At 42.1% G+C, this 288358-nt stretch overlaps 5 protein-coding genes across 14 annotated transcripts; 3 read left to right on the top strand and 2 right to left on the bottom strand.

The window, feature by feature from the left end:
* Positions 1-5754: 5754 nt before the first annotated feature.
* Positions 5755-40562, bottom strand: angel1 (angel homolog 1 (Drosophila)). 5 transcript variants are annotated; one of them, XM_060934657.1, is made up of 11 exons: positions 40293-40558; positions 30610-31068; positions 30136-30465; positions 25055-25290; positions 24763-24832; positions 21518-21954; positions 18273-18405; positions 13103-13213; positions 8808-8838; positions 8514-8680; positions 5755-6473 (listed from the first exon to the last, which is right to left on the bottom strand). In XM_060934657.1, the coding sequence occupies exons 1-11, from the start codon at positions 40354-40356 to the stop codon at positions 6337-6339; spliced, it is 2175 nt and encodes a 724-aa protein (XP_060790640.1). In that variant the 5' UTR covers positions 40357-40558; the 3' UTR covers positions 5755-6336. The 5 variants fall into 5 exon arrangements, with proteins under 5 accessions (XP_060790640.1, XP_060790638.1, XP_060790639.1 ...); XM_060934655.1 differs by having other exon boundaries at positions 30136-31068; XM_060934656.1 differs by lacking the exon at positions 13103-13213 and having other exon boundaries at positions 30136-31068; positions 40293-40559.
* A 10383-nt stretch (positions 40563-50945) lies between these two features.
* LOC132893674 (leucine-rich repeat-containing protein 74A) lies at positions 50946-74520 on the top strand. The gene is made up of 14 exons (XM_060932821.1): positions 50946-51051; positions 51136-51311; positions 53068-53175; positions 53455-53548; positions 60399-60448; positions 60532-60613; positions 60695-60780; positions 61051-61245; positions 68692-68787; positions 68972-69115; positions 69294-69398; positions 71976-72061; positions 72356-72884; positions 74485-74520. Exons 1-14 carry the CDS (start codon positions 50946-50948, stop codon positions 74518-74520), a joined length of 1893 nt encoding a protein of 630 aa, XP_060788804.1.
* A 16282-nt stretch (positions 74521-90802) lies between these two features.
* Positions 90803-174392, top strand: rps6kl1 (ribosomal protein S6 kinase-like 1). 6 transcript variants are annotated; one of them, XM_060934649.1, is made up of 13 exons: positions 90803-90889; positions 96630-96686; positions 138791-138894; positions 139249-139567; positions 147260-147384; positions 150780-150872; positions 153717-153764; positions 158182-158314; positions 163976-165220; positions 165357-165446; positions 171481-171563; positions 173364-173459; positions 173543-174392. In XM_060934649.1, the coding sequence occupies exons 4-13, from the start codon at positions 139432-139434 to the stop codon at positions 173651-173653; spliced, it is 2160 nt and encodes a 719-aa protein (XP_060790632.1). In that variant the 5' UTR covers positions 90803-90889; positions 96630-96686; positions 138791-138894; positions 139249-139431; the 3' UTR covers positions 173654-174392. The 6 variants fall into 6 exon arrangements, with proteins under 6 accessions (XP_060790632.1, XP_060790636.1, XP_060790630.1 ...); XM_060934653.1 differs by lacking the exon at positions 96630-96686 and having other exon boundaries at positions 90823-90889; positions 139252-139567; XM_060934647.1 differs by lacking the exon at positions 96630-96686 and having other exon boundaries at positions 90823-90889.
* A 273-nt stretch (positions 174393-174665) lies between these two features.
* On the bottom strand, positions 174666-239712 carry dlst (dihydrolipoamide S-succinyltransferase). Its single transcript, XM_060934654.1, has 15 exons — positions 239516-239712; positions 222373-222406; positions 219519-219558; positions 219351-219412; positions 208274-208348; positions 208112-208167; positions 207902-208010; positions 189516-189689; positions 189266-189345; positions 188970-189067; positions 187842-187972; positions 184697-184770; positions 184230-184313; positions 176938-177105; positions 174666-175435 (listed from the first exon to the last, which is right to left on the bottom strand). Exons 1-15 carry the CDS (start codon positions 239576-239578, stop codon positions 175301-175303), a joined length of 1383 nt encoding a protein of 460 aa, XP_060790637.1. The 5' UTR covers positions 239579-239712; the 3' UTR covers positions 174666-175300.
* Positions 239713-255003: 15291 nt separating this feature from the next.
* Positions 255004-277228, top strand: prox2 (prospero homeobox 2). Its single transcript, XM_060933161.1, has 4 exons — positions 255004-256610; positions 260490-260597; positions 273263-273457; positions 276821-277228. The coding sequence occupies exons 1-4, from the start codon at positions 255099-255101 to the stop codon at positions 276986-276988; spliced, it is 1983 nt and encodes a 660-aa protein (XP_060789144.1). The 5' UTR covers positions 255004-255098; the 3' UTR covers positions 276989-277228.
* The last annotated feature ends 11130 nt before the right edge of the window (positions 277229-288358 follow it).

The raw sequence follows: 288358 nt of genomic DNA, 5'->3' as shown, positions 1-288358 counted from the left end.
ATGATTAGACATGGCACCCAAAATGCACCATATACTGCAACCGTCAAGTCAAGTTTATTTTTATACCGCTTTGAACAATAGACATTGTCGCAAAGCAGCTTTACAGAATTTTAATGACTTTAAACATGAGCTAATTTTATCCCTAATCTATCCCCAATGAGCACGCCTGTGGCGACGGTGGCGAGGAAAAACTCCCTCAGACGACGTGAGGAAGAAACCTCGAGAGGAACCAGACTCAAAAGGGAACCCATCCTCATTTGGGTGATTTTTATAATATTTTTAACAGTTTTAACATAAAGTCTGTTTTGTTGATGTTATAACTGTTCATTGATGGAAACTAAACTGTTCATGACGACTGCAGTCCTAAAGTTAGCAAGCCAACTGTAGTCCTCAGCCATAAAAGCATTACTGTAAGAGTCCGAGCGTCCTCCAAGTGCGGCTTTCGACTGTCCTCATGGGGCCGTCCTCTGCAGGAGCGATGCGATGAGACTCCAACCAGACGTAGGGCACCAGGATGGATCAGGCCGGTCCGAGGCGCAGGAGAGGTCAGGATTGACATGTAACTCAGAAGGACAGACAGAGTTAGGGAAGGAAAGAAAGTTTAGAAACTAGAAATCTAAACTGTCATTTAGGTTCTCATTGTTAAACATTTTTCTAAGTTACAGTTGAACCTACAAACACAATGTTGATTTGTGTTACTGGTGGGTTGGGACTGAAATCCACATCACTACTGAGACATTTTAGCCACCACTGGACTATACTGAGGCCAAGTTTACATTAGACCGTATCTGTCTCGTTTTCTTCGCGGATGCACTGTCCGTTTACATTAAAACGCCTGGAAACGCCGGGAAACGGGAATCCGCCAGGGTCCACGTATTCAATCCAGATCGTGTCAGCTCCGGTGCTGTGTAAACATTGAGAATACGCGGATACGCTGTGCTGAGCTCTAGCTGACGTCGTCATTGGACAACGTCACTGTGACATCCACCTTTCTGATTCGCTGGTGTTGGTCATGTGACGCGACTGCTGAAAAACGGCGCGGACTTCCACCTTGTATCACCTTTCATTAAAGAGTATAAAAGTATGAAAATACTGCAAATACTGATGCAAATACTGCCCATTGTGTAGTTATGATTGTCTTTAGGCTTGCCATCCTTCCACTTGCAAGTGGTAAGTGATATGCGCTGGGATCACACACACAGCGGCTCAGTCCCGAATCACTGCTCGTGCGCTTCACTCGCGCGCTCTGTGAGCTGCGCAGGGCCGGAGTGCGCACCCTCCAGAGGGCACTCGCTGTTCAGGGCGGAGTGATTTGGAGCGCGGGATGCCTGCGGAGCCGAGTGTATCTGTGTATTGGTGTTGCTGTGTGCACGCGAATCGTTTTAAAAACGTTAATCTGATGATCCGCTGATACGGTCTAATGTAAACCCCACCTTAGACTACAGCTATTAAAGTGCAACATACCTTTAATCAAGTCATTACAGCCAAGAACACACAGAATAAGATTTCACATTCGGGTGCGTTTCTGTCTCTTAGCACCTGCTTACAACATTTTGTGAGCCCTTCAGTCATGGAACAATGATCAGAGAGCCGCCAAAGCATTTCCCTCAGCGAAGTACTAAGAAAAGCTGTGGAAAAAGTAGCCGAGTGCTGGGCGTTAGAGAGAAAAGGCAGCTCTATTGTGTTTCGTTTTTTTTTTTTCCTTTTCCACAATGGAAGCTGTTTGCAAGTCTGAAGAACAAAGAAAACTTTGAAATCAACATGCTATAGCGCTGTAATATTTACTTTCCGCTGAAGATGATCTGCATTTAGACACTACCCTTATCAAAAAGAAGTATACTTCAAGTTCATTTTATTTAGTATACTTAAGTAAAGTTAAAGTATATTCCCTTAAGTATACTTTTGTGTCCCAAGTATACTGATATCAATGTACTTACAGTATACGTGTAAGTAAACTAATCTAATACTTCTTGGGACTAAATTGGCCCACTTTTAGTTTATAAAAAGTATACTTTGAGTATACAATTAGTATTTTTTATTTTGTACTGCAAGTATACCACAAGTAAACTTGTATACTAATAATTTACTAGTTCTATACTTGTAGTCCACTCTTTAGTTTACAAAAGCGTACTTTATAGCATACTGGAAATATACTATTAGTTACTGGTTATATACATCTAGTCCACTTTTTAGTCTTGAAGTTTACTGCAATTACCCTTCTAGGTATCTCATCTCATCATCTGTAGCCGCTTTATCCTGTTCTACAGGGTCGCAGGCAAGCTGGAGCCTATCCCAGCTGACTACGGGCGAAAGGCGGGGTACACCCTGGACAAGTCGCCAGGTCATCACAGGGCTGACACATAGACACAGACAACCATTCACACTCACATTCACACCTACGGTCAATTTAGAGTCACCAGTTAACCTAACCTGCATGTCTTTGGACTGTGGGGGAAACCGGAGCACCCGGAGGAAACCCACGCGGACACGGGGAGAACATGCAAACTCCGCACAGAAAGGCCCTTGCCGGCCACGGGGCTCGAACCCGGACCTTCTTGCTGTGAGGCGACAGCGCTAACCACTACACCACCGTGCCACCAACAGCACAACTCTATTTGTCAAAATGGTGGTTATTTCGCATAATGTCCCATGTGTTGGCTTAAGCTTTAAAACACAAGGTTCTCACATTCAATCTTGGATAGAGAATATTTAAAAGACAAGAACATGACTGAAATGTCAGAGTTCAGTGTTATGTTTTTTTCCCCCTCTCTCTCTCTCTCTCTCTCTCTCTCTCTCCAGAAAAGGTTTCTTATAGAATATACAGGGTGTTTCACAAAATTTGAGATCATTTCACAATCTAATAATTTTGCTATCTAATAATAATCTAATAATAATTCAATCAACCTCAAATTTTAACAACGTGTGGAGACAGGTCAAAATTTTATGTTTAATGATGTTTTTTGTTTTTATCTTTTTGGGTATAGAAATGCCATTCAGTGGAAAAGAAAAGAGGCGGCACGGTGGTGTAGTGGTTAGCGCTGTCGCCTCACAGCAAGAAGGTCTGGGTTCGAGCCCCGTGGCCGGCGAGGGCCTTTCTGTGCGGAGTTTGCATGTTCTCCCCGTGTCCGCGTGGGTTTCCTCCGGGTGCTCCGGTTTCCCCCACAGTCCAAAGACATGCAGGTTAGGTTAACTGGTGACTCTAAATTGAGCGTAGGTGTGAATGTGAGTGTGAATGGTTGTCTGTGTCTATGTGTCAGCCCTGTGATGACCTGGCGACTTGTCCAGGGTGTACCCCGCCTTTCGCCCGTAGTCAGCTGGGATAGGCTCCAGCTTGCCTGCGACCCTGTAGAAGGATAAAGCGGCTAGAGATAATGAGATGAGATATACTAGTGCATCTCAAAAAATTAGAATACCATGAAAAAGTTCCTTTTTTTCATAATTTAATTCAAAAAGGTAAACTTTCATATATTCTATATTCATTACATGTAAAGTGAAATATTTAAAGCCTTTTTTGTTTTAATTTTGATGATTATGGCTTATAGCTCATGAAAATCAGAAATCCAGTATCTCAAATTATTAGAATATTCCCTAAGATCAATCAAAAAAGGATTTACAATACAGAAATGTCCAACTTCTGAAAAGTATATTCATTTATACACTCAGTACTTGGTTGGGGCTCCTTTACCATGAATTACTGTATCAGTGCGGTGTGGCATGGAGGTGATCAGTCTGTGGCACTGCTGAGGTGTTATTGAAGCCCAGGTTGCTTTGATAGTGGCCTTCAGCGTATCTGTATTTTTGGGTCAGGTGTTTCTCATCATCCTCTTGACAATACCCCATAGATTCTCTATGGGGTTCAGGTCAGGCAAGTTGGCTGGCCAATCAAACACAGTAATATCATGGTCAGCAAACCATTTGGTAGTAGTTTTGACCCTGTGGGTAGGTGCTAAGTCCTGCTGGAAAAGGAAATCAGCATCTCCAAAAAGCTTGTCAGCAGATGGAAGCATGAAGCGCTCTAAAATCTCCTGGTAGATGGCTGTGTTGACTTTGGACTTGATAAAATACAGTGGACCAACACCAGCAGATGACATGGCACCCCAAATCATCACAGACTGTGGAAACTTCACACTGGGCTTCAAACACCTTGGATTCTGTGCCTCTCCACTCTTCCTCCAGACTCTAGAACTGTGATTTCCAAATTAAATGCAAAATGTACTTTCATCTGAAAAGAGGACTTTGGACCACTGAGCAACGGTCCATTTCTTTCTCTCCTTAGCCCAGATAAGACACTTCTGACATTGTCTCTGGCTCAGGAGTAGCTTGATATTAGGAATGCGAGAGTTGTAGCCCCTTTCTTGAAGATGTCTGTTCGTGATGGGTCTTGATACACTGGCACCAGCCTCAGTCCACTCCTTGTGAAGCTCTCCCAGGTTCTTGAATCAACTTTTCTTGACAATCCTCTAAAGACTGCGGCCATCCCTGTTGCTTGTGCACCTTTTCCAGCCACCCTTTTCAGCAATGACCTTTTGTGGCTTACCCTCCTTGTGGAGGGCATCAGTGATCATCTTCTGGACAACAGTCAAGTCAGCAGTCTTCCCCATGATTGTGGTTGTGTGTACTGAACTAGACCGAGAGATACACTGTGTTCATACTGTTTTACTCAAACTCGAAATGAAATATTCTAATATTTTGAGATGTTTTTTTTATGTTTTTGTACTGTATGCCATACTGATTAAAATTAAAATAGAAAAATGCTTGAAACATTTTAGTTTATGTAATGAGTCTATAATATATAACATTTTCACTTTCTTAAATAACTGATGGAAAATATTGAACTTTTTCACAATATTCTAATTTTTTGAGATGCACTAGTGTGTGTATATATATATATATATATTTTTTTTTAATTTGTTGCCCTACTTTAAAAACTTACTAACCCACAGCTCTACCTGAACAGGTATGCTCTCCTTTGGGAAATATCTGCTTACACGCACTAAACTTTAGGAGCAACTGCATGTGAATAGCAGCATATTTTGTACTAAACACTTGTGCTGCTTTTCCCCCCACTTCTTCCTTTATAACTTTCAAATCACAACTCCTGCTCATGTCCATCTTAGCTGAAAAACGTTACCAGGCTTTGCTCCCATAACAGTCTTTGTTCAGCAAAGATTTAATCAGTATTAGCTGGAGAATAACAGTATTAAAACCAGCGCCCGGTGTTGTGTAATCCGTCTTTTCGGATCTATCTTACGTAGGTGAAGTTCACAGGTTCGGAGCACGTACATGGTGAAAAATAAAAGGCTCATGGAAGCAGGCAGGCAGGGCAGCAGGCCGAACCACTTATCTATTATAGTGAGACATGTGAATAGCTGTAGTGCCTCCTTAGATGCAGGAATAATGCACTCATGCTGCGTAACTCCTCAGGGTTCTCCTGCTTCAGTGGAAGCAACTGGGGAACTCGATGTGTTCCAGCCTGCAGCAGCGCAGCACTGATTTCCAGACACCACCATCATCTGGACGTGCTGCACCACGAACGTGTAAAAACAGCCCCAGTGTTTGAAAAGAAGCCAGATTAAATCGGCTTGTTTACGGACCACTGAAATCACCATTCCAAGCTTTTTTTCCCCCCAAATAATTAACCCTGAAAGGGCAAAATGTAGACATTTCAGAAATTTATTTATTTTTTTGAACAGAGGTGTTTTATAACATTCACTACCACTTAAAAAATATCAAATGAAGCAGACAACACTGCCACACAACAAGACTATTTATTCGTAAGACATTTGTGTTTTCTTCCACTGAAAGAAAATGAAGCTGCTCAAAACAAAAGCAGACAAAATAAACAAAACGAAAAGTACATTCAGCATTTTTCATGTTAAAAATGCTTTGGCAACAAGCCTGCTCGGCTCAGTGTCAATGCTGATTATTTGAGAAAATGCCTCGTGTACACAAGTCAAGCTTTAAAACCACAAAGTGTTGAGAACCTTATCAGTCTTAGACAGCAGATATTAAAAAAACAAAAAACCCATAATCCTAAAACATCCTTTAGAAATTCAGTCAAAAGGAAGAAGCCGTTTAAAATGAGAGAACTTTCAGAGAGTTAGGACATAACCTTTGATGGGAAGAAAACTTTTACGACTGGTCTTTGACGTTAAGTCGCTAGAACAATGAGAAACACATTTCTTAATTAAGGCCTCAAAGTTGTTACGACAGTGCTTGGGTTTATAACAAAGTGCACCGTGTTGTGGCCACGTCCAAAATGCAACTTTGGTAACTTGAACTTGGGGTCATGTATGCACCTCCTGGATGTGTCAGCCTTTCTGGAACGCTGAACAATCAGCAGAGCTGAAACTTGGCCAGCAGACTGAGGTGGTCTGATGGGAAGATTTCATTTGGGATTCCGTTCAGCGACCAAAGCTCAGCTTCGGACAGCAGAGCGAGACGTCCGAGCAACTTCAGACCCTTGTCTGTGTCTGTAGGTGGGTGCAAAATAAGACAAAAACGATATTCATACAGACACACCGGGGTGGACAAATTAGTAACACGTACACAAGACTTACAGATTTAAAGTCATTTTTAAACTTGCTTTATTTCTTAATTAACGTGTTATTCGATTAGATTTCGGTTTTAGTAACCTTATATCGTGACTCATATTGGCAACTAATATTATACTTATCAGCCTATTTAGTGGGGCGGTTTAGCTCGAATATTCAAAAGGATTGTGCATTTTGTGATACAAGCATCAAATTTGGCACAAATGTACATTGATATATGGCGAACATTTTCAGATATTGAGCCACTCGGAATTCTCCCTTCATGTCCGCCATATTGGAATTCAAAATGGCCGCCATTCGAAATCTACATTTTCGATTATCTTTGGGTCTAATGCTGCTATTGACTCGATTCTGATGTCTAAATGTACGTTTTGGGGGGCAAGGAATCCAATGGTAACAATCTGCGTCGCATATTTTGTACCAATGAGCCGCCATATTGGATTTCAAAATGGCCGTTGTTTGAAATCTACATTTTCGATTATCCTTGGGTCTAATGCTGCTATTGACTCGATTCTGGTGTCCAAATGTATGTTTTGGGAGGAAAGAAATAAGAGACCACTTAAATCTTTTCTTAAATCAGCATCTCTGTGTACGGCAGCCATTTCATTCCAGTGTCTGTGCTGGGATTCCAACACATCTCATTTTACTTAATGAGGTATTGATTAGGTCATCACCTGCACCAAATATTATTTAATGAGGAAAAGTATAAAATCCACTGATGTGATCATCACTATCCTCTTGCAGTAGGACCAGTCTGGATGGCAAACACAGTGCTAGTATTACCTTAAATTTAATTGGAATATAAAAATATCTATTCTTCATGTAATAGTCCACAGAATGGAAACAACAGGGAAGTGAAGTTTAGGTCAGATAAGCGCAAATGTAGATTTCAAATGGCGGCCATTTTGAATTCCAATATGGCGGACATGAAGAGAGAATTCCGAGTGGCTCAATATCTGAAAATGTTCGCCATATGTCAATGTACATTTGTGCCAAATTTGGTGCTTGTATCACAAAATGCACAATAGGTTAGCTATGCTGCCCCACTAATTCGGTTTTTAGTCGTGTTGAATTTAGTTCGTTTGGTCCACGGCAGGCGTCGCTTATCCGCGCGATCTTCACGAGACTTGTGCGAGACTTCGAAATGTCAAGTGTCAGCCAGGCGTCGGTGCCGCCATTTTGAAAACTGTTTTCCAAACGAAATGTTGCACAAAAACGAGTTTAAATGACGATTACTGCCTACTTTTTTCAAACTTTCCTGATTGCTATCAAAACTTCCGGCTTGATTACATCAGCATTCGAAAGACGGCGTGCGCGTCTTTTGACAACGTCGGCAGATGTCGGTCACTTTGATTTCCGCTGTACGTTTTACTTCCGTCCTACGATGTCTCGCACAGGTCTCAACGAATCTCGTTTACGGCCGTTGCTTCGACATACGGACTGATATATTACATAGCGCATTTCAAACACTCATAACTTGCTATAGCAGTGAGATAAATAGAATTTTGATTAAAAAGAGTTGCCTTCAGTTCTCCTTTAAGCACAGTGAAATTCTTCTCTGCACTTAACCCATCTGAAGTAGTGAACAGACGTGAGTAATGAGCACACAGCCATACTCGAAGGCACTTCAGCCCAAGGCCGCCCCATGTTAACCCAACCTGCATGTCTTTGGACTGTGGGGGAAACCGGAGCACGCGGACACGGGGAGAACATGCAAACTCCACACGGAAAGGCCGCTGGGCTCGAACCCAGAACCTTCTTGCTGTGAGGCGTCAGCGCTAACCACTCCACCACCGTGCCACCCCATGCAGCATACCAGCTTTAACTGAATTGCTAAGCTAGCTAATAAACGGATCATTTGTCCACCCCTGCACACATGGTTCTTCATATGAGACAGCTGTGCGTGTATTCCACTTCACTGATTTCAAATGAAATTAGAAACCATGTCCTATGGCCTACCATCACAACCCGACGCGTGTCCTCTTCTTGTGGAGTAGAAGATGTAATCGACCATGGCAGCTCCATGCGAGTGCAGAGTGGTGACGACACAGCGGTCAGTGCCCGGTATGTTTTGGCTGTACACGGAGCTTAGGTTAAAGCCATGGCATATGGTGTTTCTGAAATGCCTGTCAAACCAAAAACATCTGTTACTAAAAAAAAAAAAATAAATAAAAAATGTATGCAGTATCCTTACAGTAAGTAACATTATTTTTAAGCATCATAGTTTAAAACAGTTTTAAGAGTAAAGTTCACCTTGGAGGAACTGGCTGTGTTTCTTCAGGAGCTGGAACAGAGAACGTGTGGATATGTTTTACAAAAAAAATTTAAAAAAAAATCATCTCACTGGACAGTATAACAGTATCCTGGTTTTAAATGACTGAAGGAACTGTTAAAGCTCTTATTATATAAAGACAAAGGTTACAAAACGTACCAACAGTGCGAAAATATCAAAACACTGATAAATCCTTAGAAAACTGTTCAGTATAGCATGTAGCCATGGTGGGTTTTTTTTTTAATAAACAAAACACCCTGATAAGAGAGTTAGCAGATCGTGCCATTGTTGACGTCAAGCTACGGTGATACAGTAGACAACCTTAAAACTGTCAGACTAAAATTCCCCTGCAATAAAAGCCAATTCACCGAAGGGTAAAGGACACAGGACAGGATAGACCCTTTTCCATTACTTTCACTTTGTGCTGACTATCTAGATGAAGTTTCACGAGTGAATTAGCAAACCTCTTGTGAGTGTTGATTATTATGCATTTTCCGCAGTACTGACTGAAAAAAGGTACTCAAAAATACAACCCACCCACCCCCAATTCCAAAAAAGTCGGGACACTGTGTAAACCATGAATAAAAACAGAAGGTGAATATTTGCAAATCATGGAAACCCTGTATTTCATTGAAAATAGTACAAAGACAACATATCAAATGCTGAAACTGAGAAATTTTATTGTGTTTTGAAAAATATATGCGCGCTCATTTTGAATTTGATGTCAGCAACACATTTCAGAAAAGTTGGGACGGGGCAACAAAAGACTGAAAAAGTTGTGTAATGCTTAAAAAAAAAAAAAACTAATGTGGTTAACTGGCAACAGGTCAGTAACATGATTGGGTATAAAAAGAGCATCCCAGAGACGTGGGGTCTTTCAGAAGTAAAGATGGGGAGGGGTTCACCGCTCTGTGAAAGACTGTGCGGGCAAACAGTGGAACAATTTAAGAATAACGTTCCTCAATGTAAAATTGCAAAGAATTTGTGGATCACATCATCTATGGTCCATAATATCATTAAAAGATTCTAGAGAAATCTCTGTATGCGAGAGACAAGGCTGAAAACTGACACTGGATGCCGCGACACTGCGTTAAAAGCAGACACGTGTCTGTAGTGGAAATCACTGTATGGGCTCAGGAACACTTCAGAAAACCATCATCTGTGAAAATAGTTCATTACTGGATCCACAGATGCAAGTTAAAACCAGATATAAACAATATCCAGAAACACTGCCATCTTCTCTGGGCCCGAGCTCTTTTACGATGGACTGAGGCGAAGTGGAAAATTATCCCGAGGTCTGACGAATCAAAAGTAGAAATTCTTTTTAGAAATCACGGACACCACGTCCTCCAGGCTAAAGAGGAGAGGGACCATCTGGCTTGTTATCAGTGCACAGTTCAAAAGCCAGCATCTGTGATGGTATGAGGGTGCATTAGTGCACATGACATGGGTAGCTTGTACATCTGGGAAGGCATCATTAATGCCGAATGATACATACACGCTTCAAAGCAATATGCTGCCATCCAGACAAAATCTTTTTCAGGGAAGGCCTTCCTTCTTTCAGCAAGACAATGCCAAACCGCTTTCTGCACATATTAAAACCGCATGGCTCCATAGTAAAAAAGAGTCCGAGTGCTAAACTGGCCTGCCTGCAGTCCAGACCTGCCTCCCATTTAAAACATTTGGCGCATTATGAAGCGCAAAATATGACAAAGGAGACCCCGAACTGTTGAGCAACTGAAATTGTATATCAGGTAAGAATGGCCAACATTTCTCTTTTAAAACTACAGCAGTCAGTCTCCTCAGTTCCCAAACATTTACAGAGTGTTGGTAAAGGTAGAGGTGATGCAACAGAGCCCCTGTCCCAACTTTTTTGAAATGTGATGACATAAAAAAAAAAAGTTTGTTTCAACATCTGATATGTTGTCTTTGTACAATTCTCAATGAAATATAGGGTTTCCATGATTTGAAAAATTACTGCATTCTGTTTTTATTTACAGTTTACACAGCGTCCCAACTTTTTTAGAATCGGGCCTGTAAAAGAAGAGAGTAAAAGTATTCTGTACGTCACTGTTTAACATCATCTTTCAGTATGCATCATTTATTTCATAATTATTTTTTATTGAGCTATATTGTGTTCCTATCTGAGAAGTTGATTTGTTTGATACTCCAAGTGCAACATTATCTGGGCAAGTACTTGCACTATGTGGCCAAATGTTTGTGGACAACTGACCATCGGCCATGTGTGGATCCCAAAACTGTTTCCAGAATGCTGGAAACATGCAATTGTCTAGAAAGCCTTTGTACACCGGAGCATTACGATTTCCTTTCAGTGGAACTATAAGGCCCAAACCTGTTCCAGTATAACGATGGCCCGGTGTACAAACAGGAGATCCATAAAGACATGGTTTGCAAAGTTGGTGTGGAAGAACTCCAGTGGCCCTGACCTTCTTGCCAGACACTGGTGCCCAACCTCTTGTGGGTGATTGGGCACGAATATCCACAGCCACGCTCCAAAATCTAAACCTTCTCAGAGGAGTGGAGGCTATTATAGCAGAAAACACTTCAATATTAAAGTGCTGATGACACATTTTTGACATCTTTGGCGATGTTTTATAACGTAAAAAGTAATTCCCGATGATCCATATATTAATTCACGAAGGCGCCTATTTTACACGTATGATGATAAATGCGGCTATTTGGGCAAATTTGACAGGGCTGCAGCACCCAGGAGATGAAGGAGGAGGAGCTATATGACGTCAGCGAAAGAACCTTCCTCCTAACTTACCAGTTTGTTGTTGATGCGACAGGTGTTCACTTTATCATTATTAGTATTATTATTATACATTATTATATATATAGTTATTATGCCTTCGCGTTGTGTTGCCGGCTTTTGCTCCAAAACCCCCAAGGATGGGGTAAGTTTAGTCAAGTTTCCCAGAGATCCTGAGCTGCATGCGAAGTGAGTGAAGCAAGTCAGGCGCACTCGTGACAAGTGGGAGCCCTCACCAACATCCGTCCTGTGCTCTGAACACTTCGATTTGGATTGTTTTGACACCCTTCCCAGCTTAAAAGAATCTCTTGGGTGTGCAGTTCAGCACAAACGTCTGTTACTACCATCAGCAGTGCCTACACAGTGTTGCCAGATTGGGAGGTTTCCCGCCCAGTTGGGCGGTTTCAAGTGCATTTTGGTGGGTTTTGAACATATTTTGGGCGGGAAAACGTGGGCTGGCAACAGATACTGCTGACGTTTTCCAGCCCAAAATATGTTCAAAACCCACCAAAATGCACTTGAAACCGCCCAACTGGGCGGGATTCCTCCCAATCTGGCAACACTGCCAGTATTCCGGAGGGGGTCTACTCGTAGCTATGCCAGATCCAAAGACAGTCCTCCTGTCAGAACATGTGTTGTGAAACGACATAAGATAAAGGTACGTAGAGCTATAGATTCTACATGATAATCATAAATGTAATCATAAAGTCGGCGTGATATCAGTCATGTATTTGCTTGTGAAAGCTTGCGGCTTTCATGTAACTGCCGCCTAGCAACGAGAGGCAAAGGGTAAAGAGGGTAGGTTATCATAGATTCTATTCGGAAGAGATCAACACAATTCTAGACTCCCAGAAGAGGAAGAGCTAGCACTAGAGAGTTCACCGGCGTTTTCATGCGCCATTTCCATTGAGTAGAACCAGAGTAGAACAGCCAGTGAACCACAGCGTGTTCTTCCGCTGACGTCACAACATGGCCGTGAGCCACGGACCCAGTTTTCTTGCGCTGTGCAATTAAAAGTTGGATATTCGCGTAACAACAGCTTCTTTTCACGTAATTATAACAGAAATCTAACATGTTTGCCATGTTGTATAGTTTATTTAAGAAATTGTATAGAGTCATGTTCGTGTCATCAGCACTTTAATGCCCAGGGTTTTGGAATGATGGGTTCAATGGCCAGGGTGTCCACACAGGCTAATTTGTGCTAATATTCTGGGGTTTTTCCCCCTCTATACATCTCTGCTTACTAGGATTTTGTTTTTAGCAATCCTTAAAGGACCTGACAGTAAATTATATGTATACGCCGACTCATTTTGAATCAGGGAAACATAGAACAACAACAACCACCACCCAATGAGTAGCTCTATGCATCACTGAACTGAACCGAGATGATCCCATTGTAGAGGCTCATGACTCAGCTGGTGTGAGAAGTCAGTCAGCGTCACTACTTATTTTCCACACTTGGTGCTTAGAGTCAAAATGATTAAAAATAGGTTCGATCATTACTTGGACTGTTGTCGGTGACACCTGGTATGAGCTCCAGGTCAGGGGGCCGCTCACAGGCTGCTGGGCAGTAACGCAGCTGCCGCAGGAAGTCATGATTATACTGCAATTTCCCTGCAGTGGGAATAAATATAGCTTCACACACACACACCAGCACATATGCCTTAAAGGAACAGTCCACCGTACTTCCATAATGAAATATGTTCTTCTCTGAATTGAGACGAGCTGCTCCGTACCTCTCCGAGCTTTGTGCGACCTCCCAGTCAGTCAGACGCGCTGTCACTCCTGTTAGCAATGTAGCTAGGCTCAGTATGGCCAATGGTATTTTTTGGGGCTGTAGTTAGATGCGACCAAACTCTTCCACGTTTTTCCTGTTTACATAGGTTTATATGACCAGTGACATGAAACAAAGTTCAGTTACACAAACTGAAACGTAGCGATTTTCTATGCTACGGAAAGTCCGCACTATAATGACAGGCGTACTAACACCTTCTGCGCGCTTCGACAGCGCATTGATACCTTCACTCCTCTTCGGGCACGGCCAGGCGGGCGAATGCCCTGGTCCGTCCGCCCTGTCTAAAAAAAAATGGTACAACTCGAGCCCCATGGTAAAATTGGGACTTTGTCATTTTTCCGCATGAGGCCCATGGTAAAACCACGCTTCCAGGAGGGGCTGCCGTCTGCCTCCCAAGCCGGCCGAGAGCGCTCCTCGTCGGGCACGACCAGGCGGGCGAATGCCCTGGTCCGTCCGCCCTGTCTAAAAAAAAAATGGTACAACTCCGAGTGAAGGTATCAACGCGCTGCCGAAGCACGCAGAAGGTGTTAGTACACCTGTCATTATAGTGCGGACTTTCCATAGTATAGAAAATCGCCACGTTTCAATTTGTGTAACTGAACTTGTTTCATATCACTGGTCATATAAACCTATGTAAACAGGAAAAACGTGGAAGAGTTTGGTCGCATCTAACTACAGCCCCAAAAAATACCATTGGCCATACTGAGCCTAGCTACATTGCTAACAGGAGTGACAGCGCATCTGACTGACTGGGAGGTCGCGCAAAGCTCAGAGAGGTACGGAGCAGCTTGTCTCAATTCAGAGAAGAACATATTTCATTATGGAAGTACGGTGGACTGTTCCTTTAAAATGGAGCTACACACTGTCACCAGGATATGCACACTCATCAACTTTAAAAATCCACTTCCCTTCGATACAGAAAGCTGCATTCAGGCCTACCCTCACACAAAAGTACTTTTTCTGATACATAAGGTGTTCCAAAAATCTCCACATATGTACCGTACAGAGGATATTACACAGTGGCACGAAGACATGAAGTTTATCTTCGAGCGGTGAAATATATGAGCGATTATATTTTTCAACGGGAGAAGATAAACTTCATATCTTCGCACCACCATGTAATGCTCTTTATATAATTGTGGCAGCGGGGGCGTGGTCAAGCGTCGGTCTGTGACCGGAGGGCGGAGTCAGGGAAGGTAAGTGGCAGAATCACTGCACCTGATGTTAATTAATGTGTTTGTGTGTCTTCCCCAGTGACCGCGCCCTATTTAAAGAGAGAGAGCGAGAGTAGAGGGAGGTCTCTCCCCAACCAGACGACTTGTGTGTGCGTGCGAGCGTGGCTGGGAGAGTCAAAAGTTTGCACTGAAAAGTGAAAATAAAAAGGAGTTTTGCCGTCCTTCTGTGCTCCACCCACCCATACGAACTGTCCCAGTGGTGCTGAAACCCGGGACCGAGCACAGAAGGACGGCAGGCCAGAACTGAGTTCACAAAACTCTTTTTATTTTCACTTTTCAGTGCAAACTTTTGACTCTCCCAGCCACGCACGCACACACAAGTCGTCTGGTTGGGGAGAGACCTCCCTCTGCTCTCGCTCGCTCTCCTTAAATAGGGCGCGGTCACTGGGGAAGACACACAAACACATTAATTAACATCAGGTGCAGTGATTCTGCCACTTACCTTCCCTGACTCCGCCCTCCGGTCACAGACCGACACTTGACCACGCCCCCGCTGCCACAATTATATAGACACATCCACAAAAAACACGCAAGCTAATCAAAAGAATTCTAACTTTGAACCGGTTCGCTATTTTGACAACACACATCAAGTCAATTGGGAGTGACATCATCAGAGTGAAATATCGGGAATTATTATACATCCGGGCCACTTTTTCCATGGAATAAAAACATGCATTCCATTCCCTTCTGGTGGGTTTACTGATGGCATGCAATATTATTATCATATCGCTTATCCTCTGTGTATTACACCACTCTCCCCAATGGAGAATGAGCGTGCAATATTGTTACAATATTGCACATTATCAACACAACATCATGACGCCACACGTCAGAGCTCATGCGAAGGTCCAATGACTAAACTTTTCTGGTGCGCATGCTAGGATTTAAAAAAAAAAAAGTCCTTCCCACGCCAAGAGGCGCATAGGGCGGTGCCGATCTCCGTTTCCGTAGCCCTCAGCCTCTCGCCTATTACATAGCTAGGGGTACAGTGGGGGGGCGTGTCCTCTGGTAACCGTGAGAGTTTGACTCCACACTCACATCTGTATTGCAGTGTGCCTTGCCAGACGGCAGTAGGTACCATTTTTATGATGGTCTTTGGTATGACCTGACCGTGAGTCAAACTTGCGATCTCCCGATTGAGAGGCGGACACGCTAACCACTAGGCCAACTCACGGTGCATGCTAGGATTAGCTATGCTATAATTAAGCACAATATAAATAAACTGAAAACTGAAGACGTGCTGAACACCCGAAAGGCTACCAAAACTTCATTATATATTCTTCATGCATATTTACAAGAGGGAAAAAAACTGATATCGAAAAACTAGAAAAGAGACGTCAGAGGTGTAAAACTTCCGTGCTAGCAAATGACTGACAACTTGCAAACAAACATGGCCGCGAGGTTTCTTCATTAAAAGCGGAAAATTGAGAGAATTTTGGCTGCCAGGTTGCTCCGTACAGTGTGTAGTTGATGTTGATTTTAAAAGTAGCTCAGTAAATTACACAGGGAAAATAATAATAATATTTGGCTCGACTGCGCTAACATTGGGCTTCGCTAACACCACACTGTCTGGAAGGTAACTCCACTGCTGCACTAACAGCACCGAGTCAGGGGTAAGCTAGCATTGACCTTTGAGAATGCTGATAAGAAGTGTGTGTATAATAATAATAATAATAATAATAATAAGTCATTCTATAATTAGGGGTACATCTCAAGTCCATGTGCTGTATTTGTCAATTTCACTAACTATTAACTTCAGCCAATGATCTTTTGTACATTAGCACACATTTCTCTTTTATATAATACAAAAAGTCAACAAATTACATCATTTTACTCTGCAAAAACGCATATATAATACTGGAATTTGGTGTTTTTATGCTGTCCGATTTTCCAAAGGTCAGGTTTGGTCTTCATATTTACATTTTAAAAAAAGGTTTTTGTTTAAAATTTTTACAAATATTTATTCATGGTAATTATTATAATAATATGACAAAAGTGTTTAAAAGCCTAAAATGCTTTATATTATAAATTAAATGAAGAATTTTGTGTGCGTCCGAGAAACTTATGTCAACTGTGTTACCCACTGAACCCCCCCCCCCCCAATAAATCGGCAAATGGTTTGGTCCTAAGTCATGTGACCAACATCATGTGATGTCATATCCTCTTTGGTGGGAAATTTGAAGACCGTGTGGTAAGTTTTGAGTTCACCTCTTCAATATTTTCATCAATACTGTTGTATAGTCCTAGAGAGGGTTAACTGTCTGTCAACTGTGTTGTCAACATATTCATATAAACCTGATTTAGAAATTGTATTTACAAAGTATACAGCTAAAGATAATAAAAATATGAATTGATTAAGGTCTTGTAGTGAGAGCTCTGAGGTCTGCAGTTAGCACAACACTCTAAAAATGGCCGAAATGTCAACTGTGTTACCGTCAACTGTGTTACCCATCAGCTATGACACAGTTGAGGAGGAGGATGTTTTTGTCACTTAATCTTCATATTGACAGACAAACAAACGATTTAATATGTTCAATTTGTTAAATAAGCTACGTTTCTCTGAAATTGTGTCTAAATGTTGTTTTAACAGTTCACCTGAATTCATCAGCTTATTTGTAGTTAAATTTAAAACAATAAAAAGCTCTTTTTATCCTGTCAACTGTGTTACTCCCGTCAATTGTGTTACATTGCCTGTCAACTGTGTTGCAAGTGTTTTTTGTGCTATAAATCTCTTATGTGTTTGATGAACTGTAAAATAAAAGATTGGGGATTATCTCTGGATAGGGAAGTCTTGTATAAGGAGGGAGAACAACTCTAAATTCGACGTAACAAGGATTTATGTTGAAAAAAGTGTCATTCTGCATCACAGTGAACCATAAAATCCTATTTATGAAGCTCAAAATTCATATTTTCCATAACAGTTGTACAGATTAATTAAAAACATCTTGTTAATGGACTTAAGCACTTTCAAACAAATGTGTTTTCAAATGTGTAGTATTTTTGTGTGTGTTTAAGATGACATAACATTTGTCCGTAACACGGTTGACAAAATAAACAATCAAATGTTCATTTTCATTAAAATATTTTAAAAGTAATTTAAGATTAAGTTTGGCAATTAATTTGTTTAGGAACTTGAGGGTATATACCATGGAAACATATAGGTCATTTATTGAAAAAGAATACTGATATTTTGAGATTTTGCTTTACATGAAATGTACCCCTAATTATAGAATGACTCTAATAATAATAAACAGCTGGCTTTTTTCATGGTATATCAGATATATTCCATTCAGATACTCGTCTTCGACTTGTTCAATATCATGTTAGCTGAATGGAATAGATCTGTAACTGCACTTCGAATGTGTTCGTGATCTCTGTGCTGTAGCCATGAGAATGATTTCAATATGTTCTTCTTAAAGGCTATTTGGCAATAATATATATATATCAAACAAATATGACAGACATTTTGCAAAAAGGGGTGGAAAAAAGTAATTTCCCCTATGTATGGACTGTATAAACACAAACGCGTACACAGGATATGAGAATGAAAACCAAAACTCTAACCACAAAAATGGTACACGCTTATAAATAAAATCTCTCACTCACACTTGTAGGTATTCTGGAAACACATACATTGGCTGACCTGATTCTTTGCCTTGAGGCTCACAGACGTCATAGTACTGACAGTTATCGTTGATACCCAAGCTGTTGGGCCACAAAGGTGCGTAAAGCCGCCGGTGATGGGTTTTATAGGACAAGTCCTCCTGACCAGACACCTGCAACAATACACCAACATGGCAATCAATCATTTCTTAACCATGTTAAAGTGCATATCACGGGTAAATTCAGGAGCAAGATCAATGTCATTCTCCTATTTTAGATTAAACTTTGGTCAAATATCTGTCACATTCTGCATTCTCTGCAATTTTTTTACCTTGCGCAATACCAGAAAAATTCAGTTGAAATCAAGCTATTTGAGGCGAATTGGTCCGCCTCTGAAAAAACTTGGCGTTTGGATTTCCCGGCAAACATTGATTTTCGTGACGTCGCGTGCGGGACGCCTCCCTCTGAATCCTATGCCAGCGCTGGTTTGTTTAGGAGAAAACGACCTGGTGGTTTTCTGCAAATTTCTTCAACGTTATCGAGTAATTATTAAAATGGTTAACAGATGTACCATAGGAGGGTGTAGCAACACCAATCCTGCTGGGATTAGTACTCATCGTTTCCCAAAAGACCGGACAATGAGAGAGAAATGGGAGCGCTTGGTCTACGCAGTCTGTGCACTGAAACCGGGCAAAGCTCTCGCAGTCTGCTGGCGCTTCCGCAGGTGACGTCACGAATCTGGCTCCAGACTCTCTTGGGATTTTTCCAGACGCGTTTTGTTATTTTTTTCTGCTGTAGACAGACGGCCTTGTGCAAAATTACCCTTCTGGATGAGTGTGTAAACGGACATTCTTTCATATTAAAAAAACAAAAAAACGAAATTGGTCCAGAATATGCACTTTAAAACATTTGAGTGTTAAAGAACAGATTTTATTCCCTGTATTTCCTCTATTCTTGGCGAAAAATATTCTCTAGCATTTTATGAAAAAGTAGGTTTGCTGTTAATGATGTTTGAATTAACTAGTGTGCGTGTGTGTGTGTTTGAGAAAAGTGTAAACTTGCACTAAAATTGCTTGCTTGCGCACTGTATGATACAATTAAGCAATTAAAATAATACCCTGATGTCCTGGAGCACGTAAAAAATACTGATCAGACCCAGTTGTCCTTGATTTTGGGTTCAAATAGCAAGATGAAGAGACATGACTTTGAAAGAAGGTTGGTTATTGGGCCACAGCTTCACAAAGTGTGTTTCAACAGGAAGGGTGAATAAAGATCCCAGGGATCTAAATGTCGCTCTGAAGAATCTCCACCTTAACATGGTGGAGACGTTTGTGTCCCCCAGTGATCCTGGGAGCTGTGTTGTTGCCCCTCGTAGGGTCTCCCAAGGCAAATTTAGCTCCGGGGAAGAAGAAGAAACCTTTATTCGTCACATGCACATTTCAAGGACAGTGAAATTCATCCTCTGCATTTAACCCATCTGAAGCAGTGAACACACACACACACACACACACACACACACTCAGAGCAGTGGGCAGCCACACCAGAGCGCCCGGGGAGCAGTCAGGGGTTCGGTACCTTGCTCAAGGGCACCTCAGCCCAAGGCCACCCCATGTTAACCTAACTGCATGTCTTTGGACTGTAGGGGAAACCGGAGCACCTGGAGGAAACCCACGCAGACACGAGGAGAACATGCAAACTCCACACAGAAAGGCCCTCGCCTCGTTCGAACCTGGACCTTCTTGCTGTGAGGCGACCGTGCTAACCACTACACCACCGTGCCGCTCAGGAGGGGCTAGACTAAGAGCGATTCAAGACCCTGATGAAACGGCAAAGAAGGAGCTGCAGCACCTCGCCCGGGAGCGGGAAACTGGGACCTCCTCCTGGAGCCAGACCTGGGAGGGGAGCTCATCATATGGCCCTTTTCCACTACCCTTTTTCAGCTCACTTCAGCTCGCTTCAGCCCGACACGGCTCGCGTTTCGACTACCAAAAACCAGCACGACTCGGCTCGCTTCAGCCCTGCTTAGCCCCTAAAACTCGCACCGTTTTGGAGTGGGGCTGAAGCGAGCCAAGCCGTGCCGAGTGAGGTTGGGGGCATGAGCAGGCACTCCCCTGTGCACTGATTGGTGAGGAGGAGTGTCCTCACATGCCCACACACGCCCCGCGAGCGCGCTGGGATCTGTAAACACCGTAAACCCGGAAGGAGAAGAATTCCGAATTACGAGAATTTCTGAAGCCTTATGCGCCTCGCCTCATCTATACGCTCTTGCCAGTATCTGCCCGCATTGTCGGTGACAACAAGCCACAGCACCAAGACCAGCAACACTAACGACTCCATGTCCTCCATGTTTATTGTTTACTATTCGGGTCGTGAGACTACCGCTTAAAAGCTCACTGATGTCACTGTTTGCGCTGCTTAACGACATCACGTGACGTCCACCCACTTTCGCTAACTCCACCCAATGTGTCCACCCACTTCCAGCCAGCACGGTTCAGCGCGGTTGTAGTCGAAATGCAACTCCAACAGCCCCGCTCAGCCCGACTCAGCACGGCACGGCTCAGCCCGACTCAGCCGCGTTTGTAGTGGAAAAGCGGCATTAGAGATAGGGTGAGGAAGTCGGGTCACGGTGGCAGCAGGGTGTTCCAGATGTCCCTCTTCCCAGCAACGCTTTCCAGTTCCTCCTGGGGGATCCCAAGGCGCTCCCAGGCCAGATGATAACTATAATCTCTCCAGCAGCAGGGTAGGGTGAGGAACTCAGACATCCAGAGGGATCTCGGAGTTAAGTCGCTGCTCCTTCATGTTGAAAAGAGTCCGCTGAGGTGGTGATTAGGATGCCACCCAGGCGCCTTCCTTTGGAGGTTTTCTGGGCACGTCTGATTGGGACGCGACCTCGGGGTAGACCCAGAACACGCTGGAGAGATTATATTTATCTTCTGGCCTGGGAGCGCCTTGGGATCCCCCAGGAGGAACTGGAAAGCGTTGCTGGGAAGAGGGACGTCTGGAACACCCTGCTGCCACCGTGACCCGACTTCAGATAAGCGGAAGAAAACGGATGGCTGGATGGAGAGCTAAACGGCATTTGTATGCAGATTCAATGGAAAGCCATCAATAAAGAAAGAGTGTTGGGAATTGTGGTTGATGGTGCACAGTCAGTGACCGCGATGCATGTGAATTATTGTGATGTGTAAGGAATAAGCAAGGAGCAACTGTTCTACAGGTGAGCGAGAACCCAAGTGCAGGATGTGATCAGAAGAACACTGCGAGAAAGTGAGGACTGAGACGCACCATCCAGTTTGGCAGTCCGTGATAGTAGAGCTGGCCCATGACGATCAGCTGATACAGTGGCATGTTGGGTAAGGAGTTGAAGTCCCCACACAGAATGATCTCGCACTCATGCCCTTTGACCTTACACTGCTTGACTATGTTGTCAATCTCTGCCAGCATTATAGCCAGCTGGGCCAGTTTCACATCTCCCCTCCTGGGGTTGAAAAGCAGGTGCGTGTTGGCTACGCAGATGGGCCGGAACCTACTGCCTTCACCAGGCGCTGTGGTTGGCTGGAGGAGCAGCACGACGCCCACGTTGTCCCTGTCCAACAGTTCACAGTCGTGACGATAGAACTCAAGCAGGCGTACAGACAGCGCTGTAAAGCGATTAGCTTTGTAACACACCACGCAGCCGTCCGTTTTGGTGCCTGTGCGGCATTTGTACACACAGTCGTATCCTGGGGAGGAAAGAGAGCGAGAATTAGTGATGATCGTGTAAGAAGTCTTGGTTTCCAAAACACTACACACCAAACTCATGTTCTGTTCATCAACCATGAATGCTTATGGGTCACTACATATACAGCGTCTTGGATTAGTATTCACACACCTTGAACTTTTCCACAGGCTTTACAATACATGGCTATCCAGATCGAACTCAGACTGGTACGTATTACTTGCATGGCATGTAAGCGCCTCTTAACACGGATAGCCACGGAAGGAGGTAAACTGGACTAGCATGATCAGTGACGGTCGCCACACAGAACGACTCGGGCAGCTATGCACTGGGCACTTATGTGAGTGATGAGTGGAGCATGTCTGAATGTAGAACATTCGCATGACGGTGTGCCGCCGCCGCCGCGTGGTGATAGCAAGAGAAAATTAAACAAAAAGACCACATTTTCAAGATTGACGAGTCATTTTATGAGTGTAGCTGCAACTTTTACAGGTGTCTCGTTAACATTGTGGGCGTAGTGGTAAGGAAACATTGCATATCGGCCTGATACGTTGAAAAGGCCGAGTTAGAACCCTGGTCATGATAGTCATATGAAAGCAACCAATAGGAGGACACGAGGATTACGCAGAACCCACAGTACAGTTATGAATACAGTAGTGGCAATGGTGAAATGTAAACAGACATGTTAGTGGGGGAAAAATCCTTATCTCAATCTCACTTTGGGGTGGTGTAGTGGTTAGCGCTGTCGCCTCACAGCAAGAAGGTCTGGGTTCGAGCCCCGTGGCCGGCGAGGGCCTTTCTGTGCAGAGTTTGCATGTTCTCCCCGTGTCCGCGTGGGTTTCCTCCGGGTGCTCCGGTTTCCCCCACAGTCCAAAGACATGCAGGTTAGGTTAACTGGTGACTCTAAATTGACCGTAGGTGTGAATGAGTGTGAGAATGGTTGTCTGTGTCTATGTGTCAGCCCTGTGATGACCTGGCGACTTGTCCAGGGTGTACCCCGCCTTTCGCCCGTAGTCAGCTGGGATAGGCTCCAGCTTGCCTGCGACCCTGTAGAACAGGATAAAGCGGCTAGAGATAATGAGATGAGATCTCTGTATTTTTACATGAGCTTACAGAAGGAAAACACATTTGATGCAATCCAATAATACTTTCATTCACTGTGACTATTTTAAGAAATGATAAACATTCTTCTAAAGCATCACTTGTGTTATTTTCTGTGGATCTCTGTACGTATACAATATTCAGCTAAAAATCTGATTTAAGACTTCCCTTTCATTGTTGTTATATTAAAATTCAAGATGAGTATTATTTCAGATTTTTCACTCTGAGCTCTCTCATGCCTGATACATGAATCCCATAACCTATAATAACTGATAGAACGATCAACAATTCAAAAACTCTTTAATTGCATAAATTTCAAATGGTTTGCAATTAATTGGGATCCACTGTTTTTACCATTTCAACCGCGCATCATACCCTCGTCCAATTGAAAATGTTCATGCGCTTTTCTCCCCCATAAGAATTTTGAAAAGTTGGCAAGTATATTAGCTAATAGTGATGCGCGGGTCGGCTTTTTTTAACACTCGCCCCAACCCGACCCGTGAGGACTTCCAACCTGCCCCGCCCACACTATTTAGAAAAATTAATACCCAAATCCGCCCGACTCGCGGGTCAACCCGTGGATATCCGCGGGTTATGGGTCGATCCGCGCATCACTAACGGATACCGTTTTGGGATAAACCATTGAAAACACGTTATTAAAAACTACGCCAGTAAGCTACATAATTTATATCTCCGTTTCAAAAGGAAAAAATATTACAGAACACAGAATACAGAATAAAATGTGAGAAGGAAACCCAAGATAGACATCTAATACCTCCGTTTATCCAGACTGAGAACAGTACGTGTGAGAGCTCTGAGTGCAAGATACTGCAGGTCTGCACTTGTAACAGTCATAGATTGTTGCATGCGATTTAGAACATCTATAATGCAAAATGTTTATTGCACCTATATCTCATAAAATTCCCAACTGAGAAATGTATGAGAGAAATTTTCGCTATTTCTGACCCGCCCCGCCCGCACCCGCACTATTTAGAAAAATTAATACCCAAATCCGCCCGACTCGCGGGTCAACCCGCGGGTTATGGGTCGATCCGCGCATCACTATTAGCTAATGTTGGTGGTAATGTCTGGTTGCACAAGAACTAATTTAGGAGTTTCACGTCAGTGGAAAACTCTTGGTGAGGATTAGCGATGACCATGTTGAATCTCATCTCATCTCATTATCTCTAGCCGCTTTATCCTGTTCTACAGGGTCGCAGGCAAGCTGGAGCCTATCCCAGCTGACTACGGGCGAAAGGCGGGGTACACCCTGGACAAGTCGCCAGGTCATCACAGGGCTGACACATAGACACAGACAACCATTCACACTCACATTCACACCTACGGTCAATTTAGAGTCACCAGTTAACCTAACCTGCATGTCTTTGGACTGTGGGGGAAACCGGAGCACCCGGAGGAAACCCACGCGGACACGGGGAGAACATGCAAACTCCACACAGAAAGGCCCTCGCCGGCCCCGGGGCTCGAACCCAGGACCTTCTTGCTGTGAGGCGACAGCGCTAACCACTACACCACCGTGCCGCCCCATGTTGAATCTAACTTTCCATTTTCGCTTGTAAATAATTTTGCAAACCATACCGCCCCCCCCTTCACTATAATCAGTGCTTTTGCATGTTTTCATGAAATAAAACCTAACATGACGTCCATTTCGGTTCCAGATTGTAGCAATGTTTATATAAAATATTCTCACCCATCTCAATCAGGGATGGATACATCCGCTCTTGGAAGTGATTCTCTTGCACCTCTTGAAGACAAATAATCTGTGGATGGAACAATATACAGAACCCGAATTTAAAAAATTAAACAAATGCAATTTGAAAAAACAGGAAGTCGAGTTTCTGTGGCCTGGCTGATTCACATTTATTCTTTACACCTTTTCTGAACCTTCATTCATGGTTCTCGACCTATAAACAACTACTTTAGAAATTATTCACACATTTAAAAAAAAAAAAAAAAGGTATCAGTGTTGAGCTTTAACTCACATCAGGTTCCCAGGTCTGCAGCTGTTTGAGAATGTTCTGTAAACGGTTCTCCCATGCTAGCACGTCCTCCGAGCAGTGTGCATACAGCCCCGAGTTAGCCTCGAGCAGATCTTGGGCCAGGATGTTGTAGGACATAACTGTGAAGTCAAACTTAAGCCCAGAATCTACACAGGGTGTGTGGAGAGAGCTACAGGGACTGGAAGTTTTACCAAGGTCCTCCCATATCCTCCACATCACTAGGAAGGAAAATATAATGTTAATTATGCTAGAAAATCAGATAGTTGGTATGTATGTATGTACTGGTTCAGTACATAGCCTGTATTTAAAGGAGAACCGAAGGCAAATTTATCATCATCATCAAAATTCTATTTCTCATTTTATTAAATATCGGAATGCATTTTTGATCGCTATTTTGTCGCTGCTATAGCAAGTTATGAGTGTTTGAAATATGCTCTGTAATATATCAGTCCATGTCAAAGCAATGGCCATAAACGAGATCCGTTGAGACCTGTGCGAGACATCGTAGGACGGAAGTAAAACGTACAGCGGAAATCAAAGTGACCGACATGTGCCAACGTTCCCTGTGTCCGAAATCGCACTCGTTCACTACTCCCTATATAGGGAATTACTATATAGAGGACTATATAGTGAGCTCATTGGTAAAATGAAAAAAAAAAAAAACGCTTTCGGACACTACTCCGTCATGCTGGTATTTACATCATTACTGTCTAGGGTTGCCACATCTGAGTTGTAAAAAACCGGGACACATCGGTCGGCGGCCGCGCCTGCGTGCACGTACGAGCGCGGGGGTTGAGGGCTGCGGACACGCACATCTACGATGCCTTATGCCTTATGTGAATGTTCACGTTTAAAAATAAAACGGTTCAACTGGTACAGTTAGGCGTTTAGTTAAAATTCATTTTGTCTTCTTAACCCTTAAATGGGCACTACCACAAATATTATTACAAAAAATAATTTCATATAGGAATGATCTTATTTGGACGCCAATATTTTTTTTTAACAAAATATTTAATAGTAGGCTAACAGCGTGATCTTGGTGCGATTCTCGAGGGCCAGTCTTCCTTCATGCTTTATCACTATCTTCGCAGGGCACACAATGCAGGCGGCGGAAAAAGGGTCGCCCTGTGTGGGTCTTACCCATTCGCTGAATGTGTCAAAATTTGCCCATCCCTCGTTGAATGTCACATGTCTTTTTTTCTTTTTGACAGGTACCGGATCTTCTACTTCATTCTGTCCGACTCCCTCATCGTCTGTCTCTCCTCCCATTCCGTTTCCAAATCAAAATAATACAAATATAATCAATATAATTTCTCTCAGTCTGCTTCGTTGTTGTTTTAGCCTTTTCTCTGGAGAACTGAACTTTAAAAGTTAGACTACCGTATCATACCAAATAGCCCTAATCCTTTGTTTTAATCACAAGAGAGAGGTGCTATGTTATTGGGACAACTGATTTATTCATTTCTCACGCCAGTGTTCAGGCATTCTTTTTTGATATATTTAATGATTTATTTAATGATTCATTTATTGATGAAATTGGCCCAGGCTTTAGAACCAGCCTTTATCAGAATCAGAACATAGGAAGTAGACAGCCAGCCTACTCGCGCACCGACCAAGGGAACTCTCACCTATTGTTTGGTATTACGGTATTCCAGTATCTTTGATTTCGCGCGGCCGCCGTTGTATTGACCACGATCACCTAGCAACGGCGACTGGCTGCCTGCGCAAAGATTCGGTGAGGCCACACAAGTAGCTGCCTACAATATGCCCGCTTACGTGAAAACTATTAATATGTTAAGTGGCTGCGAGAAACATTAATGATTTGTGTTTATTTCAATGGGGGATAATGTGAGGAAGTAAAAAAACGGGGCAAAACGTGTCCCGGGAAGGTTATTCCATTTTCCTGGACATTTTCCATTTTCCACAAAAAAACCAGGACAATCCCGGAAAAACCTGGACGTGTGGCAACACTATTACTGTCGCACAATTAAAACATGCCAGATCAGTCAAAATAAATACCTGCATGTGTTTTTGTGATAAATCCGTATTATACTGAGCACATTTCCTACAGTACATTAATCAGTACAAAGTACCTGCATCTTTCAGTTCTTTTTTTAAATCAAGGCTGAATACTTTCTTCTTTGCCGCTGCCTTTGATTAAATCCAATTTGAGACTTTTAATTTGTATCTGTGAAGAATCTCAGTCATCCAGGTACATAGTAATCTGTGGTTGGTTGAAGAGAGCAACTGGACTTGCTTGAAGATTCTTAAAAACGTTTCGCCTCTCATCCTAAAGGCTTCCTCAGTTCTGTCTGACCAATAGAGATCTTGCAGTCACGTGACCGGAAAGTTAACAGCCACCATCTTGTCGGCAAACAACACAGCTGAATACTGCTGCACTCGTGTACAGAATGGATCAATTTCAACCGACGGACTACACGGCTCATTTTTCTAATGAACAGATAACTAGATATATATGGCTAAAATAAACGATCTACAGATTAGTGACCCTTATGGCTTACCGGACGGAGTTTTCACGACCGTGTCAGTGGATATGGAACTGCCAGAGGTGGAATACCCAGACGTGTATAATTACCTCATCAACTTTCACTCGCTGTTCAGTGGTGAAGCACTGCGTGCTTATAAATCTCTGGACAGTTATCTTTACAGAAATTCAGGATTTGTCAGCCGCGGCATCTTGTAAACAAGAAAATAATCCTCATTGGACGGGTAAGTCACTTAAGTATTGAGTACTAATACTAGATATATCAGTAGTAGCTAGCACTGACCAGCCGATTATAGAATAGAATAGAATAAGGTAATTCCAGCTGTAATTCCAAATCGTCCGTCTTGTTTACCATGGATCTGGCGTTGAAGAGTTAGAGGCTTAGCAGTGGAGGTTTGAGTGGCTGTTTTCTGAGCTTAGTCAACAGGCCGGCTCTGCCTGCAGCCTCGCTTTTGCTTCCGCTCCTGATGCCGCCTCCTTCGCTTTGCTTCCGATAACAATCCACGGAGACCCCGCTGGTCTCGCTATCTCGTCCGGAAATGTTGTGCATGCGATGGAAATCGCTACAAACCGTCATTTTCTGCTGGAAACCAATGTCCAGTAAGTCCATACGGTTGTAGTGGATATTGAAGTCTGATACAGATGAACAACACGCAAAAATACACACAAAAGACATAAAAAACGTGCACAGGTAGGGAAAGCTTGTAGCCGCAGCCGTTATAGTAGAATTATATATAGTAGGGTTTTCCAGAAGAAAAGGTAGAAGTAGAACCAGAAGTAGAAGGCGGAAATATGGCGTTTGACCGACAAAATGGCGTCTGTCACAATCTGGATCGGCTGTAACGTCACATGCAAGATCTCTATAGGGAGTATCCAGTATTTATCCTCTCATGGATCATCATAGAATCCGAATCAGAATGCTGATGGCTGCATTATAGGTGGCTGATAAAAGATGTCACAGACACCCACCTCTGTTCAATGATGGTCGTTCCAGGCCGACAAAAATGAACGATCCTCTCTGGCTAAGATGTCTGCCAGTTTTCTGGAAGTCCTCTCATACTCCCGCACCAGTCGAAGGGATCTCATCCCAAAGTGCGTAGAAACATATCTGTGAAGATACTCAGTCATCCAGGTACATAGTAGTCTGTGGTTGGTAGAAGAGAGCAACTGGACTTGCTTGAAGATCAAGTCCTCCCCTTCTGTCTCCCTATTGGTCAGACAGAACTGAGGAAGCCTTTCGGACGAGAGGCGAAACGTCTTCAAGAATCTTCAAGCAAGTCCAGTTGCTCTCTTCTACCAACCACAGATTACTATGTACCTGGATGACTGAGTATCTTCACAGATATGTTTCTACGCACTTTGGGATGAGATCCCTTCGACTGGTGCGGGAGTACGAGAGGACTTCCAGAAAATTGGCAGACATCTTAGCCAGACAGGATCGTTCATTTTTGTCAACCTGGAACGGCCATCATTGAACAGAGGTGGGTGCCTAAGACATCTTTTATCAGCCACCTACAATGCAGCCATCAGCATTCTGATTCGGATTCTATGATGATCCATGAGAGGATAAATACTGGATACTCCCTTTAGTCAGACAGAACTGAGGAAGCCTTTAGGAATGAGAGGCGAAACATTTTCAAGAATCTTCAAGCAAGTCCAGTTGCTCTCTTCTACCAACCACAGATTACTATGTACCTGGATGACTGAGTATCTTCACAGATACCTGCATCTTTCAGTTCTTTTTTTTAAATCAAGGCTGAACACTTTCTTCTTTGCCGCTGCCTTTGATTAAATCCGATTTGAGACTTTTAATTTGATTTCTTTCAGCGCGACCGCAATGCATGATGGGATATATTGCTTTGGTTAGTGACCATCATTGTACACTAGTTTTCATGCATTGTGGGATACTTTGAGTGCACTATATACAGTGTAAATTATCCTCATTAAAGTTTCGGACAGCACTACAAAATGGCGTCCTCACTATATAGTGAGTAGGGAGCGATTTCGGACACAGGGGTTGTCAAAAGACGCGCACGCCCTCTTTCGAATGCTGATGTAATCGAGCCAGAAGTTTTGTTTGTTTTGATAGCAATCAGGAAAGTTTGAAAAAAAAGTAGGCAGTAATCGTCATTTAAACTCGTTTTTGTGCAAGATTTCGTTTGGAAAACAGTTTTCAAAATGGCGGTACTGACGCCTGGCTGACACGTCACGTTTCGAAGTCTCGCACAAGTCTCGTGAAGATCGCGCGGATAAGCGACGCCTGCCGTGGACCAAATGAACTAAATTCAACACGGCTAAAAACCGAACAGGCCGATAAGTATAATAGCTACTTAATTGCAATTAGTTGCCAATACAAGTCACGATATAAGGTTACTAAAACCGAAAACGTAATTGAATAACACATTAATTGAGAAATAAAGCGAGTTTAAAAATGATTTCAGTTCTCCTTTAACATTTGAGTAAAATGTCAAAAACCAAAATAGAAGACTGAAATTAAGCCCTTTTGGTGGACAAATGATTAGCAGGGAATAATAAAATGCATTGTGGGAAAAATTACCTTCAAAATTTGTATTTTCTTGAAATCCATGGTAGTAGCTTGTGCCTGAGATCTGCAAGGGATGATACACTACATCTGACAGTCCAAGTCCCGTTGGAAAATGCCAACCAGTGGGCATAGACTGGAGCCATATGTGATTAGCTAAGGACTGTACATGGCTGTCCACCAGGAGTCCACTCGGGTCATACGCAAGCCTGCCATTACTGACCTGAGCATCACTTCCTGTGGTGCCCAAGTCATCGCCATACACATTCTGACTAGTAAACAGCCCAGAAGTCAATTGTAGTGGGACATCAGAACCATCAAGCTCACTCTCTTCAGCACCATCTGCTGCTGGTTCGAAAGATTCGTTTCTGTTAGTGCAAGCTTGGGATTCTTGTGGGCTTTTAAGAAGGTCATGGTTATCAGAGCCAAGACGCATCAGTGTGCTGAATGGCGCTGCTATACAAGAACCTAAGTGACACGAGAACCCACCTGCTGGCATGAACGGACAGACACCTCCAGTCTCGGTCACCATCCCTTGAAATCTCTGCCTTTCCTCCTTAGAACTAGACTTCCATTTGCGCTCATCAGCAGCGGTCTGGATTTTGGTCCATTCCGATACACAGACCGCCTCCCCTTCCATCTCCGATTCTGGATTAGCATCCATCAAGTCTGCTGAATTAATGTTCTCTTTGTCCTCGTCCATGTCACTCTTCTGCTCCACTACCACCTCCCTGACTTCCAGAAGAGATCTGCTCTCCACCAGTCCCTCAGTCTCTCTCCTTTCACGCTGAATGTTTCTCGCAGGGGTTTCTGAAGCGTCCGATCCAGCGTTGCACCACTGACCCAACAAAGCAGTTTGCTGCTCATTAAGGCTTCTGCAAGAATATGCACCACCATCACACACCGCTTTACCATTAATGATCACCGGACGACGTTTCCACCAAGACTCTGCAGAAAAGAGACAATTACAAATATGTCGAGTTCCATAAAGAAACTTTTCCTTTCTTCATTTCAGATTTCCTAGATTTTTTTTAAAATGTTTTCATCAGTGTTCACCTTTTATACAACCCCGATTCCAAAAAAGTTGGGACAAAGTACAAATTGTAAATAAAAACGGAATGCAATGATGTGGAAGTTTCAAAATTCCATATTTTATTCAGAATAGAACATAGATGACATATCAAATGTTTCAACTGAGAAAATGTATCATTTAAAGAGAAAAATTAGGTGATTTTAAATTTCATGACAACAACACATCTCAAAAAAGTTGGGACAAGGCCATGTTTACCACTGTGAGACATCCCCTTTTCTCTTTACAACAGTCTGTAAACGTCTGGGGACTGAGGAGACAAGTTGCTCAAGTTTAGGGATAGGAATGTTAACCCATTCTTGTCTAATGTAGGATTCTAGTTGCTCAACTGTCTTAGGTCTTTTTTGTCGTATCTTCTGTTTTATGATGCGCCAAATGTTTTCTATGGGTGAAAGATCTGGACTGCAGGCTGCCCAGTTCAGTACCCGGACCCTTCTTCTACCAGCCATGATGCTGTAATTGATGCAGTATGTGGTTTGGCATTGTCATGTTGGAAAATGCAAGGTCTTCCCTGAAAGAGACGTCGTCTGGATGGGAGCATATGTTGCTCTAGAACCTGGATATACCTTTCAGCATTGATGGTGTCTTTCCAGATGTGTAAGCTGCCCATGCCACACGCACTAATGCAACCCCATACCATCAGAGATGCAGGCTTCTGAACTGACCGCTGACGACAACTTGGGTCGTCCTTCTCCTCTTTAGTCCGAATGACACGGCGTCCCCGATTTCCATAAAGAACTTCAAATTTTGATTCGTCTGACCACAGAACAGTTTTCCACTTTGCCACAGTCCATTTTAAATGAGCCTTGGCCCAGAGAAGACGTCTGCGCTTCTGGATCATGTTTAGATTCGGCTTCTTCTTTGAACTATAGAGTTTTAGCTGGCAACGGCGGATGGCACGGTGAATTGTGTTCACAGATAATGTTCTCTGGAAATATTCCTGAGCCCATTTTGTGATTTCCAATACAGAAGCATGCCTGTATGTGATGCAGTGCCGTCTAAGGGCCCGAAGATCACGGGCACCCAGTATGGTTTTCTGGCCTTGACCCTTACGCACAGAGATTCTTCCAGATTCTCTGAATCTTTTGATGATATTATGCACTGTAGATGATGATATGTTCAAACTCTTTGCAATTTTACACTGTCGAACTCCTTTCTGATATTGCTCCACTATTTGTCGGTGCAGAATTAGGGGGATTGGTGATCCTCTTCCCATCTTTACTTCTGAGAGCCGCTGCCACTCCAAGATGCTCTTTTTATACCCAGTCATGTTAATGACCTATTGCCAATTGACCTAATGAGTTGCAATTTGGTCCTCCAGCTGTTCCTTTTTTGTACCTTTAACTTTTCCAGCCTCTTATTGCCCCTGTCCCAACTTTTTTGAGATGTGTTGCTGTCATGAAATTTCAAATGAGACAATATTTGGCATGAAATTTCAAAATGTCTCACTTTCGACATTTGATATGTTGTCTATGTTCTATTGCGAATACAATATCAGTTTTTGAGATTTGTAAATTATTGCATTGTTTTTATTCACAATTTGTCCCAACTTTTTTGGAATCGGGGTTGTACTTTTATTACAAAAGAACTTTGCAGATCACAGACACAAACACTTATTTTGGTCTGGGGGTTTTTGTGTGATCAAGCAAATTGAGAATTATTTTAAATCTCGGATGTTGGATCATATATTTTTGGAAAGCTCGTTTCCTTGAACCTAAAAGTTATGTAGTCTATGGATAGACACTTCATTAGATCCATATAATTTGACACAGTGGTTCAGAAGTCAAAGCCAAACTTCATACACTGAACAAATAAGCAAATATTTTGTATAATTACTGCAGTGATTAATATGTTTCAGCTGGCAACAATTATTTTACCCCTAACTGATGCAGTGAGTAGCTTCTCATTTCTTAGGGTGTTTTCACACCTGGTCCCCTTTAAAGGAACCAGACTCAGTCCTCTTTAAGTGGATCAAAAAGTGGACCAACAGAAAAAGAACTCCGTTATTTTTGTGTTCACACTGTGAATTTATTACAAAGAGGACTGGGTTCTCTTTCTGGTCCAGTTAAGCTTTGATGGGGCCTCAGTCCTCTTTCTGTTCACACCAGGTCCTCTGGAGCCCTCAGACCCCCAGTGCACGGAATTCTGGGTAATTTTCTCTTGAATCAAAATGTCTGCTGCCATGCTTGCCCTGCTGTATTCTTTGAGCAAAATAGTGCAGATTAAGGAAAATAAATTTATTCCAGCGGCTGTGGTAAGTTCCAAAAGGAAGTTGAGTTTCCCTGCTACAGTCACGTGACCAACTACAGCAAACGAAGAAGGTTAAACTACAGTGAAAAAGGCGAAGTGAACCCGGTGCGCTTTTTGTTCACAATGCGCAGATTAGGTGAACCGTACCGTTGATTTTTAGCGAACCATACTGAGACCACCTCCTGAGGTGGTCTCAGTTCGGTTCGCTTTAAAGGGGTCTGGGTACGGTTGGAGTGTTCACATATGCGCAAAAAATGCTGAGTCATCGATCTGAGTTCGGTTAGATGGCTGAAAGGGACCAAGTGTGAAAACACCCTTAAACAACCATGTCGGAAGATGTGTCCTGTGGTCGTGGAAAAGACGTTCCAGAAGAGTCAAACTATTCGCCTAAAATAACTCAAAGACAACAACTAAGGAGTTTGCTAAAGTTACTGGAATTGGGTTACGAACTGTTCAATGCATTATTAAACCCTGGAAGGATAGTGGCGAACTGTCAACTTCGCTGAAGAAATGTGGTCGGAATAAAATCGTGAGAGACCATGATTGGAGATCACCTAAATGCTTGGTGAAGACGAATCATAAAAATTTGACAGTAGAACTCATGGCTATGTTTAATAGTGAAAGTAAGAGCATTTCCACACTCAATGTAACAAGAACACACAGGATTGGGACTAAACAGCTGTGTGGCCAAAAGAAAACCACTTGTTAGCAAGACTAATCCGAAGAAAAGGCTTCAGTTTGCGAGGGAGAATAAAGACCGGATGCTGGAGCAACGGAAAAACGTCATGTGGTCTGATAAGTCCAGATTTAACTTATTCCTGAGTGATGGGTGTGTCAGGGTAAGAAGGGAAACGCATGGCCACTGTACAAGCCTCTGGAGGCAGTGTGATGATCTGGAGTTACTTCAGTTGGTCAGGTCGAGGCTCAGCAACATTATGGGGCAATAAAATAAAAACTGACGACCTGAATGACCAGGTTATCACCACATCTATAGATTTTTTTTCTTTCCTGAAGGCACGGGCATAAAATTAGAGCTCAGACTGTGAAAGAGTGGTTCAGGAAGTACGAGGAATCATTTTTCACAGATGAACTGGCCACCACAGAGTCCTGACCTTAAAGCTAGATGGCCTTTCAATTTCATAAAATCAGTGAAATTTAGTTCCTGCTGAAATTTGGTCACTGTGATGTATGTTTATTACTGCAATATCTCAAAAAAAAAAAAAACAGGCCATTCTGTGGTTGGGAAGTTATTTTATTTGAGGGGATTAAAGCAAATAATGTGCATGCAATCACTCGCTTCGTGCAGTCAAGCAGACAGTTTACCACCTTCTTCTTCTTTTGGGTTTTAAGGCAGCTGGCGTCCACAGTGTTGCATTACTGCCATCTACAGGTTTACCTTTGACCGCGCACTGACAGTTCCATCATTCTGTCACTAAACGAACAGCTGATCACACCGAGGTGCTCGCTGAGCGCCGATATTTATTAGTTTCGTCCTGGGTTTCTTTTCCTTCACATATAACGTCTTTTCTTCTTCTCGCTTTCCGTTACTGTAGTCAATCTTTCACGTTTCATTCGCGTCCTCAATTTTCCTCTCCTGTTTCAAATTTGTATCCTTGTGCAAACAGGGAAAGCCCACTACGTGATGCATGATGTAGTATCTTGAACTGGGTCATGGTGAAGCAGGAAAAAAATAGCAGAGAATTTAAAGTGCATATTCTGGACCAATTTCGTCTTTTTTTATATGAAAGTATGTCCCTTTACACACTCATCCAGAAGGGTAATTTTGCACAAGGCCATCTGTCTACAGCAGAAAAAAAATAAAATAACAAAACGCGTCTGGAAAAATCCCAAGGGAGTCTGGAGCCAGATTCGTGACGTGACCTGCGGAAGCGCCGGCAGGCTGCGAGAGCTTTACACGGTTTCAGTGCACAGCCTGTGTAGACCAAGTTTAGCAGCGAGCGATTTTGCATTGAAATATGGAATTGTCACCGGAGCGCAATGTTACTTCACCTTTGGATGAAGAATATAACGAGATGTCAGAACTGGGGCTTCATGTGTTTGGATTTGATGATGATTCTAGTAGTGAAGACGACGGAGACAACACCGGGGATGTAAATAATACGGTCGTTTTCTCATAAACAAACCAGCGCTGACGTAGGATTCAGAAGGAGGCGTCCCGCACGTGACGTCATGAAAATCGATGTTTGCCGGGAAATCCAAATGCCAAGTTTTTTCAGAGGTGGATGAATTCGCCTCAAATGGCTTGATTTCAACTGAATTTTTCTGGTATTGCGCAAGGGAAAAAAACTGCACAAAATGCAGAATGCTACAGATATTTGACCAAAGTTTAATCTAAAATAGGAGAATTGCATTGATCTTGCTCCTGAATTTACCCGTGATATGCACTTGAAAGGCCTCTGCATGCTCTTGCGACAAGGCTTTCACAGATAGCTTTTCGCAGACAGTTGTAATTTATCGTTGAGCGGGGAGTAATAGGCGTGCGCGATGTTATTCACCGCCACAACGCAAGGGGGCGCGAAGTCGCTAGGAGTAGTTGGTGGGTGTGGTTAGTGGAGTGTTTATCCTCCGGTTACTTATAATGACTAGAACTTTTTTTTTTTTTTAATAATGACTAGAACTGGAGTTGTATAGATGTACATACTTCCTCGATCAACCGCTCTTCGTGCTGCTCCATCTTCGCTCATGTTTTTAAAAATGGCGGTCGTGAAAACAAACCAAACCGGGAAAGTAGGGAAGTGCGTGTACAGCAGATGTAGAGTGGACCAATCAGAGCCCTCTTGTCTGCGACGCTGTCTGCGAGGCTTCTGCGGTGGTCACAATTTTTGGGAGGTGCGCGCAGAGCGTCTGCGAAGGTGGGGGGGCTATGCAGACACTGTCTGCGACGCTATCTGCGAGGACTGGGTTGTCAGCATAAATTCATTAATTGTTCTATTTTTAAAAAAAACTAATAAAATTGTAAGTCAGTGATTCGAATTGAGGAGCTTTCAGTCCACTAAACAAAAATAATTGGGTGTCAGGGAACAGGGTTTTTTCTAGAAAAATTTAGTATGAGGGCGCTCACCATGGCGAGGGAGCGAAGCAGGGGATGGGGGGGGGGGGGGAGATGGTGCCGGTTGTCCCCCCCCGCCGTGCAAAGCCTTTGAAAAATGCTCCAATGGGACATTCTGAGGCTATCTGAGAGGGAAATTGTAACAAATTGTCTGTCAACATTGAAAAAGAAAGAAGTAATCTTCTTCTGCCTCGGACAGTCTTTGGCTTTCTTCCGCTTCGTGCCGCGGGATGACATCTTTAAATGCCCAAGTGTCAACAAAAACAACTCGCGAACTACTCCTGTCAAAAGCTCCCGCGCCGGTGGGTGAAAGGTCATTCAGTCTCGAGAAATCTCGCTCTACAAGTCAGCTGACCTTGTATGTAACCCATGTCAAATCTCGCGAGAGCAGCCGCGACAAGTAAACAACTAAACAACATGGAGCCTCAGTCTGGAAAACGCCAATTCGGATTGTTTTTGCACCGTCTGGCGGTGTATCTACTATGATTGGAATATTTTTGGAGCAATTATAACGTATTTGATGATCAGACACATTGTCACGTAGTGTTGCTGGGATGTTTTCACGGAGTCGGTAAGGGGGCGCACGCCGAGAGTAAGAGGGCGCAGCGCCCCTGTTCCCCCGTTTAGACGAAAGCCTGGGGAAAATTCTTTTTCTGACCTACACTTGAAAAATCTGAAAGGCAGGATAACTTTAATCCCATTGAAAATCTTTGGGATGTGCTGGAGAAGACTTTACGCAGTGTTTCATCTCTCTCATAGTGCAACTATGGATGGAAATAAGTGTTGTGATGTTGCATAGAGTTGTTGAAACAATGCCATGGTGAACGCGCACTGTAATTAAAGCTAAAGACGGTCCAGTGAAATATTACAGTTGGGGAAAGGGGGTATTCGGCCTCACTACGTTGAAAAAAAAATGGTATTTATCAACAGGATGTCAGACAGTCCTGCAGATTACTCAGGAACCAGGGTGAATGTGAGATAACGCAACCCAATAAAATAAAATAGAAACTGAAAGTTGGACTCTTCTGCTGGACTGCCTCACCCCGTAGGGAATAAACTCTACTGTAAAAAAGTGAACTTGTTGGAAAACTCTTGAACTTTTATCATTGGATTTGATGCCAGTTAATTTGTGCTTGCTTGGTCTATTACACTTAATAAAATCGCATTATTTATACCATTTTTCAAGAGGAAAAAAAGTGGCCTTCTACTCTTATATAAATATTCACTTGTCATGCATGTGAAGTGTTTTTAAAAGGTGTTTTAAAAGTCCAAGAAAAAAAAATTATTTGTACTTGCTAGACTATTTATGTATTGTGTAAACAAATTATTGTATTAGTGGCATGCAAAAGTTTGGGCACCCTTGCTGAAAATGTCTGTTACTGTGAATAGTTCAGTGAGCAGAAGATGAACTGATCACCAAAAGGCATAAAGGTAAAGACGACATTTCTTTTCAGCGTTTTCTGCAAGATTTGCGTATTATTTTTGTTTTCTACAATTGGAGTGTGAAAAAAAGAAAAGGAACACCATGCGAAAGTTTGGGCACCCCAATACATTTGAGTTCTCGGGTAACTTTTACCAAGGTTCCAGACCTTAATTAGCTTATTGAGCTGTGGCTTGTTCAAATTCTTCGTTAGGAAAGGTCAGATGATGCAGATTTCAAAGCTGTATAAATTCTATGACTCCTCAAACTTGTCCCTAAAATCAACAGCCATGGGCTCCTCTAAGCAACTCCCTCGCATTCTGAATAATAAAATAATTGATGCTCACAAAGCAGGAGAAGGCTACAAGAACGTAGCAAAGTGTTTTCAGGTAGCTGTTTCCTCAGATTGTAATGTTATTAAGAAATGGCAGTTAACAGAAACAGTGGAGATCAAGGTGAGGTCTGGAAGAACTGCTCGTTGGATTGCTAGAAAGGCAAATAAAAACCCCTGTTTGACTGCAAAAGACCTTCAGAAAGATTTAGCAGACCCTGGAGCGGTGGTGCACTGTTCTACTATGCAGCGACCCTAAACAAATATGACCAGGGCGACACGGTGGTGTAGCGGTTAGCACAGTCGCCTCACAGCAAGAAGGTTCTGGGTTCGAATCCAGCAGCCGGCGAGGGCCTTTCTGTGTGGCGTTTGCATGTTCTCACTGTGTCTGCGTGGGTTTCCCCCACAGTCCAAAGTTAGGTTAACCTGGGGCGGCCTTGGGCCGAAGTGCCCTTGTGCAAGATACCTGACCCCTGACTGCTCCCCGGGCGCTGTAGTGCGGCTGCCCACTGCTCTGAGTGTGTGCGCACGTGTGTGTTCACTGCTTCAGACGGGTTAAATGCAGAGGATGAATCTCACTGTGCTTGAAATGTGCATGTGACGAATAAAGGTTTCTTCTTCATGGAAGAGTCACCAGAAGAAAACCTTTCCTGCGTCCTAGCTACAAAATTCAGCGTCTGAAGTTTGCAAATGAACATCTAAATAAACCTGATGCATTCTGGAAACAAGTCCTGTGGACTGATGAAATCAAAATAGAACTTTTTGGCCACAAAGAACACCTGTCCAACTCTGAAGCATGGGTGTGGATCGATCATGCTTTGGGGTTGTGTTGCAGCCAGTGGCACAGGGCACATTTCATCGGTCGAGGGAAGCATGGATTCGAATAAATACCAGCAAACTCTGGAAGCAAACATCACACCATCTGTAAAAAAGTTGAAGTTAAAAAGAGGACGGGTCCTACAATAAGACGATGATCCAAAACACACCTCAAAATCTACAATGGAATACCTCGAGGCACAAGCTGAAGGTTTTGCCCGGGCCCTCACAGTCCCCTGACCTAAACATCATTGAAAATCTGTTTAAAAAAGAGCAGTGCATGCAAGACGGCCCAAGAAACTTGTAGAACTGGAAGCCTTTTGCAAGGACGAATGTGTGAAAATCCCCCAGGTAAGAACTGAAAGATTATTATCTGGCGACAAAAAGTGTTTACAAGCTGTGATACTTGCCAAAGAGGGTGTTACTAGGTACTGACCATGCAGGGTGCCCAAACTTTTGCTTCGGACCCTTTTCCATTTTGAAAACGTAAAAGATGAAAAAAGTTTTTGCTTAAAATATAAATGGAATGAGTCATCTTTAACTTTATGCCTTTTGGAGATCATTTCATCTTCAACTTGCTTAACTGTTCACAGTAAGAGCAGTTTTGACCAGGGGTGCCCAAACTTTTGCATACCACTGTGTGTACTTTCAACAGGTTAAATTTAATTCAGATCTTTATTTTTCATCGCATTGTTGACTTTAAAAACACCCATGTTTATTAAAAACAACCACAGGCAGCTGCAGAAAGAATAATAAAAGCAATTTATCTCCATTTTCTGAGTAAAAACACCACAACCAGGACGAATCACAAATACTCCCTCTATTGGCCATGTAGTGCTATAACGAGTGTGTACAAGTCATTATTTCATACACTATCAAGTGCACTCGTACAGGAAATAGGACGCCGTTTGGAACACAACCCTAGTGTTTGGCCATGTAGCTAGCTTTTATTAGCTCATCGCTTGTTTTCTTGTCAAACAAAAGCGTGTGAAAAGACACCAGTAAAGCTGATATTTTTACACGTGGTTATTTAATTCCGTACGAATTTAATAACTGATATTGCGTGAGAGTAAATGTAATGAGAAGAATGTAAAGTAAAGCAAAGCAAAGCAGTTAGCAGTGTTGCTAAGCTCATAAAAGTTAGCTAGCTGAGAGAGGAGTGTGAGACTGGAACATGTACACACGTAAAGCTTACCTGAGAGCCTAATGAAGAGTTGGGTTAGAGGATACAGCCCATAATAAATAAGGCTCCCAATCATCGCTTAACTATCAGCGTTATAAGCATTTCAAGAACAAAAACACATCTTTATTTATCTCGCTCACTGTTCAGCATGTGTGTGTCATGAGAATGCGAATAAAAGTGTCTCACAGCAGTCCCACACCACTGTCTGTCTGTCTCTCCAAACAGGCCATTAGACAGGCAGCTGGAAACAAAGCACGGAATTATGGGTAACAGCCTGGACACCATTAAAGGCGTAGTGAACTCGGTGAAGTGTGCACTCTTCTTGGAACATCTGAGGAAATTGAATGCACGCTGCATCCAGATGTTCAGTGTTGTGCTGTGTATCACACCAGGCTCTGTAAACAGAGGTTCAACAACCAGGGGCGCCGCTAGGGGGGGAAGTTAGGACGATTCTAAGGGCCTGGCACTGACAGGGGGGCCTGTGAGGGATATTAATATTATTTTAATATTATTGCCTTGTGTAAGTTTTTGAAATAAAATATTTCATTTCATCTGTGAAAATATGCAAATTATACATGGTTATGATTTGCTATAACATTTTCCTTGAATTATTTATGATATTGTCATTTCACCCCTCCACCCTTTTTACTAATGGTACAGTCTGATTCTGGGGGCGGGACAGTGAAATGTGTAGCTCCGTGTGTGCGCAGAGCCGCTATTAGCGCAGCTAAGGCTGCTGGGCCATAGAAGGTTCACGCTGCACGTTCACGTGAAGAACCGGACCCTGGGCCATTAAACTTCATGCTTGGATGTTCACGTGTTGCGTCTGTTCTACTTTGACCGAGTAACCAACAATATGGACTCTTCGGATGACGACGATTGCCTCATTCTGCTTTTACTGAGACAGAGGAAGAGAAAAAGGAACAGAATTTGGAGCCGAGAACACTTCCTTCTGAGAGAAACCCGTGGTGAATTTCACCGAACATTCTATAATCTGCTTGACAATCCCGATGAAGAACTATTTTTCAATTATACCATTCAATTATATTTTTTCTGAAGTTTTCCCCTGAAAGCATAGCGTTATCTCCCTAGACCCGTTCTGATTGGCTGGCGCGGCGGTGACCGCATGCATTGACTGGAATTTCCATCTTCACGCCTAGAAAAAAGTGTGCATGTTCATTTCACGCTTCACGCGTGAAGTGTGCAGCGTGCAACATGAACGCCGTTCTATGGCCCAGAGCAAGTCATGCTACGTTTGTCCACTTTTCTTTACACGCGTGTAGCGTGCAGCGTGCAGCGTGAACCTTCTATGGCCCAGCAGCCTTAGAGCAGCTGCAGTTTTTCTATGTGCGCAACAGAAGTGTGCATTCTAGAAGTTGCTAAGCAGGAGCAGGTGTGATGAATTATGAAGTCCGGATATCACACTGTGTGTGAAAAAAAAAATCACCTTTTTTCATAGGTATCTTTATTGTGTAATTAAGTCTAGATGTTTTGCCATTGTTCATGTGTGGATTTGTTGATATTGTTAAGTATTTAACTTTAATATTTTGCACATTAGCTGTGGTCAGGTGGCACGGTGGTGTAGTGGTTAGCGCTGTCGCCTCACAGCAAGAAGGTCCTGGGTTCGAGCCCCGGGGCCGGCGAGGGCCTTTCTGTGCGGAGTTTGCATGTTCTCCCCGTGTCCGCGTGGGTTTCCTCCGGGTGCTCCGGTTTCCCCCACAGTCCAAAGACATGCAGGTTAGGTTAACTGGTGACTCTAAATTGACCGTAGGTGTGAATGGTTGTCTGTGTCTACGTGTCAGCCCTGTGATGACCTGGCGACTTGTCCAGGGTGTACCCCGCCTTTCGCCCGTAGTCAGCTGGGATAGGCTCCAGCTTGCCTGCGACCCTGTAGAACAGGGGTGTCAAACCTGATCCATAAAGGGCCTTGTGGCTGCAGGTTTTCATTCCAGCCATGCAGCAGCACACCTGACTTGGCTCATTCAATCAACTGAACTGTCTTCACACAGTCAAATACTTGCAGCCACACCCACCCTTGATTAAAGGGTGGGTGTGTCAGTTGATTGAATAAGCCAAATCAGGGTGCTGCTGCATGGCTGGAATGAAAACCTGCAGCCACATGGCCCTTTATGGATCAGGTTTGACACCCCTGCTGTAGAAGGATAAAGCGGCTAGAGATAATGAATGAATGATGAGAGATAGCTGTGGTCAGAGTCAGATATCATTGCTAGTGTTCATGTGTGGATTTATTGATACTGCTGCTAAGTATTTAACTTGAATATTTGAACATTTGCTGTGTTTTCTAATAAATGTGCGATGCCTAAAAGAAACCAAAAACACTTAGTGGATTTCTTGCAGTGCACTCTGTAATTGTATCAAAAAACTAGTGTAGTTATTCATCAAGGCATACATTTGATCACATACAATAAGTCAATAAATGGAGGAAACAAAGGAATACATTTTGTAATCCTGATTATTGATGATGTTTGCTGGAGGGCTCTGGCGTATCCATAATGCGCATACAGAATGTTATAAATCCATACTGATACAGTGATGCATGCAATTTCTCTCAACACAAACATTTGGATTGAATGAACTCCATAGGCTACTGAGTGGCCTAATAATAGTGGCTCATAAAAGAAAAAAAATTATATATATTCCATATATATATTCCATATATATCATGGAATTTTCATTTTAAGGCAACAGTCTATTCAGTCTAATTCTGACAGTTCTGCATTTAAAATGTTCATATACCAAATAATTGTATCAGCTAAACTTGCTAGGTAGCTGATCACATGCATAGTAAAGTAGAAGTGCCAGCCAAAAACAGACTTCAAATTCAGTTGCTTCAGCTTGAAAATTTTACCGGGGGGGCCCTAAATTGTAATCTTTCATAGGGCCCAAGATTTCTAGCGGCGCCCCTGTTAACAACAACATTCAGCAATTCAGATTAAGAAGGCGTGTCTACTTGCTGACCAATCATTCTGCCTGTTGATCGAGAAAACCCCGCCTCTTCGTTCATGTTCATGTTTTGATGAAAGCTAGCCCGCCTTTCGATTTCATAAAATCACTGGAATTTAGTTCCGTCTGAAATGTTGTCATTGTGACAGAGTTGGACAAAGTACCGAAGTTTATTACTTAAAGGTCCCATGGCATGAAATTTTCACTTTCTGAGGTTTTTTAATGTTAAAATGAGTTCCTCTGACCTTCTTAAGTCACCCCAGTGGCTAGAAATTTCATAATGTGTAAACCAAACTATGTCCAACATTTGAGAATGGCACGTCAAAACGGCGCGTTGATAAGCTCTTCCCTTTACTACGTCAGCAAGGGAGATGATCCCCACGCCCCCCCTCTGGATTCCCACCCACTGTATGGATTGCCCCGCCCAGTTGTAGTGAGGAGACCATAGAGGGAGGACACAACAACATGGCATCACCTAAGTGAGCGAAACATGGAAATTGCGCTGTACATGGATGTGACAACACAGAAAAGAGTCTGTTTTTACTGCCAACGGGAGAGCCCCTGAAGACGCAGTGGCTTAATTTTATTTACTTCAATAATACGCCGTCGAGTCTACCTAAGACGGTGTATGTTTGTCGGAAGCATTTTCCTGATGAATGTTTCCACAACTTGGGACAGTACAGGGCAGGTTTTGCACATCAACTGTCACTGAAGCCTGGGTCCGTACCAAAAATCCCTGCCGCATCAGCAACAAACACCGAACAAGTAAGTGTATAACTGTTAAGTCGTTTTGCCGTGTTTTAAAATCGGTGCGTTAGCCTAGCAATGGCTACATTAGCTGTGCAGCTAACCGCTTCCTGCAGTTAGCCAGGTACTCTGCGCTACAAAACTAAAGAGCATGCAGCATGCTCTGTTAAACTGAGTTTAGTCTGGAAATTGACTGTAACTTATGAGCTTATGTTTGACTGTTGCTCCGCAATGCATGTCTTCTGTTGGATAAGCGATATGATGCTGTAGTTGCTGCTTCTATCCTCTTTGGTTATGGAGTGCGTGTTCAAGCCTAGGGTATTATACGTTTGTAAACTACCACTCCGAACACTCTCACTCTCTGTTCTCTGTGTCATGTTGAGTTTACGAAAGGAGTCCGAGGGAGAACGGGGTTTTGTCTTAGCAGCGTGGCTACAGGCGCTGATAGCAGCGAGTATGTGTGTGCGCAGCTTGGTCAAGCCCCTCTCCCTCCCCCCATGGCCCGCCCCCACCCTCTACCCTTCCCCGCCTCCTGCTTCTCATTAGCAAAACGACGCACTGGGAAAAGCGCTGAAATGGGGCTTTCTCCCAGGAGGCTATATTTACGTGCCGAGGGTTCATTTCGAGAAAGGCTGCGGATATAACATCCGGAAGCCTCCATGAGCCCGTTTAAAGCATCAACAAACCACCATGCCATGGGACCTTTAAATCCCACCGCACACCTTCCCGATTCGCTTACGATTTTAGCAGAAGAAGAAGCCTTTATTTGTCACATGCACACTTCAAGCACAGTGAAATTCATCCTCTGGATTTAACCCATCTGAAGCAGTGAACGCACACGCGTACACACTACAGCACCCAGGGGTTCGGTACCGTGCTCAAAGGCACTTCAGCCCAACGCCACCCCACGTTAACCTAACCGCATGTCTTTGGATTGTAGGGGAAACTGGAGCACCCAGAGGAAACCCACGCGGACACGGGCAGAACATGCAAAGTCCGCACAGAAAGGTCCTCGCTGGCCGCTGGGTTCGAACCCAGAACCTTCTTAAATCGCTTGCGAATCATAAATGTGTGCGGGGCCACCTCGTAGCCGATTTCATCAGTTCTCGGCTGCTCGGTTCAGATCAAACTGGTCTTGATATTTTCAGACGTGATCTCCTCGTACACAACACAATCAGTAGTGTGTGCATTGTTACTACGATCTCATCAGTTACGATAATTTTAAACAGCCAATTGGAGTGCCAGGATTGATCACACGTGGACTGCAGACCGGGAAGCACAATTTGTGTCACTTTGGGAAGCGTCCACCTGTCTTTATGACATTAGTTCACCTGATTACAGCAAACGGGAAAAGAGGAACGATCGTGCCAGCTTTGAAAATGCCGTTGAATTTTAAGAACGATTGAACAAATTAGAATCAATTCTTATTATTGATTTGTCTAGTTGGGATTATCCCTTTTTGATTCGAATATTCAAAATTTAATACTTCTCTATGTATGTACAGTGGCATGCAAAAGTTTGGGCACCCTTACTGAAAATGTCTGTTACTGTGAATAGTTAAGTGAGCAGAAGATGAACTGATCGCCAAAAGGCATAAAGGTAAAGACGACACATTTCTTTTCAGTGTTTTCTGCAAGATTTGTGTATTATTTTTGTTTTGTACAATTGGAGAGTGAAAAAAGAAAAGGAACACCATGCGAAAGTTTGGGCACCCCAATACATTTGAGTTCTCAGGTAACTTTTACCAAGGTTCTAGACCTTAATTAGCTTATTGAGCTGTGGCTTGTTCAAATTCTTCATTAGGAAAGGTCAGATGATGCAGATTTCAAAGCTGTATAAATTCTCTGACTCCTCAAACTTGTCCCTAAAATCAACAGCCATGGGCTCCTCTAAGCAACTCCCTCGCATTCTGAATAATAAAATAATTGATGCTCACAATGCAGGAGAAGGCTACAAGAATGTAGCAAAGTGTTTTCAGGTAGCTGTTTCCTCAGATTGTAATTTATTAAGAAATGGCAGTTAACAGAAACAGTGGAGATCAAGGTGAGGTCTGGAAGATGAAGAAAACTTTCTGAAAGAACTGCTTGTTAGATTGCTGGAAAGGCAAATAAAAACCCCTGTTGGACTACAAAAGACTTTTAGAAAGATTTAGCAGACCCTGGAGTGGTGGTGCACTGTTCTACTATGCAGCAACACCTGAACAAATATGACCCTCATGGAAGAGTCATCAGAAGAAAACCTTTCCTATGTCCTAGCCACAAAATTCAGCGTCTGAAGTTTGCAAATGAACATCTAAATAAGCCTGATGCATTTTGGAAACAAGTCCTGTGGACTGATGAAATCAAAATAGAACTTTTTGGTCACAATGTGCAAAGGTATGTTTGGAGAAAAAAGGGTGTCAAATTCCAGGAAAAGAACACCTCTCCAACTCTGAAGCATGGGTGTGGATCAATCATGCTTTGGGGTTGTGTTGCAGCCAGTGCCACAGGGCACATTTCATTGGTTGAGGGAAGCATGGATTCAAATAAATACCAGCAAATTCTGGAAGCAAACATCATACCATCTGTAAAAAAGTTGAAGTTAAAAAGAGGATGGGTCCTACAATAAGATGATGATCCAAAACACACCTCAAAATCTACAATGGAATACCTCAAGAGGCACAAGCTGAAGGTTTTGCCCTGGCCCTCACAGTCTCCTGACCTAAACATCATTGAAAATCTGTGGATAGATCTCAAAAGAGCAGTGCATGCAAGACAGCCCAAGGAACTTGTAGAACTAGAAGCCTTTTGCAAGGACAAATGCACGAAAATCCCCCAGGTAAGAACTGAAAGATTATTAGCTGGCTACAAAAAGTGTTTACAAGCTGTGATACTTGCCAAAGGGGGTGTTACTAGGTACTAACCATGCAGGGTGTCCAAACTTTTGCTTTGGGCCCTTTTCCTTTTTTGTCATTTAGAAAATGTAAAAGATGAAAATTAAAACATTGTTTTTGCTTAAAATATTAAGGGAATGAGTCATCTTTAACTTTATGCCTTTTGGAGATCATTTCATCTTCAACTTGCTTAACTGTTCACAGTAACAGCAATTTTGACCATGGGTGCCCAAACTTTTGCATACCACTGTATATATTTTTTTTCTTTTGTATTATCACATGATATCTTGAACACGTGACCATCTATTCGGGCTGAACATGTACGATGTCTCGCAAATGTGTGCGGGGAATTTTGAACCGATCAAATCGGGCCCGTATACTCGTAACCGATCGCCCGACACACGAAGCCCCAATGAAATCGGGAAGGTGTGTGCTGGGCTTAAGTCAAAGTACAGATCCCACTGGTTAAATGTGACTCCAATACAAGTGAAAGTTGTCCAGTCAAATTTTTACTTCAGTTAAAGTACTGAAGTGCTTGCTTTTAAAAATACTTAAGTATTAAAAGTACATTTTCTGTCAACACACTGTTGTATTATTGCCACAACACTTCAAATACCGAATGCCTCTGAAGCAACTTACTGGATTTTCTCACGAGCTTGTAGAACCTGTAGAGCTGAAGCTCCACCTGACATTCTAACAAACTCTTTTCAAACCCGAAATCCTACTGGGTAGCTAACATTATCTAAGAAATCAAATTAAAAGTCTCAAATTTGATTTAATAAAAGGCAGCAGCAAAGAAGAAAGTATTCAACCTTGATTTAAAAGAACTGAAAGATGCAGGTACTTTGTATTGATTAATGTGGGAAATACGCTCAGTATAATATGAATTTATTATTTTGAAAACCCACCAGCCGACTGATCTGGCCCGTTTTAATCGTGCGACAGTAATGATGGAAATCAGAATCAGAAGCACTTTATTGCCAGGTATGTTACACACACGAGGAATTTGACTCCGATTCGACTTAACTTTCATAGTACAGACAGAAAGAAAGTATAGGAAAAACACACACACACACACACACACACACACACACACACACACACACACACACACACACACACACACAGAGTCTCACTGCAGTGAACTCCAGGGGGAGAATCGCGTTTCTACAGTGACGGCCTTGAAGGCAGTGCTGGCTGGGAGAGCCAAGATAAGATTGGAATTTGTTTAGACTTATGATGGGTAGACCTGTCCTTTTTCGCTTAACCCGCTTGTCCATTCTGGCCACCAAAATTATCCATTTCTCTTTGCAAAGCCATCAACTTCTCCATGATGTTATCAATGTTGTGACTCAAGTTCTGAACAGCCACAGTCTGAGTGCCGACAGCTCTGCCCACCGCCTCAATCATGTCGGGCAGCTTCGTGGGGCTTTGAACAGCTGCCACCGTTAACTGATTTCCTCGATACACCAGGGCAATGCCAAGTCCAATCAGCAAAAATCCTGTGATCATGGTTCCGAATAGGTAATATCCTCAATGTCCTCCACGGAAAGAATCGCCAAGCACACCACATGCCACTTCTCCCAGGCATCCATGGTGTATCCGGCTGCAACCGTTCCGGCAGGACAGGCAGGTTCCCCCGAACCCAGACTTCTCGTCAAGAAGATTGTGTCAATTGCGTGAAGTGACCAGTTGATCAAATCCATAATTTCGATTCGGAGAACAGTGCAGGAAGGGTCTCTCAGACAAGACGAGTCCGCAGAAGCAAAGCAGGAGAGAGGCTTGTCAGGAAGGGAGAGGCTGAGAAATGAGAGAGAAATACCAGCATGACGGACTCATGTCTGAAAGTGTTTTTTCATTTTACCAGCGAGCTCACTATACAGTCCTCTATATAGTAATTCCCTATATAGTGAATAGGGAGTAGTGAACAAGTGAGCGATTTTGGACACAGGGAATGATTTAGATCTGTAGGACCAGTCAAAAGTTTGGACACATCTACTCATTCATAGGTTTTACTGTATTTGATTATTTCCTACATATATGAAATTAGGTCGTAAACAAAAAAGTGTTAAAACAAATTATGTTTCACATTTTAGATTCTTCAAAGTAGTCACCATTTACTTTGACGAGACCTTGCACACTATCGGCATTATCTTCACCAGCTTCATGATGTAGTCACCTGGCATGCTTTTCAATTAACAGGTGCCTCGTCAAAAGTTAATTAGTGCAATTTCTTGCCTTTTTAATGTGTTTGAGATCAAACAGTAAATCATAAAAATGCAGTCAATCAGGCCCTTGACTGTGTGTAGTCGTTGGGGGACATGAGAGATGCTGCCACAGACATCATTCTCTACTCTGGCCGGTTATTTGCATCTGAGAGAAGACTATGCAAGTCACAACCTGTCCAAGCCTTAAAGTCTTTGCTCCAGTTCTTACATGGCCTGCTATGTTGCCTTCCTCCTTCAACAGTGCCCAAGAGTATCGTTTTCGACAGGGTGTTGTGCCTGGTGACATGTCCAAACCACTGGAGTTTCCACCTTTTTACTATTGCCAGCAATGGTTCCTGGGGTCCTGCTAAGGCAGTGACTTGTTGCCTGACATATTCATTTGTCCTGTGTTCCGTGCAGGACCTGGAAAGGAGCATACGGTAACGCTTCATTTCAAATGCTTGGATGCGCTTTTCTGCTTCAGCTGTCAGAGTCCAGCTCTCACACCCATAAAGGAAGATGGACAAGATGAGAGACTTGAAGAGCTGTAGTTTAGTGGCGAAGCTGACCTCTCTGCTTTTCCATGTTTTGCTGAGGTCTGCCATGGCTGACGTTGCAGCTGAAATCCTGGTTTTAATCTCAGTTATGCATCTGCCATCTTTGGTGAGGGTGGATCCCAGATACTTGAAGGCATCCACTTCTTCTAGTTGCTGGCCATTCATGGTGATGTGAGCTCTGGTGTTGTTGATACTGTTCACCATTACTTTGCTCTTCTCTGTGCTCACCTCCATGCCATAAACTCCTGCTCTCTCTGTCAGTTTGTCTGTCAATGTCTGGAGCTCACGGTTGCTGCCCCTTATAAGATCAACGTCATCTACAAAGCATAGATTGCATAGTGGGCGCCCACCAATTGAGATGGATGGTTGGTGTTCCTCAAGTGTCTCTCTTATAATATTCTCTAGGTAGAGACTGAAGAGCACTGGGGACAGCGGGCATCCTTGTCTGACACCTACTGTGGTCCTGAAAATCAAATCAAAGTCCTTCCCACGCCATGTGGCGCATAGGGTGGCGTCGATCTCCGTTTCTGTAGCCCTCGGCCTCTCGCCTATCAGGTACGTAGCTAGGGTTACAGTGGGGGGCTAGTCCTCTAACCACGAGAATTTGACTCCCCACTCACATCTGTATTGCAGCATGCCTTAGGTACCATTTTTATGATGGTATGACCTGACTGTGAGTAAAACTCGCAGTCTCCCAATCGAGAGGCGGACACGCTAACCACTAGGCCAACTCGCGATACTGTGGTCCTGAAGAATTCCCCCATTTCATTGTTTAGAAGGACAGCACTACTTGTACTGTTGCATAAAGCAAATACAGTAAAAATAAATAGCCCTATTCCACAACTGTAGTAATCCATATATATTATGTCAAGAACTGCTCAACTAAGTAAAAAGAAACAACATCCATCATTACTCTAAGACATGAAGAAGTGTCTTTTAATTAATAAAAATAAAGGAAAAACATTGAATTAGGAGGTGTGTCCAAAGTTTTGACCGATACTGTATATTAACAGACTTGTGGATAGAATTTGTTTTGAAATACTGCATGACTAATGATGACTGATTGCATCGTACTTAGATAATGAATATTTCATGACTGCATGGGCCAATACGCTTAGCACTGAAAGGTATTCCACAAGCGCGATGGGTATCACATGTATTCCTGTTGCTAAGACAGGCTCTGAACGTATCCTGAAGTAAACACATCATCAGATGGAGCATTGTGCTGTGAGAAAACATATCAAGCTTTGGATGAATTACGGCAGTATTTGAGCCACATTTAGTTCACTATCTGAGTGTTTGGTTGGAGGACTGTAATATGGAGGAGTCCATGTTGTCACTGGATTGTCTTCGCCTGGACGATAGAGCCAGCACTTATGAGGCTGAAATAGAGGATGAATGGGATACAGACTCTGAAGCTGAAGGTAAGTGAACTTCACTATTCCTTTTTTTCATGATTATTTTAAACATATTCATGGGCTGATGAGACACCTGTCATTTTACGATAGCGCAAAAGAGCATTGTGAAAGACATGTCTACAGCTGAGGTGTACCTGCAGGCGTGTAAACTGGTGGGTGTCATTCCCGTCAGCTACTTTCTGAGAAACCTCGGCTGTGCCACCATCAACCTCAACCACCATGGCCTTGGCCCTTTAGGGGGGAAAGCTCTGGCCATTGCTCTTGTGGTAAAAATGATGATTACTTGGCTCCAATGAGTGTTTAATGCTAAGGCAATCTCATATACAGTGCCTTGCAAAAGTATTCATCCCCCTTGGTGTTTGTCTTGCTTTGTTGCATTACAAGCTGGAATTAAAATGGATTTTTGGAGGGTTAGCACCATTTGATTTACACAACATGCCTGCCACTTTAAAGATGCACATTGTTTTTTTTTTATTGTGATACAAACAATAATTAAGATGAAAAAACAGAAATCTGGAGTGTGCATAAGTATCCCCCCTCCCTCCTCCACTACAATTACAGCTGCAAGTCTCTTGGGGTATGTCTCTATTAGCTTAGCACATCTAGCCACTGGGATTTTTGCCCATTTGTCAAGGCAAAACTGCTCCAACTCCTTCAAGTTAGATGGGTTGTGTTGGTGTACAGCAATCTTCAAGTTATGACACAGATTCTCAATTAGGTTGACGTCTGGGCTTTGACTAGGTCATTCCAAGACATTTAAATGTTTCCCTTTAAACCACTCCAGTGTAGCTTTAGTAGTATGTTTAGGGTCATTGTCCTGCTAGACCGTGAACCTTCGTCCCAGTCTCAAACTTCTGGCTGACTCAAACAGGTTTTCCTCCAGAATTGCCCTGTATTTAGTGCCATCCATCTTTCCTTCAGTCTTGACCAGCTTTCTAGTCCCTGCAGATGAAAAACATCCCCACAGCATGATGCTGCCACCACCATGCTTCATTATAGGGATGGTGTTCTCAGGGTGTTGGGTTTGTGCCACACGTGGCATTTCCCATGATGGACAAAAAGTTCAATTTTTGTCTCATTTGACCAGAGAATCTTCTTACATGTGTTTGGGGAGTCTGCCACATGCTGTTGGGCAAACTCCAAATGTGATTTTTTTTTTTTTTTTTAAGCAATGACTTTTTTCTGGCCACTCTTCCATAAAGCCTGGCTCTGTGGAGTGTATGGCTTAAAGTGGTCCTATGGACAGATACTCCCATCTCCGCTGTGGATCTTTGCAGATCCTTCAGTGTTATCGTTGGTGTCTTTGTTGCATCTCTGATTAATGCCCTCCTTGCCCGGTCTGTGAGTTTTGGTGGGCGGGGCCTTCTTTTGTCAGGTTTGTAGTGGTGCCATATTCTTTCTATTTTGCTATAATGGATTTAATGGTGCTCCGTGAGATATTCAAAGTTTGGGATATTTTTTTATAACCCAACCCTGAGCTATACTTCTCCACAACTTTGTCTCTGACCTGTTTGGAAGCTCCTTGGTTTTCATGTTGCTTGCTTAGTAGTGTTGCAGAGTCAGGGTCCTTCCAGAACAGGTTGATTTATACAGACATCATGTGACAGATCATGTGACACTTTGATTGCACAGAGGTGGATCTTAATCAACTAATTATGTGACTTATGAAGTGAATTGGTTGGACTAGCTCTTATTTAGGGGTTTCATACGAAAGGGGGTGAATACCTATGCACACTCCAGATTTCTGTTTTTTGATCTTAATTATTGTTTGTGTCACAATAAAAAAAAATGTGCACCTTTAAAGTGGTTGGCATGTTGTGTAAATCAAATGGTACTAACCCTCCAAAAATCCATTTTAGTTCCAGCTTGTAAAGCGACAAAACAGGACAAACACCAAGGGGGATGAATACTTTTGCAAGGCACTGTACTATATACATGAGCCTTATAAATTAAAAAAAAGGTGGAATACTAGTGAGCTTAACACATTCATATTTACTAAAGTTGTCTCTGTGTTCTGTACAGACTGACACATGCACAACAACACTAGAACTGGCTGACAATTTCCTGCTGGCTGAGGGCGCAAGATATCTTGTACAGATGCTGAAGGCCAATTTCACGATTCAAAATTTGGTAACTTTGTCATTGTTATAAGTGACTATTATTATTATTAAGAACAATATTAATTAGAATACTTCAGTATTTAATATTGCTTTTATTAATAGTCATAATAATTAAGGCACATACAGTGATACTTAAATATTTATTTGTATAAATAATATTGATAATTATATTAAAGATGCATAATATAATGCCTAATATTTCCAAATGCTAAATGAGTGTCAGGTATGTGCTTGTGCACTAGAGGCCAGTAGAGTCTGCAGATCTGTTGATCCTCATTCCATCCTGTAGGATCTCTCTGACAATCATCTTCAATCTGCCGGAGCTGAACATATCACAAAGATGCTGTTGGATAACGTGTCCATCAAATCAATCAAACTTTCTGGTATTCTCTAGAACTCCATGATTCATGATTGCTGTGTCTTTGGTGTGCCAAATTAATATAATAATAATAATCATCATTTTCCAACATTAAATTTTCAAAAAAACATGCATTTAAAGCTAGACTGCCTTTCAGATTTTTCAAATGTAGGTCATAAAAATAACTTTCCCCGACACCCAGTTATTTTTGTTTAGTGGACCGAAAGCTACTGAATTCAAATCACAGATTTTTTTTTTTAAACAGAACAATTAATTAATTTAGGGCCACGTGGCCCTAAATTCTCCGCTATTTTTTCCTGCTTCACCATGACCCAATTCAAGATACTACATCATGCATGACGTGGTGGGCTTTCCCCGTTTGCACAAGGCATTGTGGGATACAAATTTGAAACAGGAGAGAAAAATGGAAGACGTGAGTGTGCGAATGAAACATGAAAGACCGACTACAGTAACAGAAAGCGAGAAGAAAAGACGTTATGTTATATGCGAAGGAAAGGAAACTTAAGACCAAACTAATAAATATCGGCGGTCAGCGAGCACCTCGGTGTGATCAGCTGTTCGTTTAGCGACAGAATGATGGAACTGTCAGTGCACGCTCAAAGGTAAACCTGTAGATGGCAGTAATGCAACACTCACTGTGGATGCCAGCTGCCGTAAAACCCAAAAGAAGAAGAAGAAGAAGCAGCAGGTAAACCTGTGCATGCGCACACGGACTTCCTCTGTCTGCTTGACTGCGCAAAGCAAGCGATTTCATGCACATTATTTGCTCGGGAATCCCTTCATATTAAATAACTTCCCAGCCACAGAATGGCCTGATATTTTTGTGAGATATTGCAGAAATAAACATATATCACAATGACCAAATTTCAGAGGGAACTAAATTTAACCGATTTTTATGAAATCGAAAGGCCGTCTAGCTTTAACTATTCAAAAATGTGTTATTCCATCTCAAGCGGCAATCTTTTTTTTTTTTTTACAAGATTTCTTTGCTGACAATGACTGCATTGAGGAGCCTAAATGAGTAACAGGGTTGAGTTTTTAAAGGGGTACCAAATATAATATATACAGTTGCTGATGTGACAAAGTAACATATTCTTAAGTATTCTATCAAATTTATATACTAGAAAACAACGAAATATCTTGGTAATTGTAAATATAATAGTCGGTACGCTAAACGGCACAAGAGTCGCCATTTTTAAAAGACCGTGACGTCAGCCCTACCCACTGCACTAGGAGAGAAGCGTGTAATCATGGCGTCGGGTGCATCAAGTGAAAGCGATAGCTCTGTCGAATCATACGAAGAGATCCCGCAAAAGACACGTCTGGAGGATCGTTATGCTTTCCATCGGTCTTGTTATTACACCCGAAAGCAACACACTGTGGCATTGTGTAGCCGATCACTTACAATTCATCCTACTTTCCGATTCACACATGCTAGTCCCAACCTCAATGAGCCAACACAACTGGGCACATACATACGTCATGAGTGTTACGCAGAGAAAATGAACGTGCATTCTGATTGGATAAAATTAATATCATGGCGGGCTGTTCAAACTGCGGAAATAGTTTGCTCGAGCTACTTTCAAAACACTATAACTTTCCAACCTTAGAACAAAAAACTTTTGTAAGTCTTGAATAAGGTTCGTTAATGTGTGTTTTATTGTTATATTTACTCTATATATTGCCCTCTGTTCCCCTTTAAGCATGGAATGAACAAATGTACACAAAAAAAGAGGCTAATCAGCACCCATGCTAATAGTGTGATGCTATTAAGAACATGCCAATTATTTACTTACTCTATTTTTTGAAATGAATAATTTACTTTAAATCTATAGCTTGAATAACAGTGTTGTATTTTCAACCTCTCAATCAATATCATAATATTATTTAATATAAAGCAAAAGAATAAGAGAATTTACTTTTCTTCTTTTCATGATCTTCAGGAAATTTAAAGATGACTGCAAAGTCATCTGAAATTTTTAAATTTTTTTTTTTTTGTGCATGGCATTTTCATATGCCCTGCAAGAACAATATCATGCGGATGAGATGTGATTATTCTGATGTCCTGAGGGTCGCTTTTCTCCGTTTTGGGACCGAATATCCCACCCTTGAGGTAAACAGTACGGCCCTACGGAAACAGCCGAACGTGAGGAGCTTGAACTAATTAGCATAACTATGGAACTGGGTCACACCAAGATGGCAACGTGTGGAAAACATCGTGACTCTGCATCAACCTCTGAGAGTTTTGAGTCGCAGGGATGTTATTTCATGTGAATAGATCTGTGAAACAAAAGACGAAAATATATTTTCTCTGTTACTGCTTTTGTGTTATCGTTTCTTTCTCTGTAAGATCAAAACATTAGGTGTATAACTCCATACTCGCTACCGTGGAGTCGAGCCCATGCGTTCTAAGGATAAGATAGCTAAGCGCTAGCTAGAATGATTTAGTTATCTGTCCAGAAAAATGACACATCATCTAACCTTGCTCTACCTTGCAGTTACACTAACTAGGCAGGCTTTCCTTTTCTTTTCCGCTGGTTTTAGCTGGCGGGAAAGTGGAGTCCGCCATGTTTGCCTGTGCTGACATTTTTTGGTTAAAAGTAGGTCAAACACCCCATGGTGGTCACGTGATATTGTTGCTCACTTGCTTTGGTGATCTCTGGAATCGTAAAATGAGGGACGCTTTTTATCTCAGCAAAACATTTACACAGGATGCACTGCGTGTACAGCAGCAGAACATCTCGAAACTCCAATAGAAATAAAACATTTTTGCACTGAATTCAACTTTGCACTCAGCACCTTTAAACTGATGCAACATGCGACTTGTGGAATATTTCAAATGTGTGAAGGTGTCCAGGTTACATAGTTGAGTGAAAGTAATGGAACACTAAAAGTACAGCTTGAAAGTTTTTGAATGCTTTAAATTTTCTATATTTCTGCATAAATGACCGAAAACATCATCAGATTTTCACACAAGTCCTAAAAGTAGATAAAGAGAACCCAGTTAAACAAATGAGAGAAAAATATTATACTTGGTCATTTATTTATTGAGGAAAATGATCTAATATTACATATCTGTGAGTGGCAAAAGTATGTGAACCTTTGCTTTCAGTATCTGGTGTGACCCCCTTGTGCAGCAATAACTGCAACTAAACGTGCAACTAAACTAAACTGTTGATCAATCCTGCACACCGGCTTGGAGGAATTTTAGCCCATTCCTCCGTACAGAACAGCTTCAACTCTGGGATGTTGGTGGGTTTCCTCACATGAACTGCTCGCTTCCGGTCCTTCCATAACATTTCGGTTGGATTAAGGTCAGGACTTTGACTTGGCCATTCCAAAACATTAACTTTATTCTTCTTTAACCATTCTTTGGTAGAACGACTTGTGTGCTTAGGGTTGTTGTCTTGCTGCATGACCCACCTTCTCTTGAGATTCAGTTCATGGACAGATGTCCTGACATTTTCCTTTAGAATTCACTGGTATAATTCAGAATTCCTTGTTCCATCAATGATGGCAAGCCGTCCTGGCCCAGATGCAGCAAAACAGGCCCAAACCATGATATTACCACCACCATGTTTCACAGATGGGACAAGGTTTTTATGCTAGAATGCAGTGTTTTCCTTTCTCCAAACAATACGCTTCTCATTTAAACCAAAAACTTCTATTTTGGTCTCATCCATCCACAAAACATTTTTCCAATAGCCTTCTGGCTTGTCCACGTGATCTTTAGCAAACTGCAGACAAGTAGGTCTGTGAAAATTCTCAGTCATCCAGGTCATAGTAAACTGTGGGTGGTAAAAGAGAGCAACTGGACTTGCTTGAAGATTCTTGAAGACGTTTCACCTCTCATCCGAAAGGCTTCTTCAGTTCTGTCTGACTGGTAGGGAGCATCAGGTATTTATCCTCTCATGGATGAAAAGCTCATCTAAGGTGTCATTCAGTGCGTTTACATGCACATCCAAATCGAGCTATTGTCGGTAATCGAGCTAAGGGTCCCAGCAGGGGTGCCAGAGAAATCCAATCCTACATGCACACAAGGAAATCGAGCTATTGTGTGAGGCACATTGTGCACCCGAGCCACAGGTGGTGCTACACGCCCCATCGTGTTGGTACACTTCCGGTTGTCGTCATGAAGAAGAGCTATTCAAGAGTATAAACAAAGTTATACATTGCTCCAGAAGTGCACGTTTCTGCTTGCCATTTTCTCTTCTTCGTTTGTTCGTTCTCCTTGTTCCTCCTGACCTCTTCTGCTTCTCACTACTACTACTGTTGTCATGCCGACCGAGGCTGTTGTGTTTCCCGCTTGTGGTCTCGTCACTCGTCACTTCCGGAAGGGGCAGTGCTGAAGTAAGTAGCTCGACTACGTAGCTCGATAGGGTTTACATGCACTAAGTAGCTCGGCTACAATTGCATAATCTAGGTCGCGTAGCTCGATTACGAGAAATCCAGTTTGGTTCGATTTCAGCCGAGCTAAGGTGTTTCCATGGCATTTAGAACTTCGATTTCAGTCGAGCTACGGCAGAAATTCGATTTTCTCTATGTGCATGTAAACGCAGTTCATGAGTCATCCTGTTGGTGTGGGTCACTGGGGGCTGGTTGTGAACGGCCTCAAGAGTTGTTAGGATGATCAATGGATTGCCCATTAGGGTGATCAATGGAATGCTGATTCTCTCTGTCCTCCTGTGAGTCACTGAAAACAGCTGGGTTTTGGTGTGCATTCAGTTGTCTGGGAAGTGTGCCAAGGACTGCATTGTAGATGGCTGATAAATAATGTCTTAGACCCCCACCTCTGTTCAGTGATGGCCGTTCCAGGTTGACAAAAATGGCTTCTTTAACTCCTCGCTCATACCAACGATCCTCTCTGGCTAAAATGCGTACGTTGCAATCCTGAAATGAGTGTCCTTTGTTGTTAAGATGAAGGTAGACAGCAGAGTCCTGGCCTGAGGAGCTGGCTCTCCTGTGTTGAGCCATGCACCTGTGAAGTAATTGTTTTGTTTCCCCAATATATGAGTCCGTGCATTCCTCACTGCACTGAATTACATACACTACGTTGTCCTGTTTGTGTCTGGGTATTCTGTCCTTAGGGCAGACCAGTTTCTGCTTCAGGGTGTTACTGGGTCTGAAATGTACCGGAATGTTGTGTTTGTAGAAGATCCTCCTGAGTTTCTCAGATAGACCAGAAATGTCGGGAATGACAATGTTCTTGCATTTGTTCCTGTTATCTTCCTTGTCTGTTCTGTTCCTTTTCTGCTCTTGAGGAAAGACCAGTTGGGATACCCGCAGTTCTGAAGTGCTTTCTTGATGTGATTCTGCTCCTTCTCTTTTCCCTCTATCATTGTAGGGATATTCTGAGCCCTGTGTTGCAAGGTCCTAATGACCCCCAATTTGTGTTCCAGTGGGTGGTGAGAGTCAAAGAGTAGGCACTGGTCTGTGTGTGGGGGTTTCCGGTAGACCTCGATGCTCAGGCTTCTGTCTTGTCTAATGTGTACATCACAATCCAAGAAGGCTAGATTATTCCCACTGACATCCTCCCGAGTGAATACCTGATGCTCCCTACCAGTCAGACAGAACTGAAGAAGCCTTTCGGATGAGAGGTGAAATGTCTTCAAGAATCTTCAAGCAAATCCAGTTGCTCTCTTTTACCACCCACTGCAGACAAGCAGCAATGTTCTTTTTGGAGGGCAGTGGCTTTCTCCTTGCAACCCTGCCATGCACACCATTGTTGTTCAGTGTTCTCCTGATGGTGGACTCATGAATATTAGCATTAGCCAATGTGAGAGAGGCCTTCAGTTGCTTAGAAATTACCCTGGGGTCCTTTGTGACCTCACCGACTATTACACGCCTTGCTCTTGGAGTGATCTTTGTTGGTCGACCACTCCTGGGGAGGGTAACAATGGTCTTGAATTTTCTCCATTTGTACACAACCTGTCTGGCTGTGGATTGGTGGAGTCCAAACTCTTTAGAGATGGTTTTGTAACCTTTTCCAGCCTGATGAGCATCAACAACGCTTTTTCTGAGGTCCTCAGAAATCTTCTTTGTTCGTGCCATGATACACTTCCACAAACGTGTTGTGAAGATCAGACTTTGATAGATCCCCGTTCTTTAAATAAAACAGGGTGCCCACTCACACCTGATTGTCATCCCATTGATTGAAAACACCTGACTCTAATTTCACCTTCAAATTAACTGCTAATCCTAGAGGTTCACATACTTTTGCCACTCACAGATATGTAATATTGGATCATTTTCCTCAATAAATAAATGACCAAGTATAATATTTTTGTCTCATTTGTTTAATTGGGTTCTCTTTATCTACTTTTAGGACTTGTGTGAAAATCTGATGTTGTTTTAGGTCATATTTATGCAGAAATATAGAAAATTCTAAAGGGTTCACAAACTTTCAAGCACCACTGTATGTTTTGCATAACCTATAATGGATGACTTTTTTTTGGAAAATGATTTTTAAGCAAAATCAATGTTGAGCAGAGTCACACATTTATGCAAAATATATATATATTTTTATTTTATGGTAAAGTATTTATATTGTGGTAAGATGAGCAAAAATGCTATTTTCTAAGTGCTGCAGATTTTATGAATGTTTTGAATTATTCATCTCAAACATAGTTTGTTATGAAGGACACGTTACATGTGTTTACAATGTCTTTCACACTTATATATATTTGTAAATGTAAATATTAATGCGACACAAATGGCCTCCTAATCATGGTCTCATCCTGATCGTCCTGTTGTTCGTTTAAAAATTAACCATTTTAATTCAGCCAAGAAAATTTGAGAATAAAATTAACACACACAAAAAAAAACCCCAGATATTTTTTGTCTATCTTTTTTAGGAAATGAATTCTCCGAGGATGACGCCAGATGGTTTGCAGAAGCCTTTACAGTATGTTAAAACATAATCCACCAATGAACAAAACCATTATTCTTGTGACTTTCAAAACCACTCATTTTGAACTCTCTTTTTAGGTGAACTTCAGAGTAAAAGAGTTAAACCTGAGTCACAATAAGTTCTATGGAAGAGCGGGCGAATACCTCGGCCAAATGCTAGGTAGATAGAACCTAGGAAAGGTGTGATGTGTATATTTAGCATGTTTATGTGATTAAAACAATCATTTTTATATTGCTACAGCTAATAATGAGGGTGTGGAGGTCCTTAATCTGAGTTGGAATCACCTCCGAATGAAGGGCGCTGTGGCTTTCTGTGCCGGACTTAAAGTATGAGAAGCTAAACGACATCACATGTAACTTAGAAAAAGAAACTACTACAGTATATAATGTAGTAATTTTTAAATAACAGAATATATAATGTACTATTAAGTTCGTGTTATGAACTTTTAATCTCTGGGCTTTTAATCTTGAAGATGCATTGGTGCTTGACCTCTTGGTCTCCTAGACTTCCTACTCGAAGACAAACTGGCTACCTGAGATGTTTCATGCTCCAAGACCAAAAATATATCTGAATATTTATGATCTATTGTCCATCAGGTCAACGTGACTCTGAAACACTTGGACGTCTCCTGGAACGGCTTTGGCAACGAAGGAGCGCTGGCTTTGGGTGAAGCGCTCAAATTCAACAATACTTTAGTGTACCTGGACCTCAGTAACAACCGCATCAGTGATGAAGGTGTAGGAATGCTTTGCAAAGGCCTCGAGGCCAATGACACACTTAGAATACTGAAGGTGGGTGTGAAACAGTTTACTTTAGTTTTCATACAACCCCGATTCCAAAAAAGTTGGGACAAAGTACAAATTGTAAATAAAAATGGAATGCAATGATGTGGAAGTTTCAAAATTCCATATTTTATTCAGAATAGAACATAGATGACATATCAAATGTTTCAACTGAGAAAATGTATCATTTAAAGAGAAAAATTAGGTGATTTTAAATTTCACGACAACAACACATCTCAAAAAAGTTGGGACAAGGCCATGTTTACCACTGTGAGACATCCCCTTTTCTCTTTACAACAGTCTGTAAACGTCTGGGGACTGAGGAGACAAGTTGCTCAAGTTTAGGGACAGGAATGTTAACCCATTCTTGTCTAATGTAGGATTCTAGTTGCTCAACTGTCTTAGGTCTTTTTTGTCGTATCTTCCGTTTTATGATGCGCCAAATGTTTTCTATGGGTGAAAGATCTGGACTGCAGGCTGGCCAGTTCAGTACCCGGACCCTTCTTCTACACAGCCATGATGCTGTAATTGATGCAGTATGTGGTTTGGCATTGTCATGTTGGAAAATGCAAGGTCTTCCCTGAAAGAGACGTCGTCTGGACGGGAGCATATGCTGCTCTAGAACCTGGATATACCTTTCAGCATTGATGGTGTCTTTCCAGATGTGTAAGCTGCCCATGCCACACGCACTAATGCAACCCCATACCATCAGAGATGCAGGCTTCTGAACTGAGCGCTGATAACAACTTGGGTCGTCCTTCTCCTCTTTAGTCCGAATGACACGGCGTCCCTGATTTCCATAAAGAACTTCAAATTTTGATTCGTCTGACCACAGAACAGTTTTCCACTTTGCCACAGTCCATTTTAAATGAGCCTTGGCCCAGAGAAGATGTCTGCGCTTCTGGATCATGTTTAGATACGGCTTCTTCTTTGAACTATAGAGTTTTAGCTGGCAACGGCGGATGGCATGGTGAATTGTGTTCACAGATAATGTTCTCTGGAAATATTCCTGAGCCCATTTATGCCGCTTTTCCACTACCAACGCGGCTGAGTTGGGCTGAGCCGTGCCGTGCTGAATTGGGCTGAGTCGAGCTGAGTGGGGCTGTTGGAGTTGCATTTCGACTACAACCGCGCTGAACCGTGCTGGCTGGAAGTGGGTGGACACATTGGGTGGAGTTAGCGAAAGTGGGTGGACGTCACGTGATGTCGTTAGGCGGCGCAAACAGTGACATCAGTGATTTTTTAAGTGGTAGTCTCACGACCCGGATAGTAAACGATAAACATGGAGGACATGGAGTCGTTAGTGTTGCTGGTCTTGGTGCTGTGGCTTGGTGTCACCGACAACGCCAACAGATACTGGCAAGAGCGTATAGATGAGGTGAGGCGCATAAGGCTTCAGAAATTCTCGTAATTCGTAATTCTTCTTCTTCCGGGTTTACGGTGTTTACAGATCCCAGCGTGCTCGCGGGGCGTGTGTGGGCGTGTGAGGACACTCCTCCTCACCAATCAGTGCACAGGGGAGTGTCTCCTCATGCCCCTAGCCCCACTCGGCTCGGTTTGGCTCGCTTCAGCCCCACTCCAAAACGGTGCGAGTTTTGGGTGCTAAGCAGGGCTGAAGCTAGCTGAGTCGTGCTGCTCTGAGATAGTCGAAACGTGAGCCGTGTCGGGCTGAAGTGAGCTGAAAAAGGGTAGTGGAAAAGGGCCATTAGTGATTTCCAATACAGAAGCATGCCTGTATGTGATGCAGTGCCGTCTAAGGGCCCGAAGATCACGGGCACCCAGTATGGTTTTCCGGCCTTGACCCTTACGCACAGAGATTCTTCCAGATTCTCTGAATCTTTTGATGATATTATGCACTGTAGATGATATGTTCAAACTCTTTGCAATTTTACACTGTCGAACTCCTTTCTGATACTGCTCCACTATTTGTCGGCGCAGAATTAGGGGGATTGGTGATCCTCTTCCCATCTTTACTTCTGAGAGCCGCTGCCACTCCAAGATGCTCTTTTTATACCCAGTCATGTTAATGACCTATTGCCAATTGACCTAATGAGTTGCAATTTGGTCCTCCAGCTGTTCCTTTTTTGTACCTTTAACTTTTCCAGCCTCTTATTGCCCCTGTCCCAACTTTTTTGAGATGTGTTGCTGTCATGAAATTTCAAATGAGCCAATATTTGGCATGAAATTTCAAAATGTCTCACTTTCGACATTTGATATGTTGTCTATGTTCTATTGTGAATACAATATCAGTTTTTGAGATTTGTAAATTATTGCATTCCGTTTTTATTTACAATTTGTACTTTGTCCCAACTTTTTTGTAATCGGGGTTGTATTATTATTATTATTATTATTATTATTATTATTATTATTATTATTATCCAAAAACAAAACCATGGTATGGGAACAAGGAAGTCAAGCCAAGAAGCCTTTATTTTTCACATGTACACTCAAGCTCAGACTTAAAAAAGAACTGAAGGCAAATTTTTTATTATCAAAATTCTATTTCTCATTTTATTAAATATCGGAATGCATTTTTGATCGCTATTTTGTCACTGCTATAGCAAGGTATGAGTGTTTGAAATATGCTGTGTAATATATCAGTCCATATGTCAAAGCAATGGCCGTAAACGAGATTCGTTGAGACCTGTGCGAGACATCGTAGGACGGAAGTAAAACGTACAGCGGAAATCAAAGTGACCGACATCTGCCAATGTTGTCAAAAGATGCTCACCCTCTTTCGAACACTGATGTAATCAAGCCAGAAGTTTTCCCCGTGTCTGAAATCGCTCCCTACTCACTATATAGGGCGCTATATACAGTGGCATGCAAAAGTTTGGGCACCCTTGCTGAAAATGTCTGTTACTGTGAATAGTTCAGTGAGCAGAAGATGAACTGATCACCAAAAGGCATAAAGGTAAAGACGACACATTTCTTTTCAGCATTTTCTGCAAGATTTGTGTATTATTTTTGTTTTGTACAATTGGAGAGTGAAAAAAGAAAAGGAACACCATGCGAACGTTTGGGCACCCCAATACATTTGAGTTCTCAGGTAACTTTTCCCAAGGTTCCAGACCTTAATTAGCTTATTGAGCTGTGGCTAGTTCAAATTCTTCGTTAGGAAAGGTCAGATGATGCAGATTTCAAAGCTGTATAAATTCTCTGACTCCTCAAACTTGTCCCTAAAATCAACAGCCATGGGCTCCTCTAAGCAACTCCCTCGCATTCTGAATAATAAAATACTTGATGCTCATAAAGCAGGAGAAGGCTACAAGAATGTTGCAAAGTGTTTTCAGGTAGCTGTTTCCTCAGATCGTAATGTTATTAAGAAATGGCAGTTAACAGAAACAGTGGAGATCAAGGTGAGGTCTGGAAGATGAAGCAAACTTTCTGAAAGAACTGCTCGTTGGATTGCTAGAAAGGCAAATAAAAACCCCTGTTTGACTGCAAAAGACCTACAGAAAGATTTAGCAGACCCTGGAGTGGTGATGCACTGCTCTACTATGCAGCGACACCTGAACAAATATGACCTTCATGGGACAGTCATCAGAAGAAAACCGTTCCTGCGTCCTAGCCACAAAATTCAGCATCTGAAGTTTGCAAATGAACATCTAAATAAGCCTGATGCATTTTGGAAACAAGTCCTGTGGACTGATGAAATCAAAATAGAACTTTTGGGCCACAATGTGCAAAGGAATATTTGGAGAAAAAAGGGTGCCAAATTCCAGGAAAAGAACACCTGTCCAACTCTGAAGCATGGGTGTGGATCGATCATGCTTTGGGGTTGTGTTGCAGCCGGTAGCACAGGGCACATTTCATTGGTCGAGGGAAGCATGGATTTGAATAAATACCAGCAAATCCTGGAAGCGAACATCACACCATCTGTAAAAAAGTTGAAGTTAAAAAGAGGACGGGTCCTACAATAAGACGATGATCCAAAACACACCTCAAAATCTACAATGGAATACCTCAAGAGGCACAAGCTGAAGGTTTTGCCCTGGCCCTCACAGTCCCCTGACCTAAACATCATTGGAAATCTGTGGATAGATCTCAAAAGAGCAGTGCATGTAAGACAGCCCAAGAAACTTGTAGAACTGGAAGCCTTTTGCAAGGACGAATGTGTGAAAATCCCCCAGGTAAGAACTGAAAGATTATTATCTGGCTACAAAAAGTGTTTACAAGCTGTGATACTTGCCAAAGGAGGTGTTACTAGGTACTAACCATGCAGGGTGCCCAAACTTTTGCTTCGGGCCCTTTTCCTTTTTTGTCATTTTGAAAATGTAAAAGATGAAAATAAAAAAATTGTTTTTGCTTGAAATATAAAGGGAATGAGTCATCTTTAACTTTATGCCTTTTGGAGATCATTTCATCTTCAACTTGCTTAACTGTTCACAGTAACAGCAATTTTGACCAGGGGTGCCCAAACTTTTGCATACCACTGTAGTGGGGACGCCATTTTGTAGCGCTGTCTGAAACGATAGTGAGGATTATGTGGGAAATGCGCTCAGTACAATATGTATTTATTATTTTGAAAACCCACCAGCTGCCTGATCGGGCACGTTTTAATTGTGCGACAGTAATGACGTAAATACCAGCGCGACGGACTCGTCCTTATCCTGTCGTCTTTCCAACTCTTCTCTCCTGCACGTTGGTTTGAAGTCGTATGGAATAATCTCCATCACTGATGAAGCTGGCAAATCTTGAAATTAATCTAAATCGGAATGATATGCCGATCTGGCGGCTGTGTAAGCAGTTTTCAAAATGGCGGTGCTGACACTTCATGTTTGAAGTCTCGCACAAGTCTCGTGAAGATCGCGCAGATAAGCGACGCCTGCCATGGACCAAACGAACTACATTCAACATGGCTAAAAAATGAATAGGCTGATAAGTATAATATAATATGCTAATACGAGTCACGATATAAGGTGATTAAAACCGAAAACGTAATTGAATAACACGTTAATTAAGAAACAAAGCAAGTTTAAAAATGACTTCAGTTCTCCTTTAATCACACAGTGAAATTTGACCTCTGCATTTAACCCATCTGAAGCAGTGAACACACACATGCGCGCACACAAGTGAGCAATGCAAACTCCACACAGAATGGCCTGTCGGCCGCTGGGCTCGAACCCAGAACCTTCTTGCTGTGAGGCGACAGTGCTAACCACTACATACACTATTTATATACACTATTTCATAAATTAAAATGCAGCTCAAAATGAGGTACAAGGAATCCAAAAACAAAACCATGGTATCGGAACAAGCAGAAGATAGATAGATAGATAGATAGATAGATAGATAGATAGATAGATAGATAGATAGATAGATAGATACATACATACATTCATAGATACATACATACATACATACATACATACATACATACATACTTACTTACTTACGCCCCTCGGACCTGCTTGATCCATCCTGGTGCCCTGTGTCTGGTCGGAGCTTTATCGCACCGCTCCTGTGAAGGACGGCCCCATGAGGACAGTTGAGGGTTATACCTGTTAAAACTGTTAATATTATAGTCAGGCTGTCTGTTGTTGCCCAAATGAGGATGGGTTCCCTTTTGAGTCTGGTTCCTCTCGAGGTTTCTTCCTCATGTCGTCTGAGGGAGTTTTTCCTTGCCACCGTCGCCACAGGCTTGCTCATTGGGGATAGATTAGGGATAAAATTAGCTCATGTTTTAAGTCGTTCAAATTCTGTAAAGCTGCTTTGCGACAATGTTTATTGTTAAAAGCGCTATACAAATAAACTTGATTTGATTTTGATTTGATTAGATAGAGTACTGTGCAAAAGTCTTAGACCCCCTATTTTTTTCCCATACAAACCTTGTTATAGCTTTCTATTGTATGACTTCTACATTATTGAGTCAGTACAAAAACATTTTAGAGTCCAAACGTTCATTATTTTTCCAGCACAAAATTAAATGTTCCAGAAAAGAAGTTTGTATGTGAGCAGCATATTACATAAGAGAGCACTTTTCAGATTAAAAAAAGAAAACATAATGAAGGCTGCTGGGTTTTGGTGCAAAATGAAGTGAGTGTGACAGTCAAAGTGTCCAGAAGAACTGTGGCTGGTTCTGGAAGATGCTCAGTACAATCTACAGCTCATTTCCGCATAAAACTGGACCTGAGACTACGATTTTTTTTTTTAAAGCAAAGCGTCATCTCACACCAAACATTGACTTTGTTTCATTTATTACGGCTTACTGATTATTGTTTATAGTATTTTTTTTATGTTAACATTTCATTTCATTATTTTTTTAAACCATTTTTGATCTACAGCATTTCTTTACATGTGCCTAAGACTTTTGCACAGGACTGCAGATAGATAGACAGACAGACAGACTTGGAATTTTAAAAATATATCATTCTAAAATAACAGAATCTAATTATAAAGTAACCATAGCATAAGTAAGTCGTAAAATGTCAAATGAAATAAATGTAAAACTGAAGAAAAGTTAAACAGAGATGTTTCAAGCTGATTTTTAAAGCTAGACGGCCTTTCGATTTCATAAAATCGGTGAAATTTAGTTCCCGCTGAATTTTGGTCATTGTGATATATGTTTATTTCTGTAATATATTTTAAAAAATGCCATTCTGTGGCTGGGAAATTATTTAATTTGAAGGGATTCACGAGCAAATAATGTGCATGCGCAGGTTTCCCTTCTTCTTCTTTTGGGTTTTACGGCAGCTGGCATCCACAGTGTTGCATTACTGCCATCTACAGGTTTACCTTTGAGCGTGCACTGACAGTTCCATCATTCTGTCGCTAAACGAACAGCTGATCACACCGAGGTGCTCGCTGAGCGCCGATATTTATTAGTTTGGTCCTGTGTTTCCTTTCCTTCGCATATAACATAACGTCTTTTCTTCTCGCTTTCTGTTACTGTAGTCGGTCTTTCACGTTTCATTCGCACACTCGTGTCTTCCATTTTTCTCTCCTGTTTCAAATTTGTATCCCACAATGCCTTGTGCAAACGGGGAAAGCCCACCACGTCATGCATGACGTAGTATCTTGAATCGGGTCATGGTGAAGCAGGAAAAAATAGCGGAGAATTTAGGGCCATGTGGCTGTAAATTCATTAATTGTTCTGTTTTTAAAAAAAAATCTGTGATTTGAATTCAGTAGCTTTCGGTCCACTAAACAAAAATAATTGGGTGTCGGGGAAAATTCTTTTTATGACCTACACATGAAAGGCAGTCTATCTTTAAAACGGATCACTGTAGACGTTTGCCATAAGAGCATCCTCACCATTTCTTTGCATTTTGTTCATGAAACAAAGGATTTCTGTGTATGGTGTGGAGCAAATTCAGTTAGTATGAGCATATTCTGTTTATACATTAAGTTGAAATTGGCCTGAATCATAGACGCCAGTGTGTTTGTGTTTTTTACTGACCGGTCACATGCAGTGTGTTCACAGAGAAGAGTAAATGTTGTGCCTTCTTACAGCTGGCTTATAATTCTCTGACAGTAGAAGGAGCCTTGGCTTTGCTCAGTGTCATAAGGAGCTCTCTGAAAACAGCCCTCGAGGAGATCAACATATGTGTGAGTCTGATGTACAGTATAACTCCGAGAACATAACCCAGACCTGTTACAGTGCAGCGGCAGATATTATCTCTTACTGATTGAAAATTAAACATTATTATCTTAAATATGCAGTTGTTCTGTTTGTCGTACTCATAAAAAAATTGCACTAAATCACCTTTTTATGGTGCTGTTTGTGTGCTAGAACGTGCTGGTGAATGAAGTCTTTGTACAGCTGCTAGAGTTGACATGTCATGATCACCCTGCTTTAGAGGTGCACTATGGGGGAGTTGGAGGATTTATTGCCAAAAAGCCTCCAAAGAGGCGTGACCCGATGAAGGTCATTCAGGTACACAAGAAATGTTTACTTATAACACAGTAGTGACTGTGTAAAAACGTGCAAAAATGACAAACATTATAGTCAAATATACTATAAATGTAATGTTTACTGGTAAAGTCAAATTTACGTCATAGTAACTGTGTTCAGTTTTTAACTGAAGTGTCATCTGCCGTGTGGTATTTTGCAGGATTATCTTGATCAGCGCAAGCTTCGGCTGTGGGATTTCTTCCGCAAGATTGATAAAGACGGGACGATGCATGTTCCTGTGTCAGAATTTAGAAAGGCTGTGCAGGCATGAGACCATATCCTCGTCATTATTTGTCGATGCGTTTGCTGAATCATACTCACTGTTGCTCAAGATGCATTGATTTTTCATCCATCCATTAATGGATCTTGCAAATTTATATAAAATAAAAATCAGAAGTGGTGGCATAGTGGTGTAGTGGTTAGCACTGTTGCCTCACAGCAAGAAGGTTCTGGGTTCGAGCCCAGTGTCTGATGAAAGCCTTTCTGTGCGGAGTTTGCATGTTCTCCCCGTGGGTTTCCTCCGGGTGCTCCGGTTTCCCAGACAGTCCAAAGACATGCAGGTTAGGCTAATTGGTGGCTCTAAATTGACTAGGTGTGAATTGTTGCTGGTCTTTATGTGCCAGCCCTGTGATGGTACAGTACACAGTTAAAATGAAACTATGGTGCTACAGTAAACATCACAGGACTACAATACATCCATTATTCATAGTCGCTTATCCTGTGCAGGATCGCAGGCAAGCTGGAGCCTATCCTAGGTGACCATGGGCAAGAGCCAAGGTACACCCGGGACAAGTTGCCAGATCGTTGCAGGGCTGACACATAGAGAGACACAACCGTTGACACTTACATTCACAGCTACGGTCAATTTAGACCCACCAATTAGCCTAACCTGCATGTCTTTGGACTGTGGGGGAAACCGGAGCACCCGGAGGAAACCCACGCAGACACGGGGAGAACATGCAAACTCCGCACAGAAAGGCCCTCGCCAGCCGCTGGGCTTGAACCCAGAACCTTCTTGCTGTGAGGTGACGGTGCTAACCACTACACCACTGTGCCGCCCAGGACTACAATCTAAACATCACAGGACTACAGTTTACAACACACAAAGTGCAAGAGTGCAACAAGTGCAACACTGCAGACAATAAACAACATAAAGTGCAGAGTTGAGTTAGTATGAAAAGGGAATAAATAACTTGTGTGTGTGAGAGACAATGTAAAGCAATAGTGCATTATTGATCTGGCGACTTGTCCAGGGTGTACCCCGTCTCTCGCCCATAGTCAGCTGGGATAGGCTCCAGCTTGCCCTCGACCCTGCACAGGATAAACGGTTACGGATAATGGATGGATGGATGGATGGATGGATGGATGGATGGATGGATGGAAAAATCAAAGCCCTCCAGGGTGGACATACTATATTCAGTTTAGTATTCATGAAACCAGAGGTGGACAGTGACAAAGTACATTTACTTGAGTGCTGTACTTAAGTACACTTTTTAAGTATCTGTGCTTTACTTGAGTATTATGTTTTTTGGAAACTTATGACTAACTTCACTACATTTGCAAGACAAATATCGTACTTTTCACTCCACTACATTTCTATCAAGGTCCTCATTACTATGAAGCAGCTTTGAAAGTTGATTTTTTTTCTTTTCTTTTCTAAAACGTGATTGGTTTTTTTCTCAGGTGACACTGAGACAGCCGATCAGTAATCACTAGGGTCACGTCATATTCATAGACTGGATAAAATCAAGTTCAGTGATTTCTCAGCAGCGTTATTTGAACACGATCAGTTGATGGCAGAATGGAAGGAGGCGGTTCTTCTGGAGAATGCACGCACCCATGGCCCATGAACCCATGTTTCAGTTTTTGAAAGGATTAAAGATTCATTTCATTTTAAATGTTTGCTTTGTTTGCCAAAAACGAACCACGTCACGGCCTACAAAAATCGCCATCCAACCTGCGGAAGCAATATTGAGGTCTGTAAATGTTTTATTCCAAGAGAAAGCTTGCAACAAAGTTGTCTGTGCTTTTAGAGCTAGCGATAATGTTGCAATAGCTATGCAGTCTGGTTAGTCAAATGACTTTCTAGGATTTGCCCGCTATGTTGCCGTAGCCTTGTCCACGGCTAACGTTAACACACAGCTAGTTAACTTGGACACTGTTAGTTAGCATGTAAAAATGGAGTTATGCTAACATGAATAACATTAACTTATCTGAAGTCCTTTCAGAAATATGTTTAGCATAATCTTGCCAAATTAACAGAATGTTGAAATCTTTCTTTTCTAGTAGCATTAGCTACCCAATATGATTTCGAATTTGAAAAGAGTTTGCTAGCATGGCAGGTGGAGTTTCACTGACTAGCTAGCTTAACGTGAAACCACCATGATGGCACGGCATGCGTTCATTTTGTGAATTCACATTTCTGTCTTTGGTAACGGCGTTAGGTTTTGTAAGCGTTGTGGCAATAATACAACAATGCGTTGACAGAAAATGTACTTTTAATACTTAAGTATTTTTAAAAGTAAGTACTACAGTACTTTGACTTAAGTAAAAAATTGATTGTACAACTTTCACTTGTTTCAGAGTAACATTTGACCAGTGGGATGTGTACTTTCACTTAAGTAATGAAGTTGGGTACTTTGTCCACCTCTGCATGAAACGTAAAATGTAAAATATGAAGGATATAACATTTCTATATAAAATATATAAGCATAACGTAACATTTAGACCATTCTGAAGAGCCATTTGTAAAATTTCGCTTTATTTTTTATTTAGCTTAACACTACCTGTGTTTGTTGGTTTGTTTGTTTCAAAAGTTATAGGGTGTTGCTTTCTGTTACAGCAATCTAACATCCCACTGGATCGCTTTCAGCTTGAACAACTCATCCAAAAACTAGACCGGGAAGGAACGGGCGTTGTCGACTATCGGTGCGGTGATTGCTTTCTTGAAGCCAATCATTTTTACAATACAAATCAAAACAATTATTTTCTAGGCTTCATATGTCTCTGATTATGTTTGTTTTAGTTTACACTAGAGCTACATGTGCATTTGCTTACAAGGTCTTAGCTAGCAAGATTGCAATTTAATATCTAATAAAAAATTTTTTTTTGCTGTCTAATCCAGGATGAATAGCGTTATCTTATTTTAATTTTACTAGCGTAGTGTAATAATGCAGGAAAATAACCCCCTCTTCATATACACCCCTTGTTGGCATCCTACAGAGGCTTGGCTGACACAAGAAAGCAGATGATGCGGGACCACCGGCGACAGCTGCGCAAAGTCGAGTCCCGTCAGAAGAAGGAGAAGCAGAAAAGTGAGCGCATCCTCAAGACCTTTCAGTCGGCCGTTGAGGCTGTTACCCCACGTACCTCCATAGTCATGTCACCAGGAGGAATTAAAGAGGACTCCAGCGGCCCTCAGCGCTTCTCAGCCACCCCCCTTAGTTCCTGGCACCACATTGTCATGTCCAACAGGAGCCGTTACTCCACCACCAACATGAGTAGTGAGCACGTCCAGCTTCCTATGATAAGGAGCGCTGTGTCCTGCAGGCCCCTGAGTTCCCCAGCCATGCGCTCTTACTCCCAACCTAACCTAATGGACAATCGCAGCTCTCTGCCTTCTCTATCCAAACCTGCTTCAGCCCAGGGCATGAACTCTATTTCCAAATCAACTGAAGTAACCAGTAAACCTAGTCCCACTGACAACAGTCTGACCAGATCAAGACCTGCATTAAACACTGAGCAACGCACTGTAAAAGTTCCTAAAGGGAAGACAAAGAAAAATAAAAAAAAGCTGAGAAGACATGAAAAAGAAAAGAATCAAAGCTACAGGACAAAGTAATATTAATGCACAAATACAGAGTATTTTTATAGATATATTTAACAGTGGGCGGCACGGTGGTGTAGTGGTTAGCGCTGTCGCCTCACAGCAAGAAGGTCCTGGGTTCGAGCCCCGTGGCCGGCGAGGGCCTTTCTGTGCGGAGTTTGCATGTTCTCCCCGTGTCCGCGTGGGTTTCCTCCGGGTGCTCCGGTTTCCCCCACAGTCCAAAGACATGCAGGTTAGGTTAACTGGTGACTCTAAATTGAGCGTAGGTGTGAATGTGAGTGTGAATGGTTGTCTGTGTCTATGTATCAGCCCTGTGATGACCTGGCGACTTGTCCAGGGTGTACCCCGCCTTTCGCTCGTAGTCAGCTGGGATAGGCTCCAGCTTGCCTGCGACCCTGTAGAAGATAAAGCGGCTAGAGATAATGAGATGAATGAGATGAGATATTTAACAGTTATTCTCTGAAATTGAGTTGTACATGAGCTGATGAGGTGCGTAGTACGACGAGATTGGGCGGAATAACTGTTTTATTCTGTCCACATTCACTGGATTTTGAGAAACAGAGCACTTTTATTTTTTGCAAATTCGATAAATAATAACATTTTAAAAATTCAACAAATTTTAATGCTGAAAGATGAAGAATGTAAACAACCCAGCAAAATGGCAGGAACAATCTGTGAAAAATGCTATAATAATAATAATAATAATAATAATAATAATAATAATAACGCTTGAAAAATAAAGATCCGTTTTTACCATCAAATACTTTCATTCCATATTTTGTTGCTTTTTTTTTGTATTTGAGGTTTTGTTTTTGAGTAGTTTTTATTTCATCCTCAGTTGGTTCAGCAACTTGATCCGCCATTTTGTTTTTCTCTACTCAGGGTATATGAGCCGATATCCTAGTAGCCAATCAGAGCACACAATTGCTCATATCCAGTGAATGTGGACAGAATAAATAATGATTGACACAAATGTCCAGTGGTATATGGATATACGTGTAATTGTAAGCATCACCATTATGCTGTACAAGTATAAACTATGGCATTACATAAGCTTCACTGAGTATGCTACGGTGGTGTAGTGGTTAGCGCTGTCGCCTAACAGCAAGAAGGTTCTGGGTTCGAGCCCAGTGGTCGACAGGGCCTTTCTGTGTGGAGTTTGCATGTTCTCCGGGTGCTCTGGTTTCCTCCAAAGACATGTGGTTAGGTTAACGTAGGGAGGCCTTGGGCTGAAGTGCCCTTTGAGCAAGGTACCTAACCCCCAACTGCTCCTCGGGCGCTGTAGTATGACTGCCCACTGCTCTGGGTGCGTGTGTGTGTTCACTGCTTCAGATGGGTTAAATGCAGAGGATGAATTTCACTGTGTGCTTGAGTATGCATGTGACAAATAAAGGCTTATTATTATTTATTTTTATGACACAGTAATAGACTTGGGGCAGAACAGTGGTGCAGTGGGGAGTGTTGCCACCTCACAGCTTCAGGGTCCCCAGTTCAATCCTGAACATGGATTACTGTCTGTGTTTAGTTTGACATGTTCTCTTGGTTCCTCCCACCTCCCTAAAACATTTGGCTACACTCAACTGCCCCAGGTCTGAATCCAGGATGCATTCCCACCTAGCACAACATGACCGGTCAGTCCGCAAATACAAATAAAAGTAGGGTAAATACACCATGACCAGTCAGACCACAGGATACAGGGGGGTGCCAAAGGCCAGCGAAAAATTCTCAGCAAAAAAGAAGGGTAAACAGTGGCTACTTTGAAGAATCCGTCCATCTATCTATCCATTATCCATAACCGCTTATCCTGTATAGGGTCACAGGCAAGCTGGAGCCTATCCCAGCTGACTATGGGTGAGAGGTGGGGTGCACCCTGGACAAGTCGCCAGGTCATTGCAGGGCTGACACATAGAGACAAACAACCATTCACACTCACATTCACACCTACGGTCAATTTAGAGCCACCAATTAGCTTAACCTGCATGTCTTTGGACTGTGGGGGAAACCGGAGCACCCGGAGGAAACCCACGCGGACATGGGGAGAACATGCAAACTACACACAGAAAGGCCTTCGTCGGCTGCTGGGCTCAAACCACTACAACCACTAACCACTATACCACCGTGCCGCCACTTTGAAAAATCTGAGATATATATATATTAAACACTTTTTGTTTGTCACATAGTTCTGTGTGTGTTCCATATGTTGTTTCAGAGTTTTGGTGTCTTCAGTATTATTCTGCAGTGTAGAAAATTGTCAAAATACAGGAAAACCTATGAATGAGTAGGGGTGTATTAACTTTCAACTGATATGACATACTACAAAATCACTGATATTGTATAAATTAGAGCCCTGCACTCCCGCGGGAGTCCCGCGGGACTCGCGGGACCCGCCGCAAAGCAGTGCGGCGTGGGACAAATTTTGAAAGCTCATTGAGGGCGCGGGCGGGACCGGAAGTGCACATATGCGGGCGCATATTTATACTATAAATCACTTAAGGATTGAATTTGCACTTTAAAAATCTACTTCTTCCCTTGGTTCGTTACACATCTTATATTCATTGTCTCCAAACAACAACAATAATAATAATAATAATAATAATAATAATAATAATAGATGACACAGTGGTGTAGTGGTTAGCACTGTCGCCTCACAGCAAGAAGGTTCTGGGTTCGAGCCCAGCGGCCGACGGGGGCCTTTCTGTGTGGAGTTTGCATGCTCTCCTCGTGTCTGCGTGGGTTTCCCCCAAAAGACATGCAGGTTAGGCTAATTGGTGGCTCTAAATTGACTGTAGGTGTGAACGGTTAATAATAATAGAAAAATTCTCATACTTTTATTCAGGAAATCAAAACCTAGATTTTGCAGCTGATGAGACTGGATTGTAGGGGACATCTGCTACACAAGAATCGAAGGGCAAACTGATGCTGGGTATGATAGATGAGGCGGCATTTAGTTTAAAGGAAGTTCATCAGATGAATATCTACAAACCAACAGTAAGTAACACCTTCCTGGTTTGTGGAGTCCCTTATACTACGAGATCTGTAGATATTAAGCCGGAGGAGATCTTTTACACTTATAACACCACACACAAGACAGGATATCTATGCTAGCATTCCTTTTGAAAAGTTGCAAAAAATATACAGTACTGTGCAAAAATCTTTGACACCCTATTTTTTTCACACAGATTTTGTTATAGATTTCTATTTTAGAAGCAAACGTCTGTTTTCCAGCACAAATTTAAATGCTACAGAAAACAAAAAAGTTTGTATCTGAACAGCATATTACATAAAAGACCACTTTTCAGATTATAAAAATAAACATAATGAAGGCTACTGGGTTTTGGTGCAAAATTAAGAAGTGAGTGTGACAAAGTGTCCAGAAGAACTGGGTCACTGTGGCTGGTTCTGGAAGATGCTCAGTAAAACCTACAGCTCATTTCCGCATAAAACTGCACTCATTGGACCTCATCTCATCTCATCTCATTATCTCTAGCCGCTTTATCCTTCTACAGGGTCGCAGGCAAGCTGGAGCCTATCCCAGCTGACTACGGGCGAAAGGCGGGGTACACCCTGGACAAGTCGCCAGGTCATCACAGGGCTGACACATAGACACAGACAACCATTCACACTCACATTCACACCTACGCTCAATTTAGAGTCACCAGTTAACCTAACCTGCATGTCTTTGGACTGTGGGGGAAACCGGAGCACCCGGAGGAAACCCACGCGGACACGGGGAGAACATGCAAACTCCACACAGAAAGGCCCTCGCCGGCCCCGGGGCTCGAACCCGGACCTTCTTGCTGTGAGGCGACAGCGCTAACCACTACACCACCGTGCCGCCCACTCATTGGACCTGAGACTACTAATTTTATTTTAAAGCAAAGCATCATCTCACACCAAATATTGACTTTGTTTCATTTATTATGGCTTACTGATTACTGTTTATAGTATTTTTTTAATTTCGAAACATTTCATTTCATTATTTTTAAGCCATTTTTTGTCACAGCATTTCTTTACACGTGCCTAAGACTTTTGCACAGCACTGTACATCACATGCACACACAAAACAGGATAACTTTGTTAGCATCTGTTTTGAGAAGTTCCAGGATTAGTATGTTAACTTGGACTATAACTCAAAAGATCAGAAACTCTACATGCCTCTTATAATGTGACGTTTAAGAGTACCTAGACACTCTTCATATAATTCCCTGTTTAATTATATGGACAAGTACAATTATCTGTTTTGGGAATGAATAAAAATGAACTAAAGCATTATTCAGATGTTTCTTTAATTACATTGCTATGTTTGGTTGTGGTAAATGCATGAATGTGTGAAAGGGTGTGTGAACGAATGCCTGTGACCCTGACCAAGATAACGAGTACTCAGAGCACAATATCCCCCGCTGGCAACTCTGCCATAACTCTGGGAAAATGTGACAGAATTTAATGAAATTACAATATGCGTATTACCGACATATGACAAAGAATCCTGTCAAGTTTTGTGAAATTCCTCCAAAAATTGTGAGGAGCTGATTTCAGAAGGTGAGCACCCTTTCTGGGATGGACGGACGGATGGACGGACGGACATCACCAAGACATAATCCCCCTTCGGGCCTTTCGGCCAGCGGGGGGTAAAAATTATGAGGGGAGTTGATTTCCAAAAGCAAGCGCATCTTGATGAAACTGCCAAAGTACAAGTTTGTTAATAATCAAGGGCATAACTCTGGTAAAATTTCCCCAAATTAAACGAAATTTCAATATGCGTATAACTGTCATATAACAAAGCCTTTTGCCAAGTTTGGTGAAATTCCTCCACAAATTGTGAGAGGAGTTGATTTCAGAAGAACGTACACCCTCATGAAATTGTCAAAGTACAAGTTATTTAATCAAGGGTCAAAACTCTGGGAAAATTTTCACAAATGAAATTAAATCGCAGTATGCGTATTACCGTCATATAACAAGGCCTTTTGCCAAGCTTCGAGAAATTCATCCAAAAATTGTGAGAGGAGTTGATGTCAGAAGCCGAGCACACCTTCATGAAATTGTGAAAGTACAAGGTTGTTAATCAAGGGCTGGAACTCTGGTAAAATGCAACCGAATTGAACAAAACACTGTGTACTACCGACATACAACAAGACCTTTTGCCAAGCTTGGTGAAATTCCTCCAAATATTGTGAGAGGAGTTGATTTCAGAAGGAAAACACACTCATGATATTGTCAAATTATAATTTTGTTAAACAAGGGCTGCAACTCTGGTAAAATGAGACTGAATTTAACAAAATTACATTGTGTATCACTGACATATATAACAAAGAATCCTGCCAAGTTTTGTGAAGTTCCTCCAAAAATTGTGAAAGGAGTTGATTTCAGAAGGTGAGTACCCTTCCTGGGATGGACGGACGGACGGACATCACCAAGACATAATCCCCCTTCGGGCCTTTCGGCCAGCGGGGGGTAAAAATGATGAGGGGAGTTGATTTCAAAAAGCAAGCGCATCTTGATGAAACTGCCAAAGTTTGTTAATAATCAAGGGCATAACTCTGGTAAAATTTCCCCAAATTAAACGAAATTTCAATATGCGTATAACTGTCATATAACAAAGCCTTTTGCCAAGTTTGGTGAAATTCCTCCACAAATTGTGAGAGGAGTTGATTTCAGAAGAGCGTACACCCTCATGAAATTGTCAAAGTACAAGTTATTTAATCAAGGGTCAAAACTCTGGGAAAATTTTCACAAATGAAATTAAATCGCAATTATGCGTATTACCGTCATATAACAAGGCCTTTTGCCAAGCTTCGAGAAATTCATCCAAAAATTGAGAGAGGAGTTGATGTCAGAAGCCGAGCACACCTTCATGAAATTGTGAAAGTACAAGGTTGTTAATCAAGGGCTTGAACTCTGGTAAAATGCAACCGAATTGAACAAAACACTATGTGTACTACCGACATACAACAAGACCTTTTGCCAAGCTTGGTGAAATTCCTCCAAATATTGTGAGAGGAGTTGATTTCAGAAGGAAAACACACTCATGATATTGTCAAATTATAATTTTGTTAAACAAGGGCTGCAACTCTGGTAAAATGAGACTGAATTTAACAAAATTACATTGTGTATCACTGACATATATAACAAAGAATCCTGCCAAGTTTTGTGAAGTTCCTCCAAAAATTGTGAAAGGAGTTGATTTCAGAAGGTGAGTACCCTTCCTGGGATGGACGGACGGACGGACGGACGGACATCACCAAGACATAATCCCCCTTCGGGCCTTTCGGCCAGCGGGGGGTAAAAATTATGAGGGGAGTTGATTTCAAAAAGCAAGCGCATCTTGATGAAACTGCCAAAGTACAAGTTTGTTAATAATCAAGGGCATAACTCTGGTAAAATTTCCCCAAATTAAACGAAATTTCAATATGCGTATAACTGTCATATAACAAAGCCGGTTGCCAAGTTTGGTGAAATTCCTCCACAAATTGTGAGAGGAGTTGATTTCAGAAGAACGTACACCCTCATGAAATTGTCAAAGTACAAGTTATTTAATCAAGGGTCAAAACTCTGGGGAAAATTTTCACAAATGAAATTAAATCGCAATATGCATATTACTGTCATATAACAAGGCCTTTTGCCAAGCTTCGAGAAATTCATCCAAAAATTGTGAGAGGAGTTGATGTCAGAAACCGAGCACACCTTCATGAAATTGTGAAAGTACAAGGTTGTTAATCAAGGGCTGTAACTCTGGTAAAATGTGACCGAATTGAACAAAATAACAACGTGTACTACCGACATACAACAAGACCTTTTGCCAAGTTTGGTGAAATTCCTCCAAAAATTGTGAGAGGAGTTGATTTCAGAAGGAAAACACACTCATGAAATTGTCAAATTATAATTTTGTTAATCAAGGGCTGTAACTCTGGTAAAATGAGACTGAATTTAACAAAATTACAATATGCGTAGTACCGACATATAACAAAGAATCCTGCCAAGTTTTGTGAAATTCCTCCAAAAATTGTGAGAGGAGCTGATTTCAGAAGGTGAGCACCCTTCCTGGGACCGACATTGCCACGACATAATCCTCCTTCGGGCCTTTTGGCCAGCGGGGCTTAAAAATGAATAAATGAATGATTAATTTGTAAAGAGCCCACTGGCTATTCGCTCACATATTTCACATCAAAGAGAGAATCCAATCCAACATTGCAAACCATACAAAACATAATAATAAGATTGTAAATAAGCAGACAAATGTTTTTCAGAACTGGTGTGGTCATTAACGTCTGTGAAGGTTCCTACATAATATTACACACATACATTTAGCAAACTAACATTTTTACATGGTCACACAAATTAAATCTTTTAAAAAGCCTAATAATTTCTCTTGAAGTAATGCTTTATATTTTGTGTATGCCTCCTTGAAGATAAAATGGCTGTGGATCATGGATAGTGATGTGATACCCTTACAAACTAGGTTCCATTTTGTGTAACCCGATCCCCCTGAGCCCCTCTGTGCCTACATCACCTCTCCTCCGCTCTCGAGCTTCTGGACCCATCTGGTCTCTGCAAATACAATCATCACCCATGAGCTCCTGCACCTCCCTCACAGACAAATAAAATTACGTCACTCTGGCACTGCCTTATTTTATTGTCATGTGAGACAAAGGCTCATACAGGTACAAGGTGTGGTTTGTCTGGTTTTTTTTTTTCATAACGGGGATGGCAAAGGGGACATATCTGGTGGCACTATTAAATATATGGGTCTGTCTCAGAAACTGGTCTCTCATTCGGGACATTATGGTCAAAAAATAAATTTTCTAATTTTACTTTTTTTTTTTGCATTTACCTAACACTCAATGTTTCTTTTGTCATGTTTAATAAGAATAAAGATAGCATCTTGCTTTATCTGGCCTCCACTGTGGAACATTTTTTTAAATTACAATTCAAATGCTTTTGTAAAATTGATTTACATATAAAATAACTCCATCATGAAGAATTAAAGCCCCTCCTTCACAGATGAGTGAAAATATTGAATAAATTTCCTCTTTTTGATTGCTTGGGTTAAAAATGCCAAGTTATGATGACTGAACTGATTATTCACTTAAATATGAATAATATGATACATTTTGGGTATTTGATATGGCGAAATAGGACATAATGGAAAAATCAAGAACACACCGGAAAGATGAGAATAACGGCGGTGGTAAAAGAACAGCGACTGTACCGGCTGAAGGTCGTGCGGGTCTCTGCGGTGCGCGAGCAACGGGATATCACTACCGCACCAGACGGAGCGCGAGGCAGGAGCGGGGCAAAATGACTGGCCGTAGATTCCATCAAAAGTTCGATCTAAATTGACCATGGTTGCAAAATATTGGCCAAAAATACGCAAACACTACGAAATATGAAAGTAAGATGAAAAAGAAACAAACATTCTATTGCCTTATACTGCAAGACTAAAACAAAATAAAACTGTCAAAACTCACCTTTTCAGTGATAACGTCCGAACAGATCACTCGTGTAACAGAAAGACCGCAAATGGAAGCACGATCAACTTCTAACTGCTGGAGTGGAAAATTCCATTCTACACATGCAAATTGTTAATGTGTGTCCTTCCCCGCACACAAATAACACGCTACGGTAAAAAATAGACCACAACTCATTTTATAGCTCAGAAATTCATACAAGACCAGCTACCATCGTAACACATTCTGTAAGAAACATATTCTATACCTAACTTTCAGCTTTCGTTTTAAAAAACAAAATCGCAGATTTATAACTAAATTTTTATATGGCGTAGTGATTTTAAGTTACTACTTTTGGTGAGGTAGTGACCTTGACCCTGAGGCTTTCCGTTTAGATCAAAACACACGATCGTATTGGTTTTGGGTCTGCGGAAAATGGAGTTACAATGGTGATCAAATATTTTGCATGATGTTTTATTACGGTTATGATTATTCTGTGAGCGCACCAACCCTTAGGTGTATAAAGTTACAACTTAAAATACAATTAGTGATAACTGTAGACTTTTCAGTGGACTACAACCTTTTTAAGGGAACGCAATGTAGTCAACCCATTTATCATTTCCCAGATCAAGCCGCCATTTTTCCACAAATTTGTAGAATTTTTGCCAAATTCTGAATAGAGTATTCACATCAAAGATTTAGTTTTATCTCTATTATTTCTTTCATCATTTTATTTCAAATTAAAACCAACATCACCATTCAAAACCATATAGTTTATTGACTGTGAGTATATTTAGTGGGGTACCCCCACAGTACCCAGTTTCTGAGACAGACCCATATACAATACCAGTGAAAAGTTTGGACACACCTTATAATTCAGTGTTTTTTCTTTATTTTTATTAATTAAAAGACACTTCTTCATGTCATAAAGTAATGACGGTTGTCGTTTCTCTTTACTTAGTTGAGCGGTTCTTGGCATAATATGGACTACTACAGTTGTGGTGTTGAATAGGGCCATTTACTGAATTTTTATTATTTACTGTTTACTATTTGATCTCAAACACATTAAGAAGGCAAGAAATTGTGCTAATTAACTTTTGAGAGGCACCTGTTAAATGAAAAGCATTCCTGATGACGCCCTCATGAAGCTGGTTAATATAATGCTAATAGGGTGCATTATATATGTGCAAATATATTTTTCTTGTTGAAAAATATATCACTTGTTTGCTTTGCTCACTCATGATCTATCCATTCACCATGAGAAGATAAACTTCATATCTTCACGCTACCATGTAGTGTTCTTGAGATTATATAGACACACCCGCACACACAAAAAAAGCAAGTTAATCGGAAGAATTTTAATTTTGAACCAGTTCGCCATTTTGACAACGCATGTCTAGTCAGTGGGAAAACATTGGGAATGATATCATCTGATTGAAATATCAGGAATTATTATACACACAGGACACTTTTTGATGGAATAAAAACGTGTTCTCTTCTCTTCTAGCAGGCTTCATTCATTTGGTTTGATAGCATGCAATATTGTTAGCATATCGCTTATCCTATGTGTATTACGTCACTCTACCCAATGGAGAATGAGCGTTGAATATGGTTTACAATATTGCACGGTTGTCAAGACAACATGACGTCACATGTCAGAGCTGATGTGAATATTTAATGAGAAAGTTTTCTGCTGTGCATACGCAGAAGCATTTCTTGGTTGAATTGACAGAACATTGAATTACATTGGCTCAGAATCAGCACTGGATATTGGGACGTTACCCCCCTTGTTCTTACCTTTTTGTAGAATCTACGTATAATTGTTCCATTGAATGTGTATGTATAATAAGTGTTGCCAGGCAAAACAAACCTCGCCCGGTAGCACTTATGATGAATATGAAGGAAGATATTGCGAAAAAACGATTTTGACCTTTTTGGTGACCTTGATTTTGGCCTTGTGTGAACATACTTGGCCAATAAACATGGTTCTGATTCTGATTCGCACACCGTACTGCTCTCAGCCAATCAGAACACATCTGAATGAATATGAAGGAAGATATAGCGGAAAAATGATTCTGACCTTTTTGGTGACCTTGACTGGATGAAGTTCAAAATGTTGGAGGTTCTATTTGAGACCAATGCCCATCTATCCTGAAAGTTTCATGAAGATTGGTCCAGCCATTTTCCCGTAATATCATTAACAAAAAAGAAAGAAAGAAAGAAAGAAAGAAAGAAAGAAAGAAAGAAAGAAAGAAACCCCACCAAAAACAATATCTTGTCCCCTGGTGGACTCCGTCCCGGGTGAGGTAATAATAATAATGGCTTTTTTTCATGGTATATCAGATATATTCCATTCAGCTAGCATGTGTCAGGGATGGGTTGTACGGATGTAAGTGCAGAAGAAGTTTTATTAAGAAAAGAGACAACAGGCAAATAATCCAAATCAGCAGATAATCATAAACGTGGAACAAGCAAAGGATTGGGTGAGACACAAACAGTATCAAAGGCACAAAAATGGAAACACGGAACAGGAACGAGAATCAGGAAACCAGGAAATATACACAGGAAAATAAAGCTCAGTAATGTGTGCAAATGTGATGCAATACTTCGCACTGAGTGTGCATTGACAGTGTCTTTATTTAGGCACGCTGATGCACCTTAATCCTGTGCAGGTGTGCCTCGTTAACAGCACGCGTGCGAGAGTCTGCATGGTGCGTGCGCAGTCCGGAGCACGCCCGAGAGTCCTTCTGGTGCGCACGCCAAAACACGCAGGTCTCACAGCACGATACTGATGTCATCTTCGACTTGTTCAGTGTTGTGCTAGAAGAATGTAATATATCTGATGTACCATGAAAAAAGCCAGACAATATTATTTAAGCACGTCACTCAGAGCTGTGTATGGAAAATGTGAGTTTTTCAACACGAGAAGATAAACTTCATATCTTCAAGCCAACGTATGGTTTTCTTTTTATTATATCGACACATCCACAAACAAAAAGTACGCAAATTTATCCAAACAATTCGTCAATTTCCCCATGAGTGACATATAGAGCTTTAGGTCATGGTTTTGGTTCTCCATGTCCCGGATGGAGTGCATATGAACAATATGAGTGGTGTATTTCCTCGTAAAACACTTGTGTTCATAATTATATATATATATATATATATATATATATATATATATATATATATATATATATAGACACACACAAGTGCATCTCAAAAAATTAGAATATTGTGAAAAAGTTCAATATTTTCCATCAGTTATTTAAGAAAGTGAAAATGTTATACATTATAGACTCAGTACACAAACTAAAATGTTTCAAGCATTTTTCTATTTTAATCAGTATGGCATACAGTACAAAAACAAAAAAAACCCATCTCAAAATATTAGAATATTTCATTTCGAGTTTGAGTAAAACAGTATGAACACAGTGTATCTCTCGGTCTAGTTCAGTACACACAACCACAATCATGGGGAAAACTGCTGACTTGACTGTTGTCCAGAAGATGATCACTGATGCCCTCCACAAGGAGGGTAAGCCACAAAAGGTCATTGCTGAAAAGGTGCACAAGCAACAGGGATGGCCGCAGTCTTGAGAGGATTGTCAAGAAAAGTTGATTCAAGAACCTGGGAGAGCTTCACAAGGAGTGGACTGAGGCTGGTGCCAGTGTATCAAGACCCATCACGAACAGACATCTTCAAGAAAGGGGATACAACTTTTGCATTCCTAATATAAAGCTACTCCTGAGCCAGAGACAATGTCAGAAGTGTCTTATCTGGGCTAAGGAGAGAAAGAAATGGACTGTTGCTCAGTGGTCCAAAGTCCTCTTTTCAGATGAAAGTACATTTTGCATTTAATTTGGAAATCATGGTTCTAGAGTGGCGGCACGGTGGTGTAGTGGTTAGCGCTGTCGCCTCACAGCAAGAAGGTCCTGGGTTCGAGCCCCGGGGCCGGCGAGGGCCTTTCTGTGTGGAGTTTGCATGTTCTCCCCGTGTCCGCGTGGGTTTCCTCCGGGTGCTCCGGTTTCCCCCACAGTCCAAAGACTGTGCAGGTTAGGTTAACTGGTGACTCTAAATTGAGCGTAGGTGTGAATGTGAGTGTGAATGGTTGTCTGTGTCTATGTGTCAGCCCTGTGATGACCTGGCGACTTGTCCAGGGTGTACCCCGCCTTTCGCCCATAGTCAGCTGGGATAGGCTCCAGCTTGCCTGCGACCCTGTAGAAGGATAAAGCGGCTAGAGATAATGAGATGAGATGGTTCTAGAGTCTGGAGGAAGAGTGGAGAGGCATAGAATCCAAGGTGTTTGAAGCCCAGTGTGAAGTTTCCACAGTCCGTGATGATTTGGGGTGCCATGTCATCTGCTGGTGTTGGTCCACTGTATTTTATCAAGTCCAAAGTCAACACAGCCATCTACCAGGAGATTTTAGAGCACGTCATGCTTCCATCTGCTGATGAGATTTTTGGAGATGCTGATTTCCTTTTCCAGCAGGACTTAGCACCTACCCACAGTGCCAAAACTACTACCAAATGGTTTGCTGACCATGATATCACTGTGTTTGATTGGCCAGCCAACTTGCCTGACCTGAACCCCAGAGAGAATCTATGGGGTATTGTCAAGAGGAAGATGAGAAACACCCAACCCAAAAATACATATACGCTGAAGGCCACTATCAAAGCAACCTGGGCTTCAATAACACCTCAGCAGTGCCACAGACTGATCTCCTCCATGCCACACCGCACTGATACAGTAATTCATGGTAAAGGAGCCCCAACCAAGTATTGAGTGTATAAATGAATATACTTTTCAGAAGTTGGACATTTCTGTATTGTAAATCCTTTTTTTGATTGATCTTAGGGAATATTCTAATAATTTGAGATACTGGATTTCTGATTTTCATGAGCTATAAGCCATAATCATCAAAATTAAAACAAAAAAGGCTTTAAATATTTCACTTTACATGTAATGAATATAGAATATATGAAAGTTTACCTTTTTGAATTAAATTATGAAAAAAAGGAACTTTTTCATGGTATTCTAATTTTTTGAGATGCACTAGTATATACACTACCGTTCAAAAGTTTGGGGTCACTTTGAAATGTCCTTATTTTTGAAAGAAAAGCACTGTTCTTTTCAATGAAGATCGCTTTAAACTAATCAGAAATGCACTCTATACATTGCTAATGTGGTAAATGACTATTCTAGCTGCAAATGTCTGGTTTTTGGTGCAATATCTCCATAGGTGTATAGAGGCCCATTTCCAGCAACTATCACTCCAGTGTTCTAATGGTACAATGTGTTTGCTCATTGCCTCAGAAGGCTAATGGATGATTAGAAAACCCTTGTACAATCATGTTAGCACAGCTGAAAACAGTTGAGCTCTTTAGAGAAGCTATAAAACTGACCTTCCTTTGAGCAGATTGAGTTTCTGGAGCATCACATTTGTGGGGTCGATTAAATGCTCAAAATGGCCAGAAAAATGTCTTGACTATATTTTCTATTCATTTTACAACTTATGGTGGTAAATAAAAGTGTGACTTTTCATGGAAAACACAAAATTGTCTGGGTGACCCCAAACTTTTGAACAGTAGTGTATATAAGAACAATGTTCATTTTGTAGAGGCAATTTCTACTTCTACACTCAGTGCGTTTACATGCACATCCAAATCGAGCTATTGTCGGTAATCGAGCAAAGGGTCCCAGCAGGGGTGCCAGAGAAATCCAATCCTACATGCACACAAGGGAATCGAGCTATTGTGTGAGGTACATTGTGCACCCGAGCCACAGGTGGCGCTACACGCCCCATCGTGTTGGTACACTTCCGGTTGTCGTCATGAAGAAGAGCTATTCAAGAGTATAAACAAAGTTATCAGTTCCGTGTTCACAAGAAATTTTACTGGTCTAAATCACTACAAATTGCTCTAATGACAGATTTGATGACATTTCCTGTACATGTTATTTATCTTTTTATTACATCCACCTGCCAAGGGACTACAGGCGGAAATTAGCATGTACTGCTATAACCTGGTACAGACATCTGTCCTCACCACAAGGATAATGTTTAATTTGTACACTGTCCCTTTTAAAAATAAAATAAACTCTAAGAAGAGTGTTTGTAGTTTGTATGTACGAACAGAAGTGTTCCTAATAAAGTGGGCAGCTAAGATGAAGTGTCATGCCGACCGAGGCTGCTTTTTTTTTTTTTCGACCGAGGCTGTTGTGTTTCCCGCTTGTGGTCTCGTCACTCGTCACTTCCGGAAGGGGCAGTGCTGAAGTAAGTAGCTCGACTACGTAGCTCGATAGGATATACATGCACTAAGTAGCTCGGCTACAATCGCATAATCTAGGTCGTGTAGCTCGATTACGAGAAATCCAGTTCGGTTCAATTTCAGCCGAGCTAAGGTGTTTCCATATGGAATCAATTTTGTGCCAAAATGTTCATACAGTACTTTTGAAATATCAAACAAAAACGACAAATCAAAATACAAAAAAAGAACAAAAAGTCAATTTTTTTTAGACTGGCAAACAAATTATTCGTGTAATCGTGCAAAATATCAGTCTATTACTCTTCAGAAACCTTCTATTTTTGTTCCGCGTCTTTCTCAGTTTTGTTTGACGTAATTTATTTTGGTTGCGATTCCAGCTTTCTCGTTTGCGCTCCCTGACTTTTTGCTTGCAGTTTTGGCACAAACTTCACGTGTGGGTGGGCTGTCCAGGAATGCATTCCCATTGGCTAACTTGTGTTTGACTAACAGCTACGCTCAGCCATTCCCTACTCAGATTCTGGCGGACTGTTTGACGAGTGACCGATCCATTGACGGTAAACAAGGATCGAGTGGACTTAATGATTAATGAGTGATTAACCCTTTGATGCAAAACATATGCGCACCCCTTCTAATGCACAACATGGGTCAAAAATGACCCGCATTCATTTTCCAGGTTATTTCATGCTGACTGAGTTTTTCTTTGCTCTATCTTTTGAAATCAATTTATTTTATGATTGAATATTCCAAGTATTCTTTAAATATCTTGTTGTTAATTACCACAAATCATTAATTTAATTTTTTTTCCTACTTTATGAACAAAAATACTTTTTATATTACTACACATGGGTCATCCAAGTGTGATTTAAAATTCATCTCATCTCATTATCTGTAGCCGCTTTATCCTGTTCTACAGGGTCGCAGGCAAGCTGGAGCCTATCCCAGCTGACTACGGGCGAAAGGCGGGGTACACCCTGGACAAGTCGCCAGGTCATCACAGGGCGACACATAGACACAGACAACCATTCACACTCACATTCACACCTACGGTCAATTTAGAGTCACCAGTTAACCTAACCTGCATGTCTTTGGACTGTGGGGGAAACCGGAGCACCCGGAGGAAACCCACGCGGACACGGGGAGAACATGCAAACTCCGCACAGAAAGGCCCTCGCCGGCCACGGGGCTCGAACCCAGGACCTTCTTGCTGTGAGGCGACAGCGCTAACCACTACACCACTGTGCCACCCTGATTTAAAATTAAATGTCTTAATACTATAATAATAATTTGTTTCAAGTAGTTACTTTAGCAGTGAATGGGGCCAGTTATTTATTTATTAACTATGTAGTTAGCTAAGCCAACTACAATAAAATTAGCTAACTAAAGTAGAATATGTCGACAGCTCGGTAGCTAATAGTAATTACTTGTAACTTTCTGACAAGTAATGCTCTACTCACTCTCAAGGTAACCTAAACATAGTCAATTTTTTTCTAAGGTAATGTTAGAACAACTGAAAAACATTACTTCCATGTATTAGATGGGCAAAGGGCACTGTGCTGAGCCGTGAAATGTCTGACACAAGCACAATTCACAGTTCCCACCAAACGCTGGAGTAAATGCATGCGGGTCAGTTCTGACCCATGTGTGTAAACTTGATGTAGAATTACAAAAGCTGTGCCTGTTCATAACTTAAGAAAGGAAAAATAAAAATGATTTGTGCTAAACAAAAACAAGATATTTACTGCATATTTGGAAAAGTAAATGACAAAATGAATTTATTTCAAAAGTAGATCATAGAAACACTCAGCCATACATGAAATAACCTGGAAAATGAATGCAGGTCGTTTTTGACCCATGTTGTGCATTAGAAGGGTAGTGATACAAAAAGGGTTTTTATTCAAAAAGTAAGAAAGGAAAAAATAAAATAAGGATGTATGATGATCAAAAACAAGTTAATTGAGGAATACCTTGAATACTGAATGATGGAATTAATTTATTGCAAAGATAGAGAAGATAAAAACTCAGCCGGGTCACTTTTGACCCATGTTTTGCATCAAAGGGTTAATGTGATAATTAAAGTGGAGTGATATATTGGTGAGATACGAGACTCCTGATAGATTTATTTCTACACTCGCAAAATCTTCTCACTCATTTATCATCATATGTCTTTTATTTTACATTTTTAATTGCTTTTATGTTACATCGTATTAAGCCAAGTTTATTTTTATAGTGAACAACAGACATTGTCAAAAGCAGCTTTACAGAATTTTAGTGACTTTAAACATGAGCTAATTTTTATCCCTGATTTATCCGCAATGATGAAGCCTGTGGCGACGGTGGCAAGGAAAAACTCCCTCAGACGACATGAGGAAGAAACCTCGAGAGGAACCAGGCTCATTACACTTTGTTGAATTAATTAAATATCATAGTCGCCACTGAAGTCCACTCCATCCTTGTTTACCGTCAATGGATCGGTCACTCGTCAAACAGTCCGCCAGAATCTGAGTAGGGAATGGCTGAGCGTAGCTGTCAGTCAAACACAAGTTAGCCAATGGGAATGCATTCCTGGACAGCCCACCCACACGTCAAGTTTGTGCCAAAACTGCGAGCAAAAAGTCAGGGAGCGCAAACGAGAAAGCTGGAATCGCAACCCAAATAAATTACGTCAAACAAAACTGAGAAAGACGCGGAACAAAAATAAAAGGTTTCTGAAGAGTAATAGACTGATATTTTGCACGATTACAACGAATAATTTGTTTGCCGGTCTAAAAAAAATTGACTTTTTGTTCGTATTTTGATTTGTCGTTTTCGTTTGATATTTCAAAAGTATTGTATGAACATTTTGGCACAAAATTGCTTTCATATTTCCATGCCATTTAGAGCTTCGATTTCAGTCGAGCAACGGCAGAAATTCGATTTTCTCTATGTGCATGTAAACGCACTGACTGACTGGCAGGAGTTACAGGAGAGGTGTTCCTAATAAAGTGGCCGGTGAGTGCTTTGTACAGAATGTGAACTGTAGTCAGGGTGGGGGCGCTGTAACAAATGAATGACAGAGGTTTTCGTGACATCATTAACAGCCAATAGGAAGCTTTGCGCGCGCGCTTCCTTCCTCCCCTCCCCTCCTCCGGTGCTGTCGGTGCTGTGCGCGAGCCTCGGCTACACACGGGCCTGAGCGACACTGCGGAGGCGCGCGCACGGCAGGAACCCCTTCCCGTTAGGTAAAAGCGCAATGCAGTGCATTCTCACTTCTCTTCATCTGCGGTGTTCTCCATCAGGGCTTCACTGGGGCTGGCAATCAACGTGCTTTGGGTTCAAAAAAAAAGTAAACACTCGGTTTTCTTCTGTTCAATAATTCTGTGAGTGCGAGGTGTTTTTGCAGAATGTGATTGCTGACGTGTGTGTGTGTGTGGACAGTGTTATTGGGCTTTGAAGCTGCATTGCGGTCCCTCCCTTTCCCAGTTCCCATCCTCTCTGTGCTCTGACACACTCATAACCTTCCACAACGCCGTTTCTTCTCCCCTTTGTGCTTTTTATACTACACTGTTCCTTATTATAGGCACTGGTTAGCACGGTCACCTCACAGCAAGAAGGTTCTGGGTTCGAGGCCCTCCCCCCATATGTGTGGAGTTTGCATGTTCTCGCCATATCTGTGTGGGTTTCCTTCAGGCTTGTTTTACAATCAGGGTACAAAGTTTGTGTCGCAGGGGTCCAAAATTCAAATTGATTCAAACTGGTTCTTGTACCAGTTTTTAAGTGAAGGACAAGTTAAAGAACAGATTTGACATATGTGTATGGTAGTTTTGTGTAATCTGCTATAAGATAAAGAAAAATAGCAAAAATGTTATCAAAGACTCATCTCATCTCCAGCCGCTTTATCCTGTTCTACAGGGTCGCAGGCAAGCTGGAGCCTATCCCAGCTGACTATGGGTGAAAGGCGGGGTACACCCTGGACAAGTCGCCAGGTCATCACAGGGCTGACAGACACAGACAACCATTCACATTCACGGTCAATTTAGAGTCACCAGTTAACCTAACCTGCATGTCTTTGGACTGTGGGGGAAACCGGAGCACCCGGAGGAAACCCACGAGGAGAACATGCAAACTCCGCACAGAAAGGCCCTCGCTGGCCACGGGGCTCGAACCCGGATCTTCTTGCTGTGAGGCAACAGCGCTAACCACTACACCACCGTGCTGCCCTATCAAAGACTCCTTGTCAAAAAATAGCTGATAGAAATAAAATTCCAACAGTTAAGAAATTGTTAGTAGTCCATAACATTCACCTAATGTTATAGCATGTTCATGAACTATTTAGGTTTTTTTTTTTTTTTATAAGTAAATTAAGTGTAGCTTTAAGCAGGGCTGGGAGAAACAAATGAAGTGATTCTTGGAGAGGACGTTTTTTTTTTACAATTCCGAATCCACTACTTCCATAGTGCTTTTAAATATAAGGCTGTAAGCTTTGTGTTAGTTGTCTCTAATATTTATGTCCCAATATCTTGACCACATTTTAGGATGAAAATAATAATTTTGGATATGTTATTTTATATTGAAAAATTAGCTGTCTCGGAGAGGACATTTTTTTGGACACAATTACATAGTAATTTGATCAAAATAGTCTGAAAACTTACTGGCATTCAACATTAAAACTTTAACTAGGCTATGTGTTTCCAATGATATGGAACCAAATATTTGTTTTATGGTATAAAGAATGATTTAAGTGCATCCCTTTTGGAGCTACCTGTGGTCAAAAAAGCACTTTTTCTAAATGACACGAGTAATTTTGCTAAATATGACATATATTGCCATACATTCACCAAAAATAACGTTATCACCAAATTTTTTTTGCATGGTAAATAGAGCGATTGCAGGGCTACAATAAACAACCAAGTTTATTTAGTCAAGCCTTTTGATATTGAAGATAATAAGTGTTAAATGTGATTTTTAGCTTGCGTACCCTGATTGTAAAACAACCCTTCACAGTCCAAAGACATGCACTCACTCACTGCTGTCCTGGTCACCGGTGACAATTGGTAACCTTGTTGGTTGTAGCGTCTGGCCTCAACTCTTTCCACAAGCTTCGTCTTAGTTAGTTTCGCCATGCATCACCGTTTGATGTTTTCGCCAAAACCACAGATGTTCAGATCCTCTTTGGCACAGTCTTTCCAGCTTTTTCTTGGGCGCCCTCTGGATCTGGTTCCACTGGCTAATTTAAAGAAAGCACAAGTTCCTCTCTGCATTGAACCCATCTGAAGCAGTGAACACACATATACCCAGAGCAGTGGGCAGTAGGGTGCATCAGTTGCCCTCACTTTCATAAAATCTGATGCATTTTTGTTTGGGTGTTCCTTTTCACCAATAAAGACATCCTGTAAAATTTTTTGACCATATTCAAAAGTCTAATGGTGGCACCATGAGGTTCATTTTTTTGCCAAAAACCGCTTATTTTATGTTTTCGCGTAAGGTTTGAATCACAATGTTGGACTCCATTTCTTGTGAGCCAGAGATCATGTTAAGAACCTTTGCAAGGGATTGAGAAGCATTAATGTGATTCATAATACATTTGTATTGTTTAAAAGTAGTTGAACAATGATTCAATGAACAGCTAAAACTCAAACTGTGCTTGATAATATATTTAGAATATGTACTAAAAATGTGTATCTAAGATATTTGGTCTACTCTATAAGGTGCCATAATGTTTCATGAAAAGTGATCAAAATTGTTAGCCTGGCAAGCCAGACTAAATGTGAATATTTAGTCTGGCCTCGCTCGTAGACATTTCCGACGGGTGGGGGTGGAACAACCCGCTGTCTTTCAAACTGTCTCTGTGCGTATAGGCCAACGCTCTGACCAATCAGCGCAACAGTGACTGTGACGTAGTCAGAGCGACAGAAAGCAGTGGGGGAGGCCTTGAAATAAATAATTTTTCAAAATGCGTATTAATTAATAAACAGGTTCTAGGTATTAAGAAGTTTGGAGATAATGACCACAAGTTTGGAGTCTGTACCACATACTTAACATACACTTATTTTTTTCAAGTGTTTTTCAAGGGTTTGCTTAAACTGTTTTTGAGAGTTTTTATTTAGTGGTGTTTGGTGAAATAATTTCCCTTAAATTTAAAATAACGGGAAAATAAGAAACAATCAAAAAGTAATGTTTCAAAGCTGTTTATTAATTCTTCGTACTGCACAAACTAGCCCCATCCTTTTGGCTACGAGCGGAGCCAGCTGGTAGATCAGACTTTTGCCATAGCCGGTCGGCAAAACAGCGAAAACGTCCTTCTTGAAAAGGAATGAGCGGAGAGCCTCTTCCTGCTCATGTTTCAACGAAAACTCCAAGTCTAATTCTTCTAAAACTGATTCCAAAGCGGAGTCAAACGCGCGCTGTTCACTAGCCGTAGCCATCTTTCCTGTTGTGCTTTCTCCAGTGTCGCGCAGCTTTGTCGCCACTCCTGCAAAAGCCCGCCCAAAGAATCCAAACAAAAACCTTGTGTTGTGATTGGCGGGCACGATTTGATGCCCGGGGTGTTTTGTTGATATGGTGCGTGGCTAGACCCACTCGCAGGCAAAAAATATTTTTGGCCGCTAGGCGGGTGGGTCTAGTTTACTAGGCTACGAAATTGTCATAAAAGTCATAAAATAGCAGCTTTTTCCATAACTTTGAGCTCCTGGTGCCCCCATTACATTAAACTTTTGAATTTTGTCAAAATATTTCACCCAGTGTGTTTTCTTACCAAAAGGAACATATAAACAAAAATGCATCATGATCGGAGGAACTTTTCATTTTTAGGGGGCAACTGATGCACCCTAGTGGGCAGCCATGCTAACAGTGCCCGGGGAGCAGTTGGGTGCCTCACTCAAGGTCATCCCATATTAACCTAACTGCATGTCTTTGGACTGTGGAGGAAACCCATGCAGACATGGGGAGAACATGCAAACTCCACACAGAAAGGCCCTTGCCAGCCGCTGGGTTCGAATCCGGAACCTTCTTGCTGTGAGGCGACCGTGCTAACTACTTATACCACTGTGCCGCCCAATTCACCGCTGTTTGGGAATTCGGTTGTCATCCATGGGACAGACATGGCCAAGCTAACGTAGGCTGTTGGTTCTGATGGTGGTCTCTATGGTGGTGCAACTAGCTCTTCTTAGAACCTCCCCATGTTTGTGATATGTTGCCACTAACTGATTTTGAGTATGCACTGTAGTGATCTTTGGTGGTACATTTCCAGCATATGTAAGTGGCAGGCTAGGGTGGGCCATGTTTCGCTGCCGTAGAGGAGTGTTGGCAATATGATGGCTTTGTAGACTGCCAGCTTGGTGTTGATTGATGGTCCTTTTCTGTCAAAACATCTGGTAGCAAGAGAGCGAAAGGTACTGGCTTCTCTGCTTATCCTTTACTTTATCTCAGGCTCTAGGTCACTGTTGTCAGTCAGGTCTCCTCCCAGGTAGGTGAACTTGTGGGATTTCTTCAGAGTGAAGTTATCTATGGTGGTGTCAGCAGGGTCCTGGCACTGAACATGCATAACTTCAGTCTTGGGTTGGTTAACGGTGAGACCCCGGTCTCTGCATGTGTCATTTAGTACAGTTGCACCATTTTGGAGTGACTCCTGAGTCTTAGTTGTCAATGCAGCGTCATCAGCATAGAGAAAGTCACTTAGCTGGGTTGTTGTGGCTGACTTGGTCTTCAGACGGCGTAGATTGAACAGCTTGCCATCTTGCTTGTGACGTATATCAACTCCAAAGACATGCAGGTTAGGCTAACTGGCTCCTCGGACCTGCCTGATCTATTCTGATGCCCTACATCTGGCTGGAGTCTCATCACATCGCTCCTGTGGAGGATGGCCCTATATGGACAGTTGAAAGTCACACTTGGAAGACGCTCTGGACACTTACAGTAATGCTTTTATGGCTGAAGACTACAGTTGACTTGCTAACTTTAGGACTGCAATCGTCATGAACAGTTTTGCACTCAAGTTTCCATCAGTTGAAGAGTTTATAACATCAACGAAACAGACTTCGTGTTAAAACTGTTAATGTTATAGTCATGTTGTCTGTTGTTGCCCAAATGAGGATGGGTTCCCTTTTGAGTCTGGTTCCTCTCGAGGTTTCTTCCTCATGTCGTCTGAGGGAGTTTTTCCTTGCCATCGTCGCCACAGGCGTGCTCATTGGGGATAGATTAGGGATAAAATTAGCTCATGTTTAAAGTCATTCAAATTCTGTAAAGCTGCATCGTGACAATGTCTGTTGTTAAAAGCGCTATACAAATAAACTTCACTTGACAATGTGGAGGAAAATGATGGCTTCTATACCTTAACTAATGTTTCATATCCAGTATCCTACAGAGAAACACTTGAGATTCTACAGAGTCCCCAAAGCCCTAAAAGGTTGGTTGGTTGGTTGGTTGGTTGGTTACCTATCTATCTACCTACTTATGCGTACAAGATAACAAAAATCATTACCTTTTGATACTTTTAGGGCTCCGTAAGATTCATCCAGGCAGCACGGTGGTGTAGTGGTTCGCATGGTCACCTCACAGCAAGAAGGTTCTGGGTTCGAGGCCCTTCTTTGTGGAGTTTGCATGTTCTCCCTGTGTCTGCATGGGTTTCCTCGGGGTGCTCAGGTTTCCTCCACAGTCCAAAGACATGCAGGTTAGGTTAACTGGCTACTCTAAATTGTTCATAAGTGTGAGTGTGAATGACTGAAAGGAGAAAACCTCTATAATAATCCAGTAGAAGGCAACGGGAAACCACTACTGTAATCCTTCTCTAGAAACTTTGATGGCTGGAGCTGTCAGAGCAGCCACATCACTGCGGTGATATGCCAGATAGAGAGACAGAGAGAGAAGATTTGTCCTGTGCTGTCACTCAAAATCTGTTGACGCCCACAGTTTTCTGATCCACAGTAACTTTTCTGTGTCCTTATCAAATTTACCGAGCGGTAAAGTTTCCTCCTTTCTTTCTAGAAAACTTCCAGCTCAGAGCTCGCATCTTCAGTCACCACTTGGAAAGTATGAAAGAAGGTAAATATGTTGTTTAAAGAGTTATAATAATAATTAAAGCCGCAAGCGGCCTCGACGGGCCCTCGCGCCAGCGGCCAAGGGGGGCGGGGGCATGCGTCCCCGCGAAATACCTTCCACAGCTTCTTTGGCAAGAGACATTACTCCCACAATGGTGACAAAGCACAGAATTGGACACAGAGTACACGGTGCGCTGAGATGTTGTCATGGACAGAACATTTTATGCCATGGCCTCCCAACCAAATTAATGTATTTACCTCATCAGTCACCAAGCTAAAGCTACATAGGATTGTCTTCTGTTAGACATCTATTAGTCTGTATGTAACGCTACAACACTTGCTCCCGACTGCCTACCCATTCCCCACAAGTCATGTGTTTTTAAGGCAACCAAAACAACATACTCCTGGTGCCTCATGATTGTAAACACCTCTCCTGCAACTGCTACAGCGCAATGAGCGCCCCCAGTGGAGAAAGTTCACCAAATTTGGTATACATGTCAAGGGACCTATGAAGAGTTGTTTTGTAAAGTTTGATCAAGTTTGACCAATCAGAAGCCGAGATATAAATTGTTGCCTGAAAACAGCGCCCCCAGTGGCAAAAGTTCACAAAATTTGGCACATATGTCAGGTGACCTGTTAAGAGTGTGCCTATCAAGTTTGATCAAGATTGAGAAAATAGAAGATGAGATATTGATTTTTGAAGAATAAATGTTTTGGTTTTTCCCATGTCAGAAGGTGGCGCAATGCTGCACATGAGCGATTATGAGTTGGAAAAATAAGTGTCTACAACAGCAAAGTACTATCAGAAGGTAGTGGTGTGAAGGAGAAGCATTATGGAATTATTTACCAAAAACCTGTTTCGGAGCAATTGCGTTGGCCAAAAACAGCGCCCCCCATGGACGAAAATTCCCAAAATGTGGTGAACATGACATGGGAGGTAGTAAGAGGGTGGCCGTGAAGTTTGACCAAACTTGAGGAAAGATTGGATTTTTTGCCCAAAAATAGCGCCCCCAGTGGCGAAATATCACAGAAATTGGGTAACATGTCAGAAGCCCAATGAGTGATTTGCGTGTGAAGTATGAGCAGTTTTGAGCAATTTGAAGATATGTTATGAATTTTTAAGCATGTAAAATTTTGCATTGAAAATTGATTGACGTATAACTTCTGAACGGTTTATTCTACGTGAAACGTATTTAGGAACTTTTGTCAGCCGTGTCTGTAGATGATGTGTATCAATTTTGGTGACATTCCTATGAACGGTCTAGGAGGAGTTGCGCCGTCTTCGTCGCCATGCATTTCGCACAAAAGTGAAATTACCTCACTTCCTGTTGGGCGTGGCTAATGCATTGGCATTACATTTTTGTCCGGCTTAGTGAGATACATATGCGTACCAAATGGCATGCCACTACTACAAACTACATGGCAACCAGGCACCTTAATGCGGGAGGCCAAAATCACAATGAGTTAGGGGGCGCTATAGAGGCCCTGAGGCCCGCCTGGATCTGGGCTTCTGGTTCTCAATAGCGGTGGGAGTCTAAGAAAAAGGAGCCAAATTTAGTGCGATGTCGACCATGGCAAGCGCCCCAAAAAGGGTCTTGTAAAGAGTTTGCTTGCCAAGATTGACAAATCAGAAGCTGCAATATCATTTCTGCCATAACCAGCACCCCCAGGGGCGAAAGTGCACAAAATTTGGCGTACATGTCAGGTGAGCTATGAAGAGTTCGCGTATGAAGTTTGATGACAATTGAGTAAACAGAAGATGAGATATAGATTTTTGAAGAATAATTTTTTTGGTTTTTCCCATGTCAGTAGGTGGCGCTATGCTGTACATGAGTGATTATGAGATGGAAAAATAAGTGTCCACAACAGCAACGCACTATCACAAGGTAGTGGTGTGAACGAAAAGCATTATGGAATTATTTACCAAAAACCCGTTTTGGAGAAATTGCGTCGGCCAAAAACAGCGCCCCCCATGGACGAAAATTCCCAAAATGTGGTATACATGACATGGGAGGTAGAAAGAGGGTGGCCATGAAGTTTGACCAAATTTGAGGAAAGATTGGAATTTTTGCCCAAAAATAGCGCCCCCAGTGGCGAAATATCACAGAAATTGGGTAACATGTCAGAAGCCCAATGAGTGATTAGCGTGTGAAGTATGAGCAGTGTTGAGCAATTAGAAGATTTATGAATTTTTAAGCATGTAAAATTTTGAAGTGAAAATTGATTGACGTATAACTTCTGAACGGTTTATCCTACGTGAAACGTATTTAGTAACTTTTGTCAGCCATGTCTGTAGATGATGTGTATCAATTTTGGTGACATTCCTATGAACGGTCTAGGAGGAGTTGCGCCGTCTTCGTGGCCATGCATTTCGCACAAAAGTGAAATTACCTCACTTCCTGTTGGGCGTGGCTAATGCATTGGCATTGCATTTTTGTCCGGCTTAGTGAGATACATATGCATACCAAATGGCATGCCACTACTACAAACTATATGGCAACCAGGCACCTTAATGCGGGATGCCAAAATCACAACGACTTAGGGGGCGCTATAGAGGCCCTGAGCCCCGGCCAAGTGTGGGCTTTTGGTTCTGAGTAGCGGTGGCAATTCTCGGAAGTGGCGCCAAATTTCGCGCGTTTTCGCCCATGGCAAGTGCCCCGAAAATGGCCCAACAGCGGAGAAAAATAAAGAAGAAGAAGAAGACGGAAGAAGAAGAAGAAGAAGAAGAAGGAAGAAGAATAATTAAAGCCGCAAGCGGCCTCGACGGGCCCTCGCGCCAGCGGCCAAGGGGGGCGGGGGCATGCGTCCCTGCGAAATACCTTCCACAGCTTCTTCGGCAAGAGACATTACCACAAGGTAGTGGTGTGAAGGAAAAGCATTATGGAATTATTTACCAAAAACCCGTTTTGGAGCAATTGCGTCGGCCAAAAACAGCGCCCCCCATGGACGAAAATTCCCAAAATGTGGTATACATGACATGGGAGGTAGTAAGAGGGTGGCCGTGAAGTTTGACCAAATTTGAGGAAAGATTGGAATTTTTGCCCAAAAATAGCGCCCCCAGTGGCGAAATATCACAGAAATTGGGTAACATGTCAGAAGCCCAATGCGTGATTTGCGTGTGAAGTATGAGCAGTTTTGACCAATCATAAGATTTGTTATGAATTTTTAAGCATGTAAAATTTTGCATCGAAAATTTATTGACGTATAACTTCTGAACGGTTTATCCTACGTGAAACGTATTTAGTAACTTTTGTCAGCCATGTCTTGTAGATGATGTGTATCAATTTTGGTGACATTCCTATGAACGGTCTAGGAGGAGTTGCGCCGTCTTCGTGGCCATGCATTTCGCACAAAAGTGAAAGTACCTCACTTCCTGTTGGGCGTGGCTAATGCATTGGCATTACATTTCTGTCCGGCTTAGTGAGATACATATGTCTACCAAATGGCATGCCACTACTACAAACTACATGGCACCCAGGCACCTTAATGCGGGAGGCCAAAATCACAACGACTTAGGGGGCGCTATAGAGGCCCGGAGCCCCGGCCAAGTTTGGGCTTCTGGTTCTGAGTAGCGGTGGCAATTCTCGGAACTGGCGCCAAATTTCGTGCGTTTTCGCTCATGGCAAGCGCCCCGAAAATGGCCCAACAGCGGAGAAAAATAAAGAAGAAGAAGACGGAAGAAGAAGAAGAAGAAGAAGACGGAAGAAGAATAATAATAGTGAACTCTTACAAGAACAATAGGGCCTTCGCCCATAGGGCTCGGGCCCTAATTAAAGCCGCAAGCGGCCTCGACGGGCCCTCGCGCCAGCGGCCAAGGGGGGCGGGGGCATGCGTCCCCGCGAAATACCTTCCACAGCTTCTTCGGCAAGAGACATTACTCCCACAATGGCGACAAAGCACAGAATCGGACACAGAGTACACGGTGCGCTGAGATGTTGTCATGGACAGAAAATTTTATGCCATGGCTTCCCAACCAAATTAATGTATTTACCTCATCAGTCACCAAGCTATAGCTACATAGGATTGTCTTCTGTTAGACATCTATTAGTCTGTATGTAACGCTACAACACTTGCTCCCGACTGCCTACCCATTCCCCACAAGTCATGTGTGTTTAAGGCAACCAAAACAACATACTACTGGTGCCTCATGATTGTAAACACCTCTCCTGCAACTGATACAGTGCAATGAGCGCCCCCAGTGGTGAAAGTTCACCAAATTTGGTATACATGTCAAGGGACCTATGAAGAGTTGTTGTGTCAAGTTTGATCAAGTTTGACCAATCACAAGCCGAGATATAAAATGTTGCCTGAAAACAGCGCCCCCAGTGGCAAAAGTTTACAAAATTTGGGAGATATGTCAGGTGACCTGTTAAGAGTGAGCGTATCAAGTTTGATCAAGATTGAGTAAATAGAAGATGAGATATTGATTTTTGAAGAAAAAATGTTTTGGTTTTTCCCATGTCAGTAGGTGGCGCTATGCTGTACATGAGCGATTATGAGTTGGAACAATAAGTGTCTACAACAGCAACGTACTATCACAAGGTAGTGGTGTGAAGGAAAAGCATTATGGAGTTATTTACCAAAAACCCATTTTGGAGCAATTGCGTCGGCCAAAAACAGCGCCCCCCATGGACGAAAATTCCCAAAATGGGGTATACATGACATGGGAGGTAGTAAGAGGGTGGCCGTGAAGTTTGACCAAATTTGAGGAAAGATTGGATTTTTTGCCCAAAAATAGCGCCCCCAGTGGCGAAATATCACAGAATTTGGGTAGCATGTCAGAATCCCAATGAGTGATTTGCGTGTGAAGTATGAGCAGTTTTGAGCAATTAGAAGATTTGTTATGAATTTTTAAGCATGTAAAATTTTGCATTGAAAATTGATTGACGTATAACTTCTGAACGGCTTATCCTACGTGAAACGTATTTAGGAACTTTTGTCAGCCATCTCTGTAGATGATGTCTATCAATTTTGGTGACATTCCTATGAACGGCCTAGGAGGAGTTGCGCCGTCTTCGTGGCCATGCATTTCGCACAAAAGTGAAATTACCTCACTTCCTGTTGGGCGTGGCTAATGCATTGGCATTACATTTTTGTCCGGCTCAGTGAGATACATATGCGTACCAAATGGCATGCCACTACTACAAACGACATGGCAACCAGGCACCTTTATGCGGGAGGCCAAAATCACAACGACTTAGGGGGCTCTATAGAGGCCCTGAGGCCCGCCTGGATCTGGGCTTCTGGTTCTCAGTAGCGGTGGCAGTCTAAGAAAAAGGAGCCAAATTTCGTGCGTTGTCGACCATGGCAAGCGCCCCAAAAAGGGTCTTGTAAAGAGTTTGTTTGCCAAGTTTGACAAATCAGAAGCTGCAATATCATTTTTGCCATAACCAGCACCCCCAGGGGCGAAAGTGCACAAAATTTGGCGTATATGTCAGGTGAGCTATGAAGAGTTTGCGTATGAAGTTTGATGACAATTGAGTAAATAGAAGATGAGATATAGATTTTTGAAGAATAAATTTTTTGGTTTTTCCCATGTCAGTAGGTGGCGCTATGCTGTACATGAGCGATTATGAGTTGGTAAAATAAGTGTCTACAACAGCAACGTACTATCACAAGGTAGTGGTGTGAAGGGAAAGCATTATGGAATAATTTACCAAAAACCCGGTTTGGAGCAATTGCGTCGGCCAAGAACAGCGCCCCCATGGACGAAAATACCCCAAATGTGGTAGACATGACATGGGAGGTAGTAAGAGGGTGGCCGTGAAGTTTGACCAAATTTGAGGAAAGATTGGATTTTTTGCCCAAAAATAGCGCCCCCAGTGGCGAAATATCACAGAAATTGGGTAACATGTCAGAAGCCCAATGAGTGATGTGCGTGTGAAGTATGAGCAGTTTTGAGCAACTAGAAGATTTGTTATGAATTTTTAAGCATGTAAAATTTTGCATCGAAAATTGATTGACGCATAACTTCTGAACGGTTTATGCCACGTGAAACGTATTTAGTAACTTTTGTCAGCCATGTCTGTAGATGATGTCTATCAATTTTGGTGACATTCCTATGAACGGTCTAGGAGGAGTTGCGCCGTCTTCGTGGCCATGCATTTCGCACAAAAGTGAAATTACCTCACTTCCTGTTGGGCGTGGCTAATGCATTGGCATTACATTTTTGTCCGGCTTAGTGAGATACATATGCGTACCAAATGGCATGCCACTACTACAAACTACATGGCAACCAGGCACCTTAATGCGGGAGACCAAAATCACAACGACTTAGGGGGCGCTATAGTGGCCCTGAGCCCCGGCCAAGTTTGGGCTTTTGGTTCTGAGTAGCGGTGGCAATTCTCGGAACTGGTGCCAAATTTCGTGCGTTTTCGCCCATGGCAAGCGCCCCGAAAATGGCCCAACAGCGGAGAAAAATAAAGAAGAAGAAGAAGAAGACGGAAGAATAATAATAGTGAACTCTTACAAGAACAATAGGGCCTTCGCCCTATAGGGCTCGGGCCCTAATTAAAGCCGCAAGCGGCCTCGACGGGCCCTCGCGCCAGCGGCCAAGGGGGGCGGGGGCATGCGTCCCCGCGAAAGACCTTCCACAGCTTCTTCGGCAAGAGACATTACTCCCACAATGGCGACAAAGCACAGAATTGGACACAGAGTACACGGTGCGCTGAGATGTTGTCATGGACAGAACATTTTATGCCATGGCTTCCCAACCAAATTAAAGTATTTACCTCATCAGTCACCAAGCTATAGCTACATAGGATTGTCTTCTGTTAGACATCTATTAGTCTGTATGTAACGCTACAACACTTGCTCCCGAATGCCTACCCATTCCCCACAAGTCATGTGTGTTTAAGGCAACCAAAACAACATACTCCAGGTGCCTCATGACTGTAAACACCTCTCCTGCAACTGCTACAGCGCAATGAGCGCCCCCAGTGGTGAAAGTCCACCAAATTTGGTATACATGTCAAGGGACCTAAGAAGAGTTGTTTTGTCAAGTTTGACCAATCAGAAGCCGAGATATAAATTGTTGCCTGAAAACAGCGCCCCCAGTGGCAAAAGTTCACAAAATTTGGCACATATGTCAGGTGACCTGTGAAGAGTGAGCGGATCAAGTTTGATCAAGATTGAGTAAATAGAAGATGAGATATTGATTTTTGAAGAATAACTGTTTTGGTTTTTCCCATGTCAGTAGGTGGCGCTATGCTGTACATGAGCGATTATGAGTTGGAAAAATAAGAGTCTACAACAGCAACGTACTATCACAAGGTAGTGGTGTGAAGGAAAAGCATTATGGAATTATTTACCAGAAACCCGTTTTGGAGCAATTGCGTCGGCCAAAAACAGCGCCCCCCATGGACGAAAATTCCCAAAATGTGGTATACATGACATGGGAGGTAGTAAGAGGGTGGCCGTGAAGTTTGACCAAATTTGAGGAAAGATTGGATTTTTTGCCCAAAAATAGCGCCCCCAGTGGCGAAATATCACAGAAATTGGGTAACATGTCAGAAGCCCAATGAGTGATTTGCGTGTGAAGTATGAGCAGTTTTCAGCAAGTAGAAGATTTATGAATTTTTAAGCATGTCAAATTTTGCATTGAAAATTGATTGACGTACAACTTCTGAACGGCTTATCCTACGTGAAACGTATTTAGTAACTTCTGTCAGCCATGTCTGTAGATGATGTCTATAAATTTTGGTGACATTCCTATGAACGGCCTAGGAGGAGTTGCGCCGTCTTCGTGGCCATGCATTTCGCACAAAAGTGAAATTACCTCACGTCCTGTTGGGCGTGGCTAATGCATTGGCATTACATTTTTGTGCGGCTTAGTGAGATACATATGCTTACCAAATGGCATGCCACTACTACAAACTACATGGCAACCAGGCACCTTTATGCGGGAGGCCAAAATCACAACGACTTAGGGGGCGCTATAGAGGCCCTGAGGCCCGCCTGGATCTGGGGCTCTGGTTCTCAGTAGCGGTGGCAGTCTAAGAAAAAGGAGCCAAATTTCGTGCGTCGTCGACCATGGCAAGCGCCCCAATCAGGGTCTTGTAAAGAGTTTGCTTGCCAAGTTTGACAAATCAGAAGCTGCAATATCATTTTTGCCATAACCAGCACCCCCAGGGGCGAAAGTGCACAAAATTTGGCGTATATGTCAGGTGAGCTATGAAGAGTTTGCGTATGAAGTTTGATGACAATTGAGTAAATAGAAGATGAGATATGGATTTTTGAAGAATAAATTTTTTGGTTTTTCCCATGTCAGTAGGTGGCGCTATGCTGTACATGAGCGATTATGAGTTGGAAAAATAAGTGTCTACAACAGCAACGTACTATCACAAGTTAGTGGTGTGAAGGGAAAGCATTATGGAATTATTTACCAAAAACCCGTTTTGGAGCAATTGCGTCGGCCAAAAACAGCGCCCCCCATGGACGAAAATTCCCAAAATGTGGTATATATGACATGGGAGGTAGTAAGAGGGTGGCCGTGAAGTTTGACCAAATTTGAGGAAAGATTGGATTTTTTGCCCAAAAATAGCGCCCCCAGTGGCGAAATATCACAGAAATGGGGTAACATGTCAGAAGCCCAATGAGTGATTAGCGTGTGAAGTATGAGCAGTGTTGAGCAATTAGAAGATTTGTTATGAATTTTTTAGCATGTAAAATTTTGAAGTGAAAATTGATTGACGTATAACTTCTGAACGGTTTATCCTACGTGAAAGGTATTTAGTAACTTTTGTCAGCCATGTCTGTAGATGATGTGTATCAATTTTGGTGACATTCCTATGAACGGTCTAGGAGGAGTTGCGCCGTCTTCGTGGCCATGCATTTCGCACAAAAGTGAAATTACCTCACTTCCTGTTGGGCGTGGCTAATGCAATGGCATTACATTTTTGTCCGGCTTAGTGAAATACATATGCATACCAAATGGCATGCCACTACTACAAACTATATGGCAACCAGGCACCTTTATGCGGGAGGCCAAAATCACAACGACTTAGGGGGCGCTATAGAGGCCCTGAGCCCCGGCCAAGTTTGGGCTTTTGGTTCTGAGTAGCGGTGGCAATTCTCGGAACTGGTACCAAATTTCGTGCGTTTTCGCCCATGGCAAGCGCCCCGAAAATGGCCCAACAGCGGAGAAAAATAAAGAAGAAGAAGAAGAAGACGGAAGAATAATAATAGTGAACTCTTACAAGAACAATAGGGCCTTCGCCCTATAGGGCTCGGGCCCTAATTAAAGCCGCAAGCGGCCTCGACGGGCCCTCGCGCCAGCGGCCAAGGGGGGCGGGGGCATGCGTCCCCGCGAAAGACCTTCCACAGCTTCTTCGGCAAGAGACATTACTCCCACAATGGCGACAAAGCACAGAATTGGACACAGAGTACACGGTGCGCTGAGATGTTGTCATGGACAGAACATTTTATGCCATGGCTTCCCAACCAAATTAATGTATTTACCTCATCAGTCACCAAGCTAAAGCTACATCGGATTGTCTTCTGTTAGACATCTATTAGTCTGTATGTAACGCTACAACACTTGCTCCCGACTGCCTACCCATTCCCCACAAGTCATGTGTGTTTAAGGCAACCAAAACAACATACTCCTGGTGCCTCATGATTGTAAACACCTCTCCTGCAACTGCTACAGCGCAATGAGCGCCCCCAGTGGTGAAAGTTCACCAAATTTGGTAGACATGTCAAGGGACCTATGAAGAGTTGTTTTGTCAAGTTTGATCAAGTTTGACCAATCAGAAGCCGAGATATAAATTGTTGCCTGAAAACAGCGCCCCCAGTGGCAAAAGTTCACAAAATTTGGCACATATGTCAGGTGACCTGTTAAGAGTGTGCGTATCAAGTTTGAGCAAGAATGAGAAAATAGAAGATGAGATATTGATTTTTGAAGAATAAATTTTTCGGTTTTTCCCATGTCAGTAGGTGGCGCTATGCTGTACATGAGCGATTATGAGTTGGAAAAATAAGTGTCTACAACAGCAACGTACAATCACAAGGTAGTTGTGTGAAGGAAAAGCATTATGGAATTATTTACCAAAAACCCGTTTTGGAGCAATAGCGTCGGCCAAAAACAGCGCCCCCCATGGACGAAAATTCCCAAAATGTGGTATACATGACATGGGAGGTAGAAAGAGGGTGGCCGTGAAGTTTGACCAAATGTGAGGAAAGATTGGATTTTTTGCCCAAAAATAGCGCCCCCAGTGGCGAAACATCACAGAAATTGGGTAACATGTCAGAAGCCCAATGAGTGATTTGCGTGTCAAGAATGAGCAGTGTTGAGCAATTAGAAGATTTGTTATGAATTTTTAAGCATGTAAAATTCTGCATTGAAAAATGATTGACGTATAACTTCTGAACAGTTAAGGCTACGTGAAACGTATTTAGCAACTTTTGTCAGCCATGTCTGTAGATGATGTGTATCAATTTTGGTGACGTTGCTATGAACGGTCTAGGAGGAGTTGCGCCGTCTTCGTGGCCATGCATTTCGCACAAAAGTGAAATTACCTCACTTCCTGTAGGGCGTGGCTAATGCATTGGCATTACATTTTTGTCCGGCTAGGTGAGATACATATGCGTACCAAATGGCATGCCACTACTACAAACTACATGGCAACCAGGCACCTTAATGCGGGTGGCCAAAATCACAACGAGTTAGGGGGCGCTATAGAGGCCCTGAGGCCCGCCTGGATCTGGGCTTCTGGTTCTCAGTAGCGGTGGCAGTCTAAGAAAAAGGAGCCAAATTTCGTGCGTTGTCGACCATGGCAAGTGCCCCAATAAGGGTCTTGGAAAGAGTTTGCTTGCCAAGTTTGACAAATCAGAAGCTGCAATATCATTTCTGCCATAACCAGCACCCCCAGGGGCGAAAGTGCACAAAATTTGGCGTACATGTCAGGTGAGCTATGAAGAGTTTGCGTATGAAGTTTGATGACAATTGAGTAAATAGAAGATGAGATATAGATTTTTGAAGAATAAATTTTTTGGTTTTTCCCATGTCAGTAGGTGGCGCTATGCTGTACATGAGCGATTATGAGTTGGAAAAATAAGTGTCTACAACAGCAACGTACTATCACAAGGTAGTGGTGTGAAGGAAAAGCATTATGGAATAATTTACCAAAAACCCGTTTTGGAGCAATTGCGTCGGCCAAAAACAGCGCCCCCCATGGACGAAAATTCCCAAAATGTGGTATACATGACATGGGAGGTAGGAAGAGGGTGGCCGTGAAGTTTGACCAAATTTGAGGAAAGATTGGATTTTTTGCCCAAAAATAGCGCCCCCAGTGGCGAAATGTGACAGAAATTGGGTATCATGTCACAAGCCCCATGAGTGATCTGCCTGTGAAGTATGAGCAGTTTTGAGCAATCAGAAGATTTGTTATGAATTTTTAAGCATGTAAAATTTTGAAGTGAAAATTGATTGACGTATAACTTCTGAACGGTTGATCCAACGTGAAACGTATTTAGTAACTTTTGTCAGCCATGTCTGTAGATGATGTGTATCAATTTTGGTGACATTCCTATGAACGGTCTAGGAGGAGTTGCGCCGTCTTCGTGGCCATGCATTTCGCACAAAAGTGAAATTACCTCACTTCCTGTTGGGCGTGGCTAATGCATTGGCATTACATTTTTGTCCGGCTTAGTGAGATACATATGTATACCAAATGGCATGCCAGTACTACAAACTATGTGGCAACCAGGCACCGTAATGCGGGAGGCCAAAATCACAACGACTTAGGGGGCGCTATAGAGGCCCTGAGGCCCGGCCAAGTTTGGGCTTTTGGTTCTGAGTAGCGGTGGCAATTCTCGGAACTGGTGCCAAATTTCGTGCGTTTTTGCCCATGGCAAGCGCCCCGAAAATGGCCCAACAGCGGAGAAAAATAAAGAAGAAGACGGAAGAAGAATAATTAAAGCCGCAAGCGGCCTCGACGGGCCCTCGCGCCAGCGGCCAAGGGGGGCGGGGGCATGCGTCCCCGCGAAATACCTTCCACAGCTTCTTTGGCAAGAGACATTACTCCCACAATGGTGACAAAGCACAGAATTGGACACAGAGTACACGGTGCGCTGAGATGTTGTCATGGACAGAACATTTTATGCCATGGGTTCCCAAACAAATTAATGTATTTACCTCATCAGTCACCAAGCTATAGCTACATAGGATTGTCTTCTGTTAGACATCTATTAGTCTGTATGTAACGCTACAACACTTGCTCCCGACTGCCTACCCATTCCCCACAAGTCATGTGTGTTTAAGGCAACCAAAACAACATACTCCTGGTGCCTCATGATTGTAAACACCTCTCCTGCAACTGCTACAGTGCAATGAGCGCCCCCAGTGGTCCACAAGTCATGTGTGTTTAAGGCAACCAAAACAACATACTCCTGGTGCCTCATGATTGTAAACACCTCTCCTGCAATTGCTACAGCGCAATGAGCGCCCCCAGTGGTGAAAGTTCACCAAATTTGGTATACATGTCAAGGGACCTATGAAGAGTTGTTTTGTAAAGTTTGATCAAGTTTGACCAATCAGAAGCCGAGATATAAATTGTTGCCTGAAAACAGCGCCCCCAGTGGCAAAAGTTCACAAAATTTGGCACATATGTCAGGTGACCTGTTAAGAGTGTGCGTATCAAGTTTGATCAAGATTGAGAAAATAGAAGATGAGATATTGATTTTTGAAGAATAAATTTTGTGGTTTCTCCCATGTCAGTAGGTGGTGCTATGCTACAACACTTGCTCCCGACTGCCTACCCATTCCCCACAAGTCATGTGTGTTTAAGGCAACCAAAACAACATACTCCTGGTGCCTCATGATTGTAAACACCTCTCCTGCAACTGCTACAGCGCAATGAGCGCCCCCAGTGGTGAAAGTTCACCAAATTTGGTAAACATGTCAAGGGACCTATGAAGAGTTGTTTTGTAAAGTTTGATCAAGTTTGACCAATCAGAAGCCGAGATATAAATTGTTGCCTGAAAACAGCGCCCCCAGTGGCAAAAGTTCACAAAATTTGGCACATATGTCAGGTCACCTGTTAAGAGTGTGTCTATCAAGTTTGATCAAGATTGAGAAAATAGAAGATGAGATATTGATTTTTGAAGAATAAATTTTTTGGTTTCTCCCTTGTCAGTAGGTGGCGCTATGCTGCACATGAGCGATTATGAGTTGGAAAAATAAGTGTCTACAACAGCAACGTACTATCACAAGGTAGTGGTGTGAAGGAAAAGCATTATGGAATTATTTACCAAAAACCTGTTTTGGAGCAATTGCGTTGGCCAAAAACAGCGCCCCCCATGGACGAAAATTCCCAAAATGAGGTGTACATGACAGGGGAGGTAGTAAGAGGGTGGCCGTGAAGTTTGACCAAATTTGAGGAAAGATTGGATTTTTTGCCCAAAAATAGCGCCCCCAGTGGCGAAATATCACAGAAATTGGGTAACATGTCAGATGCCCAATGAGTGATTTGCGTGTGAAGTATGAGCAGTTTTGAGCAATTTGAAGATATGTTATGAATTTTTAAGCATGTAAAATTTTGCATTGAAAATTGATTGACGTATAACTTCTGAACGGTTTATTCTACGTGAAACGTATTTAGGACCTTTTGTCAGCCATGTCTGTAGATGATGTGTATCAATTTTGGTGACATTCCTATGACCGGTCTAGGAGGAGTTGCGCCGTTTTCGTGGCCATGCATTTCGCACAAAAGTGAAATTACCTTACTTCCTGTTGGGCGTGGCTAATGCATTGGCATTACATTTTTGTCCGGCTTAGTGAGATACATATGCGTACCAAATGGCATGCCACTACTACAAACTACATGGCAACCAGGCACCTTAATGCGGGAGGCCAAAATCACAATGAGTTAGGGGGCGCTATAGAGGCCCTGAGGCCCGCCTGGATCTGGGCTTCTGGTTCTCAGTAGCGGTGGGAGTCTAAGAAAAAGGAGCCAAATTTCGTGCGATGTCGACCATGGCAAGCGCCCCAAAAAGGGTCTTGTAAAGAGTTTGCTTGCCAAGTTTGACAAATCAGAAGCTGCAATATCATTTCTGCCATAACCCGCACCCCCAGGGGCGAAAGTGCACAAAATTTGGCGTACATGTCAGGTGAGCTATGAAGAGTTTGTGTATGAAGTTTGATGACAATTGAGTAAACAGAAGATGAGATATAGATTTTTGAAGAATAAATTTTTTGGTTTTTCCCATGTCAGTAGGTGGCGCTATGCTGTACATGAGTGATTATGAAATGGAAAAATAAGTGTCCACAACAGCAACGCACTATCACAAGGTAGTGGTGTAAAGGAAAAGCATTATGGAATAATTTACCAAAAACCCGTTTTGGAGAAATTGCGTCGGCCAAAAACAGCGCCCCCCATGGACGAAAATTCCCAAAATGTGGTATACATGACATGGGAGGTAGTAAGAGGGTGGCCGTGAACCAAATTTGAGGAAAGATTGGATTTTTTGCCCAAAAATAGCGCCCCCAGTGGCGAAATATCACAGAAATTGGGTAACATGTCAGAAGCCCAATGAGTGATTAGGGTGTGAAGTATGAGCAGTGTTGAGCAATTAGAAGATTTGTTGTGAATTTTTTAGCATGTAAAATTTTGAAGTGAAAATTGATTGACGTATAACTTCTGAACAGTTTATCCTACGTGAAACGTATTTAGTAACTTTTGTCAGCCATGTCTCTAGATGATGTGTATCAATTTTGGTGACATTCCTATGAACGGTCTAGGAGGAGTTGCGCCGTCTTCGTGGCCATGCATTTCACACAAAAGTGAAATTACCTCACTTCCTGTTGGGCGTGGCTAATGCATTGGCATTACATTTTTGTCCGGCTTAGTGAGATACATATGCGTACCAAATGGCATGCCACTACTACAAACTATATGGCAACCAGGCACCTTAATGCGGGAGGCCAAAATCACAACGACTTAGGGGGTGCTATAGAGGCCCTGAGCCCCGGCCAAGTGTGGGCTTTTGGTTCTGAGTAGCGGTGGCAATTCTCGGAAGTGGCGCCAAATTTCGCGCGTTTTCGCCCATGGCAAGCGCCCCGAAAATGGCCCAACAGCGGAGAAAAATAAAGAAGAAGAATAATATTAAAGCCGCAAGCGGCCTCGACGGGCCCTCGCGCCAGCGGCCAAGGGGGGCGGGGGCATGCGTCCCCGCGAAATACCTTCCACAGCTTCTTCGGCAAGAGACATTACTCCCACAATGGCGACAAACCACAGAAATGGACACAAGGCAACAATAGGGTCTCGCACTGAACGGTGCGCGGGGGGCGCTATAGAGGCCCTGAGGCCCGCCAGGATCTGGGCTTCTGGTTCTCAGTAGCGGTGGCAGTCTAAGAAAAAGGAGCCAAAGTTCGTGCGTTGTCGACCATGGCAAGCGCCCCAATAAGGGTCTTGCAAAGAGTTTGCTTGCCAAGTTTGACAAATCAGAAGCTGCAATATCATTTTTGCCATAGCCAGCACCCCCAGGGGCGAAACTGCGCAAAATTTGGCATATATGTCAGGTGAGCTATGAAGAGTTTGTGTATGAAGTTTGATGACAATTGAGTAAATAGAAGATGAGATATAGATTTTTGAAGAATAAATTTTATGGTTTTTCCCATGTCAGTAGGTGGCGCTATGCTGTACATGAGCGATTATGAGTTGGAAAAATAAGTGTCTACAACAGCAACGTACTACCACAAGGTAGTGGTGTGAAGGAAAAGCATTATGGAATGATGTACCAAAAACCCGTTTTGGAGCAATAGCGTCGGCCAAAAACAGCGCCCCCCCATGGACGAAAATTCCCAAAATGTGGTATACATGACATGGGAGGTGGGAAGAGGGTGGCCGTGAAGTTTGACCAAATTTGAGGAAAGATTGGAATTTTTGCCCAAAAATAGCGCCCCCAGTGGCGAAATATCACAGAAATTGGGTAACATGTCAGAAGCCCAATGAGTGATTTGCGTGTGAAGTATGAGCAGTATTGAGCAATCAGAAGATTTGTTATGAATTTTTAAGCATGTAAAATTTTGCATCGAAAATTGATTGACGTATAACTTCTGAACGGTTTATCCTACGTGAAACGTATTTAGTAACTTTTGTCAGCCATGTCTGAAGATGATGTGTATCAATTTTGGTGACATTCCTATGAACGGTCTAGGAGGAGTTGCGCCGTCTTCGTGGCCATGCATTTCGCACAAAAGTGAAATTACCTCACTTCCTGTTGGGCGTGGCTAATGCATTGGCATTACATTTTTGTCCGGCTTAGTGAGCTACATATGCGTACCAAATGGCATGCCACTACTACAAACTACATGGCACCCAGGCACCGTAATGCGGGAGGCCAAAATCACAACGACTTAGGGGGCGCTATAGAGGCCCTGAGCCCCGGCCAAGTTTGGGCTTCTGGTTCTGAGTAGCGGTGGCAATTCTCGGAACTGGTGCCAAATTTCGTGCGTTTTCGCCCATGGCAAGCGCCCCGAAAATGGCCCAACAGCGGAGAAAAATAAAGAAGAAGAAGAAGACGGAAGAAGAAGAAGAAGAAGAAGACGGAAGAATAATAATAGTGAACTCTTACAAGAACAATAGGGCCTTCGCCCTATAGGGCTCGGGCCCTAATTAAAGCCGCAAGCGGCCTCGACGGGCCCTCGCGCCAGCGGCCAAGGGGGGCGGGGGCATGCGTCCCCGCGAAATACCTTCCACAGCTTCTTCGGCAAGAGACATTACTCCCACAATGGCGACAAAGCACAGAATCGGACACAGAGTACACGGTGCGCTGAGATGTTGTCATGGACAGAAAATTTTATGCCATGGCTCCCCAACCAAATTAATGTATTTACCTCCTCAGTCACCAAGCTATAGCTACATAGGATTGTCTTCTGTTAGACATCTATTAGTCTGTATGTAACGCTACAACACTTGCTCCTGACTGCCTACCCATTCCCCACAAGTCATGTGTGTTTAAGGCAACCAAAACAACATACTCCAGGTGCCTCATGATTGTAAACACCTGTCCTGCAACTGATACAGCGCAATGAGCGCCCCCAGTGGTGAAAGTTCACCAAATCTGGTATACATGTCAAGGGACCTATGAAGAGTTGTTGTCTCAAGTTTGATCAAGTTTGACCAATAAGAACCCGAGATATAAAATGTTGCCTGAAAACAGCGCCCCCAGTGGCAAAAGTTTACAAAATTTGGGAGATATGTCAGGTGACCTGTTACGAGTGTGCGTATCAACTTTGATCAAGATTGAGTAAATAGAAGATGAGATATTGATTTTTGAAGAAAAATGTTTTGGTTTTTCCCATGTCAGAAGGTGGCGCTATGCTGTACATGAGCGATTATGAGTTGGAAAAATAAGTGTCTACAACAGCAACGTACTATCACAAGGTAGTGGTGTGAAGGAAAAGCATTAAGGAATTATTTACCAAAAACCCGTTTTGGAGCAATTGCGTCGGCCAAAAACAGCGCCCCCCATGGACGAAAATTCCCAAAATGGGGTATACATGACATGGGAGGTAGTAAGAGGGTGGCCGTGAAGTTTGACCAAATTTGAGGAAAGATTGGATTTTTTGCCCAAAAATAGCGCCCCCAGTGGCGAAATATCACAGAATTTGGGTAGCATGTCAAAAGCCCAATGAGTGATTTGCGTGTGAAGTATGAGCAGTTTTGAGCAATCAGAAGATTTGTTATGAATTTTTAAGCATGTAAAATTTTGCATCGAAAATTGATTGACGTATAACTTCTGAACGGCTTATCGTACGTGAAACGTATTTAGTAACTTTTGTCAGCCATGTCTGTAGATGATGTGTCTCAATTTTGGTGACATTCCTATGAACGGCCTAGGAGGAGTTGCGCCGTGTTCGTGGCCATGCATTTCGCACAAAAGTGAAATTACCTCACTTCCTGTTGGGCGTGGCTAATGCATTGGCATTACATTTTTGTCCGGCTTAGTGAGATACATATGCGTACCAAATGGCATGCCACAACTACAAACTACATGGCAACCAGGCACCTTTATGCGGGAGGCCAAAATCACAACGACTTAGGGGGCGCCAAAGAGGCCCTGAGGCCCGTCTGGATCTGGGCTTCTGGTTCTCCGTAGCGGTGGCAGTCTAAGAAAAAGGAGCCAAATTTCGTGCGTTGTCGACCATGGCAAGCGCCCCAAAAAGGGTCTTGTAAAGAGTTTGCTTGCCAAGTTTGACAAATCAGAAGCTGCAATATCATTTTTGCCATAACCAGCACCCCCAGGGGCGATAGTGCACAAAATTTGGCGTATATGTCAGGTGAGCTATGAAGAGTTTGCGTATGAAGTTTGATGACAATTGAGTAAATAGAAGATGAGATATAGATTTTTGAAGAATAAATTTTTTGGTTTTTCCCATGTCAGTAGGTGGCGCTATGCTGTACATGAGCGATTATGAGTTGGAAAAATAAGTGTCTACAACAGCAACGAACTATCACAAGGTAGTGGTGTGAAGGGAAAGCATTACGGAATAATTTACCAAAAACCCGTTTTGGAGCAATTGCGTCGGCCAAAAACAGCGCCCCCCATGGACGAAAATTCCCAAAATGTGGTATACATGACATGGGAGGTAGTAAGAGGGTGGCCGTGAAGTTTGACCAAATTTGAGGAAAGATTGGATTTTTTGCCCAAAAATAGCGCCCCCAGTGGCGAAATATCACAGAAATTGGGTAACATGTCAGAAGCCCAATGAGTGATTAGGATGTGAAGTATGAGCAGTTTTGAGCAATTAGAAGATTTGTTATGAATTTTTTAGCATGTAAAATTTTGAAGTGAAAATTGATTGACGTATAACTTCTGAACGGTTTATCCTACGTGAAACGTATTTAGTAACTTTTGTCAGCCATGTCTGTAGATGATGGGTATCAATTTTGGTGACATTTCTATGAACGGTCTAGGAGGAGTTGCGCCGTCTTCGTGGCCATGCATTTCGCACAAAAGTGAAATTACCTCACTTCCTGTTGGGCGTGGCTAATGCATTGGCATTACATTTTTGTCCGGCTTAGTGAGATACATATGCGTACCAAATGGCATGCCAGTACTACAAACTAAATGGCAACCAGGCACCTTAATGCGGGAGGCCAAAATCACAACGACTTAGGGGGCGCTATAGAGGCCCTGAGCCCCGGCCAAGTTTGGGCTTTTGGTTCTGAGTAGCGGTGGCAATTCTCGGAAGTGGTGCCAAATTTCGTGCGTTTTCGCCCATGGCAAGCGCCCCGAAAATGGCCCAACAGCGGAGAAAAATAAAGAAGAAGAAGAAGAAGAAGACGGAAGAATAATAATAGTGAACTCTTACAAGAACAATAGGGCCTTCGCCCATAGGGCTCGGGCCCTAATTAAAGCCGCAAGCGGCCTCGACGGGCCCTCGCGCCAGCGGCCAAGGGGGGCGGGGGCATGGGTCCCCGCGACATAACTTCCACAGCTTCTTCGGCAAGAGACATTACTCCCACAATGGCGACAAAGCACAGAATTGGACACATGGTAACAATAGGGTCTCGCACTGTACGGTGCTCGGGGGGCGCTATAGAGGCCCTGAGGCCCGCCTGGATCTGGGCTTCTGGTTCTCAGTAGCGGTGGCAGTCTAAGAAAAAGGAGCCAAATTTCGTGCGTTGTCGACCATGGCAAGCGCCCCAATAAGGGTCTTGTAAAGAGTTTGCTTGCCAAGTTTGACAAATCAGAAGCTGCAATATCATTTTTGCCATAACCAGCACCCCCAGGGGCGAAAGTGCACAAAATTTGGCGTATATGTCAGGTGAGCTATGAAGAGTTTGCGTATGAAGTTTGATGACAATTGAGTAAATAGAAGACGAGATATAGATTTTTGAAGAAAAAATTTTGTGGTTTTTCCCATGTCAGTAGGTGGCGCTATGCTGCACATGAGCGATTATGAGTTGGAAAAATAAGTGTCTACAACAGCAACGTACTATCACAAGGTAGTGGTGTGAAGGAAAAGCATTATGGAATTATTTACCAAAAACCCGTTTTGGAGCAATTGCGTCGGCCAAAAACAGCGCCCCCCATGGACGAAAATTCCCAAAATGTGGTATACATGACATGGGAGGTAGTAAGAGGGTGGCCGTGAAGTTTGACCAAATTTGAGGAAAGATTGGATTTTTTGCCCAAAAATAGCGCCCCCAGTGGCAAAAGTGCACAAAATTTGGCGTATATGTCAGGTGAGCTATGAAGAGTTTGCGTATGAAGTTTGATGACAATTGAGTAAATAGAAGATGAGATATAGATTTTTGAAGAATAAATTTTTTGGTTTTTCCCATGTCAGTAGGTGGCGCTACGCTGTACATGAGCGATTATGAGTTGGAAAAATAAGTGTCTACAACAGCAACGTACTATCACAAGGTAGTGGTGTGAAGGAAAAGCATTATGGAATTATTTACCAAAAACCCGTTTTGGAGCAATTGCGTCGGCCAAAAACAGCGCCCCCCATGGACGAAAATTTCCAAAATGTGGTATACATGACATGGGAGGTAGAAAGAGGGTGGCCGTGAAGTTTGACCAAATTCGAGGAAAGATTGGAATTTTTGCCCAAAAACAGCGCCCCCAGTGGCGAAATATCACAGAAATTGGGTAACATGTCAGAAGCCCAAAGAGTGATTTGCGTGTGAAGTATGAGCAGTTTTGAGCAATCAGAAGATTTGTTATGAATTTTTAAGCATGTAAAATTTTGCATCGAAAATTGATTGACGTATAACTTCTGAACGGCTTATCGTACGTGAAACGTATTTAGTAACTTTTGTCAGCCATGTCTGTAGATGATGTGTCTCAATTTTGGTGACATTCCTACGAACGGTCTAGGAGGAGTTGCACCGTCTTCGTGGCCATGCATTTCGCACAAAAGTGAAATTACCTCACTTCCTGTTGGGCGTGGCTAATGCATTGGCATTACATTTTTGTCCGGCTTAGTGAGATACATATGCGTACCAAATGGCATGCCACTACTACAAACTACATGGCACCCAGGCACCTTAATGCGGGAGGCCAAAATCACAACGACTTAGGGGGCGCTATAGAGGCCCGGAGCCCCGGCCAAGTTTGGGCTTCTGGTTCTGAGTAGCGGTGGCAATTCTCGGAACTGGTGCCAAATTTCGTGCGTTTTCGCCCATGGCAAGCGCCCCGAAAATTGCCCAACAGCGGAGAAAAATAAAGAAGAAGAAGAAGACGGAAGAAGAAGAAGACGGAAGAATAATAATTGTGAACTCTTACAAGAACAATAGGGCCTTCGCCCATAGGGCTCGGGCCCTAATAATAGTGAACTCTTACAAGAACAATAGGGCCTTCGCCCTATAGGGCTCGGGCCCTAATAATAGTGAACTCTTACAAGAACAATAGGGCCTTCGCCCATAGGGCTCGGGCCCTAATAATAGTGAACTCTTACAAGAACAATAGGGCCTTCGCCCTATAGGGCTCGGGCCCTAATAATAGTGAACTCTTACAAGAACAATAGGGCCTTCGCCCTATAGGGCTCGGGCCCTAATTAAAGCCGCAAGCGGCCTCGACGGGCCCTCGCGCCAGCGGCCAAGGGGGGCGGGGGCACGCGTCCCCGCGAAATACCTTCCACAGCTTCTTTGGCAAGAGACATTACTCCCACAATGGTGACAAAGCACAGAATTGGACACAGAGTACACGGTGCGCTGAGATGTTGTCATGGACAGAACATTTTATGCCATGGATTCCCAACCAAATTAATATATTTACCTCATCAGTCACCAAGCTAAAGCTACATCGGATTGTCTTCTGTTAGACATCCATTAGTCTGTATGTAACGCTACAACACTTGCTCCCGACTGCCCACCCATTCCCCACAAGTCATGTGTGTTTAAGGCAACCAAAACAACATACTCCTGGTGCCTCATGATTGTAAACACCTCTCCTGCAACTGCTACAGCGCAATGAGCGCCCCCAGTGGTGAAAGTTCACCAAATTTGGTATACATGTCAAGGGACATATGAAGAGTTGTTTTGTAAAGTTTGATCAAGTTTGACCAATCAGAAGCCGAGATATAAATTGTTGCCTGAAAACAGCGCCCCCAGTGGCAAAAGTTCACAAAATTTGGCACATATGTCAGGTGACCTGTTAGAGTGTGCGTATCAAGTTTGATCAAGATTGAGAAAATAGAAGATGAGATATTGATTTTTGAAGAATAAATTTTTTGGTTTCTCCCATGTCAGTAGGTGGCGCTATGCTGCACATGAGCGATTATGAGTTGGAAAAATAAGTGTCTACAACAGCAACGTACTATCAGAAGGTAGTGGTGTGAAGGAGAAGCATTATGGAATTATTTACCAAAAACCTGTTTCGGAGCAATTGCGTTGGCCAAAAACAGCGCCCCCCATGGACGAAAATTCCCAAAATGTGGTGTACATGACATGGGAGGTAGAAAGAGGGTGGCCGTGAAGTTTGACCAAATTTGAGGAAAGATTGGATTTTTTGCCCAAAAATAGCGCCCCCAGTGGCGAAAAATCACAGAAATTGGGTAACATGTCAGAAGCCCAATGAGTGATTTGCGTGTGAAGAATGAGCAGTTTTGAGCAATCAGAAGATTTGTTATGAATTTTTAAGCATGTAAAATTTTGAAGTGAAAATTGATTGACGTATAACTTATGAACGGTTTAACCTACGTGAAACGTATTTAGCAACATTTGTCAGCCATGTCTGTCGATGATGTGTATCAATTTTGGTGATGTTTCTATGAACGGTCTAGGAGGAGTTGCGCCGTCTTCGTGGCCATGCATTTCGCACAAAAGTGAAATTACCTCACCTCCTGTTGGGCGTGGCTAATGCATTGGCATTACATTTTTGTCCGGCTTAGTGAGCTACATATGCGGACCAAAGGGCATGCCACTACTACAAACTACATGGCAACCAGGCACCTTAAAGCGAGAGGCAAAAATCACAACACGTTAGGGGGCGCTATAGAGGCCCCGAGGCCCGCCTGGATCTGGGCTTCTGGTTCTCAGTAGCGGTGGCAGTCCAAGAAAAAGGGGCAAAATTTCGAGCGTTGTCGACCATGGCAAGCGCCCCAATAAGGGTCTTGTAAAGAATTTGCCTGCCAAGTTTGACAAATCAGAAGCTGCAATATCATTTTTGCCATAACCAGCACCCCCAGTGGCGAAAGTGCACAAAATTTGGCGTATATGTCAGGTGAGCTATGAAGAGTTTGCGTATGAAGTTTGATGACAATTGAGCAAATAGAAGATGAGATATAGATTTTTGAAGAATAAATTTTTTGGTTTTTCCCATGTCAGTAGGTGGCGCTATGCTGTACATGAGCGATTATGAGATGGAAAAATAAGTGTTCACAACAGCAACGTACTATCACAAGGTAGTGGTGTGAAGGAAAAGCATTATGGAATTATTTACCAAAAACCCGTTTTGGAGAAATTGCGTCGGCAAAAAACAGCGCCCCCCATGGACGAAAATTCCCAAAATGTGGTATACATGACATGGGAGGTAGTAAGAGGGTGGCCGTGAAGTTTGACCAAATTTGAGGAAAGATTGGATTTTTTGCCCAAAAATAGCGCCCCCAGTGGCGAAATATCACAGAAATTGGGTAACATGTCAGAAGCCCAATGAGTGATTAGCGTATGAAGTGTGAGCAGTGTTGAGCAATTAGAAGATTTATGAATTTTTTAGCATGTAAAATTTTGAAGTGAAAATTGATTGACGTATAACTTCTGAACGGTTTACGCTACGTGAAACCTATTTAGTAACTTTTGTCAGCCATGTCTGTAGATCATGTGTATCAATTTTGGTGACATTCCCATGAACGGTCTAGGAGGAGTTGCGCCATCTTCGTGGCCATGCATTTAGCAAAAAAGTGAAATTACCTCACTTCCTGTTGGGCGTGGCTAATGCATTGGCATTACATTTTTGTCCGGCTTAGTGAGATACATATGCATACCAAAGGGCATGCCACTACTACAAACTATATGGCAACCAGGCACCTTAATGCGGGAGGCCAAAATCACAATGACTTAGGGGGCGCTATAGAGGCCCTGAGCCCCAGCCAAGTTTGGGCTTGTGGTTCTGAGTAGCGGTGGCAATTCTCGGAACTGGCGCCAAATTTCGTGCGTTTTCGCCCATGGCAAGCGCCCCGAAAATGGCCCAACAGCGGAGAAAAATAAAGAAGAAGAAGAAGAAGACGGAAGAATAATAATAGTGAACTCTTACAAGAACAATAGGGCCTTCGCCCTATAGGGCTCGGGCCCTAATAATAGTGAACTCTTACAAGAACAATAGGGCCTTCGCCCATAGGGCTCGGGCCCTAATAAGAAGAAGAGAAGAAACCTTTGTCACATGCACACTTCAAGCACAGTGAAATTCATCCTCTGCATTTAACCCATCTGAAGCAGTGAACACACACACACACACACACACAGAGCAGTGGGCAGGTGCACTACAGCGCCCAGGGAGCAGTCAGGGGTTCGGTACCTTGCTCAAGGGCACTTCAGCCCAAGGCTGCCCCACGTTAACCTAACTGCATGTCTTTAGACTGTGGGGGAAACCGGAGCACCCGGAGGAAACCCACGCAGACACGGGGAGAACATGCAGACACGGGGAGAACATGCAAACTCCACACAGAAAGGCCCTTGCCAGCCACTGGGCTCGAACCCAGAACCTTCTTGCTGTGAGGCGACAGTGCTAACCACTACACCACCGTGCCACCCGGTATTATTATTAATAATAATAATAATAATTAAAGCCGCAAGCGGCCTCGACGGGCCCTCGCGCCAGCGGCCAAGGGCGGCGGGGGCATGCGTCCCCGCGAAATACCTTCCACAGCTTCTTCGGCAAGAGACATTACTCCCGCAATGGCGACAAAGAACAGAATTGGACACATGGCAACGATAGGGTCTCGCACTGTACGGTGCTCGGGCCCTAATAATAATAGCGCCCTAATAAGGGTCTTGTAAAGAGTTTGCTTGCCAAGTTTGACAAATCAGAAGCTGCAATATCATTTCTGCCATAACCAGCACCCCCAGGGGCGAAAGTGCACAAAATTAGGCGTACATGTCAGGTGAGCTATGAAGAGTTTGCGTATGAAGTTTGATGACAATTGAGTAAATAGAAGATGAGATATAGATTTTTGAAGAATAAAATTTTTGGTTTTTCCCATGTCAGTAGGTGGCGCTATGCTGTACATGAGCGATTATGAGTTGGAAAAATAAGTGTCTACAACAGCAACGCACTATCACAAGGTAGTGGTGTGAAGGAAAAGCATTATGGAATTATTTACCAAAAACCCGTTTTGGAGCAATTGCGTCGGCCAAAAACAGCGCCCCCCATGGACGAAAATTCCCAAAATGTGGTATACATGACATGGGAGGTAGTAAGAGGGTGGCCGTGAAGTTTGACCAAATTTGAGGAAAGACTGGAATTTTTGCCCAAAAATAGCGCCCCCAGTGGCGAAATATCACAGAAAGTGGGTAACATGTCAGAAGCCCAATGAGTGATTTGCGTGTGAAGTATGAGCAGTTTTGAGCAAGTAGAAGATTTGTTATGAATTTTTAAGCATGTAAAATGTTGCATTGAAAATTGATTGACGTATAACTTCTGAACCGTTTATGCTACGTGAAACCTATTTAGTAACTTTTGTCAGCCATGTCTCTAGATGATGTGTATCAATTTTGGTGACATTCCTATGAACGGTCTAGGAGGAGTTGCGCCGTCTTCGTGGCCATGCATTTCGCACAAAAGTGAAATTACCTCACTTCCTGTTGGGCGTGGCTAATGCATTGGCATTACATTTTTGTCCGGCTTAGTGAGATATATATGCGTACCAAATGGCATGCCACAACTACAAACTACATGGCAACCAGGCACCTTAATGCGGGAGGCCAAAATCACAACGAGTTAGGGGGCGCTATAGAGGCCCTGAGGCCCGCTTGGATCTGGGCTTCTGGTTCTCAGTACCGGTGGCAGTCTAAGAAAAAGGAGCCAAATTTCGTGCGTTGTCGACCATGGCAAGCGCCCCAATAAGGGTCTTGTAAAGAGTTTGCTTGGCAAGTTTGACAAATCAGAAGCTGCAATATCATTTTTGCCATAACCAGCACCCCCAGGGGCGAAAGTGCACAAAATTTGGCGTAGACGTCAGGTGAGCTATGAAGAGTTTGCGTATGAAGTTTGATGACAATTGAGTAAATAGAAGATGAGATATAGATTTTTGAAGAATAAATTTTTTGGTTTTTCCCATGTCAGTAGGTGGCGCTATGCTGTACATGAGCGATTATGAGTTTGGAAAAATAAGTGTCTACAACAGCAATGTACTATCACAAGGTAGTGGTGTGAAGGAAAAGCATTATGGAATTATTTACCAAAAACCCGTTTTGGAGCAATTGCGTCGGCCAAAAACAGCGCCCCCCATGGACGAAAATTTCCAAAACGTGGTATACATGACATGGGAGGTAGTAAGAGGGTGGCCGTGAAGTTTGACCAAATTTGAGGAAAGATTGGAATTTTTGCCCAAAAATAGCGCCCCCAGTGGCGAAATATCACAGAAATTGGGTAACATGTCAGAAGCCCAATGAGTGATTTGCGTGTGAAGTATGAGCAGTTTTGAGCAATCAGAAGATTTGTTATGAATTTTTAAGCATGTAAAATTTTGCATCGAAAATTGATTGACGTATAACTTCTGAACGGTTTATCCTACGTGAAACGTATTTAGTAACTTTTGTCAGCCATGTCTGTAGATGATGTGTATCAATTTTGGTGACATTCCTATGAACGGTCTAGGAGGAGTTGCGCCGTCTTCGTGGCCATGCATTTCGCACAAAAGTGAAATTACCTCACTTCCTGTTGGGCGTGGCTAATGCATTGGCATTACATTTTTGTCCGGCTTAGTGAGATACATATGCGTACCAAATGGCATGCCAGTACTACAAACTACATGGCACCCAGGCACCTGAATGCGGGAGGCCAAAATCACAACGACTTAGGGGGCGCTATAGAGGCCCTGAGCCCCGGCCAAGTTTGGGCTTCTGGTTCTGAGTAGCGGTGGCAATTCTCGGAACTGGTGCCAAATTTCGTGCGTTTTCGCCCATGGCAAGCGCCCCGAAAATGGCCCAACAGCGGAGAAAAATAAAGAAGAAGAAGAAGACGGAAGAAGAAGAAGAAGAAGAAGACGGAAGAATAATAATAGTGAACTCTTACAAGAACAATAGGGCCTTCGCCCATAGGGCTCGGGCCCTAATAATAGTGTGTCAGAGTAACCTAAAACTCTGCAGTTTTTATTTGTTATAGCTACATAAGCGGGCGGCACGGTGGTGTAGTGGTTAGCGCTGTTGCCTCACAGCAAGAAGGTCCGGGTTCGAGCCCCGTGGCCGGTGAGGGCCTTTCTGTGCGGAGTTTGCATGTTCTCCCCATGTCCGCGTGGGTTTCCTCCGGGTGCTCCGGTTTCCCCCACAGTCCAAAGACATGCAGGTTAGGTTAACTGGTGACTCTATGATAATGAGATGAGAGATGAGATGAGCTACATAAGCAAATTTGTTTGGCTACGGCAATGGAACTTCACAAACATTTCCAGTAGTCTACGTACAAATAAATTTCCAAATTTAATTGATCACATTTTCCAAATTTATGCAAAATTCGCTACGTTTTTTCCTCATGAATTTAGATTTAATTGATGAGTAAATGTAAAATCGCCTCCCTAGCTGTAAGTCACTTCCTCGAAAAATGCTTTAATTCCCGGAAGTTCAGCCATGTATTTGTGAATAAACAGGGCTCTACGTTAACTTTGAGACATGGTTGCCCATTCGGGCAACCATTTGTAGAAATCTGGTTGCCCGAACTCAGAACATGGTTGCCCAAATATTATACCAACATCACCATTATTTTATTTTATTTCTTATTCTATTTTTAGTATTTTATTTTAGTTGGTTTTATTTTATTTATTTTTTGTTGTTGTTGTACCTGGTATGTGTAACTGACTGCCAGTGTTTCTTTAAGGAATCCTTTCTAAATGTGGAACAGCCTTTCACTAGGGATGAGCCACTATGAGCCAGGGCAGGGTACTTCAGGCATATGAAGCAAATCAGTTTCCCTTGGTCAGCACTGTCATTATTATTATTCCTATCAGCATGATCAGTATCAGTTGAATGGCTGGTACTAGCTCTGGGCTCATCTGATTCAACATCCAAATTGGGATCATCTTTGGAGAGTTTGCTGGGTGGCCCAGGTTCATTCTCAGGTTTGACCAACTTCAATCCAGGAAACTCTGAATACCAGCTGGGAATAACCGTTCTTTGCCTTTTCACCTCATACAGTTTCTTTGAATCCACTGATGAGCTTGATTGAGTTTTCTTTTTCTTCTCTTTGTTTATTTTAAAACCAAATTTCTCCAAACCAGACATAATGCCAAAGTTTGTGACTTTAATGTTTATTTTATTTATTTATTTATTTATTTATTATTCAACCTTCTCAGACGCTGTCTGATCAACAAGCAAGCATCGACACTAGCACCCCGTGCGAGTAATGCGGTAATTAGTCATGTAGTGAAGGACATACCAATAGAACACTGAATATGCACTACGCGATAATTATTAGCAATGGGAAACTGCATTGCGAGCCTGCAATGTGCAAATGTGAATTCCGCTAGTTGTTGAACATCCCGTAATGATAACATGGTCTTTCCAAGTCAAACAATCGCAAATCGTGATGGAATTTCATCATAATATGAATGAATAAACATCGTTTTTCACGCAAGTTGACATATTTGGGTAGTTGCCCGATCGGGGAAGCATTTGTGAGAGTCTGGTTGTCCGAATCTATTGAATGGTTGCCCCGGGCAATCGGGCTACTGTTAATGTCGAGCCCTGATAAATAACGTCTTTGTGTCCGCTAATAGCTCCATGTCTATGTCTGTAGAAAAACACAATACATAACTGACCAAGTTTTGAAAATGGCTGTTCATTGACATCACTTTTAGAAGAAGGTTTTGTCACGTACACTAGAGCACAGAGAAACTCCTTCTCTGCATTTAACCCATCTGAAGCAGTGAAAACACACACAAGTGAGCAATTCACAGTGGTAAGAGTACAGACCGGAAGGTAAAGAGGAGTTACATTTCGAAGCTTGTAGTCATTTCTCAAATCTATTTTAAAAGACAATAATTTTGACTGCTTCAAAAGACAGGTATATAACTATTATAACTAAGATATTGAGTTATAAAAGAGCCCTCACCGGGCGAAGAGGCTGCAGTATTTGAGGTAGTGGATTGACATGAATCTTGTTCGGTTGACTCTGATCGTTTGGGAAGATTCTTCAATAATTTTGCGTTTCTTTCTGCGCTCTCTAAGCCTCGCATTTCGAGCTCCCGCTTTGGTACCAGCTTTGATTTTGTTGTGTCCCGTATTTCGTGTTTGAGCCCGGTCTGGATCTGTAAAATTGTAGCGCTCAGCTGGTTTCCCTGATGGAAAGAAAAAGCAAAATAAAAGCAGCAGCATCAAAAATGACATACAGCTCTTTTTAAAATGAAATAATTGTAGAAGCCTTTGATCGTTGGATCACACGCTCGATGATCACGGCTTTGTCATGTTTGACAGCGGCGAGTTTCTGCATGACCAAGCTATTAAACAAGCCAATATTTCTTATATATTGCGATCTTTCATTAATAGCTAGTTCGTAGCAATTACCATTGATAAAATGTTCACTGCAGACTCGTGTGGTTTTTGCTTTCTCGTCGCTTAGATCAGCCCGGTTTATGTTGGACAGTGTAGGTGCAGTTGGTTTTAAGTGATCGATCTCATTAAATCTGAAGGTTAATAATTAAAATATTAAATTGAATCAGTCTCATATTATCATTAAATCAGTCTCATTTATTAATACCATTAATTTTGGTGCTTAATAATAAATTACCAAACAGCTAAATTATGGTATATTCCAAATTATTATGATCACTTACCATATTACATAAATCATATGCACCTTTGAATTCTTGGAGATTGGGGACTTCAAAGATATTGGAACACAAATAAACACACAGTTTCAATAATAAATGAATTTATTATAACAAAGATAAAAATGGATAATGGCAGTTGAAATATATACAAACAGTGAGGTGTGTGAAAGTGTGTGTGAGTGAAGACAAAAGATTAGCTTTGTGTGCTAATTAAGATGTGTTTGTGTGTGAGGCCTTGTGACCAAATGTTTCTAAGTAAAGCAAGGAACATTAGCTTTGGTAGCTAACTAAGACAAAGGAATGCTAGCTAGCATGTGTTTGTGTGTGAAAGGCCTGGTGAGGCCTGGAGACCACGTGTTTGTGTAGGCCTAGACTAGCCTCGTGTGGCTAAGCTAAGACAAAGGGAAGCTAGCTAAGGTGGGTTTGTGAGGCATGTGGCCATGTGTGGAGGCCTAGATTAGCCTTGTGTTTAGCTAAGACAAAGGAATGCTAGCTAAGGTGTGTTTGTGTGTGTGGGGGAGGACCACCACGTGGTAAGGCCTATGGCCTAGCAAAAGAAAAGCTAGCGTGGGTTGCTAGCTAAGGTAAAGGAATGCTAGCTAAGGTGTGTTGGGGTGTGTGTTTTTGGAGAACCGCCACGTGTTTCTAAGACAATACACTTAGCTTTGGATGCTAATGGGACAAAAGAAATTAGCCGTAGGCTAATTTCACTAGCTTATAACAGTACTGAATCCACTGAAACCTTGATAAGGTCAAAATGTGTGATAAGGAAATTAAAGTGTTAGTGAGGAATAAAGAGAAGCATGCATAGCCTATCTATTAAAACAACAGAATAATCAATTCAACACGCTGCGTGTTTACAGTGTAAACAATTAAACCGTTCCTGAGGTTAAATTCACACTACTTCAATAAAAGCTAATTCCTAAGACTAGGTTTTTGATTATGCCCAAAAATGCCAGTCTTACTTCCGTATTTCGCTTCTACACGAGATTATGAGAAGATGTCCCGAGACTTTTGGAGTTTTCACCGTTGTGGAGATCTCCGTGAAGCACAGGGAATTTCTTGGAGAGGCTGAGTTCACAGGAGCCCGTAGAGACTTCTGTAGAAAAACAAAGAATTCTTGGTCCGACGCTTCGTAGCTCGTGGGAAGGAAATCTTTGTAGAACAAGGTGCACAGCGCTTCAGTTAAAAAAGGGTCCAGCCGCTTTCTCAACTTTGAATTAAACTGCTTTTGGGCGGCAGTCGTGACGTCACTTCTAATACGAATAAAACCGGTTGTAACTCGACTTGAGTTAAAGATCGCGCGGCTCTGGAGTCTACCTTGGCCAAGGGTAAGAAAGAAATCGCGCTAAATTGTGGATCTTGCAAAAAAGAGGTCTTTTTCTGGTTTGTTCGGGTGAGCAGCCTGCGTGTGCTGCGTGATTTTCTGTATATCCACCAACATGGCTGACTTCCGGTTCAAAGCCTGATGCATAATTAGCTATATCACATGCAAATGAAGAATAAGCGCACACACACACACACACACACACACGACTGCCAGGGAGCGGTTGGGGGTTTAGGCACTTATCCTTGACTTGCAAGTGACGTCAAAGCAAAATAGAAACCCGGATGTCGGCCATGTTGGTGGAGATACTGTACAAATGCCGGGTCAAACGACATTCCATACAAAAAACACAGTCACGCGTGTGCAACTCTCTTTATTTTCCCACTGCTTTAAGCGTTCTTTTAGCTTTGCTACATCTTTGTGGTCACAACAGTACTCGTGACAGTGGCACGTTCCGATTTTTTAAAATTCCATCCGTGATTTGGAAAGATGCCGAGGAAACTCTGAGGCTTAGTACGGAGAGGAGACGAGCACAGCTGAACAACATCGGCAGGGCTGATCTAACAGAGGCTAAAAGCAAAACAGCTCATGTTTGCAGTAATCATTTTTATCTCAGGTGAGATTCAAAAGCTTTCTCGATAATATCACTGAAGAATTTTATTTCGTGTTGCTAGAATTTTGCTATAAAATGAACGTTCTCTCTTGTCGTGGTTCACTCGGTCATTGTTGTAATTTTAACACGTGTATTAGCATTTCGCTTCTAGGAGCGCCAGCAAAATTATACCTGAAATAAATTGAAATGTGATTTGTGAGCCAGAGACTTGTCAAAATTTCACACTTCGTCTGTTGTTTACACATAAAAATAAACTAAATGCAAAAGAAGCCCTAACTTACCCTTGCAAGTACAACTGCTTCGTCATCGTTGACTGGTTTAATTACCATCCAGAGACAAAGTAGTTATGGGCTTCCATGGACTTATAAGCCTTCATTTGAGATTTGTCAACCCACGAAGTCTGCCAAACCAGATAGAACGCGATATCTGGGTACTCGATGCTCGATAGAAGCATCTTATCCTCAGAAAAATCCAACTTTTTAAATAATATGGGTCAAAACCACACATATCTATCTTCTCTTTGTATCGAATCTTCGTTCGACAGTTCAAATCGTGGTAATACTGAGAAAATTCAGCATTGTTTACAGACAAGCTTTCAGCGGCTGCCATCCTAGTTGCTTTGTATATCCACCATCATGGCGGACGCTCATGACATAGCACATTTTGATCACGTGACTGCAAATCATCTATTATAGGTGCCTTGCTCAAGGGCACTTCAGCCATAGATACAGTTAGGTCCATAAATATTTGGACAGAGGCAACATTTTTCTAATTTTGGTTCTGTACATTACCACAATGAATTGTGAACAAAACAATTCAGATGCAGTTGAAGTTCAGACTTTCAGCTTTAATTCAGTGGGTTGAACAAAATGATTGCATAAAAATGTGAGGAACTAAAGCATTTTTTAAACACAATCCTTTCATTTCAAGGGCTCAAAAGTAATTGGACAAATTAAATAATTGTAAATAAAATGTTCATTTCTAATACTTGGTTGAAAACCCTTTGTTGGCAATGACTGCCTGAAGTCTTGAACTCATGGACATCACCAGATGCTGTGTTTCCTCCTTTTTAATGCTCTGCCAGGCCTTTACTGCAACGGTTTTCAGTTGCTGTTTGTTTGTGGGCCTTTCTGTCTGAAGTTTAGTCTTTAACAAGTGAACTGCATGCTCAATTGGGTTGAGATCAGGTGACTGACTTGGCCATTCAAGAATATTCCACTTCTTTGCTTTAATAAACTCCTGGGTTGCTTTGGCTTTATGTTTTGGGTCATTGTCCATCTGTATTATGAAACACCGACCAATCAGTTTGGCTGCATTTGGCTGGATTTGAGCATGCAGTATGTCTCTGAATACCTCAGAATTCATCCGGCTGCTTCTGTCCTGTGTCACATCATCAATAAACACTAGTGACCCAGTGCTACTGGCAGCCATGCATGCCCAAGCCATCACACTGCCTCTGCCGTGTTTTACAGATGATGTGGTATGCTTTGGATCATGAGCTGTACCACGCCTTCGCCATACTTTTTTCTTTCCATCATTCTGGTAGAGGTTGATCTTGGTTTCATCTATCCAAAGAATGTTCTTCCAGAACTGTGCTGGCTTGTTTAGATGTTTTTTAGCAAAGTCCAATCTAGCCTTTTTATTCTTGAGGCTTATGAGTGGCTTGCACCGTGCAGTGAACCCTCTGTATTTACTTTCATACATGGTTGGTTTTTTCTTTTTTATCAGACATCTAGTTTTAGGTTTGTTTACCTGACATGTTTCGACATACGTAACTGTCGTCTTCCTCAGAGTGTCACCGGATGTTGTTGGTGATGCATCTTATCAGCAGCTGATGTTTCCGAAGGCGTGACCTTCCTGTCTGGTTTGACAGGTCGGTCACGCCTTCTACGGTCTGTTCGTCCCCTGCAAGATGGCACTCCAGGTATGGGAGAGCATGTATGCTCCCTCATCCCGGTTGATGGTCCTCGGGCTTCGCTTACGGATCTCCATGGCCTCCCTGATCCAGCGCTGATGTTTATTATCTTCTGTGCGGATGACTCTGGCATTCCCCCAGTCCATAATGTGATTTTCTCTTTTGCAGTGATCTGTTATAGCTGACTTGTAATTTTCCTGTTGTGCCTTTTCTTTTATTGTTTGGGTTTGTCTTGTAGCTGTCTCCTTTTCGCACTCTTTCTTATGTTCATTTTTTCTTGTGGTGAAGCTCCTTCCTGTCTCCCCGATGTAAGTTTTATTGCATGATTGGCATGGAATCTCATATATGGTGTTGCATCTGTTGTCCGGATGTATTCTGACTTTGGGATGAACCAGGATCTGACGGAGTGTTGTGTGTGGTTTGACAGGTGTGTTAATGTTGTGTTTCCTCATTGCTCTTTGAATGCGTTCCGTTATTCCTCTGATGTATGGTAATGTCACCACTCCCCTGTGTTCTTGTTTGTTGGTTTGTTTTTCCTCTTTCTTCTGTGTTTTATTGTTCTTGACCTGTTCCACCCCTTTGGATATTGCCCACTGTGGATATTGACATGCCTTCAGTGCGTGTTGTATATGTTGTTCCTCCTGTTCTTTGTCCTGTGGATCTGTAATTATTGCTGCGCGTTCATGTAATGTTCTAACTACTGATATTTTGTGCATTATGGGGTGTTCGGAAGTCCAGTTTAAATATTGGTCGGTGTGTGGGGGTTTTCTGTGTACTTTTATTTTGATGTCCCCATCTTCTGCGTGTTGTATTTTTAGGTCCAAAAATGCTATTGACTGCTCCGTTTCCTCTTCATGTGTGAATTTTATATTGCCGGTATTGTTTATGGTGTTGAGATGGTCGGTGAGTTGTTGAGTGTATCCCGTCTTCACTTTTTCCAGTATGTCATCCACGTAACGTTTCCAGAGTGTTGGTCTGCATTCTGCCGGTATTGTAGTGAGTGCTTTCTGCTCCAGGTCTTCCATGAAAAAGCCATTTGGCATGCAAAGGACATTTGGCAGACATACACGAGCAGGAATTCACCAAGACAAAAACCCGACAAATCCGAAAACTGGACAGACTCCTCGCACAGAAAAAGAAGGCGGAACCGGAGCACGCACACATCAATGACAAATGGATCCACAACATATCAAGGTACAAACTTTCACAAGCAGAACGCAGTATATTAGGAAAAGGACTCAACTACGCTGTCACACCGAACAATATACCTCACGATGAATTCATTCTGGCAACTGAATTAGCATGTGAAAAAATACAGGATCAGGGACAAAAAGCAGCACTGAGAAATGCAATAGCTGGCATATTGAAAACGGCTAAACCACCACCCAGTAACATCACCAAACAGGAAGCCAAAGCCATGAGAACATTAGCAAAAAATAAAGACATCACAATCCTCCCAGCAGACAAAGGCAGAACAACAGTTATCATGAACACTGATGAATATGAACAAAAGATGATGGAATTACTCAGTGACAACGCCTTTGAGAAATTAAGAAAAGACTCAACCGAAGACAAGAAAAGGAAACTTAAAGCACTACTCAAACTGCTACTCGATGAAAATAAAATAGATAAACAGGCATACAATCATTTAGTACCCACAGCCAATGTCATCCCCAGGATTTACGGCACGCCAAAGATACACAAACCAGGAACACCATTACGCCCCATAGTAGACAGCATTGGCTCAGTGACATACAACCTATCAAAAGCACTCGCCGAAATAATCAAACCATTACTAGGACCAGTGGCGGCTGGTAGTCTTTCAAACAGGGGAGGCTGGTCGGTTACGATATTTCCAGATTTTAAAAGAAAAAAGAAAAAAAAAACATCAATTTTGCCCATACTCTTGCCTCTGATCTGGCTGATTGTTGGCAGCTTCACAAACTGTGAAATAACAGGTTCTTTTGGCCCATTAGCCTACTGTCCAATATACATGATGGTGGTGTTGGGGGGAGGGGGGTATATTTTAACATTTTATATTTTAAAATTGTGGTATGTTGTTTAAAAATTGATCATTATTGAAAGCAGCTCTTTATCAGGAACCTCAGCAGTAACAGCAGAGTGTTCTGGAATAGGCACAAGCACTGACCTTGGGGAGCCAAACACAGAGCTGGGTGCCACACATTTCATTCAATGACACTTTCCCTATATTTTACTTATTTTGACTGAGAAATGTTTTATTGACAATTTTGATAACCCTTCACTTTTAATCCAGGTCTGTAGTGTGAAATGTTCTCGGCTGTGTTTTTGTTTAAAAATATGTTTTCCAAATTGTGGCTGTGTTTAATTCATATCCAGAGAAATATATATTCCAATATAATATACTCAGCATAAACATTTTAAATAGATTCTATATTTTTGGTCCATCCATGACATATTACTAAAGTAGCCTATTTACTGTTGTTGATGTGGGTCACTTGCTGTTAGCCAATTCACTTTCTCGTACCAGGAGAGCTGAAAGGAACGAGTATTATTCCCTACCTTTTTCACCAAGTCAATTTGAGGCGTTGGTCTACCCTGCTCCTTAATTTTAATTTTTTCCTCGAAAGGAAGACTGGCAAATGGCTTCGCCAAAATTAAATCAGCAATGCTTGGCATCCGTGCGCAGCTTTCTTGCTAGCTGACTAGCCCCCTCAAGTTCAAGTTCAGTCACTCAAATAAACGAAGTTTCTGGAACTAAGATAGCAAACTTGACAACACTATATTTACACTTTATTTACAATGAAAATATATACAAACTAAAAAAGCTGGTAGAAACCGTATGTAATGAATGAAATTGAAATGTAAGCTGAGCTCTTACAATACACCACAGCACTTGCGAATCGGCATGGGACTGAACTGAGATTCACCGCTGCCTGTCTATATTTGAAACGAGCTGTCAATCAAAGAAAATATCCAGCCGCTTTCACCAATCACCAGTCTCCTTGTGGAAACTGCCATGTCCCTCCCACTGTGAGGCTGGGAGTCCGTGGGCGGGCGTTTTCGCAGTATTCGTCCAATAATCGTCTTGCATTTTGATATTGAAAAGCGCATAGCTCCCAAATGCCATTGAAGTCCACTGAGGCTGGGCTGCATCGCGCTGTCACGAGGGGGAAAAACTCACGCACGCATTAGGCGAACTGGGGAAAGTTATAACGGAATGATTTCACACTGTAGTGGGTTGAGCACATAGTTTTCTATGATTCTGATTCTGGATCTGAAATAGCAATGTTATAAGGTCGGCTATAACATAAGCCTAGCGCAATTCATCCTACACGATGTTCGTCATTTTTAGAGGAGGCTGAGCCTCCCTTGTTGTCTTAGAGCAATCGCCCGTGACTAGGACTCACAGACCAACACTGCAAAAACTCAAAACAACTGGCAGAAGAACTAAAAAACATCTAAATGCAGCAAGAGGAAGTTTTCATATCACATGACGTCATATCTCTTTTCACCAGAACACCCACGGAAGCCACAATACAGGTAGTACAAGACAGATTAAAAACAGATAGGATGCTCAAGAAACGCACAAACCTCACAGTACAAGATATTACGCAACTCCTTCAATTCATCACCACATCCACATACTTTCAGTTCAGGAATACAATTTACAGACAAAAGGAAGGTTTTGCTATGGGAGACCCACTATCGGCCATCATGTGCGGCTTTTTCATGGAAGACCTGGAGCAGAAAGCACTCACTACAATACCGGCAGAATACAGGCCAACACTCTGGAAACGTTACGTGGATGACATACTGGAAAAAGTGAAGAAGGGATACACTCAACAACTCACCGACCATCTCAACACCATAGACAATACCGGCAATATAAAATTCACACATGAAGAGGAAACGGAGCAGTCAATAGCATTTTTGGACCTAAAAATACAACGCGCAGAAGATGGGGACATCAAAATAAAAGTACACAGGAAACCCACACACACACCGACCAATATTTAAACTGGACTTCCGAACACCCCATAATGCACAAAATATCAGTAGTCAGAACATTACATGAACGCGCAGCAATAATTACAGATCCACAGGACAAAGAACAGGAGGAACAACATATACAACACGCACTGAAGGCATGTCAATATCCACAGTGGGCAATATCCAAAGGGGCAGAACAGGTCAAGAACAATAAAACACAGAAGAAAGAGAAAAAACAAACCAACAAACAAGAACACAGGGGAGTAGTGACATTACCATATATCAGAGGAATAACGGAACACATTCAAAGAGCAATGAGGAAACACAACATTAACACACCTGTCAAACCACACACAACACTCTGTCAGATCCTGGTTCATCCCAAAGACAGAATACAACCGGAAAACAAATGCAACACCATATGAGAGATTCCATGCCAATCATGCAATAAAATTTACATCGGGGAGACAGGAAGGAGCTTCACCACAAGAAAAAGTGCGAAAAGGAGACAGCTACAAGACAAACCCGAACAATAAAAGAAAAGGCACAACAGGAAAATTACAAGTCAGCCATAACAGACCACTGCAAGAGAGAAAATCACATTATGGGCTGGGGGAATGCCAGAGTCATCCGCACAGAAGATAATAGACATCAGCGCTGGATCAAGGAGGCCATGGAGATCCGTAAGCGAAGCCCGAGGACCATCAACCGGGATGAGGGAGCATACATGCTCTCCCATACCTGGAGTGCCATCTTGCAGGGGACGAACAGACAGTAGAAGGCGTGACCGACCTGTCAAACCAGACAGGAAGATCACGCCTTCAGAAACATCAGCTGCTGATAAGATGCGTCACCAACAACATCCGGTGACACTCTGAGGAAGACGACAGTTACGTACGTCGAAACATGTCAGGTAAACAAACCTAAAACTAGATGTCTGATAAAAAAGAAAAAACTAACCATATCTAATATAAGACATAATGAACGTAATCGAGAGATTACTTTCATACAGTCTTCTTGTTAGGGTTTTTTTCACCTCTGGCCCTCACCATCTCGAGATCAGTCCCCTCGTGTCACCCAGACGTCTGGGGGTGAGTCACAGAAAAAAAGAAAGGAACCCCACAATCCAGTTCGCAATCTTTATTCGCAAGTCCCCCAATACAACGAGAGAATACAGGGATTTTATAATGTGTCTTATCTGTGTGGATGAAATGACATCACTGTTTGATATCTGTCTATGTGTGTGTGTGTGTGTGTGTGGATATGCAGCTATGCTATGTGTATGTGTGTGTGCGTCGTAGGATGTCAGACTATGACAACAGTGACTAGGTCAGTAAACCTTGGACTGAGCAAAACACATCTTAATAAGCAATATATTTCATATCAACGGATGTTTTTTTATGACAATTTTAAACAAAAGACATGTTTATGTCTAGTCTAGCAAAGAGGTGTGTGTCTTCTCCACCGGAGGAAGGTCACACAGTAACTTTACAGGAAATTATACAGGAATAGGATCTAAGAGGCTAAAATATTAAATTCATAAAGTCTTAACAATCCCAAATCACATTCTGCATTCTAAAACTACAAAACTAACTTAAATCACTTAATGCAGCTTTAAATCTAACATTCAATCATTTCAATTTCAAATTCAACACTAAATCACGTTCTGCAGCTATAAAACTAACTTAAATCATGGCTTTAAATCCTAACACTTCTCTTTATGGTAGATTTGGATATTGATACGCCTACCTCCTGGAGAGTGTTGTTCACTTGGTTGGCTGTTGTGAAGGGGTTTCTCTTCACCATGGAAATTCTTCTGCGATCATCCACCACTGTTGTCTTCTGTGGGCGTCCAGGTCTTTTTGCATTGATGAGTTCACCAGCGCTTTCTTTCTTTCTTTCTTTCTTTCTTTCTCAGGATGTACCAAACTGTAGATTTTGCCACTCCTAATCTCATCTCATCTCATTATCTCTAGCCGCTTTATCCTTCTACAGTGTCACAGGCAAGCTGGAGCCTATCCCAGCTGACTATGGGTGAAAGGCGGGGTACACCCTGGACAAGTCGCCAGGTCATCACAGGGCTGATACATAGACACAGACAACCATTCACACTCACATTCACACCTACGGTCAATTTAGAGTCACCAGTTAACCTAACCTGCATGTCTTTGGACTGTGGGGGAAACCGGAGCACCCGGAGGAAACCCACGGGGACACGGGGAGAACATGCAAACTCCACACAGAAAGGCCCTCGCCGGCCCCGGGGCTCGAACCCAGGACCTTCTTGCTGTGAGGCGATAGCGCTAACCACTACACCACCGTGCCGCCCTGCCACTCCTAATATTGTAGTAATTTCTCGGATGGGTTTTTTCTGTTTTCGCAGCTTAAGGATGGCTTGTTTCACCTGCATGGAGAGCTCCTTTGACCGCATGTTTTCTTCATAGCAAAATCTTCCAAATGCAAGCACCACACCTCAGATCAACTCCACGCCTTTTATCTGCTTAATTGAGAATGATATAACGAAGGAATTGCCCACACCTGCCCATGAAATAGCCTTTGAGTCAATTGTCCAATTACTTTTGGTCCCTTTAAAAACAGGGTGGCACATGTTAAGGAGCTGAAACTCCTAAACCCTTCATCCAATTTTAATGTGGATACCCTCAAATGAAAGCTGAAAGTCTGGACTTTATGTCCATGTCCATTATATAACTATAATCTGAATATGTTTCAGTAAACAGGTAAAAAAACAAAATTTGTGTCAGTGTCCAAATATACCGGTATATGGACCTAACTGTACAAAGGGAAGGGAAAGTGCTGTTTATTCAGTCCCTCCAGGAATCAAACCAGTGACTCTTTGGGCCCATGGCTGCTTCCAAAACATTTTACATTATTTTTTATCATCAGTATGTCAGGGGGAAAAAAAAAACCTCACTGTTTAGCAGAGGTGGACAGTAATGAAGTATATTTACTTGAGTACTGTACTTTACTTGAGTATATTTTTTTGGAAACTTATGACTAACTTCACTACATTTGAAAGACAAATATCGTACTTTTCACTCCACTACATTTCTATCAAGCTCCTCATTACTATGAAGCAGCTTTGAAAGTTGATGTTTTTTTCTTTTCTTTTCTTAAACGTGATTGGTTTTTTTCTCAGGTGACACTGAGACAGCCGATCAGTAATCACTAGGGTCACGTCAAGTCCATAGACTGTATAAAATCAAGCTCAGTGATTTCTCAGCAGCGTTATTTGAACACGATCAGTTGATGGCAGAATGGAAGGAGGCGGTTGTTCTGGAGAATGCACGCCCCCATGTTTCAGTTTTCTGAAAGGATTAAAGATTCATTTCATTTTAAATGTTTGCTTTGTTTGCCAAAAACGAACCACATCACGGCCTACAAAAATCGCCATCCAACCTGCGGAAGCATATTGAGGTCTGTAAATGTTTTATTCCAAGAGAAAGCTTGCAACAAAGTTGTCTGTGTTTTTAGAGCTAGCAATAACGTTGCAATCGCTATGCAGTCTGGTTAGTCAAATGACTTTCTATGGATTTGCCCGCCACGTTGTCGTAGCCTTATCCACGGCTAACGTTAACACACAGCTAGTTAACTTGGACATTGTTAGTTAGCATGTAAAAATGGAGTTATGCTAACATGAATAACATTAACTTATCTGAAGTCCTTTCAGAAATGTGTTTTAGCATAATCTTGCCAAATAAACAAAATGTAGAAATCTTTCTTTTCTAGTAGCGTTAGCTACCCAATATGATTTCGGGTTTGAAAAGAGTTTGCTAGCATGTCAGGTGGAGTTTCACTGACTAGCTAGCTTAACGTTAAACCACCATGATGGCACGGCGTGCGTTCATTTTGTGAATTCATATTTCTGTCTTTGGTAACGGCGTTAGGTTTTGTAAGCGTTGTGGCAATAATACAACAACGCGTTGACAGAAAATGTACTTTTAATACTTGAGTATTTTTAAAAGCGAGTACTTCAGTACTTTAACTTGAGTAAAAATTTGACTGGACAACTTTCACTTGTATCGGAGTAACATTTGACCAGTGGGATTTGTACTTTGACTTAAGTAATGAAGTTGGGTACTATGTCCACCTCTGCTATTTAGTACAGTGTTATTTGGTTTTCAGTGTAGTTGATTATTCCTACAGGTCTCATCTGCTTTGTGACTATTCACATTTTTAGATGCCTAGTCTAAGAGGAAACTGGTCACATCATATTTAATACCTTCCTCATTCCACTGCTGATTTGATTTTCACTTTGTGATCATCAGCGTTAGACTGCAGTGTACAAATTCTGTACTTTTGTTGAATATTAACCATTCGATTTATTTCAGGTGACTCAAATACGGACCGCCTGACCAGACAGCGGGATTAGATGCCTCTGCTACAGCATGACGTCCTCTTGAAATGGTGTTCACAAGGGCAATGAGTCATACAGGTATGCTTGTGAAGGATTTTAGTCATCCTGATCATTTTTGGTGAAATCTAGCTGATGGACCTCAATATTTTGTTGCTCATCAGAGCAGCAGAATGGAATTAACGCCAAAGTCCAGTTCCATAGACTTATTACAAGACGTTCATGTGGATGATTCACTCGCTGTAGCTTTAAATGAAACTGAAAGGTCAAACTGATTAGGATGACGTTTTTAGCTCATACTGAGCTGATCTCAATCGCGCCATTGGAAAAGTATGTTTTGTATGAATAAATATGCATTTGCAACTTCTTTATTCGTTTCCATCTCTCTCTATGTTGTCTTCATAAGCAGTCATTCACACCTTTTTCTCCATTTAGCAGAGGGAAAAGGAAGGAGGAAGCAGTCAGTGGAACCCTGCTGCGTGAGAGAAACTGATGAAAATGGTGAAGGAGTGGTCACATCCCAGACATGCAGCTCATCCCTGTAAGTGCGTCGCATATGAACGGGCTCTGTGGACTCTCGTTCCATCAGGACAGTAGCAGAGTTAAGTCTTGGCAGTCATGGCTAAAAGAGACTATCTGGTGGATGCGGCCAAGCAGATCCGCATGGCGCTGGACAGGGAAGTCAACGAGGACTACGAAGCTGCATTTAGCTACTATAAGAATGGCGTGGACCTGCTGCTGAACGGAGTTCAAGGTACTATGCTTTATTTGTGCTTTTACTGTCATATTATGACTCTGGGTCATCAAAATAGACCGATAGATACCTCACAGGGTTTTTTTTAGTTTGACACTTGAACATCATTTCCTGTTTTTGGTCACATGAAGGTACACTTATGTGCAAAATAATAGCAGTGTGTTTAAAACAATTGAGAAAAAGCTCAATCCTCCTTGTAATAGCATTTATTTCCATATACACAAAGGCACTGGGAGCACTGCATGCGAGCAATTCCAGCGTTATGGACGTGACACTTGAACTCAAAATGGCAACAAATGACCCAGTGCATGTTTTATTGTCTCCCAGTATTTAAACAGGTGTTGCATATTTTAAGGCTGTACCATACTGGAGAAGTGATAGAACAAGAACAATTCCCATAGTACATCTAGGGCATGCCAGAAAATGCCAATAAAAGATGCGTTATGGATGTGACAGAAAAAGTATCACTTTTCTTGGGTGACTGTACATTTTTATCAAACTCTGTGAAATTGTAAACCTAATGTCGAAATGGAGATATCCATTTGATAGAGGGGTCCAAGGTGAATATTAAAAAATCTTTGTTTAAAATATTTTGTATTTCATGCAGAGTTTCAGAAGGAAAAGTCAGCGTTATGGATGTGACGAAATTCCGTTATGGATGTGACGCGTCTGAAATAGACATGGCATATCTTTAGAAAATCAGCAATTTAACCACCATAACCCTTTGAAAAACTCTCTAAATATCAGCTAAAACTATCAAAGTTCTTAAATAATATTTAAGATGGCTATTGTTTTGCTGTTTTGTGGATTTTAGCATACATTTCTGTGGCTTGTGGCAATAATATAGAATTGTACATGATCAAAGTTGATTTTAGCTTGGGGTTTACATTATAAGAAAGAAAGACTGACCGTGACATATTAGGTTGGTTACAAATTGGTTCAACTTATTCACATCTGTAAAATACAGGCCTAGGTGAGATCTCTGGGAGTGGTTTTGATGTATTACATGTTGTTTTATTTTTGCATGGTGAGGTTGACATTTACATGGAATTGCCCATATTCAATTACAAATGAAAACATGAACAAAATATCAATTTTAAACTGAAAATGAAGAAAAAAGAATAATAGGTTGTTCAAAAAATAGCAGTGTTTTAACAGCATTTTCATTTACAAACTCGAATATTTACAGTATAAACTGAAATTTGTTTACAGATTTAGCGTTTCTGTTAATCACGAAACTAATATTTAGTTGTATAACCTTTATTTCTGATAACTGCTTTACATCTGTGTGGCATGGAGTCAACTAACATCCGACACCTGCGAAGAGATATTCCAACCCGAGCTGACTGGACTACATTCCACAGTTCTTCTGCATTCTTGGGTTTTGCATTAAAAACAGCATTTTTGATGCCACTCTACAAATTCTCAATCGGCTTGAGGTCTGGAGATTGGGCTGGCCACTTCATAATATCAATCTTGTTGGTCTGGAACCAGGATGTTGCCCGCTTGCTGGTGTGTTTGGGGTCGTTGTCCTGCTGAAACACCCATTTCAAGGGCATTTCTTCTTTAGCATAAGGCAACATGACCTCTTCCAGTATTTTGATATATTCAAACTGGTCCATGGTGCCTGGTATGCGATAAATGGGCCCGACTCCAAAGTATGAGAAACATCCCCAAACCATTCTGCTTGCACCTCCATGTTTTACAGTCTTCACAGTGTACGGTGGCTTGAATTCAGTGTTTATGGGTCGTCTCACAAACTGTCTGTGGCCTTTAGACCCAATAAGAACAATCTTGCTCTCATCTGTCCATAGAATGTTGTGCCACTTCTCTTTAGGCCAGTCAATGTGTTCTTTGGCAAACCGTAACCTTTTCAACACGTCTTTTTTTTCAACAATGGTACTTTACGAGGGTTTCTTGCAAATAGTTTGGCTTCACATGGGTGTCTTCTGATTGTTGCCGTACTCCCAGGTAACTGACGATCTTCTTTGATTTCCCTGGAGCTGATCATTGGATGCTTCTTTGCCATTCTTGTTATTCTGTGATCTACGCGGATGGTAATATTTCTTTTCCTACCACGTGTTTTGTTTGCCATTTTAAAGCATTTGAGATCATTTTAGCTGAGCAGCCAATTATTTTCTGCATTTCTTTATATGTTTTCCCCTCTCCAGTCAACTTCTTGATCAAAGTTCTTTCTCCTTTGGTACAATGTCTGGAACGACCCGTTTTACTCACTGAGCAAGGGCTAAAACCAGCAGGTCCAACATTTGCTGCCCTCCTTCTTTAAATAAGGGCCATAATTGACACCCGTTTCTTCACAGAATGAATGACCTCTCTAATTGAACTCCACACTGCTATTAATTTGAACATGCCCCTTTCATTAAATGAGTCAGTTGCACCCAATTAGCAGAGTGCATGTCATGACTGTTGATTCTGTTGGTTGCCCATTACTCGGCTACACCTATTTTTTCCCCATGTTGTATTATCCTTTCTGCCAAAATCAGTAATTAAACACATTAGTGATGTTAGACTGCTATTATTTTGCACATAACTGTACATGGCGGGCGGCACGGTGGTGTAGTGGTTAGCGCTGTCGCCTCACAGCAAGAAGGTCTGGGTTCGAGCCCCGGGGCCGGTGAGGGCCTTTCTGTGCGGAGTTTGCATGTTCTCCCTGTGTCCGCGTGGGTTTCCTCCGGGTGCTCCGGTTTCCCCCACAGTCCAAAGACATGCAGGTCAGGTTAACTGGTGACTCTAAATTGACCGTAGGTGTGAATGTGAGTGTGAATGGTTGTCTGTGTCTATGTGTCAGCCCTGTGATGACCTGGCGACTTGTCCAGGGTGTACCCCGCCTTTCGCCCGTAGTCAGCTGGGATAGGCTCCAGCTTGCCTGCGACCCTGTAGAAGGATAAAGCGGCTTGAGCACGTTTCATGCCAGTGTTTTACAGCTGAAGTAAAACAATATAAACGAAACCTCGAGGAATTTTTTTTAAAAAGGAAATGACGGAGTAGGTCAGCAGAATGTAAGCAAATTGACGTCATCTTTTTGTTTAGTGTGGTGCAGCTTTTGGATAAATGAGCCAACATGTAAGGAAGGTTTAAGTAAAAAAACAAAAACTAATAGCTGACAGAATGAAACCGGAACATGGCCTAAAGGTTAGAGAAGCAGCTTTTGGATCAAAAGGTCACCGGTTTCATTCCCTGGACCAGCAGGAGTGGTTGAAGTGCCCTTGAGCAAAGCACCTAACCCATATCTGTTCCCCAGACTGCTCTGGGTACGTTGTACGCCACTCTGGATAAGAGCGTCTGCTCAATGCCTGTAATGTAATGTAAACCATCACAGCAAATTAACTTTATATGTATATAGTTTCAATTAAACACGAAGTTAAATCGGACATATTTTGAGTACTAAATTGAATAAAAAAAATCTAGGTATAAATAGTAATCGCATACGATAACTGCGGACACATGAGGCTGAAAAACGGTTCAGTTGGCGATTTATTTTAATCGTAAACAACTTCATAATAGCAAAAACACATCCTTAAAGCTAAGAGGAGGTCATTTTTAGAAGCATTTTTGTCATATTTCTTTACATCCTGACAACAATAAATAAATGAAATGCCCGGACAATAAAAAGACAAATGTCCATCATCTGTGACACTCACAGGGCTGTAAAAAACCTGGCCAATCATGTCATTCGGTCCACTTACCTACCTGCCTGCCTGCACGCACTCTGAATGCGCACAACCGGAGACTTCCACAAGGCTAGGCAACTGTATTGCAGACACATTGCTAAAGCTAGCGAGCTAGTCGACAGCTGTGTGTACCAACAATAGCTATGTTCATTGTTTGCATTCATCATCATAACGTTTAGTGTTTTTTTTTTTTTATCCCCCGCTGGCCAAAAGGGGATTATGTCGTGACGATTTCTATCTGTCCGTCCGTCCCGGGAAGTGTGCTCACCTTCTGAAATCAACTCCTCTAACAATTTTTGGAGGAATTTCACCAAACTTGGCAGAATTCTTTGCTATATGTCGGTAATACACATATTGTAATTTCGTTAAATTCAATTGCATTTTACCAGGGTTACAGCCCTTGATTAACAAAATTATACTTTGACAATTTCATGAGTGTGTGTTTTCCTTCTGAAATCAACTCCTCTCACAATTTTTGGAGGAATTTCATCAAACTTGGCAAGAGGCATTGTTATATGTCGGTAGTATGCATGTTGTTATTTTGTTCAATTCGGTTGCATTTTACCAGAGTTACAGCCCTTGATTAACAACCTGGTACTTTCACAATTTCCTGAAGGTGTGTTTACCTTCTGACATCAGCTCCTCTCACAATTTTTGGATGCATTTATCAAAGCTTGGCAAAAGGCCTTGTTATATGACGGTAGTACGCGTATTGCGATTTAATTTTGTTTGTGAAAATTTTCCCAGAGTTTTGACCCTTGATTAAATAACTTTGGCAATTTCATGAGGGTGTACGTTCTTCTGAAATCAACTCCTCTCACAATTTGTGGAGGAATTTCACCAAACTTGGCAAACGGCTTTGTTATATGACAGTTATACGCATATTGAAATTTCGTTTAATTTGGGGAAATTTTACCAGAGTTATGCCCTTGATTATTAACAAACTTGTACTTTGGCAGTTTCATCAACTCCCCTCATAATTTTTATCCCCCGCTGGCTGAAAGGCCTGAAGGGGGATTATGTCTTGGTGATGTCCGTCCGTCCCAGGAAATCAACTCCTCACAATTTTTGGAGAAATTTCACGAAACTCGACAGGATTTTGTTAAATTCGGTCACATTTTACCAGAGTTATGGCAGAGCTGCCAGTGGGGGATATTGTGCTCTCAGAGTACTCATCTTACATGTGAGTGAAACGTAACATAGTTGGATACGACAATGATGCACTACACTCCTCCACCCAACACTCTCTCTCTCTCTCATAGACTCATCCTCCAGCAGTAATCAGGCAATGTGCAGTCATGTGTTTTGGAGGAGTGGCTTTGGAAGGAGGGTTTTGCTGGTTTCTCCAAAATGACCTACCCTGCTTTTAACTGTCTATATTCTCCCATGGAATACCAACAAAACGAAAAACTATTCTACCAGGGGCAGCATGCTGGTGTAGTGGTTAGGACTGTCACCTCACAGCAAGAAGGTTCTGGGCCAGCGAGGGCCTTTCTGTGTGGAGTTTGCATGTTCTCCCCGTGTCCGCGTGGGTTTCCTCCGGGTGCTCCGGTTTCCCCCACAGTCCAAAGACATGCAGGTTAGGTTAACTGGTGACTCTAAATTGACCGTAGGTGTGAATGTGAGTGTGAATGGTTGTCTGTGTCTATGTGTCAGCCCTGTGATGACCTGGCGACTTGTCCAGGGTGTACCCCGCCTTTCGCCCGTAGTCAGCTGGGATAGGCTCCAGCTTGCCTGCGACCCTGCACAGGATAAGCGATTACAGATAATGGATGGATGGATGGAACTATTCTGCTACCCTTTCCTCCACTGACTGCATTTTATTTTGAGTTTTTTGATGCTCTCTCCCCCCTTTTTTTTTTGCAGTAAGAACCTTTTACTCAGCTTCACAGAAGGTATTTTTTTCTCGGCTAGATTGACTTCCTCAGATTGCGTAATAACTTATCTCCTGAATGTATTTCTGTCACTGACTCAACATTAGGATATTTTTCATCTAGATGCGTATTCGAGGATTCATGGCATATTGTATGCACATGACATGTAATTAATGGACTAGAGGATGAGATCTTGTATCCACAGCTACATCATTTGAGATCAGATAATTGATGCCGCAGGACTGTTTCATGAATCAGATGCAGATTTGTTTATACGTCTTTCGATGGGCTCAAATCCGAGCTCAGTTCTTCACAAATCGTAGATGCTAAAGGCGGCAACTGGACTTCCTTGAAATCCTTGAAGACGTTTCGTCTCTCGTTCAAAAGGCTTCTTCAGTTCTGTCTAACTCATGGGCAGTCTAACTCAGGCATCCTCTAGTGGACCAAAAGCAACCCTACGGAAAGTCTTTGAGGTCACATTTTGAGGTCACACTTTGACCCTTTCGGTCATCCTGTAGGTTGTTAGGGTCACTGGAAGCCAGGTGTGAATGACCCATATGACCTCAAAGACTCCTTAGGGTTGCTTTTGGTCCACTAGACTAGAGGATAAATACCTGAAACTACACACTAGTCAGACAGAACTGAAGAAGCCTTTCGGATGAGAGGTGGAACGTCTTCAAGGATTTCAAGCAAGTCCAGTTGCCTTCTTTAGCACCTACGGATTACGATGACCTGGATGACCGAGAACCTTCACAGGCATATTCTTCACAAATCCATCGCAGTTGTACCGATACACATTGCACTTGGGACAGGTCTTGATGATCCTGGCTGAAGATACTGTAGGCTTGCAATCAGCCATCCATCATCTGTAGCCGCTTATCCTGTACAGGGTCATAAGCAAGCTGGAGCCTATCCCAGCTGACTACGGGCGAAAGGCGGGGTACACCCTGGACAAGTCGCCAGGTCATCACAGGGCTGACACATAAACACAGACAACCATTCACACTCACATTCACACCTACGGTCAATTTACGCTACGTTCACACTGCAAGGCTTAATGCTCAATTCCGATTTTTTTGTGAAATCCGATTTTTTTGTGAGGTCGTTCACATTAACAAATATATGCGACTTGTATGTGATCCTCAGTATGAACGAAAAGCGACCTAAAAGTGTTCCGCATGCGCATTGCAGGATACGACGACGTCACACGCAGTGAGCATGGCCAGTGTTTACGGAAGTAAAACCGCCCGGTTGCGGTATGATCCATCCAATCTAGCTTGAATAGCTGCATCCCCCCAAATGGAAATCAGCTCCCTAACCTCTGCGTCCTTCCATTGAGAAGATTCAGAACCTTCACAGCCCGAAGCGTCCCTCGCATTGATGTCATGCGCCATGTTGTTGTAACTTTTTTTGAGAGACCCGCCGCCTACTTCAGCGCAGAATAGTGACGTTTGTGGCTTGTTGATGACGTGTAAGTCGGATGAATGCGACCTGGCGGTTCAGACTGAAGTCGCATATGAAAAGAGCGGATAGGAATCGGAATTAGGACCACATATCCAAACGGCCTGGGTCGGATTTGAAAAAATCGGATCTGTGTCGTTCATATTGTCAATAAAAGATCGGATACAGGTCACATATGGGCGAAAAGATCGGATTTGAGTCACTTCAGCCTGCAGTGTGAACGTAGCCTTAGAGTCACCAGTTAACCTAACCTGCATGTCTTTGGGCTGTGGGGGAAACCGGAGCACCCGGAGGAAACCCACGCGGACACGGGGAGAACATGCAAACTCCGCACAGAAAGGCCCTCGCCGGCCGCTGGGCTCGAACCCGGACCTTCTTGCTGTGAGGCGACAGTGCTAACCACTACACCAGTCATTTGATCAAAATTAAATGTTTGTTTATGACAAATTTCACAAATAAACTTATCAGGGTTTGTTAGCGTCGTGCTCATTTGCATTATGCAGGCTTCTGAGATATCAGAAGGTCAGTCTTGACTTTAGAATGAACAACCAAGCAGTCCTACGCAATACAACACGATGCTTTTAAAGGCCAGGAGTGAGTATGAAATCAGGGATTCATGTTGAGGCTTTAGGAGTCTGAACTAACTTTTGTCTTCTGTCATTTAGTGGATCCAAATAAAGAGAGGCGTGAGGCTGTGAAGCGGAAAACCACTCAGTATCTGAAGAGAGCCGAGGAGATCTTTAACTCTCATCTGCAGTACAACTTCAGCAAAGACACCACACAGTTAGGGGTATGAGACATAACATTCATTACATTGTATTTGCCAAGATAATTTATTTTATGGGAAGCTAGCTAGAGTTTTCCATCTTATACAAATGTGATTCTTGCTCATGTTTTCGCTGTCTCTTCCTGTTTTTATGAGCTATTACTGTCATCTCCACTTCCCTCTCTAACATGTCTGTATCACTTATGATTCAGAGATAAGCACTGGACTGAATCCAGCTTTAGAACTGTGCTATTTCAGCAGCCGTTTGAGATTATTACAGCGCTTATAACACCGTAGAAGATAATCCTAATAAACTCTCGGCTGAATACGACCGCAGACCAGGGGCGCAGATAGGATTTTTGAACTGGGGGGGACTGAGCTGTCAGCAAATGATTCCATTTTGTATATATATATATATATATATATATATATATATATATATATATATATACATACACATATATACACACACACACACACACTACCGTTCAAAAGTTTGGGGTCACTTTGAAATGTCCTTATTTTTGAAAGAAAAGCACTGTTCTTTTCAATGAAGATCACTTTAAACTAATCAGAAATCCACTCTATACATTGCTAATGTGGTAAATGACTATTCTAGCTGCAAATGTGTGGTTTTTGGTGCAATATCTCCATAGGTGTATAGAGGCCCATTTCCAGCAACTCTCACTCCAGTGTTCTAATGGTACAATGTGTTTGCTCATTGCCTCAGAAGGCTAATGGATGATTAGAAAACCCTTGTACAATCATGTTAGCACAGCTGAAAACAGTTGAGCTCTTTAGAGAAGCTATAAAACTGACCTTCCTTTGAGCAGATTGAGTTTCTGGAGCATCACATTTGTGGGGTCGATTAAATGCTCAAAATGGCCAGAAAAATGTCTTGACTATATTTTCTATTCATTTTACAACTTATGGTGGTAAATAAAAGTGTGACTTTTCATGGAAAACACAAAATTGTCTGGGTGACCCCAAACTTTTGAACGGTAGTGTGTATACATGTTATTTCACCTCCCTCACTGCCATCACCAGGAACTACCTGCAGGCCAGGACAATGATAACATTTTAACATAGCCTATGGAAATCCAAAGTTTACACATTATCATCACGCACAGAAATTGCAAAACTGCAAAACTAGTTTTAAAACCGCTAAGTTCCAACTGTTAACCATAGCGAGAGGCTGGGCTACGTGTGTGTGTGTAAAGTGTAAACCAGTGCATCCTGACTTTCTAACTATGCCTGTGTGTTGCGTGAGCGGCAGTCAGTCAACAACTCTTCGCAAAGTTTCCTTATGAAACAATATGCTCGCTGAAATTATGGCAGGGAACGCCAGATTAAACATTAAAACTGCCTTCTGAGCACTGTATCCTACAGGCTACCACCGAAAGAAGGAGGCTACCAGAAAGGCTTCTCTACTCCGTACGATTTTACTTTCACTACGACATTACTTTGAACAGACTATCAAAAAATTGCAAGGTGATATGATAAAGTAAGGCACAGTTTACTTAGTCGTTTTTTTTTTTAAACGATGCAATCGTTTTCTGCCTTTTGGCACCCTTCATCATGCCGTGTTGGGGTCCTGAACTAGGAGGCGCTGTCCCCGATATGCCTGTCAAACTTGTAACCATAGCAACCAAGCTCGATCTCGCAACCTGTGCAGTCTGCGCAGTTGCAACTATGTATGTACTGCTGTGCACCTCAATAAACCGAATGGTAATTAGTCTTTTGATTTTTCCGTGAGGTTTGCCTTATGCAAAGAAAGACAGCATAGACGTTTTTCCCTCCCTATAAGTGGGGGGGACCGAACGAGGTGAATTTAAATCTGGGTGGGACGAATCCCCCCCGTCCCCCCCTCTATCTGCGCCCGTGCCGCAGACCGTTCAACAACATGTGCTATCCATGTCAGTTATATGATGATGATCCTTCAACAGTCGATTTATAATTAAAATAATTATTACATTCTGCTTATGTACACTCACCAGCCACTTTAATAGGAACTTGTTCTTGATTCCAAGATTCCTGTCCTTGGCTGCAGGAGTGGAACCCTATGTGGTCTTCTCCTGTTGCCTGCTGAGATGCTTTTCTGCTCACCACGGCTGTAAAGAGTAGCTATGAGTTGCTATATCCTTCCTGGCAACAAAGCTCGAACCAATCTGGGGTGGGTTTCCCAAAGCTTGTATCGAAAGTGTGGTCGCATAAACGGAAACAGGCCAGTGGTATAATAATAGCAACATTACGCGTAAAGAAAACGGCAAATTCCTCATGTTCCATATTTATATTTCACCCGCTGTCATTATTGTATTTGTAGCCGTCTTGTGAATGATGTGTCGTCCTTTACAATCCTATTGGGGGCTTTTAGAAGAGCGACGTAGCAGAGGTCTACGGAAGCCGAGAGAGGCCCTTCATATAATCCTTTTTTTTTATTCACCTTGTTATCCCGAGATAACGGCATAATCAATTCAGGATATCGAGAAAACAACACAACTAATTCGAGATCTCGAGAAAACAAAACCGTTATTCCGTGATCTCGAGAAAACAAAACAATTATTTCATGATCTCGAGTAAACAGCTGAGAAATGGTTCATTCAGGTGCGCCAAGAGACTTGTGATATGCTGACTTTGGGGCTATTTCTCATTCTGTATAGACGCAACTTTGGTCATTAGAATGTCTGGAATAATCGATCACCTAATAAGGCAATATTTTGATCAGGGGTTGACACAGGGAGAGATTGCATTAAGTCTTTTAATAAGGGATCATTTCAAAATTAGTCCGCGGCACCTCCGCAGAAGACTGGCCCGGCTTCGTCTCTACCGACGGAGATACAGGGATCCAGCTGAGATCATGAAATAATTGATTTGTTTTCTCGAGATCTCGAATTAGTTGTGTTGTTTTCTCGAGATCCTGAATTAATTATGTCGTTATCTCAGGATAACAAGGTGAATAAAAAAAAGATTATATGAAGGGCCTCTCTCGGCTTCCGTAGAGGTCACACTCAGATTTGAGTAGTACTTTTCTGACACTGCCAGAAATTTGTAGTCAGCTGTCTTTGGTCACAGTGGCACTAAATCGACTGTTGGCGAGCACAGCACGTTATTTGTTCTAAGATCACCTAATAACCAAATGAATTATTTTATGGTGTGTAATTTTACGTGCTTGTCTACATCAGCCTTCTGTCCCCCCCCCCAACCCCACACAGAGTCATGTCACCTCTTCCTGACTAAAGTCCAGGCTTGTCTTTTTATATTTCCTTTACTGTAACATGGACAAGAATGTGGGTAAGCCTGAATATATTCAACCCTCAGCCGGCGTGTAATCCCCAGGATCCCGTCAGTGGCTTTGAGGTCACGCATGGGCTAAACCTGCTTTGGTTCTGAAACGCTCATGGCTGTTTTTTGGTCTGCAGGGTTACAGCAGCCTAAGATTCAGATCGATCAGACATCTGAGCTCACCCGTGGAGGACCTGGAGATGTGTAAAGTGGTGGGGATTATCGATAAGGTAAGAACAAAACCATTAGTCATATTGTGCCTTTCTTCAACACCTGGCGATTTTGTGGTGTGAACTGAAACCCATGAAACATGTTTCAGGGGTTTTCAAATAAACATTTTCATGTGGGCTGTCTGAAGAAAACAGAAGTAAAACAGGTGTGAAACAGGGCTTTGTGTTTAAGAAACAAAACTGTTTGCGAATGCTAATTTTAACAACTGAATATTAAACTGAAACCGAGTTAACTTGAGTCATCACCAGCACACGAAGCAGGAGTTAATTACTATCATATTACTGCTAATAATGCCAGTTAAGAGCAGACACTGAGGCCCTGTCCACACGGCAACGGATTCAGGTGAATCTGATAAAATTGTTTATCGTTTCGGCCTGGCGTCCACACGGCACCGGCGTTTTGGGTGCCCCACAACGATATTTTTTGAGAACGGGTTCCAGAGTGGAAAGATCTGGCAACGGCGCCGTTGCGAAGTCGTCTGGATGAGTAGAACGGACTTGTTTACGATGACGTCACAACCACATGACTAGAACAAGCAGCACTCTCGCCGTTTTGTATGAACCACTGCATTGTGTTCACTTTTGTATACAGCTTTTCTTTTAAATAAACAAGTAACTGAACCATTTCTTGAATTTCTTTTTTTTTATTGGATAAGACTGCTTTTCAAAATGTTCACACACAATAAGAAAATTAAGTTATATGAAACTATGCACGGGCGGCACGGTGTAGTGGTTAGCGCTGTCGTCTCACAGCAAGAAGGTCCGGGTTCGAGCCCCGGGGCCGGCGAGGGCCTTTCTGTGCGGAGTTTGCATGTTCTCCCCGTGTCCGCGTGGGTTTCCTCCGGGTGCTCCGGTTTCCCCCACAGTCCAAAGACATGCAGGTTAGGTTAACTGGTGACTCTAAATTGAGCGTAGGTGTGAATGTGAGTGTGAATGGTTGTCTGTGTCTATGTGTCAGCCCTGTGATGACCTGGCGACTTGTCCAGGGTGTACCCCGCCTTTCACCCGTAGTCAGCTGGGATAGGCTCCAGCTTGCCTGCGACCCTGTAGAAGGATAAAGCGGCTAGAGATAATGAGATGAGAAAACTATGCACACTAATAAAACTAATTTGTACACACAGAAGGCACGATTTCCTCGCGTAGTCGCAGCCATCTTCTTCTTGTTGTGTGTTTGTTCCTGTGAGTGCTTCACACTGGGTAGAAGAAGGGGTTTATGCGCATGTGTCTACTTCTATTGTTCTGGTGTCTCCGATGGGACCGTCTTACAGCGCCCCTAGAGGTGTGGCATGTGTATTGCATCGTTTTCAGCAAGGGTTGCGTTGCCATATGTACCTGATATTTTACTGATCCGTTGCCCATGTGGACGCGATGATGTTTTTTTTAAAATAAAATCTCATTGCTGTTGTCGTGTGGATGTAGCCTGAGAACAGTCTACTGCAAGGGTCGAGGACAGCAATATACAGTCCTGTGCAAAAGTCTTAGGCACGTGTAAAGAAATGCTGTAGACCAAAAATGTCTTAAAAATAATGAAAATGTTTCAACATTTGAAAAAAAATACTATAAAAAACAATCAGTAAGTCATAATATATGAAACAATCAATCAATATTTGGTGAGACGACCCTTTGCTTTAAAAAAAAAATTGTCTCAGGTCCAGTGAGTGCAGTTTTATGCGGAAATGAGCTGTAGGTTTTACTGAGCATCTTCCAGAACCAGACACAGTGACCCAGTTCTTCTGGACACTTTGACTGTCAGACTCACTTCTTCATTCTGCACCAAAACCCAGCAGCCTTCATTATGTTTTCTTTTTAAAAGCTAGACAGCCTTTCGATTTCATAAAATCAGTGAAATTTGGTCATTGTGATATGTTTATTTGTGTAATATCTCAAAAAACCAGACCATTCTGTGGCTGGGAAGTTATTCAATTTGAGGGGATTAAAGCAAATAATGTGCATGAAATCGCTCGCTTCGTGCAGTCAAGCAGACAGAGGAAGTCCGTGTGCGCATGCGCAGGTTTATCTTCTTCTTCTTCTTTTGGGTTTTACGGCAGCTGGCATCCACAGTGTTGCATTACTGCCATCTACAGGTTTACCTTTGAGCGTGCGCTGACAGTTCCATCATTCTGTCGCTAAACGAACAGCTGATCACACCGAGGTGCTCGCTGAGCGCCCATATTTATTAGTTTGGTCCTGCGTTTCCTTTCCTTCGTCTATAACATAACGTTTTTTCTTCTCGCTTTCCGTTACCCTAGTCGGTCTTTCACATTTCATTCGCACACTCACGTCCTACATTTTTCTCTCCTGTTTCATATTTGTATCCCACAATGCCTTGTGCGAACGGGGAAAGCCCACCACGTGATGCATGACGTAGTATCTTGAATTGGGTCATGGAAAAAATAGCGGGGAATTTAGGGCCATGTGGCCCTAAATTCATTAATTGTTCTGTTTAAAAAAAAAAAAACTAATAAAATTAGAAGTCTGCGATTCGAATTCAGTAGCTTTCGGTCCACTGAACAAAAATAGAGTGTCGGGGAAAATTCTTTTTAATGACCCACACTTGAGAAATCTGAAAGGCGGTATAGCTTTAAACAAACAGGGCTTTTATAAATATTTCCCATGAATACGCTTTGTAAATAAATTAACACTAATGTTCTGCTTAAACATAACACGTTTTCTAGCTGTGTATTAGGAAACAATTCCACTTTAAAAAAACTAACTGATGCAGTGGAGGAAAAAGCACTTAGACTGTATGATGATTAACTTCAATGTTTCCGTCTTGCTTCTGGTATTATGTATCATCTGCCAGTGAATCACACTCCAGATGCTCATTTGTGCTTGTATCTGTAGGTCCTGACTGTCCAAAACCTGATTAGCAAGGAGATATTTGTGATTAAGGTAGGTGCCTTGCCATGTCCTGATGCTAGAACTCCAGCCTAAAGGCAGAATTGAAGTCTGGCCAGAATGCTGATAACACCGAGCGGAAAAACTCTCAGTCCTTGTCTCGCCTCATGAAGCAGTCATTGATCCAGTTAAAAGCTCTAGTGCATCTTACTCCAAACCGTCTCAGGTTTCTAAAACTAGAAACAAGATTTTGGAAGTAGGCAGAGTAAGAGTAAGCAGACCTGGCTTGGAAATACAGGGTGTTTCACAAAATTTGATATCATTTCACAATCTAATAACTTTGCCAGTTCTCGTTCAATTGACCTCAAATTTTAACAGCACGTGTGGAAACAGGTCAGAATTTTATGTTTCATGTTTTTTTTTTTGGTTTTAGGTATAGAAATGCCATTCGCTGGAAAAGAAAAGGCGTTTTGGGTGTTAGAGTACGCTCGAACAAGACTGTGCAGCGTGCATTTATAATAATAATAATAATAATAATAATTTAGATTTATATAGCGCCTTTCAAGAAACCCAAGGATGCTTTACAATATAGACAAGGAAAAAAAAATAAATAAAATAAATAAATAAATAATCCTAATTAAATAAAATAAAAAGTCCACCAAGTAGGGGTCAGGATGTAATTCCCGTGGTGTAGCAGCCACAGTCCCACCAAAAGGCGCATAAAAATGAGTCCCACATCTCCAGCACCGCCACCGTGACGCCGCCAGCAACATCGCTCGAGCACCACGCCATGGATCCACAAAGCGAGCAGAGAAGCTCCGCCACGTAGAGCGCTGGTGTGTCCCAAACCGCCTGCACAGCCGCCGCGACACCACCGAGCAACATCGCTCGGAACATCACACCAAGCGTTAAGGCACAGAGCGCTGGACAACCACGATGTAAAATGAGCAGCGAGCTCACTGCAGTCCATAGCTGGGAGCGCAGGCATCACCCACGGCGAACCAAGGCCTGGAGGGAACCGACGCCCAAAACTGGGTCCGGAGCTACACCACAACCGGCGGACAAAAACACTCAAACAAACATCAAACTACACAAACACACAGAAAAAATAAATATAAAAGATGAGAGAATATGAGAGAATTCTCTAAAAATGCACCAACTGCAATGCAGATTTGGACATGGCACAAAAAGTTCAAAGAGGAAGAAGGCTGTCTGTGCAGCAGGGCAAAAGGATCTGGACGACCACCAGCATCGGAAGAGACGGTCGAGCGCGATCGCGAATATTGAAAATTTGTGAAATCGTTCATGGAGTCCACATACGTTTGAATTTCTCAATCAAATTTGGAGGAATAAGTCTTATATTGCTCAACATTAAGCCTGTTCAGTTTCATTTGCCTGGACTATGTAGTTTCTGGGATATTTACATCTCAGATAATATCAAATTTTTTGAAACACCCTGGACTACTTTTTTGTACATCTATTACAGTAAGTAAGGAATAAAATATGATTGGATGTGCTGTTATAGGAAAATGATCTACTATCCTCCAGAATTTGATTATTATCCGATAACAGCGCCATCATGTAGGGTTTTATTTCTTCAGGCCAGTGCGAACAATTGTCTTAATTAAAGAAATACTTTTAATGAATACTTTTTATCTGTTTATAGTGACGTGATGTTTACTGTTGTGGAACAATAAACAAGTTAATTCCTGTTGGCACTTAACGTTACAGCAGCTATAAACAGACATTCCCTTATCAGCCTCTTTTTTCTGTCTTGAAGTTAATAAGACCAAAAAAAAAAAAAAAAAAAAGGCTTGCTATGTTGCTAAGAAACCTTAAGACTTTCCTCTGAAGTGGAGCATCTGCTATACAAATCCCTGTTTAAGTTCTTCCTATAGAAATGATAAAGGGGAACTGACGTCATTTTTAAATTTGTTTTATTTCTTAATTAGTGTGTTATTCGATTCCGTTTTCGGTTTTAGTAACCTCACTGTATATCGTGACTCGTATCAGCAACTAATTGCAATTAAATATTATACTTATCGGCCTATTCGGTTTTTAGCCGTGTTGAATTTAGTTCGTTTGGTCCACGGCAGGCGTCGCTTATCCGCGCGATCTTCACGAGACTTGTGCGAGACTTCGAAACGTGAAGTGTCAGCCAGGTGTCAGTGCCGCCATTTTGAAAACTGTTTTCCAAACTAAATATTGCACAAAAACGAGTTTAAATGACGATTACTGCCTACTTTTTTCAAACTTTCCTGATCGCTATCAAAAACAAACAAAACTTCCGGTTTGATTACATCAGCGTTCGAAAGAGGGCACGCGCGTCTTTTGACAACGTTGGCAGATGTCGGTCACTTTGATTTCCGCTGTACGTTTTACTTCCGTCCTACGATGTCTCGCACAGGTCTCAACGAATCTCGTTTACGGCCGTTGCTTTGACATATGGACTGATATATTACAGAGCATATTTCAAACGCTCATAACTTGCTATAGCAGCGACAAAATAGCGATCAAAAATGCATTCCGATATTTAATAAAATGAGAAATAGAATTTTGCTAAAAAATTTTTTTGCTTTCAGTTCTCCTTTAAAAGGTGCTGACTGCAAAGTTGAATTCTGGGCAAAAATGTTCCATTTCTATTGCTGTTGGAGTTTCAAGATGTTTTGCACTGATTTGAGTTGAAGTTGAGGAGTTACGCTGCTGCGTGCGCACACACCGTACATCCTGTGTGTAAATGTTTTGCCGAGATAAAAAGCGTTCCGTATTTTACGATTCTGGAGATTGCCGAAGTAAGTGAGCAACAATATCACGTGACCGCCGTGGGACGTTTGACCTACTTTTAACCAAAACAAGTCAGCATGGGCAAACATGGCGGACTCCGCTCTCCTGCCAACTAAAAGGAAAGAAAAAGAAAATATGAAAGCAAATCAGCTAGAAAGCGATGGAACCCAAAAGGCTGTCCACAAGAATTTTCGTGAAGAGAAAGAAAACTCGGGCGGCACGGTGGTGGTGTGGTTAGCGCTGTCACCTCACAGCAAGAAGGTCCTGGGTTCGAGCCCCGGGGCTGGCGAGGGCCTTTCTGTGTGGAGTTTGCATGTTCTCCCCGTGTCCGCGTGGGTTTCCTCCGGGTGCTCCGGTTTCCCCCACAGTCCAAAGACATGCAGGTTAGGTTAACTGGCGACTCTAAATTGACCGTAGGTGTGAATGTGAGTGTGAATGGTTGTCTGTGTCTATGTGTCAGCCCTGTGATGACCTGGCGACTTGTCCAGGGTGTACCCCGCCTTTCGCCCGTAGTCAGCTGGGATAGGCTCCAGCTTGCCTGCGACCCTGTAGAAGGATAAAGCGGCTAGAGATAATGAGATGAGATGAATGAGAAAGAAAGCTCGACCGCTGGAATCGACTGAAAGATGAAACCGGTGCGAAATCTGATGAATTTGCAGCGAGTCCGAGTATGGAGTTGTACACCTAATATTCTGATCTTAAAGCGATAGAAACGATAACACAAAAGCAGTAACAGAAGAGAGATATTTGTCTTTTTGTTTCACGGATCTATTCGCGAAGGTCAACCACAAATTACATCCCTGCGACTCAGAACTCTCAGAGGTCGATGCAGAATCACGATGTTTTTCACGCGTCGCCATCTTGGTATGACACGCTTCTATAGTTATGCTAATTAGTTCAAGTTCCTCACGTTCGGCTGTTTCCGTAGGGCCGTACTGTTTACCTCAAAGGGTGGGATATGCAGTCCCAAAATGGAGAAAAGCGACCCTCGGGATATCAAAATGATCACATCTCGTCCACATGATATTGTTCTTGCGGGACATAGGAAAATGCCATGCACAATAAAAAATTTGAAAATCTCAGATGACTTTGCAGTCAGTACCTTTAATATCCACTTGTGATTTGCCTTGCATCAAGGACTACTGTCAGAGCTGCGGTTATAGAAAATTAAATCAACACCTGATTCTGTCCAAACCGCGAGTTAGCCTAGTGGTTAGCATGTCCGACTCTTGACCGGTAGATTGCGAGTTCTACTCGCGGTCAAGTCATACCAAAGCTCACCATAAAAATGGTACCTCCAACCGTCTGGTAAGACAGATGTGAGCGGGGAAGTCAAACTCTTGTGGTTACCAAAGGACCAGCCCCTAGCTGTATAGGCGAGAGGCCGAGGACTATTGAAACGGAGATCGGTGCCGCACCCATACACCTTAAAGACTTGGTTAGTACTGGGACAGGAGACTGCCTGGGAAGACCAGATTCTGGCGTGAGAGGGACTTTGACTCTGTCCAATCAGAATCAAGAATGGTCTCATTATATTTAACACATAACTTGATGAAATACATATTTCTGAGGTGTGTTTTGGTTTAGGGTCTTTATATGAATTGAAGAATATTTTTTATAGCTTTCTACTGTAATATTTTTTAATAACACTGGTTACATAGTGTATATAATTCCTCCCATCCTCCAGAGCCTGCCTAAGTCCAGCTGGGAGAATCGAGAGCGTTCCACCATCATCCCTCAGGGTGTCCCATTCATGGTAAAGTTACTGAGATACTACGTCAGCGAGGACTCAGTGTTCCTACATCTAGAACATGTTCAAGGTGAGTTGAGAAATGTTCTGCGGTAAGCCAGATACACAAACACACAGAGCCAGCTGTTTATTATACCGCGAGTTGGTGAAGTACTGCTAATACAGAAATAGACTGAAAGTACGGACCCGAGTTTAATCTCAAGTCTTAAATTTGGCATGTCCAGCTCTTTTTATTAGTGGACAAAATAGAGTTACATATATGAGTGATTCCACGCTTATGGGTACTGAAATGGGGACATGAACTTATTTTTAAAAATTCACCTAAAACCATTTATTTTTTTTACCATCAGGTCACAAAACATGTAATCTTTAATGAATGATATGTTAAAAGATAACTTTAATTTTCTGAGATGTAATAAAAACATATTTATATGCCAAAGTCAGAACGTAACAGAAGTGTTGTGGACATATAGATTCTCAATTTTAACAATGTAGAATTACTTTTTGAAACATAGGAAGGTGATGTTTTAGCAAATATAATTAATAAACATGTGTAGTAGAATAAACATACACATTCTTTCAATAAGATTAGCATGGTATATAGCTAGATCGTAATTAATTTGTAACAGACGCGAGATGGACAATCATAACAGAAGTAATGTAACAGACATCATTTTGGAACTCATAGGCTTGACTTTGGCATATAAATATGTTTTTATTACATCTCAGAAAATTAGTTATCTTTTAACATATCATTCATTAAAGATTACATGTTTTGTGACCTGATGGTAAAAAAAGAAATGGTTTTAGGTGAATAAGTTCATGTCCCGACCTGGCGACTTGTCCAGGGTGTACCCCGCCTTTCGCCCGTAGTCAGCTGGGATAGGCTCCAGCTTGCCTGCGACCCTGTAGAACAGGATAAAGCGGCTAGAGATAATGAGATGAGAATGAGGGGAGTTCATGTCCCCATTTCAGTACCCATAAGCGTGGAATCACTCGTATCTCATCTTAAAAAAAAAAGAATCAATGACGGTAACTTTAACAGCACTAATATATACCACAGGACTTCTGGAGTACTTTTGTCCTTTAGTTCTTGTACATATGAAATCAATTAATAGATTACATATTTAAAATCGGGGCGGCACGGTGGTGTAGTGGTTAGCGCTATCGCCTCACAGCAAGAAGGTCCTGGGTTCGAGCCCCGGGGCCGGCGAGGGCCCTTCTGTGTGGAGTTTGCATGTTCTCCCCGTGTCCGCGTGGGTTTCCTCCGGGTGCTCCGGTTTCCCCCACAGTCCAAAGACATGCAGGTTAGGTTAACTGGTGACTCTAAATTGAGTGTAGGTGTGAATGTGAGTGTGAAAGGTTGTCTGTGTCTATGTGTCAGCCCTGTGATGACCTGGCGACTTGTCCAGGGTGTACCCCGCCTTTCGCCCGTAGTCAGCTGGGATAGGCTCCAGCTTGCCTGCGACCCTGTAGAACAGGATAAAGCGGCTACAGATAATGAGATGAGATGAGATATTTAAAATCAACAGCTTAACATATGCATGACTTTTTTTTAATTATTGCTTTTATTTAACAATCAACACAGCATGTTGGTTAGTCTGGCTAACGCAACTTCAAAGCTCTACGAGCTATTGGTCTGGCATAGATATTAAGCCCAACCGTTTCCCAAAGCGCGTGGTTGACCCGCCTCCCTGAAATGCCTCAGTTTGCTACTGGTCAAAGCCAGAAAAGGCTGTGACGAAGCTTAAACCAATCACATCACTCTTTCCTCTGACGTATGTGACGCGACGGAAATTGCTTGAGTAACAGGAAGAAGATAAATACCTCCAGGGCTGCTCTTTGCTCCGTTTTCAATGAGAACTTCCCGTTGAATGCTTTCAATACAGCATCTACCGCTGTGTCAAAGGCTTGCCGCTGCTCCATGTTCGTAATGTTTCTAGTGAATGAAGCGCTTCCGGCATAGATTCTGTAAACAATCTATGGCTTCCGGTCGCAGTTCTACTACGTCACTGCCTTGAACACGCCTCTACCCAGGGCCGTTGGAGATGCTCAAAGTTGATTGGCTCCCGATTTTTTGGGAGCTTGGAAGAGCTGGAGATAGTCTGGCAAGGCAAGCCAAGTTCGCAACAGCCCCCCGTGTTGCGTCACACTTAGGATGGGCGGGCCCAGGCTACATGGTGGTGCAGCTAAAGTTCGAGAGAAACAAGCAGTTTAGGCTAAATGGTTAAAATTAGGTAGTCGGTAGAATAAAGGAAATAAGCAAGCAAGCAAAATGTACATTAAGCATTATTCTACCCACATTCACTGGATACGAGCAATCATGCGCTCTGATTGGCTACTCTACTACTAGGCTATCAGCTCATATACCGTGGGTAGAGAAAAACAAAATGGCAGAGCGTGCTGCTGAACCAACCGAGGACGAAATAATAACTCAACTCGAAAACAAAACCCCCCAAAAAATACAAAAAAAAAGTAACAAAATACGGAATGAAAATAAATGATGGTAAGAATGTCGTCTCTTTTTTTAATTTTTCAAAAATTATTATAGCATTTTTCACAAATTGTTCCCGTCACTTCGCAGCCTGTTTACATTCTAAGTGGAAATGATTTTGTCAGACGTTTTGTATAAAAGTCTATTTATCGAATTTGCAAAAACTAAAAATGCCCCATTTCTCAAAATCCAATGAACGTGGATAGAATAAAACAGTTATTCCACTCAATCTTGTCGTACATGGTGCTATGCACTTCATCAGCCATCAGCTCATGTACGACTCGATTTCATGGAATAACTTAATTTTAAGTACTGAATAAGAACGTAGAAAGACAGAGCAAACGTTAGCTGTGCCAGTACACCATCAAATAAAGTAAATATTAATGCCGAAGGTGAAAACTGTCCCGCTTTCTTAAGTAATGACCATCAGGACTACCGACTATAATATTGCTGTCCATGCTCCATGGGAAATTTGGCATCTTTCATCTAAGATGGCTTTTCCTGCAGTATAGACGCTCGATACAAAGGATGTAACATAATGACAAAAATAAAGAACCTACACATGTCCAGATAAAATGCCATTTGAAATTCATACAATTTATATGTTAATTATATTTTAACATCACAAAGTTTGCAAACTCAGCCTTCTCATTAAGTGCATTAATTTTAAAAGGTATTGGCACCTGTCTGGACATACTCAAGACTATCCAAAAACTCACCGTCTCTCATGTGCAGTAGATGGTTCAGGGCAAACAAACTGCACCATGCACAAATTTAACTGCAAAATTTACGCGCCCGTCTTGTTTTAGTCTGTCTCGCACCAAAGCAAATCAATTTGTGAATTTTCAAGTCCTCAAAGTCCATTCGCCACTGGTATAGGTGTTTTATGACTCCCCTGATTACATTACATTAACCTTTATAGCTGTAAGTACATAAATTATATAATTTACAATTAGTTAATTATGGGCGGCACGGTGGTGTAGTGGTTAGCGCTGTCGCCTCACAGCAAGAAGGTCCGGGTTCGAGCCCCGTGGCCGGCGAAGGCCTTTCTGTGTGGAGTTTGCATGTTCTCCCCGTGTCCACGTGGGTTTCCTCCGGGTGCTCCGGTTTCCCCCACAATCCAAAGACATGCAGGTTAGGTTAACTGGTGGCTCTAAATTGACCGTAGGTGTGAATGTGAGTGTGAATGGTTGTCTGTGTCTATGTGTCAGCCCTGTGATGACCTGGTGACTTGTCCAGGGTGTACCCCGCCTTTCGCCCGTAGTCAGCTGGGATAGGCTCCAGCTTGCCTGCGACCCTGTAGAAGGATAAAGCGGCTAGAGATAATGAGATGAGATGAGATATTATTGAGGTTGAAACACCAGTAATATAATTAACTATATTTGTGACAGGAAAGTCCCAGCAGAAGTGAAAGGTAAGATGTATAAGACAGTAGTGAGACCAGCTGTGATGTACGGATTGGAGACCGTACCCTTAACGAAGAGACAGGAGGCAAAGTCGGAGGTGGCGGAGTTGATGTTAAGGTTTGCGATGGGAGTGACGAGGTTGGACAGGATAAGGAACGAGCACATCAGAGGCAGACGCGCAGCTTGTGAACAGGCAAGACAGGCAACTATTTTAAGTTCGTTTCTTAAGACAAGGATTTTTAAGATGTTACCTTGTTGACAGTTTCGGCGAGAATCTTCCGCCTTCTTCAAGAAGAAGAAGGCGGAAGATTCTCGCCGAAACTGTCAACAAGGTAACATCTTAAAAATCCTTGTCTTAAGAAACGAACTTAAAATAGCTTTAATAGTTAGACATAATGAACTTCCACTACATATTAAAAATAAGGCAGGCAACTGCTTGGGGCCCCCTGGCCCAGGGGCCCCCCCGAGAGTCGGTGCCCGAGGGCTTATTTATTTTGTTTTTTACCATTGTATTTTCACATTTGGAATTTAAAAAAAACTTTGGTTTCATACATTTTTCGTTGGTGTCAGATTATTTATAACATATTGGTGATGAACACTGGTCAGAAGGGCCCCCTGGAAATTTTTGCTTGGGGCCACAACAGACTCTAGAATTGCCTCTGATCAGAGGGACAGCACATGTGGAGAGCTTGGGAATTAAGCTAAGAGAGATGAGACTGAGATGGTACGGGCACATCCTGAGAAGAGATGCAGAGCATGTTGGAAGGAGAATGTTGAGGATGGAGCTGCCAGGCAAACAAAATCGAGGAAGGCCAAAGAGGAGATACATGGATGTGGTGAGAGAGGACATGAAAGTGGCAGGTGTGGTAGAGAAGGATGCGGAAGACAGGGAGCAATGGAGACGAAAGATCCACTGTGGCGACCCTTAATCGGGAGCAGCCAAAAGATGATATTATTGGGGTTGAAAATCAATTGGGGTTTGCCCTTAATTCTTCCCCGGTCACAAATCAAATAAATAAAACAAGATCAACTATGAGCTATTGCTCACTTACGTATCCCCCCCGCTCTCGCTTATATCAGAACGCAAGTGATCGAAGGAATAGGACACTTATTATGAGTGTTGACTTCAACAAATAATTAACCCTCAAACAAGTAAGTAAAGAGCAGTGTCTCTCCCCAGGGGTTTCAAACAGCATCCTGGTAAACTGTCATTTTGAAAAAGCATTTCGCTTCTTAAAATAGCGTCGAAATCCACCAGATATGTTTCGTAAATACATTCAGTCGGTAAACAGGAAGTCGATGTGCGACAGACCTGAAAACGGTATACACGGTATAGAACCCCAAGCTGAAGCTCGGTACCAAATATCAAGCAGTTGTGATTTGGAGTTGCTGAGAAAAATGTTATGAAAAATTTTGTAAGTCCACACTATGTATTTTGTAAATACATTCAGTCGGTCAATAGGAAGTCGATGTGCGACAGGCCTGAAAACGGTATAGAACCCCAAGCTGAAGTTTGGTGCCAGGTGGCTATGATTTGTGGTTGCTGAGAAAAAGGGTGTTTCAGATGGACGGAAATAGACAGACAGACAGAGGTAAACCAGTATCCCCCCCCCGGAGCAGGGTATAATAATTAAGTCAGTCAGTCACGTGTATGTTTTATGGATTTTGTTCTGTAATATAATCACCCTTAGCCATTAGAAGTGAATTCAATTGCTTTTGAGATGAAACTTTGCACACTTTATATTTCTAAAAACAACAAATGGAGGAACAATGAAAAGGTTATAACATTGTCAAGAACACAAAGGAACATGACTTGTTCGTTCCTGTTCAGGTGGAAAGCTCTTCCCCAAACTGCACTGGATCAGAAGTGAGGTAGCCAGAGAACATCCAGACTGCTCCACCCCCAACCAACACAAGTTCCAGCTAAAGAACAGCTACACCTCACCTGCTCTCACCCAGTTGTACCACCTGAACAGAGAGCACCAGCAGGAAACATCCATATTTCCTGAGAGAGTGAATTTGGAAAGCTTAGAAACAGACACACCGTCTTTCTGGAACGAGACTGAGCATCAGCTCGACAGCTACGGCACATACTCTTACTGTGAGGAAACAGGAAGCCTGCAGCATTCCCAGTCAGGAAAAGCTGAATTCCAGCAAGAGCAGTCCTCTAACCCTTATGCAATAAGGACAGATTCCTTTTCCGGTGTTCGTCCTAGTGGCCAGCAAGGTTGTCTTACATCTCAGGAAAGATTTCCACTTCCTGTTCATCCCTGTGTGATTGTGGATACTCGGGATCCACTCAGTGTCACGACCGATCTTTTAGGAAATGACGTACTTATCGAGCGGATAGACTCCAGCTTAGATTTTGATAAAGTATGGACCGCTGCACCAGCTCAGGAACCGGGTTTAAATCAAGGCGTTCTTGGAATCAGTAGTGCACCTCAGATCACACTGAGCTCTTTATTTGATGCCACACAGCCAACCCTGTGTAGCACAGTCAACGTCCTTCCACAGAAAGTTCGTATCGTTCCCAACACCCTGCCTTTACCCTCACAGAACCAAAAACAAGACGATATGACTCACAAAAAGACATGTAATTCTGAGACTTCCCAGTCCCACTATATGGCAAGCTTAAGCTCAGGAAATTCCCATCTAGACACCGAGGACTGCAAAGGAACGCGATCTACTGTGGAACGCGAACCTCCGAGACCTTCCGCCTTAGACTTCATGAAAACAGCTCCTCAGGTGAACAATGACGTGGAGAGAGAGTCTGTGGAGGTTGGAGAGGAGAACTGGGAACTCCTTAGCCCACTGTGCTCAGATAAAACACAGGAGCCGTTCTTCACTCCTCGCTCTCCTCAAGAGGAGCAGCTTATAGAAGTCAACGGCTGGGGTCAGTTGCCTCGGTTGAGGGCGAGGAGCCGCAGTGTGAAGCAACAGCCTGGTCGATGGGGTTTTCCTGAAGGAGAGGTGCGAATGTGGGGAGCGCAGATCCTGTTGGCTCTCGAGAGCCTTCATGAGCAAGGCATCGTGTGCCAGGATCTCAACCCCAGGAACATCCTGCTCAGCAGCAATGGTGAGTGTGTGACTACCGTAGCACAAACATCTGCATGAGGATTTATTTTATTTCCGTCGCCGTAATTCCTTAATACTGACAAAATGCATATTTCACCGGTTTGTGCAACGAATAACAAGGTGTGTGTTCTGAACAGGAAACGTGTGTCTGACTTACTTTGGACAGTGGACAGAGGTTCAGTCGGAAATTAATCCTCAGGCTATGGATGAAATGTACTGTGCACCAGGTGAGGACGTATAAAGAACTATTTCTCATAATAGGAAACAACGTGGGAATATTTCTTATGTACATGTCTGCCAGTGCTCGGGTTGATCCCGAATACACACGGATTTAGAAAAATGTAGAAATTAAAATTCAATCCATTTAGAGATAATACAAATAATTTGCTTAAAAAACTTGCAGACCAACCATTAGAACAAGACGATTAAAAGTAAAGAGGTCTTCTGTCACACAGACTTCCGACTGTTTAACTGCTCTTTAAATGGACATTTCCTTCAATTTTAGATTAATTCTGGAACAAAACCATGACAAAAGCACACATTAAAGGCGTCGTGCGGTAATTTCAGCAATCAGGCTATATCGTGTCAAAATGTCAGGTTTGGTGGGTTATTCAAGCCCCTCGGTTTCCCGCGATCTCAGTGTCACGATGCGCCCGCTACAAGCATTTAAAGTTGACGCGCACAGCCAAATTTAGGCAGCCAGACGTTAACTAGGTCAACTTACAGTTGTGTTCAAAATAATAGCAGTGTGTTTAAAAACGTGAGTAAAGCTCAAAATCCTTATAACAGTTTTTATTTCCATGCATTGGGAACACTGCACATTATATTCTACATCAAAACATGAAGAAAAATGTATGAATATTTTAATTACTTTACAGAAAATGAAGAAAAATGAACATTGGGCTGTTCAAAAAAATAGCAGTGTCTGCATTTTTCATTACAAACTCCAAATATTTACTGTATAAACTGAAAAAATCTTAAGGATTTAGTATTCCTGTGACTCACTAAACTAATATTTAGTTGTATAACCACGGTTTCTGAGAACTTCTGGCACCTGTGAACAGGTATTCCAGCCCAGGATGATTTGACAACATTCCACAATTCCTCTGCATTTCTTGGTTTTGCCTCAGAAACAGCATTTTTGATGTCACCCCACAAGTTTTCTATCGGATTAAGGTCCGGGGATTGGGCTGGCCACTCCGTAACTGTCATTTTGTTGGTCTTGAACCCTGATGCTGCTCGCTTACTGGTGTGTTTGGGGTCGTTGTCTTGTTGAAACACCCATTTCAAGGGCATTTCCTCTTCAGCAGAAGGCAACATGACCTCTTCAAGTATTTTGATATATGCAAACTGATCCATGATACCTGGTATGCGATAAATGGGCCCAACACCACAGTAAGAGAAACATTCCCCTATCATGATGCTTGCACCACCATGCTTCACTGTCTTCAGTGTGTACTGTGGCTTGAATTCAGTGTTTGGGGGTCGTCTGAAAAACTGTCTGCGGCTCTTGGACCCAAAAAGAACAATTTTACTTTCATCAGTCCACAAAATGTTTTTCCATTTCTCTTTAGGCCAGTCGATGTGTTCTTTGGCAAATTGTATCCTCTTCAGCACGTCTTTTTTTTTTTTTAACAGTGGAACTTTGCGGGAGCTTCTTGCCAATAGATTAACTTCACACAGGCATCTTCTAATTGTCACAGTACTCACGGGTAACTTCAGACCGTCTTTGATCACCCTGGAGCTGATCATTGGCTGAGTCTTTGCCATTCTGGCTATTCTTCGATCCATTCGAATGGTAGTCTTCTGTTTTCTTCCACGTCTCTCTGGCTTTGCTGTCCATTTTAAAGCACTGGAGATCATTTTAGCTGAGCAGCCCATCATTTTCTGCACTTCTTTACAATATACGTTTTACCTCTCCAATCAACGTTTTAATCAAAGCACGCTGTTCTTCTGAACAATGTCTGGAACAACCCATGTTTCTCAGGTTTTCAGAGAGAAATGGATGTACAACATGTGCTGGCTTCATCCTTAAATTAGGGCCACCTGACTGACATCTGTTTTTTCACAGAATGAATGACCTCACTAATTAAACTCCACACTGCTATTATTTTGAACACGCCCCTTTCACTTAATTATTCGATTACACAGACTCGGGAGCATGCATATCATGAATATTGGGTCTGTTGGTTTTCTATGACTCTACTACACCTACTGGTAAATTATTTGCCATGTAGTAATATAATTTCCACCAAAAACAGTGACTGATCTGGTTAGTCGTGTTGGACTGCTATTATTTTGAACACAAGTGCATGTGTGACGTCATACCAGTAACCTCCCTTGGGTGATGCTGGCCTGTCGCCATGTTTTCTCTATAGCGTGCGTTTACCAGAGTTGTTTACATTGCGGATTTTGTGGATTTATTCAGTTTGTGGATAGTTTTGAACACTCAAAACACTATGAAATGATGTATTAATATTCTGTGATACAAAATGCCTAATCGGTGTATTGTGTTTGGCTGTAACAACGAACACTGAACACTATTTGTGACTGTTATCATCAATGGATCTGATTTCAAGGTCATGGCTAGGTATTGATAGAAAAAAAATATTTTTTTAAAAACACGTTTTAAGTGTTTCTATGTATCAATCAATTGTACAAAATGATTTTCATACATTTATGTATTTGTCATATCTTTCTTTGTCACATGAAGTGTTGTCTTGATAACATATGTGGCACATAATTTTAGCAAATGGATGACAGAAGGTTAATTGAAAGATTTACGCCACAGAGCTGCCTTTAACTAATAATTATCACTTATTACTGACGATTGTACGTTTACTAAACAATACAATACAAAGCTCAATACTCCCAGCCTATAACATACTGAATATCAAGCTAAAATCAACCGCAATAAAAGGAAAAAACTGGAATATCAAGGGGTCTACTGTATCAGAAGGCCCACTGCATTTCGCGAGATCGCAAGCTGTCAAGTTGCTAGAATTCAATCTTTCTAGCTATACTTTCACCCCCTACAGCTATCAGTATTACACAATCATAGATTAATCACACAGCATTCTAATTCAAGTGAAAACGGTCTTTAAAAATACACACAAGTAGTGATTTAGTCAGAGAAACCAACCAAAACAAGTCTTCAAGTCGCCGGTCTTCTTCATTCCCGTCTTCGTTTCTGTCGTCGTCAGAACTGTCCTCATTTTCTTCTGAAGATGAGCGCTCAGGTTCAAATCTGTAAGGCTGGATACCACCAGGACATTCAGCTGTCAAAATCTCTACTTGTGGGCCATTTTCTTCTTCTGTATCGGTAAAATCAAAGCAAAGTTCCTCAGCATCGCTCCTATTTTCTGGTGTGTCCGCCATTGCAACTGCACCGAATGGTTACTGGTATGACGTCACGCAGCTGTTCCATTGACCAAGAGGGGGCGCTGCGAACGCGGGAAATTTCAAGTGATGGGCATGACCAAATAAGGACCGATTACAACCACGGGAAGCTTTTGAAAAATCGACGGTCAATTTATTTCGAATCTCGAAAGCATTCTGGTGCAGAATAATGCGACTTTTATCGCCACTGCTTGACACCTTTAAGATAAAATGAAGTTAAAGCTATATACTGCCTTTCAGATTGTTCAAGTTTAGGTCATAAAAAGAATTCGCCCGGACACTTAATGGACCGAAAGCTACTGAATTCGAATCACAGACTTCCAATTTTATTAGAACAATTAATGAATTTAGAGCCATATGGCCCTAAATTCTCCACTATTTTTTCCTGCTTCACCATAGCACAATACTACATCATGCATCACGTGGTGGGCTTTCCCCGTTAACGCAAGGCATTGTGGGATACAAATTTGAAACGGGAAAAATATGGAGGATGCGAATGAAACGTGAAAGACCGACCGCAGTAACGGAAAGCAAGAAAAGACGTTATGTTATATACAAAGGAAAGGAAACGCAGGACCAAACTAATAAATATCGGCGCTCAGTGAGCACCTCGGTGTGATCAGCTGTTCGTTTAGGTGACAGAATGATGGAACTGTCAGTGCACGCTCAAAGGTAAACCTGTAGATAGCAGTAATGCAACACTGTGTATACCAGCTGTCGTAAAACCCAAAAGGAGGAGGAAAAGAAGGTGGTAAACCTGCGCATGCGCACACGGACTTCTTCTGTCTGCTTGACTGCGCGAAGTGAGTGATTTCATGCACATTATTTGCTTGGGAATCCCGTCAAATTAAATAACTTCTCAACCACAGAATGGCCTGGTTTTTTTAAAGATATGTTTATTTCTGTAATATCACAATGACAATTTCAGAGGGAACTAAATTTCACTGATTTTATGAAATCGAAAGGCCGTCTAGCTTTAAAGTAGCAAAGCCTAACCATTCTGATCTTTCAGAATTCAGGAAATATCATGCTGAATAGGTGACATGGTGGTGCTGTGGTTAGCACTGTCGCCTCACAGCAAGAAAGTTCTGGGTTCGAACAGGAGTTTGCATGTTCTCCTAGTGCCTGCATGGGCTTCCTCCCACAGTCCAAAGACGTGTGGATTAGCTCAACTGGCAACTCTAGATTGCCCATAGGTGCGAATGGCTGTCTGTGTCTCTGTGTTAGCGCTGCGATAGATTGGGGACCAGTCGAGGGTGTACCCCACCCCTCAGCAGCGGGGATTGGCTCCAGCTCACCTCTGACCTGCATTGGATAAGTGTTCTAGAGAATGAATGAATGATGCTGAATATCAGTTTGAATTATTTCTTCAATGCTTGCTTTTTTTTTTTTTTTAATTCCCCACTGGCCGAAAGGCCCGAAGGGGGATTATGTCGTGGCAATGTCCGTCCGTCCGTCCGTTCCAGGAAGGGTGCTCACCTTCTGAAATCAGCTCCTCTCACAATTTTTAGAGGAACTTCACAAAACTTGGCAGGATTCTTTGTTATACATGTCAGTAATACACATATTGTAATTTCGTTAAATTCAGTCACATTTTACCAGAGTTACAGCCCTTGATTAACAAAATTATAATCTGACAATTTCATGAGCGTGTTTTTCCTTCCTGAAATCAACTCCTCTCAATTTGTGGAGGAATTTCACGAAACTTGACAAAAGGCATTGTTATACATCATTAGTACATTATTTTGTTCAATTCGGTCGCATTTTACCAGAGTTACAGCCTTTGATTAACAACCTTGTACTTTCACAATTTCATGAAGGTGTGCTCGGCTTCTGACATCAACTCGTCTCACAATTTTTGGACGGATTTCTCGAAGCTTGGCAAAAGGCCTTGTTTTATGACGGTAATATGCGTATCGCGATTTAATTTCATTTGTGAATTTTCCCAGAGTTTTGACCCTTGATTAAATAACTGACAATTTCATGAGGGTGTACATTCTTCTGAAATCAACTCCTCTCACAGTTTGTGGAGGAATTTCACCAAACTTGGCAAAAAGCTTTGTTATATGACAGTTTTACGCATATTGAAATTTTGTTTAATTTGGGCAAATTTTACTAGACTTATGCCCTTGATTATTAACAAACTTGTACTTTGGCAATATCAAGGTTGGCTTACTTTCTGAAATCAACTTCCCTCAATTTTTATCCCCCGCTGGCTGAAAGGCCCGAAGGGGGATTATGTAGTGGCGATGTCTATCTGTCCGTCCATCCGGGAAAGGGTACTCACCTTCTGAAATCAGCTCCTCTCACTATTTTTGGAGGAGTTTCATAAAACTTGGCAGGATTCTTTGTTATATGTCGGTAATACGCATATTGCAGTTTCGTTCAATTCAGTCACATTTTCCCCAGAGTTACCAGCGGCGGATATTGTGCACACAGAGCACTTTAAAAAAAACACCACACTGATTCTAATATTGTGCGTTCTTATTTACTACAGTTTCTGCATACATTTAATTTTTATATTATAAAAAGTGCATGTAGTTGTAAAAGCAATTATACAAGTAAAGTTGTTCCTGGAATACACCCCAACCCTGACTAGTATAAAAAGCTTACTGAAGGAATGAATGAAATTGAGGGAAAATTATGGATTTAAAAATAAATAAAATAAAAACTCCACCCCGATATCGAACCAGCTACTCTAAATTAGAGATTGTAATTGTTTTATTATTTAAAAAAGTTAAGATATAGCAATACCTGCAATATCTCAGAAGTGTATTATGATGTAATTGATCAGGACATGAACATAACATGCAGTCATTTTACCCAGGCATAAAATGTACATATTTAATCATTTGGAAACAGAGATTGGAGGCGTATCCAAAATCACAGAGGCGTGTGACTGGTGGAGTCTGGGAGCTTTACTCTTTGAACTTCTCACTGGAATGGTAAGCAGCATCTATATGGCTTCAGATCACTGTACAGTCTGATCTTATTAAACCTTCCTGCGACATTAAAAAAAAAAAACCCTCCCCAATTCTGCGTGAGCTGAGAGTCACGTTGAAACTTACAACCCCGATTCCAAAAAAGTTGGGACAAAGTACAAATTGTAAATAAAAACGGAATGCAATGATGTGGAAGTTTCAAAATTCCATATTTTATTCAGAATAGAACATAGATGACATATCAAATGTTTAAACTGAGAAAATGTATCATTTAAAGGGAAAAATTAGGTGATTTTAAATTTCATGACAACAACACATCTCAAAAAAGTTGGGACAAGGCCATGTTTCCCACTGTGAGACATCCCCTTTTCTCTTTACAACAGTCTGTAAACGTCTGGGGACTGAGGAGACAAGTTGCTCAAGTTTAGGGACAGGAATGTTAACCCATTCTTGTCGAATGTAGGATTCTAGTTGCTCAACTGTCTTAGGTCTTTTTTGTCGTATCTTCCGTTTTATGATGCGCCAAATGTTTTCTATGGGTGAAAGATCTGGACTGCAGGCTGGCCAGTTCAGTACCCGGACCCTTCTTCTACGCAGCCATGATGCTGTAATTGATGCAGTATGTGGTTTGGCATTGTCATGTTGGAAAATGCAAGGTCTTCCCTGAAAGAGACGGCATCTGGATGGGAGCATATGTTGCTCTAGAACCTGGATATACCTTTCAGCATTGATGGTGTCTTTCCAGATGTGTAAGCTGCCCATGCCACACGCACTAATGCGACCCCATACCATCAGAGATGCAGGCTTCTGAACTGAGCGCTGAGAACAACTTGGGTCGTCCTTCTCCTCTTTAGTCCGAATGACACGGCGTCCCTGATTTCCATAAAGAACTTCAAATTTTGATTCGTCTGACCACAGAACAGTTTTCCACTTTGCCACAGTCCATTTTAAATGAGCCTTGGCCCAGAGAAGACGTCTGCGCTTCTGGATCATGTTTAGATACGGCTTCTTCTTTGAACTATAGAGTTTTAGCTGGCAACGGCGGATGGCACGGTGAATTGTATTCACAGATAATGTTCTCTGGAAATATTCCTGAGCCCATTTTGTGATTTCGAATACAGAAGCATGCCTGTATGTGATGCAGTGCCGTCTAAGGGCCCGAAGATCACGGGCACCCAGTATGGTTTTCCGGCCTTGACCCTTACGCACAGAGATTCTTCCAGATTCTCTGAATCTTTTGATGATATTATGCACTGTAGATGATGATATGTTCAAACTCTTTGCAATTTTACACTGTCGAACTCCTTTCTGATATTGCTCCACTATTTGTCGGCGCAGAATTAGGGGGATTGGTGATCCTCTTCCCATCTTTACTTCTGAGAGCCGCTGCCACTCCAAGATACTCTTTTTATACCCAGTCATGTTAATGACCTATTGCCAATTGACCTAATGAGTTACAATTTGGTCCTCCAGCTGTTCCTTTTTTGTACCTTTAACTTTTCCAGCCTCTTATTGCCCCTGTCCCAACTTTGAGATGTGTTGCTGTCATGAAATTTCAAATTGTCTCACTTTCGACATTTGATATGTTGTCTATGTTCTATTGTGAATACAATATCAGTTTTTGAGATTTGTAAACTATTGCATTCTGTTTTTATTTACAATTTGTACTTTTTTGGAATCGGGGTTGTACAAGTGAAATCAGAACAGTACATGTTCTTGTCGTTGACAAACGCTGGTCTTAAATGACCTTGCATCAGGTTGTGTGTGAGATTATGAAAAATAAAACCTCTTCTGTGATATCAGGCCCTGTGGCAGTGCCATCCTACAGGTGTGCATCCACACACACAGCTACGTATTCCAGACCACCTGAGCAGCGCAGCCGCCTCGCTACTCACAGAGGTACGTCTAAAGCACGTGCTTAACCTGTGAACACGAATATAGCTTTGTACGTAATGCATTGATGTTATTTTGTTTCCACGCAGCTCCTTCAGTATGATGCTGGCTATCGACTTGGCTCTGGCGGTGGAGGTGTGAGTGACATCAAGTACCACCCCTTTTTTAACTCCGTTCCTTGGCACACACTGACCAGCTAATGGATACAGGGTGTGTTAGGATTCCAACACCACTGGTTCATGAGAAGTCAAAGAAATGCCTTTACTGCCCCCTGGTGGTGTACGACACACAGTGCACGTGCATCTCCAAACCATCAGCTCAACACTGGGGGGTGGGGGAATAAACAAACAACCAACCCATCCAGTTTAATTACTTCACTTCCTACGGTGTTAAAATAGAACTCTGCCTTCATCAGTCTTTGGTTATGAAAAGAACCAAGTACGGGATCTTAACAGCACATTATTCTAAGCATATACCTACATCTCAGGCATTCAATTATTGCTGCACCTCTGTATGACAGATGTACAAGTGAGTGATAAGCAATATTACCATTACATCTGACCATGTTTAACAAGCATATAATGTAAATCAGTCCATTTTGCCTGTACATATTTTAATATTTTGGACAAAGTCATGTCTTGTCGAATATTTGTGCCTCAAACGATGATCTACATTGAGAATTTTTATGCTCTTGACAGGAGGTAACTACATTTTTAACCAAAGCAAAACTAATCATTAAAAAAAAAAAAACCTGTCCAGGTGTCTTGTCCACCATGTGTAATTTTCCGAAGGATTGTCCAGTTTGCAATGAGACTGCTGTTCAGCCAAACTAACAAAACCATGCGTGCCTAGATCCGAGTGTGAAAACGAAGCATTTATTTCACAAGACCCCCCTGCTCAGTACGTGCCCAAACTAATAGCACACCAACCACATCCTGTCTTACCGTTGAAGTCATAGATGAGACGTTGGTCGATGAATTTATGAGTTTTTCCTTTCAGATTCAGCAGTGTTCAACAGACCCCTCACCCACATGCATCTACCTTAACCGCATGCATATCTGCTTAAAGTTGATCTAAGCAGCAGCAGAAGAAGCAGCAGCAGCAGCGTGCAATAGCCTTGGTCACTTCAGTTTAACCTGTAACAATTTGTTGAAGGAAAACATCAGGACGAGAATAAGCACCAGAACGTCGCAGGAAAAAAAAAAAAAAAGCAATTTTTTAAATTCATTTATTGTTCAAAGGCCTTTTTCTCCTTAAATGGGTTTCTTTACACAGCAGAGACAGAATCTGTTCCCAGTGAGTTGAATTTGACGTTGTTTAAGGACCATACTGTAAACGCAAGTATACAAGCATGTACCAATGTGGGTAAAAAAGTATGCTGACTTTGTGAACGTGTGCTGGTCGACTGATGGGTTGCTACCTCTTCAGAACACACACACACACTGTGAAACATCATACTGTCTACTTCTGTGCTTGATTTACCAATTAGGAAACCAATATTCTGAAGAACTTATACATAACTACATACGTATTACAATAAATCATACATATTAAGTTAAACAATGGCAAAGAAGCACTTGTGATGAGTAGTATGACAGCCTCCTTGCTAAGAAGACGCCAGCAGAGACACCTGTACAAGAACGTTCCTTTTTCCTGCCTAGCCCATGCAAATGTTCAACTGTCACCTTCTTACTACTGTCAAGTAAATGAACATTCAGAAGGCTTCTTTCCATAGTTAACCAACACAGTAAAATCATATGCAGTACAGACTTTTTTTTTGGGGGGGGGGGATAACCACTGTGCGAGACTCTGAGAAAATCAGCCATTCATGTGCGCACCATGACATCTCACATATCCAAAAGGAGCACCCTGGGGTCCTCTACCACAGATTTGATTTTACGCAGGAAGGTGACGGCCTCTCTGCCATCAATCAAACGATGGTCGTATGTCAGAGCCACGTACATCATGGGCCTGACCTCAACCTGAGAACGGAGAGAGAGAAGCACTGTGAAGCAGAGAAGAGTCAAAAAGGGTGCATCAGTTGCCCTCATTTTCATAAAATCTGATGCATTTTTGTTCGGGTGTTCCTTTTCACCAATAAAGACATCCTGTACAATGTTTTGACCATATTCAAAAGTCTAATGGTGGCACCATGAGGTTCATTTTTTTTTTTTGCCAAAAAACGCTTATTTTATGTTTTTGCGTAAGGTTTGAATCACAATGTTGGACTCCATTTCTTGTGACCTAGAGATCATGTTAAGAACCTTTGCAAGGGACTGAGAAGCATTAATGTGATTCATAATACATTTGTATTGTTTAAAAGTAGTTGAACAATGATTCAGTGAACAGCTAAAACTCAAACTGTGCTTGAGAATATATTTAGAATACGTACTAAAAATGTGTATCTAAGATATTTGGTATACTCTATAAGGTGCCATAATGTTTCATGAAAAGTGATCGAAATTTTGTCATACAAGTCATAAAATAGCTAGCCTGGGAAATCCCATGCTGCTTTGCACAATCGTTCCGATCTGAAAAGACAGCATGGAAACTATGGTCTAAAGGCTCGCCTGAGTTAGGGAGCCAATCAGAGAGTGGGGAGGGGTGGAAAGACGGTGACGCATACTACTCGACAAACGGAAGCTTGTAGTTTATTTGGGACTGTTTACGGATCACATTTCACACGGCGGCGAGCGATACGAACCAAACTTTCGATCAAGCTTTGTCTTGCACAAACGGCAGTAATCGTTCGGTGCCATTGTTTTCCTATTTTTGTTTTGCCTTCTCTTTCTCCTTCCTTCTCTTCTTCGTCGCTCTAACTACGTCACCGGGTACAAACTGCCATGATTGGCCATGGGCTACGTATACGCCAAATGACAGACATTCGCAACGTCCAATAAACGGCCGTTGACAATCGTAAACCACACCTCCCCTACGAGAAATTCAATAGGCGGATTCCAGACCATATTTCACTTGTGATATGGTCTGGTGTTAACCAGACTATAAAATAGCAGCTTTTTCCATAACTTTGAGCTCCTGGTGCCACCATTACATTAAACTTTTGAATTTTGTCAAAATATTTCACCCAATGTGTTTTTTTTACCAAAAGGAACATAAAAACAAAAATGCATCATGATCGGAGGAACTTTTCATTTTTAGGGGGACACTGATGCACCCTAGCACGCGCACACATACACACACGTTTGTCTCACTATCCTTGTGAGGACCTTCTATTGACATCATGATTACTGCAGTTAATTAATGCTGTACCTAAACCTAACCTCAGTAATGAAAAGGAAACTTTTTGGTTCTTTAATTTATTTATCTATTTATTTAAAAAAAGAAAAAACCCACACACAACAGCAATGTCCTTGTGGGGACCATCCAAATGTCCCCAAAAGGTCGAAATTATCAGATTTTACTATCCTTGTGGGGACATTTGGTGCTCAGTAGTATACTGTATAAACACAGACTTCTAACTAACCTTGCCACCAACAGCCACTGGCCTGTCAAAGATGCCATGCATGCCCAGAATGGCCGACTGTGGTGGGTTGATGATGGGTGTGCCAAAGAGTGAGCCGAAAACTCCACCATTACTGATGGTGAATGTGCCACCATCCATGTCCTCCACTGCCAGCTCATTCTTACGTGCCTGTGAGCCAAAATATAGCGGGAAGAGGAGGGGGGGAAAATAGTGACACATCTAAAGCACCATTCTAGAACTCTAAAGGGCAAAGCTTTAAGCCACCGAAGGATAAACCACTTGTTTTTCAGATACTACAGGTCTGTTCCCCACTTTAACCATCTGCTTAACCCAAAATGTAACTACTATAAATAAGGTCAGATCACAAATTTGTCGAAAAACCAAGGTTTTGGTTAGTCGTTCCATTTAAAACATAACAGGGTCTGTCAAGTTTGTTTACTCTGAACTCTTTGCGCCAAGAGTGCACCTAGTGTACAAGTCTAATGGTACAAACTGCACTACAAGTTTACAAAATATAGCCAAGATGGGCAATTCTTCAGCAGACAGGCCAAAATCATGAAATTATTAAGATTGCCTTAACTTGTCAGCTCAGTGATCGTGCTAAAGTATGGAATCCAAGGCAAAATGTACTGAAAATCATAATTAACAAGTGTTGCCAGGCAAAACAAACCTCGCCCGGTAGCACTAATGACGAATACACTAAAACAGGGGTTTTCAAAGTGTGGGAGAGTCAGCCCCCCCCCCCCCAGAGAGCAAATAAACAACAGCACCCCCCCCCCTACAATTTTTGTTGTTGCTATACTTAATGTTCCATACATATTTTAAAAAAATGGTTGTTGTACACATTATTTTTTTCTTTTACACATTTTAAACATCTGTGCTTTTTTAGAACATCTTTTTTTACACGTTTTAAACATCTGTGCTTTTTTAGAACATCTTTTTTTACACGTTTTAAACATCTGTGCTTTTTTAGAACATCTTTTTTTACACGTTTTAAACATCTGTGCTTTTTTAGAACATCTTTTTTTACACGTTTTAAACATCTGTGCTTTTTTAGAACATCTTTTTACACGTTTTAAACATCTGTGCTTTTTTAGAACATCTTTTTTTACACGTTTTAAACATCTGTGCTTTTTTAGAACATCTTTTTTACACATTTTAAACATCTGTGCTTTTTTAGAACATCTTTTTTTACACGTTTTAAACATCTGTGCTTTTTTAGAACATCTTTTTTTACACGTTTTAAGCATCTGTGCTTTTTTAGAACATCTTTTTTTACACGTTTTAAACATCTGTGCTTTTTTAGAACATCTTTTTTTACACGTTTTAAACATCTGTGCTTTTTTAGAACATCTTTTTTTACACGTTTTAAACATCTGTGCTTTTTTAGAACATCTTTTTTTACACGTTTTAAACATCTGTGCTTTTTTAGAACATCTTTTTTACACATTTTAAACATCTGTGCTTTTTTAGAACATCTTTTTTTACACGTTTTAAACATCTGTGCTTTTTTAGAACATCTTTTTTTACACGTTTTAAACATCTGTGCTTTTTTAGAACATCTTTTTACACGTTTTAAACATCTGTGCTTTTTTAGAACATCTTTTTTTACACGTTTTAACCATCTGTGCTTTTTTAGAACATCTTTTTTACACGTTTTAACATCTGTGCTTTTTTAGAACATCTTTTTTTACACGTTTTAAACATCTGTGCTTTTTAGAACATCTTTTTTTTACACGTTTTAAACATCTGTGCTTTTTTAGAACATCTTTTTACACGTTTTAAACATCTGTGCTTTTTTAGAACATCTTTTTTTTACACGTTTTAAACATCTGTGCTTTTTAGAACATCTTTTTTTACACGTTTTAAACATCTGTGCTTTTTTAGAACATCTTTTTTACACATTTTAAACATCTGTGCTTTTTTAGAACATCTTTTTACACGTTTTAAACATCTGTGCTTTTTTAGAACATCTTTTTTTACACGTTTTAAACATCTGTGCTTTTTTAGAACATCTTTTTACACGTTTTAAACATCTGTGCTTTTTTAGAACATCTTTTTTTACACGTTTTAAACATCTGTGCTTTTTTAGAACATCTTTTTTTACACGTTTTAAACATCTGTGCTTTTTTAGAACATCTTTTTTTACACGTTTTAAACATCTGTGCTTTTTAGAACATCTTTTTTTTACACGTTTTAAACATCTGTGCTTTTTTAGAACATCTTTTTACACGTTTTAAACATCTGTGCTTTTTTAGAACATCTTTTTTTTACACGTTTTAAACATCTGTGCTTTTTAGAACATCTTTTTTTACACGTTTTAAACATCTGTGCTTTTTTAGAACATCTTTTTTTACACGTTTTAAACATCTGTGCTTTTTTAGAACATCTTTTTTTTTACACGTTTTAAACATCTGCTTTTTTAGAACTTTTTTTTACACGTTTTAAACATCTGTGCTTTTTTAGAACATCTTTTTTTACACGTTTTAAACATCTGTGCTTTTTTAGAACATCTTTTTTTACACGTTTTAAACATCTGTGCTTTTTTAGAACATCTTTTTTACACGTTTTAAACATCTGTGCTTTTTTAGAACATCTTTTTTTACACGTTTTAAACGTGCTTTTTTAGAACATCTTTTTTTACACGTTTTAAACATCTGTGCTTTTTTAGAACATTTTTTTTTACACATTTCAAACATCTGTGCTTTTTTAGAACATTTTTTTTACACGTTTTAAACATTGTTTTTAGCACGTTTAAAAAATGTGTAAAACAATATGTTCTAAAAAAAAAGCACATTTTTTTTTTTTTTACACATTTTAAACATGTGCTTTAAAAAAACCCCACATTTAATACATTTTCTTTTTTAACACATCACCACAACCCCTTTTCTTGCCTCATCTTAGTGGGAGCAATGAGTTTGCTTCTTTGATATGCACAGGAGCCCTGTGATGACCTGGCAACTTGTCCAGGGTGTACCCCGCCTTTCGCCCGTAGTCAGCTGGGATAGGCTCCAGCTTGCCTGCGACCCTGTAGAAGGATAAAGCGGCTAGAGATAATGAGATGAGATATGCACAGGTGCCTGATGCGGGGACGCACTGTTGACAGGAATAAACGTATATCGTCCTCTACTTGCAGGCTAGACCGGTACTTGTTTTTGATCAATGTTAATGCGGAAAAGCTGCATTCACACAGATATGTAGATGTGAACGGGATGAGTACCTGAAGCGCTTTTTTGGAGAGGTGGGGGAACTCGGTCTCCACAGACAGCCAGAAGTGCGCAAGTGACACTTCACTCATCTTTTTTTCCAAGTCCATATTAGAGTTCAGTTCGACAAGGGCCTCTTCCTCTTGCACTGTTAGTGCATCACTGGATGTCGCTGGGAATGAGAATGGATTTCTCACCCACTGATTTGCTAAGGTCTCCTCTCCAAAATACTCTGCAAACTGCTCACGCAGCCCCTCCAAATGCGCAATGATCACCTGTTGTACAGTATCCAGTTGCAGCCCTGCCTTCTCCACATCATCTTCCAACGTCGGGAACATTTCCACCGAGCCCCGTTTAACATGAGCACACCACAAGTCCAACTTTTTCCTAAATGCAGAGACTCGATCGTGTGCCAAAAAGACATGGCTCTCTTTGCCCTGCAGAGGTGTTCAGTGTGTTTATTCAGTCAAAGATATCAGAAAGATATGCCAACATTGCAACCCAGTTCATGTCCCCCATATGCTTCACCAGTGGAGAACTGATTTCGGCAAGGAATAGGAGCACTTCCTTGCGCAAATCACACAAGTGGGTGAGGACCTTGCCCCGGGACAGCCATCGGGCCTCGGAGTGCAGCAGCAGCTGTTGGAAGTGAGCATCCATCTCATTGCAGAGGACGGAGAAGAGACGAGCATTCATGGCACATGATTTAATTAGATTAACAATTTTTACTGCCTCGTCCAGCACCGCGCGCAACTCTTTTGGCATCTTCTTGGTCGCCAAAGCCTGGCGATGGATGATACAGTGCTTCCAAACAGCGTCCGGGGCAACCGCTTGCACCTGCTTCACCAAACCACTGTGGCGGCCCGTCATTGCCCTTGCGACATCAGTACATATTCCACAACATCGGCTCCAATCAATACGATTCTCCTGCATGAAATCATTCGAAGCCTTGAATATTTCTCCTGCTGTAGTGCGAGTTGGCAGAGGATAACAAAACAAAAACTCCTCCTCGACACTGAGCTCTTTAATATAGCGCACATACACCAGTTAGCGACGTCGGTAGACTCATCCAGCTGAATGGAGAAGAGAGGGCTCTCACGAATAGCATCCAGCACCTGTTCCTTAAAGGAACAGTCCACCGTACTTCCATAATGAAATATGCTCTTATCTGAATTGAGACGAGCTGCTCCGTACCTCTCCGAGCTTTGCGTGACCTCCCAGTCAGTCAGACGCAGTCAGACGCGCTGTCACTCCTGTTAGCAATGTAGCTAGGCTCAGTATGGCCAATGGTATTTTTTGGGGCTGTAGTTAGATGCGACCAAACTCTTCCGCGTTTTTCCTGTTTATATGACCAGTGATATGAAACAAGTTCAGTTACACAAATTGAAACGTAGCGATTTTCTATGCTATGGAAAGTCCGCACTATAATGACAGGCGTACTAACACCTTCTGCGCACTTCGGCAGCGCATTGATATCTGAGCTCCGTATCAATGCGCTGCCGAAGTGCGCAGAAGGTGTTAGTACGCCTGTCATTATAGTGCGGACTTTCCATAGCATAGAAAATCGCGACGTTTCAATTTGTGTAACTGAACTTGTTTCATATCACTGGTCATATAAACCTATGTAAACAGGAAAAACGCGGAAGAGTTTGGTCGCATCTAACTACAGCCCCAAAAAATACCATTGGCCATACTGAGCCTAGCTACATTGCTAACAGGAGTTACAGCGCGTCTGACTGACTGGGAGGTCGCGCAAAGCTCGGAGAGGTACGGAGCAGCTCGTCTCAATTCAGATAAGAGCATATTTCATTATGGAAGTACGGTGGACTGTTCCTTTAACATCCGATGCCATGTCTGAGATGCGGCGCTGGATGGTGTTATCAGACATCGGTACGGCATTCAGCTTGGCAGCAGCAGCAGCAGCATCTCCCATCATCACTGAACACGTCTTTAGCAGCAGGTAAGATTAATGTTTCGCCGATGTTGTGGGGCTTACCTGCTTTAGCTATGCATAACGCCACATGATATGATGCTTCAGTTGCCTTGTCATTTACAGTGCTAAAAGTATGAATTACTTTCTGCTGTGACCGCAGTTCATTTAGCCTCCTGTCAAAAAACTCCCGGGGCTTGGTCACCAAACTTGGGCGTTTGGTCTCAATATGACGCCGGAGTCGACATGGTCTCATAGCATCGTTAGCTAGCACCTCTTGGCAGACAACACACTGTGGCAGTGGAGCATCTTCAGATCCAGTCCATGAAAATCCAAGCTTTAAATAATCGTGGTCATACTTCCTTCTTTTTTTGCTTGGCCCAGACTCTGTCTCCTCACTCACTGTAGCTTTAGGTACTAAAAATCGATCCATTTTGTCTCTGACAAAGGCTAGCTGAAGTTCGCTAAATGTCCGCAATACTAACTTATTCTGGTTTATTTTTCCTCACGTTGCGCACCCCCCTGAAAAACTCTGGCGCCCCACACTTTGAAAAGCCCTGCACTAAAACATTTCAGCCTTGTTTAGTTATGTCCACTTACTTTTTCTCTTTAACTCAATGAGCTCTGAAAAGTGTTTTAATTTGAACTAATCTGTGCAAGTTTTCAACGCTTAGACTTGAATTACTTCGTCGTCTTGACTAACTGAGACTTTTGAGTTGAAACCAAGATAATCGTCAAATTGAATTAACTTGCATTTCCAAGTTAAACCAATTTAAAATGTTTTACAGTGTATGAACATGGTTCTGATTCTCTGCTGCTCTCAGCCAATCAGAACACACTGTACTGCTTACTGCTCTCAGCCAATCGGATCACGTCGTACTGCGTGATTGTTGCACTCTTATAGCACAATGACGTAGTGGCTACCGTCTCTATATGAAGCAGTAGCCACAAAAACCTTGACCTTGACCGGATGACCCTCAAAATGTTGGAGGTTCTATTTGAGACCAATGCCCATCTAGCCTGAAAGTTTCATGAAGATTGGTCCAGCCGTTTTCCCGTAACATCATTAACACAAGCAAACCACCACGAAAACAATACCTCGCCCCCTAGTGGACGCCATCCCAAGCGAGGTAAAAATCACCACCCCGATTATAGCAGTGTCGCTTCGGAGAAATCTTGGTTTGAACTGAAAGAAATGAAAAGTTGAGTTGTTTTTTTTTTTTTCCCCCTGACGTAATTCCGTTACTTACTTTCCTTTCCTCATAAAAGATTTTGCGTTCGGAGTTAAACATAGCCAATTTTTCTATGCTTATGTTTTGACCATAAATACCCCAGACAGTGTGAAATGGAGGTCTGCGCGGGACAGAATTTTCAGTCCCACTCCCGCCCGCAAAGAATTATGATTTTCAGTCCCGGTCCCGCCCGCGCCTGCCATATTTTGTCCCGCTCCCGCCTGCAAATCCCGCATGATGCAGACGTTCGCGTTATTTCTCACGAAAGTTCTTGTCATTGGCTTGAGGAATTAAACATGCTGAGCTTAGCTGAGCTCTCCACTGACCGATCCTTCACCTAGCGCACGTAGCGAGGGTGCGCGTTGCCAGGCGGCATGCGCAGCTGAGGCTTTACAGAGATACCCATTGTGAGCTTCACTAGAGGAGCTCTGCTCTTCTGCCATGATCGGAGATCTCAAACACGGAAGAGTGGAAAGGAATCGGAAACGTACGCGAGATTAGACCACATCCGCAAATTTAGGCATCTTAAAATGTTTTTATTAATGCCAAATAAAATATCCAGCACAAATTATATATGATAGACATAAATTAATAATTTATAAATTTTATTTTAAACACGTTTTTAGTTAGCGGGACTGCAGCTTATCACCTCTCCCGCCCACATTGTGCACTCCCCCTCCCGCCCGTGCCCGCAATGAGCTTTCAAAATTTGTCCCGCGCCGCACTGCTTTGTGTTGGGTCCCGCGGGACTCCCGCGGGAGTGCAGGGCTCTAGTGTGAAATTTTTATTTACTACCATTATCTTGAGTACTGAAACAAAAAAGTTACATTTTGCTGTGAAGGTAATTCCATTACCAAAAAACTACTCATATCTTTAGTTATCACATGAAAATGTATTCAATCTCAGAGGTAATAATGGAAATACCTTTTCTCCCAGCTCATTTATCGATTTTTCGATATCTGCAAAGTTCATTCCTTCTACACCTCTAATTACTGGCACCACTAATCCCTGTGAGGATGAAAAGAGAACACAGACAAAAATCACAATCGATCAAACTTTACGCTCGTGGACAAAAATACTTTTCACACGGACAGGACAAGATGTACATCGAGTACTGAATTAAAACTGTTAGGGTCAGAGAAGATAAAACCGAGTCCACATGAGAACAAGATTTCAGCATCCAGCAGGTTAGTCGCTGGGGCTCTCGGACCAAACTGGGACTCATTTGTACTAAAGCGGTTATAGTACATTACTGCAGAAATGCATTATGTTCACACTCATTTACAGGCGTAACATGACCCATTTTGACATGACATTTTAGAGGCTGCAGTGTGTGCTAATGCTATCAGTTACCAAATTATTAGGAGAAAAATACTGGGTCCAGAAGTCACCTTTGGTGTCGCTACTGCCACACTGATGTCCACATAATCCCGGTACACAATCTCTTTGGTTGTGTCATCAATTACTGGGGAGGAAAAAAAAAAAAAAGTCAATCAGAATGGTCAAATGATCATCTTTAATTAACTCACTGTTCACAGTGATGCGGCGCTCATGGAGCCCCATACTTAAGAAAACACATCAATCTGATTTTTGATAGCTTTTGTGACTGTATGACGTCAGTACGTACAGTGGTGCTTGAAAGTTTGTGAACCCTTTAGAATTTTCTATATTTCTGCATAAATATGACCTAAAACATCATCAGATTTTCACACAAGTCCTAAAAGAGAACCTAGTTAAACAAATGAGACAAAAATATTAGACTTGGTCATTTATTTATTGAGGAAAATGATCCAATATTACACATCTGTGAATGGCAAAAGTATGTGAACCTCTAGGACAGGGGTGTCCAAACTGATCCATAAAGGGCCGTGTGGCTGCAGGTTTTCATTCCAGCCATGCAGCAGCACACCTGATTTGGCTTATTCAATCAACTGACACACCCACCCTTTAATCAAGGGTGGGTGTGGCTGCAAGTATTTGACTGTGTGAAGACAGTTCAGTTGATTGAATGAGCCAAGTCAGGTGTGCTGCTGCATGGCTGGAATGAAAACCTGCAGCCACACGGCCCTTTATGGATCAGTTTGGACACCCCTGCTCTAGGATTAGCAGTTAATTTGAAGGTGAAATTAGAGTCAGGTGTTTTCAATCAATGGGATGACAATCAGGTGTGAGTGGGCACCCTGTTTTATTTAAAGAACAGGGATCTATCAAAGTCTGAACTTCACAACACACGTTTGTGGAAGTGTATCATGGCACGAACAAAGGAGATTTCTGAGGACCTCAGAAAAAGCGTTGTTGATGCTCATCAGGCTGGAAAAGCTTACAAAACCATTTCTAAAGAGTTTGGACTCCACCAATCCACAGTCAGACAGATTGTGTACAAATGGAGGAAATTCAAGACCATTGTTACCCTCCCCAGGAGTGGTCGACCAACAAAGATCACTCCAAGAGCAAGGCGTGTAATAGTCGGCGAGGTCACAAAGGACCCCAGGGTAACTTCTAAGCAACTGAAGGCCTCTCTCACATCGGCTAATGTTCATGAGTCCACCATCAGGAGAACACTGAACAACAATGGTGTGCATGGCAGGGTTGCAAGGAGAAAGCCACAGCTCTCCAAAAAGAACATTGCTGCTCATTTGCAGTTTGCTTAAGATCACATGGACAAGCCAGAAGGCTATTGGAAAAATGTTTTGTGGACAGATGAGACCAAAATAGAAGGATTTACAATACAGAAATGTCCAACTTCTGAAAAGTATATTCATTTATACACTCAATACTTGGTAAAGGAGCCCCAACCATGAATTACTGCATCAATGCAATGTGGCATGGAGATTATCAGTCTGTGGCACTGCTGAGGTGTTATTGAGGCCCAGATTGCTTTGATAGTGGCCTTCAGTGTATCTGTATTTTTTGGGTCGGGTGTTTCTCATCTTCCTCTTCACAATACCCCACAGATTCTCTATGGGGTTCAGGTCAGGCAAGTTGGCTGGCCAATCAAACACAGTAATATCCTGGTCAGCAAACCATTTGGTAGTAGTTTTGGCACTGTGGGTAGGTGCCAAGTCCTGCTGGAAAAGGAAATCAGCATCTCCAAAAAGCTTGTCAGCAGATAAAATACAGTGGACCAACACCAGCAGATGACATGGCACCCCAAATCATCACAGACTGTGGAAACCTCACACTGGGCTTCAAACACCTTGGATTCTGTGCCTCTCCACTCTTCCTCCAGACTCTAGAACCGTGACTTCCAAATTAAATGCAAAATGTACTTTCATCTGAAAAGAGGACTTTGGGCCACTGAGCAACAGTCCATTTCTTTCTCTCCTTAGCCCAGATAAGACACTTCGGACATTGTCTCTGGCTCAGGAGTAGCTTGATATTAGGAATGCGAAAGTTGTATCCCCTTTCTTGAAGATGTCCGTTCGTGATGGGTCTTGATACACTGACACCAGCCTCAGTCCACTCCTTGTGAAGCTCTCCCAAGTTCTTGAATCGACTTTTCTTGACAATCCTCTCAAGACTGCAGCCATCCCTGTTGCTTGTGCACCTTTTCCAGCCACCCTTTTCAGCAATGACCTTTTGTGGCTTACCCTCCTTGTGGAGGGCATCAGTGATCATCTTCTGGACAACAGTCAAGTCAGCAGTCTTCCCCATGATTGTGGTTGTGTGTGCTGAACTAGACCGAGAGATACACTGTGTTCATACTGTTTTACTCAAACTCGAAATGAAATATTCTAATATTTTGAGATGGTTTTATGTTTTTGTACTGTATGCCATACTGATTAAAATTCAAATAGAAAAATACTTGAAACATTTTAGTTTGTGTAATGAGCCTATAATATATAACTTTCACTTTCTTAAATAACTGATGGAAAATATTGAACTTTTTCACAATATTCTAATTTTTTGAAATGCACTAGTATATATAAAATTATTCTATTCAGGTTGATTTTGCAAATATTTTGCTCATACACTCATCAGGAGTGCCGCTTTTAGGCAGTGCCTAAATATCTATATTATCTCAAAAAACAAAACTTTCACTCTGGACCTGGAGTAGAATTTTATTAGCTGTGACGAACAGAACGTGTCGTGCAACTGTGACTCGTTTCTCATGGTTTTTATTTGCCTACGTTTCCGAAACAAATTGTATTCAAAGTTTCATGTTTTGACTTCCCAGCAGGCTTTTGTTGATGCACTATAATTTAAGTGATAAACACGTTGCACTCTGAAACTTATCGAATTAGATACTACTATATTCAAGAAAATGGAAAAATACAATATCAGCTACAGCTTGAGTGCCTCTCTCACTGCACTGGGTTGTGGCTCACGACTTAAATATAAAATCTAGATTAAGTGCGGCTTGTCTATATAGGCCAGGTTTCTGTGGTTCTGAAGGAAACGGGGGGAAAAAAATAGCCTATAAATCGTGATCTTAGACGCAGAACATACAACCGCAATAACCACATATACTTGCTAGTAGTCGATTGTGAGGTGGTGACATTAAAAGCATGACTAGCTGGGGCTGGAGGAACATACCTGCGTTGACTGCTGGCTGGTCCACCAACGCATAGGCAGCTGCTTTCACGAAGGCAGACATGAAGCCCAGTTTGATGCCGTGCTTCTTGAGGAAAGCATCTTTGTAGACCTTCCTCATCTCTGTGATGTTGCTGTCGTCAGGGACGGGGGAATAAATCAAATCAGGATGGAAAACAAGCAACAGATCTCTACTCAAAAGTGAACTGGATTTACATTCAATTATAAAACTTGCATGTTTTATTTTTACATAAACATTCCAGGGAAGTATTTCTTTCAATACGTGGTTAATAGTTTCTGGAGACTGCAAAACAAATCTCCTCCAGAAACAACAACCTTGAAGTGCTACATCATGGATTTTATCGACAATGCTTTGTGTGTATGATAAAAATGGTGCACTTGCCCAGCGCTTTTTAATTGTCTGTTTTCCTGTCTCCAACTCCGCTTAAGCTCTAGGGTTTCTCCGCTAACAGAATTAGCACCGTCCCAAGACACACTCTCCGAGAAAGGAGAGAAGACAAGATAAAAATCTTCACTTTCTAAACCTTTCAAATCTTATTGGCTTGTCATAAAAGCCCATAACATTGCAGGCAGTTTGCTCTCCGAGGGCTGCTCTCAGGGGAGAGCTGGGCAGATGCTCTCGGCCCCTGACCGGCCATGCTTCTTCGTCTCTGCACTAACCCTGGCCTGCGGAGTCTTGCTCCATCCCGTCGATACCAACTAGATTTGCGCGAGTACGAAACCTCTGCGCAGCTGAAAGCCGACACCACCATTTGCGCGGGGGAGAAATCCTCAAAGTGTCATCTTCTGAAGTGAGGGTGGGGGTCTGAGGACATTAACGTTTCCTTCTAAATTAATAAAGCACATTTTACCCAAATCTTATCTTTGTTTTTACCGACATTAGTACCAAATATTTACATTCCTGGCTTTAAATGGGCATCAGGTTGCAAAAAGCTCTTCCTGTAGGACAGATTCCAATCTATAACCATTTGTGTTAGCATTGCTGAGGTTCTAATCAAGTTTAGGCAACAAACAGGACTTTCGCCCCACCATTACAAGACTACTTTCTCAATATGAGTCTATGACTCAGAGCCTCTTCTCTCTTTAAAAAAAAAAAAAATCAAATCTGACCTCATGTCCACCTCATTGAAAGTTGTCAACATGGCACAGGTGTTCTGAGCTTCTTTAAGCCTCTGAGCAATCCTCAGCCTCATCCGATTCATCTTAACCTGCAGTTTAAGAGGATGCAAAATATCTGAATTATTACACGGTTTCTGAAGCAAGTCCGTCCACCCCCCTACAGTTTATGATTTATAAAATGTGTTTTTGGAGGACACGTCTACATTCCAGTCTATAAAAACCATCTGTAGGCTTAAGAGTGCAAAATTCCTGCTTGATAATTAATACCACCCTCAGTAGTCTCTTACCCTGTGCTCGGAGCGTGCTCCCTTTGCTACGGCATCGGCAGCTGGGGCAGCAGGAGCTGCAGTGGATTGGATGGCTGAAACTTCAGCAAAATGACCAAAAAAATATAATTATATATAACTGTAATCAAGACACTGCATTCCATATTTCATTAAAACCCAAAGAACCCTTGAGAGTCAGTCAGTTTCTCACGCATTCGTATCTTATAACCTTATATCACGCAGCACCACTGTCTGTCTGTATCTGGCTCACCTGGTTTGGAAATGGTAGGCTGTGCTGGTACGGGTGGCACAGGGGGCATGGTGGTTGGGATGGGCCCTACTGTAGCAGCAGAAGGAGGTGGTGGTGGTGGTGGTGGAGAAGGTGCTGCAGCTGCTGGGGCCTCAGCTGCTGGAGTTGGGGCAGCGGCTGCCTTGGGAGCGCCGGCTGAGGAGAGCATGAAAACGCAGAACAAGGCTCAACCTTCACCAGGAGAAGGATATTAATATTTTTTGGTATTTGATCATATTTTTTGTAGCAGATTTTTATCTTTCTGTAAATATACGTTCGATGTGACAAGAAGGGAGAGGGAGCAAAGTTCTTAAAGGAGATACGCAGAACCTTTATTTTTCAATACATTTCTGAGTGGATAGTATCTCCAAACTTGACTCTTGTAATGCTGCAAAATTGGGAATAAAAAAAATTATATATATATATTTTTTGAGAGTTAAAAATTGACCGCAAAGTTGGCATTCGAGCTGCCCCACTGAGCCAGCCAGCCCTGAATGTGTGACGTCACAGCGGGAACCGGTGCTATAGACCAAAGCCAGACTCGGCAGCCGAGAGTGGTTGCAATGGCCTCTTCATTCGGATTCCTCAGATAGTAACACATCTGACTGTGATGGTCCTGACATTGGAGTGTGTGTACACGCTACTGCTAGACACGTAGAACCGTATCAGTTCGAACCATCGGAAAGTGAATCCGATAGTTACACGTCGGCCACGGGGGCCCCACCTTACGAAATAAAGCAAGAGAACAAAGCCGTCTAGAGAACTGGATGGAATTGAACTGACAGTCTCATGTGACTCTCATTAAAACAGGATAGGTGTTATAACATGCAACATACATGTACACGCATGCATTTTCACTGATAAAACGTAAAACGCTAATTACAGTGGTGCTTGAAAGTTTGTGAACCCTTTAGAATTTTCTATATTTCTGCATGAATATGACCTAAAACATCATCAGATTTTCACACAAGTCCTAAAGGTAGATAAAGAGAACCCAGTTAAACAAATGAGACAAAAATATTATACTTGGTCATTTATTTATTGAGGAAAATGATCCAATATTACATATCTGTGAGTGGCAAAAGTATGTGAACCTCTAGGATTAGCAGTTAATTTGAAGGTGAAATTAGAGTCAGGTGTTTTCAATCAATGGGATGAAAAATCAGGTGTGAGTGGGCACCCTGTTTTATTTAAAGAACAAGGATCTATCAAAGTCTGATCTTCACAACACATGTTTGTGGAAGTGTATCATGGCACGAACAAAGGAGATTTCTGAGGACCTCAGACAAAGTGTTGCTGATGCTCATCAGGCTGGAAAAGGTTACAAAACCATCTCTAAAGAGTTTGGACTCCACCAATCCACAGACAGACAGACAGACAGATTGTGTACAAATGGAGGAAACTCAAGACCATTGTTACCCTCCCCAGGAGTGGGCGACCAACAAAGATCACTCCAAGAGTAAGGCGTGTAATAGTCGGTGAGGTCACAAAGGACCCCAGGGTAACTTCTAAGCAACTGAAGGCCTCTCTCACATTGGCTAATGTTTATGTTCCTGAGTCCACCATCAGGAAAACACTGAACAATGGTGTGCATGGCAGGGCTGCAAGGAGAAAGCCACTGCTCTCCAAAAAGAACATTTCTGCTTGTCTACAGTCTGCTAAAGATCATGTGGACAAGCCATAAGGCTATTGGACAAATGTTTTGTGGACGGATGAGACCAAAATAGAATTTTTGATTTAAATGAGAAGCGTTATGTTTGGAGAAAGGAAAAACACTGCATTCCAGCATAAGAACCTTATCCCATCTGTGAAACATGGTGGTGGTAGTATCATGGTTTGGGCCTGTTTTGCTGCATCTGGGCCAGGACGGCTTGCCATCATTGATGGAACAATGAATTCTGAATTATACCAGTGAATTCTAAAGGAAAATGTCAGGACATCTGTCCATGAACTGAATCTCAAGAGAAGGTGGGCCATGTAGCAAGACAACAGCCCTAAGCACACAAGTCATTCTACCAAAGAATGGTTAAAGAAGAATAAAGTTAATGTTTTGGAATGGCCAAGTCAAAGTCCTGACCTTAATCCAATGGAAATGTTGTGGAAGGACCTGAAGCGAGCAGTTCATGTGAGGAAACCCACCAACATCCCAGAGTTGAAGCTGTTCTGTATGGAGGAACGGGCTAAAATTCCTCCAAGCCGGTGTGCAGGACTGATCAACAGTTACCAGAAACGTTTAGTTGCAGTTATCGCTGCACAAGGGGGTCACACAAGATACTGAAAGCAAAGGTTCACATACTTTTGCCACTCACAGATATGTAATATTGGATCATTTTCTTCAATAAATAAATGAGCAAGTATAATATTTCTGTCTCATTTGTTTAACTGGGTTCTCTTTCTCTACTTTTAGGACTTGTGTGAAAATCCGATGATGTTTTAGGTCATATTTATGCAGAAATATAGAAAATTCTAAAGGGTTCACAAACTTTCAAGCACCACTGTAAATACATCAGATGAACTGAGACAATCACATTCTGAAGCAAATTAAATAATCTTATACCGGTAACTTAAACACAATACAAGTATTAATCTAAATGCAGATAAACAACGAGTGGTGTTTTTGTTACGTAACTAAATTATAGTCGGATCTTACCCGGCTGCATTCTCGCTTCCTGAAGGTCGAGCTTGCGGCCGATTGTTTTGAAACAATGTGACTTTCAGTTCTTCGTTCATTCGCTTCTTCCACGCAAGGATGAGATATTGCTGCTGAGGCGAGCATATCCAGCGGAGAAATCTGACGACTGGCCCACTCATTCTCCATACTGAGTACTCCGCCGTTACTGCTCGGCTCACGCTCTGGGAGAACTGGTGCAACTGAACTTGCTTTCCTTTTCTTGTAGTTTTATTTTCCTTTAACTGTTAGTACTGCACCATCTTTCAATACGGGCTTATAGCCAATGCTCCTCAACAGATTAGAGGTCTCGTACGAGTCTTCAGTAAAATGTGCAGAGCAAAAGAGAAACCACTTTGTAGGCGTCCAATCCATGAATTTCTCACAAAATGCATCCAAATCTTTGCAGTTTGAACATTCTTGGGCCATGAATACAACATAAATCCACCTCCTGTTGTGTTACTGCACCCGCCAGCAACACATTTACGTGGCATGGCGATAAATTAGCTCAAAATGGAGGATCGGAGTTGCAGTCAGCTCTGTGCTTTAGTGTAGCGGAAATGGCGATGAGACCGATAGACTTCCTGCTGTGACATTACGGACATCAAGGTCATTCACTCAGACCGCTACCTACAACCCCGATTCCAAAAAAGTTGGGACAAAGTACAAATTGTAAATAAAAACGGAATGCAATGATGTGGAAGTTTCAAAATTCCATATTTTATTCAGAATAGAACATAGATGACATATCAAATGTTTAAACTGAGAAAACGTATCATTTAAAGAGAAAAATTAGGTGATTTTAAATTTCATGACAACACCACATCTCAAAAAAGTTGGAACAAGGCCATGTTTACCACTGTGAGACATCCCCTTTTCTCTTTACAACAGTCTGTAAACGTCTGGGGACTGAGGAGACAAGTTGCTCAAGTTTAGGGATAGGAATGTTAACCCATTCTTGTCTAATGTAGGATTCTAGTTGCTCAACTGTCTTAGGTCTTTTTTGTCGTATCGTCCGTTTTATGATGCGCCAAATGTTTTCTATGGGTGAAAGATCTGGACTGCAGGCTGGCCAGTTGAGTACCCGGACCCTTCTTCTACGCAACCATGATGCTGTAATTGATGCAGTATGTGGTTTGGCATTGTCACGTTGGAAAATGCAAGGTCTTCCCTGAAAGAGACATCGTCTGGATGGGAGCAGATGTTGCTCTAGAACCTGGATATACCTTTCAGCATTGATGGTGTCTTTCCAGATGTGTAAGCTGCCCATGCCACACGCACTAATGCAACCCCATACCATCAGAGATGCAGGCTTCTGAACTGAGCGCTGATAACAACTTGGGTTGTCCTTCTCCTCTTTAGTCCGAATGACACGGCGTCCCTGATTTCCATAAAGAACTTCACATTTTGATTCGTCTGACCACAGAACAGTTTTCCACTTTGCCACAGTCCATTTTAAATGAGCCTTGGCCCAGAGAAGACGTCTGCGCTTCTGGATCGTGTTTAGATACGGCTTCTTCTTTGAACTATAGAGTTTTAGCTGGCAACGGCGGATGGCACGGTGAATTGTGTTCACAGATAATGTTCTCTGGAAATATTCCTGAGCCCATTTTGTGATTTCCAATACAGAAGCATGCCTGTATGTGATGCAGTGCCGTCTAAGGGCCCGAAGATCACGGGCACCCGGTATGGTTTTCCGGCCTTGACCCTTATGCACAGAGATTCTTCCAGATTCTCTGAATCTTTTGATGATATTATGCACTGTAGATGATGATATGTTCAAACGCCTTGCAATTTTACACTGTCGAACTCCTTTCTGATATTGCTCCACTATTTGTCGGCGCAGAATTAGGGGGATTGGTGATCCTCTTCCCATCTTTACTTTTGAGAGCCGCTGCCACTCCAAGATGCTCTTTTTATACCCAGTCATGTTAATGACCTATTGCCAATTGACCTAATGAGTTGCAATTTGGTCCTCCAGCTGTTCCTTTTTTGTACCTTTAACTTTTCCAGCCTCTTATTGCCCCTGTCCCAACTTTTTTGAAATGTGTTGCGGTCATGAAATTTCAAATGAGCCAATATTTGGCATCAAATTTCAAAACGTCTCACTTTCGACATTTGATATGTTGTCTATATTCTATTGTGAATACAATATCAGTTTGAGATTTGTAAATTATTGCATTCCGTTTTTATTTACAATTTGTACTTTGCCCCAACTTTTTTGGAATCGGGGTTGTATATGAAATCACTTTAATCGTAAAAATTACTATATTAGATTTATTGCTAACGCTTAAAACTATTCCTGTGCCATTCTTAAGGTCTCAATGCATGTATAAACAAAAAGTGAGGCCATGGTTCTGCATATCGCCTTTAAAATTCTCAAACTACACTGAAGGATGAATCAAAAATAATACTTCTAACTTTGTGCATCCTTTAAATGGTAGATACATATCTTTACATCAGGCATGTTCTGTGTTTCAGTGTATATTTACAGTGGGGAAAATAAGCATTTGATACACTGCCGATTTTGCAAGTTTTCCCACTTGCAAAGAATGGAGAGGTCTGCAATTTTTATCGTAGGTACACTTCAACTGTGAGAGACAGAATCTTAAAAAAAATAAAAAATAAATCCAGAAAATCACATTGTATGATTTTTAAATAATTAATTTGCATTTTATTGCATGAAGTATTTGATCACCTACCAACCAGCAAGAATTCTGGCTCTCACAGACCTGTTAGTTTTTCTTTAAGAAGCCCTCCTATTCTCCACTCATTACCTGTATTAACTGCACCTGTTTGAACTCGTTACCTGTATAAAAGACACCTGTCCACACACTCAGACTCCAACTAGAGGTCTGCGCGGGTCGGATTTTTCAGTCCCGCTCCCGCCCACAAAAAAAAAATTATGATTTTCAATCCCGCTCCCGCCCGCCATATTTTGTCCCGCTCCCGCCCGCAAATCCCGCATGATGCAGACGTTCGCGTTATTTCTCAGGAAAGTTCTTGTCTTGACACAGCGTGATGGTGCCCCACCCCCTACTTTAAGTGGATTTGAGCATAAATATCTACAGCTCACGTTTGTTATTGTTTACCTTGTTTCTGAATTCAGCATGTAGTATCTCTAATAATAATAATAATAATAATAATAATTAGTGCTGTCAAACGATTAAAATATTTAATCGCAAATTTTTATGACATGAGAAACCATTGTAATTCTCTGATCAGCATAAAAAAGTGAATGGGCTTGCTTTGTACCAATGTTTTTTTTTTTTATTGTAAAGCAGAGCTAGTAAAAGAAGTGAATTGATTTACTGCTTGCGTTAGTCTACAACTTTAATCAGAGAGACAGGTTACACAGTGACTGTAGGCTTGACTCAATGCTATCCCAGAAATCCTTCCTGTAATATGCAAATTTGGCCGCCTCTGATTGGACAGCCAAATTTGCATATTACAGGAAAGATTTCTGGGATAGCATTGAGTCAAGCCTACCGTCACTGTGTAACCTGTCTCTCTGATTAAAGTTGTAGACTAACGCAACAAGTAAATCAATTCACTCATGGTTCTCTTGCTAGCTGGGTGTGAACTGCGAGTCATTAGAGTGATCAATGGCAAGTTTAAGATGCCATTTCTCACTCAATCTGGCAATCTGACTTTCTCTGCAAATTTAGGCATCTTAAAATGTTTTTATTAATGCCAAATAAAATATCCAGCACAAATTATATATGATAGACATAAATTAATAATTTATAAATTTTATTTCAAGCACGTTTTTAGTTAGCGGGACTGCAGCTCATCACCGCTCCCACCCGCGCCGCATATGTGCACTCCCGCTCCCGCGCGCATATGTGCACTTCCGGTCCCGCCCGCGCCCGTAATGAGCTTTCAAAATTTGTCCTGCGCCGCACTGCTTTGCGGCGGGTCCCGCGAGTCCCGCGGGAGTGCAGGGCTGTAACTCCAACTTCTCCACCATGGGCAAGACCAAAGAGCTGTCTAAGGACACCAGGGACAAAATTGTAGACCTGCACAAGGCTGGGATGGGCTACAGGACAATAGGCAAGCAGCTTGGTGAGAAGGCAACAACTGTTGGCGCAATTATTAGAAAATGGAAGAAACTCAAGATGACTGTCAATCTCCCTCGGTCTGGGGCTCCATGAAAGATCTCGCCTCGTGGGGTATCAATGATCATAAGAAAGGTGAGGGATCAGCCCAGAACTACACGGGAGGACCTGGTCAATGACCTGAAGAGAGCTGGGACCACAGTCTCAAAGATTTCCATTAGTAACACACTACGCCGTCATGGATTAAAATCCTGCAGCACGTGCAAGGTCCCCGTCCTCAAGCCAGCACATGTCCAGGCCCGTCTGAAGTTTGCCAATGACCATCTGGATGATCCAGAGGAGGCATGGGAGAAAGTCATGTGGTCAGATGAGACCAAAATAGAGCGTTTTGGTATAAACTCCACTCACCGTGTTTGGAGGAAGGAGGATGAGTACAACCCCAAGAACACCATCCCAATCGTGAAGCATGGGGGTGGAAACAGCATACTTTGGGGGTGCTTTTCTGCAAAGGGAACAGGACGACTGCACTGTATTGAGGGGAGGATGGATGGGGCCATGTATCGCGAGATTTTGGACAACATCCTCCTCTCAGTAAGAGCATTTTTGTCTGGCTGGGTCGTGGCTGGGTCTTCCAGCATGACAATGACCCGAAATACACAGCCAGGGCAACTAAGGAGTGGCTCCGTAAGAAGCATTTCAAGGTCCTGGAGTGGCCTAGCCAGTCTCCAGACCTGAACTCAATAGAAAATCTTTGGAGAGAGCTGAAACTCCGTGTTGCCCAGCGACAGCCCCGAAACCTGAAAGATCTGTATGGAGGAGTGGGCCAAAATCCCTGCTGCAATGTGCGCAAACCTGGTCAAGAACTACAGGAAACATCTGACCTCTGTAATTGTTAACAAAAGGTTTCTGTACCAAATATTAAGTTCTGTTTTTCTATTGTATCAAATACTTAATTTGCATTTTATTGCATGAAATAATTATTTAAAAAAAAAAAAAAATCATACAATGTGATTTTCTGGATTTTTTTTTTTAGATTCCGTCTCTCACAGTTGAAGTGTAACTACGATAAAAACTACAGACCTCTCCAGTCTTTGTAGGTGGGAAAACTTGCAAAATCGGCAGTGTATCAAATACTTATTTTCCCCCACTGTATACTACAGTCAGTTCCAGTTCACTAATCTGATTGGACGTGCAGTGTTCCAAGAGAGCTTATATTTAGTGTAACCACACTGGGATGTTTCATGGTGTGTGTATCACTCTGCTTGTCTGTGTTCGCCACGTAAAATCGTGGCTCAGGTGGCTAAGGCACCATACCATAAATCCAGGGACCTCGGGTTCGATTCCGACCCGAGGTCATTTCCCGATCCCTCCCCGTCTCTCTCTCCCGCTCATTTCCTGTCTCTACACTGTCCTATCCAATAAAGGTGAAAAAAAGCCCCCCCCCCATAAAAAAGAACTCGACGCCAACAGCGTCGATGGGGATGCCGCCGCCTGGTAGACTACACGCCTTATGAAGTTGTGATTTGGGGATGGACATTTGACCTCACAGTAATCTTGACCTGTGACCTTTTAACCTCAAAATCTAATGAGTTAATGTTTGTCCCCAAATGCACAAATGGTGAAAAGTTTGGTGAAATTCCTTTCATTTGCCTTGGAGACTGTGTTCACAATGGTTTCGGACAGACATTTGACCTCACAGTGACCTTGACCTTAGACCTTTTGATCTCAAAATCTAATCATTTCATCTTTGTCCCAAAGTGCACAAATGGTGAATGTTTGATGAAATTCCTTTCATTAGCCTTTGAGATATCGTGTTCACAAGGTTTCAGGATGGACCCACGCACGGACAGACGGACGGACAACCCGAAAACATAATGCCTCCTGCACCTTAAGGTGGCGGAGGCATAATGTCCCTTTGCACTGCCATCTCTCTCACTCTGAGGTTCAAATATTGCACTCAAAGCACAAACTGTGACGTCACCGCCACCCGACAGGACTTACCGAGGCTAGTGGATCTCGTGGATACTTCACTTCGAAACTGCTGTAAACAACCCTAAAGATGCCCAAGTGTTGATCGTTTGGGTGTAAAATAAGTCAGATCATTGATCGTTTTGCGTGACATGCCTTTTTGTTCGTTTTTACTCACTGAGAAAAGCAATCTTTTTAGATGGCAAGAATCATGTTGCTATGGCAACAGGATCATTTACTAGTATGTGTCTCAGTACTGCGTGTGCGTTATCTAGCAGAGTGAGCTTTATACTTCATGAAAGTGAAGGCTGTAGATTCGTGCATTTTGCTAGCAGTAAATCAAATGGTTACGGAAAATTTGATTAGATTTTTAGAATTAGAAGCCTTTTATTTATACACACATTACAGCACAGTGAAGTTCTCTCTTTTCCATCTGAAGCAGTGAACAGAGAGAGAGAGAAACACAGACACACAGAGAGAGAGACAAACAGACACACAGAGAGCGAGCAAGACAGAGTGCTGTACTCTGGCACCTGGAGATTTTTTTTTTTTTAAGAATTAGAAGCCTTTGGGGTGGCATGGTGGTTAGCAATGTCGCCTCACAGCAAGAAGGTTCTGGGTTCGAGCCCAGCATTCATGGTATATCTTGGATATACCCAGGGCTTGACACTAACTTTTTTTTTTTTTTCAGGAGCACACGTGTTCCTAAGTTAAAAATTTTAGGAGCACAGGGGAAAAAAAAAAAAAAATGGGGGCACAAGCAGGTTTTCATTTTAAAAGGTTTATTGCAGCGCAAACCTTAGACACACCAACACATAAAACGCAAAATTCAATTGAGAATGAATGAATGAACGAACAAACAAATGAATAACGAACAACTGAATGAATGAACAAACAGTAGCTAAATAGAGAGCAGAGCTCAGCAGAGCTAACATCATCATCAAGGACAGCTCCCACCCTGGCTCGGAGTTCTTTGACTTGCTGCCCTCAGGCAGGCGTTACAGGTGCATCAAAGCAAGGACCAACAGACTCAAAAACAGTTCCCCCCCCCACAGGCCATAACCACCTTTAACAATTAGCCTTTTTCACATTACGTCACTTGCAGGGGAACTCATATCCGTTTTCAGCCTTTTGAATGGAAGAAGAGGTATACGGCGGCAACATATGTTAACAAAACTGTGTCATTCACAGATAAGATTGATAATAATATTGCGTATTGTTGTTTATCATTACGTATTGTTAGCGACCATTCCAGTCACCTATCTGCCTTGTTTTGGAGAGGAAGTTTACTGACTTTCTATGGTTGCTACGTGTTAGCCAGCAGATTAGCATGCCGCCTCTTCTTCCATTCAAAAGGCTGAAAACGGATGTGAGGTTCTTCTGCAAGTGATGTAATGTGAAAAAGGCTAATTACATGCACTGATTGATGCCACTTCTGGCAGGTGCAACAATGCACCAACAAGGACCTAAAAGGACAATATTCTCACACTTAGCTGATACAGTGCAATACTTATTACAGTGCAACCTCACAGAGCAACTTTTTAGTTTTTATAGCTTTTGTACATTTCTACACTTTTACATCCATACCCAATACAATATCCTGAGTTTTGTAGCTGAACTGAGTTTCTATAACTAATGTGCAATTAACATCTGCAACTCAACACGCCCAGTTGTATATATATTCTTTGTTTTTCTGCTGTTGTGACATGCACCATTTGTATATACTGTATATTATTTGTTTTTCTGCTGTGTTGTATGTTCCCATCTAAAATGTTTGCACTGGGGTGTGTGCTTTCCATCTCATTATATAATTTTCCCGCACCTTCTCCCGTCGTTCTAGCTTTCTTCACTACACTTTCTTCCTCGTCCGTTCTTTTATTCTTGTTTCCACCATCATTGCTTTTAAAAAACGCCGTTATTCTCTGCATAGCGAATATATTTCTCAGCTCGGTCCGAACCAGCTCTCAGTTCTCTCTCAGTTGAATGATCTGATGAATCCCTAAAAAGCATTTTTCCCACCTAATGCCACACCCACAACATACAACCGTGGGAAAGAGGGGCAATCACAGAAAGAGGAGTAGAAAACGGGAAATGTTACGGGGGATATTTATTGTGATAGTAGGCTATTGTAGCGTCAGCACAAAAGAACCAGACTCAACTTTAACTGAAAGTGTTATTCAGTAGCCTAAACTTATTCAAGCTACAAACCGAGAAGAATAAAAATGCTGAAATCTCATGTCCCGGTAAAACGCACTAGCATGGCAGAACGGCAAAAAAAAAGTAACTTTTTCACCCCCCCGGCTACCGTGGGAACCACCGCAGTGCAAGACAGAGGCAATGCATGCAACTACAGACAGGGAGCAAGGCGCAGGCAGAACACACACGCATGCACGCACGTACACAACACTGAACACACACACTTACAACAATACAGGCGGTTACTCGTTACACTATATTAGGTAGGCTATCCAGCGCTGGATTTACATACTTTGCAGTTTAACGTTTGATACATTTTAGAATGTTAAACTCGTCGCATCTGTGCTCAGTGCTTTCCTAAATTGTCGGCCACAAGAAGCCCTCGCACAAATGCGCGGGTTTTTTTCGTCGTTCGCATGCTGAAAAATTCGCTTGCGAATGCGAGTGAAATGTGCGCACTGTAGAGCCCTGGATATACCATGAACTCCAGCCAGAAGTAGGGCACGAGGATGGATCAGGCAGGTCCGGAGAGCAGATCACTGGTATCTCGGGAGTGGCATGTGCAACTCCACACACACAGAGAGAGAGAGAGAGAGAGAGAACTAGACACTGTTGCTTGTAAATGTTTGCTTGGCTGACCTTTTTTTTTTTTGTTTAATACAACAAACATTCACTGAGTCACTGAGCTGTTTACACATGCCAACAGTCCTGCTGGGCCAAATCCATTCATACCAACACCACACCCATAATGCTATTATCATTTCCGGATCACACTGCTGTGCTTAAAACATGTTCTCCTCAGAGGCGACATGGTGGTGTAGTGGTTGGCACTGTCGCCTCACAGCAAAAAGGTCCTGGGTTTGAACTCTGTGCGGAGTTTGCATGTTCTCCCCGTGTCTGCATGGGTTTCCCCCCCACAGTCCAAAGACATGCAGTTAGGTTAACGTGGGGCGGCCTTAGGCTGAAGTGCCCTTGAGCAAGGTACCCGACCCCTGACTGCTCCCCAGGTGCTATAGTGTGGCTGCCCACTGCTCTGGGTGTGTGCACGCACGTCTGTTCACTGCTTCAGATGGGTTAAATGCAGAGGATGAATCTCACTGTGCTTGAAGTGTGCATGTGACAAATAAAGGTTTCTTCTTCTTCTATTCGATAGCTCTGTGTAACGAAAGGAAACGGTGTTCGAGCATGCCATTAACGTCACAGGCCGATATCCGGTTTCAGTGCAAATGGTTGCGTCCAGGTAAGTCTATTTTTAGCGATATCATAACCGTTATAATAACAGTGTATCCATCTTAAAAGTTTAATTTAAGCATGCGGATGGCACATCAGGGCACTTGCTGTGATCGGCAAATATTCATTTTTGTGTTTCATTTGACTTGAAAATATGAAAGTTCATCAGATGAAGATGAAAAGGAAGAGGCGAAGCCAAATTCACTGGATGCCCCTTTAACAGGAAAGTACAATGCATCAATGCAGGTCCAGCGAGCTAGCGTGCTAGCTGATGGGCTCTTAGAGAGCCCATCTCTCTTTCTCTCTGTGTGTTCGCTGCTTCAGATGGAAAAGAGAGAACTTCACTGTGCTGTAATGTGCCTATGTATACAGTGGTATGCAAAAGTTTGGGCACCCCTGGTCAAAACTGCTGTTACTGTGAACAGTTAAGCAAGCTGAAGATGAAATGATCTCCAAAAAGGCATAAAGTTAAAGATGACTCATTCCATTTATATTTTAAACAAAAACTTTTTTTTTTTTTAATATTTTCATCCTTTACGTTTTCAAAATGACAAAAAAGGAAAAGGGCCCAAAGCAAAAGTTTGGGCACCCTGCATGGTCAGTACCTAGTACCCAGTGTTGGGCACGTTACTTTCAAAAAGTAATTAGTTATAGTTACTAGTTACTTTTCCCAAAAAGTAACTGAGTTAGTAACGGAGTTACTTTGTCATGAAAGTAACTAATTACCAGGGAAAGTAATTATTCCGTTACATTTTGTTCCCCCTCAAAAAAAATCAAAAATTCAATTAGTGTAATCATAATAAAAGTGAATGTTAAATTTGTTTAATGACTGAAATGGACACTTAACAGAACCAATTAGTAATGTTATCTACACTATATTAATATTTTTGTGGGACAATGTGAGATAAGACATCTATCAAATGTAATATATTTTTGTAGTTATTAAAATTATGTTACTAATTACTGGCCACTGATGAGGACAAACGCTTTGTTCCTCGACATAATGTGCATTGCACGTAAACACTCTTGCCTTTTATTTCAAGTAATGAAAAGTAATGGCTGTATTTCCAATGTGAAAGCGCAGTGCTGGGCTGACCGCTCGCCATCGCTGGGTCTTCCGATTGAAAGACCACGCAGTAGTGCAGTAGGCGTGGCCTACCTACGTCTGTTGTCCAAATCTACTCTGATTGGCTTACTGTGCCGTTGTCTCGTGTCTCCCCGCCCCACACTAAAGCAGAGGAAAGAAAGGCTGAACGAGCAGCGTGCCAGATGAGAACAGCTTTAATAAAGTAACGCATAGTATTTTATTGTAAGTAACGGGAACGGCGTTATAACGATGTAAAAAGTAATTAGTTAGATTACTCGTTACTAAAAAAAGTAACGCCGTTATTTCTAACGCCGTTATTCCCATCACTGCTAGTAACACCTCCTTTCGCAAGTATCACAGCTTGTAAACACTTTTTGTAGCCAGCTAATAATCTTTCAGTTTTTACCTGGGGGATTTTCACACATTCGTCCTTGCAAAAGGCTTCCAGTTCTACAAGTTTCTTGGGCTGTCTTGCATGCACTGCTCTTTTGAGATCTATCCACAGATTTTCAATGATGTTTAGGTCAGGGGACTGTGAGGGCCAGGGCAAAACCTTCAGCTTGGGCCTCGAGGTATTCCATTGTAGATTTTGAGATGTGTTTTGGATCATCGTCTTATTGTAGGACCCATCCTCTTTTTAACTTCAACTTTTTTTTTACAGATGGTGTGATGTTTGCTTCCAGGATTTGCTGGTATTTATTCGAATCCATGCTTCCCTCGACCGATGAAATGTGCCCTGTGCCACTGGCTGCAACACAACCCCAAAGCATGATCGATCCACACCCATGCTTCAGAGTTGGAGAGGTGTTCTTTTCCTGGAATTTGGCACCCTTTTTTCTCCAAACATACCTTTGCACATTGTGGCCAAAAAGTTCTATTTTGATTTCATCAGTCCACAGGACTTGTTTCCAAAATGCATCAGGCTTATTTAGATGTTCATTTGCAAACTTCAGATGCTGAATTTTGTGGCTAGGATGCAGGAAAGGTTTTCTTCCGATGACTCCCATGAAGGTCATATTTGTTCAGGTGTCGCTGCATAGTAGAGCAGTGCACCACCACTCCAGGGTCTGCTAAATCTTTCTGAAGGTCTTTTGCAGTCAAACAGGGGTTTTTATTTGCCTTTCTAGCAATCCAACGAGCAGTTCTTCCAGACAGTTTTCTTCATCTTCCAGACCTCACCTTGATCGCCACTGTTTCTGTTAATTGCCATTTCTTAACATTACAATCTGAGGAAACAGCTACCTGAAAACACTTTGCTACGTTCTTGTAGCCTTCTCCTGCTTTGTGAGCATCAATTATTTTATTATTCAGAATGCGAGGGAGTGGCTTAGAGGAGCCCATGGCTGTTGATTTTAGGGACAAGTTTGAGGAGTCAGAGAATTTATACAGCTTTGAAATCTGCATCATCTGACCTTTCCTAACGAAGAATTTGAACACGCCACAGCTCAATAAGCTAATTAAGGTCTGGAACCTTGAAAACGATGAAAAGAAATGCATCGTCTTTACACCTTTATGCCTTTTGGTGATCAGTTCATCTTCTGCTCACTGAACTATTCACAGTAACATATTTTCAGCAAGGGTGCCCAAACTTTTGCATGCCACTGTATAAATAAAAGGCTTCTAATTCTAAAAATCTAATCAAATTTTCTGTAACCATGTGATTTACTGGCAGCAAAATGCACGAATCTACAGCCTTCACTTTCATGAAGTATAAAGCTCACTCTGCTAGATAACGCACACGCAGTACTGAGACACGTACTAGTAAATGATCCTGTTGCCATAGCAACATGATTCCATGCTGACACAGGTTTCTTTGGGATCTACTTCCATAAGCTAAGTGCGCAAAAAAAAAAAAAAAAACCCCACACACACATCTGGACATATCCCGTCCAAAATGAAAGTTACTCAATATTAATTTCTTGTTTACGGAACTTCTGTATAAAAGCAATATCGCACTCGTAGTTGTACTATTATAGTGAATATCATCATGGCTGCGATTAGCTCCGCCGCGATGCCACCACGGCTCAATCGCAGCCGTGCAAATATTTAGTACAACCCCTGGCAAAAAGTATGGAATCACCAGTCTTGGATGAGCACTCATTCAGACGTTTTATTCTGTAGAACAAACTGAGATCACAAACATGATACAATAATAAAGTCATTCCAAAGTGCAACTTCTTGGCCTTCAGAAACACCAAAATAAACGAAGAAAATACATTGTGATAGTCAGCAAATGTTACTTTTATAGACCAAGCACAGGGAAAAAAATATGGAATCACTCAATTCCGAGGGAAAAAAAATATGGAATCACTCAATTTTCAGGTAGAAAATAAGGACTCACCCAGTCAATTTCCTTTCCCTAAATTGACACCTGCCTCAGATTAGATCTGCTCGTTAGTCTGCAGTTAGAAACAGCGCAGTTATCACACCTTGGAGGGCTGCTGGACCAAGTGGATTGGCAAGAATCATGGCTCCAACAAGAGACATGTCTCTTGAAACAAGAGAGGATTGTCAAACTTCTTAAAGAAGGTAACTCTTCACGCATGGTTGCCAAAGATGTGGGCTGTTCACAGTCAGCTGTATCTAAGATATGGACCAAGTACAAACAGCATGGGAAGGTTTTTAAAGCCAAGCGTACTGGTAGTAGACCAAGGAAGACATCAAAGCGTCAAGACAAAAAACTTAAGGCCGTATGTCTTGAAAACCGAAAAAGTACAACAAAACAAATGAAGCATAAATGGGAGGAAGCTGGAGTCGATGTACAAGTATGTGACCGAACCGTGAGAAATCGCCTAAAGGAAATGGGATTTTCATGTAGGAAAGCTAAATGAAAACCATCATTGACACCTAAACAGAAAAGAACAAGACTACAATGGGCTAAGGAGAAGCAATCATGGACTGTGGATGACTGGATGAAAGTTATCTTCAGTGATGAATCATGAATCTGCATTGGACAAGGTGATGATGCTGGAACTTTTGTTTGGTGCCGTTCCAGTGAGATTTATGAAGAGGACTGCCTGAAGAAAACATCCAAATTTCCACAATCCTTGATGATATGGGGCTGCATGTCAGGCAAAGGCACTGGGGAGATGGCTGTGGTTACTTCTTCAATAAATGCACAGGTTTACATTGACATTTTGGACAGTTTTCTTATCCCTTCAATTGAAAAGATGTTTGGGGATGATGAAATAATTTTCCAAGATGACAATGCATCGTGCCATAGAGCAAAAACTGTGAAAGCATTCCTTGGTGAAAGACACATCCAGTCAATGTCATGGCCTGCAAATAGTCCAGATCTCAACCCAATAGAAAACTTGTGGTGGAAATTGAAAAAAAAAAGGTCCACAACAAGGCTCCGGCCTGCAAAGATGATCTGGCAACTGCAATCAAAGAGAGTTGGCACCAGATTGATGAAGAATACTGTTTGTCACTCAAGTCCATGCCTAAGAGACTGCAAGCCATTATAAAAGCCAGAGGTGGTGCAACTAAGTACTAGTGATGTGAAGCACTCACAACAATACCAGCAGAATACAGGCCAACACTCTGGAAACATTATGTGGATGACATACTAGAAAACGTTAAGAGGGGACACACTCAACAACTCACCGACCATCTCAACACCATAGATAATACCGGTAATATAAAATTCACACATGAAGAAACGGAGCAGTCAATAGCATTTTTGGATTTAAAAATACATCACACAGAAGATGGGGACATCAAAATAAAAGTACACAGAAAACCCACACACACACACCGACCAATATTTAAACTGGACTTCCGAACACCCCATAATGCACAAAATATCAGTAGTCAGAACATTACATGAACGCGCAGCAATAATTACAGATCCACAGGACAAAGAACAGGAGGAACAACATATACAACACGCACTGAAGGCATGTCAATATCCACAATGGGCAATATCTAAAGGGGTGAAACAGGTTAAGAACAACAAAACACAGAAGAAAGAGAAAAAAACAAACTAACAAACAAGAACACAGGGGAGTAGTGACATTACCATACATTAGGGGAATAACTGAACGCATTCAAAGAGCAATGAGGAAACACAACATTAACACACCTGTCAAACCACACACAACACTCTGTCAGATCCTGGTTCATCCCAAAGACAGAATACATCCGGACAACAGATGCAACACCATATATGAGATTCCATGCCAATTATGCAATAAAATTTACATCGGGGAGACAGGAAGGAGTTTCAACACAAGAAAAAATGAACATAAGAAAGAGTGCGAAAAGGAGACCGCTACAAGACAAACCCGAACAATAAAAGAAAAGGCACAACAGGAAAATTATAAGTCAGCCATAACAGATCATTGCAAAAGGGAAAATCACATTATGGACTGGGGGAATGCCAGAGTCATCCGCACAGAAGATAACAAACATCAGCGCTGGATCAGGGAGGCCATGGAGATCCGTAAGCGAAGCCCGAGGACCATCAACCGAGATGAGGGAGCATACATGCTCTCCCATACCTGGAGTGCCATCTTGCAGGGGACGAACTGACAGTAGAAGGCGTGACCGACCTGTCAATCCAGACAGGAAGGCCACGCCTTCGGAAACATAAGCTGATAAAAGATGCGTCACCAATAACATCCGGTGACACTCTGAGGAAGACGACAGTCGTACGTCGAAACATGTCAGATAAACAAACCCAAAAACTAGATGTCTGATAAAAAAGAAACAAAAAACTAACTATATTTAATATAAGACATAATGAACGTAATCAAAAGAAAGAAAAAAAAAGTGTTTTGAATGTTCTTTTGTTTGTCTGTTTTTCATGATTCCATATTTTTTTCCTCAGAATTGAGTGATTCCATATTTTTTTCCCCTGTGCTTGGTCTATAAAAGTAACATTTACTGACTTCCACAATGCTTTTTCTTCATTTCTTTTAGTGTTTCTGAAGGCCAAGAAGGTGCACTTTGGAATTACTTTATTATTGTATCATGTTTGTGATCCGAATTTGTTCTACAGAATAAAACGTGTGAATGAGCGCTCATTCAAGACTGGTGATTCCATACTTTTTGCCAGGGGTTGTATAACTGTTTTTGCTTGTGTGATATTGCTTAAACACACACAGTAGAGGACCTGGAAAACCGTTCAAATGTAATGAACAGACTGTCATGCACCAACCTCCTTTTCTCAGCTTAAACAGAGGAGTGCCTCCCTCCACTCTGCCTCCATCAGGAATCAGGAGCTCCTCGATCACTCCTGCAGCCGGAGACGGCACCTGCACTGACGTCTGCATACAGACACGGCAAGCTGCTTAACAACATGGTCTGGGATGATAATTGTCATGATATCCCTGAAAAATACAAGTTCAGTTCCTTTTTCTGCTTTTACCTTGTCAGTCTCAATTTCACAAACCACCTCATCTTCTGCGACGGTGTCCCCCACGGCTACGAGACGAGACAAAACGCACGCGTTAATATCGAGTTCACACGCTGATGCAATAAATGGGGCACAAAACGATATGAGGTCAACACAGAAGAAACACACACATACCTTTCTCCCACCTCACATCTCCCTCTGTGACAGACTCGGCAAATGCTGGCGTGTTGATGGTAATAACTTCATTCCCTGGGAGTTGGGAAGAGGTTAGAAGCAAACAGCTGAGTGAAAAAAAACGCTTGTACATTTAATACGAAACACAGACAAAAAAAAAATAAAAATTTTTACAAGCAACAAAAATGATCAAATAATGCAAGGTCATTAATAAAGAAAAACAAAATATCTTCAAATGTTCGCATCTCCGTTTCTGAAAGTCATATACAAATCAGCATCCACTTTAATAGGAACATCTGTACATTTATGCAGTTATCTAATCAGCCAATCATGTAGCAGCAGCAACACAGTGCATAAAAAAAAAGCATAAAAAAAAAATGAAGAAAAACAAGTGTGAGCTCTGTGCCTGATCATTACATGGGTGTTGCTGCCAGATGGGCTGGTTTGAACATTTCAGAAACTGCTGATCTCCTGCGAATTCAACGCACAGCAGTCTTGAAAGTGTATAAAGGATGGTGCAAAAAACAAAAAGCACTGAGTGAGCATCAGTTCTGTGGGTGGAAACACCTTGTTGATAGAGAGAGAGAGAGAGAGAGAGAGAGAGAGAGAGAGAGAGAGAGATCAGAGGAAGATGGCCAGATTGGTTCAGGCTGCCAGGAAGGATATAGTAACTCTCAATCAATCTTTACAACTGTGGTGAGCAGAAAAGCATCTCAGCGAACACTAACACTACGTTCACACTGCAGGCTGAAGTGACTCAAATCCGATTTTTTCGCCCATATGTGACCTGTATCCAATCTTTTATTGACAATATGAACGACACAGATCCGATTTTTTCAAATCCGACCCAGGCCGTTTGGATATGTGGTCCTAATTCCGATTCCTATCCGATCTTTTCATATGCGACTTCAGTCTGAACCGCCAGGTCGCATTCATCTGACTTACACGTCATCAACAAGCCACAAACGTCACTATTCTGCGCTGAAGTAGGTGGCGGGTCTCTCAAAAAAAAAGTTACAACAACATGGCGCATGACATCAATGCGAGGGACGCTTCGGGCTGTGAAGGTTCTGAATCTTCTCAATGGAAGGATGCAGAGGTTAGGGAGCTGATTTCCATTTGGGGGGATGCAGCTATTCAAGCTAGATTGGATGGGTCATACCGCAACCGGGCGGTTTTACTTCCGTAAACACTGGCCATGCTCACTGCGTGTGACTTCGTCGTATCCTGCAATGCGCATGCGGAACACTTTTAGGTCGCTTTTCGTTCATACTGAGGATCACATACAAGTCGCATATATTTGTTAATGTGAACGACCTCACAAAAAAATCGGATTTCACAAAAAAATCGGAATTGAGCATTAAGCCTTGCAGTGTGAACGTAGTGAAAACATCAGAATTGATGTGGATGGGCTACAACAGCAGAAGACCACAATAGGTTCCACTCCTGTCAGCCAAGAATCTGAGGCCATCATGGACATAAACTAACTGAAACTGGACAGTTGAAGATTTGGGGAGGGAGACAACAACACTGGACTGCATTCCCGCAAAGAAAATGCAAAGTATGCTTGCTAAGCTGTAACAGAACAGCTATCGTGCCAACATGTTAAGACTAACATGCCAACAGCTAGCATGCTAAGGCTTATATGTTAACAGCCGGCATGCCAACATGCTATTGTGAACATGCTAACATACCAACAGTTAACCTTCTAACATGCAAAGCTTAACATACTAATTGTTAACATGCTAACACGCTGAGGTTAATACACTAACAGCTGACATGTTAACAGTTTGCATGCTAACATGCTAATACGTTAACAGCTAACATGCCAAGCTTAGCATGCTCATGGCTAACATGTTAATTGTTAACATGCTAACATGCTGAGGCTAGCATGCTAATACAAACATGCTAACAGCTCACATGCAACTATCCAGTTGGGGTGAGTCCGTTCCCATGACAGCCTCAGATTTTTGCTCATGGCTGACAAGAGGAGGGACCTGACGCGATCACCTGCTGCTGTAGCTCATCCACCTAAACGTCTGACGTGTTGTGTGTCCCGAGATGCTTTTCTGCTCACCACGGTTGTCAAGAGTGATTCTTAGAGTTACTGTAGACTTCCTTTTAGCTCAGACCTGTCTGGTCATTCTCCCTTGATCACTCATCAACCAAGTGTTTCAGCTCGCAGGATGTTTTTTGCACCATTGTGTGTAAACTCTAGAGACTGTTGTGTGAAAACCCCAGGAGATCAGCAGCGTCTGAAATACTCAAACCCCGTCAGCCCGTCTGGCACCAACAACCACGTCACAGTGATCAGACTTTTTCTTCATTCTGATGTTTGATGTGAATATTAACTGAAGCTCTTGACCTCTGCCTGTGTGATTTTATGTACTGTGCTGCTGCCATATGATTGGCTGGTTAGATAACTGCATAAACGAACAGTTATTCCTATTAAAGAGGACAGTGAATAAACACTAACTTACATGCCCACATTTTGCCTTTATAACTTAGCCTGGGCCCGCCCATCCTAAGCGTGACGTAACATGAGGGCCTGTTGCGAGCTTAGTCTGGCCAGGCAAGCTATCTCCAGCTTTTCCAAGCTCCCGAAAAATCGGGAACCAATCAACTTTGAGCATCTCCAACGGCCCTGGGTAGAGGCGTGTTCAAGGCACTGACGTAGTAGAACTGCGACCGGAAGCCATAGATTGTTTACAGAATCTATGCCGGAAGCGCTTCATTCACTAGAAACATTACGAACATGGAGCAGCGGCAAGCCTTTGACACAGCGGTAGATGCTGTATTGAAAGCATTCAACGGGAAGTTCTCATTGAAAACGGAGCAAAGAGCAGCCCTGGAGGTATTTATTGAAAGGAAGAACGTTTTCGCCTTGCTCCCGACCAGCTTCGGTAAGAGTTTAATCTACCAGTTAGCCCCGTCGCGTCACATACGTCAGAGGAAAGAGTGATGTGATTGGTTTAAGCTTCGTCACAGCCTTTTCTGGCTTCGACCAGTAGCAAACTGAGGCATTTCAGGGAGGCGGGTCAACCACGGGCTCTGGGAAACGGTTGGGCTTAATATCTTGGCCAGACCAATAGCTCATAGAGCTTTGCAGTCACGTTAGCCAGACTATTTATAACTGCTTTCATATCCTCTTTCAAACTCTCTCAGCAGGAATATCCATCTCCCACTTCTCCCTTGTGTCTTGTGACTAATCTTGACCTCGTCTTCGATGTTATAAATCTGGCAGATACCCAGTGTCTTACTTTCATTTTATTTTTAACGTCTCGAAATTTTAAAATACACCCACGTTTCATTTATTTGTACAGATACGACGGGAGAGACACTTGGAGTCAAATGTATTTGTTATGCCTTTTTATTTTTTTCATGGTCCGGTTTCAATCAAATCCTGCGCTCTGATTGGCTGGCGAGCGGGTCCGCATCCTATGATCCGGACCCCGGTTACGGACCTCTGGCGAATCGCTCGTTCACAACAACAAACATAGTAGCAATTTGTGTCAACATTTATTTTCGCATTTCTCAGGAGAATAGCATTAATCTTACAGCATGGATAGCGATAACGACAGCGTTCACAGCGAAAGCGAGTTTTACTACCCTGAGGAAGAAGAAATAAAAGTAAACATTTCAGGAGAAAGCTAAAAACCTCTAACTGCTGCCAACGCCGAGCAAAAATATGGCTGAATCCTGAATGACTCAATTTTGTATAAATAGGGGACTACATAGGCGGCAAAATGTAGTTTTTTTCCCCTGCCATGGAAGTGCACTTGTATACCGAGGAGGAAGCAATTTGCATTACAGCCGTGAACAAGGATTCAAAATGGCGGCTCGGCTCTCCCTTTCAGACGCTCTCGTTTTCTGTTAGAATTTGGTAAAGAAAAAAATATATTATTTATCAGCTTAAGGTCGATCCGTATGGTGAAATACCGTGACCTCGGCCTTGAATACTGACCTCAGTCACGGTATTTCACGATACGGACCTCCCAGCTGGCAAATAATTTTTTTTTCGCGGTCCAAATCCTGCGCTCTGATTGGCTGGCGATCGGGTCCGTATCCTACGGTACGGACCCCGGTTATGGACCTCTGGTGACTTGCTCGTTCACAACAACAAACATAGTAGCAATTTTTGTCAACATTTATCTTTTTTTTTAAAGATTTATTTATAAGGTTATCAAAAATCTTAGAAATTTTTGCCAGCATTTCTCAGTATAATAGCATTAATTTTACATCATGGACAGCGATGATGACAGTGTTCACACCAAAAGCGAGTTTTACTACCCTGAGGAAGAAGAAATAAAAAAACATTTCAGGAGAAAGCTAAAAACCTCTAACTGTTGCTAAAGGCCTCTGCATGCTCTTGCGACAAGGCTTTCGCAGATAGCTTTTCGCAGACAGTTGTAATTTATCGTTGAGCGGGGAGTAATAGGCGTGCGCGATGTTATTCACCGCCACAACACAAGGGGGCGCGAAGTCGCGAAATCGCTAGGAGTAGTTGGTGGGTGTGGTTAGTGGAGTGTTTATCCTCCGGTTACTTATAATGACTAGAACTGGAGTCGTATAGATGTACGTACTTCCTCACTTCCTCGATCAACCGCTCTTCGTGCTGCTCCATCTTCGCTCGTGTTTTTAAAAATGCCGGTCGTGAAAACAAACCAAACTGGGAAAGTAGGGAAGCGGAAGTGCGTGTACAGTGGATGTAGAGTGGACCAATCAGAGCCCTCTTGTCTGCGACGCTGTCTGCGAGGCTTCTGCGGTGGTCACAATTTTTGGGAGGTGCGCGCAGAGCGTCTGCGAAGGTGGGGGGGCTACGCAGACGCTATCTGCGGCGCCGTCTGCGAGGACTGCGTCGTCAGCATAAATTGGCCTTAACACTGAGCAAAAACATGGCTGAATCCTGAATGACTCAATTTTGTATAAATAGGGGACGACATAGGCGGCAAAATGCATTTTTTTTCCTGCCATGGAAGTGCACTTGTATACCGAGGAGGAAGCCATTTGCATTACAGCCGTGAACGAGGATTCAAAATGGTGGCTCGGCTCGGCTTTCCCCTTTTGGGTGCTCTCGTTTTCTGGTCGGTCCGTATGGTGAAATACCGTGACCTCAGCCTTGAACACTGACCTCGGCCCAGAGGGCCTCGCTCAGTACTTTCAAGACCTCGGTCACGGTATTTCACGATACGGACCTCCCAGCTGGTAAATAACATGTATATCTTTACCACTGGCATATCACGGAGACAAATTCCTTTGAGAAGGTAGACACAACACTGGTCATTACAACGTTGGATAAAAGCTTGACTTATGATTTATAAACAGTAAATTAAGATGGAGTTAATAATCATCAAATCATTATCATAATAATGTGACAGTAAATATGTCAATCACTGATTTTAAGTGATTAAGCTGTAGCCTAATGGTTAGAGTAGTTGTTTTGGGACCAGAAGGTTGCTGGTTCAATTCCCCGGACCAGCAGGAATTGCTGATGGGCTTTTTTGACCGTGAAACTGGCCAATAAACGGATAGGAAATGCTAAATTATTGTTAAATCATTTTACAAAAAAATTAACAAACATTCTTACTGTACATATCTGTGTCAATGTGAGACTCATTTGACATTTCAGTTGAGACTGATGTGCCTGTTGCACATCCCTGAATTAATTATATTTTTTTCTGAGTGAGAAAAATAAATGAACTTCCATGCATAAACAAAATACCCAATTACAATAAAGCATACTTTTTTTTTTTTTTAACAATACACAATGCTAATTGGGTGAAACCACTCCAATCCATGCACGAGCTGGTGCGCGTGCCCAAGACTGGCACTACAAAGCCCCCCTGACCTCTGTAGTTCGGGTCCTTTGACCCAGGAACCTGGAAGTCCTGCAGTAAACAACCACAGTGAAGCAACGGGAAAATGCAGCTCTCGCCTACACAATCACAGATACGTAAAATAAAAGACTTGAACTTAACTAACATGCGTGCGCGCTGTTATATGATTACTGTAACTGTGTACGGTCAGAAAAGACGATAGATAAGCGTAACCGTTGCACAATAGCGCTACAAGCAACCTGCGTGTGCACCCGAAACGTTATTTAGCTGCTGGCTAGCTGCAGCTTCCAACGTTACTACGTGTCAGTATCGTGTAATGCAGGTATAGACTAGGGCTGCACAATATATCGAAAAAGTATCGATATCGCGATATCATAGTTTGCAATACACATACCGCAAAAATTACTTAAATTTCGATGAAAGGCACATTTTTCTGTGCCGTCCAATCACATTTGAATGTCAAGAAGCGCCGCGGGATAACTCCGCCCCCTATTGCAAAACAAGTAAAAGCCTCGTGGTGATGGCGGAAGGTGGGAGCGGTAGCAAGTGTGGTGAGACAAACTTGTGTGAGGAGGAACTGGTTTCCAAAAAAAAAAAAAAATGCACGTCTGCTATTTGGAAGTACTTTGGATTCAGGAGGGATGACGTACTGCAAACTCGGGTACTTTGCAAGACATGTACCTGTAAAACAGTGGTGGGGCGGCTCACTGGGACAAACACGAATGTACAGCAGCATAAAAACATAAAACCGCGCTCTCTCTCACACACACTACCGCTCGCTCACTCACTCACACACACACCACTGCTCCCTCACCCGCATGTGTTATTAACAGATTGTGTTTGAGTTTATGGTGAATCTGTGTCGCTCACCTTCATCTCCCGGGAGCCGCTGAAATTGCCATTTTGATTGCTTTATGTTAATGTAACGTAGTTTTCAGTTTTTTGTTTACTTCAACTTAAGACATTTTCGGCTGCGCTCACAAAAATTAAGAGATTTAAAGATGATTGATGGACACCATTGCAGGTGTAGCCATGTTTTTCCAATAAAAAATAATGTTGGAATGGAAGCGATGCATTGGGTGTGTTTTTTTAAATGCTAGATACAGGGCAGAACGGCGAGTATGCAGTCGGCCGGATGTTTTTCTATTGCAATCGCGTGGCCGCTTCAGGTAGCCCCGTATGCATTTGTTTAATGGTCTTCTGCGTGTTAAATAGTTACAAAATTATAATAAAGCGAACACTTTACGCAGGGATGAGAGTGGGTGGTCACCAAAAAAGCAGAAAACAAGATGGCGCCCGAAGCCGGGGGTCTGGGAGGGATACCCCCCCCAGGAAAATTTTGAAAAATAAGGCCTTACAAACCACTTTTCCTGCCATCTGAGCTGTAGTAGATAAAAAAAAAAATCTGTTGTCTTTATATATTTACATGAAAATATGTTTCAAAATCAATAGGAGTATTGTTTGAATTCAAAATAAAATCACATTCTACATTCAAGGCTATGGTTATAATTTATGATCAACAAAAATGACAAACTAAATTCACATTAAACGCAAGTTTTATTAATTATTAAAATGTTCATATATTAAATAAAATTTCTTAGGGAGAAAAGGTCAGTCACCCTATGTCCTCATTAGCTGCATATGATTTCAAAGTCTTTTGAAATATTTAAGTTTTCAAAACTGTCAGCATTAATTCAGATTTACTGACCATCATATACATGTTCAATGTATTAAATTAAACGAATGCTAAGTTTATGGGATAATGCCTATGTACACTTTATACAATTATTTATACTTCACAGTCACTTCTCATTTTCATTTAATCATTTCGACGACTACTTCAGCCTTTTGGCCAAAGACAAAAGCTTGTCAGTCTTCTCTGTTTTTTATACCAGCATCGATTTCACGTACCTTCGCTTCGTCTCGCTTGTCAATAGACCCCTTCGCAGTAAACGTCATTCATACGTAAGTGGAAATTGCGCGCGCAGCCTGGACCCAAAAAAGACCCAGAAATGCCTAGTTGTTGTGTTGTCGGGTGTCAGAATCGTAGCAGTGATGGGGTTAAAATGTTCAGAATTCCAGCAGGATCTCACCCGTTCCAAAAAAACCAAAAAAAAACGCCGACGTCTATGGCTACAAGCCATCAAACGTGTAGACTGTGATGAGAGCACCATCAAAAATCCGTGGGTTTGCAGCGCCCACTTCATCACAGGTAAGATCAGGCTATTTATTAAACTTTTCTTTTTTATTCTTTCTAGTCTTCGTTTATTGATGTAGCAAAATACTTTGGTAACGTTTGTCTGATTAGCTGGGTCATAGTTACACAATGTAATGAATATTGTTAGCATGTTAACTTAGCTTTGCATGCAATTTTGTTTGTAGGAGAGGTCTCGCTTGACTCAAGCAGTCCAGATTTTGTGCCATCATTATTTGTGTATGCCGAAAATCACAATTTTAAAGCAAGGATGGAAAGGTAAAAATTGTGTGCCCTCGCTCTAAATGGCAACTTACGTTGACTGCTCTAACCTAGCTCCCGCCCCGTTCAGTTTCATTTCTGCTCTCTGCCTCTCGCTTTTTACGCAGCTCTGATTTCTCTTAGCTGCACTCTTTACACTATCATTCCTTTCATGCCATTACCTCCTGCAAATTGCTGTTTAGTGTTGGCATTTGCTGTTGTAGCTAAAGCCACATTGCCATCACATCACTGGCATAATTTGATTAAAACAAAATGAATACGAATGTCCCATTGTTAATCAAGTTGTACATGCCCACACAATCATATATGTGTCTAAAGACTTGTAGGCACGAAGTTTTTCGTCTTGTCAATAAGGTACGAGTATATATCTGGCCATTGTATACCAGGGAACTTACTGACATCGTCCGTCCGCTCTTTAATTAAATGCGGATCCGGTAGGCGATGTCCACTTGTTAGAGTTAACTTATTTATGTAGCATTCTCGATCTTGTAACGACAATTGTTTGGCATAATCTGACCGCTCATAATGCCGGTCTATGGGCAGCGCCATTGTTTCTGGGTCCAGGCTGCACGTGCATCCTGGCAACGGTCGGTTTGTTTACAAACATGCGAAGGGGTCTGTTGTATTCGGCATTTTGAGTAAAAAAGCCGATACGAAAGAGAAATGCATTTTTGAAGCGCAGCGACGATGAACATGTGCAAGTTTCGATAAAATAGAACAGATGCGGGTACTTTTGTAAGAACTGTTATGATTGGCTTTTGTTCTCTCCCACACTCTTGTAACAACTGTTATGATTGGCTATCATGCTCTCGCCAGCAATGTTTTGGCCAATTACATTGTAGATAACACGTATTCTACCGCGAGACTTAGCGAGACTAAAGATGGCGAAAATGTAAACATGTAACATCGTTGTACGCTTGAGTATCACGAAGGAACATACCCCAACCCCCCTCAATGAAAAAAAAAAAAAAAACATCTCAACGGATTTGGCATAATATCGATTCTCGCTCAGAAAAAGCGGAAAACCGCCGAAAAGCGGAAAACTCTCATCCCTGTTTACGATTTATTTGGTGTATACTAATGAAGTTACGTGGTTTTTTTTTTTGGCCAAGGGAACGGTGGCGGGCCAGAATTATAACATGGTGGTGTGCCACTTTAAAAGCGGCCATGGAGAACACGGACGCCAATAACGTAATGCAATGTAATGACAGGAAAGAGGAGTTACAACAGATTTGGATTTTTATTCGACATAAAGGCCATCCATATCCTCAGCCCCATTGCAATGCTGAACACTGAACCACATTCGCTTCCTTTCCCTCTCTTCCTCATTGTTGGTTTTTGCCAGGTTAGACCAGGAGGCCAATCTTCACACATCGATCAACACTCCCAGGATAAGAGGTCATAAACTGGATTTATTAATTGCGCTTATTTCAAGTGTGCTCATTCAGGTCTTCAAGCACACCCGAGAACCGTACTGACACAGCTGGACTGAGTTGTTCGAGATCTTCATACATCCTTTTGGCTTTGAAAGAGCAGCTATATTCCAGATCCATTTCAGCAAGTGAATGATTGGCTAATTCGAACGGTACAAAACCCTGTAGAGGCCTTGCTGCTGCGCACAATGTAGTAAGACATTTACAGTTTAGGTCAATGTGGCTACAGATCATTCCATGAGAGTCAGGAAATCATCAATTCGCAATCTCGAGTTCTCATTTTAATCCAAATGTGCCACATTTTCTCTTATTTTTGGTCATCTAAAGAAACTGCATGCAGAAATTTCAACTAAAAACAGCTGTTCAGTTTAGTAAAAACTTATGGGATTATTCAATGCGCAAAAATTCTTCATTTCCACTGAGGCAAGGTCTCACATTCTCACAATCCTACATTTTCACCTTTAAAGTGCATATCACGGGTAAATTCAGGAGCAAGATCAATGCAATTCTCCTATTTTAGATTAAACTTTGGTCAAATATCTGTCACATTTTGTGCAATTTTTTTTTTACCTTGCGCAATACCAGAAAAATTCAGTTGAAATCAAGCTATTTGAGGCGAATTGGTCCGCCTCTGAAAAAACTTGGCATTTGGATTTCCCGGCAAACATTGATTTTGGTGACGTCGCGTGCGGGACGCCTCCCTCTGAATCCTACGTCAGCGCTGGTTTGTTTATGAGATAACGACCTGGTGGTTTGCTGCAAATTTCTTCAACGTTATCGCGTAATTATTAAAATGGTTAACAGATGTATCGTAGGAGGGTGTAGCAACACCAATCTTGATGGGATTAGTACTCATCGTTTCCCAAAAGACCGGACAATGAGAGAGAAATGGGAGCGCTTGGTCTACACAGGCTGTGACTGAGACTACGCAAAGCTCGGCTCCAGCTCCAGACTCCCTTGGGATTTTTCCAGACGCGTTTTGTTATTTTATTTTTTTCTGCTGTAGACAGATGGCCTTGTGCAAAATTACCCTTCTGGATGAGTGTGTAAAGGGACATACTTTCATTAAAAAAAAAAAAAAGAAATTGGTCCAGAATATGCCCTTTAAGCAATCCCGATTCTATCAACATGCGAATTCACACGCGTACAACCCCACAATCCCCACCTGTTCCCCCAAACACACACGAGTCTTGAATGGTGTCATACAAGCGATCATTGACTCCTTGTTTCTGAAACACGTGCAGTACAATCATGCCTGTTTAGTATAACTAGTAAACAGGCTACATATCAAATATAAAATCTGCAACAACCATGCATCTGAAGTTACATACTGTGGGATGGAGTAGTTTTGAAGTATCTGATCTGGAAGATACTGGGCCTCGTCTCAAATTTCCTGCAATTCAATGGAAGTTAAACAAAATCAGAGAGTTTTCATTATTAAGGACACAATTAATAAATAGTTCAGCTTCTAATATCCTCAGCCGAGAACAAATACTTACAGATCGTTCCTAACGGTGAAGCACTGAGAAGCCGGTATGCCTGAAGAACCAAGAACATTTATTTGCTTTCATTGCCAAAAGAAAAACGCTCTGTAATGACTAAAAAAAAAAAAATTGTGCTTTCCATCAGCTATTGGAAGAATAGAGTTTGAATTATAATGAACTTACAAAGCATTATATTATTTGATATCCCTCATCAAATAACTCCTGTGCAGGGATTGGCCAAAGATGGCTCACGTGACATAAAATAGTTCCATCAATGATTGCTCAATGTATCTCAATGTCCAAAAAAAAAAAACGATATGGTGCGAATCAGTCATGGTATATTCTGGATATACCATGAACTCCCTCCAGAAGTAGGGCATGAGGATGGATCAGGCAGGTATGGAGAGCAGGAGAGGACATCACTGGTATCTCATGAGTGGCACGTGCAACTCAACACAGAGAGAGAGAGAGAGAGAGAGAGATAACTAGACACTGTTGCTTATAAATGTTTGCTTGGCTGACCATTTTTTTAATGCAACATTCACCGAGTCACTGAGCTGTTTACACATGCCAACGGTCCTGCTGGGCCAAATCCATTCATACCAACATCACACCCATCATGCTATTGTCATCTCCGGATCACACTGCCGCACTTAGAATATGAAAAATATATGTTCTCCTCAGAGGCGGCACGATGGTGTAGTGGTTAGTGCTGTCGCCTCACAGCAAGAAGGTCCTGGGTTCAAGCCCCGTGGCCGGCGAGAGCCTTTCTGTGTGGAGTTTGCATGTCCTCCCCGTGTCTGCGTGGGTTTCCTCCGGGTGCTCCGGTTTCCCCGACAGTCTAAAGACATGCAGGTTAGGTTAACTGGTGGCTCTAAATTGACCGTAGGTGTGAATGTGAGTGTGAATGGTTGTCTGTGTCTATGTGTCAGCCCTGTGATAACCTGGCAACTTGTCCAGGGTGTACCCCGCCTCTCGCCCATAGTCAGCTGGGATTGGCTCCAGCTTGCCTGTGACCCTGCACAGGGTGAGCGGCTCCAGATAATGGATGGATGTTCTCCTCAGTGCTGGTTTTATGGTGGTAATACCAGGATATACCATGAATTGACGTCACAATTTTAAGCCATACGGCTGACTCAAACCACAGCTGCGGCATTTCCATGTGTGTAGATCTACATATGATCATGCCCAGTGAGGCAGGTGATAGCATGGTACATTGCACATGCGCAGGTCGTGCTGACTTAAACAACAAACATGGCTGCCTCCAGCGAGTTTACACCAAGATTCAATCTTAACACTTTTAGTCCAGTATTTTTTGATGAGGGATATCAAAAAAAAGAGGCAGCGGTAATTATGGATTTTGTTTGGTGACTGGCATAGCAGGGCTCGAAATTCATATATTTTTTCACCAGCCAGCCGGACTAGTTACCTTCCAAAGTAACTAGCCAAACAGAAAATCAACTCGCCAAAATTTGTTTATGTATGAATTTTACTTCTGTCAAAAATAACACAAAAGAGAGTAGTTACCATTGTTCATGACTAATGTGCATTTATTTCAAGAACCGAGTATTTTGATACTGTTTTTTTTTTGCACACTTTACAAATTGGCATTTGCTGCTCCACATCCTCCTCACGATATCCAAAAAAAATGCCAGATGACTGACCCCTTAAGGCCAATTTATGCTGACAACCCAGTCCTCGCAGATAGCGTCGCAGACAGTGTCTGCGTAGCCCCCCCACCTTCGCAGACGTTCTGCGCGCACCGCCCAAAAATTGTGACCACCGCAGAAGCCTCGCAGACAGCGTCGCAGACAAGAAGGCTCCGATTGGTCCACTCTACATCCGCTGTACACGCACTTCCGCTTCCCTACTTTCCCGGTTTGGTTTGTTTTCACGACCGCCATTTTTAAAAACACGAGCGAAGATGGAGCAGCACGAAGAGCGGTTGATCGAGGAAGTACGTACATCTATACGACTCCAGTTCTAGTCATTATCAGTAACCGGAGGATAAACACTCCACTAACCACACCCACCAACTACTCCTAGCGATTTCGCGACTTCACGCCCCCTTGTGTTGTGGCGGTGAATAACATCGCGTACGCCTATTACTCCCCGCTCAACGATAAATTACAACTGTCTGCGAAAAGCTATCTGCGAAAGCCTTGTGGCAAGAGCATGCAGAGGCCTTTACTAGTTATTTTAGGAACCAATTCGTCCGCTTCCGTTTTTAATTTGTCGCTGAAATTGACAGAGCTTACACGGTAGCCTATGCAACAACCAGCGATTGCACGAACTGAGTTAGCGCTGGAAACCGAAACTAGGAAATCTTCCCGCAAGTTCCTTTCAGCACCGAGATGTCACCTGGGGTTGGTTGGCGAGTGTGACGTTATTTTTTTATTTATTTTTTTTACCCTGAGGCAGCCTCTCGCGTTACTGCCTGAGGGACAGGGAGAAAACCACCGGAAAAGGTTTTAAACAAACACGAAACAAACGCAAGTCACAGATGACCATAAAATACTCGATAGTTACGATATAATAATATGTATCTCACACAGAATTTCCGGAGATATATCAAGTATATTCGATATATCGCACAGCCCTAGTCTGAATCTTCGCTTCATATATATATTTTTTTATTTTCAACTAGCCAGCCGGGATGGCTAGTGACAGGAATTACCCGCCAAATGACAAATTAAGTCGCCTCGGGAGACCGGACCACCGCAAATTTCGAGCCCTGCATAGTATTATTTTCTGAGGGGCGCAACCCCTGCCAGTCACCTCAGAGGATCCATAATTTCAACCGGAATCTCTCGGTGCACGGTAGATTTGATTACTATAACACACTGAATTCAAGTTAAAGCAAACTTACCTGAAGCAGCTCGTCTCGCTAGAATATTGTTACCCTACAAAAACAAATGACCATACATCAATGTCTAATAAAAATTATACAGCAGATCTTTTATGAAGCACTGGGTGACTAGTTTTGCTCATACACTACTGGTCAAAAGTTTTAGAACACCCCAGTTTTTCCAGTTATTTATTGCAATTCAAGTCGTTCAACTCCAATGAATAGCTTGAAATGGTACAAAGGTAGGTGCTGAACTATCAGAGGTTTAAAAAAAAAAAAAAGGTAGGGTTACCCAAAACTGAAAAATAATGTACATTTCAGAATTAGACAAAAAGGCCTCTTTCAGGGAACATGCAATGGGTTAACACTTTAAAGCTGTTCTGCAGCAATGAAGGTTGATCAAGCCTTGAAAGCTGGTGCTACTAATTCCGACCGGTGTTCCAACTTTTCTTGATTGCTTACAACCCTCTCTGTCTGCATAAAAGCAGTTTTGGAACACACTGTGGTACCATACCCTCGTGAGCATCAGTTGAACAGTACTGTACTGCAGAAAGTAGTGTGTTGCTACAAAAATGGCGAGAAAAAGGCAATTAACAATGGAAGAGAGACAGACCATCGTAACACTTAAAAATGTCTTTCCTACAGAGAAATTGCCAAGAAAGTCAAGGTGTCAGTGAGTACAGTTTTCTTCACTATCAAAAGGCATTCAGAAACTGGAAGAAACTGACAGGAAGAGGTCTGGCAGACCCAAAGCCACAACTGAATCAGAGGACGAATTTCTGAGAGTTAACAGCTTGCGTGATTGGCGGCTCACAGGACAACAGCTTCAAGCACAGCTTAATAGATAGTTTTCACATGACGTCACAGAGTCGGGGATTCCCTAGTGGCGGCCATCTTGCGGGTCAAGTTTACCATATGGGTGACTGAGCACACATTGTAACGTGCGAGTACAAAGTCTTCAAAAGAACCCAAGCAGGCTATTTAAAGCTAGCAATGGTGCACACCTGTTGCATTCACGGCTGTCGTAATAGGTCAAATGATGAAGTCAAGCGGAGCTTTTATGGAATTCCCACGGTACGGGAGCACAAAGGCGAGCAAACAAAGAAACTCAGCGTACAAAGGAGAAATTGCGAGAATCAACCGCAAGGATTATCAGCCTTCCAAACACAGCAAAGTCTGCTCCGATCATTTTATAAGTGGCAAGTTGTTTAAATAAACAATCAGTCGTGTTTAAGTTTGTTTTTGGAAACCAAAACATCATGTGAACAATCTCTGGAGAATGCCTAACTGGAACCGCTGAGTGTACGTTTACATTGTAATATCGCTCGTTTGTCACGTTTCTATTTGAAACTTGTCACTTCACTCACGCAAGGGTCATTTTTGAAAAACATTTTAGGTCTATTCTCTATGATTTAATTTGTGTTTGGGAAGCAAACAGCACGCCTTTTGGCGGATGCCGCCTGAATCGCGCAGATCCGATTTTTTTTTTTTTGGGGGGGGGGGGGGGGCGTTGGAGTGTCTGATTATAAATTCAAAGTAAATTCTGTATTAAAATTACTAAATAAGCAAATTCGTTACAGTCCATGAAACAGGAAGTATAAGGATGAGGAAAAAACAGTTTAAATTGGGAAGCTGCGCACATTTGCGCAGCCCGAGTGGTGTGCAGGACTGCGCAAATGTGCGCAGCTTTCCGATTTAAACTGTTTTTTTCTCATCCTTATACTTCCTGTTTCATGGACTGTAACGGATTTGCTTATTTAGTAACTTTAATACAGAATTTACTTTGAAATTATAATCAGACACTCCAACGCCCCCCCACCCCAAAAAAAAAAAAATCGGATCTGCGCGATTCAGCCGTGAAAAAGGCGGCATCCGCCAAAAGGCGTGCTGTGAATATATAAAGTTGTATATATCAGACAGCCTTTAAAGTTTGATGAAGTCAGTTTCAGGCTTTGGCAGTTTCAGGCTTTGGCAGCCCTGCATAGTCACTTGAAAATGCATCTTTGTCCACTTCGTAGGGGTCAATTCCCCCAATCAAGGCCAGTTTGGCTGCATACCGTTGTCGTGAGATGTCATCAAATGTATCTATATACTTCTGTTTGCTTGATTTTGCCGACATTGGTCTTTAATTTTAGAAAACTGACCATATAACTTCATAAATTCGTCTGAGATAACGGAGCCGGTAATGGCGATGGTCCGTTTTGTTTGCCCCACAAGATGGCAGCTGGAGGGCGTTCCCCGGAATGCCGTGATGTCAGTGAAAACTATCTATTGAGGTATTTCACCCACGTGACCAAGTCACGTGATGCAGCCATTTTGGACGGCACGCTTAAGTCCTTCAGTGCAAGGCAGTATGAGATGGTGGAGACCTTTGCACATTTTAACAAGAAAGTAAGCTGTGATTCGTGTTAAATTGGATCTGTCTTTTATCACAAACACTGTACCCAGCCTTGGTATGGATCCAAGGTTGTCGACAGAAGTCAACAGTTTGATGAAGGATGACCCCAGCAGTTTGAAACGGTACAAGGTAGGCTATGTTCACAACACTGTCTTGTTACTCGGGGGATCCGAGATCCCCTGAAACAGACATGAGATCCTTTGAAAACATGATTTGGGAAATGTTGGGGGGGGGGGGGGGGGGGGGTGTCTCTAAAATATTGGCAAAATGATGTTTATTGACATAGAAATCGTGTGTAACGGGAAGCATTTGCATATCCGAAGTGTTGTGTTTACATGACAACGACTGCTGCTGCCAGGTTGGTTGTTGAGTAGCCTGACTGTTTTTTTTTTTTCTTGCGTGTGGTATCATTGCTGATGCGAGGTTGTTTTTTGAACATGCCAATGCGGACACGATTTCCCCTGATGAGTTATGACTTCAGACGCGATGCGTGTGTGGAGTCCGCGTGATATGTGCGTAAGATAGGCTTCTCATGTGTTTGGAGATCCGCGCTCTTTTTTTCTCCTCTTTCTTTTTACTTAATTTCCCTGTTTATTTCTGTGTCCCGTTTCTTTCTAGCCTCTGTTATTGCGTTTTATGTCTGATGTCTGCTACATGCAACCCTAGACAAATTAACACTGCCTTGTTTCACTGCTCAGATGGGTTAACAAACACTGACCCATTTACTTTTTGCTATATATTTTATCAAAATTGCGTTAACTGATAAACTAACCTGAAATGAAATGATCACTGCAAAGTCTGGAGTACTCTGGCTCACAATCCTGTCTCTTCACAGCTGTAATCCCTCGTTTGGGTCAGTAGTAAACCAGTAGTGATGTGTCGGTCGCAAACGATCCGGTTCAAAGAGCCGGCTCTTTGAAGTGAACGACGGGAGCCGGCTCTTCGGTGGGAGTCGAGTTTGGGAGCCGAAAGAGCCGGCTCCTTATAGCAAGAAGAGCCAAAAGAGCCGAAATTCCCATCACTAGAAACGGGTAAAAGGAGCGCCCTGCACGCTGTCCCTGTCTGTTGTGGCAGCCCACAGCACAACAAGCAAACACCATGGTTATTTATAGAGTGCTTACTGACAAATTAATCTACTCTAGGTGTCTGTAACATGTTTTTTTTTTCAAGCCGGTTCTCCCTCTCTGTCTGCAGCGTTAGTATGTAGCTTGACGTTCAAAATGGCGGACACTGGGGCGTCACGTGACCCTGTGACGTCAGGTGAAATACCTCAATAGTGGTCGTAGTAAGCAAGTCTCAGTTTCAGCTGTGAAGAGAAGACTCTGAGCTGCAGGTTTGACAGGACGAGCTGCAGCAAGAAAGCCATTGCTAAGACGTCAGAATAAGACAAAGAGGCTTGCCTGGGCCATGAAACACCGCCATGGGACTACTGAAGACTGGAAGAAGGTATTATGGACTGATGAATCAAAATTTGAAATCTTCGGTTCATCACGCAGAATCTTTGTACGCCATCGAGTAGGCGAAAGGATGGTTCCATAGTGCGTGACATCAACTGTCAAACATGGAGGAGGAAGTGTGATGGTCTGGGGCTGTTTCGCTGGATCCAGGGTCGGTGACTTGTACAAAGTGAGAGGCACCCTGAACCAAAACAGCTACCACAACATTCTGCAGAGCCATGCAATACTGTCTGGTGTGCGCCTAGTTGGTCAGGGGTTCATCCTACAACAAGATCATGACCCAAAACATAAGTCATGCCAGGACTACCTCAGGAAAAAAAGGACAAGATGGTAAGCTTGAAAACATGGAGTGACCAGCACAGTCTCCAGACTTAAACCCCATCGAGCTGGTTTGGGATGAACTGGGTAGAAGAGTGACAGCAAAGCAACTTACAAGTGCCACACATTTATGGGAACTTCTGCAACAGATCTGGGAAGAACTTTCTGAAGAATATTTAATTTCTATTGTAGAAAGAATGCCACGAGTGTGTTCAGCTGTTATATCTGCCAAAGGTGGCTACTTTGAGTCAAAAGTTTAGAATACATTTTGGTCTATAAATTGATTCCATGATTTCTTTTTTAACTCCAATTGCTTATTTGTACTATGCTTTCATTTCAGAGTGCAATGAGACATTAAACTGAATAGTTTAAACTTTTGACCGGTAGTGTATTTTTTTTTTTGGGGGGGGGGGGGGGGGGGGAGGACGACACCAAACACCATTTCAAGAGTTATAAGCAGTGAATCTGACCGTACTCAGATATTGAGGTATTTCACCTGACGTCACAGGGTCACGTGACGCCCCGGTGTCCGCCATTTTGAACGTCAAGCTACATACTAACGCTGCAGACAGAGAGGGAGAACCGGCTTGAAAAAAAAACGTGTTACAGACACCTAGAATAGATTAATTTGTCAGTAAGCACTCTATAAATAACCATGGTGTTTGCTTGTTGTGCTGTGGGCTGCCACAACAGACAGGGACAGCGTGCAGGACGCTCCTTTTACCAGTTTCTAGTGATGGGAATTTCGGCTCTTTTTCGGGAGCCGGCTCTTTTGGCTCTTCTTACAAACGGCTCCTGAGATTTTATTTTTGATTTAATTGCTGCAATTAACTAGTTAATTAATTACATTATCATTTATATTTTATCAATAGGATGTTTTCCATTTTATTTTTTAGTTTTTGTAGCCATTGTAAAGCTTTGTAAAGTATAGCAGTGTAACAATGTTCTAGCTATAGAAATAAAACTTACCAATTAATAAATTATTTTCTCACAAACATAATGCAAAACTGTGTTATATTACCAATATAAAATACACAGCTGATTTTCCCCTCCTCAGGTGCCTCACAGACTCCTCTCCCCTGCGCTCCACAGCTTTAAGCATTACACCAATTTTCCTATTTTCGCAGCTGTGAATGACATCAACCCCCTCAACCAAAAAAAGTAGGCGTACACCATGCTACTTTTTTTCCTTTGAATGGTAATAGACAACACAAAGACGCAATCGGACAGCAACTTTTTTTGTGAAAGTCTCTCTCTCTCTCTGAGGCACCTAAGGACAAAAAACTAATTCGGCTCCCCAACTCGGCTCCCACCGAAGAGCCGGCTCCCGGCGTTCACTTCAAAGAGCCGGCTCTTTGAACCGGATCGTTCGCGACCGACACGTCACTACCGGTTTCCTACTGACCCAGACAAGAGGGCCAAACGGATTGCAGCTGTGAAGAGACAGGATTGGGAGCCAACAGAGTACTCCAGACTTTGCAGTGATCATTTCATTTCAGGTTAGTTTATCAGTTAACGCAATTTTGATAAAATATATAGCAAAAAGTAAATGGGTCAGTGTTTGTTAACCCATCTGAGCAGTGAAACAAGGCAGTGTTAATTTGTCTAGGGTTGCATGTAGCAGACATCAGACATAAAACGCAATAGCAGAGGCTAGAAAGAAACGGGACACAGAAATAAATAAACAGGGCTCCATACCAAGGCTGGGTACAGTGTTTGTGATAAAAGACAGATCCAATTTAACACGAATCACAGCTTACTTTCTTGTTAAAATGTGCAAAGGTCTCCACCATCTCATACCGCCTTGCACTGAAGGACTTATGGTGATGATACACGGGGCAACTTTTTGGGCAATGTTGCCGAGCAAAGTTGCTGGCAACGGGCAACTAGGTGAGACACAGGGCAACTTTTCAGGGCAACAACAGTTAGCAACGGCAGTTTACAGTTAGCTAAAAAAAAAAAAAATCGATGTCTTAATTTTTGCTGTGACCATTTAATCAAGCTGTCTGTTGTTTTTTAGAGCTTTGGTGAGGTAAATTCCTCCATATAGAATATTAAAATAATAACTTACCGGTGTAAAAACAGATGAGGAGTCTCTCCATCTCTTCACTCCACTGACACTGAGCGGCCGCCATATTTGTTTGAAATTTCTGATCCGAACCTCACCGGAGGTCACATGACTCGATACTCGCGTTCTGATTGGCTTATCTCAAAAAAGTTGCCAGAGATTATCAAAACCATTCAGAAAGAAGCAATGTTGCCCAATCTCAATAGAAAAGAGTCAAAACGCAATTGCCCAGCAACATTGCTCGGCAACATTGCCCAAAAAGTTGCCCCGTGTATCATCACCATTAAGCGTGCCGTCCAAAATGGCTGCGTCACGTGACTTGGTCACGTGGGTGAAATACCTCAATACCCTGTTTGTAAAGCAGAAACATTGTAGGGGTTCAAAGTCAAATGCCAAAACACAGAGAGACATTTCCCACTGCTGATCGTTGGGAAATGAAGACGTGAAGCTATAAGACTAGATTAAACCTGCTTGGCTGAAATGCAACCAGTGCCGTTACGAACAAAGAGCAAAATTCCACAATGCATTCTTCTTAACGTAAATGATTACACAAATTCAGTAACAAGTCAACCACTTTCAAAACAGTGCACAACAGGGCTGTGTTGAAAAAAATCGATTTTCCGATTCTGAATCGATTTGCATATTATTTCCTGAAGATCGATTCGTACGTCCAAAGATCGATTTTTTAATTACATTTTCCCCGGTGAACTTTAACCCCACTCGTCGCGTCACTGAATTCGCGCAGGCGCGTCTGGATGTAAACGGCGTGCCTTTTGGCGGATGCCGCCTTTTTCACGGCTGAATCGTGCAGATCCGATTTTTTTTTGGGGGGGGGGGGGCGTTGGAGTGTCAGAAGAAAACAGTAAATCAGAAAGCTTTCGCGCAAACGTGCGCAGCTTTCTGAATTACTGTTTTCTTCTCATACTTATACTTCCTATGTTTCATGGACTGTAATGGCATTTGCTTATTTAGTAACTTTAATACAGAATTTACTTTGATGAAATTATAATCAGACACTCCAACGCCCCCTCCCCCCCCAAAAAAAAAAATCGGATCTGCACGACTCAGCCATGAAAAAGGCAGCATCCGCCAAAAGGCGCGCCGTTTGCATCCCGACCGCAGGCGACATCATTACTGCAAAAAGAAGCTGCCTTACTCCTGGGCATGTAAATGAGCTCCTTTTTCTGCAGAAGAATCTTTTTGTACCCAAGTGACAGCAGTTGATGGACAGTTTACCCAGTCTGTCTCAGGGAGAGTTTAAGGTCCAGTCAGAATTTATTTTTGTGCGCACTTTAACAGGAAACAGCGTTTTTATTTACAGTCTGAAGTTGAAATTTAAGGTTTATTATTTATTTAAGTTTAAAATTTAAGGTAAAGTTAAAGTTTAAATGTCCTGTTTATATGTTCGCACTTTAAAGGCAATTGAATGTTTTATACTTGTTATATTTTGAAGATTTTACACAAAACTGAGAGACACTTATGTTTCCTAAGGTGCTGTATCTTTGGTTCTTATTTACAAACGGTATAATGACCGTTAGGTTACTTTGAAGCCAGTAACCAGCAATCTGTTTACATTTACACTGGCTAAGAATCCCTTTTCTCTCATTATAAAATAAAAATGAATGTGTGCGCAGCAGCAACAGCTTTTGGGTGAATTCTTAATCTTAATAATGCACCAGGTTAGTGTCCCATTTGTTTGCCGTGTTAGTGTTTGCTGTCTTGATTCGCCTTTCTGTGAGGGGGTTTGATCATTATCATTTTCACCAGTCTTACAGCCATCATTAACTACCAATACTTGATTAATTTGCTGTTGAATGTCAATATAATACAAGTATTAATATGTTGCTTAACTACACAGTCAAAAATGGTTCTAATAACACTAACCCGAATCGAATCGAGATCGGATCGCATCAAATCGTATAGAGTCGTGATAATCGATTCTGAAGCTTCAGAATCGGAATCGAATCTTGAAATTTGAATCGATACCCAGCCCTAGTGCACAATTTCAAAACAAGTCTACAAATGTTCTCAAATACGTCTCATGTAGAAGAAAGGCACTCGAATGGTATGTTCAGAGGTTACGGTCACACCAGCGGCAACATATGCTGAAGAAATTCCCGTTTCCAGCCACCTCAGTGCTTTCAATCTATAGGTGAAGAAAAATACAGCTCCCATCCAGAAAGCCTCTCTCACACTCATGTAAGTGGGCTACTCAATTAAGAAATTACTTTATCTTGTCACTTGTTGCAGAAGTGTAATATTTCTGGATTGAATGGACAATCTGTATGATAACACGAAGAATCAAAAACTCTTAGCCTAACTGTATAACAGATGGTAGGATAACATTCTCCATGTCACGAAGATCCTCGAGCAATAGACCCGTGATTAAAGCATATACGCAGAACCACGGCCTCACTTTTTGTTTATAAATGCCTTGAGACTTCAAGAATGGCACAGGAATAGTTAAGCGTTAACAATAAATCTAATATAGTAATTTTTACGATTAAAGTGATTTATATAGGTAGCGGTCTGAGTGAATGACCTTGACATCCGTAACGTCACTGCAACTCCGATCCTCCATTTTGAGCTAATTTATCGCCATGCCACGTAGACGTGTTGTTGCACCCGCCAGTAACACGACAGAAGGTGGATTTATGTTGCATTCATGGCCCAAAAATGTTCAAACTGCAAAGATTTGGACGCGTTTTGCGAGAAGTTCACGGGCACATTGAGCGCCTATGAAGTGGTCTCTCCTCTGCTCTGCACATTTTACTGAAGACTCGTACGAAACCTCTGATCTGTTAAGGAGCGTTGGCTATAAGCCCGTATTGAAAGAGGGTGCAGTATCAACAATTAAAGGAAAAGCAAACTACCAGTTTTGTTTTTTTTAAAAGGAAAGCAAGTTCAGTTGCACCAGTTCTCCCAGAGTGTCAGCTGAGGGTTGTTGCTAAAACCCGGGATGGAACGGGACGTGACATTATTGCTCGGGCAGTGACCTCCCCACGGTTGTTGCTAAAACCAGTGATGTCCCATCCCGTCCCGGGTTTTAATAATTGCCTGAGCCGAGCAGTAATGGCGGAGTATTCAGTATGGAGAAAATGGAGAACGAGTGTACCAGTTGTCTGATTTCTCCACTGGATATGCTCGCCTGAGCAGCAATATCTCGCCCTTACGTGGAAGAAGCAAATGAATGGAGAACTGAACAAACAACTGAAAGTCAGATTGTTTCAAAACAATCGGCCGCAAGATCGGCCTTCAGGAAGCGAGAACACAGACGGGTAAGCTCCGACCATCATTTGGATACAAAACAACAAAAACAACACGTTGTTTACCTGCATTTAGATTAATACATGTAACTTGTATTGTGTGTTTAAGTTACCGGTATAAGATTATTTAATTTGCTTCAGAATGTGATCGTCTCAGTTCATCTGATTATTTAATTAGCCTTTTACGTTTTATCAGTGAAAATGCATGCGTGTACATGTATGTTGTATAAGTTATAACACCTACCCTGTTTTAATGAGAGTCAACCCACAATCAATGAAGTCAAATCGTTTTAGTCGAGCAAGTCGGTAATGGTATTTCTTACTTTCACCATAAATTTTTATTTATATGACTTTGGTCTATAGCTGTAAAAGGCCTCGGCCTTAAAACCGGTTACCGCTGTGACATCACGCACTCAGGGCTGGCTGGCTCAGCAGGGCAGCTCAAATGCAGGGCTCATGAGTGCGACTGGTTTAGTCGCACTTGCGACTAGAATTCTGAGGTTGCGACTATATTTGAAATCAGGCCATCCTTAAAAAAAAAGATCCGTTTCCTGTCCACCGGGTGAGCAAAAAAATTCAGTCGGGAGGGAGGGATTTTTTATATATATATATATATATATATATATATATATATATATGGATAAGAAATCGCAATGCTGTGTTTGCTTTTTCTTTCAGTACTTTATTACAAAAGCAGACACATTTAATAAAATGACAGTTTAATCAACTGAAACTTGTACAAAAACTAAGTTAGCATTTTAAATGCTGACTGCAACATTTGCAAAACTTTTACAAAGGTACTTAAAATGTCCGACACGGACTTTTTGTAGTTCTAAATCGACCGTTAGGCCTAGTTCGGATGAAATTACACTATTAAAATGATCACTGAATGATTTGTTTTTCTGAATCTTTACTATTTTGTTGTTCGCTAGAATACCATTTTGCGATTTCACACTTAAGCAAATGTTTGAAAACTCCGGATCTCCTTCCTTCATGGTGGCTGCCATTTTTTTGTGCCGCACAGCGCATGCGCAGAGCTGATTCAATTCTGTATTCTGCACAGAATGCAGGGCTTTCCACAAGCGCCGGCTAATGACTTATTTTTGTAGCCCACAGGCTCTAAATATTAATTTTCGATTTTAATAAAATTAAATGTTTATCTAACGGACTGACAATAATGTCAAACTGAACCGCACTCATTTAAGTTGTGATTCGCGCTGTTTGTACCGATAATAACCACAAATTCCCCGCCGACTTCGTTGATCAAGGGAGAGTAACTCATCCGCGGCCCCGACATGCAGTGTGCGCGCGCACTCGGCGGAGGCAGTAGCGTGTTGGGGCCGTCGGAGGCGACATCGGAGGGAACAGAAGCAGAGATAACGCTTATTTTGTCTCCGGTAAACCAGTCTTCTCTCGTTCAATTACGTGCTGGCATCAAAAGACACCGTTGGTTGTAAATGAAACCAAACTGAGTGGTTGGAGTGTATTTTCATACACAAATGGAGAAATGTTCGCTAGAGTGTTTGTGTAGCCCCACTGCAGACCGTTGTCGTTGTTAATTCATAGCATGCTCAGCTGCGTGAATGTGTCATGCACCGAAAATAAGAGATTTACAAGCCAGGAACGCCTCATGATGCAATATGCAAGAAAAGAAAGAAGATTTACCGCCATTTTACTTTGTATTTGAGTAAAGTGAATAAATAAATGGTCTGTGAAAAATACATTTAATCCTGGGAACTGCATGCACAGGAGTTTATTTTGTGTTTACTCTGCCCCCCCCGGCTGGCTACTTATTTGTCATGGCTGGCTAGTATGAGCCTTAGTGGAAAGCCCTGGGAATGCGTAAATGTCAAGTTCGATTTTAGATTTACGAACCCGAAAAAAATGTCGAAAAACTGGCGTTAAAAAAAAAAAATTCAACCGCACAAACGGCACTCACCCGGCCGGTGGACCGGAAACATTTTTTAATAATGAGAACATTTTTTAATAATGGCCTCACGGTCGCCAATAAAAAAAAAAAAGAGCAAAAATTAAGGCCTGCGCCTAGATAATGGCTGCAGAACAAAGCTGCCGTCAAAAAAAAAAAAAAACCAAGCTTCACACCGGCTGGCTGAAGCGCAAAAACCAAGTCCCCACCTACCCCCGGCAGAAACACGCGATCAAATTAATTTTTTATAACTCCCCTGACCCTCCAGGATTTTGCGATTTGCAACTTCAACGCAAATTCAACCAATCCCCGTGAATTCAGGGCGGTATTGCAATTATATCCAATCACCACAACTTTCCCGCAAGTTTGACCAATCGTTGGCGTCGTCTTGAGGTGACGTCGACAAACTACCTTCCGCCTTACTTCCAGTGTTGCCAGATTGGGTGGTTTCCCGCCCAACTGGGGGGTTTCAAGTGCATTTTGGCGGGTTTTGAACATATTTTGGGCTGGAAAACGTCAGCAGTATCTGGCAACACTGCTTACTTCCGTGTATACGTTCAGGAGAAGCAGCATGTGCGAGTCAGTGTTTATGTAGGCTTAAATTCTGTTACTGAAAGTGTGTTATGTTTACAGTGAAGGATTGTGTGCACTTTACATTATTTTTTTACTTAATACAAGAAATTATGGGTTGTTTTACAATCAGGGTACAAAGTTTGTCTCACAGGGGTCCAAAATTCAAATTGATTCAAACTAGTTCTTGTACCAGTTTTTAAGTGAAGGACAAGTTAAAGAACAGATTTCAGGTAATTTTTTGACGTGTGTATGGTAGTTTTGTGTAATCTGCTATAAGATAAAGAAGATTAAGTGTAGCTTTAAGCAGGGCTGGGAGAAACAAATGAAGTGATTCTCGGAGAGGACATTTTTTTTGACAATTCCGAATCCACTACTTCCACAGTGCTTTTAAATATAAGGCTGTAAGCTTTGTGTTAGTTGTCTCTAATATTTATGTCCCAATATCTCATACATGTCAACCTTTGGTCAATCAAACCTGTATAACCAACCTCCAAAATCCGTATTTCCCTTATAAAATCCGTATAAGATGCAAATTAAAATAATTTACCTAAAATTTGAATGGTAATTAACAATGATATATCCCAGTTACTTTTTATTCAATATTAATAACAATAAACCTTCAGAATGAATACAAAGCTCCAATGTTTGACAAAAACACAAAGCGTCACTCTAATGTTCTGAATTGTACTCCATGACAGCTTTTTTAGCACGCTGCACCAATACCTCACGAGGCTGCAGGTCACAGCAAGTGTCTGTGTTGATCTTGCCGGAGTGCCCATTCAGAATCTTTTCAGTCGCTAGTGAAAGTCGCTCAGGTGGAAATACGCGTTTCAAAAATGTTACTTCCCGGTTGGCGGGATTCTCGCAATGCGGTGTGCGCATGATCAGAAGTGGAACGAAGTCTCGCTACCACGAGATAACGCGCGATTTCATAAGACTCTTTACTGTCTGTTTGTGCTTTCTGTGGTGTACAGTACGTTTGTAAATGTTATGCGCTCTCATCATCGTGGGAATTGATTATAGCTCTAAATAAATATTGAAGTTTTTTTAAAGAATCCGTATAACTTTATTTGTACGCCCGTATACTACGTTTATTGAATCAAATCCGTATAAAATACGGACATTCCATATAGGTTGACATGTATGATATCTTAACCACATTTTAGGGTGAAAATCATTTTAGATATGTTATTTTATATTGAAAAATTAGCTGTCTCGGAGAGGACTTTTTTTTGACACAATTACATACTAATTTGATCAAAATAGTCTGAAAACTTACTGGCATTCAACATTAAAACTTAACTATGTGTTTCCAATGATATGGAACCAAATATTTGTTTTATGGTATAAAGAGTGATTTAAGTGCATCCCTTTTGGAGCTACCTGTGGTCAAAAAAGCACTTTTTCTAAATGACACGAGTAATTTTGCTAAATATGACACATATTGCCATACATTCACCAAAAATAACGTTATCACCAAATTTTTTTTTGCATGGTAAATAGAGCTATCACAGGGCTACAATAAACAACCAAGTTTATTTAGTCAAGCCTTTTGATATTGAAGATAATAAGTGTTAAATGTGATTTTTAGCTTGTGTACCCTGATTGTAAAACAACCCATAAGGATTTTTCCCCCACTAACATGTCTGTTTACATTTCACCATTGCCACTACTGTATTCATAGCTTTACTGTGGGTTTTGCGTAATCCTCATGTCCTCCTATTGGTTGCTTTCATATGACTATCATGACCAGGGTTCTATATCTCTGCAACAAGTCAATGACTGGCGATTTTTTTTAATTGCAGAATATCAAGCATGTTTGATACCTGCGATCTGTCGCAAAAAAAAAACAAAAACATTGCAAATATCCGCACACGAAGCAATTTTTCGCTTGCGTCAAAAAGTTGCACTACTAAGCGACGGAGAATCGCCCATGTGCACCGGACTTAACTGAATGGCTGAAGCTGAAAATAAAGCTGACACTTGGTGAACATCAACTGGTCGTTTTATTCTTATTCCATAAATGTCACCAATATAGTTGAATATTAATTATAATAAGTCTTCAATCAAAAACAAATCACAGCAACTTTTGGCAAATAAATCAATCTCATTAATATTACCAAAAATCCATGACTTTCATGGAGGCGTACAAGTGCCGGGAAACGCACTAGAATGCATCTCTGAGTACGTAGAACCCATGAGCTTTCAGGGGCCTAAGGCGAGTCCCCAAACCTTCGGCTGTTATGACTGGTGCCACTACGCTGATATTTTGGTCTAGTTAGAACCCTGATGACAGAGATCACACTCAGACTTGAATAAAAAAAAAAACACCACCACACACGATACTTCCAGAACCTGTCGTTGGCTGTCTTTAGTTGCAGTGGCACTAAATTGATCACTTATGTAAACAATAAAATTCTTTAACAATATGCAATTCCTAAAACTCCCCGTGTAAAGCCGGTTTAAATCAGGTGAACAAAATTGGGGGCGTCGTGATGATCATATTCCACTGATTTTGCATCCAAAGTAACTCCCAGGCACTGAGCAACTAAGATAAGAGTCTCATGATGCCTTGTGAGATTTCAGCAACTGTGTAAGTTTATTACAAGCCACACTGTATGACAAGTCTGCTGTATGTCGACTGTACGATAACACATACTTGTCATACATGGCAATGCAAGATAATATACATGAACAAAAGAGCTGGACTGCTATAGTGGTAAACAATGGAGCCAAGCAAGAATCAAGCCCTTGCTGGTTTGACGCCAGTGCAGAATCGATGGCCTAATGGTTAGAGAAGCAGCTTTGGGAACAAAATGTCACCAGTTTGAGTCCCTTTATCAGCAGGAATGCCTTGTAGGTCACTCTGGATAACAGCGTCTACTAAACGCCTGTAACGTAACGACGTATTCCTATTGGCTGGCTTGTACGCGCAGGTTTGTAGAAGCAGTCATGTTCTGAGATGGTCATCTTAAATTTGTGTCACCATCAGAATTTTGTCCCATCTTTGCTCATAAGACCGTGACGACGACTATCTGTTGCCCCTTTTCCACCAAAGCAGTTCCAGGGCTGGTTCGGGGCCAGTGCTTAGTTTGTAACCGGGTTTTCTGTTTCCACTGACAAAGAACTGGCTCCGGGGCCAGAAAAAACAGTTCCAGGCTAGCATCAACTCTGCTGGGCCAGAGGAAAGAACCGCTTACGTCAGCTGGGGGGTGGGGGTGGGGGGTTTGTTAAGACCGACAACAATAGCAAGACTGTGAAAGATCGCCATTTTTAAGCGACGAGAAGCAGCTGTACAAACGCGAAGTCATCCATTATTGTTGTTGTTGCTGCTGCTTCTTCTTCTCCGCAGTTCCAGGGCTGGTTTGGGGCCAGTGCTTAGTTTGGAACCGGGTTTTCTGTTTCCACTGACAAAGAACTGGCTCTGGGGCCAGAAAAACCGGTTCCAGGCTAGCACCAACTCTCTGCTGGGCCAGAGGAAAGAACCGCTTACGTCAGCAGGGGGGCGGAGTTGTTAAGACCAACAACAATAAGACCGCGAAAGATCGCCATTTTTAAGTGACGAGAAGCCGCAGCTGTACAAATGCAAAGTCATCCATTATTATTATTGTTGTTGCTGCTTCTTCCGTGTTGTTTTTGCTTCGATATTCGCGCCAAGGTTTATGCAAACGTAGCTATGTAACTGACGTACACAGCAACGTAATGACGTGTCTTCCCTTAGCACTGCGAGCTATGGAAAAGCAAACTGGTTCTCAGCTGGCTCGCAAGTTGAACGAGTTGTGAACCAGCACCAGCCCTGGCCCCGAACCAGCCCTGGAACTGATTTGGTGGAAAAGGAGTACGTGTTGTTGTTGCTTCGATGTTCGCGCCAAGGTTTATTCAAACGCAGCGGCGTAACTGACGTATACAGCGACGTAATGACATGGCTCCCCTTAGCACCCCGAGCTATGGAAAAGCAAACTGGTTCTCAGCTGGCTCGCAAGTTGAACGAGTTGTGAACCAGCACCAGCCCTGGCCCTGAACCAGCCCTGGAACTGATTTGGTGGAAAAGGAGTATGTGTTGTTGTTGCTTTGATGTTCGCGCCAAGGTTTATTCAAACGCAGCGGCGTAACTGACGTATACAGCGACGTAATGACATGGCTCCCCTTAGCACCCCGAGCTATGGAAAAGCAAACTGGTTCTCAGCTGGCTCGCAAGTTGAACGAGTTGTGAACCAGCACCAGCCCCGGAACTGATTTGGTGGAAAAGGGGTATTTGTCGCCATGTTCATCTTTCATCTGGGACAGCCCAAAAATCACAGTGTTGACCCACCACTACATAGGCTCTCTGCCTGCTGGGGATTTGAACTCATAACCTTCTGATATAGAAGTCAGCCTTAGATAAAAGGCTTTAAAACTTTTGAAGGCCTACAAAACGAAAAGGACAAATGCGGATTAATTTTATGGTTTAAAGCTAAACCTAAAGTTATGTTTATTTTGAAATGCGCAGCTTTAAACTTTAGTGATTTGTCACTTGGCAGTCTAGAGATGCAGAAAGCAGCCATCCTGCTGCCTCGAACCAAACCTGTGTTGCATTAGAATGTATGAAAAAAAGCTCAGAATGAAACTCAAATAAATGAAACTCAAATAAATGAAACTTGGAAGGAAAGTCTGTGAGTCACACTGCGAGCAAAAGGCACATTTTAATGATGCTAACAGGCTAATATGCAGCCGGCTAATGGCTAGTACTAGAATGACCTCGTACCAAAGTCCTCTCTAACCCTTCTCTGGGATAGATACATGATTCTACATAACAGCTGCTTTAACAACAAAATAAAAGTTATTCTTATGGTACGTTTAAGACGTGCACTTGTAGGTAAAAGGATAACTATTAAGGTTATCCCAGATTAGCCTGGATAACTGAAGCAAGACAACATACTGTCCTTGGTTTGGCACTGAGGCCTTCTAGTAGTAGTTATGGCTGCATCCCAAATCATACACTGCTTCCTGTATAAGTGCACTACATAGGCATTAAAATAACGGCTCATACAGCATATCTAGTGCACTAGATGATTCAGAGAAACTGGTTTAGGATGCAGCCCTACCACAGTTAGCTTAGCATGACTCGGAACTGAATCCACCAAGCGGGACGTTAGCATGGACGCTATAGGAACGTACCTGTCGGAAGGCGACAATAGAGCGACCGACAGAGCGCGTGAGACACCGGGAACGGGATAACATATCGGCTGCCCACACAGCGGTGATACGCCCGGACGAACCCGTAACTCACAACACCAAAGTCCGCACAGAACGCAGGAAAGAACTCCCTGTTCTTCCCCCGAGCGGCGTCTCCTGGCAGTTCTGCACCACGCATGCGCGCTCACGAAGCTGAACTGCGCATGCTCAGCATGTCCACACTTGTCTGTCTGAGTTATGATTACTCGCAATGGCTGACCGCATAGGTGCGTTTCAAGCCCAACTTGTTCAACATTGTATATGAGAGGTATTTTATCTTGTTCGCACAAGCTATTATCTTATGGGAACAAGTTATTAACTTCTGCGCCCAGGATACAAAACATCACCATACTGGACTTTAGGGCCTCAATATCCTCTGGGCCTGCAGTGACAGTTTCTAACTATCCATCCATCCATCCATCCATCTATTATCTGTAGCCGCTTATCCTGTCCTACAGGGTCGCAGGCGAGCTGGAGCCTATCCCAGCTGACTACGGGCGAAAGGCGGGGTACACCCTGGACAAGTCACCAGGTCATCGCAGGGCTGACACAGAGACACAGACAACCATTCACACTCACATTCACACGTACGGTCAATTTAGAGCCACCAGTTAACCTAACCTGCATGTCGTTGGACTGTCGGGGAAACCAGAGCACCCGGAGGAAACCCACACAGACACGGGGAGAACATGCAAACTCCGCACAGAAAGGCCCTCGCCGGCCACCGGGCTCGAACCCAGGACCTTCTTGCTGTGAGGCGACAGTGCTAACCACTCCACCAGTTTCTAACTCGTCAAGTCCATTTATTTGTTTCGTGCTTTTAACAATAGACATAGTCGCAAAGCAGCTTTACAGAAAAATATAGATTTTAAACATCTCATCTCATCTCATTATCTCTAGCCGCTTTATCCTTCTACAGGGTCGCAGGCAAGCTGGAGCCTATCCCAGCTGACTACGGGCGAAAGGCGGGGTACACCCTGGACAAGTCGCCAGGTCATCACAGGGCTGACACATAGACACAGACAACTATTCACACTCACATTCACACCTACGGTCAATTTAGAGTCACCAGTTAACCTAACCTGCATGTCTTTGGACTGTGGGGGAAACCGGAGCACCCAGAGGAAACCCACGCGGACACGGGGAGAACATGCAAACTCCGCACAGAAAGGCCCTCGCCGGCCCCGGGGCTCAAACCTGGACCTTCTTGCTGTGAGGCGACAGTGCTAACCACTACACCACCGTGCCACCGATTTTAAACATATGAATTAATAATTATTTTTATCCTTAATAATAGAGTCTGAGGTAACGGTGGCAAGGAAAAACTCTCTGAGATGACATGATGAAAAACCTTACGAGGAACCAGATTCAAAAGGGAACCCGTCCTCATTTGAGTGATAACAGATAGCATGATTATAAATAATTTGCTTCTATAACAGTGTCCTACCTGATCAAAAAGTGCAACTGGATAACCAGAAAATTCATTATAAGATTGGCACGAAGTCTATAAATTATGAATTGTTTATTGATGAAGATTTGAGCACAAAACTGTTCATGACAACTGCAGTCCTAAAGTTACCATGGCAACTGTAGGTCGACGCTGTCATAGCCAAACTGTATGTATTATGTGTCCAGAGCCATCTTGGGGCGGCACGGTGGTGTTGTGGTTAAGACTGTCACCTCACAGCAAGAAGGTTCTGGGTTCGAGCCCAGCAAACTTTGCATGTTCTTCCCATGTCTGCATGGGTTTCCCCACAGTTCAAAGACGTGGTTAGGTTAACATAAGGCAGTCTTGGGCTGAAGTGCCCTTGAGCAAGGCATCTAACCCCCAACTGCTCCCTGGGCACTGTATCATGGCTGCCCACTGCTCTGAGTATGTCTGTGTGCTCATTGCTCACGTGTGTGTGTGCATGCGTGTGTTCACGGCTTCAGATGGGTTAAACGCAGAGTATGAATTTCACTGTGCTTGATTATGCATGTGACAAATAAATAGGGGCGGCACGGTGGTGTAGTGGTTAGCGCTGTCGCCTCACAGCAAGAAGGTCCTGGGTTCGAGCCCCGGGGCCGGTGAGGGCCTTTCTGTGTGGAGTTTGCATGTTCTCCCCGTGTCCGCGTGGGTTTCCTCCGGGTGCTCCGGTTTCCCCCACAGTCCAAAGACATGCAGGTTAGGTTAACTGGTGACTCTAAATTGACCGTAGGTGTGAATGTGAGTGTGAATGGTTGTCTGTGTCTATGTGTCAGCCCTGTGATGACCTGGCGACTTGTCCAGGGTGTACCCCGCCTTTCGCCCATAGTCAGCTGGGATAGGCTCCAGCTTGCCTGCGACCCTGTAGAAGGATAAAGCGGCTAGAGATAATGAGATGAGATGAGAATGAGACAAATAAATAGACCATTTTGGTTATAAACATCTACTGAATGTACGATAAATATTCATTTCATCTTTAGTAACTGTTTTATCCTGAGCAGTGTTGTGGTGGATCCAGAGCTTATCCCAGGATCACTGGGTGTGTCGGTGGGAAAATACACACACACACACACGCACGGGGCAATTTAGAGTCACAAATTTGATATCAAAATCAGTATTTTGAGATTATTATTAGTATTTTTAAGGGACAAGCCAATTTTTAATTATTGCTTAGCTATAACTACAAGAGGAACAGGAATGATTCATTTGGTATTTTTAATTGTGTAATTCTTTTCAGACCACATTTTGTGAAATAAAGTGATTATTATCTCATCTCATCTCATTACCTCTAGCCGCTTTATCCTGTTCTACAGGGTCGCAGGCAAGCTGGAGCCTATCCCAGCTGACTACGGGCGAAAGGCGGGGTACACCCTGGACAAGTCGCCAGGTCATCACAGGGCTGAAACATAGACACAGACAACCATTCACACTCACATTCACACCTACGGTCAATTTAGAGTCACCAGTTAACCTAACCTGCATGTCTTTGGACTGTGGGGGAAACCGGAGCACCCGGAGGAAACCCACGCGGACACGGGGAGAACATGCAAACTCCACACAGAAAGGCCCTCGCCGGCCACGGGGCTCGAACCCGGACCTTCTTGCTGTGAGGCAACAGCGCTAAACACTACACCACCGTGCCGCCCGCGATTATTATTTCATTTGAAAAAATTTGAGTCACAAATCCACCTACCAGCATATTTAGGGAGGTGGGAGGAAAATAATAATAATAATAATAATAATAATAATAATAATGGGATAGTATTTCATCTCATCTCATCTCATTATCTCTAGCCGCTTTATCCTTCTACAGGGTCGCAGGCAAGCTGGAGCCTATCCCAACTGACTATGGGCGAAAGGCGGGGTACACCCTGGACAAGTCGCCAGGTCATCACAGGGCTGAAACATAGACACAGACAACCATTCACACTCACATTCACACCTACGGTCAATTTAGAGTCACCAGTTAACCTAACCTGCATGTCTTTGGACTGTGGGGGAAACCGGAGCACCCGGAGGAAACCCACGCGGACACGGGGAGAACATGCAAACTCCACACAGAAAGGCCCTCGCCGGCCACGGGGCTCGAACCCGGACCTTCTTGCTGTGAGGCAACAGCGCTAAACACTACACCACCGTGCCGCCCGCGATTATTATTTCATTTGAAAAAATTTGAGTCACAAATCCACCTACCAGCATATTTAGGGAGGTGGGAGGAAAATAATAATAATAATAATAATAATAATAATAATAATAATAATAATGGGATAGTATTTGAATTTCTAAATTGTCTAAGGTTTCTCAAAATACCTCAACACATATGTTTCTGAAATCCTCAAGGTGCTGACTAACTACAACTGAAGGAAAAAGATTTGTTTCCTATTGCACAAAGTCACGGCTTGCCCTCTTCTCAAGAGAAGCTGAAAACCATTTTTATTGATATGACTGATAATTTGGGAGGCAGTTTCCTCAGCTTCAGCTTTTTTTTTTATCTCTCAAATTTCCCTGCCTGGGGAGCAATAAAGTCTTATCTTATCCTCAGTGATGGATTTAAACAATTAATTTATTGAAAACATACTTATTTATGGCATCAGTAAATCAAATTTCAGTCACACGACTTTAAAAAAAAATTATCAACATAATCTAGCACTGAATGAACACAATAGGCGAAGTGAAACTGATTACATCTTAATGTGTTTGTCTGAGTAACATCACATAATCAATTTTAAAAAAAAAAACCAGAACAAAAAATGGTTTGAAAAATATACAGTATTTCATAGCCAATCTTTTCTAAAATTCAGTAAGAAAAGATAAAAACAAATCACAGTCAGAAAGGAGCAATGTTTAATTATTTATTTCTTCCAGTAACAACAAGACACAGGATTAAAAAAATCTATTAAATTTAATCTCAACATCAATCTCACAGTACACTAAATAAAAATCTCAGCATAATCTGTAATAGGCCTGAGCATCCATCCATCCATCCATCCATTACCCATAACTGCTTTTCCTGTACAGGGTCGTGGGAAAGCTGGAGTCTATCCCAGCTGACTATGTGCAAGAGGCGGGGTACACCCTGGACAAGTCGCCAGGTCATCGCAGGGCTGACACTTAGCCCATGTTTACATTAGACCGTATCAGCGGATCATCAGATTAACGTTTTTAAAACGATTAGTGTGCACACAGCAACACCAATACACGATTCGCGTGCACACAGCAACACCAATACACGGATACGCTCGGCTCTACAGGCATCCTGCGCTCCAAATCACTCCGCCCTGAACAGTGAGTGCCCTCTGGAGGGTGCGCACTCTGGCCCTGCGCAGCTCACAGAGCGCACGAGTGAAGTGAACAAGCAGTGATTCGGGACTGAGCCGCTGTGTGTGTGATCCCAGCGCATATCACTTACCACTTGCAAGTGGAAGGATGGCAAGCCTAAAGACAATCATAACTACACAATGGGCAGTATTTGCATCAGTATTTGCAGTATTTTCATACTTTTATACTCTTTAATGAAAGGTGATACAAGGCGGAAGTCCGCGCCGTTTTTCAGCAGTTGTGTCACATGACCAGAAAAAGGAACATAACGGACAAAGAAGATAACAGGAACAAATGCAAGAACATTGTCATTTCCTACATTTCTGGTCTATCTGAGAAACTCAGGAGGATCTTTTACAAACACAATATTCTGGTACATTTCAGACCCAGTAACACCCTGAAGCAGAAACTGGTCCACCCTAAGGACAGAATACCCAGACACAAACAGGACAACGTAGTGTATGCAATTCAGTGCAGTGAGGAATGCACGGACTCGTATATTGGGGAAACAAAACAACCACTTAACAGGCACATGGCTCAACACAGGAGAGCCAGTTCCTCAGGCCAGGACTCTGCTGTCTATCTTCATCTTAACAACAAAGGACACTCATTTCAGGATTGCAACGTACGCATTTTAGCCAGAGAGGATCGTTGGTATGAGCGAGGAGTTAAAGAAGCCATTTTTATTACCCTGGAACGGCCATCACTGAACAGAGGTGGTGGTCTAAGACACCATTTATCAGCCACCTACAATGTAGTCCTTGGCACACTTCCCAGACAACTGAATGCACACCAAAACCCAGCTGTTTTCAGTGACTCACAGGAGGACAGAGAGAACCAACAACCATTGATCACCCCAATGACTCTCTAGGCCGTTCACACCCAGCCCCCAGTGACCCACACCAACAGGATGACTCAACGACACCTTAGGATTGCTTTTCATCCATGAGAGGATAAATACCTGATACTCCCTATTAGTCAGACAGAACTGAAGAAGCCTTTAGGATGAGAAGTGAAAGGTCTTCAAGAACCTTCAAGCAAGTCCAGTTGCTCTCTTTTACCACCCACAGTTTACAGGACAACGTAGTGTATGCAATTCAGTGCAGTGAGGAATGCACAGACTCGTATATTGGGGAAACAAAACAACTGCTTCACAGGCGCATGGCTCAACACAGTAGAGCCAGCTCCTCCGGCCAGGACTCTGCTGTCTATCTTCATCTTAACAACAAAGGACACTCATTTCAGGATTGCAACGTACACATTTTAGCCAGAGAGGATTGTTGGTATGAGCAAGGAGTTAAAGAAGCCATTTTTGTCAACCTGGAACAGCCATCACTGAACAGAGGTGATGGTCTAAGACACCATTTATCGGCCACCTACAATGCAGTCCTTGGCACACTTCCCAGACAACTGAATGCACACCAAAACCCAGCTGTTTTCAGTGACTCACAGGAGGACAGAGAGAACCAACAACCCACTGATCACCCCAATGACTCTCCAGGCCATTCACACCCAGCCCCCAGTGACCCACACCAACAGAATGACTCAACGACACCTTAGGATTGCTTTTCATCCATGAGAGGATAAATACCTGATACTCCCTATTAGTCAGACAGAACTGAAGAAGCCTTTCAGATGAGAGGTGAAAGGTCTTCAAGAACCTTCAAGCAAGTCCTGTTGCTCTCTTTTACCACCCACAATTTACTATGACCTGGATGACTGAGAATCTTCACAGAAAACCTAATGCTGTTACCAAAGTTATAAATATGAATTCACAAAATGAACACATGCTGTGCCATCATGGTGGTTTAACGTTAAGCTAGGTAGTCAGTGAAACTCCACCTGACGTGCTAGCAAACTCTTTTCGAACTCGAAATCATATTGGGTAGCTAACATGACTAGAAAAGAAAGATTTCTCCATTTTGTTTATTTGGCAAGATTATGCTAAAGCATATTTCTGAAAGGACTTCAGATAAGTTAATGTTATTCATGTTAGCATAACTCCGTTTTTACATGCTAACTAATAGTGTCCAAGTTAACTAGCTATGTGTTAATGTTAGCCGTGGACAAGGCTACAGCAACTTGGCGGCCAAATCCATGGAAAGTCATTTGACTAACCAGACTGCATAGCTATTGCAACATTATTGCAAGCTCTAAAAACACAGACAACTTTGTTGCAAGCTTTCTCTTGGAACAAAACATTTATATACCTCAATATGCTTCCGCAGGTTGGATGGCGAGTTTTTGTAGGCTGTGATGTGGTTTGTTTTCGGTAAACAAAGCAAACATTTAAAACGAAATGAATCGTTAATCCTTTCAGAAAACTGAAACATGGGTTCTAGGTATGGCCATGGGTGTGTACATTCTCCAGAAGAACCGCCTCCTTCCATTCTGCCATCAACTGATCGTGTTCAAATAACGCTGCTGAGAAATCACTGAACTTGATTTTATACAGTCCATGGACGTGACGTGACCCTAGTGATTACTGATCGGCTGTCTCAGTGTCATCTGCGAAACAAACAATCATGTTTTAGAAAAGAAAAGAAAAAAACATCCACTTTCAAAGCTGCTTCATAGTAACGAGTAACGAGGAGCTTGATAGAAATGTAGTGGAGTGAAAAGTACGATATTTGGCTTTCAAATGTAGTGAAGCTAAAGTCATAAGTTTCCAAAAAAAAAGACTCAAAGTACAGATACTCAAAAAGTGTACTTAAGTACAGTACTCACGTAAATGTACTTTGTTACTGTCCACCTCTGATCACACAGTTTTGATTTGAAAAATATGCAACAAACAGAAAAAAAAATTTAATTCGCACCCGATCTGGGGTCACGACCGGTCATTACCAGTCAGTTGGATTTCCTGGGAGCTGACAGTGGTCCTTGAAGGATTGGGAATATTACTTTCACAGGCTTATTCCTCGGTCAGAACAGGATTGGAGAGAGATGTGATCGGTTTTTAGGTATTATTACATGTTTATTCAAATTTTCCAACACCTAATCATCGAAATATTTGATTAGCACTGAGTGAAATTTCGTCATGATACGTGTTGACAGCAACCCATGGTAAGAGGGTGTTATCCTCTCAACGATACTAAGTAGACGTAATTACGTCATAGTATCATTGGTTCTGTTTCATATAGAAAAAAATACATGGACGAAATGCACTGTAATAGAGACATTAAACTTAGCTTTACTCCACCAAAATTTGCCTCTCAAAATGTGGGAAATAGTGTTTTAGAGGGTTAAAAATTCCAAAATTTCCCGGGGGACCATGCCCCCAGACCCCCCTAGATTCCAGAGGTGGACCGTAACAAAGTACATTTACTTGAGTACTGTACTTAAGTACACTTTTTGAGTATCTGTACTTTACCTGAGTATAATTTTTTTTGGAAACTTTGGTGACTGACCCCTTGAAAATCGTTCCTCCAGGAACGATGACGTTTCAGTTGTCAAGACAATGGAAAAACTAAAATACAAAACAGAAAGATACGTCACAATGCTCTTGTGCACAAAACAAAATGCTCTTGTATTTTTGTTTTTCCGTTGTCTTGACAACTGAAACGTCATCGTTCCTGGAGGAACGATTTTCAAGGGGTCAGTCACCAAAGGGTTAACTTCACTACATTTGAAAGACAAATATCGTACTTTTTACTCCACTACATTTCTATCAAGGTCCTTGTTACTCGTTACTACAACCCCGATTCCAAAAAAGTTGGGACAAAGTACAAATTGTAAATAAAAACGGAATGCAATAATTTACAAATCTCAAAAACTGATATTGTATTCACAATAGAACATAGACAACATATCAAATGTCGAAAGTGAGACATTTTGAAATTTCATGCCAAATATTGGCTCATTTGAAATTTCATGACAGCAACACATCTCAAAAAAGTTGGGACAGGGGCAATAAGAGGCTGGAAAAGTTAAAGGTGCAAAAAAGGAACAGCTGGAGGACCAAATTGCAACTCATTAGGTCAATTGGCAATAGGTCATTAACATGACTGGGTATAAAAAGAGCATCTTGGAGTGGCAGCGGCTCTCAGAAGTAAAGATGGGAAGAGGATCACCAATCCCCCTAATTCTGCGCTGACAAATAGTGGAGCAATATCAGAAAGGAGTTCGACAGTGTAAAATTGCAAAGAGTTTGAACATATCATCATCTACAGTGCATAATATCATCAAAAGATTCAGAGAATCTGGAAGAATCTCTGTGCGTAAGGGTCAAGGCCGGAAAACCATACTGGGTGCCCGTGATCTTCGGGTCCTTAGACGGTATTGCATCACATACAGGCATGCTTCTGTATTGGAAATCACAAAATGGGCTCAGGAATATTTCCAGAGAACATTATCTGTGAACACAATTCACCGTGCCATCCGCCGTTGCCAGCTAAAACTCTATAGTTCAAAGAAGAAGCCGTATCTAAACATGATCCAGAAGCGCAGACGTCTTCTCTGGGCCAAGGCTCATTTAAAATGGACTGTGGCAAAGTGGAACACTGTTCTGTGGTCAGACAAATCAAAATTTGAAGTTCTTTATGGAAATCAGGGACACCGTGTCATTCGGACTAAAGAGGAGAAGGACGACCCAAGTTGTTATCAGCGCTCAGTTCAGAAGCCTGCATCTCTGATGGTATGGGGTTGCATTAGTGCGTGTGGCATGGGCAGCTTACACATCTGGAAAGACACCATCAATGCTGAAAGGTATATCCAGGTTCTAGAGCAACATATGCTCCCATCCAGACGACGTCTCTTTCAGGGAAGACCTTGCATTTTCCAACATGACAATGCCAAACCACATACTGCATCAATTACAGCATCATGGCTGTGTAGAAGAAGGGTCCGGGTACTGAACTGGCCAGCCTGCAGTCCAGATCTTTCACCCATAGAAAACATTTGGCGCATCATAAAACGAAAGATACGACAAAAAAGACTTAAGACAGTTGAGCAACTAGAATCCTACATTAGACAAGAATGGGTTAACATTCCTATCCCTAAACTTGAGCAACTTGTCTCCTCAGTCCCCAGACGTTTACAGACTGTTGTAAAGAGAAAAGGGGATGTCTCACAGTGGTAAACATGGCCTTGTCCCAACTTTTTTGAGATGTGTTGTTGTCATGAAATTTAAAATCACCTATTTTTTCCCTTTAAATGATACATTTTCTCAGTTGAAACATTTGATATGTCATCTATGTTCTATTCTGAATAAAATATGGAATTTTGAAACTTCCACATCATTGCATTCCGTTTTTATTTACAATTTGTACTTTGTCCCAACTTTTTTGGAATCGGGGTTGTATGAAGCAGCTTTGAAAGTTTATGTTTTTTTCTTTTCTTTTCTAAAACGTGATTGGTTTTATCGCAGGTGACACTGAGACAGCCGATCAGTAATCACTAGGGTCACGTCACGTCCATAGACCAGGGGTGTAGCTAGGATTTTTCAAGGGGGGGGCCCTCTGACTGGCAGCCTGAGTACATTAGAACTGAGTACTAGAAATGGCACACTAAAACTTAGCTTCGAAGACACAAAATGCAACTTTGATGGGAAAAAATACACAATAAATTGCTTACCTCTCTTCATGTTGAAAGAAGGAGAAAAGTTTCGCTTGTTTTGACATGGTAAAATACTTGTAATTTGCAACTAAAAAGACTGCAGCTACACTGGCAGCTTGACCATGCTTTCTAGTGCAATCGTGTTGCGCTTGCACAGAACTGGGTTTTTGTGCCCAAACCACAGGAAGTCCATACAAGTTTATAGAAACCCTAACCCTGAGGCTGAGGTGACAATCTAGTTTTAAAAAAATGTTAGAAAAATTACAGTAGGCGCTTTTCTAATATTCTTACGTGGCTATTGAAAAAATGTATGGTCCGACAAAGGAGGGGTCACGGGTACCCCAGGACCCCCCCAGCTACGCCCCTGTAAACTGTATAAAATTAAGTTTAATGATTTCTCAGCAGCATTATTTGAACTCAATCAGTTGATGGCAGAATGTAAGGAGGCGGTTCTTCTAGAGGATGTACGCACCCATGGCCCATAAACCCATGTTTCAGTTTTCTGAAAGGATTACCGATTCGTTTCGTTTTAAATGATTGCTTTGTTTGCCGAAAACAAACCACATCACGGCCTACAAAAACTCACCGTCCAACCTGCGGAAGCATATTGAGGGATATAAATGTTTTATTCCAAGAGAAAGCTTGCAACGAAGTTGTCTGTGCTTTTAGAGCTAGCGATAATATTGCAATAACAATGCAGTCTGATTAGTCAAATGACTTTCCATGGATTTGCCCGCCAAGTCACCATTGCCTTGTCCACAGCTAATGTTAACACATAGCTAGTTAACTTGGACACTGTTAGTTAGGATGTAAAAATGGAGTTCTGCTAACATGAATAACATTAACTTATCTGAAGTCTCATCTCATTATCTCTAGCCGCTTTATCCTGTTCTACAGGGTCGCAGGCAAGCTGGAGCCTATCCCAGCTGACTACAGGCGAAAGGCGGGGTACACCCTGGACAAGTCGCCAGGTCATCACAGGGCTGACACATAGACACAGACAACCATTCACACTCACATTCACACCTACGGTCAATTTAGAGTCACCAGTTAACCTAACCTGCATGTCTTTGGACTGTGGGGGAAACCGGAGCACCCGGAGGAAACCCACGCGGACACGGGGAGAACATGCAAACTCCGCACAGAAAGGCCCTCGCCGGCCACAGGGCTCGAACCCGGACCTTCTTGCTGTGAGGCGACAGTGCTAACCACTACACCACCGTGCCGCCCTTATCTGAAGTCCTTTCAGAAATATCTCATCTCATCTCATCTCATTATCTGTAGCCGCTTTATCCTGTTCTACAGGGTCGCAGGCAAGCTGGAGCCTATCCCAGCTGACTACGGGCGAAAGGCGGGGTACACCCTGGACAAGTCGCCAGGTCATCACAGGGCTGACACATAGACAGACAACCATTCACACTCACATTCACACCTACGGTCAATTTAGAGTCACCAGTTAACCTAACCTGCATGTCTTTGGACTGTGGGGGAAACCGGAGCACCCGGAGGAAACCCACGCGGACACGGGGAGAACATGCAAACTCCGCACAGAAAGGCCCTCGCCGGCCACCGGGCTCGAACCCAGGACCTTCTTGCTGTGAGGCGACAGTGCTAACCACTACACCACCGTGCCGCCCTTATCTGAAGTCCTTTCAGAAATATCTCATCTCATCTCATCTCATTATCTGTAGCCGCTTTATCCTGTTCTACAGGGTCGCAGGCAAGCTGGAGCCTATCCCAGCTGACTACGGGTGAAAGGCGGGGTACACCCTGGACAAGTCGCCAGGTCATCACAGGGCTGACACATAGACACAGACAACCATTCACACTCACATTCACACCTACGGTCAATTTAGAGTCACCAGTTAACCTAACCTGCATGTCTTTGGACTGTGGGGGAAACCGGAGCACCCGGAGGAAACCCACGCAGACACGGGGAGAACATGCAAACTCCGCACAGAAAGGCCCTCGCCGGCCACGGGGCTCGAACCCGGACCTTCTTGCTGTGAGGCGACAGCGCTAACCACTACACCACCATGCCGCCCTTATCTGAAGTCCTTTCAGAAATATGTTTAGCATAATCTTGCCAAATAAACAGAATGGAGAAAGCTTTCCCAATATGATTTCGAGTTTGAAAAGAGTTTGCTAGCATGTCAGGTGGAGTTTCACTGACTAACTAGCTTAACGTTAAACCGCCATGATGGCACGGCATGCGTTCATTTTCTGAATTCACATTTCTGTCTTTGGTAGCGGCGTTAGGTTTTGTGAGTGTTGTGGCAATAATGCAACGATGCGCTGACAGAAAGTGTACTTTTGATACCTAAGTATTTTTAAAAGCAAGTACTTCAGTGAAAATTTGACTGGACACCTTTCACTTGCATGGAGTAACATTTAACCAGTGGGATCTGTACTTTGACTTAAGTAATGAAGTTGGGTACTTTGTCCACCTCTGCAGGCTAGACGTCAGGACAGTCATGTAAACAGATGAAATCTCATGATATGGAGATGAGCTGCTGTAATTATAAGACTTTCAGCATCATAACTGCGCACGCGCTGTGTAGTGTAGTGTACTGAATGTGCGTTTCCGGGAGCGCGCGCGCTCTCTGGTCGTGTGCTGAATGCTGGAAGACGGAAGCCACGCCCCTTCATCGTCATCATCATCATGATCATCATCATCCAGGCTTTTGGGAGGCGCTGAGACGAAGCGCACTGTCAGTCTCTCAGCCAGCCAGCAACAGGTAAGAGCTCCATGCTCTCTTCATCCTCCTGCTTCCTTACACATCTCTGCAGCTAGTTTAACCTTTATTAGATCACTGCCTTTCTATTTTGCTCATTATTATTATTATAACAAAACTATGTTATGTTTCCTACTTTATAGACATTGTGTAGTCCTAGGATGTTTGTCTTGCAGACTTTTTTTTTTTTTAAATAGCAAAAACTTCCTTACATCCTTCTCATCCCCAAACCTACAGTAACAATCAGAAAACATTTTGGTCTTACACCTGGAATTTGTTTCTAAGACAATATACACAGATAAGTTGATGCATTTCTATACAGTACTGTGCAAAAGTCTTATACACATGCAAGGAAATGCTGTAGAACCGAAACCTTTGTCTTAAAAAAAAAAAAAAAATCAGTAGTCTCAGGTACAACGAGTGCAGCTTTATAACAAAATGAAACCATGCTGCAGGTTGTACTGAGCATCTTGCAGAACCAGCCACGGTTCTTCTGGACACTTTGACTGTCACACTTGCTTCTTAATTTTGCCCCGAAACCCAGCAGCCTTCATTATGTTTTCTTTTTTAATCTGAAAAGTGCTCTCTTAATATGGAATATGCTGCTCAGATACAAACATTTTTTTTTTTATTTTTTTACTGTAACATTTAATTTTGTGCTGGAAATTGAACGTTCGGAACTCTAAAATGTCTGCGTACTGACTTGATAATGTCGAAGTCATAAAATAGAAATCTATAACTAAGTTTCTCCAAAAAAAAAAAAAACCCACAAAGGGTGCATAAGACATTTGCACAGTACTGTATGCTACTCCAGCAGCTAGTTTTCATTTAGGAAAAAAAAAAAAAATGCAACCAGGTAGTACTCAGCATGACCTTAACATCCCAGTGTTTCATGAAGCTGGTTAAGAGAAAGGCAAATTTGTTTCATAAGCTATCAAGGGTCTTTTTTGTTTACTTGTTTTGTTTTTTAAATCTGGATGTACGGTATTGAACACTTTTTTTCCCCTCATGCTATAATTCAATAAGGGTTATTTTAGAGAATTAATGGTTTCGGCATTATTCTAAAATGTAGATGCAGTTAATATAAGACTTAAAAACAAATCTTTCAGGAATAGGTGTGTTCAGAGTTTCGAATGGTTCTGTATATTTTATTATATTTAGATAAGCAATAATATTAACGTTACATTTTATAGACGGTACATGACCTATGATTGGAATGTTGGGAAAAAATAATTTGCTTTTTGTTATTGTCAAATAGAATAAGCCGATGATGATGATGATGATGATGATTATTATCCTACATTTGTCACCGAATGAATAGTAATGTTCTTTGTTTTTGAATTTGCAGAGCCGCAGCATTGTTATCGTCACTGCAGGAGATGCAGATGCTTCTTTCATATAGAAATAAATCAAATTAAAATAGGCTTTCAATAGAAAACGAATATGTTACTTTATAAAAACGTTTGCATAAAGTGTTGCGTAATATTTACATTACAAATGAGTTACACATGACATTTCTGTGTTAGCTTATCTTCAAAACAGGACCCTAACCAGTTTTGATCATTAAGGACCTTCTGGAAATATAGACTTACAAATTTTCTTTTGTAATTAGACATAGATGTGTATATTCTATTTCTGTACCATTTTCTGCGTTCCTCACGGATGTTCCCTATTCCTTTACAGATCGTTTTCAGGTAGCTTTTCTTTGTGCATCGCTCATCATACATCAATCTGACATAAACAGTGATTCAACCAAGTTGATTAATTTTAAATTCAGCTGGAAAAAATATTGTTTTATAAAGAAAATATTTTATTATTAGAATTAACCTTTTCCCCCTAAAAATTGGTTTATTCCAGCACGTTTCTTTTTCCTTGTCCTCATTCCACATTGTTTCATCTCATGATCACTTTCCAAATGTTAACAGCACGATAAATCTTTCACTCATTTTTTTAAAGTTTGGTACAAGACAGAATCAATCCACAATATTTACTATGGATGATATTATGCCATATTACAACGATTATATGTTTATGGAATTATTACAAAATTATCCATTAAACACAAAGAACACACAAAGAACAGCAATGATATATGACATAAATATATTTTTCTAGATTTTTCACCCTCATTTTACATAAAACACCCCCGACAATCTGCTTAAGTAGGATTAAATATCAGCTATAATACAGTTATACTGTACATTAATCAAAAAAGGTTGGATTGCTTTTACTGTGCTTAGATTTGTCGAAAGAAAGAAAAGAAAATGTTATGTTTGAGTCAAATATTAATTTTATGTTATTTAGTTTTACCCTATTCTACAATATTAAGTATTTCTTCTTTTATTTTTTCCCTTAGGTACACCAAATTAATATTTGAAGTCACTATAGCACTCTGATTTATTGTGAAGTTACATCAAGTCAAAGTGCAACAGAAAATAATACAGTTGTATTAAACATGAATCTGACGCCACCAGACCAAAGCATTCATAAGCCTAACGAGGTCTGCGTGGAGGACAACAAAGCAGATCTAATGCTCCAGTGCTTTCGCCGAGACATGTACGAGGAGCCTCTCTCCTCCTACCACAACGCACCGCTCATCACCCATCTCTTACGTAAAACCATCCACAATAAACGTTCCATTCTTAACAACAACCAACTTTACATCCCAGTGACCTCCACTGCTGGCTCCAGCATGGTTGAATCAAGACCTACAATGAGCGAGACTGCTCAGGACGACTGGAGTAACATGTCTTCCAAGGACAGCCAGCTGGAATCAGCGTATCCTGCTCATACTTCCAGTGGAATAAGCGCTGAACCTGAATGTCCACTGAGCGAGCACGTCCAGGCCAAACGAGCCAGGGTGGAGAACATCATACGAGGCATGGCGAGCTCACCAAGTGACAAGTCACATGCAGAAAGAGAGAACGCTGAGAGTGAAGTCAGCAGCTATGGCAGAGAAGTGTATAAAGAGAACAAACGCAAACAGAAGCTTCCTCAGCACCAGGAGCGAAATCATGTTGGAATTTCATCCACAAACCTTGATGCTAATATAAGCAGAGATGAAGAGTGTCGCAAGCTTCGAAAACAACTCCAGAGCATGCAACGGATCTTACATCAACTCCAGGAGAAGTTCCTACAGATGTATGATCACAGCAGCTCAGAAAGTGAAGAGAAAGGGGAACACCAAGACAGCTATGAACTTGATGTGAGCATGAATTCTGATGACAACAGTGCTCTTGAGCACAAAGATAGCATAAAACTAGATGATGGTTGTTTGAACTCGCAGAAATATCAAAAGAACCTCCAGGAAATGCTGAAATGTGAGCTCTCCAGGGCTATAAGTGAAAGTGTTGATATGGTGTTCAGAAAACTCTCCTTGATCCTCGAGAACCAATCACCCCAGTTACGCCTGTGCCAGAGTCCAGAGTACACAGGTATAGAGAAACGAGACCACCAAGCATGTGTTAGTGAGTCTTCTGATTTAGAGAATGCCACAAAACCAAGGCCTGTAGAGTGCTATGAAAGCACACCTTCTCACAGCCCAGAACATCAGACAGAAGCCTTGTCTCTAGTGGTCCGAAAACCTCCATTAAACCCTTTGGGTTCAGTAAGCCATTCAATAAAGAGGCCCTATCCACTGCACCAATCTCCATTCCAGTTCAGTCACAGCACTCCTCTGCATGACAGCCAAATCTTGGAGCATCTCCTCAAGTATGGACCTCATGCCAATTTTGCCGGGATCTCTTGCCTTCCTCCGTCTTTGGACAGATCATCGACAGAACCAGTGGCTCTTCCTTGGGAAAACATTGCTATGAGGTCGAAGGTAAACTCTGGTCACCTCGGGCAACTCCATCGTCCTGGGGCGCTCGGCCAAATGGCAGTAGATGGCCTTTGCCTCCCACATGTCAAGATGGAGTGTGGAGAACTGCAGAGTATGGCAGAGAGGAGCACCTTCATGTCACTCAATATATCCTTTTAAAGTTCAGGGCACAGCACGGTTTGTGTGTAATTATTACAGTGTTTATGATTTATCTCATGGCAATGTAACCAAATACAAATATATCTCATCTCATCTCATTATCTCTAGCCGCTTTATCCTTCTACAGGGTCGCAGGCAAGCTGGAGCCTATCCCAGCTGACTACGGGCGAAAGGCGGGGTACACCCTGGACAAGTCGCCAGGTCATCACAGGGCTGACACATAGACACAGACAACCATTCACACTCACATTCACACCTACGGTCAATTTAGAGTCACCAGTTAACCTAACCTGCATGTCTTTGGACTGTGGGGGAAACCGGAGCACCCGGAGGAAACCCACGCGGACACGGGGAGAACATGCAAACTCCGCACAGAAAGGCCCTCGCTGGCCCTGGGGCTCGAACCCAGGACCTTCTTGCTGTGAGGCGACAGCGCTAACCACTACACCACCGTGCCGCCTACAAATATATTATTTGGAAAAAAAGAAGATATGTTCTAAACTGATACGTAGTTAGCACTGTTGCCTCACAGCAAGAAGGTTCTGGGTTCGAGCCCAGTGGCCGACGGGGGCCTTTCTGTGCGGAGTTTGCATGTTCTCCCTGTGTCTGCGTGGGTTTCCTCCGGGTGCTCCGGTTTCCCCCACAGTCCAAAGGCATGCAGGTTAGGTTAACTGGTGACTCTAAATTGACCGTAGGTGTGAATGTGAGTGTGAATGGTTGTTTGTTTCTATGTGTCAGCCCTGTGATGACCTGGCGACTTGTCCAGGGTGTATCCCGCCTCTCGCCCATAGTCACTGGGGATAGGCTCCAGCTTGCCCTGCACAGGATAAGCGGTTACAGATAATGGATGGATAACACGGATAGAAAGTGCACTATTATTTTGAGCAAGCATTCAGATATGAAACGCAACAAACAAACAAAGATCATGTTCATTAACATGAACAGCATTCATTCATTCATTCGTTCATTCATTGTTAGCTCTTAGTGGGCGTTTAGTAATAGACGGACTTTAAAGGCAATCTTGGCAGTGCTGGCATTTTCTACCTTTGGGTTTTTCCCCCAGTGTTTCTGTGAACAGAACCCCTATCCGGATTGGATTAGTTTATCAGGGGGACGTCTGTAATAAATTTTCCTCCTGAGTGATCAAATTCTCGCATCCTGACAGCAATAAAGCATTACCACCAGAGAAATGTAATTCCGAATACAGATACAGATATTTGGAGCACTAAACAGATACAGGTATTGTCACTATTTTGGAGTATAACATATTAACATAAACATTTGCTTTCTATAATGGGCGGCAGGGTTTTGTAGTGGTTAGCACTGTCACCTCACAGCAAGAAGGTCCTGGGTTTGAGCCCAGTGGTTGACAGGGGCCTTTCTGTATAGAGTTTGCATGTTCTCCACGTGTCTGCGTGGGTTTCCTCCGGGTGCTCTGGTTTCCCTCACAGTCCAAAGACATGCAGGTTAGGCTAATTGGTGGGTCTAAATTGACCATAGGCGTGAATGGTTGTTTCCCAAGCCCAGAAATGGGAGGGTTGTGGCAGGAAGGGTGTAAAAACTATGCTCCAATTAATATGACGTGGATCAATCGGGTCCACATGGACCCCGACCTGGCAACAGTGCTAGACGAGGGAGATGATGATGATTCACTTTCTGTAATGTGTAACCCCGAGGCCTAGGAGAACTCAATTTTGTTTTATCAAAATAATAAAGGTCTCTAATCCAATCCAAACTAATCTAACCTAACCAAAAATCACTCTAATCTAAAAACTCAGCGTTACCCACGGTGTTTGCTTTTCATAACGCATACTCTTGAATATTCATACAAGTATTTGTGCGATTTATTGAACTGCTTTCTGAGCCACCTTGCATCTCTGTAATTTACTGTTATTTGCAATGTAGTGCTGTAGACGGAACAGAGAGAAGCAGCAGAACAAACTACCTGCTCCGGTAGCCCTACCGTGGTGAACAATGACTCGTTGAATTGAGTGCTGCACTGAGCAGGTCCACTAACCCAGACTTCAAGGAGAATATTTCCTTTGATCTCAGTAACCCCAAAGAAAATTGTAGCATCTTCTTTAATCTGGGCCCAGTAATGACTGTAAGTCCAGAAAAAGACAAATAAAAAGGAATACAAGGCTTTGATAAGTATTGTCAGGAACAAAAGCCAATTTTCAAAGGCAGAAAAAGCTGCAGTTTCTGCTCAGGAAATTCTCTTGATTTTCCCCCCACCCTCGACTTGAAAAGGTGCAGAATATGTTTCTGTACTCTCCATGTGATCGGAATGACCCACAGAGTTCACTTTTTTTTTTTTTGGTGAAAAGGAAGCTTTGCTATCATTAGGTTCAACCCCAACACTCAGAATATATGTATATACACTATACATGTGCGCATTTATATACTGTATGTACACACCTTGGCCTTTGGCCATCATTAATCTGCACACAAGAATGGTTTTAGATTAGATTAGATTAGATTCACTTTATTCATCCCACATTGGGGAAATTCACGTGTTACAGTAGCAAGAAAATGTCAAACAGATAACAAATAAAACTGAAATAAAAGTTAGACAAATGAAGGATTAAATACAGAGGGCTATTTGCATTATCTACCGTGAAAAAGTATAGACAAATTGCCTTATTGAGAGGCTCGGAAAAATTGCACATTACAGGTAGACTCTGTATATATACACACATATATACATAAATTATATATATATATATATATATATATATATATATATATATATATATATATATATATATATATATATATAAGTATGCATAAAAATAGTTTAGGGCCTATATTATTGCACATAATAATTGCATCGATGAGAGATGGCAGAGGTAGTAGTGATGAAGTAGTGCAAATTAAACGACAAACAGGTTATTGGTGCTACGTTACAAGTTGTGGGTGTTATACAGTCTGACAGCAGCAGGTATGAATGACCTGTGGTACCTCTCCTTCTTACACCGTGGGTGTAGCAGTCTACTACTAAAAGAGCTGCTTAAAGCCCCCACAGCCTCATGTAGGGGGTGAGAGGGGTTATCCATGATTGAGGTCAGCTTGGCTAACATCCTCCTCTCACCCACCACCTCAGTGAGTCCAGGTGAATCTTTTGATAGTGGTGAATCTCTCTTGTGTCACTATTATGTTTGTTTAGGATGCTCGGTTAGATCCTGCATTCTCAAGTCTCTTGCAGCATATGCTGTAGTTTTCTTCTGAACTGTGCTACAGGATATTGGCCTTTTATTCATCTTTTATTTCAGTATCCCTGTTTCAAAGGCACTGCTTACTAATAGATGTATGCCCCAATATGACCTTCCAGTGGATAAGAACCTATCACCTAATGCACGAGTCGCTGTATTATTCGCGAGAAATTTTAAAAAGTGATGCTCAGATGCAAGGCAGTGGGATCCTCATCTCCAAATCGCATTTGTTTCCTAGTGTTTTCCCAACAAATCAATTACTATTGACGAATATGAAACTAAGAGGCTTCTGAGGAAGTCTCTAATTGAAATCCCTAATCTGATTTGTTGAGCTATTTTTCCAATTAGCACGTGCTGTTAGGTGTTAATTGAGTCTATGGTTAGTGTAGAGCTGTGGAAATAGATTTAATTTGGACTGCACTGGAAAACCACTCGTCAAGATGAAGCCCAAGGAGTTAAATAGGACTCTGTATAGAATCGCTTTATATGCATTATATGAGCACGATGAATTCCGCGATAGCGCCAGTAAATTTAATACCAGAGAAGTCAGGGAAGCTTTGTGATTGAAAGATTACCATGTTGTATTTAACATTTTTCCGTACAGTATAGAAGTGCTTTCCATTTCTAACAAACGTATCGTCCTTAACTTTACTACATCCAAGAGGGGCTAACGCCTAACCATTTGAAGAAAGCCAAGCTGATGTTCTTCTACACACGCTACCCAAGTTCAAACATCCTGAAGACCTTTTTTCCTGATGTCAAGGTATGTTATTAATTATTCTATCCACATTCACTGGATATGAGCAATCGCGCGCTCCGATTGGCTACTCTACTACTACAGCTCATATACCGTGAGTAGAGAAAAACAAAATGGCGGAGCATGTTGCTGAACGCACCAAAGATGAAATAAAAACTCTACTCGAAAACAAAAAATACAAAAAAGCAAACAAATATGGAATAAAATTATTTGATGGTATATATAATTTTTGAAGAATTATTATTATCGCATTTTTCACAAACTGTTCGTTTCATCTCGCTGGTTTGTTTGCAGTCTAAGTGGAAATGATTTTGTCAGACGTTTTGTATAAAGTTTTTATTCATCGAATTTGCAAAAAATAAAAATAAAAATGCTCTGTTTCTCAAAATCCAGTGAATGTGAATATAATAAAACAGTTATTCCGCTCAATCTTGTCGTACATGGCTGATAGCCGACTCGGCACTACGTGCCTCGTCGGCTATCAGCTCATGTACGATTCAATTTCGTGGAATAACTGTTAATTCTTTTTTTCATGGTCCGGTTTCCATCAAATCCTGTGCTCTGATTGGCTGGCGAGTGGGTCCGTATCCTACGATACGGACCCCAGTTACAGCCTCTGGCGACTCGTTCATTCATAACAACAACAACAAACATAGTAGCATTTTTTGTCAAAAAATCTTTTTTGTAAAAGATTTATTTATAAAAGTATCAAAAATCTTATAAATTTTTGCCAGCATTTCTCAGGAGAATAGCATTAATTTTACATCATGGATAGTGATAATGACAGTGTTCACAGCTAAAGCGAGTTTTACTACCCTGAGGAAGAAGAAATAAAAGAAAACATTTCAGGAGAAAGCTAAAAACCTGTAACTGTTGCTAACGCTGAGCAAAAACATGGCTGAATCTTGAGTGACTCAATTTTGTATAAATAGGGGACTACATAGGCGGCAAATTGTAGTTTTTTTCCTGCCATGGAAGTGCACTTGTATACCGAGGAGGAAGCCATTTGCATTACAGCAGTGAATGAGGATTCAAAATGGCAGCTCGGCTCGGTTTTCCCTTTCGGATGCTCTTGTTTTCTGTTAGAATTTGGTAAAGAAAAAAATAAATATATTATTTACCAGCTTAAGGTCGGTCCGTATGGTGAAATACCGTGACCTCGGCCTTGAATACTGACCTCAGCCCAGAGGGCCTCGCTCATTATTTTCAAGACCTTGGTCCTGGTATTTCATGATACGGTCCTCCCAGCTGGTAAATAACATATATTTAACTGCACACAATTCAAAATATCTTGTATTTTTTTGTCAAGTCCACTGTCTTCCTTGTAACTGAAACCTTTAAATCAATTTGTTTATACAGATGTAATTTACCAGGGAGTTTAAACTATGTCCAATCCAGAAACATATAACTCTTATTTAGTGCATGACCATGACAAAAGAATAAACCACTGGCATAATTTCTCATTGAGATTTTAGGACTTTAAGCAACAGGGACCGATGGTTTATCTTTAACACAGTTTTTAAAAAAAGTTCCTCAAGTCAGCAAAAGGAGACAAAAGGAGAAAGGAGACAAGTTTGCAGCCTTCTCTATTCAGAGTTAACCCCTAAATGCTACACAGCAGTGAACTGTCAATAGGCAACAATAGAGCACTGCTGAACCGCACACAGAGACGAGGAGTTTAGGCCTTACAACAACAACCTGTGTATACTGACTGCACATCCTGTGAGTGTGTAACATGTCCTGAGGCTCAAAAGTCATCCGAATAGACAAAAACAGCACTTATTCAGACGGATTTATTATCTCTCACTATCTGTTCTTTGTCTGAGGACAGTGGAATGGTCCAGCTACCGTACAAGGACTAGAGATGGTCAAAGCAGATGAGTTCAAATATCTGGGGTCAACTGTACAAAGTAATGGTGAGTGCAGAAGAGAAGTGGAGAAGAGAGTGCAAGCAGGTTGGAATGGATGGAGGAGAGAAGGATGTCAGGAGTGATTTGTGACAGAAGGGTACCAGCAAGAGTGAAAGGGAAAGTGGACAAGACAGTAGTAAGAGCAGCGATGCTGTACGGTTTAAAGACCGGGGCACTGACAAAAAGACAGGAGGCTGAACTGGAGGGAGCGGAGTTGAAGATGTTGAGATTTTTATTGGGAGTGACAAAGTTGGACAGGATGAGAAATGAGTATATTAGAGGGACAGGACATGTAGGACGGCTTGGAGACAAAGTGAGAGAGGCGAGATTGAGATGATTTGGACACGTACAGAGGAGAGATCCAGGGTATATTGGGAAAAGGATGCTGGAGATAGAGTTGCCAGGGAGAAGGAAAAGAGGAAGACCAAAGATGAGGTTTATGGATGTGGTGAAGGAGGACATGAGGACGGTTGGTGATACAGAAAAAGATACGGAGGACAGGAGGAGATGGAGAGGAGATGGAGGGACATTATCCGCTGTGGTGTACCCTAACAGGAACAGCCGAAAGAAGAAGAAGAAGAAGACGAAGACGACTATCTATTCTTTGTCTTAAGAACACAGAAAACATGAATATTTACTCAAAAACTATCAGTTTAATTTATTTTTAATTGCTATTATTTTCTGAAAAACTTAACCAGGGATCACAGCTACTCGAACGTACCTCTGCTGAATAGTAGAATGAATGAATGAAAACATGCATATGTCCTTAGTTTACCAAAACAGAATTGTCTTGGGGAATAAAATTGTTGTGGCCAAAGTTTAATACTGACATTTCTACAAATCACAGCAAACTGTAAAGTAGATCATACACACAGAACCATCTGTCTTACTGTATTATGTTAAATCATATTATACTAGATCACAATTCTGACTGGTGCTGTTATAAGGTGTTGATCATTATTATATATACAGGACACTTTTTCGATGGAATAAAAACACGTGTTCTATTCCCTTCTAGCAGGTTTCATTCATTTGGTTTTATAGCATGCAGTATTGTTAGCATATCGCTTATCCTACGATATTGCATGGTTGTCAAGACAACATGACGTTACACGTTGGAGCTGATGCGAATGTTCAATGAGAAAGTTTTCTTGAAGCATTTCTTTGTTCGCCAAGAAAAAGAAAGATGCGTTGAACACCCGAAACGCTACCAAAACTTCATTAGATATTCTTCACGCATATTTACAAGAGAAAAACAGGCCAACAGACATCGACAAACTGGAAAAGAGAGTGTGTATGTATAATAATAATAATAATAATATTCACTGGCTTTTTTTCATGGTATACCATGATACTCGTCTTTGTCTCGTTCACTATCATGTTAGCTGAATGGAATATATCTGATAGACCACTCAAAGCCAGCCAATATTATTTAAATATTTTATAACAGCAGCTCTGACAGTAGATACGCAGCAAGGCAAACAAGAAGACAGAGTCATCTATATTCCCCGTCCTATATACCAACTATATACACTCAAAAAACCAACATGGGTGTCTGTTACATGAATCTAAGTCTAACATGTAACGGTTGACATTTAGGTCACTCAACAAAATTGTTTCTGGCTAAGTTAACGCATTTTACTTGGGTGGAAATACTTTCCATGATTTTATTACGTTCACTGAGCAAGTTATTTTTTTGAGTGTACCAAGTTTCAAGATATTATTTGTCACATTTTTCAAGTCCTGCTGCAGGAAACCAACCCTACCTCTTTACACTGACCTCAGCAGCCCATGGCATAAACCCACCGGACCTTTGGTCCAGGTGAGCTAAAAATGAAAATTCCTTACATTTCTTAGTATAAAAAGGCACATATACATTACTTAATCAACACATATACCAACTTTCAAGACCATCACACTCATAGTTTTCAAGATCTGCTCCGGAAACAAAACCTACCCTTAAAACGAACCTGAGAGACTAAGTCTGAAATTGTTTCCATGGAAACATGAAAAATTAAAATTTCTCAAATTTCTCAGGATGAAAAGGCACATCTACATCACCTTGTTAACATGTATACCAAGTTTCAAATCCGTATCATGAATAGTTTTGGATATATGCTCTGGAAACGAACTTTGCTCTTAGAAATTCAGTCAAAATAAATTTTTTATGTAAAAATTTGAAAAATACTTTTTGCCAAAAATCCAAAATAGCAAAAGGCACCAGTTCACATGTTGCTTGATATGTATACAAAGTTTTATGAAGATATATTCAGTAGTTTTAAAGATGGACGGACGGCTGGACGGAACCTGTTTCTATTGCCGCTTTTCCACTACAAACGCGGCTGAGTTGGGCTGAGCCGTGCCGTGCTGAGTCGAGCTGAGCGGGGCTGTTGGAGTTGCATTTCGACTACAACCGCACTGAACCGTGCTGGCTGGAAGTGGGTGGACACATTGGGTGGAGTTAGCGAAAGTGGGTGGACGTCAGGTGATGTCGTTAAGCAGCGCAAACAGTGACATCAGTGAGCTTTTAAGCGGTAGTCTAACGACCCGAATAGTAAACATTAAACATGGAGGACATGGAGTCGTTAGTGTTGCTGGTCTTGGTGCTGTGGCTTGTTGTCACCGACAACGCGGACAGATACTGGCAAGAGCGTATAGATGAGGCGAGGCGCATAAGGCTTCAGAAATTCTCGTAATTCGTAATTCTTCTTCTTCCGGGTTTACGGTGTTTACAGATCCCAGCGCGCTCGCGGGGCGTGTGTGGGCATGTGAGGACACTCCTCCTCACCAATCAGTGCACAGGGGAGTGTCTGCTCACGCCCCCAGCCTCACTCGGCTCGCTTTGGCTTGCTTCAGCCCCACTCCAAAACGGTGCGAGTTTTAGGGGCTAAGCAGGGCTGAAGAGAGCTGAGTCGTGCTGGTTTTTGGTAGTCGAAACGCGAGCCGTGTCGGGCTGAAGTGAGCTGAAGTGAGCTGAGAAAGGGTAGTGGAAAAGGGCCATAAATCTCCCACCAAACTTCATTTGGGCGGGGGATAATCACAGGGTTATATTAATGTGCTTGTTATAATGCATTATTGCTTGTATAGTAACAGCTAATTCACAGAGACTTGTATGGCAGATGCTGTACTTAAGCTAAAACAAATAATAAACAGTTAAAAAAAATTTAACAAAGAAAGGTTTCTGCTAAAGGAGAGTCTTCAGGATGGAGGAGTTTGCCCTTTCTGGTTTCTTGGTAAGATTACAGGTTCAATTGTTTTGTTTTATTAAAGAAAAATTTTGGGATTTTTTAAAACCTGGGCCCTATTTTCCCATCTCTTTGGGTCCAAATATTTACTAAGGACTAAAACACTTGAAATCGATTCAACATTTAGTTCGAACAAAATGTCTATGCAATGTAATTCTATGAGACAATAATCTGCATCAGAGTAAACGTCTTGTTTTCACCACTGACAGGCTAATAATGTTATTCACTCTCTAGAGATTCACCTGACCTTCTTTACCTCAATGTCTGTAAAGAAATTGTAGAAAACAAATGTTTCTGCAAGGGCGGCATGGTGGTGTAGTGGTTATGTCCTCTCACAGCAAAAAGGTTCTGGGTTCGAGCCCAGTGGCCAGCGAGGGCCTTTCTGTGCAGAGTTTGCATGTTCTCCCCGTGTCTGCATGGGGTGCTCCGGTTACCCCCACAGTCCAAAGACACGCAGGTCAGGCTAATTGGTGGCTCTGAATTGACCGTAGGTGTGAATGAGAGTGTGAATGGTTGTTTGTCTCTGTCTGTCAGCCCTGCAATGATCTGGTGACTTGTCCAGGGTGAACCCCGCCTCTCGCCCATAGTCAGCTGGGATAGGCTCCAGCCTGCTCGCAACCCTGCACAAGATAAGCGGCTACAGATAATGGATGGAATGTTTCTGCAGTCATCGTTTTATCTTTCTCTTCTTGCGGTCTCTGACGCAGCACCCCATTCAACGCCTCTGGTCGATTATCGCACGGAGGCTGTTTTCTGATGTTTACAAAAGGGATACTTTCCATGTTGTCAGATGCTCATTCATATTGTCATAATCAGCTAAATATTCAGGCATTACTTTCGAAATAGACCTTTTCCACAAATTCTGCATGACCTCTCCTTTTAGAAACATCAGAAAACAGCCCCTGTGTGATAATCGACTACAGGCACTGAATGGGCTGCTTCAGCAGAGACAGGAAGAAGAGAAAGGTAAAACAATGACCCAAAGAGACCCAAAGAGATGGGAAAATAGGGCCCAGTTAACAAACAAACAAACAAACAAACAAACAAACAAACAAACAAACAAACCTGGAGTTTTCCTTTAAATTCACAAGAAAGGAAAAAAGACGGGGTGGTAAGATGCATCACTTCCATTTTATACTAGAACGTACGGTATGTGGTAACAGGAACTAACTTGTTTCACTGATGTTCTACAACATTAAATGCAATTATAAACTGATCAATATACACTCACTAGCCACTTTATTAGGTATACCCATCCACCTGTTTTATGCAGTTATCTCATCAGCTGATCCCTTGACAGCAGCATAATGCATCAAATTATGCAGAGCTTCAGTTAATTAATGTTCACTTCAAACATCAGAACGGGAAAAATTGTGATCTCAAAGTGTGACTTTCTTTTACTTTGGCATGGGCGTTGGTTTGAGCCAAATGGATTGGTTTGAGTATTTCATAAACTGCTGATCTCCTGGGGTTTTCACACACGACAGTCTGTAGAGTTTACACAGAGTGGTGCAAAAAGCAAAAAAACATTGCGTGAGTGAGTGAGGGACAGTTCTGTGGGTGGAAACAAACACCTTGTCAGTGCCGTATTAAGCCAATGCGGTGCCCCTGGGCACTATACCTCAAGTGCCCCACCACCCTGCGCGCACGCGTTCAGTAACCTCCTGCACACACTCACAAGCCTTGCCCTTTGCTGTCAAAAATAGTAGCATATACATAAACAACAGTACACATAAACAAGGTCATTCTTCCTCATTGAAAATGTATTAAGTAGGCTACATCAGCCCATCAAATTCACTGAAAACAACCAACGATATGCATGTAGGCATATTGAAATGTCTTATTCAAAAATGAGCAGCATATATTTGTATGTCTCAATAAAAACCTTCAAAGCATCCATACTCTATTCTATCCATATTCAAATGTCTCAATTCAAAACGTGTATCAATTCAAACAGCATCAGCAATTTAAACAGCATCCATCTATATACAATACAGCATATTCAAATGTGTCAATTCAAAATGTGTATCAATTAAAATAGCATCGATCTAGGCAACATATTCAAATGTCTCAATTCGAAATATAAATTCAAATAACATCCAGTACAGGTCTCCCTCGCTCCCATCTTCCTCAAGGGGATCCTCGTCGTCGCCGACCCCTCGGCTAACACTGGCTGTGGTTGTAGCATCTCCCCGGCTAGTGCTAGCAGGGCCATCTCCCTCACTAGCATCGCTGATTTCACCAGCTTCGGCTTCAGCGCTGGTAGTGACAGCAGTTGTCGATGTTTTTATAAAAAAACGATCTAACACTGGAACATTTTTAATTGCAGCTACACGCCTGGAGTCTTTCTCTTTTTTAAATTTTCTCTTCGCACAACCACTCAATTGATGTCTGTCCATTTTTCATTTCTACTGCGGTTTTTAAAAAATTGATACATTTCACCGTAGGTGGACTGGCTCAACTGACAGGTTGAGCAAAGGGGGGTTAATGGTCACATAGGCCACTCTTGCTCAGAATTATGATTACGGTATTGTTGTTGTTCTTATGAAATTAGTGTTCATAATGAGCTATGACTATTTAACAGTGTCAAGTGTATAACCATTTTAAGTGTACAAACATTCACGCAAAATATTTTTAAACTTTCTGTCATGTGGTGCCCCCCCACTGGCTGTGAGTGGTTGGTGCCCCTGGGCACTGTGCCGCAGGCCCATATAGTTAATCCGGCCTTGACCTTGTTGATAAGAGCGATTGGAGGAAAATGGACAGATTGGTTTGAGCTGCCAGGAAGGATATAGTAACTCATATAATCACTCTTTACAACCGTGGTGAGCAGAAAAGCATCTCGACATGCAACAGAAAACAGAAGACCGCATTGGGTTCCACTCATGCAGCCAAGAACAAGAATCTTAGAATCAAGGATAAGTTCCTATTAAAGTGGCCAGTGAGTGTATATATATATCTCATCTCATCTCATTATCTCTAGCCGCTTTATCCTTCTACAGGGTCGCAGGCAAGCTGGAGCCTATCCCAGCTGACTACGGGCGAAAGGCGGGGTACACCCTGGACAAGTCGCCAGGTCATCGCAGGGCTGACACATAGACACAGACAACCATTCACACTCACATTCACACCTACGGTCAATTTAGAGTCACCAGTTAACCTAACCTGCATGTCTTTGGACTGTGGGGGAAACCGGAGCACCCGGAGGAAACCCACGCGGACACGGGGAGAACATGCAAACTCCACACAGAAAGGCCCTCGCCGGCCCCGGGGCTCGAACCCAGGACCTTCTTGCTGTGAGGCGACAGCGCTAACCACTACACCACCGTGCCGCCCGTATATATATATATATATATATATATATATATATCATCTCATCTCATTATCTCTAGCCGCTTTATCCTGTTCTACAGGGTCGCAGGCAAGCTGGAGCCTATCCCAGCTGACTACGGGCGAAAGGCGGGGTACACCCTGGACAAGTCGCCAGGTCATCACAGGGCTGACACATAGACACAGACAACCATTCACACTCACATTCACACCTACGGTCAATTTAGAGTCACCAGTTAACCTAACCTGCATGTCTTTGGACTGTGGGGGAAACCGGAGCACCCGGAGGAAACCCACGCGGACATGGGGAGAACATGCAAACTCCGCACAGAAAGGCCCTCGCCGGCCACGGGGCTCAAACCTGGACCTTCTTGCTGTGAGGCGACAGCGCTAACCACTACACCACCGTGCCGCCCTCTCATATATATATATATATATACACACACACACACAGAAAGAAAGAAAGCACAACTTTATTCATCACACACTTGTGAAATTCCTCTCTGCATTTAACCCATCCGAAGCAGTGAACACACACATGCACACACATGTGAGCAATGAGCACACACACATACCCAGAGCAGTGGGCAGCCATGCTAACAGCGCCCGGGGAGCAGTTGGGAGTTAGGTGTCTCGCTCAAGGGCACCTCAGCCCAAGGCCGTCCCATATTAGCCTAACCGCATGTCTTTGGACTGTGGGGGAAACCGGAGCACCCGGAGGAAACCCACACAAACACGGGGAGAACATGCAAACTCCACGCAGAAAGGCCCTCGCCGGCCGCTGGGCTCGAACCCAGAACCTTCTTGCTGTGAGGCGACCTTGCAAACCACTTACACCACCATGTGTATATATAAAATGTGTCATTTTTAATTTAAAAAATGCTAAAAATATGTAATCGTTGGCAAATTGGTAAGAGCCTTCACCTTTGTGCCAGGGTGCATCTCACCACCCAATCGTCGATTATTTTCCTGTAACAGCACACCCCTTTGTGTTTTATCCCTTACCTATTACACATCAGTGTTAGGAATACTAGGTACTGAAAGTAAAGTTTTTAAAGCAGGCTGACACACAATATCCTGTCTGGTTTGGCTCCTTCTACCCCTCGAGCACTTCCTGCTAGGACTGATGGAAATGTTCCCCTGCCCTCCTGCTCTCCAGGAGTTAGTGAGGTGAGCCTGGACAGAGTCTCCTCCTGGACCAGGGCTGACCCTTCTGTGAGAATTCAAAGTGAACAAAGACAAAGTTAATCCCAGTGTCTGATTTCATTCCTATCATCTACACCCACTGAAAGCGAGGCTTCCTTCTGGACTTTTCCACAGTCACGTTCTCACATGGTGTACAGAAAGGGAAGAAACATCTTTGATGGCAGCTCAGCCCTTGGGCATTTTTGCTCCACTTTTTTTCTTTCTCCTTTTGGATGACCAGATAAAATAACAAGGCTAATGTTAAGATTGAGTGTTCCCAGTGTTTTCGGGGCTCGAACCCAGACCTTCCTGCTGTGAGGCGACAGCGCTAACCACTACACCACCGTGCCACCCGGGCTCAAACCAAGAACTATTAATTTTTTAAACAATCAATCTAACAGGGCACGCCTGGGCAACAAAACACAACTGTCAGTTACACGTTCCAATATTTCTGATCACTTGAAAAATGGGCGTGTTTAAACAAAAGGTGCTATGTTTTAAGTTGTTTAACATATCTGCATGTAAATATCAGCAAATGAAAGCTGAAAAGCATCTTTTGATGCCAAACCCAAATGTCTTCAGTGTATACACTGATCAGCCATAACATTTTTTTTTTTAAATTTAAACATATTTGGGGTCAGAGTTTGCCCCAAGAGCATTAAAGCTCATCTAAGGGGGCTTACAATATGACCACTGAGAGGTGCAGTGAATAACACTGACTATGTTGTTACAATGGCACCTCTCAAGGGGTGGGATATATTAGTATTAGGCAGCAAGAGAGCACCCAGTTCTTGAAGTTGATGTGTTGGATCAGGAAAAATGGGCAAGCGTAAGGATCTGAGCAACTTTGACAAGAGCCAAATTGTGATGGCTGGATGACTGGGTCTGAGCATCTCTCAAATGGCAGGCTTGTAGTACTCGAGTCCGACTCGTGCCCTAATTTTAAAGACTCGTGACTTGACTTGACTTGAGCACTGATGACTCAGACTCGTGCATTAACTGCATTCGAACTCATAAATTGGAGACACAGACTCGTATTTTTTCCTTATTTTTTGTAACATGCTATAATAATTTGGCATAAGATATTTATATCTACATAAATTTTTGTACTAATTTCGTGCAAGAGTGTCACACCGATGCTCCTTGGCGCGTGCATCAGATAGACTCTCGGGCATGCCCCGGACAGCGCACGTGCTAAGTGGACTCTCGTTCATGCGCCGTAAACGACTCGTACCTGCACAGGATTTAGGTGCAATCAGCGCGCCGATATAAAAACTGTGAAAACACACTTACTTTGCGAAGTATTGAGTTGTGTTGCTGACACGTTACTGAGCCTTATTTCCTTGTTTGGTTTCCTGATTTCCTGTTTCTCGTCTTTGATTCTGCCGAGTCTACGATAACCTGTTTGTGCCTCGCTCGACCTATTGCCTGTTTCACTGTTTTATGATTTGCCTGCCATTCTGGATTGTTTACCGTCTCCACTTGTATGATTAAACACACTTTCTGCGCTTACATCCGTCTCCCAACCATCTCTGACAGAATACTTCACACTCCCTGACAAAGAGAAGCACATTCACCTGTTCATACGTCATGTTCAGGAACAAACTAATGTTAATGGCGCTGAAACAGCCACCGTCACATGGTGCGGTTGGAGTCTTGGTCTCGGACTCGACCCTAAAAATGTTTTAATGACTTTGACTTGAACACTGGGGACTCGAGACTGGACTCGGACTTGAGGTTTAATGACTCGACTACAATGCCAAAATGGCACATATTGTAGGGTGTTCCTGGTATGCAGTGGTTAGTACCTACCAAAAGTGGTCCACGGAAGGACAACCGGTGAACTGACGACAGGGTCACAAGTGGCCAAGGCTTATTGATTCATATGGGGCACGAAGGCTAGCCCATATGGTCCAATCCCACAGAAGAGCAACTGTAGCACAAACTGTTGAAAAAGTTAATGCTGACACCTTTCTGTTTTAGCCAGCATTAACTTTTTCAGCAGTTTGTGCTACAGTAGCTCTTCTGTGGGATTGGACCATATGGGCTAGCCTTCGTGCCCCATATGAATCAATTGGCCACTTGTGACCCTGTCGTCAGTTCACCGGTTGTCCTTCCGTGGACCACTTTTGGTAGGTACGAACCACTGCATACCAGGAACACCCTACAAGATGTGCCATTTTGGAGATGCTCAGACCCAGCCATCTAGCCATCACAATGTGGCCCTTGTCAAAGTCACTCAGATCCTTACACTTGCCCATTTTTCCTGCTTCCAGCACATCAACTTCGAGAACTGACTATTATCTTGCTGCCTAATACTAATATATCCCACCCCTTGACAGGTGCCATTGTAATGAGGTAATCAATGTAATTCACTTTACCTGTCAGTGGTCATAATATTATGGCTGATCGGTGTAGCAAAAACAATAGAATTGGCCTTGTTGTTCCAATACTTTAAGAGGGGACAGTATATATTTATCCACTGTTTCATATTTTATATAAATCTAGATACAGAATGTACAGCAGTACTATAAGTGTATTATGTTCTTGTAAAGTGAAGATGGTTTCTAAATAATAAAATAGAAAATGACTTACATATCTAAAAATAGTGTAGTACAGAACATCAGTAGTCAAATAAATAAATAAAAAAATAAAAATGAAACTTTGGTGTGGTCACCCTTTAAACCTGCATCAGCTCTCTGAGCCACCGAGTCGTCTTATAAGGAAGTGGGTTTGTAGGTTGTTCTAAGCGTCTTTGAAAATGTGCCACAGTTCACATGGAGACTCTGGCTCTCACTTGCTTTTGTTTCTGCAGAACCCAGACGGCCTTCATATCTTTATCTGAATACGTTATTACTTAACGATACTGTCTTTCTGAACATTTATCTCTAACGTTTTTAAATGAATGCTTCAGAATGGAAAATTTATTAGTTTTTACACATCTCAGAGGCAATATATTTCATTAAAATGTTTCTTTTTTGTTTTTCTCATCTATTTTCAGTTTAATCGCTGTATCACTTCCCAGCTAATCAAGTGGTTCAGTAACTTCCGAGAGTTCTACTACATTCAGATGGAGAAGTTTGCACGCCAGGCCATCCTGGATGGAGTGAGTGATGTGAATGACATGTCTGTTACCAGAGACTCTGAAGTCTTCCGTGCTCTTAACATGCACTACAACAAAGCCAACGATTTCCAGGTAGGGTTCCTTTCACACATGCTCAAATGACCAAGATTTACAGTATCGGTTACAACATGGACACGCCTTATTCAATTTGTTTCCTGATTATTTTGAAGCTATTTTGATCTAAAGGCTTATGACAAGTTTCTCGTCCTTGGTTGGTTCAGCAACACGCTCCGCCATTTTGTTTTTCTCTACTCACGGTATATGAGCTGATATCCTACTAGTAGAGTAGCCAATCAGAGCTCGCGATTGCTCATATCCAGTGACTGTGGACAGAATAACATCTGTTCTACCACAGCACTGTCAAATCCTTGATTCTGACTGGCCAGAAGGTGTTGATTAATTTTCTATAACAGCAGATTTACTACGTGTTATTTCGTAGTTTCAAAGTTTTCATCATTATTGTACAAAACAAAACAGTAAAATTTGAAAGAAATAATAAAATAAATAAGAAATTGAGAATAAATAAGATCTGAGAGTGTGTGATTTAAAAAAAAAAAGATAACTATTTAACAGTTATTCCATGAAATCGAGTCGTACATGAGCCAATAGCTGATGAGGTGCGTAGTGCCGAGTTGACTATAAGCCATGTACGACGAGATTGAGTGGAATAACTGTTTTATTCTATCCACATTCACTGGATTTTGAGAAACAGGGCATTTTTATTTTTTGCAAATTTAGTAAATAAAAATTTTATACAAAACATCCGACAAAATCATTTTTGCTTAGAATGTAAACAAACCGGCAAAATGACAGTAGCAATTTGTGAAAAATGCTATAATAATAATAATTCTTCAAAAATAAAAAAGATATGTTCTTACCATCAAAAACTTTCATTCCATATTTTGTTGCTTTTTTGGGGGGGTTTTCTTCGTCTTCTTTAGGATTTTTTGGTGGTTGGCAAACCAACTTAAAGGTGCATTACTGCCACCGACTGAGCTGGAGTGTGGAACGGGAGATATGGGGGGGATGACAAACAAACAAACAAACAAACAAAAAATATATATTCTTTTAGCTATTTCTGTTTGTTTTAAATACGTGATAATTTTTGTGGTTTTATTTTCGAGTACAGTTTGTATTTCATCCTTGGTTGGTTCAGCAACACGGTCCACCATTTTGTTTTTCCCTACTCACGGTATATGAACTGATATCCTACTAGTAGAGTAGCCAATCAGAGCGCACGATTGCTCATATCCAGTGAATGTGGATAGAATAACATCTGTTCTACCACAGCACTGTCAAATCCTTGATTCTGATTGGCCAGAAGGTGATGATTAATTTTCTATAACCGCAGCTCTGACAATATTACCAGTTGCCAGGCAAATCCTGAGTTTATTTTACCGAATTTGTTCTAATATGTTATCGTTTCTATAGTAACAGCTAATCACAGGGGCTTGTATAGCTGATGTTTCACATGAGCTAAGACTAGTAAGGAGAGAATTAAAAATGTTGTTGTTATTTAACAAAGAAAACCGTATCATTGGTTATACGGTGAAGTTTATTGTTAGGCGATTGTTTATTTAACGGTTATGGATGGAGTCTCCGGTGCTTTGTAATGCTCAGTGCCGTTTCCCAAAAGCATCGTAGCACAAAGATCATCGTTAAATGGTAGCGCGAGCAGCACAATGAACACACTCTCTTCCAGTTAAGATGTTCTTAGTGTTAAGAGGCTTTTGGGAAACCCACCCCAGTATGTTTTTTCCTGCTTTATTTTGATTTATTTGACTTCAACAGAGAGAAAGCATGAGGCTGATGACGGAATGATTATTTATAGCTGATATTATGTAAGTGATAACAGGAACTACATTTTTTAATGAATAAAAATCATTAGAGTTGTTAAGTTACTGTAGTATAAGAGGAATAAAACACTTCAGGACACGCGGTAACTCTGCTTTGCGTCAGGACGCATCACACCACTTCATCATTTTCCGAATAACAGCATTTCCCCAAATGTTTTATTTCTTACTTAACTGCTCCGTGACTTCCTGTTTCTTCCCTTGAGTATGATACATACTGTACATGAAATAAAGCTGTGCACTGATCCTGTCAGCAGATAATCACGTAGAGCCTCTGTCCGTGGTGTGACCCATGTGTCATACTGCACCTTTGGCAGCTGTTATCCAAGAGCGCAGCACCGCTTTAGCCTGCTGTGGGAAGAGGAAGCCACAGAATCCTGCTAAAACAACTCAGGATTAGGAACTGGCCATGCCTGAGTGAGGCTGGGATTGCTACTGATGCGGAACGCTGAGAAAGACGCCGCAGATTCTGAGGATGAAGGGCCGGCTGATGGGAACGAGTGGAGACAGTTGTCTTTACCTTGGGCATAAGACATTCCTTTCCCAGGGCTTGCTTTTGTACTTGGAGAAAGAAAACAGCCCATGTGAACCATCAGCAGCTTGCTTAGCCATTCTATGGGAAAAAATGACACTAGATAGATCGTGCTTCTTCCCACTAAATGCCTGATTGCACTGAATTATGTGTGCACCAAAAGGTTTAAACTCCATAAAGGCCTGAGTTCTGATTTCTTTTTTTCACAAACAGTTAATTTCGAAATGAAAATCAAAGCATCAGTCAGTGCCACTCAGCTAATGGTTCTGACGCTGTATTTGTTTGAAACATGCTGAGAGTAAAGGCTGCATGTAAAAAAAAAAAAAAGGGGCGCACTGTTTTGAAGCGAGCACATTAAATATTGCACAAAAAGACAAGATCTACAGTAGTAGTTCAGAGTACTGTGCTAATGAATAGGTTACGCGAAAGGGAGATCATACTTGTCCATTGCCATTCTCTTCATGCCATCATGGTGTTACATCAAAGACTGAGGGCAAGCATTCATTTCGACACGAATACTTCAACCCTGTCCTGCTCTTGTGTGAATATTATGAGTTCACATGTTGTTTCCCGTGGGCGGCACGGTGGTGTAGTGGTTAGCGCTGTCGCCTCACAGCAAGAAGGTCCGGGTTCGAGCCCCGTGGCCGGCGAGGGCCTTTCTGTGTGGAGTTTGCATGTTCTCCCCGTGTCTGCGTGGGTTTCCTCTGGGTGCTCCGGTTTCCCCCACAGTCCAAAGACATGCAGGTTAGGTTAACTGGTGACTCTAAATTGACCGTAGGTGTGAATGTGAGTGTGAATGGTTGTCTGTGTCTATGTGTCAGCCCTGTGATGACCTGGCGACTTGTCCAGGGTGTACCCCGCCTTTCGCCCGTAGTCAGCTCAGCTGGGATAGGCTCCAGCTTGCCTGCGACCCTGTAGAACAGGATAAAGCGGCTAGAGATAATGAGATGAGATGAGATGAGATGTTGTTTCCCTGAAAAATGAGAATCCTTTCATTTCAGTTTATACCATTACCACTATGACCTTCTGTCATCTTTCTTTGATTGACAGGTGCCTGAGCGCTTCTTGGAGGTGGCTGAAATCACCCTGCATGAATTTTATAACGCCATTTCCCACAGCAAAGATACAGACTCGTCGTGGAAAAAAGCCATTTACAAAATCATCTGTAAACTGGACAGTGAAGTTCCTGAGGAGTTTAAATCTCCTTCATATTTGTAGATAAATTTGCAAGGTATGACCAATTGCAGGCCTAAAAGAGGTTCATAACCAAGGAAATGTTATGATTTTATCATCATGGATCGAGGTCTGATATCGGCTGTGAATGTGAGATTCAGTAGACAGTTTTGCAATGTGTTCACTCCTGATACAGGGACTCAAATGTCATATAGCTTTCTTTTCATTTGCGTGAATTGTACTTCATTTTATACTGCCAAGTTTATATGTCAAGTTATGCAGTTTTGTTTGGAGAAATGTATCCTTTTTTTTGTTGAAAAAAAAAAAGAAATGTGTCTTCTGTCATCCTAGAAACTGGAATTTATTTAGCGTGAATTTGTCTTATAGAAAAGATTCTGCGATAAGTTGTAACTTTCATCTTATGGAGGAAAAAAATGTCTGTAAAAAATTAAAAATATGTCTAAAGATACAGTGGATATTAAAAGTGTACACACCCCGTTAAAATGCTAGGTTTTTCTGATGTCAAAAAAAAAAATGAGATCACGATAAATAATTTCAAAACTTTTCCCAACTTTAATGTGACCTATAACCTGTACAATTCATTTGAAAAACAAACAAATCTGTTTGGTGGAAAAACATAAAACATAAAAAACGTACAATAATCTGGTTGCATAAGTGTGCACACCCTTAAACTAAGACTTTGTTGAAGCAGCTTTTGATTTAATTACAGCATTCAGTCTTTTTGGGTCGGAGTCTATCAGCCTGCCACATCTAGACTTCGCAATATTTGCCCACTCTTCCTTGCAAAAGCGCTCCGAATCTGTCAGAATGCGAGGGCGTCTCTTGTGCGCAGCCCTCTTCAGGTCACCCCACAGATTTTCCATTGGATTTAGGTCTGGGCTCTGGCTGGGCCATTCCAAAACTTTTTTGGGGTCATTGTCGTGCTGAAAGATGAAATTCCTCTTCATCTTCAGCTTTCTAGCAGACACCTGAAGGTTTTGGGCCAAAATTGACTGGTATTTAGAACTGTTGATAATTCCCTCCACCTCGACTAAAGCCCCTGTTCCAGCTGAAGAAAAACAACCCCAAAACATGATGCTGCCACCACCATGCTTCACCGTGGGTGTGGTGTTCTTTTGGTGATGCGCAGTGTTGTTTTTGCACCAAACATATGTTTTGTAATTGTGGCCAAAAAGTTCAACCTTGGTTTCATCGGACCATAACACATTTTCCCACATGCTTTTGGGAGAGTTGATGTATGTTTTTGCAAAATTTAGCTGGGCCTGGATGTTTTTCTTTGACCCTACCTCATAGTCCAGACATATGGAGAATACGTGAGATTGTTGTCAAATGTAGTACACAACCAGTACTTGCCAGAAATTCCTGCAGCTCCTTCAGTGTTGCTGTAGGCCTCTTGGCAGCCTCCCTGACCAGTTTTCTTCTTGTCTTTTCATCAATTTTGGAGGGACGTCCAGTTCTCGGTAATGTCATTGTTGTCCCATATTTTCTCCACTTCTTGATGACTGTCTTCACTGTGCTCCATGGTATATCTAATGCAGTGGAAATGTTTTTGTACCCTTCTCCTGACTGATACCTTTCAACAATTTGATGCTTTGTAAGCTCTCTGTGAACCCTGGCTTTTGCTGGAGGATGCAACTGAGTAAATGTCTGAACTTTATTTGGGGTGAATCAGAGTCATTGTAATTGATGGCAGTTGTGAACCCAAAAAGACTGAATGCTGTAATTAAATCAAAAGGTGCTTCAACAAAGTATTAGTTTAAGGGTGTGCACACTTATGCAACCAGCTTATTGTACGTTTTTTATTTTTTATGATTTTCCTTCAAACAGATTTGCTTGTTTTTCATTTGAATTGTACAGGTTATAGGTCACATTAAAGTTGGGAAAAGTTTTGAAATTATTTATCGTGATCTCATTTTTTTTACATCAGAAAAACCCATCATTTTAACAGGGTGTGTACACTTTTTATATCCACTGTATGCTACTTCCTACCTGTAGTTGTGTAGTATGGTATATTATGACAAATCCATTATTTAAAGTATAGTAGTTTTGAATTATGCCTCTACAAAAAACAAACAAAAAAACCTAAATAAAAGTATATGTATAAATTATTTGTAATATATATATCTATATATATTACCAGTTGTCCCATGCTTTTGTGATTTATGTTCATTCATATTAGTTATTTCACAGTATTGGAAGATCCAAATGAACTTCTCACTCTGGTCAAACTACAAGCATGCTGCTATTTGACATTTTAAGTTCTGGAAACATCTGGTCTGCTCATCCATGTGACGAGCCTAAAACAGCATTTGAAAGTACTTTTCCTCAATGCAGCCCAACTCAGGTGCGAGTAATCCATGACATAAAGGCTGCCATTGAGAGTGCAGAGTTGTTTTGTTCTCTGCAGCTGATTCAAGTCACATTTCTAAGGCCTTCATTCATTGTGTCAGGGGCAGGCACGAGCGTTTGCAACTGTCATGTCTTAAAAACAAAAACAATGCATTCTCTGGTCATGACTAATGCACATGAGCACATGACAGGGATCTGCCACTCAGGCAGGATTCCACTCAAACAGCCACTGTTTCCTAGAAGCACCCATGTATTGCTGACTCATCACACTTCACTGCCACGCTGTGAAGTTCTCGCTCTTTACTCCCTAAACACGTCTGAAAATATCCATCCATTATCTGTAGCCGCTTATCCTGTGCAGGGTCACAGGCAAGCTGGATCCTATCCCAGCTGACTATGGGCAAGAGGCGGGGTACACCCTGGACAAGTCACCAGATCATCACAGGTCTGACACATAGAGACAAACAACCATTCACACTCACATTCACACCTACGGTCAATTTAAAGCCACCATTTGACCTAACCTGCATATCTTTGGACTGTGGGGGAAACCGGAGCACCCGGAGGAAACCCACGCAGACACGGGGAGAACATGCAAACTCCACACAGAAAGGCCCTCGTTGGCCACTGTGCTCGAACCCAGAACCTTCTTGTTGTGAGGCGACAGTGCTAACCACTACACCACCGTGCCGCCCACATCTGAAAATAATTTAACGAAATTTCATTTCATTATTATTTGTGTAGTGGTTTTAACATTATCTTCTGTACAGAAATCCAGATATAGATTTATATAAGCAAACAAAAATGGAGAAGCCATAGCCTAATGGTTAGAGAAACAGCTTTGGGACCAAAAGGTTGCTGGTTCTATTCCCTGGACCAGCAGGACTGGCTTAAGTGCCCTTGAGCAAGGTGCCTAACCCCCAACTGCTACAGCAAGAATGGTGGTGTACCTTGTATCTGATTAGCCAGAGAAAAACTGATGATGTGATTATCAGTTCGGGCATTGAATCCGACCAACTGAACTGAACAAGCAAACCAATGGCAAGAAATAATCCCCTGAAATGACATCATAATGAAAGCTTGACAGGAACCAGTCTCAAAAGGAAACCCATCCTCTTTTGGATGGTACTGGATAATGGAGGAAAAAGTGATCTCAGTGACTTGGTATGTTTGTTGGTCCCAGACGGGATGGTTTGAGTATTTCAGAAACGACTGATCTGCTGGGAATTTCATGCAAAATTGTCCACACAGAATGGTATGAAAAACAAAAAACATCCATTGATAAAGGGGGAAACTCTGCTGATTCGAGAGGAAAAAGGAAAAAAGGCAGAATGGTTCAAGCTGACAGTAGCTCCAATAATATTGATCTTTATTCAGAAGACCTACATCACATAATACGATTTTCAGTCAGGCTCTGGAAGAGTTGAAAAAAAAATATGCATATACCTAATAATAAAATACATATAATAAAAAACTACACTTAAGTAAACAGTTAGTAAGACATTCAAATAAATAATGTGATGAAAAGAACATGATAATGACAAAAAATAAAAATAATGCTGATAAAATAAATGTACTAAAAATAGAATAAAAAGAAAAAGAATTATTATTTAATTATTTATTATTTACTATGAAGAAACTTTTCACTGCTCTTTTAAAGATATACTGCCTTTCAGATTTTTCAAGTTGAGGTCATAAAAAGAATTTTCCCTGACATCCAATTATTTTTGTTTAGTGGACCGAAAGCTACTGAATTTGAATCACAGACTTCCAATTTTATTTTATTTATTTTTAAAAAACAGAACAATTAATGAATTTAGGGCCACATGGCCCTAAATTCTCTGCTATTTTTTCCTGCTTCACCATGACCCAATACAAGATACTATGTCATGAATCATGTGGTCAGCTTTCCCTGTTCGCACAAAGCATTGTGGGATACAAATTTGAAACGGGAGAGGAAAATGGAGGACGCGAATGAAACGTGAAAGACCGACTACAGTAACGGAAAGCAAGAAGAAAAGACGTTAATGTTATATGCGAAGGAAAGGAAATGCAGGACCAAACTAATAAATATCGGCGGTCAGCGAGCACCTCGGTGTGATCAGCTGTTCGTTTAGCGACAGAATGATGGAACTGTCAGTGCACGCTCAAAGGTAAACCTGTAGATGGCAGTAATGCAACACTCAGTGCGTTTACATGCACATCCAAATCGAGCTACTGTCGGTAATCGAGCTAAGGGTCCCAGCAGGGGTGCCAGAGAAATCCAATCCAACATACACACAAGGAAATCGAGCTATTGTGTGAGGTACATTGTGCACCCGAGCCACAGGTGGCGCTACACGCCCCATCGTGCTGGTACACTTCCGGTTGTCGTCATGAAGAAGAGCTATTCAAGAGTATAAACAAAGTTATCAGTTCCATGTTCACAAGAAGAACGACGACGAGGACAGCAACATCGAGAGATGTTGTTCCTCCTGACCTCTTCTACTGCTCGCTACTACTACTGTTGTCATGCCGACCGAGGCTGTTGTGTTTCCCGCTTGTGGTCTCGTCACTCGTCACTTCCGGAAGGGGCAGTGCTGAAGTAAGTAGCTCGACTATGTAGCTCGATAGGGTTTACATGCACTAAGTAGCTCGGCTACAATCGCATAATCTAGGTCGCGTAGCTCGATTACGAGAAATCCAGTTCGGTTCGATTTCAGCCGAGCTAAGGTGTTTCCATGGCATTTAGAACTTCGATTTCAGTCGAGCTACGGCAGAAATTCGATTTTCTCTATGTGCATGTAAACGCACTGACTGTGTATACCAGCTGCCGTAAAACCCAAAAGAAGAAGAAAAAGAAGCAGAAGAAGGTAAACCTGCGCATGTGCACATGGACTTCCTCTGTCTGCTTGACTGCGCGAAGCAAGCGATTTTATGCACATTATTTGCTCTGGAATCCCCATAACTTCCCAGCCACAGAATGGCCTTTTTCCCCCATAGATATTACAGAAATAAACATATATCACAATGACCAAATTTCAGAGGGAACTAAATTTCACCGATTTTATGAAATCGAAAGGCCGTCGAGTTTTAAATTTCTTAATAGTTGACAGTGATTGAATGTCATCCGGTAAAGAGTTCTAGTTATGTAGATACGAGATCTGAGATCTTAACAGACTCCAATTCATGTTAGGTTTAACTGTTCTCAGCATATTTTTATTGCGCGTATTGTACCTTTAGAGAAACTTGATGTATCTTCAGATATTTTGTAATACATGCGGACACAGCGCTGGAGTTCTCTTGGTTGAGATATTTACTACTCTTTACAACCACAGTGCACAGAAAAGCATCTCAGAACGCACAACACATCAAACCTGGGCAACAAAATCAACAGAACCCATCAGGTTCCACTCCTGTCAGCTACAGTAAGACCAACGCCACAGGTTCACCAAACGTAAACAGCTGTAAACTAGAAAAAGACCAAGCGACATTTCTTGAACCTTAAACTGTCCACTTTCGACTAATCTGTGCCCACTGTAGCCTCAGACTGAACGTGTGCTCTCAGTCCTCAGTTAGTCACACAAAACCAAATGAACTTACTTGTATTAAACATGATGTAACTGACCACGCTGAAGACGGCTTTAATTGATCTGCTGCAGTAACATGTTTGCGTTAACATTTTAATCAGAGCCACTGTTGGCCATGATGAAAACAAATTAAATAGTCAACCCTGCAAGGCACTCAAGCAACAATTATATCTGAAATTACAATACTGGAGAAATTAAAACACGAGTTTAATTGGCACTGTGAGGAGGAGGGAAAATAATAATAATAATAATAATAATAATATTCTTTTGAAAAAAAAAAACTATGGCAAATAATAATGAGAAATCTGTTTTTTTTTAATTCAATCAATCTCCCTCCAAATAAACTGGCTTACCTTTTCAATTAAAACACAAGTAATTGTGATGAAGTGTTCGGCTTATGGTAAGATGTGCTTTTGATTGAGAATGAGGTGGGAAGTGCTTCTTGTTGTTCTCAGCTTCAGCTAAACAGTCATTTTTAATTTTCGCTTGGAATCAGATAAAGTTGAAGCACAATTTTGAGAGACTTCAATGAAACACAGCAGAGAGTCAGTCATTTAAATGTCAATCCTAAGACAAATTAAATGGAGGTAAAACTATTACACAGAACATGAAAAGGAGGGGGGAAAAAAACCCCAAACAAACCTACAGTAGCTTTCCTAAAGGTATCAGGGCCCATACTAACTCCAAGTAATATACTGGCCAAGTTTATTATTAGGCCAAGAAAGGAAAATAGTGCCACCTAGTGGCCTCACACCCACCTGCAAGATTAAGGATGCCTGTCAAACATTTTATCACCTATTAATTCTCCTTGTCCAAATAGCAAAGATTGCCATTGCCATGCATCATTTACATTATAGGCCTATTGCATTTGGCTATAATAATAAAACATTTATAATAAAGCCTTTAAATCTGAAGTTAATGTTCATTTATACGCTAAAATATGGGCGTGCAGTATTTTATGCCATCCAAAGAGCTCGGTCGGTAACTTTTGAGCTCTTCTTGTATTTTTTTTTAATATAGATATCATTTCAATTGAGACATTTAACAAGACAGAGAGAAATATCTGTATGCTTTGTGCCATTTATAATTCTGACCAGAAGAGGGAAACACCATCACATATGAAGGATAAACTCCATATGAGCAGTGCCTCATTCTTCAGTCACAACCTCTGACAAATACACACTTGGAAAAATAATCAATAGCTGCATTACTGTACACAATGGTATAGAGTGTTTTATTCAACTTTGCCACTGCAGAAGAATTCAACTAATGTGTTGTAAATGTCTGATTGCAGAAGCACACATGAAACACATGTGGTGAGGCTTAAAAATCCTGGAACTGATAGATCTGTATAATCCTTTTTCCTGGATTAGTATCTTTTTTAATATTTGCAGCTTTTTATAATTACACCATCATTATTCATCTCATCTCATTATCTCTAGCCGCTTTATCCTGTTCTACAGGGTCGCAGGCAAGCTGGAGTCTATCCCAGCTGACTACGGGCAAAAGGCGGGGTACACCCTGGACAAGTCGCCAGGTCATCACAGGGCTGACACATAGACACAGACAACCATTCACACTCACATTCACACCTACGGTCAATTTAGAGTCACCAGTTAACCTAACCTGCATGTCTTTGGACTGTGGGGGAAACCGGAGCAACCGGAGGAAACCCACGCGGACACAGGGAGAACATGCAAACTCCACACAGAAAGGCCCTCGCCGGCCACGGGGCTCGAACCCAGAATCTTCTTGCTGTGAGGCGACAGCGCTAACCACTACACCACCGTGCCGCCCACCATCATTATTATTGCGACAATTATATTTTAGTATAATCATTTTACAAGTTTGAGCTGTTCCCTTAACGAAGAGACAGGAGGCAAAGTTGGAGGTGGTGGAGTTGAGGATGGGAGTGACGAGGATGGACAGGATAAGGAACGAGCACATCAGAGGGACGGCACATGTAGAGAGCTTGGGAATTAAGCTAAGAGAGATGAGACTGAGATGGTACGCACGTCCTGAGAAGAGATGCAGAGCATGTTGGAAGGAGAATGTTGAGGATGGAGCTGCCAGGCACACGAAAATGGGGAAGGCCAAAGAGGAGATACATGGATGTGGTGAGAGAGGACATGATAGTGGCAGGTTTGGTAGAGAAGGATGCAGAAGACAGGGAGCAACGGAGATGAAAGATCTGCTGTGGCGACCCCTAATCGAGAGCAGCCAGAAGAAGAAGTTTGAGCTGTTTTGCAAAGAAGAACCTAACAGTGCAGTATTCCAAATATGAAGTTAGTTTGTAGTTTATTAGTTTGAGTTTAGGGCGGCACGGTGGTGTAGTGGTTAGCACTGTCGCCTCACAGCAAGAAGGTCCTGGGTTTGAGCCCAGCGGCTGGCGAGGGCCTTTCTGTGTGGAGTTTGCATGTTCTCCCCGTGTCTGTGTGGGTTTCCTCCGGGTGCTCCGGTTTCCCCCACAGTCCAAAGACATACAGGTTAGGCTAATTGGTGGCTCTAAATTGACCGTAGGTGTGAATGTGAGTGTGAATGGTTGTGTCTATGTGTCAGCCCTGCAATAACCTGGGTGTACCCCGCCTCTCACCCATAGTCAGCTGGGATAGGTTCCAGCTTGCCTGCGACCCTGTAGGACAGGATAAGCGGCTACAGATAATGGATGGATGGATGGCTAGTTTGAGTTTATAATGCCTTAAGGGCATTAGCCTCAAATGAAATTGGAAATTGAATATATTTCACATGTTCTGTTAAAGTTGAGGTTTAAATATTCTGACCTCCTCTCCCAGAAAAGAAAGAAAAGAAGAGTAAAGAAATGAAAAGCCAGACCATGTTTTAAATATTGTAAGGCATTTTAACACTTAGTTAACACTTAGGCATTTTAACATTTAATTTATGTTTTTCTGGACTGTCCTTCTTGTTCTTCTTCTTCTTCTTTTAAAATTCCGTTCCAGGATCCTGATAAAGATCCATTCTAATATTTTTGCGTGATTTTGTATGAATAAATGTGTGTTCTGTAACTATGAAACCAAAAATAGTAGAACTAAATAGAACTCGATGCCAACGGCATCGATGGGGATGCCACTGCCTGGTAGACTACACGCCTTATTAAGTTGTGATTTGGGGATGGACATTTGACCTCACAGTAATCTTGACCTGTGACCTTTTAACCTCAAAATCTAATCAGTTCATGTTTGTTCCAAATGCACAAATGCTGAAAGTTTGGTGAAATTCCTTTCATTTGCCTTGGAGATATTGTGTTCACAATGGTTTCGGACAGACATTTGACCTCACAGTGACCTTGACCTTAGAACTTTTGATCTCAAAATCTAATCATTTCATCTTTGTCCCAAAGTGCACAAATGGTGAAAGTTTGGTGAAATTCCTTTCATTAGCCTTTGAGATATGGTGTTCACAAGGTTTGGGGATGGACATTTGACCTCACAGTAATCTTGACCTGTGACCTTTTAACCTCAAAATCTAATCATTTCATCTTTGTCCCAAAGCGCACAAATGGTGAAAGTTTGGTGAAATTCCTTTCATTAGCCTTTGAGATATCGTGTTCACAAGGTTTTGGGACGGACGCACGGACAACTCGAAAACATAATGCCTCCTGCACCTTAAGGTGGCGGAGGCATAATAAAACATAAAAGAAAGAAAACATTATTATAGGTATAACAAACACTACCTAAAAATGAATCATCTTCAAAACAAGTGATATTGTTTTCATCAACAGTTTGTGGATTGAGTCCACCTGCTCTTACTGATCTCATCTCATTATCTCTAGCCGCTTTATCCTTCTACAGGGTCGCAGGCAAGCTGGAGCCTATCCTAGCTGACTATGGTTGAAAGGCGGGGTACACCCTGGACAAGTCGCCAGGTCATCACAGGGCTGACACATAGACACAGACAACCATTCACACTCACATTCACACCTACGGTCAATTTAGAGTCACCAGTTAACCTAACCTGCATGTCTTTGGACTGTGGGGGAAACCGGAGCACTCGGAGGAAACCCACGCGGACACGGGGAGAACATGCAAACTCCACACAGAAAGGCCCTCACCGGCCATGGGGCTCGAACCCGGACCCTCTTGCTGTGAGGCAACAGCGCTAACCACTACACCACCGTGCCGCCCTAATATAAAAGTATTACTTTATATTTATCTATACTAGTATAAAAGTATAGAATTATAAACACACACACACATATAGCTCAGTTGTTAAGATGTTGGACTTCTGATCAGAAGGTCATGAATTTAAATCCCAGTGCTGCCACTGCTGGGCCCTTGAGTAAGGCCCTCAGTTGTATAACATGAGATGAACGTACAGTGGTGCTTGAAAGTTTGTGAACCCTTTAGAATTTTCTATATTTTTGCATAAATATGACCTAAAACACCATCAGATTTTCACACAAGTCCTAAAAGTAGATAAAGAGAACCCAGTTAAACAAATGAGACAAAAATATTATACTTGGTCATTTATTTATTGAGGAAAATGATCCAATGTTACATACCTGTGAGTGGCAAAAGTATGTGAACCTTTGCTTTCAGTATCTGGTGTGACCCCCTTGTGCAGCAATAACTGCAACTAAACGTTTGCGGTAACTGTTGATCAGTCCTGCACACCGGCTTGGAGGAATTTTAGTCCATTCCTCCGTACAGAACAGCTTCAACTCTGGGATGTTGGTGGGTTTCCTCACAAGAACTGCTCACTTCAGGTCCTTCCACAACATTTCAATTGGATTAAGGTCAGGACTTTGACTTGGCCATTCCAAAACATTAACTTTATTCTTCTTTAACCATTCTTTGGTAGAACGACTTGTGTGCTTAGGGTCGTTGTCTTGCTGCATGACCCACCTTCTCTTGAGATTCAGTTCATGGACAGATGTCCTGACATTTTCCTTTAGAATTCGCTGGTATAATTCAGAATTCATTGTTCCATCAATGATGGCAAGCCGTCCTGGCCCAGATGCAGCAAAACAGGCCCAAACCATGATACTACCACCACCATGTTTCACAGATGGGATAAAGTTCTTATGCTGGAATGCAGTGTTTTCCTTTCTCCAAACATAACGCTTCTCATTTAAACCAAAAAGTTCTATTTTGGTCTCATCCGTCCACAAAACATTTTTCCAATAGCCTTCTGGCTTGTCCACGTGGTCTTTAGCAAACTGCAGACGAGCAGCAATGTTCTTTTAGGAGAGCAGTGGCTTTCTCCTTGCAACCCTGCCATGCACACCATTGTTGTTCAGTATTCTCCTGATGGTGTGAAAATCTGATGATGTTTTAGGTCATATTTATGCAGAAATATAGAAAATTCTAAAGGGTTCACAAACTTTCAAGCGCCACCGTAAGTGACTCTGGATAAGGGTGTCTGCCAAATGCCGTGGCATGGAGTTGACCATATTTGTTGTCATGAAGTATTACATTTGTTATTAAACCTTTTAAATCATGTAGTGAGTAACAAAATA

Source organism: Neoarius graeffei, chromosome 11, assembly GCF_027579695.1.
Source record: "Neoarius graeffei isolate fNeoGra1 chromosome 11, fNeoGra1.pri, whole genome shotgun sequence".
Taxonomy (NCBI): domain Eukaryota; kingdom Metazoa; phylum Chordata; class Actinopteri; order Siluriformes; family Ariidae; genus Neoarius; species Neoarius graeffei.
The sequence above is the reverse complement of the archived record's forward strand: the minus strand, read 5'-3'. Positions and strand labels throughout refer to the sequence as shown.

Coding starts and splice junctions, on each gene's coding strand:
- LOC132893674 (XM_060932821.1), top strand. CDS start 50,946: ATGGAGGAGTCCATGTTGTCACTGGATTGTCTTCGCCTGGACGATAGA. Junction 51,052..51,135: donor TACAGACTCTGAAGCTGAAG/GTAAGTGAACTT, acceptor ATTTTACGATAG/CGCAAAAGAGCATTGTGAAA. Junction 53,176..53,454: donor ATTTCACGATTCAAAATTTG/GTAACTTTGTCA, acceptor TCCATCCTGTAG/GATCTCTCTGACAATCATCT.
- rps6kl1 (XM_060934649.1), top strand. CDS start 139,432: ATGGCTAAAAGAGACTATCTGGTGGATGCGGCCAAGCAGATCCGCATG. Junction 153,765..158,181: donor AGGAGATATTTGTGATTAAG/GTAGGTGCCTTG, acceptor CCCATCCTCCAG/AGCCTGCCTAAGTCCAGCTG. Junction 158,315..163,975: donor ACATCTAGAACATGTTCAAG/GTGAGTTGAGAA, acceptor GTTCCTGTTCAG/GTGGAAAGCTCTTCCCCAAA.
- dlst (XM_060934654.1), bottom strand. CDS start 239,578: ATGTTATCCCGTTCCCGGTGTCTCACGCGCTCTGTCGGTCGCTCTATT. Junction 189,690..207,901: donor GTTTAAGCTGAGAAAAGGAG/GTTGGTGCATGA, acceptor TGCTCTCCTCAG/CCGGCGCTCCCAAGGCAGCC. Junction 175,436..176,937: donor CAGTGGCTGTTGGTGGCAAG/GTTAGTTAGAAG, acceptor CTCCGTTCTCAG/GTTGAGGTCAGGCCCATGAT.
- angel1 (XM_060934655.1), bottom strand. CDS start 40,356: ATGATTGGGAGCCTTATTTATTATGGGCTGTATCCTCTAACCCAACTC. Junction 31,069..40,292: donor ACTCTTCATTAGGCTCTCAG/GTAAGCTTTACG, acceptor TCTTTTCTGCAG/AGTCTTGGTGGAAACGTCGT. Junction 6,474..8,513: donor ACACGCGTCGGGTTGTGATG/GTAGGCCATAGG, acceptor ACCCACCTACAG/ACACAGACAAGGGTCTGAAG.
- prox2 (XM_060933161.1), top strand. CDS start 255,099: ATGAATCTGACGCCACCAGACCAAAGCATTCATAAGCCTAACGAGGTC. Junction 260,598..273,262: donor CCTTTTTTCCTGATGTCAAG/GTATGTTATTAA, acceptor ATCTATTTTCAG/TTTAATCGCTGTATCACTTC. Junction 273,458..276,820: donor ACAAAGCCAACGATTTCCAG/GTAGGGTTCCTT, acceptor TTTGATTGACAG/GTGCCTGAGCGCTTCTTGGA.